This window comes from Typopeltis vanoorti, chromosome 20 (genome assembly GCF_054136105.1).
Source record: "Typopeltis vanoorti isolate ZY-2024b chromosome 20, IOZ_Tvanoo_1.0, whole genome shotgun sequence".
Lineage (NCBI taxonomy): Eukaryota > Metazoa > Arthropoda > Arachnida > Uropygi > Thelyphonidae > Typopeltis > Typopeltis vanoorti.
This window is the reverse complement of record NC_143568.1, coordinates 93,251,771-93,481,700: the sequence shown is the minus strand read 5'-3', so window position 1 is coordinate 93,481,700 and position 229,930 is coordinate 93,251,771. Positions and strand designations below refer to the sequence as shown.

General features: G+C 35.2%; 1 protein-coding gene across 1 annotated transcript; it reads right to left on the bottom strand.

Annotated features, from left to right (window-relative positions):
- Positions 1–38,581: 38,581 nt before the first annotated feature.
- LOC150095665 (solute carrier family 35 member G1-like) lies at positions 38,582–176,691 on the bottom strand. Its single transcript, XM_090410757.1, has 4 exons — positions 176,681–176,691; positions 158,800–158,890; positions 77,849–77,943; positions 38,582–42,605 (listed from the first exon to the last, which is right to left on the bottom strand). Exons 2-4 carry the CDS (start codon positions 158,861–158,863, stop codon positions 41,397–41,399), a joined length of 1,368 nt encoding a protein of 455 aa, XP_090266883.1. The 5' UTR covers positions 158,864–158,890; positions 176,681–176,691; the 3' UTR covers positions 38,582–41,396.
- Positions 176,692–229,930: the final 53,239 nt, after the last annotated feature.

The window sequence follows — 229,930 nt, the reverse complement described above, 5'->3', positions numbered from 1 at the left end:
TAATATACTTCAATATTTCCTTGCTGAAATATTGAAGTATATTAAAATTTATTTTAATGTATATCCTAGTTTACATTGCAATTTCCTTAAATTATTTAGTAATAATGGCCTAAAGCTGCATCTCTCATCTCGTTGTCATCTGCAAATTTTCTTCCTCAAAGGTCTTTCTTCAATTTCAAGAAGAGGTAGTAGTCACTGGGTGTTCAATCTCCTGGAAGCAACAGTCCTTCTTTGCAACAATAGCCGTATGGACTGGAGCATTATCATGAAGCAGGTGAACACCATGACTCAGCATTCCTCGTCTCTTCTCCTTTATGGCATTACGCAGTTTGTACAGGAGTGAAGCATAATATTCTGCATTCAGAGTGGTATTCCTTTCCTTGAGGTCAATCAAAAGTCCATGGTATAAAGGACCATGGTTTCATCCCTGGCGACAATGGATTGCAGCACTTCTCTCTAATTCCCTTGGCAAAGCTCTAAAAACTTGTGGGAACGGGTCACACAATGCTCCTTCTGAATTGAAGATAGAAGTCAAGGCACCCACCGTGCACTGACCTTCAATGATGCAAAAGACAGTTGTTATAGAAAGTCCCAACCTTGCTGAAATTTCTTTGAGCTTCAGCTGTCTGTCATTGAACAGTTCCTCCTCAACCAGAAAGATATTTTCCTCAGTCATCACTTCCACAGGCCTTCACATCAGACCATCACAAGGAACATCTTCGATGCTCTCTCTTCCTAGGCAAAACTATTTAGCCCATTCTTTCACAGTGAAATATGAAGGAGAAGCTTCCCCATAAACACCATCCAATCACTGTTTGATAGCACTTGGAGAAAGCCCTTCTTTGATGAAAACCTTTATCACAGCTTGGTACTCAATTTTTAACATTACAGCCACTTAGCATTCCATCTGCTAGTCAAATTAGTGCCTCCAACTGAATGATGCAGGTAGAGAGTTGAAACTGGTACACTAAACTCCCCATAGATGGTGCTATCTGTCATGCATGCCATTTTAAAATTGGTGCAAATTTTGTGTCAGGCCAGAAACTTTTAAAACATACCTTGTACAACCACTTCTCTACACGAGGATACTTGTTAGAATGGGTTGCATTGCCTTGTACATGTACAGTACATACAACTAGTGTCTCTATCTGTTAAGAGGAACATTTGAGTTAGCAACTAAGTCTCCTGACAGTGCTGCCACTACTTTATTTACGACCCTTGTAAACTTGTAACATACTAAATTAAAATACTGTTCATGTAAGCCTATAAGAGTCTATTTATTTTTATTTATTTTTTTTAAGAAATTATACTAATGTTGAATAAAAGTTACAGAAACAAGTGATATCGTATGAATTATCTTTAAAGCAGTGGCGTAGCTGGGAGGTCCGCCCCGACGGCACTTTGAACCTTTTTGAACTTTTGCAGTTAATTCTAAAATAGTCTCGAGAATTCATTTCCAAATATTGTAATACTACTGCAAATTTTCTTCCCAATTGCTGTAAGCGTTGCTAGTTGTGAGAGGAGTTTTTCTAAATAAAGTTGATTAATGTCATTGACGATTTTGCTAACAGAAAAGCAAGAAAAATAACATTTTAGAATGTTGAAATTAAAGTTTTACTTCAAAAATAAGCATAGTGTTTTAATTTATTTCCCTATATCTTGTTTTGATTTATTGTAGTATTTTTGGCATGTATTGAGAGGGACGGCAAAAGCTCTACCTATGCCACTGCTTTAAAGTTAATATATTCATTATCAACATTAGGCTAAATTGATACAATCAACTGCTATCCTTAGCTTAGAACATGAAAATTTGTTTATTTTTGTTTCTAATAATTAGTTGAAATATATAAATAGCTGTAATATGACAACACAATTAACAAACAAAAAAAAAAATTGCTTACATATAATCCTTAATTATTTTTGAAGGACCAACCACCCACAACTTTGTTTTGGAAAGTTATATTGTCGAAGAGTTATGTTTTTGATATGATTCCTACCCACGGGAATAATGTGTGTGAGCTACGGATGGGTTTTTTTATTACTAATTATATATATATATATTTATTTACATAATCCAGAAATCCTGCTCTAGAGACCAAACCATGGAACAAACATCCAACCAGGCTGGCAAGTTTGCCACTAGATTATTTTTTTATTTTATTATATGTATGCTGTATGCCTGTGTAGATAAGCAAATAGATATTGTCTTGTCTCATCTGCAGGCTCAGGGTTCAAATCTTATTGTAGCATAAATCACTGTCTGGTATAAGCTATCATCCTTCTTATTCAAAACCTGATTTCACTTGAAAAAGTACCACTTCTTGTTATCTAGCATGGGACTCTCATATTATCTAAACCTAGACAATTACAGAAGGCTACCAAACTTAGTTGCATGTTATATGCTGACACTTTTTATTCTGTTAAGTATTCTGTTAATTAGATTAAATTACTGTAGTTACTGTATTAACTGAGACTTTGAAAATTACTAAAAATTACTTAGTCAAAATATTAGCAAATTACATTGAGAGACCAAAAATTTGACACTGGGAATGTCTCCTCTTTTATATTATAAATATCCAATTTACATGGCATCTTTTTCTAAAAATAGATCTCCAAATCAAATCAGCATCTCCTTGGATGCATTCTCTAAATGAATACCACAGAAATTATTAAATATTCAAATCAGAAGAACTGACATTTTAGTCCTATACACTAAAGCTTATGATATTTTTTTGTCGATCACTCTTTAAACACATTACTTGATCCTTAAATTCTTTAGTACATCACATGCAAGATTTGTGCTGGATAGCTATGTGACGCCTGATGTTTGTGCATGTAGTATCTTAAGCTTTATGTATGCAAGAACTAACTAAACTAGAAATTCACTGTTATCTTTTCCATTTTATATTTCAGTATTTACAGTAATAGTACAGTTAAAAAACATACATAAATTTAAATTATGAACCTACTTGAAACAATATCATGGGTGAAATTAAATTTTGTTAAGTGTTAATTATTGGGAACAATAATTAATGATAAGCATTAGCACATAGGATTCACTACAACAGTATCATTACACATTATATGCACACAATTCTCTATTCCAGAAACTTATACTAGCTGATTTGTTATAAATCCATTTAACCTCTCTTGCAAATATTACTGCTGAAGATTAGTTAGAAAAGTAAGAAACAGGAAACTGGAATTTTGTATTAAAAATTAATTACATGTATTGTATTAGTGCAAAAAGAATTTAGCAGTTAGGTTGCAAAATGTTATGGTAGTGGAAATTAGTCATTTAAAATCTTTGTAATTGATAAATATCAGCAGTCCAAAAAAAAAAAAAAAGTAAAGTAAAATATCCTTCTTAAGAAATTTCACTTCTGACTTGCAGTCAGAAGTCATTACCGTTAAAGAAAATGCAGTGATGTAAAAATCCTACACTGCCATCATTGAAACATGTGATGTACAGCTAGCATGTATGCTTCCTATTGGTAGCATCTCATTACAGGATAAACAAAAGTAATGGACAAGTGCAAATTGATATCTATTAAAAAAAAAGTATAAAAAGAGCTTTAGGAAAATAGGAATTTGTACAGATAGTCTTAGAAACTGAGAAAAATATCTTCCTCTCCCAAAGGGCAGAAATACTCTAAACGAGAATTAGAAAGAAATAATTTGCAATGAGTATATTTTCTTAAAGTAAGTTTTTAGAATGTCCTATAATATACAGGGTGTTCGGGATAAATTTGACAGTTTCGTAAGGAAAAAGAAAATCTTCTTTGTATCTATTAAATTTAATGAATTGACAAAAAAACATTACAGGCAGAGTTAATTACAATACTATCAACAAGATTTACTCAAAATAACCACCATTAGCATCGATCACAGCTTCAATTCTGCTTCGGAACCTCGAACAAGCTGATGCTACAGTCTCCCTGGGAAGGGCCGCAAAAACTGTTTTAATTTTATCCATTAACTGGGCTTTTGTATTACTGGAAGTGCGATTGGTGTCTTTTTCAACTGCGCCCCATACAAAATAATCCATGGGGTTAAGGTCTGGGGAGTTTAGAGGCCAAACATTTGGACTGGTGAAGTCGTAGAAATTTTCAGACAACCATTTTTGACTTTTCCCAGAGGTGTGGCAAGGGGCCGAATCCTGCTGCCATACGTACGGCCTACCATTGGCTACCCTTGTTATCCAGGGCTTGACTACAGTTAGTAACTCCACGAACAAAGCCCGAATTCCAATGCCAGGGTTCTTCAACACCTGTTCCTGCAGATTTGCGAGGAATTCTGCTGTACGAACGCAATCAGATCGTCTGCTAGGGATCTTTCTTCTTGCTACATCCTCGTAGTCACCATTGCAAGTCTCTAGTTCATGCCTGATTGTTTTTACTGTATTCAGGGAGCATTGGGCAGCAGTCGTAATATCCTTATTTTGATGGCGGGCACGAATCATCATGATACAAGTTATTCTCTTCCATGATTCAGGTGGGTTCCAGCTATCCATCCTTTCTGACATCTTGTATATGAATGAAGAAGGGTCCAAACTTTTAAATGAAGAGAAGTGTGTGTTAATACATGTAACTTACGGAAAAATATAATTAATTATAAATATGTCAAATTTATCCCGAACACCCTGTATATATTTAAATAACATGAAAAATAATTTGGAAATTGTTTATTCATACAAGTATTTGTGAAATGTTAACTAATTAATTTCTCCATAAAGATAAATTAATTCTATAAACTACAAAAACAAAAAGGAAGATATTCCTCTTTTTTTTTTTTCTTGAAAACATCCTTGAATTAAGTTACAGGAACTTATAATTACATCTTAATACGAGAACAGGAGGCAAGAAAAATTTATTTTAAGATAGTAATTATGGACTAAAAACAAGGATACTATTATAGTTTTTCAGTTCATCTTGGCTTCAGTAATTAAATAGATTTATAAAAGAAATTTCTAACGTTCACAGAATGGAACTGTAATATTTTATTTTGGTTTCTAGTTCTGATAGCTGTCAGAATTATAAACTTTGCTCTTAATTCTTAATAAACAATGCAGAAAAAATTAGCAATTCTAAGCAACTATTATTATATTTATTTTTTTTTTCGAGATTGCTGTAGCTCTGTTTGCCTTTATAAACCAATATTATAGCTACTAAAAACATTAATTTGAAATAATTAGATTTAGATAAAATTAAAAAGAACTGTCAAATACATATAACAGACATATCTGAATGAGTTGACCAGTTGTACAAACTGTGTATATTTTTATGAATGTTGATTAAATATCTTTAGTTTTTTTTTTTAAAAAAAAAAAGGATAATGATTTTTTTTCTGAAACAATAGAATACATTTTGTCAATTCTATATACATTCACCTTTCACACTATAGCAAATTTTCCACAATAAAACATTTCTTTAGTCCCCAGTCATAAAAATTAGATGTTGAAAGTTTTTCCACTGGGTTATACTATAAATTAAAGACGCCAAGAAATTATATTCTTGGTTTGATCCTTTATCCAAGTGTAAGCAAACAAAGTTTGTGCATGAAGTAACTTCACAACTCGGCAACTTATATGTAAGGCTGATGTCTTCGCATCAGTTACCTTAGTATACCATAATGCAACACTTGTATCCTTATGGACATCTTTAATGCTATGCATTATGGGAAGGGCCACTACCCAGATTGGTTTTTTCGACCTCTCTTTTCTCCAAATATTCCCAAAACATTTCTTTATGTCTGGTAATCGTTTACTCCTCTGCTGTTTAGATCTCTAATAAGGAGCAACTTTTTTCATTGAGTCAGCTGCCTTCTCTAATGTCTCAAAAAATTCCTCCATTTCTTCCTTAGTATAATATAACCTTCTGTGGGACCATAGGTACAAACAAGTCTCATTGTCCAGTTCTCTCTTCTGATATTTGTCCACACCACTCTACTTGATACTGCCTGCCATTCAAGATTATCTTTGTATACTATAGCTACTACTCCTTTTCCCTGATTGTTATTGCCTGAATATAAGATTTTTATGTTTTATGCAATTCACTATGAATAAATTTGCTTAAATGATAAATATCAGGTTTTTAACTCGTATACATTTATTTAAAATTTATACTAGATGTATTTCCTCTATATGTTTTGCTGTCTATATGGCTAATAGCATCACCAGGAAGTTGCTTAACATAAGTAAAAAAAAACAACAAAAATTTAATGTTTTCCACAACAGTCAATATTTATATGTTGAAAAGACTGGAATGATAGTTTAATCATGAATATCATTAGGCATGTTATGTGCAGTCTCTACATTGTTGTGTAAACTCTGTATGCAATTGCTGGCATAGGAAAGATCTGAATGTTATTACACATGTTAATTAATGAGTTCCAGATGTTGTGAAGGATCATTCCTTGATTTCTATGTAGTGTGCCTTTTTGAGAAAATGACCTTGGAGGACTCCTTGAACAACCTGTTGAAGCAATTCACTTCTAAGTAGGACATGGAGAATGCTTGCCAATTTACCGTGTGATGTTCTTTGAGGATCTTCACTATGAATCTATTTTTTTTCATCTCTTTTGTTTTCAACGTTGCCTATATATTCTTTGTTGAGATTCTGAAAATATATGTCGGACCTACATATATCTTTCCACAGAATATTGTGCATATTTGTACACATTGAAAATAAAATTCACATTAAAAGTAGAAAAGAAAGGAAACATCGCTGAAGGATTATCATCAGAAGTCTATAGGAAAGAAATCTACACAGGCAAGTACCTACAAGCAAGCAAGCTCATTCTACCACCCTTAACAAAAATTAAGTATAATCAAAACCTTGAATCATGAAATCAAACATAAAACAAGAATTTCAAATCCTATTTAATCAGTTCCTCCAAAATGGATACTCAAAAAAAGATACTAAACAAACTTGTTTTCAGAGAAACCATCCCATAATAACCCAGAAATTAATTATAAAGGCACAGTATCCATTCTATACAGCAATGCATCAAGAAAAATGGTCAACACCTTACAAAGCATTCTATGCTCCCCTAATGACAAAGTTCCAGTTTATAAACATCCAGGTGTATACAAGATTCCATGTCCATGTGGAAAGATACGTAGGTCAGACTGGGAGAAGTTTTAAAATCTACAGCAAAGAGCATATAGGCGACATTGAAAGCAAAAGGAAAGAAAAAAGCAGACTCACAGCACACATCCTCAAAGAACATCACATGGTAAATTGGCAAGCATTCACCATTGCCTTACTTAGAAGAGAATTCAACAGGTTATTCAAGGAGTCCTCCAAGGTCATTTTTTCAAAAGGCACACTACATCTTCACAACATCTGGAACTCATTAATTAACATGTGTAATATTCAAAGATCTTTCCTATGCCAGCAATTGCATAAGAGTTTACACAATGTGGAGACTGCACATACATGCCTAATGATATTCATGATTAAACTATCATTCCAGTCTTTTCAACATATAAATATTAACTGCTGTTGGAAAACATTTAATTTTTGTTGGTTTTTTACTTCTGTTAAGCAACTTCCTGATGATGCTGTTAGCCATATAGACAGCAAAGCATATAGAGGAAATACATCTAGTATAAATTTTTTAAAAATATATACAAATTAAAAACCTGGTATTTATCATTTAAACATTTTGTATTTGTCACTTAAAGATCTCACCTGTTTTTGTCTTCTTTGTCTCAGTCATGCCTATTATGATAACCTGGTATTTATCCAATTCTTCTGCTAGTTCCATTTCTTTTTCATTGATAGTAGCAACCTTGCACTCTGCTAATGGTGAGTTGGGATGTGTTCCAGGATTTGTAATTATAATTGCTTGACCAGAGGTTTGAGAGTGTTGATCTGGTAAAGCATCAGAAGATCTATTTATAACTGCAGTAGCAACTCTACCTCCGATCAGGGAAAGTGACCATACAGTCTTGTCCTGGGAGGTTGCTGAACATGTGGAAATTTCAGTCAAGAAAGGATTTATGCAGAACTACAAAGCTGGTGATTATGACAAACTTAGGTGCTATGGCATAAGAAACTACTTGAAATGAATATGATTAGCACATGAGAAGTGGTCAAGGATTGTTTGAACAAGGCAGTATCAGAGTCAGGAGATAAACTGAGTAGAGATTAAGTGGGTGACTAACAATATAAAGCAGAAGTGCTGCAAAAAAAAAAAAGCATTGTGGAAGGAATATAAACAACAAGGTGATCAGCATGCCCATGAGCAATATAAAGCACAAGCAAAAAGAGTAACTAGTATGGTAATAAAGGCTAAATCAGATTTGCAGAGAAAATTAGCTAAGCAGATCGAAATAAATCCAAAAGAGTTTTTTTCGCTACATAGGAAGTAAGAGAAAGAATAATTGTGGAAAGATAACTTTACTCAGTGCTGATGGTAGAAAAATTACAGAAGCAGAAGAAATACTTCAGTTACTAAGTGACCATCCAGGTGGTGACTTTTCAGTCACTGATGTGATCTTTGAGATAGATTAACTGGAGGTTCTCGGTATATTGAAAAATATCAGTGTGAATACAGCAGTGAGCCTGGACAGTATGTCAGCTCATGCGCTACGAGAATGTGCAAGTGAACTGGCAGTGCCTCTGACAAAGTTGTTTGATCTAAGTCTCAGCTCTGGCAACGTTCCAGGGGAGTGGAAAGAGGGTAAAATAGTTCCATTACATAAAGGTAGCTGCAAGACAGAAGTAGCAAATTACTGACCAATTAGTATCTCTGGAGTGGTGGTTAAAGTGTTGAAAAAGGTCAAAGGGGTTGCTCTTTAAAACCAAAATTTAGGAATGGGTGAATAAGAATATGATACTCTATAGCAGCAGCATGGTTTTGTAAAAGGTACGTCCTGCCTCAGTAATTTATTCACATTTTATAATAAGGTGACAGCAGAATTGGATAAAGGAAATGGCTACACCATGATACTGCTAGATTTTGCAAAGCCATTTGACAGGATACACATGGAAAACTATTACATAAGTTGGAGCAAATGGGAATGGATACGAGGCTGGTGTATAGTGGAGTTATCCAAGGCTCTGTACTAGAACCACTACTCTTTAATTTCTGCATTATGATATAGCAGATATTCAGTTGTTTGCCAATGATGCAAAGCTAGGGAGTGCAATAGTTGATAAAGGTGATAATGTAGATATCTTACAGGATGATTTAAGTAAATTGGCAAGCGTGGGCAGAGGACAGTAGTTGTCAATTCAATGTTGTGAAATGTAAGGTAATGCATTTCAGAATGAAAAGGTTACACACTTTGTAACATATTGATGCCACTAGTTTACAGGAAGCTTATGAGGCTAGGGATCTGGGGGAGATGGTGGATAGAGATTTGAAATTCAGAAGGCATATTGCAAGAGTTGGCTAAATAGCTCAGAGGATTACTTGGGTGCTGAAGAACACATTGACAAGTAAATATAAAGAGGGGACAATAACATCCCTATAAGGATATGATTTGATCAGATGTTGCCTGCTGTGTACAGATTTGGTCACCTGAATTTCTTGGGGGATTGGGAGGTGATGGAGAGGATTCAAAGACGAGTGACCAAGCTGGTGACAGGTCTGTGGAATGTTCTCTATGAGAATAGATTGCCGGTGTGTGGGTTGCAGAGTTTAGCTGACAGGCAAAGGAGAGGGGATATGACAGAAACTTGCAAGTTACTATAAGGATTCTATAAGATTGACAGAAGAAATACATGGAGAATAGGAGGAAAACAAGAGGTCGCACTTGGAAGTTGTATAAGAGTGTAGTTAGAGTTAGTAAGGGTATGCAGAGTTGGGGTGCTCACAACCAGAGGTGGTTGTGAGCACCCCAACAGTTAATAGGTTAAAGGAAATGATAAGTGTTAATAGATAGAGTGGGTCTCATGTGATGAGTCTTTTGACTCCATGGAGTGCCCATATAACTGAAAATAATAATAATATGAAATCAACACATTCTTGGAACTATAAAATAGTTAAAAGTAATCAATCTTATCTCCTTACCTGCATATCCTCTTCATATCCTGTGGCACATAAGGACAAGATCCACCTCATCCAGTTCCCTCCTAGTCTCTTGCAACCAATTCTGCCTTAAAAAGGCAAACTATTTATAATATTTTATTGTGAACCATTTTACACCATGTTCTATTAATAATTTCATTTAAAACACTACCAGCATTAACGAGATATGAATTGTCCACATTGACCAAAATAATGCTGTCTCTTTTCAGAAATAAAAAAAATGCAAGACTGAAACATGCCTTAAAACCCATTCATAGTTTCTGCACTCTCCAGCAATGCATTCCACTCACCATGCAAAGAACCTGCTTCTCGTTCTCCTGCTCATACTTCCCATGGATGGTGTATTGTTCTATCCTTGTCCACCTGAAAAATCTACTCCACATTAATCTGGTAACTTGCCAGCTTGTATGTCTCAATCATATCTCCCTCTCCTATTCACAAGGCTCTGCAACTTGCATTTCCCTCAATCTCTTCTCATATCTGACTTAGTAAACCTTCTCAACCCTCTCCAATACATCCACATCTTCTTGAAAACCAAGCTACCAAATCTGCACACAGTACTCCACATGTGGCCTGATCAAAGCCTTACATAAGAGAACCATAATCTCTTTGCTTCTGTGTGTCAATGTCCTCCTCATTATTGCTGTAATCTGTTGTGATATTCTTACAGTTTTACAATGTGACCCCTAAACTTCAAGTCTGTCCACTATCACTCCCAGATCTCTCATCTCTTCCACCTCCTTCAAAATTTCCCAATAACTGTATACTCTGCATTCTAACCTTGCCTAAAAAATTTCAGCAGCTTGCACCTTTGCAACATTAAACTGATAGCTGCACTCTAGTCTATTGAGATCCTCCTGTAAGGCCACAACATCTGCTCTACTTCTGATAGTTCTTTCCAACTTTGCATCATCTACAAACAGCTGCACATCTCTAATTAAGGTAATACTAATGTCATTAGTGTACAAATCAAACAATAATGGTCCTAAAACCAATCTCTGTGGAAAAACCACTAGTGACCTTCCTCTTTGGCAGTACCACTCCTCCTACTGACAACCAATCAGCTATCCACTGCACTAGTCCGTTCTCTAATCTTATCTGTTTTAATTTAGCTACTAGCTTGTCTCATGTGACAGTTTATCACATGAGACAAGCTTGGATTTTTGATGTACTTGGATTTTCCAAAGGCCTTTGAAAAATCCAAATACATCACCATATATGGATCTCCTTTATCAAGTGAATTTGTCACCTTGTTGTAATACATAATCAGATTGCTAAAACAACTTCCCCCTAACAACCAAACCTATGCTGACTATCATAAAGAATACCGCTATTTTCAACCCACTTCTGAATCCTAATCCTCACCAACTTCTCTAATGCCTTAACAACAACTCCAGGCACACAGATTGGCCTATGATTTGTCTTATCCCACCCACCCTCCCACTTAGTGAAGCAGGACAATTTTTCTCACTTTCCATTCCTTTGGGATTCAATCCTGTTGTAAGATCATGTTAAACAGATGTGCCAAAGGCCCAGTATTCCTTCAAGACACATGGCAAAGTATTGTCAAGTCCTACTGCCTGCTCATTCACCATCGGTCTCTCCTCTGCCCATACCATGTACATTTTAGATTCTCATGATGTCACCATCACGAGAATGAAATACACTGATGAACTGCTCACTGAATTCTTCAACCATATCCTCTGCATCGGTTACCAATCTGCCCGTGTCATCAATTAGCATCATTCTTACATTGTCATTTTTTCTTCTACTTGTCCTATCAAAAGAACTCAAGTTTTTTTTGTTGTTTTTTTTAGCTTGATTGGCTAATTTCTTCTCATACTGTGCTTGTGCTGTCTTGACCAACCAAGTCACTTTCCTAACCTGCTCTTTGTGCTCTTCGTGCAACTAATTATTACCAACATTCATCTCGTGTTGTCTCCATAGTGCCCTCTTCTTTCAGATTTCACACTTAATCTCTTCATTCATCCATTTTATTCCTATATTATTTAACTCACTAGGTGAGGTTTTTCACCTTTGGACTACACTCAGGCACTGCTGCTGTTAAATAGTTTTTGATCAGTGCCCAAGCAGCATCTATCTCCCTTCCACTCAACTCTTTTTTTTTTCCATGCTATAGCTCCCAGTTGTCTCCTAAGCTTTTCATAATCATCAGCCTTATAGTTCCACATACATCCCTTCTTCACAGAAGTTCTCATATGATTGGCTACAACCTAGATGATCACTTCATGGTTACTCTCGCCAACCAGGGGAAGATTATTTAATTCACAACCATCCACTGATGATATAACCAGATCTAAGATCTTAACCCTCGTATGCCCCTGTTATATAATACTGATGATTGTTGTTCCTTAAGAACTCAAAAAATTGATTCTCTTTATTCTCTAATGCTATCTCTTCATGCCAACCAATACTGCTGCAATTGAAATCACTCTTTGCTTGCTTACTAAGCCAAGTTGCCTGTACATTTGTCTCCATCCTCCACATTCCCTGGTCTGTAGCAACATCCAACCAAATCTCACTTTCAACCTCCACCTCACACACACCATACTGCTTTAAAATCACTGCTAGTTTTTTTATGCCTTGTATGGACATAATTCCCCTATTATCATCAGCAGCAACACCCCCCCCCCCTTCTCGCCCTTCGTTTCCTCATGAAAATCATCATGTCCTTCCATTTCTATTCCCATCAAGATATTATTCTGATCTGACCATGTTTCATTTATTCCAACTATTTTCGGGCAAATAAACTCAATGCAACAATTTCATCTCCTTTATTTCTGATACTCCTGGCATTTGTAAATATCCCCCGACTCAACTATTCCTATGCATTCTGAGTCATTCTATTCATATGCTGACCATTCCCATACATGCATTCATTACTGCTTTCAGAACCCACTCTCCAGAGACTGTCTACTTGACCCACCTCATTTTGGCATTCAGCTTGCATTCCTGTTCTCACATTCACATTGGTCTCACCTAGTCCACTCTCCTGCTCATGTATGTCAATTCAACTTCCACTGATTACACTTCCTTCCAGCAGCAGCAGCCTTTCCAGGTGACTCAATTCCAAAACCATTCAAATGCAGCCCATCACTCATGTACAGTTCCATTTGTCTCTCAAACTCATCCCACACATTCACAAACTGCACTCCTTTCTCTTCACACATTTCTGCTAACATTCCATTCAAGATCTTTGCTCTCTTCCACAATTCATCGTCATACTTTGAGCAATTCACAAATTACACTTCCTATCAACACTGCCGTCTTTCACTCTCCTTATTAATCTCCTGATATCTATCCTCGCATTCTCCCTATGCCCAACCGAATCATTCATTCCAACCACAAACTTCCTTGCATGCTTCTCATATCCAGCATCCCAATCACCCTGTTCATCTTCTCTCCTGAAAAACAGACCCTGTGCACCTTATCCGCCACACCTTTTATAATAGAATAGCCATATAGTTTTACTCTTGAGTCATTTGCTATTTCTTTTTCTCCACTATTTTTCATTTAATTCTTTTGTACATCTAATTTCATTTTCTATATGCCTCATATCATTTTTCATTTTAATCATTTCATTCTTCAATTCCTGCATTCTAGTTGTTTCTGCTTCCACATTTATGATTACTTTTCCTTTTTCAATCATTTACATATTCACTGTCACATATTCTCATGCTCTCCAATCACTTACCTTTCATCTGATATTCTTCACTTCCATTTCATGATTTTTATTCAAATCATTGCAGTCAGTTAACATACCATATATTAAACAAATCACTAATCTTGACACCTAACAATAGATTAATCAGAATTCTTATTTTAGCATGAATTTTTCAAACTCAAATTTATAAACAAATTGAGGACCTTAGTCCTCAATTACTAGAGCTTTGCATGGCCTCTTTGTGAGAACTTCCTACAACTACCAAATAATACTTGCTATGATGAAAGATACATTGATAACAAGAAGCACGAAAAAAAAAAAAGTTGAAATAATCAATACACAAAATCCAGATCCTGAATTTACTACAAAATGTTAAAAAAACTTTGGTTTTAATTTAACCATCTTCAGAAATAAATTCTAGTTAAGTACTAAACCTACCGTAAAACTAATCAATATTACATATCTACTTTGATACTGAACGAACGAGGATGGGCTGGCAAATTGGGATTTAGCCGACCAAATTGTATTCTTATTAGTTAAACCAAAATAAAAAATGATGGTACAACATGACAAAATTTCATGCAGGCTGGGGCATCGCCCGGTTAAACAAGGCCCCCGTTATTTTCGCCAGGGAACCAGGGCGAACAGCGAAAAGTCAGCTACTGGAACAAATCTGAAAACAAATCAAAACTCAACATCACCAGAGTTAAAGATCGGTACTATCAATGTAAGAAGCCTGAATGACAAAGAAATGGAGCTAGCTGAGGAATTAGATAAGTACCAGATCGACATAATAGGGGTGACCGAAACAAAAAAGACAAAAAACTGGTGAGATCTTTCTGAGCAATAAATACAAAATGTTATATTCAGGCAATGACAATCAAGGAAAAGAAGGAGTAGCCATAGTATTCAACACAAAATACGAGGCTAATCTTCTTGAATGGCAGTCAGTCTCAAGTAGAGTAATGTGGGCAAATATGAGAATGGGGAACTGGACAATGAGACTTATTTGTGCCTATGGTCCCACAGAAGGTTCTACTAAGGTAGAAGTGGAGGAATTTTTTGAGGCTTTAGAAAAAGCAACTGACACAATGAAAAAGGAAAAGTTGGTCCTTGTTGGGGATCTAAATAGCAGAGTAGGAAATGATTGTGAGACATACAAAAATATTTTGGGAAAATTTCGAGAAAAGAGCAAAGCTAATAATAATGGCAAATATCTGTTGGATTTCTGCTCAGGACATGGACTGGTTATTACTAACACCATGTTCCAACATAAAAATGTGCACAAATTCACATGGAGAGAAGAGGCTAGGAATAAGAAAAGTCTCTGACTATGTTATTGTTGATAGTGATGTTTTCTCCCTGGTGCAGGACACCAGAGTGTACAGAGGATTTGAAATTGGAAGTGATCACTATTTAGTCTTGAGCAGGATAAAATTGAATTTCATATTGAAAAGAATAACATGTAAGAAAGTTTTAAAGCGAATAAAAGTTGAGCAGCTCTCAGATGTGAACTGTAGACTAAAATACAGAAACATTATTGAAAAGAAAATGAAAGAGTTTGAGAACAGGAATCAAACCTTGGAGATTCAGTGGCAAACTCTGAAGAAAACATTGATTGATCATGCCTGAGAGGCATGTGGTGAGGTTGTGTGCAAGGATAAAAAAATCAGAACTCCCTGGTGGACACAGGAAGTTAAAGAGGCAGTGAAGGAAAAGAAGAAAGCATATCAAAAGTTCCTGTCAAATAAGTCAGCTTGTGCTCTTAAAGAATATAGAGACAAATGCAAGAATGCTAAACACTGTGTAAAACTAGCTAAACAAAAGTCATGGGAGGACTTTGGCAAGAATATAGAAAATAAATATCAAGAAGGTGGCAAAATATTCTGGAGGTTGTTGAAGAAGCTTAGGAATGGAGGAAAGAGTGCTGTAAAAGGAGTTAGAGATGATAAAGGTGACATGAAAACAGGAGAAAAAGATATCCTTGAAGTATGGAGTAATTACTTTGAAAAACTGCTAAATGAAACAAGCAGTGATGACAGCACAGTGATAAAAAACACTGACCAGGCATGCAGTCAGGAATACATATCCATACTTGAAGTAGAAAAAGCCATCAAAGGCTTGAAATGTGGAAAGGAAGCAGGAGTTGATGATATTCGACCAGAAATGCTGAAGTATGGTGGTATAAAAGTCTTACAGTGGCTGCACTGCATAGTTCAGAATGCCTGGACAGAGGGACAAATTCCCGATGATTGGAGTAGAGCTCTCATAGTACCCATATATAAAAAGGGAAATAAAACTGAATGTGAGAATTACAGAGGTATTTCCCTACTGAGTGTTCCTGGCAAAATCTATGCAAGTATACTTGAGAAACGGTTGAGAAGAATTGTGGAAGGAAAGCTTGGTGAAGAACAAGCTGGATTCAGGCCAAATAGAGGCTGTCAGGATCAGATCTTCACTTTACGACAAATAGTCGAGAAAGCATGGGAATACAACAAAGATCTGTATTTAAGTTTTGTCGATTTGGAAAAGGCATATGACAAGGTGCCAAGAGAGAAGCTATTCAATATGCTGCAGTTATATGGTGTCAATGGGGCATTATATCAAGCAATACTTAGTCTTTATTTGAGTTGTAAGTCAGCAGTTAGAATTGAAGGAAGTACAGGAAGATGGTTTAATGTTAAATCTGGTGTGAGACGAGGATGTACATTATCCCCTCTGTTATTCATTATCTATATGGATCACATTATGAAGGAATGTGGTATTAAACCTGATATCAAAATTGGAGATGTTAATGTCAGCTCTTTGCTCGGATGATGTTATACTTCTAAATAAATCCGCTATAAGTCTGCAAGATTCTCTGACTAAATTGAATAGCTGTTGTAATAGATATGGTATGAAGGTCAGCAATAAAAAGACAAAGACAATGAAAATAGGCAGAATCGTTGAAAATGTCAACTGTGTTGTGAATGGAGAACCTGTAGAACGAGTAAAACATTTCAGCTACTTAGGCACGATTTTTACTGAAGATGGTAAATTAAATATAGAAATAGACAACAGAATCAGCAAAGCTGGTATGGTGGAAAGTCAATTGAATAAATTCATATGGAATAAGAAAGAAATTAGTCGGAACACTAAATTAGCTGTATACAAGACAGTGTTCAAACCAGTTTTAACTTATGGATCTGAGAGCTGGGTCAGAAGTAAAACACTTGACCAAAGACTAAAGACCGCAGATATGAGAGTCCTGAGAAAGATTAGAGGCGTGAACAGATGGCATCAATGGCAATATCATATTAAAAATGAGGATATTAGGAAAGAACTTGACATTGTCAGCATCCAGGAATGCGTTAGCAGAGCTAATCTCAGGTGGTATGGTCACTTAAATAGAATGGGAGAGGAAAGATTAGCAAAACAAGTGTTCTCTGCCAGGTTGGCAGGAAAACGACCCAGAGGAAGACCAAGATATAGGTGGATTGATATGGTACAAAGTGCCTTAGACGATAGAAATATAAGATCTGATAATGTTGGAGTCTTGACAAGTAACAGACTGATTTGGAGGAAAATTGTAGATAGGAAGTTAGTAATGATGTAATTTTTTCATGTAGTACTGTCATATCCTGTACATCCCTTGAGGGTACATGGCAGGAATTTGATGATGATGATTAGCCTTGTTCAATACTAATCAATAATCTACACAACTTTTTTGTATTTTACATATTTTCCATAGCTCAGTTGGTAGAGATAAACCCTCTGATTGGAAAGACCCGGGTTCGAATCCCATCTATGACGTGAGGAACCTTTATCAGGTGTTTTCAATCAAATGGCGAGTTAGCCAGTCCCAGAGAGAGAGAGAGAGATGAAGTTTTCCCTTTCTTAAAACAGACAAATCAGCCCTTTAAAACACACACACACACACACACACACACAGACACTTGCATAGGACTAACTGCAAGATGGAAGAGATTAGTGCCTCACCATCTTATCTTTCTACTGCACGTAATGGATCTCAGGTGGAGATCCATAATAGTCTATCTCCTAGATGGAGATAACATTTGACATGATAGGACCAAACCAATGAGTCAGTTGGAACTGCAGAGGCAACTTAAGCCAGTATGTTATCACAGATTGCATGTATTCTACAGTTGGCTTGTATTTTTTTTTCTCTTTGCAGTGGAAGGGGGGGGGATTTAAATCCTATGAAGTCAGGGATGATATAATCATGTGCCTGAAAGATGCATGTTTGTATCATCCTTCTGAACGCTATAGTGGCACGACTGCCAATCACAAATTCAGCAATTTGTTTGATGAGAAGAAACAACTAGGTTACAATGTAAAATGATATGACACGCTTCTTTCTCTACATGTAAATTAAAACTTATTTAATAAATAAATTTCCATTACTAAGCTTTCATTTGCACATCAAACATGCACTTCAGAGTAAACTGATTACATAAAAAGTGAAAATGTAACAATATAGCTATTAAGTAATGAAAGGGGAAGGTGGGGAAAAATAAACACTGTAAAGATAAGAGTTTCAGGGTTAGGAAAATTGCTAGAATTGCTTAAACCTATGCATTTCAGTATCAAGTAGAATCCACTGGTGGAGGACATTTTTCCAAAACCTTGACCAAAAAAAAACATTCAGATTGGAGGTATTTTGAAGAATTGCAGTGATTCACCAAAGTCTTTCAAAAGAAACTATGGCAGATTTTATGATCTAGATTATATTATCTGGAAGCATGGTTTTTCTCACAAAAGAATATAGTTATGTTCATTATGTTCAAAGGGGGCCATATCTTTGTTCTCTCCTTGTATGTCCATACTCACCTCTTACATGAATGACTCCATGGACTTCTGAAAGCAACATGAGGAAGTACTTGTCTTCAGCAGGCAAAAGATTGTTCTATGTGCATTCCTTCAAAATATTCCCAATGCAAATAGCAATGATTATATTGTCCTTAAAGTTTTGGCAGCTGTCCTACTCAGCCAATGAATGGGCTCACCTTAACACTGGATGATTTTTAAGCAACTATCAATATTTCCCACTCTTGGCACTATTAGTTATCCTTCACCATTGTTTTTTTTTCCTGGTCGTTTAATATTTCTAACTTTGCAACCTAATGACTATATTGTTAAATATTTCCCCTTTGTATAAATAGTTACTTTGCTTTTAAGTGCACAAGATATCCATAAAAGTTTAGCTTTGTAAATTATTTCATAAAATAATTTTTAATTTAGATGCATGAAAACATTATTTGCAACAGACATCATTGCTCCTCTTGTGATTGGTGGATGAGTGATATACATAATGTGAGAATGTGGAAACTTTAAATAAATTTTAGGGCTTCCACAATATCTAACTCCATTGAGGCCTGGTGATAGTAATAAGATGCATTGCCATTCATAAGCAAATTATTAGTTGAACCTTTCCCTACATAATTATAAGCTTTTGCAATATAACTTATTTGCCTATTTCAGAAATAATTTACACATGGGGAGAAGTGAGAGCCCCATTTAAGGATTGTCCAGTCAAGTCCCACTGTTCATTTTTAGCTATCAAAATGAAAGTAAAAAATAATATTATTGATGCCATCTAATCTCCTGTCCATCTGACTATTACCATTTTCCCATCTCTAGTTACCAAGTAGCAGAATATCAAATATATACGCATAACCATACACAAGAAGTTGCCCTTATCTAGCACATTTGTCGCTTCATAAGATTCAAGTAGACTGACTGAAAATCCAAACTTATTCTCTACAAATACATGCTACCCATCATAAAGAATTCTTTATCTATAACCCAATTCATGCAATGCCTTAACCACAGATAACTGGAAACATCTGTCTTAGCATCACTTTTGTGCAATGGCACTATTTTGTATTTTCTCTTTATATTCCTTTAGGACCCTCCCTTTTGCAAGACTCATGCAGAATTAGGTCAAGGGCACTACCAACTCTTTTGCACATTTCCAAAAAAATCAGCAATGCTTATCAGCCAACTCAATGCTTCATTCACCTCCAGTTTCTGTAGATTCCTTGTCACACCAGTACGAAGCTTTGCATCTTTCAGTATCATCGTTAATTACTCTCCTTTTACTTGACAAATAGAACTCTGATTTCTTTTGGCCTGACTAGCCAATATTCTGAAGCATAAAGCTAAGCTTCACACAAGCATATAGTTATACTATATAATTACAGAAATTATATTCTACAAGGCCTGTGTACCTCAGTGGAAGTAGCGCTTGCATCCTCTGCGCTTGGTCACTCGAAGTTTGACTTAAGTTCAAGTCTAGTTGCCGACTGGAGGAACTTTTTCTAAGCCTTTCTTCGACCGGTTCACGAGTTAGTCGATCTCTGGCACAGACATGGGGTTTTCCCCTCCCGGAAACTCAAGAAAAATCGACCATAGTACCTGCATTATTTCACAGACAGTGACATATCTTGTTAGGGTTAGATACCAAGAGATGGCAGCACTTGTTTGCTAGCCTCTTCATCGGTGGCTGCTATAATTAGTGATAGACATGGGCTAGCTATCTCTGATTGGCTACCAGTAGAGATTGAACTGCCCACTCAGTCTCCAAAAGCTAAATAGGGTATAAAGGCCTCACCTACTCCCTATAAGGGAATAAAAGGCGTTAGCTGATTTATTTATTTCTTATATTCTACCTCTTATGTGGGATCAATATTAAAAAAAATATATGTTGTTAGTAAATTAAAATGCATCAATGTAGTCAGTCAGATTACAGGGGGGGGGGAGAATTTTTTAGTTTCTTTTGAACTTTATCTGTGTAGAATTCCGTTTTTTTACAAATACGATGAGGGGGAACTGAAAAGTTCTGATAAAAACCTAGAACAAAAATGATATTAAAGCAACTGATATAACCACAAGAAACAACATATCTTAAAACCCTTTACATCAAATTGTACACAATTTGTTCTTTTTCTTTTAGAATATATATAAGAAGAGTTGATTTAATATCATTTTTGTTCTAGGTATTTATCAGAACTTTTAGTTCCCCCCATAGATTTATAATTATTTTTCAAAAGTTTTATTTTTTTTACTCCCCTTTTTGAATTTTTTTTTTTTTTTTTTTTTTCATTAAGGTAGTAATCAGCTCTTTAATATTGCTCTTACAGCACACATGAAAACAGAAGAAAAAAAAGTTTTTAAATAGCATAAATCATGCTTCCATTATTTTAATAGACAGTACCAAACTGCAATAAATCTAAATTGCCTTTTAAAAGTTAAAAATTTATATAAGAATCATTTAAATTTATAATAAAACCAAAATTAAACACTAAAATACCAAGTTAAAGATACCAAGCTATTTTAAACCTGGTTTTAATCCATTTCCCAAGTAAGCAAACAGATAAGCCTGGCTCCCAATGATGAGACCTCAATAAAGGTCAAAACCAGTCTGGGTAGTGCCCCCCCCCCCCTGGCTTTAATGCATAGCATCATGCATCTCATCAAGGATATGTGCTTTACATTAAGGGTAAATATTAAGAATAGTGATCAGAGCTTATTCCACCTTTACCATGAGTTGCCTAAGACTTGCACTACTTTGCAGGTCACCCAGACTTGCACTACTTGCAGGTGCAAACTTGACTTACTTGGGAAATGGATTAAAACACCTTGGTATCTTTAACGTATATTATACCCCAGGTAAAAAACTCTACTAAAATACCAAATTTAATTGAGTGTGTGCTCAAAACGTACGAGTATCAAACCACTTTTTTTTTTATATCTGATTTGCACATGAAAGGCCACAAGACCTATAGCACATTAGTGCAATGTGTGGACAAGAGGAATAGAAGAGAGGAAGAATGTGTGCATTTTGCTTGAACAGCTGAAGGTTGTAATCTTTAGGGAAGGCAGAGTGGAGGAGGCTGTTCTGAAGGACAAGTAGATGGAATGAAAGAGGCAGTGAAGTTGGTACTTAAAATCCAACATATATCTGGAATTTGCCCATATTCTGAATACATTGTAACTTTAATCTCGTAAAAAGTTATGTTTTTAAAAAAAATAATAGCCCTAGGTATGGACATTCTATCCTTTATTTATACAGGGTGCCCCAATAATTCTTAGTGCAGTTTTAAACTTATATACTTAAAATAGGTCCAACATTATAAAAGTTACAGATTTATAGTATATAATAGCTTAAAGAGTATGTAATTAAGTTTTATCTACAATGATTTGTTTCTATTAGTGCTCAACATGACTGCCATCTTGTGCAATGCATACATTAAAGATACCAAGAAATTTTATAAACTTGGTTTTAATCCTTTTTTCCCCAAGTAAGCAAACAAGCAAGTATGCTAAGTTTGTACCTTCAGTATTTTCAGGTCTGAGGCAACTCGTGGTAAAGGTGGCATAAGCTCTGATCACTTGCCTAAATATCCCATAATACAAAGCACATCATCTTATGGACATGTATAATGCTATGTATTATGGGAAGGATCACTACCCAGACTGGTTTCGACCTTTATTGAAGTCTCGTCAGTTGGAGCCAGACCCAGTGGTGGTGATACCAAGGTTGTACCATTTATCTTGACTTGTATGCTTCTATTCTGTAGATATGATCTAATTAGGTGTACCATTTGCAATGAGATACCAGCTGAGATAAATTTATGTAGTAATTCAAAGTACCAAATTTTGTCAAATGCTTTGGATAAATCAAGAAAAACAGCTCCAGCATATTGATGCCAATTGTAGCTGGTGGTATGTTCAACTATTCTAAGGATTTGTTGAGTAGTGCTATGGTATTGCTGAAAACCAAATTGTTCTTTAGGAAGAATGTTTAGTTCATTTATTGAAGCTTGAAGTCATGAGAGGATGACTTTCTCTGCAATTTTACCCAAGTTGGAGATGAGACTGGTGGGATGATAATTTTGAGGCATGTATGGGATTACATCAGCCAGTTTCCAAATGTGAGGAATATATTGAAACCTTAATATTGCATTTATTATTATGGTCAGGTGCACTACAGCTTTTTGGGGCAGAAGCTTGATCACTTTATTTGTGATGCCATCTGGACCAGGAGCTTTTTTGTTCTTTAAATTTTTTATGATATCATATATTTCAGCAGGTGATGTGGGTCCAATATGGTATCAGGGAGTTTTAATGAGTGTCTGACCTGTGAATTTTATACAGGGATTGAAGTCTAAGTTTTCATACGACAGTTTGCACTGCTCTTCTAAATTTTTTGCTGCGGCTTCTGCCTTTTCTACATCTGTGATCAGAATGTATAGGGGGAAGGGATCTGCCTTTATTTCTGATATTCCTCAGTAGTCCCCATATAGAGGGATCAGTAGGTGTGAGATAGAAACTAACGTTTCTTCCCATAGTTGATCTCTGTAAGCTTTGAGTGCATCTCCCACTGCACCATGTAGTCTGTTAAGAGCTGTTTTGTCTTGTGGTGTACGAGTATTGTGAAATTTTTTCCTTGCTCTGTTTTTTTCTCTGATCAAGTTCATAATGTCTTCTGGCAGACAACCAGATTTGGAGGAGGTGGCTGCCATTATAGCAGAGTTAATTTGTCAGGTGAGACTTGTGACTGCAGTTTCGACATCTTCTTTTGAACTTATATGAGGAGCAGGACCGATGTATTCTGAGAGTACTTTTGATAATTTCTCCCAAGATATAAATGAGTGAGAGGGAGGAGACGGATGTTTTCCCAGTTGGACTGTGATCAGATGTCAGTTCATTCAATGATTTTAGGCTGTACTGGAATTTGATATTTTGCAGGATAGCTATATCCAGGATGTCAGCAGTGCTGAACATTCTGTGATGGGTTGGTTCAGAGGGACCTGCATAGCTGAAGAAGAGATTTTGCCGTTCTTGTTGGTGGTTCTACAGTTTTAATGCAAGATGTTTCGAATTTAGATCCCTGGCAATAATGATTTGTTCTCTAGTGCCCAGGATGGCATTTAGATCTGTATGTAGTAGGGTTTTTAATGGCAGGTTGTAGGCCGTGGATTTTCAGTCTGCCAGTCGAGCTTGTTAAAACCTCCACACCTGTGACCTCAAGGTTAGAGGTTGGAGGGGTATTTACAGAATTGTGTTTGATATAATTTTTAATAAAAATGGCCATGCCACCACCTCTGTAGGTTAGCCTGTACATTCTGTATGCGTGATATCCCCTAATTTTAGGGCTGTCCGAGGGTCTTAGATGTGTCCCACTTATTATTTGAACAATATTTGGCTGATATCTCTGAGTAAAGGCTTGGAGTTCTAAAATTTTGTTTCTGAAGCCATTTGCATTCCACGCAACGATCTGTAGAGAGGCTTAGTTTGTTTCTATTCATCTATAAGTGCTGTGAGGATGGAGAAATCTCTGGGGAATTCCCAGTAAAGAAGGGTGTCAGACAAGGCTGTGTTCTTTCTCCTATATTGTTTAACTACTGAAAATATCTTCCAGCAACTAGAGGAATTTAAAGGCGTCAGCATAGGAGGCAGGAATATAAACTTAAGATATGCAGATGATACAGTACTGCTAGTTGAAAATAAAAAAGATCTTCAAAACCTACTAGAAGGTTTTGAAGATCTTTCAAATACGTTGAAGCTAAGTGAAAAATATGGACTTAATTTCAACTTCAAAAAAACCAAAAATATGCTGGTAACAAGAGAAAAAACCTGATATAAATATTAAGATCAGAGGAAATACTTTAGATCAAGTAGAGAGTTATATATATTTGGGTCAACTAATTACAGAGAATGGAAAATGTGATAAGGAAATATGAAGAAGAATAAGAAATTTCTAGATCAACCTTCATTAGCATGAAAAACATTCTGACCTCAAGGGAAATTCACACAAAAACAAGAATTAGGGTGTCCAAATGCTACATATGGTCAACACTGCTACAATGAGCAGAAACCTGGACAATATCAAAATATTGTGAAAATAAACTAAAAGCCTTTGAGATGTGGATCATCAGAAGAATTCTTAGAGTCCCATGGACTGCCAAAAAAACTAATTTAGAAATATTAGAGATGATTGGAGAAGATAGGAATCTGTTGAAAACCATTAAGAAAAGGAAAACCACCTACTTTGGTCACATACTAAGGCATGATTCCCTACAAAAAAACATTTCTAGAAGAAATGATAAAAGGAAGAAGAGGAAGACAAAGAATAGATTGGATGGGAAATATTAAGGACCGGACTTTTTTGTCCTATGAAGAATGCAAAACAGAAGCACAAAACCGTGCATGGTGGAAACTCATGGTGGTCAGCCTCCTGGAAGGAGATGACTGACAAGAACCCGCTCCCCCAGTGACCAGCCACTTCCCCTAGACCTACCTGGAGTATACCAGGTCCCTTGTAGTTGCAAACTGTCTTACTACAGCCAAACAGGCAGGATATCTGAACATAAGGATTATATCCATTTCCACCAATACAGCCACTCAGGACTTGCTGACCATGCTTTGGACACCACAAAATATGCTGGAAGAACGCTACCTTACTACACCGCAGCAAGTATAAATACGAGAGATTATTCCTGAAATCAGCCTCAACTCTAAAAAACTCCCCAAACCTCAACAAATTTGGATGTTTGAGACTGCCTCAAATATGGGAAGCTTGCATTCTTAGAACATCAACCCAATAGCCAAGACTACTATCCAATTTAGCCCACTAGGTGGCACCTTTTAGGACTAGGACCGACTTCAGTTGTCTTCAGCCATATTTGTTCAGTGTTAGTGCCTGCATGCACATATCATTAATTTTATGTTCCCTGAAGATGGTAATGTAACATTACCAAAATATAGGAAGTATTAAAGTTTTTTAATTAATACTTCCTAATAACAGTATGCATTGTCTTTCCCTAAAAATTGACAGTTATATATCACCAATGTATAAGTTTATCTACAAGAATGGAAAACATTTAGTAGTTGCTGAGCAGTGACTGCATTGATTGCATTTGTAATTTTAGTCTTAAGGTCATCGAGAGAAGCAGGTTTTGAAGCATACAAGACTGTTTTGATGTGACCCCATAAGAAAAAGTCTAACGGAGTCAGGTCAGGTGACCATGCAAGAGCACCTCCTCTACCGATCCACCTGTCCTGCGAAAGTGTCATCCAGAAATTTTCTCATACAACTATGTTGCATAGTGACAGGGTGCCTCATCCTGTTGGAAAATGGTTTTATTCATAAGATTTAATCTCTTTAATTTGAGAATAAAAAAAGTTCTGAAGCATCGCTTAACAAGATTTATCCCTGTCAGTGGGCTCATCAAAAAAGAATGGCCTGATAATGCAACACCTCTTAACCACTTATCACACATTAACTTTTGGTGAGTCTCTTTCGTGTTGCCACATTTCCTGAGGCTTCTCTGTACCCCAAATGTGGCAATTGTGACAGTTAACTTTCCCACTTATGTGGAATGGTGCTTCATCTGAAAAAGTCTACATGTCAATAACATCTGTCATTTTCCATGACAGAATAAATCCAACCTGGCATGATAATCCCCTTCTTGTAGCATTTGAACAGTCTTAAATTTATAAGCATGTTTATGGAGTTGTCTGGTTAGAAGTCTGTGCACTGTGGTTTTTGGTACATTTAACTCAACAGTAGTACATCACATTGATTTCTTGACTCTCTTACCAAATGCCCTTTCAATTTCGACCACATTCACTTCCCTTGATGAATGCCTACCTGATCTGGGTTTGTCATGAATTGATCCAGTTTATTTGAATTTTTTCATCCAGTTATTAATTGAATTTCTTTCTGTGGGGAGCCTTCTTGTTATAATGGGCAGAGAATTTTCTTCTTACTGCTGTTATGGACTTGAGTTCAGCAAGCCACAGGACACAATTGACTTTTTCTTCAACATTTGCTATCTTCAATCACACCAGTCTAAAAAATATGAAAATAAGAAAAATGTAATGAAATAATATTCATGCATCAAAAATTCTAATAGTTATACTTTCAAATGATATTTATTGTAACTCTGATACATTTGAAGCAGTTAAAGATCAAAACAGCACTAAGAATTATGGGACACCCTATATATACAATTAAAGGACACCTTTGTTAGTTAAATAAGTTTTTTTTTTCAAAATTATTCTTAAATCAGAAAAAAATTAATAATAAAGATTAAGAAACACACTTTGAATTATGTTTATTTAATCATACAGTATTTATTTATTGTCATTTTTCACCATTTATCTTATACATTCCAGCAGTTGGCATCATACCACCCAATCCTCAAGTTTATGGCTATCATAGCCGTTTTCCTTGGGGCAAAGAAGTAAGAAACATCTGAATATATTGAACAATTTTCAGCAGAATAGGTGCAGCTACTATTCTTTAAGGCAATTCACAACAATTGATTGATTCTTAGGTTTACCTACTTCTACATCTAGTGGTATGGCAACATCCATCTCTTAAATGTAAGTTGTAACCTGGATTAAATTAAATGAAAAATATATCTTACATTCAATGTAAAAATACCAACTTTCCCATTTCTCGTTTCTTTGGGTAAAGAAACAAAAAATGGGGACTGCCCATCCCAATTAAATCAACTTATTCAATAAATAAGTTGATTTAATTGGGATACAAGTTTGAATAGGTGGCAAGGAGTGGCTATACCTATTACAAGTCATCACAATACTGTAGATAAAGCCATTATCTTCTCTAAGGTAACACAAATGGTTCATTTAAAGCAGTGGCGCACACAGAGGGGGGGGGGCCAAAAAAGGAAAAAAACACTAGAAAATTTTCCAAAAATCTAATTTTTTTTTAAATTTATGCTGTGTCGTGTCTTCTATTTCTATACTACTTATGAATTAGCAATCATTGCAGATAACCAGTCATAGGTTATGCGATGCACAGTGTGTATTCTCAAATTGTCTACTCAAGATTAAATCCTGAGTGCACTACTGATTTAAAGGATTGAATTGAAGGAGAGAATTAGTGAATGATCATTCAAAAATTATGAATATCTTTTTCTATTATTGTAATTTTTTGTAACTTTAATAATTTGCAATAATGAGCTGAACACATCTTAACCACGCACCACACATTAAATTTTGGTGAGTCTCTTTCATGGTGCCACATTTCCTGAGGCTTCTCTGTATCCCAAATGCAGCAATTGTGATGGTTAACTTTCCCACTTATTATTCTTACTCATTCAGTCACTTACTATGAGACTTGGGATAATGTCATTTCAATGGAGTTCACTATAATGATTGAACTGTAATTGTGTACAGATGTAATAAATTAAGGATTTTGTTGCAAAAGTACTCCTAATCCTGAATAAAATGAGTAAATTGCACACATTATGAAACTACAGTATGGTGCAAAAAAACAGTACCGAATAACTACGATATATGTTATGGAGTAAATGGATTTATTAACAAAAAATAATTTACACATGATGTGTACATCCACAGCTATCAATGGAATCTTGATCAAATGAAGTATTGACAACAGTAGATTACGTGCTCAAAATGGACACCTTGTCCTAGGCAGGTTTCGTAGTGCGTGCGAAGGTTCTCTGTCATCTTGGAGAAAAAAGTATTGGGGACATCTGTTGGACATGCATGTAATTTTATCCCTTAGTTCATCAAGGTTTGAAGGCAGGTCATGGTAGAATATCCATTCCTTCAACATACCCAAACAAAGGCATCAAATGATGTGAGATCAGGAGAACGAGAAGAGTACAGGAATACTGAATCTCTTTTTTTGAGCCTCCCAGATCAATAGGCTCTAGAACCACATGATGTGCGACAGGTTGCTCCATCCTGTTGGAATAGCTGTGCACGAAATGGAATGTTTTTTTGCATGACACATCCTAGGCAAATGGAATCAACACATTCTTGATGTAGTGTTTGCTATTCAAGATCAGAGTTACGCCACCCTCTTTGATGAAGTAGAGCCCAATTATGCCATGCAATGACCTCACTCTGAAGAAGTTTCTCTTGGACAAATTCAGATCTTGAGAAACCTGTAGGTTCGTCTGTTTACATGACTGCTTAGATGGAAATGCGCTTTGTTGAGAACCAGATATTATGAAGCAAGGACAGATCTTCATAGATATTGGTCAGCACACATACACAGTATTCCTGCTATGCAGCTTAATCCATTGCTGTTAAACACTAAACTACCTGAATGATATACAAAAAAAAAAAAACACCCAGCTCCTTTAAGGATTCTCTGTAGTGACCACATCGGTATCCCAAGGTTTAGCGCTATTTGGCATTGATTGTGTTTCAGAGACTGTAACACTTGCCTCAGCACACGCCCTTGATTCTTATTTGTGTTAACAGTTCATGGTCTCCCTGAATGCTCTTTGCACTGCAGCAGAACACTTCTGGTATGTTGGACCTCTCAATTAAGGCAATTATGACACTATTGCTTGGGACACACTTAGAGAAATGAACAAACTGCTCACAAAAATGTCATAGGCTTGAGCCATTTACTCTACCAACTCCATATGAATGAAAATAATACTCGACAATAAACATCTTTTCCAGTGTCAGTGTACAAGAACAAACCAGATGGTAATGCATTTTAGTAGGCCTCATGATGAACTGGCACATAATCTTGCTACTACAGTATGGTACAAAAAAACAGTACTGAACTTCGACACCAGTTTACTACATAACATATATTGTTGTAGTTATTTAGTACAGTTTTTTTTTGCACCATACTGTATCTACACTGCTATGTCATGACTGGAGGGAGACTCCATAATGGTAAGCAGGGGACACTGTGGAGGTCATATTATGGTTTGGAGACCACAATCCTCTGTATGGACAACATGTTCAAGACTAGTTTTTGCCCACTAATGTTTCCTTCTTTTTTTCTTTTCACCTTTTGAAACATTAAATAGGAAAGTTAGCCAAATAATTATAGTATTTCTACAGTTAAACTAAGAAATAAAATTCCTAAAATCCCTCCAAAATTTCTAAAACTTACTTAAAAATCTCACAAAAAAAAATCCTTCATATTCACTTAAACATCTGTGGAATCAACAATAACTTAAATGACATGCATCACTTTCAGGCAACCAAATCTGATATTCTGTTTCTCACTGAACTCAAAATTTCTGCTACATCAATTACAGCCAATCTTAACTGTACAAATTACATCCTGTGATTCCTTCTGCTTTAAGAGAAGTGTTTGTGCCTTTGATTCCTTGCCAAAGGATGTCTAGAATCTCACTTTTTTTTTGACCTCCTGTGGCTTAAAATTTCTTGGCCACATTTTGCATCTGCTCTATTGTTCTCCCAATTCTGCCCACTTTGACTTCCCATTTTCAAAGCTTGATTTTATTCAGTCCAAATTTCTAAACAGTGCAAGTCATTTTTCCTGGTAATTTCAATGCCAACAATTCTAATTGGCTCACTGTTTCACTGGCCAAGCTGGAAGAGAGGCAGGGATTTTTGCTGTAAGCAAAACAGATTATCTCCCTACCAGAATTCCCAACAGTCCTCTTCACTCACCCAACACTTTGTATCTCTTCTTAACTAGTTCTCCTTCCAGATACTCTGTTCAGGTGACTGCTCCTCTTGGTATTTCAGATCACAAACTCATCCAAGTTTTATCTCTGTTAGAACTTCCTTCAATCATTCAGAGCCTCTTTACTCTGGTATTACAATGCCTAATGGAAGGACTTCTGTTACTTTTATCCCCCTTTCCATCATCAGACCACTATTTTCATTCTTCAGATCTAGATACTTGTGATGTTGTTACAGAAAAAATCCATACTGGAATGAAAGCTTTCATTCCTCTCACTGTTCAAATTCCCCACCCCATATCTAAAACCATAGTTCTCCAATAAGTGCACCAGGGCAAGAAAAGCAAACAGTCCATCACAAGTGGCTGAGACCAAAACACCAGTTTCCTTTCACAGTTGCCTGCAACATTTGTAAAACTATCTTTAAAAGGGTAAAGTCTAAATTCAAGGATAAATGTGGAAAACTCACTGTTTGTGCCACTAGCAACTGCACATTCTGGTCCCTCGCAAAAGCTTTGGTGCAACTTTTGTCCATTTCGGTTACTTCTTTCTCACCCTAATGGTAGTACTGTACCTAAAGACAAGCTCCAGGCTTTATTCTTTTCTTCCAACTCCTCCATAGATGACTATGGAAAATTATCTAATGGATAATTTTCCATAGTCATCTATGGAAAATTATCCATTAGATAATTTTCTGTGAGAATCTTGAAAAACTTGGATATCACAAGGCAGCCAAGTCCTGATGGAATCTCACTTATTGTGCTCAACAGATGTGATCTTGAGCATGTTCTTTATCATCTATACACTAAATTACACTCAGCTAACAGCCAGCATAGAAGCAAGCCCATATACAGCCAGTTCCCCCCAAAAAAGGTGATAAATGTCAACTATCAACCTATTCCTTTTACCTCAAATTCTGTCCAGAATGATGGAGAAGTTTATCAACAGGTAAACTTCAAGAAGATTACCTGTTGGATGGCACTTCTCCTTACTTGGAGAAGTGCCATCCAATTAGTGACCACCAGTATGGAGTTTGTTCTAGATCCAAAGGAGATCTGGCATACATCATGCATCTCTAGACTCATACCATGGAAAGGTTTGGAGAAATCTGTGCTGTTGCACTTGACATCCCCAAGACTTTTGATAGGGTTTGGCATCAAGGGCCTCTCAATAAATTACCATTATATTGACTGTCTTTGTGTAATCAGATTGCCAGTTTTCTCACAGATTGATCCCTACATGCAATGGTGGATGTGTTCTTCCTTCAGATTTTCCTGTTAATGCAGGTGATGCATTAACCATCATTGCTCTGTCAATTTATCCATCCTCTTCCTGATTTATATAAAACTATATATCATCAAACCTATAAATCCTATTTATAGTTTTGATGATAACTCTCCACTTATACAAGCCCTGTAGTGATCAAACATCTCACACTTCAAGATCATCTGTAATAAGTGCCCTGAATATTGATCTCCACAGTATCCTTGATTGGGATGTAAGCTACCAAATCAACTTGAATGCTTCCAAAACACAGTTTTGGTGGTTTTCTTGCACAAAAAGACCTCTCATCTTACAGCTGCTCCTGCCTAAATGCCCAAAAAAAATTATGATAAATGTCTTACTTTTGACAATGCTCAAGTCAAGACCAAATCTCACTTCTCAGACTGATTCTTACTCCAAACCTTTTGTGACATAATCAAATCACTTTTATAGCATCATCAGCTTCCAAAAAACTTTGCATCCTTTTCCACGCAAGACAATACTTCTCTTCTGACCAGTTACTTACTCTGCACAAATACCAAATTCAGCCAACCTTAGAATACTGCTCTCATATTTAGAGTGGTGCACCTATAACCTCACTAAAAAGTCTTGATACTATTTCAGAAAAGAGCAGTTCGGTTAATGACATTTTTTTACAGACAGTCTATTTCTGCACTGTATCTCTTCAGCTATTTCCATGGCCACTCTTCACAGAACTAGAATCCACTATACCTCCCCATTTCTGTCAGATTTACAGGAACTCAAGCAAGCTGTTCAACATTCCTTTATAGTCAAACTGCACATTCACCGAATCAGCTGCTCCCAGTTTCATCTTTCATTCCATCCACCTCAATTGTGTGGAACAACCTCCACCATGAAGCATTTCCAAAAAACCATAACCTCCAGCAGTTTAAGAAGAATATCAAAGATTACTCTGGTTGCAATTTTCAATAATATATATCTTGATAGGAGAGCATGTATAGTTATTGAATGATCTCAAAATAATTAACTGCTTTAGTAACTGAATTAACAGCATTTCCAACTTGACTAAGTTTAGGGAATGACAGCCAGTTTTTTAAAAAATATTTTTCTGCACTTTCTATTTGCATTTCCTGTCTGAACAAGTCCATTCTCATGCCAGCTTATAAAGTAATTTAAATCCATTTTTTAAGCCTTAATTCTTTCTTATAATTATCTTAGTAGTTGCAGATAGCTTTAGAAAATTATTATAACTGTTTGTTTTCTCCTTTGTCGAGTCCACAGCTCAGATTTGACTGATATTAACTTCATAATGTTTAACAGCAGGCATCATGTTACAAAAAAGAATCTAATAATTATGCTATTTGAAGAGTTGGATGGCTCATTTTGAATAAGATAACTAGACATAACTTAAAAAGGGGTTAAAGCCCCCTTGCAAATGTATTTTCTTCAACATGAAGTCAGGTTCTATCAGTTAAAATTCATGGTATTATAATGAATTATCACCCTTATTAGAAGCTTCTAATAATTATGGGTGGTAGTTCACAATTAATATATGTACTCAGGAGTGCACTTACCATGTGACAAATAATGCAATTGGTGTGAGATCCAGAAAGTCAGGGAGCCCAAAATGTGAGCTAGTACAACAAATGTGCACAGGGAGTGCAAGTAGAGAATTTTAATGTTGTCCAACACTCAACACCATAAATACTAGCCTGTATCAATCTTTCTCACATGTATTTTCTGTATTATACTACATACAAAAAAAACTATCAGTGATGGAGAGAAAAAAGCATACAGTCTCTAAATAAATAAAGTAACTATCTTTGTTTCATCAAAACTTTATCATTAAGAAATCTTTGATCAAAAACAAAAGATCACTCATGGGAAAATAAGTCGTGACCCCAATAATATATGTTGCATAGTTGTAGAAAGTTTTTCAGCACAATTATGAAGTAAATTTACTAAACAAGAAATTATATTTTTGTCAGAATATAAGTTTTTGTAAGTGAATATCTTCATAACTAGTCTACTTCTAGAGGCAGTTGCCTCAGTATCCCATACGCAAAGTGTATTATGAAGCACACTCTGTTTGCTTATGCTTAGATTAAAGCAAAAATATAATTTGTCTCATATAATTTACTTTGCACTGAAGCAGAAAAACTTTCTACAACTACCTCTGATCCAGAGTATTTTAAAATGGTGGCAATCATTTTACTACTTGAATATGGAAAATGACTAATTTAATTAACATCAGCATTTCATGTCGAAATTTCTGGAATGGAAAAACTACTTAGATAATGGGATGTAAATAAATAACTGACTAATTATTTACAGCTGATGTTTTGCTAGCTTAAGCTAGCATTATTAGAGGCAATTTACCACTACGCAACTCAGTGAAGACAAACAAACTAAAATTACCTCGATAACAAGGGCAGTCACACTTGGGTGGAGAATGTGATTCCTGTTGTTGATGCAGAAGCATAGATAGAGCAGTGCACCAAAATCCGTTTAGAATCATGCCATCCATTCTGTTACACTGGGTTCTGTAAAACCTGTGCTGCTTCCAGGAACAGTCTCTCTGATTTGAAAGAAAGCTAGGCTACTTCACATCTTATGAAGTGGTCTTTCTCTATGGCATGTTGAGATGGTCTGCTTTTTGGGTGTCCATTTTGAATGTATTTTTTCTGTTCTTATTTCCTTAATAAAGTAGTTCATCTTGTCTGTCTAAAAGACTGAGTTTCACACTGGCAAAAGATGCTTTAAACACTAGGGAAGGAGGGTCTAAGCGATCCTTAATTCATCTTAAGCAGAAAGAAATCTTGCTTAGTGGTTTGCAGACAATTCTATGCCATTTCAGGAGAGAGCCCACTTTATCTGTTATGCCTGTGATGTAAGGCAAAGATATAGTGTATATATATATATAGTCTGGTTGGGGGGGGGGGGGGTGATGGTTTATAGTTCTTTTTCAGCAGTTTTTGGCCAGAGTTCTTTTTGTATCTATTTTGTTGGAATAATGTGAGTAGAGCCTGTTGGTCCAGGTGCACTGCTTGTCTTGATGAAATCTGCTTTGAATTTTATTAGATGAAACATTAAGTCCTGTCCAAAATTTAACCCCCTGATATTTGCAAACGCTTTAAGCACTGCCTTAAATCAGGGTATTTTAGATGGAACAACCAGCTTTTTAAACAAATTGAAGATGTAGCAATGGGCTTCCCACTTTCATCTCCCATTGCAAACTTATACATGGAATCATTTGAATCTTTGGCACTTAATTCTGCCCCTCCTCAACCCAATGTATGGCTGAGGTATATATAGACGATATCTTTGCCATTTGGCTGCATGGCCTACACTCTCTCTAACTGTGTACATTTCCTCAATGATATCCATCCTCTAATCAGTTTCATTGTGGAAGAAAATAAAGAAGCAGCTCTTGCTTTCTTGGATATTTTAGTTACAAGGCAAACAGACTGGTCCCCTCATATGTTGTTTACCATAAAGCCCCCCCCCCACACACACACACACTGAAAGATACCTACATGCCACTTTGCACCACCACCTGCTCAGAAGTCTGGAATTTTCAAAACCTTAGTCTCCAGGACAGAGTGAATTTTGTTATCAAGACAAGCACCACACTTGTCACAGCAGGTTCTACTCACATTATGCCAATAAAATAGATACAACAAAAAATCTCTAGCCAAACTCCTGAAAAAGAACACCCCACCTCCAAAAAAAACCCAGACTATACATACACTGTATCTTTGCTGTACATCAAAGGCACAACAGATAAATTGGGCTCCCTCCTGAAACGACACAGAATCAGTCAATTAACACCGATTCTGTATTAAACAACGGCATGATTTTAAGCAGATTTTAGCACATGACCTATCTACACTGCTGCATTAACAACAGGAATAACCACAAAGAGTACCACTGTTGCTCACCACGCATGTGATTGTCCTTATCAAGGTCATTTTGGTTTGTCTTCACTGATTTATGTAGCGTTAAATCAGAACTCTCTACAAACCGCTAAATAAGATTTCTATCTGCCTAAGATGAATTAAGGATTGCCTAGATCCTCTCTCTTCTTCCCTGATGTCTACAGCATCTACTGGTGTCTGGAACTCAATATTTTGGACAGACAGGATGAACTACTTTAGTAAGGAAGAAAAAGAATACAAAAAATACATCCAAAACGGAGAACCCAAAAGCAGACTATCTCAACATGCCATAAAGACCACTTCATAAGATTAGAAGTAGCCTGGCTTTCTTCCAAATCCCATTTTAAATCGAAGAGACTGTTCCTGGAAGTAGCACAGGTTTTACAGAGCACGGTCAAATGTAACAGAATGGATGGCAGGTTTTTAAACAGAGTTTGATGCACTACCTGTCTACACTTCCGCATTAGCAACAGAAATCATCACAAAGAGCACCACTGTCACCCTCCATGCCTTCACTGAGTTATATAATGTTGAATTGCTAGCAAAATATCAGCTGTAAATAATTATTTATTTGCATCCCATTTTATGAATCATTACATCCCATGTAATGATTCTTTCCATAATGCAGTGTTTCCCAAACTTTCAGTACCTGTATACTGCTTTTAAAATTTCATTTCATATATTCTTCTAAATATTCTTTTTAACATCATTCTCACTGTATGCCCAAACCACTTCAAGCAGGAGTTCACAAGCATTTTTTCAACTCTTTCTAGTTCCACACATTCCTTTCATTTTCCAATATTTGTATTCTACTTGTCTGTTTGTTGATCAAAAGTTTCAATTTCAGACCTTACTAGTCCAAAATAGATTACTTACCCACCCACCATCTTTTATTTTTTTTTTAATAGCGGTGTATGGACAGTGAAATCCTCATTATCTCCTGATCTAAACATCCATCACAAGAAAGTGTACTCTCCAGATAATTCAGTTTCCAGTACTCAAGACTTGCCTATTGAGTCTAAAATAATTAACATTTACATTTTCTGTATAATTTAAAACTATGCTCTCACTCTTCCTGCAATTAATATGTAGCTCATAATTTTATGTCCCACTGTTGCTTTATCCGAACGTCTTGTCTTCTACAATTTACATTATAACATGTTGTGGACAATTATCTACATCCTCTCAAAAAACTAGTTTAATGTCTATCCTTGAATTATAAACATAAGTCAATTTTATTTTTACTTATACTTTGTTTGGAATATTAAAGAGCTCTCTTTAACATCTTTCCAGCAGAAAAAGCTTTTCATCATAAATTAAAGACTCCAAGAAATTATATTCTTAGTCCAAGTGCAAACAAACAAAGTTTGCACCAGAAGTTACTTAGTTGCCCAGCTGTTACAGCTGGACAACTCATATATAGAGGCTGACTTCACATTACTTGCCTTAGTATCCTATAATGCAATGCATTATGGGAAGGGTCACTACTCAGACCAGTTTTGACCTTTATTGAGGGCTCATAAGAGGGAGCCAGACCCAGAAGTGATATCAAGGTTGAAGTAATACAGAAGTCATATTTCCATATACAAGAAGTCAAAAGGTGTTAACACCTTATTACTAAATTACTCTGTATTAGGTATAGATGTTGAAAGTTTTTCCACTTGGTTATACCATAAATTAAAGATGCCAATAAATATTCTTGGTTTAATCATCATGTGCCTTAATATCCCATAATGCAAAGCATATTTCACACAGTCCAGAAATTGTCATCTTCTTGGCTTAAGCCAAGAAGAATTGAGCAGTGATTTAACTAGAAGAACATTCTTGCAGAGCAAGCTAGTTCTAACAGTCACTAATCCATCAGTAAAAAACCAGAATACTTAAAATTTTTCTTACTTTTAGCATTGGTGAAAATGTTTTCTTGAACACTTTCATTAATGCTAAAAGTCCCCTGCCACCCTTTCCTCAACAATCTATTGATCATAGGTTATTGGTCTTTAAGATCAGGTGGCTCCCAAATGCATACATAATACATTATATTGTGATACTGTTCTATTAATTTTGCTACATATTCAATCTTTTGAAATTACGCTATCAAAAGAAATGAGGCTGAAGTAAAAATAAACACAAGGATTTTATAATTTCAGTATGCCCACTTCCTATGGTCTCATTAGACATAGCAATGCTCCATTTCAACATTTCCCCATCCCAGGAATGAATCTCAGTTATCTTTGAAAATCATGAAAAATTAACTGAAAATTTATCACTTGAATTTCATATAATGATCTAAAGCACAGAATTCATTTTATCTTTTTATTCTTTGTCCTTGCTCATGAAAGAGCACATACTACAATTACGTTCTCATACAGATTATGAACATAAACTTAAAGTAACATATCACAATAATATTTATCGAGTTATTCAACAGTAAAAATCTCGGACTAGCAAGGAAAGAGGAAATTATCATAGCTAAGGCACAGTTGCTATTTTATACCATAATATTAATTTTACTTTTTATAAATATACAAATAAAAGTGCAGTATATATTGACAACTGAAGGAAAGTGCAAAAGAAGCTAAATAAACACTATTTTTTTTTCTTGTATTTATACACTGCACATATTGCAGAAAGTGGTATTTCTGCCTAGAAAATATATGCTTTGTTAATGAATGACCAAAGAAGTATTGCTGTATGAAGAGCCCATGACAATCCAACATGCCTACGAACAGCAAATCTGTAACATCATTTCTTCATCTTGCATCATAAAAAAATATTTCTCAAAATGAAAAAAATAAAATAAAAATAATTCCATATGATAAAGCTTTAACTGCCCAGTTACACACATTGTTTAACCATCACAGAGAAATGCAATTGTTCAACTGAAACATCACCATTAAAAAGTATCTTACGGTTTCTATCGTTTTCATACAATAGATGTATTGTGTGATAAACAGAAGAGAAGCAGTACCTAAACTAAATATTTGTTATAAATATTCACACACTTCTGGAAAAAGGTAACTGACACAATACTGTATATAATATGATGCTGTTCAAAGGTAAGGGGAGGATCATCTAACCATGAGCCATATTATGTGCATGTGTTCCAAACTTTGACGAGTTCAAAACCTGAATATTTAAAAAAAAAAGTTTCAAAGTCAAAACAACAGCTACAAAATTCAATTCAGTTGAAATAATTTCTAGGAAGATATGTTTAAACTTCTTTTAATATCATAGCACAGTATCCTATATATTCTGCACAAGTGTATATATAAATACACAATATATACATCAAGACATGTATTATTGTTATATCATTTTATACCAAGGGAAGCAAATTTACAATGTCTTCATAAATATCTTCACAATTACAATTTGAAAAATTTACAGAAAATTAATAACACAACAGAACAACAGCTATGTTACAAGAGATGAATATGTTTAAAAAGGTTGGTACAAGTTCAGCTACTTTTAAAAGTTGCACAATGAAATAATCTAAGGTGTGACAGAAAATTGCAAGTTAACATTCTAGAATGCATAATTTCTAAAGTCCATATACTCCATATCATTATTTAATTGGTTCTGGAGTAGTGTCTGATAATATTTTTAAATGACACATACAAATTATTGCAACGAACTTTATAGATGCAGTTTCACATGCTTGTCTGCTAATCAAAAGATTTTCCATAATAAAACAAGAGAGCAGTCTGTTATTGATGAAATATTAAATTTTGATAGTGGTTCAAAAGTAGAGTATCTGTTATTTTTTCATCAGTTGGATAAATTGCTTGTAATACTTTATAAATTGAGGTACCTCTTCTTAGTCTAACAAAAAAAAATTTTTTTTTTTCAATATTTGCACATTGTTTCCAACTATAAGAAAAGTAACCTATTATGTGAAAGTCAGAAATGCTTATTTTGAATAGTTTATTAGAACATGCATTATATGATGATAATTATTTAGGAACTAGATTATTAAGTATTCCACATCTAGCAGTACAAAAATAAACACAAGAGAGTGAACACAGTAGCACACTTTAATATAAGCATTACCAGTTGTTTTTTTTTAAAGTACATAAATATTTTCTCGTGATTACTGGACAACCAAACAGTAATCTATATAAACTAGAAAAGGCTATTTATGATGTGTGAAAGGCATGTCATTCTAGAATCTTCATTTCACAATTTTTCTTTAAATTAAATAATTCCAATAAATTAATTCACTTTGTAAAGTAATTTATTTAAATATGTATTCCAGCATTTTTGTTCAGTTTTGCTAATGTTGCACTTTAAGTGCATTAGGAATATTACTAAATCTGGAAGTATGTAAAAACTATCATAAATAAAATTTGTTTATATATACATAATTCTACTCAAACACAGAGGGTGAAATTTCTATTTTGCTTAAAGTTTCATTTATTAATTGCTTATAATCAATAGTTAGATCAAGTTAAAATGTTTCCTGTGCTTTCAGAAATTCTTGACGAACAAACTTTCAATACCAATACCAAACCAATTCATCTTAAGTACCAAATACAGGCTGAAAGCAACTGCTAACAATGAAAACAACTGTTATGAGAAGTTGATTCAGATCTAAAAAAAATTCAGTTCCCTAAGATCAATATAGCCACAATATGTGTTATGGTGCTTTTTACAATGACTCCATTTCAGAAATAAAAAATATAAAAAAAAAGAAAAGAAAAATCTAAAGAAATAATTCCATCACAGGTAAAGTTTTTGACAGTAACCTATATAAGTATATAAACATATTACATAAATATATATCTTATATATATATATATATAATATAAAAAAAAAAAAACTTGACACAACTGTGAAGAAACACTTTCCTAATTATTTTATGTTCTAGTTTTATAATGTCTATACAAGCAAAAATGTTTGAGGATCTATTATACAAGAGAAACTTTAACAAATGTCCTAAGTTCTACAAGCAAATGCTTTGAAATTTAAATATCAAACATCATAAAATGTGAAAAATCTTACCCGCAAATCTAGAAGTATCACAGTTTATTCACACAGTACCTTCATCTTCCCCTCCCACACATACCCCACCATGTATTGCAAAGAAAGGATAGTGAATCTCAGCATCTAAGTTAAGTTTATTCGGTGATGCATATATAATTATGAAAAGGTCTACTGTTTTACAACTAGTGACTGTACATATGTATGATTTCTAAAAGTCCTGAGCCTGAAATTTTGAAGGAGACTTTGCTGGAAATTTTTTATTAATGAAACTGAAGACAAAAAATAAACATATATATATCAAGTTTCATATATGAAAATTTGTGATATTCAGTCCTTTTAAATATGAAGCAGTTTATATTTAATGAAATAATTTATTTCAACAGCTTAGTAAAATGTTGCTTTTTAGTCTATAAAGAGAAAGAAAAAAGAAATACCTGTAAATCATCTGCCTAATAAGCAAACTTAAATGGCTTTGACTAAGTAATTCATGGAGGATTTTCAAAAGAATCTATCCAATTAGTAAATTTTGTTTATCTGGACGTGTTACAAAATACAAACAAAAAATTAATAATTTTGTTATAATTTATAGTCTTCAATATTGAGAAAAATAACTATTAGCTATTAATTTCTCAAAATTAAAGGTATAAGTTATGATAAAGTTCAACATGAACGTTGAACAATATCTAATCCTTTCACAAAAAAATAATAAAATTATTCCAGCTATGAACAAATAAAATTCCATTACAGAATACTCTGATCAACTGCAGTGTGCACCACCAGAGGAACTTATTTTGTTCAATTATAAATGTTTTATCAGTTGAAATGCATATTTACAAAAGGTTTTTAAATGTCAAAGAGAGAATTAGCAGATAGTGTGTTTTACTGGTTTAATGTTGCTCAAAACACACAAAAAAAATAATAAATAAATAAAATACTATTTTGTTAACAAAGTCTACACAAACTTCTATGTCAGGATTACACACTGGAAACACTATGTACAAACATGAGTGTAATTATTATCACTTTCCAAATTTTATGCTACAAGGTTAAGAAAAATGCCCTCTTCCGTATAGTTGAATGCTCTGGGAGAGACATTACCCACTTTCTTAAACTAATTAGTAATACACAAGAGCTGACCAAGACTGCACCAGATATACTATAGGCATCTGGAATTTCATTGAAAAACATGACCTGCCATACAAAAGCCAAAACAATGTCTGTGGCTGCTCGAACTATAGACACAGGACCAGCCTGTTCTTGTTTTAGAGCAAGAGTCAGGAGTGTTTGACCCAAGAAGCTGAATATGCCAAGCAAAACAATCAACCATTGTTCTAAACCACATCCAGGTAAAGAAAAGTACCCAATGGCTGCTGTCAGAACTGTAGTTTCTATGATAGCAACCCACCCAAAATTGAACATGATGACTGCATGATGAACGCCTTTTACCTTCCGAATCACAATATACACACTTGCCCCAAAAATTGTTGATCCAAGAGCAGCTAGTACTCCCCATAAATGATCCATACTATAATTAAAAAGTTCATTAGCTAATATTACTGGTAATTTTGTAATTAACACAATGCCCACCAAAGTTAAAAATACTGTAACTGTGTGAAAGATACCACATGGCTCTTTTAAAAAGATCCTTGCTAGGACTGAAACAAAGACAGGAACACTAAAGATAATTACAGATGCATCTGCTATTGGGAGAAGGCGAAAAGCAAAAAATCGAAGAAACAGACTAGTAGCACCTACAAAGCCACGAAAGATTAAGAAATGACGTGAACCTTTTGGACCAAGTGGGTCTTCTCTACTGTAAACAAGCACAGGAAGAGTAAATATTAAAATTCCTACAAAACGCAGAATAGCTAATTCTCCTGGATGGATATTTTTTAAATATTTTACAATTACAGATGAAAGCGAAAAGAATACACTTGACATAGAAGAAAACATAAGTCCCTGATAAAGGGACATATTCCTTTTGAAGCAGTTAACTTTAACCACTTCTTGCTCTTCATCTGCTGAGAAGTCCTTGATAGGTCCAGAGAAATGACTAGTCTGGTGAGAGCCAGATTCCTGGTCTGTGGCTTCAGGATCCTCCTGATAATGGTCATACTGGTGTGATGAGTCAGATATCAACGGATGTTCTTGATGAGTGGGTGAAGTTTTGCGAAGCCAAAGAGGCATACTGGAAGGCTGGCATGGTTCGGTCACTGTTGTTTTTTCAGATGGTTCATTATCATGTTCCTACAGAAACAAAACCAGGTTAATATTAAAAATAAAAATTACATTAAAAAAAAAACTTACCAAGTTTAACAATTATATACAAGAACTTTTTTTTATGACAATCACATCCATGATAGCATGTTTAGTATTGTAGATGAATTCAGGATTAGACAATCCAAGTATGACTTTGCTCTAGAGACCAAGTATGTACTTTATTACAGGCCTGAATTGCCTTAAAAAAAAATGGATGAATTCTATCCCTAGCCAACGGGGTTGCAGAAAACATAGATACAATCCACTCAACCAACCAAGTTACACATTATGCAGTTAATCATTTAATTGAGTAAATGGCACACATTGGAAACCATCTTCAATATAATATATTCCTCTGGGAAATTGGAAAAATCACACAACAATGAAGGCACATGGAAAATTATCTGGATGTCTTGCAACTACATACAAGAAAACATGCAATTCTCAGTGGGAAATTCAAAAACAATGAAGGTACACAGAAAATTAGGCTTCTTGCAAATGCATACAAGAAAATATTTCATTCTCAGTGGGAAATTCAAAAAGCACATAACAATGAAGGTACATGGAGAATTATCTAGCTGTCTCGTACTGCTTGCAAAAAAAAAAAAAAAGATTCCATTTTCTCTATGCACCTTCATTATCATTTTTGAATTTTCAATATAACATACTGCTAAAGATGATGGTTCATGATATTGGTCCAAAATGGCGGCGCTATAACTATCATTAGTCATTTAAATTTTTAAATGTAACATTTCAAGGGCATTGTTCTGTATAGGTCTTTTGACATCTTATGCATGGGGTCAATGAAAAAAAAATAATAAATTGTGCTCTCTCATTCTTCTTACTGACATTTTCCAATAATAAAAATTAAGGGAGAATATAATTTTTTATGATAAGTATACAAATATGTTGTAAATGAAGCCCTGGAGAACTATGATATTGGAGTGACAGTTGCTGATGATATTGATCTCTTATCAGGGAAAAAAAAAAAAAAAAACACCAAAAAGTTAGATCATACTCTTAAAAACTATGGCTTGACCATAAGTACCCCAAAATCAAAAAGAATCACAAATATCTGTTTTGACTAAGAAGGAAGTGATGTGGCAGAGAGTGAGAAAAAAATCCTACTTGAGGATACATCTACAGAAGAAGCTGATCAACATATATCTAGGCAATATCGTTAATAAAAATGGAAGCAACAACGGCACTCCAAAAACTAAAACCACTATGGACAGATATGCTTACAATTGTAAACAGATTATGCCTCATAACAGAAAACACACCAGGTTCATTTGATTGTAGACAGTGCATAATGAAAACTAACTAGTTTTGCCACTATTAATACTTGTGACTTCTTCTGGGTTTAGAATGACAAAAAATACAAGGAAAGGCTAACATGAACATTAGCCTATTCTCGTAATTTTTTATGTCATTCTAACTCAGAAGAAGCCACGAGTATTAATAGGGTGCAACTAGTCAGTTTTTCACACATTGTTTATGACCGAATAAACCTAGTGTATCTTCTTTCATAATTTATACTTGTTGGTTGAAAGTATACATATTCAATAAATTACACCTTACTGACACACACCAGTTAATTCATTACTTCTATATGAAAATGAAACTTGAATCCTCCTAAAAGAAGATGAGTTTCTGCCATTTGAAATGAGCTGCTTTAAATGACTCAAAGAATACACTGATCGTGACACAAATTTTAAAGTAAAACAAAGAATCAGTTCAAGAGATAACATCATAGCTGCGATTCAAAGGAAACACCCATCTGGCTTGGTCATATCAACAGATTTAATGGTGTCCCAATACATATTTTTGAAAGACTTATTCCAGGAGCATGAAAAAGAGGCTGGACTAGAATAAATTGGATAGACAATTTAAAAAAGTGGACAAGTTCTTCATTTACAGAGCTGAAAGCAAAATGTCAACTAAGGACCGAGTGGAAAATTTCTGTAAAGAATATTTATTAATATCTACTCAACAGTCCTTTGAGACTATGAGAAGAAGAAGAGGATATACAAGAAGTTGATTAACCTGTAGTACATTAGTGAAAAGAACTTATTTGCATTTAGTTTGAAATTTAGTTTGAATAGTTGTGGATTGTATTCCATGGGAAACATAAGATGAGAGACTGTTCTAGAAAGTAGCAGTAGGAGGATAAATGAGGAGGAGGAAGAATTTATTCTGTGGGTGGGGAGTCAAATTATGAAGGGGTAATGAGTGCTTACTGCATATGCTTCAATGGATTTAACTGGGGAGGGGGTGCAAGAATAACTGACGACAGTTCAGATAGGCTGTGATAGCATTTATAGAAGATGCAAGCAGCAGAAACTGAATGCCTGTGTGAGAGTGGGTGGAATAAATTGGTGAGAGATGGATCGTTAGTCAACCTAATTGCTCTCTCTTCTACACATACTGGCCACTGAATTAGAAACTTTTATTTAACCCCACAGAGGTCGCAGTTGAAAAAATTGTAGCATAGGTTGCATGTATCTGAGAGATACATTCTCTATTAGTATGTGCTAAAATGCGATTAAAAAAAAAAAAATTCAAATATAATTGAACAAAGAAAAAAAAAACTAAACCAATACTATACTGACATTGGAGTTCACGGTATCTCTCAGATACAATTTACTATCAAATATCACTTTTACATTCGACTCTATCATTCTCATCATCAGGCTCTAGTAATATTTGCTGAATCTCTTCAACATCTGATGGTTTATCCAATCGACATATTTTACCAGCCATTTTCAACAGTAAATAAAAAAAAAAAAACCTAAACCAATACTATACTGACAGATTCGGAGTTTGCAATATCTCTCAGATAAAATTTACTCAAATATCACAAACCTTTACATAACAAGTGTTAAACCAAAACTGACCGCATAAACAGTGTGGAATATCACTTGTAATATATGCATGCACAGCTGGTCACGACCTCCAAGATATACACTGGATATGTGTAAGAATATTTATATTAACAATTTGTTTGCATCTGTCAGATCAGCCACAACTACTGTAGGCTGATCTGACATATCAACCTACAGCAGTTGCTGATCTGCCAACATGCTAGGGTTAATAGCATGTTGGCCCTCCTTTAGCCCAAATTACAGCACATGTAGTTGGCATAGATTCCACAAGGTGTTTGTTGGATTGCATCTGTCTACAACATACTAGGCATTTAACAAACAGTCCTTTAACTGGCTCAGATTTGATGCAAGAGAACTTTGCTGCTAGATATGTTTTTTCTAACATGTCCCACACATTCTCAATGGGGTTCAGATCTGGGCTTTGTGGTGGCCAGGGAAGATGGCGAAAATCACTGTCATGTTCACAGAACCATTGATGAACAATTCTTGCAAGTATCACTATCGTCTGTGAAACAACTGTCACCTGCTCAATGAAAAGTCAACATTGCAGAATGGACTTGATCAGCAACAATGTTCAGATATTCCTTGGAGGTTACCTGACCTTTTGGCAATATCAGGTGAGAGATGGGTCTCTCACCTGATCTGTTCCATACCAGAAGAACATGCCCACAACATGATGCCACCAGAACCTTGAGTTGTATTTACAAGGCAAGCTGGGTTAATAGCTTCACGGGGTTCCCACCAATTTCTCTGCCTACCATCGGTATAGATGGTGTCCCATGACTCGTCAGAGCACAACTTTTTTTTTTCCAGTCATGGTGTTCCTGACACCACTGTAAATGAACTTTCCAGTTCTTCGCAGAAACGAGTAGTTTCCATATAAGCATGTGACTGCCAATATGGATCCTCTTCAATTCCCTACACAGTGAGATATGCGTTGGGAACAGCCTTCATTAAATGTTGCGATCAATTGCAGAACTTGTGTTCTGCAATTGATCTTGTTCTGTTTGTCCATACAAGCCTTCTCAAATGATGGCGAACTCATTCCTAACAGACTGCCTTAGGACCAGTTATGCCTCTTAGACAAGCAATGTGGATTATTTTTCCACTGATTAAACACCCAGGATATCTCACCTTATGAGAAACTAGTCAGCTCTGATGTTTTCAAAATTGTGGCTCAGCCAGATGGGCACCCACAATAAGTCCTTTATCAAACTTTGAAAGATCCTTTGTTTTTCCCCATTGTGATCAACACTATTGATGGAGCATTCTTAACATGCAGCATTCTTAAATAGTTACCTAAAACACATGGTGATGCACATGACAAGTATTTTGAATATATGCTGCATAAGGGATGTTTATGTGCATAAAGGTTTCCAATTCAGCGGTCAGTATGTGTATATTGAGTCAATATGGGTGAAAGAGAAATCCTCACTTTTTGGATGCAAAAAAAGCAATAGTTGTAATGTACTTATGCGAAAAGAGGCCGATGATAGAGCAATCCCAAGATGAGACATCACCTTGTATAGATGATTTCGGTGTCAATAGTAAGTCTGAACTGTGTTTATCTAGCACTGAAACCGACAAGATTCTACAAATACCATTGAAGAATGACTTGGAGATCAGAATTTATGATAGAAGAGGTTGTGGTGGTTGGTATAGCACATGGTGTTTAGCGTACTATCATCAGCACAGCTGTGTATTGGATTTGTAGTCAACTGGAGTAGGTCACTGATATATAGAAGGAAGACAGTGAGTGAGAGATCAGGATACATAGAGGATAGGGAACTCTCAGCTATCATACAGTGTGCATCCAATCAGAAAGCTAGCAATCCAGTTGCTGAATTGCAGATAGGCCAAATGATGGGAGCTGACTTAGATCCTTGTGCCAGATCCTTGGAGATATGTCTGAGGATTGTAATTAACACTCCCAAGTTCAACATACAAGCACCTGAAATACCTTTATTTAAAGTCACCACAGTATAAACAAATTTCCTATCCAATTTTTTTAACCAGCAAAACATTCTTTATATTCAAATCCTTGGAATACACAATATACAATAAATGCTTTATATTTAACCACTGAAACCACTAAGTTTGTAAAAGTGACTAGAACAGAAATCCTTAATGTTAATCTACTCCAGATATTTCAGAGGACTTCACATCTCATGATATTAAGTATAAATTTTTAATTCCAAAATTTGCAACTACAACAATTAAAATGTAATTTCATATGTAGTTCCTAGCCTAGAAATTTACTAAATTGTCTTATGTAAAATGTTACTGCCTCATTTGTAATGAAGTAATACTTAAATGTTCCCCATCAGCAGGAAAATATAAGACTTCTTGGAGATGAGTAAGCATGGCAAGGATCCAAAGGAAGTGAATATGATGACAAGTTTGTGGAATGACAGATATGAGAATACATTCAAGGTTTGTGTGGACCACTAACACTAGTTCATAAAGGGTTTTTATAGGATTGCTGGAATAAATATATGCAACAGGAAAGAAAAGGTTAGCAAGGGCATGATGGCTAGTTTTTTTTTTTTTTTTTTGCTTGGAGAACTTAATGTGCAGAATGGGTTGCCAGAAGTGATTGCAAGTTCTCTTGTCAGTGAATGAGTTTAGGTATTAATGTGAATTTCCTACAATGTCGTTAGATTTCATGGAATCACACATGTAGTACTAATAATTCAATCATTTGCCGCTCTCTCCTCAAAATGAAATTTAGTTTGTATATTTAGTTCATTTTAAAACCACTGTCTTCTTACTTCTGGTGATCAGCATCCAATTCAGTACTGCAATAATCCTCTGGGTCATCTTCACCACATTTGCAATATGTCCACTGACTTCCAAATCTCTTGCCTTCAGTAAAATTTCACTAAAAGAGTTTGCAGATTTGATGCCACAACATTTGCATCATACTAAAGCCCTTCTTCAACTTCACATAATATGCAAACAATTATTTAATATCTCATCTCTCTGCACTCCACTGACCAAGACCAAATGTTAATGGTCCCAGTACTAAATCCTGTGGAATCCCACTTAACTTTCCTTCTCTCCAATATTGATATCTCATATACAAACTACTACTTAAATATCAAATTGTCTTGTAGCATCCTGTCAGATGCCTTTGCAAAATTTGCAAGAGTTACAGTATATGCCTTTCTCTCATCAACATTTGTTATTTTATTATAAAAGGCAAGAAAGATTACCAAAACAAAAGCACCCTTACCAAATTCATGCTTATCTTCATAAGCAATATTATATGAACTCTTATTAATTTCTCCAAAATTCTCAAAACTACCACAGTGGAAATGCAAACTAGTCTATACTGTGATACCTCCATTCACAACTCATGCAATGGTGCTCACTTATCCTTAATAACTCCAGCTGCAAATACTTTCATTAAACAGCCAGGTTCATTTTCTCAGCACATTTCCCCACATGAAGGAATATTCTAATCCATCTGCACTGGCAGCTGAACTGCTGTTTGTCCACTAAAATTCATCCACAATAATTTCTGTAATGACTTTAGGATTTTCCTTGGTTCATATCCTTCTCTATCTTGAATCTCTATCCTTCTCACTTAGTATATAATTCACCATTACTGCTAACAAATATTACTTAATTAGCTCCTATACGCCACTGATCTCTCTCTTTCTTTCTTCAAATTCATCCATCCACTATAATTCATCAATCATTCATTCATCCGACCTGCAAGTTGGTTTCTAAGTTAAACTTGCCAAGAAATTATATTCTTGTTTTAGCAAACAAAGTTTGCACACTATCCCATAATAGGCAATTGATGCACACATTTGCATCAATTGCCTAATATTCCATAATGCAAAACACACTCCTTTCAGATGTGTATAATGCTATGCATTATAGCAAGGGTCACTACCCAGGCTGGTTTCTACCTTTATTGAGATTTCATCAGTGGAAGACAGATCCAGAAGGGGTTTCTGTCTTCTAGGGTACATAAAAAACTGTTTGCTTATACTTTGGATAAAGGATTAAACAAGAATGACTTCTTGGCAAGTTTAATGTAAATTATAACCAGTTGAAAAAAAATGTTCTACAACAATCTCTGATCTACAGTATTTTAATAATAAGGTTTTTAGGTCTATTATAAATCACCAGCCTATAATTCCACATAAATCTGCTCCTCCTTGATGCTTCTGCATGCCTATTCACTCCCAAATCAAGACTATATGGTTCCTCACTAAATGGGAGCGAGTATGTCATCTCAGTCACAAATAAACCCTCGGATACTATGACCAAAATCCTAAACTCTCATTATCATCAAATTCCTGATATGTACCCTCAAGAAAGTGTACTGCACATTATGATAGTACTACATGAAAAGTTTCCATCATTACCACCTTCCTATTGACAATTTGCCCCCAAATTAACCTGCTACTTTTCAGAATTCCAATAACATCAGATCTCATATTTCATTCTTCTAAGGCACTTCTTTCCATATCAATTTGCTTCATCTTGATCTTCCAGTGGGTCTTTCCTGGCAGAAAACACTTGCTTTGCTAACATTTCCTCTTCCATTCTGCTTAAGTGACTATACCACCTTAAATTACGGTGGCTCACACATTTCTAAATGCTAACACTGTCACGTTACTTCCTGATACCATGCCAGCAAGGCCATTATTCATTTCTCACAGAACACTCACATCTGTGGTCTTCAGTCTTTGATCAAGTGTTTTATTTCCAAAGGCATTACTCTTTGCTCATTACCCAGCTCTCAGAGCCGAAACTCTTGATTCTCATATTCCCAACTACTCATGCTGTTTAAGACATTTGTTTCTCCAGAATTCTAGCAATACCATCTCAAAACTATTAATTTATATGCCATTTCCTCTGTGCCATTTATATTTCTATAACTAAAATTTCTCACTTTGTACTTGCCAAACTAATTCTGTCTAAACATTTTCCACTCATCACTCTGTTTCCTGGCCTATAGCAACATCCCACAAACTATCCTGTTCCTATCGATCTCTACTTCACACCATGTAAGCTCTCAAAGACATTAGTGTCAATTTCCTCACGGTTCTCTATCCTGAGAGGGTAGAGAATCCTCTCAGGATAGAGAGGGTTCTCTACCAACTCAGGACCTATCATAAGTAATGTTCGACCATTCCATTTTCTCTCTCTATCCTGCCAAAATATGCTATATCCTCTGTCAACCACATTACCAATAATCCTCGCACACTGTATCTAACAATGTCACTCTCATTCGCTTTACTGCTGATTCTCCTAGCATTCAACAGAGAAAAAGCTGTATTTCATTTATTCCAATTAATCCTGTTGACTCCACTCCATTTCATGATATACCATACAACCTCCCAGCTCCTAAGCCATTATCTGCACATAACTCCATCCCTAGCACCTTCCTTTTCTGTCATCAAATACATTCAAACATCTATGTCTGACCAAATAAATGAGCCAGACTTTCCTTCTTATACATTCTCACTATCATGCGATTTATTATCACCACTCTTCTCACCTTTGCAATGTATTATATTATCTCACACTTTCCTGTTATACAATCTCGAACATTGATCTAAAATCTCTCAGGTTCTGTACTATCCATCTCTTCATATACAAATTTTGATCTCACTTCATTGCCATAGCTGCCCCCCCCCCCCAAGCATGCTCCTTTAACATCCTACTCTGCACATTCCACATCACTAAACTGTGATACAGTTCACTCTTCAAAGCTCCATCCATTCCTTTTTGGCTGGCACATTCCTCACACCTGCTTGATCTATGTTTCCTATTTTCATCTCATTTCTCTATCCCTTGCTATTCTTGCATAACAATTCCTATCATTCCCTCTTTTTCCTTTCATTCTCATGACTTTCTCACTTTCACTCTTGATCTCCTTACAATTAAACTTGTCTCATATCCACTTCAACTCATTCTATGTGCCTTCGATTTCCTTTCCATGCACCTCTATTTTTCTCTCCAAGCATCCTGCTTCACCTATTCATCTACACCTCAAAAGACATCCATAACACTATCTACATCTTCAGTAATACTGTAAAGTGTTAAATCCATCAAATTGCCCAACGCTCATCACTATCTAAAAAAATTAAGACAATTTAATGACAATGTATTGATGCCTACTGCTGCAATTTTATACAAGCTAATGTGCTTATGCCTTCCAAGATAACTTTGAAAATTGATGTACAGGCAGCCCTCGGTTTACGACGGTTCAATTTACACCGGATGCCTGTAGGTGCTTTCTTACTGTGATCTGACTGAGAAACGATGCTAGCAGGCACTCTAGTGTTTGAGTGTTTACCGAGCCGAGCTACTCCGATGTATATGTATCAAACCTAGTTTTACTGTTGAATCTACCTAATTGTTCTATTTTTTTTTTTTTTTTTTTTTTTTTTTTTTTTTTTTTTTTTTTACATACCATGTCTGATAAAAGAAGTGCAGAAAAGTTAGCAGAACTTGGTGTAAGGCGTGGAAATCGATCACACTTGGAAAAAAGATGAACGTGATTTGAAGAATGGAAGATGGGCAGACACGTGCTAATGTCTGTAGAATTATGAACTTACTTCCATCGACTGTTACTACAATTATTAAAAATGCAGATAGAATAAAACAGTCTGCACAACAATCTACGGTAGTACTAAATGCAAAACGTAAGTTATAGCAGTTGTATACTTCATGAAAAAATGGAAAAATTACTATCATTATGGGTGGATGATTTGAATCAGAAAAACATTTCTCTGACGCAGGCCATTATAACTGAAAAAGCAAAAACAATTTTTGAGGATCTTAAAAAGACAGATGGAGGTAAAGAAACATTTTTAGGAAGCAAAGGTTGGTTCATGAGATTTAAGTCTCAAAGTACCATAGTGTCAAATTATGAAGTGCGGATGTTGCGGCAGCAGCTGCTTTTCCTAAAGAATTTCAAGACTGTATAGAACAAGGTTCAAAGGCTCTACTAGAAAAAACTGCCATCACGCACCTTCATTTCCTGTGAAGAACGTTCCGCTCCAGGTTTTAAAGCTGCAAAAGATAGACTTACACTTTTGTTGGGTGCAAATGTCTCCGGAACTTTGAAACTTAAGCCAATGTTGGTGTACCATTCACAGACACCACGTGCCTTCAAGGGTCTAAAAGCCATGCTGCCAATCTATTGGAAATGAAACAAGAAAGCTCTGGTTACACAAGACGTTTTCATAGATTGGTGCATAAATTATTTTTGTCCTATTCTGCTTTGCTTCTGTAAAGAAAATTATTTGCCAGCCAAGGCATTGCTTCTTTGGATAATGGCCCTGGACATCCTCAAAACCTTGCTGAATTAAGAACACCAATGGATGTCAAGGTTGTTTACATGCCCCCAAACACAACATTGCTTTTGCAACCGATAAATCAGGGGATTATATCAATCTTCAAAGCCTATTACCTCTGTATAACATTTATGAAAATGTTAAGATCTTGGACACTTCAGGAAAAACTATTAAAGACTATTGGCGATTATTCAATATTTTGAAGGGCATTAACAACATCAAGGCAGCTTGGAACGAAGTGTCAGCAAAAAAGAAGCATCACAAAAACTTCTTCCAGCATTTATGCACGACTTCGAGGAATTAGAGCAAGAGGAGAATGTTATTGAAGATGTTACCAAACTTGAAAATTGATGTAATATCGTTCAATCCCACGATATTACAGCTGAAGATGTGACAGAAGTCTTAGAAAGTCATGATAAACTGCTTTCCAATAAAGACTTAAAAGAAATAGCCGAACAATTAAGTCAACATCCAAAGGAGGAGAAAGAAAACGAAGAGGGTCCTCTGAGAGATATAAAAATGGCTGATTTTCAGCATATCCTTGCAAGCATAGAGACGTTGACTGATGAACTCTGCAAAATGGACCATGATTGGGAATGGAGTGCAAACGTAAAACAGAGTGTAATCGCATCTATTCAACCTTACACTGACCTCCTTAAAGAAAGAAAAAGAAAATCTAGGCAATTATTATTATTTAGGCCTCCAAGTAGTCAAAAGATTCATTGCAGGTTAACACTGAATACTTTTTTTTTTTAAAAATGCAGGTGATCCGAAACCAGGAACTTCAACATACAAACATGTAATATCTTTTCAAAGTTTCATATTTTTTGTTTTGTTTTCGTTATTAATAATTTTATTTTAACAAATATATATATGTGTTATCAAAGCTTTAAAAATAATAATGTTACCCATACTTCATGTGCATTTTTTTTGCGAAGAGCATAACTCTGAACCTCCCATTAAAATTGGGTTCGTTTTATGGCGATTCGGTTTACGCCCGTTTTTTCAGGAACAGAAATGAGGCGTAAACCGAGGGCTGCCTGTATTTATTTGAAGTGCCATCGAATTATAAAATTAGTTTCAATCAACACTATCTGCCAACAGAACTTGGTTACTTTTATGAAAGGAGCCAATAGTTCTACTCTCTAAAGTGGCTTCTCCCCTTGACAAGGGAAATCCAAGACATTTTTTTTTTCATTACGTGACACACAAAATGAAGAATACCCTTAATAAACATGGATAGTAGAAAAGTGTCAGATGTACCAGAAAGAGCTGAGTTTTAAGTGATCACTTTAGTACAATATACATTTCAAGCAGACCTGTTACCTCTCAGAATGTTGAAGGGGAACAATAAAGGATAAAAATAAATGAGCAAGATAGTGAAGCTATTGAAAGGGCCTCATTTAAACAAAACAAACTAGATGGATTATTTTGAACAGATGCAGAAAGAATGTGCAAGAGAATTAGTAACATCTCTGACCTAATTATTCAGCTTGAGTGAAAACAGGAGGCAAAAATTCTTAACAAGTAGGAGAACAAAATAATTCCATTATACAAGGATGGAGCAAAGACTGATACAACCAAATTACAGACCAATCAGTATCTTTAGTGTGGTCATTAAATATTGGAGAGGCCAGTTATAGACAGCATTTTGATGCTCTATGAAGGATAGCACAGCTTTTTTAAAGCAATCTACTCACTTCTATAATAGTAATGGCACAGTTGGACAAAGGGTATGAATATAGTATGATCCTTCTGGGCTTTAGCAAAGCCATTCATAGAATTCCACATGCAAACCCAAAGGAAAGGGTATGTGAAATGGGTTTGTGATAGCAAAAGTATCTAATTACTAGATGTTTAATAGAGACATAGTATAATAATTTAAATAACAGCTTCACACACATAAAAGAAAAACTAAACAGAATTTATTACTCCTACATATTTCCTCAATATGTCATGAGCTTCATTTAGGAAGAATTAGTTACAACATTTAAATTATCAACAGAAGAATGAGTCATACATAAAATAAAATAAATTAAAAAATATTACAAACAATTAACAGCAATCACTTCCCAAAACTTAGAGATAGGCATGCAATCTGTTCGATTAAGATTGTGGCATAAGGCTTCACATGATTCAAGAAACAGATGATCAAATTTGAATCTACTGTTGTTCTGACTCATCTTGGTTTGGTTCCAGTGAACTCAGTGACAAGGGCACAAGGAGCAAGGTATGAACTTCTGATTTCAGAAATCTTATATATTCTTGGATTCTACTAAAGAATAATCTCAGTCTTGAACATTTTGACTTAATTTGTAGAATTTCTCTTTCCTCAGCCAGGTGTGCTCACTTAAATTATAAACAGTTGATTCATAAGTCTGAAATATTAGAATAAAGAAGGTTCAACAAAACTACTCAGCTCTGTCCATGACAAACGGTTCATAAATTTAACTAACCGTTTACCAGTGATGAATTAAGCTCATTTTCAAAAGATCCAGATTTTAAAGTAACACTTCATCAATTACCTCATCTAGATTTTACGGTAGATGTAGAAAAAAGGGTATTAGGATATTATGTACAAATGATGTTAACAAGCTACAGTTTGAGATTGCACAGATTTTGTATAAAGCTAAACCTCCTCCTCTGAATATTTCTTTACCTGAATTAAAAGCTCCCCAATCTTTATGCCAAAATAATAACACTGTTATAACAAAGTCTGACAAGGAAATGTTATGGTTCTAATGTATACCACTAACAATTGCAAATTTAATGTTTTACTGCAAGATAGATCTATTTATAGTATAATCAACAGAGATCCTATGCAAAGCCAGCAGGTCAGAAGGTTAAATAAGATAGGTGTGAAATAGATGAATGAAGAGATTAAGCATACAATACAGATAAAAAAAAGAGGCATTATGGAGACAACATAAGAGGAGTGGTAATAATTAATTCCATGAGGAATACAAAGAACAGGCAAAGAGGATGACTCAGTTGGTAAGAGTAACAAAAGTTCAGTATGAGCAGCAGTTTGCTAATGAAGTCAAAAAATCGTATGAAGTTCTTTCGATATGTAGCCAGCAAAAAGAATGATTATGGTAGGATGGCACTGACTGGAGAAAATTGTATAAGGACAACTGCTGCGGAGGATATAATCAAGATGTTTAATCCTTGTGAATGTGACATCATGAGAGTTTGAGAGCAGTCAATGATGAGGAGAGATTGACTGAGTGAGGAAGAGGTATATGGGGAATTAAGCAAACTTGATATTACTAAAATAAAGAGCCAAAAGGCTTTAGTTCGGCAATGCAAAATTATATAAGCAAAGTAGATATTAGATCCAGCATTATTTCAAAGCCAAACGTAGAAACTATGAAAGTTTCGTAAAGTAAGTTGACCAGAGAGCTCATGGAAATATATTCCCGGGTATTCAAGAGTTGCCTTAGTGTGGACTACTTAGAAGAGAAATGCGCTGCCCAAATGTCTATACATTTGCCTTTTATTAGTCCATTTTGATAAGGTTTCACTGGCCTGAGAGCCATTTTGAACTGGTTGGTTCTCTTCAGAGACCAGGCAGAAACCTTAGAGGACATACTGCCAAAATTGTAAGGACAATACAATGAATTCTGGCAATGAGAGAACACTTACTTGAAGTAAGGAGATTCTGGTTCCATTGTATAAGACTCTGATTAGGCCACATATGGACTATTATGCACAGTAGTGGTATAAACATGATATTGATAAGGACTTGATGATGTATCACCACATGTTTTGAAGTAATGTAACAAGGAATTGATGTCTGCCTTGATATTTGTTTAATATGAGTCCTACATTGGATCAAGTTCCAAAGGAGAGGAAATAAGGAAAGATTGTACCACTTCATAAATGAGATGACAGAATTCAAGCATCAAATTATAGGCTAATCTGTGTGTCAAGTGTTGTGCTTAATGTGTTGGAAAGACTGGTGAGAATCAAGATCCAGAATTGGGTTGACAACAGCAGTATTATCTTTGATGGATAGCACAGATTTGCTAAAGGGAATTCACATTTTAGTAATTACTTATTATAATAATAATAAAAGTCATTAGAGAATGAAAACAGTAGGAGAGACGGAATGAGAGAGAGAGGTATGGCAGTGTTAGAAGAGGAGAGAATGGAATGAGAGAGGTATGGGAGTGCTAGAAGAGGAGAAAATGGAAACAATAGGAGAGAAGGAATGGTAAGAAGTATAATATATGGGGGACTCAATGATCCATGGTGTTCAAGATAGGAGGAACGATAGAAAGGGTGGCTTTGGCAGTTAAGAGAGATGAAAGGGTGGATGAGATGATTGTGGGAACAAATGACTTGAGTGGTGGTGTAAATAGGGCAGCAAGAGATATGAGATTCTTGCTTGAGGTGGTACGAAAGACACAGAGAGGAAAGATAGTGTGTGTGTTGCCTAGGTATGATAACGACGAACTGAGCAGAAGAGCGGTAATGTTGAATGACATAATAGCTAGAATGTGTGACAAGAGAGGACTGGAATATGTGGATGCTTGGAGTGCATTTGAGGACAGAGAGGAATTGTATGCAAGAGACCCCCTTACATTTGAATGAGGAAGGATGCAGGCATCTGGAGAGATTGCTGTTCTGAAAAAGTCAGGTGTGTCCCAGGGAGGATGGTAGCAGGGGTAGCCTCTTGTGGGAATAGGTACGACATCAGGTAACACTGAGCCCAGTGGAGTCTAGAGGGGATAATGCTGGGTATAGAAACAATGGCATTTTTTTGCTTTATACTAATGCAGGAGTATCCGGAATAAGGGAGAGGAATTGGTGGCACAGATAGCATCAGCCTGGCCAAAAATTATTGAGACGTGGTTGACAGAAGAGGATATAATAACAGGAATAGAAGTCGCTGGGTACAGCATTTTTCAGCAGGATGGGAAGGGAAAGCGTGGTGGTGGAGAGTACTGCTTATGATAAGTGACGACCTATGTCCTCTAAGAGTAGACTTTGGAAGGCAGTGACACTAATGATTTTGAAAGCATATGGTGTGAGGTAGAGGTTGGCAAGATATTTAGTGGGGTGTTGCTACAGATCCAGGAGTACAGAGGGTGAGGACCAGGAAATGTTTAGACAGTTGAGTTTGGCAAGTGCAAGAAGAATGATTGTTATTGTTATGTAGACAGTTGAGTTTGGCAAGTGAAAGAAGAATGATTTATTGTTATGGGAGATTTTAACTACAGTAGTATAAACTGGAGAGAGGAAGATGCATGTAGCAATAAGGGAATGGAATTTCTGGAATTCTTGAGGGACAAATGTCTTAGGCAACATGTAATAGAGGGAACAAGGGGGTTCAAGAGTTTTAGATTTGGTTATAGCATCAGAAGAGTTGATAATAACTGAGATGACATCTCTCCCACCAGTTGGAGAGAGTGACCATATGGTTTTGACTTGGAAAATGAATAGACATGCAGGAGTATCAAAGAGACGGGAACGTATGTGGAATTATAAGGCAGGTGATTATAATAGTCTAAGACGTCAACTTGGGGAAGTTTCATGGAGGGAGGAATTGGAAGGCTGGGATATCATTAGTGCATGGGAAATTATGAAAGAATATTTGTTAGCAGCAATGGTAAGTTGTATACTACGAGTGAACAAGAGGACACAATTTGGAGTAAAGTGGATGACAAACAATATTAAACAGGAATTGCATGCAAAAAATTGGCTGTGGAAGAGATATAAAGAGACAGGTGAAGAGAAGATGCATAAAGAGTATAAGACACAGGCCAGAAGAGTGACTAGTATGATAAGGAAGACTAAACTGGAATATGAGAGGAGATTAGCCCTAAGATCCAAAGAAAATCCTAGGGAATTTTTTTAGATATGTGGCCAGTAGGAGGAGAAATGACTGTGGAAGAATGACATTGTGGGATAAAAATGGGAATAGAGTGACTGATGCAGAGGACATAGAAGAATTGTTCAATGAACACTTTATTGGAGTATTTCATCCTGGAGGAGTCGGTTTTAATGCTAGAGGGATGGGGCAGGTTTAGAGGTACAGGAGGAGTGTGTTTCAAATACTGAGTACTCTGGATGTCAGTAAAGCTGTGGGACTAAATGGTATTTCACTACGTTGATTAACTTTATACATATATGATACCAAGAATAATCTAGAAGGCAATGTCCAATTATTTGCTGATGATGTAAAGATGAGTATGGAGGGTGGGGAGAAGTAATAAGGTCCCTACAGACTAATTTGAACAAACTGGGTCTATGGTCAAATGATAATGCATGTTAGTTTAATGTTGCTAAATGTAAGGGTAGCATTTTGAACTCAGGATATACAGGCAAAGTAAACAGTAAATTAGAATTTTCTAAGTTGGTTACATTATCACATTGGATAACTGCAATGCTAAAGAGGAAAACAAATGCAAGAAACAAGACTTTGATGAAACTAAATCTAAACTGTTGTGCTCAGATATGGTCTCCTGGATTTCTTGGAGATGGGCAGACAGTGATAAATTATTATCATTATGTGACACCTCCAGGGAGTCCAAAGACTCGTCAAGGGAGAGTGTGCCAACAGCATCGAACAATTGATCCCCTTCCAACTACGAACCGCGCTCAAACTTGGTTAACTTTTTTTGCGAGCTATTAGTAGCAGAGGCTCTACCAATCGACCAACCTTTGCTGGCAAATATCTGAGGTAACCAGAATGTTATCTGGATTATGGAATGATATGAAGACAAATTAAGAGAATGTGTCTTACAAATTTGAGAAACAGATGGCAGCAGTAGAAATATACAAATTGGTAATGAATACAAGATCGTGGTAATCTTCCAAATGCACCTCTAGCACAATTAGAAGAACGACGGTAAGTTGCACCATTTGACTGGAAAAGGCCTAAGTTCAATTCTTGTTGTGACAAAGGAATGTGTGTGTGTGTTTCCCCCCCAACTGAAGATGAGTTAGCCAATCTCATACAGAGGTAGCGGGGTTTTTCTCCCGGAAACTTGTAGATGGCCTTCAAAACACACGCAATTTACAGACAAAAAATACTGGTGTTGGTGGTGGACTGTAGAGTCTCTCAATGAGTCTTTGGAGGTGTAACAAAATAATAATAATAATAAAATGTTACAGTATAGATACAAGTGAGATTTTAGAAATTCATGGCAAGTGGAGAAAACTTAGATCATCTTCAGAAGCTGCATAAGGATGTGCACAATGACCATGTGTTCAAAGAGAGACAAGTAATTCAGGCAAAGTGCAACAAAAAAGGAGGATCATCTCTCATTGAGTCCTTGGTAGTTGTTTTGGTATTACAGACAAAGCTGCAACCATTTAAATTTTTCAGGATGAAAACTTGCTTTCAGTTAAAAAGCCCATAATAAAAATTTGCATTCTAGATAGGATTCAAACTTCAAACCCTAGTCTTTCTAACAAAAGGATATACTGATATCCACTGAATGGACTCTCTCTAGAAGAGAGTCCACACACTTTTGTTTTGCTACCATAAAGTAAATAAATGTTGAAAATTTAACTTTTCTCAGAAGCATTACCAAAGTAGTCATGCTTTTCACACAGATATTATACATAGTTGAAATATAAGAGGATAATAATCTGCTATTAGAACTCTTACTAGAAAAAGAAAGAAAGCACTTCTCCTAATTGATTTCCTTATTTCTAATTTAGCATCTCTTCTTGGTAACAAAATTGAGAGGGACAATAGTAAATAAAGATGATATAGAGATCTGCATTGGATAGGATGATTTAAACAGATGAGGCTTGAGCAAAAAATAATGGTTATAGTTTAATATAGCAAAGTATAACATTACATGCTGTGGAATGAAGTTACAATCCATATATTACAGTGACTAAACTGGACTAGAGGAAAATGATGAAGCTAAGATTTTGAGGACAATGATTGATGGGAAGTTGAAGTTTGGAGAGTATATTGCCAAAGTGGGCAAAACAGCTTAAAAAAAAAAAAAAAACTGAATGTTGAATATGTTAAAAAAGAAGATGGGATTTATTAATCCTCTTTATAAGGCTTAGGCATGGCTGCCTCTTGATGCCCAGGTTTGGTCACCTGGGTTTCTTGGGAATGAGGTGGTGGTGGTGGAGAGGATAGAGAAGAAAGTGACTAAGATTGTGGTAGATCTGTGGAATGCTCTCTATAAGAACAGATTGAAGATGTGTGGGTTACAAAGTTTAGTTGATATGATAGAAATGAGTTAAAGAGGTTTTATAGGAGAATGATGTGAAATAAAATTTTTCAATACATGACAAAAAAGGGGAGAAACAAAGAATCAACTTCCAAGAAATTGTGTAGGAGTGCGATTAGCAAAGACGTGCAGACTGGGTTTTCAGCTTGGAGAGTGGTGAATGAATTGTTTGCCAAAGGCAGTTGTAATGCATTGTTGGTGAATGAATTTAAGAAAATATATAATAGGTAATGTATGCATAATGGTTATGTGGATCTCTTGCAATGAGACTTTTGACTGAAGTTATAATCATATATATATATATATATATTTTTTTTTTTTTTAAATTAATTTTTTAAACAGCAACGAAGAGAAAGAGAAGTTATGAAATGCACAAACCAGCCTAAAAGAATTTTATGCTGTTTATCAATCAGATGAACCATAGTAGTGATTAATCAGAGCAATACCTGCTAAATCATTATTGGCACTAAGTTACTTTGAGGGGTTCTTTCTTCTCTAGATTTTTTTTACTTACAAATGTGAAACTGATTTTAACATCTATTAAGTGATTAAGCCTGAACTGCAAACATTCAGCAGTTCAGGCTTAATCACTTGAACTATATATTATTGGAAATGACCCATATAGAATTATAACAAAAGAAAAGAACACTTTAAAAAGAGCGAAAATATGCCATATATATGTATGAAAAAAAAAAAATTTTTTTTTTTTCAGAATAGTGAACTGTGGATCAGAATATATGAGTACAACAAAGTAAGCTGGCAATGAACTAAAAGATGAGAGGATGCTCAAGGTATGTTTTCCAGGCAGTAAAATGAGTAGAGTGATTGAGGCATTGGATATGAAGAGGGGGCGAGCAAAGGCATTGATAGTTTTAATAGGTATGAATGACAGAAGACAAAGAGCATGTCAAAATGGATATCAGGAGGCTGCTTAAACGGATAAAAGAGAATAGTGTGACAGGAAGGGTAGTAAGCATGTTGCCTAGGTATGACTGTGGTGAGATGAGGCAGAGAGCAAGAATTATGAATGATGTCGGCTGAAATGTGTGAGGAGATGGGAGTATAATTTGTTAATGTGTGGAATGAGTTTGGAGGACAAAGTGAACTGTATGGGAGCAACGGACTGCATTTAAGTGGTTATGGTGTGAGTCGCTTGGAGAGACTGTTGCTGGAAGATAGAGAAGTGAGTACAGAAAATGAATCAGATCAAGTGGGAAGTGATGCAGAAGAGCACAACAGGAGAGATTGAAGAGGTGGTAATGAATGAGGAAGTAAGTGGCACGAGTATGGAAAATGAGAAAATGGGTGTGCACGATGAACAGGGAGGCTCAGGGTGGACACAGCATGAGAAAGGTGGATGCTCCAAGAGGATGTGAGAGCATGTGTAGACAGGAAAGGAATGGAATGACCTGGGATCAAGAGGAAACAGTTGGAATTGAAGAGGGTTCTAAAATGAATAAGCAGAAAGAGAAATAGTCCAGGACAAGCATGGAGAGATCACATCAAATAAGTGGTATCAATGGAACTAGTTGTAGATCCAGGAATGAGCTGTGGTGTTTGTATACAAATGCTAGAAGTGTAAGAAACAAGGCAGATGAAATGGTTGCACTAATTGAGTCTATTCACCCAAAAATTGTTGGAATAAATGAGACATGGTTAGATGAGGACAACATCCTGACAGGAATAGAAATGGAAGGGTATGATGTGTTTCGTGAGGATAGAAGGGGTAAAAAGGGAGGAAGATTGCTATTGATGATAGAGAGAGAGTTGTGTCCATACAAAGTAGAGATGCAAGAGGGAAATAGTGCCAGTGGTTTTGAGGCAGTATGGTGTGAGATAGAGGTGAATGGAATGAAATACTTGGTTGGATGTTGATATAGATCAGGTAATGTGGATGTTAGTGATAATGAAATGTATGCTCAAATTAGCCAAGCAAATAAGAAAAGAGTGATCATTATGGGCAATTTTAATTATGGCAATATAAACTGGAATGATGAGATCACAACTGGAAGTAAAGAAAATGAGTTTCTTGAGTTTTTGAGGGATAACTACCTCAGACAGTATGTAACAGAGGGCATGCAAGGATTGAGGGTCTTGGATTTGGTCATCTCATCAGAGGATGCAATTATAAATGAAGTATCAAATCACCCACCAATTGGTGAGAGTGACCATGAGGTGATTACCTGGGTGGTTGCCAGCAGTGTGAGAAAAGGGTATATGTGGAACTACATGGGGAAGGGGGGAATTATGAAGAGCTCAGGAGACAGCTTGCAGGTGTAGCATGGAATGAGGAGTTATCTGGAAAAGAGATTAGTGCAGCTTGTAGGATTTTCAAAAACTATCTAGTAGATGCAATGTCTAAATGTATTCCAAGGGTAAGAAGGTTAAATAAGATAGGTGTGAAATGGATGAATAAAGAGATTAAGTATGCGATACAGAGAAAAAGGGCATTATGGAGGCAGTATAAGAGAAGTGAAAATAACCAATTCCATGAGGACTACAAAGACCAGGCAAGGCAGATGACGTGGTTGGTGAGGACAGCTAATGAAGCCAAAAAGAATCCTAAGGAGTTCTTTCAATATGTAGCCAGAAAAGAAAGAATGATTATGGAAGGATGACATTGATTGGAGAAAATGGTATAAAGACAGCTGTTGCAGAATCTGTGGTGGAGATACTTAATGAGCAGTTCATAAAGGTCTTTCGATCTTGTGAATGTGACTTCATGGAGAGATTGAGAGCAGTTGATGATGGAGAAGAGAGACTGACTGTAAGTGAACAAGAGGTGTATGGGGAGTTGAGCAAACTAGATGTAAATAAGGCTGTGGGACTTGGTAATATATCACCACGTATTCTGAAGGAATGTGCCAGGGAGTTGACACCTGCCTTGACATATTTTTTAATACGAGTCTTGTACTCGGTCAAGTCCCTAAGGAGTGGACGGAAGGCAAGATTGTGCCACTTCATAAAGGAGGTGATAGAACTCAAGCATCAAACTATCGGCCTATCTGTGTGTCAGGTGTTGTAGTTAAGTTGTTGGAGAAGCTTGTGAGAACTAAGATTCAGAATTGGATTGACAACAATGGTATTATCTTTCATGGGCAGCATGGATTTACTAAAGGGAGGTCATGTTTTAGTAATCTACTTACTTATTACAATAAGGTGACTGCTTCCATGGACAGAGGAGAAGAATACACAGTAATATACTTAGATTTTGCAAAGGCTTTTGATTGACTATCAACTTATCATGTGGTAATCTAACTAGAGTGGATGAGGTTGGATATTAGATTAGTGCATTGGATTGGAGACTGGATATCTGATAGGTATCAACAAGTTGTGTATGGGAGAGCTATATTCAGGAAAAGGAATGTTACTAGTGGTGTGCCTCAAGAGTCTGTTTTAGGGCCACTGCTGTTTAACTTTTATATTAATGATATTGGTGAAGATTTGGATGGAGATATTCATTTGTTTGCAGATCATGCAAATTTGGGACAAACCATGAAGAGTAGAGAAGATGTTGTGGCCTTACAAGAAGATTTGAATAAATTGAGTGATTGGGGCAAGGGAATGGGGATGCGAGTTCAATGTTGCAAAATGTAAGGTTTTAAAATTTGGAAAACAAAAATGGGAATGCAGAATTTATGCTTGGTGAGGATATACTGTTGGAGGTGGAGGATATATGAGATCCTGGGGTGATAGTGGATAAGGATCTGAAATTTAGGGAACACATAGCCAAAATTGTGAAGACAACACAAAGGCATCTGGGAATGATGCAGAGGACACCGACTTGTAGAAGCAGGGAGATTCTTGTTCCACAGTATAAGGTTTTGATTAGGCCACACAGGGACTAAGGTAGTTTCTAACCTCTGGATTGTCGAGTATGAGGAAAGATTGAGAAGATGCAACTTGCAGAGTCTGGTGGATAGGAGGAAGAGGAGAGATATGATAGAGACCTACAAGTTATTAAGAGGTTGTTATAGGATCAATGCTGGAGGGGTTCTACAGAAAATAGTGGGAGATCAGGGGAGAACCAGAGGTCATCCCTGGAAACTGTATAAAGAGGATGTGAGAAGCAGGTTTTTTTCGTGCAGAGTTGTGAAAGATTGGAATGCCTTGCCTGAGAGTGTAGAGTGTCTGCAGAGAATTTGAGTGTGTTTAAAGCATGGTATGATAAGCTGTGTATATGATAAAAGGATGTCCTAGATGAGTCTTCGACTCCATGGGATCTTGGGTAGTAATAATAATACAGCAATTCCTCGATTAATGCGTCATTTTTTTTCGATACCTAAATTCGATTAGTGCACCTATATACATCTTAAAAATAAATGTTACAGATTTTAAAAAATTTTCAATCTATACGTTTTTTTATGGCTAACTGTTTTAAAAAATCACTCACCAGGATGAAATAATTTAGTTACCGTGAAACATTTTACAAAGTTATTTTTTAATGGCATACTTCACTATGTTCCAGATTTACCACCAAAATTTATGTCGTCTGCTTTACATAGCATTTTGCTGATCATATCTCGTGCAATTGTTTTCCTTACTTTTTTATTTTAAATTATTTTCCTAACTTTTACTCATGAGTAAAAGAATTAGTGAGCAAAAAATAAAAGTCAATGATGAGCTGTGTGTATCTGATTGGAAGAAAAACTTGAAATAATAAAGAAAAATGAACAAGGTGAGTCCAGATCAAAGATAGGACAAGGACACAAAAATGGGTGAATCAACTGCTGAATACAAAGAGAAAGGTAAAGCTTCTTCAAGTTCATCATGCATGCACTCGAAATCAAAGTATTATAATGATTGAATTAGAGAGACTTCTTTTTACAGGGATTGAAGATTGTAACCAAAAATGGATCCTGCTAAACACTGGCCTTATTAAATCAAGCATCATCTCTTTGTAACCTGGAAAGAAAGGGCTATCAATGATGGAAAAGAAAAAGAATTCCAAGCTAGTGCTGGGCGATTTGAGCGTTTCAAAAAGAGAAACAGCCTACATAATATTCTAATCACAGGTGAAGCTGCAAGTGCAGATATAAGGAGATATCCAGAAATTTTGAAGAACATTGTGTAAGAAGGGGGGGCTAATGTGATCAACAAATATTTAATGTCGATGAAACTGGCCTTTTTTGGAAGCGAATGCCTTCCAAGACTTTTCTAGCCAAATCAGAAATCTCAGCCTGGTTATAAAGTCGAATGAAATCACTGCTAGCAATATGCGAGCCATTTGGAAGCACATTCTTTCACATTGTGCAAATGATTTTAGAGGCTTTTCAAATTAATCTAAGTTAATTAAATCTCATTCTGAGAAGTTGAGTGATTCCGACCTGCTAAATTTAGATGCACAGCAGGAAGATCCTGAAGAATATGAAGAAAATTTAATCACTGACAAGCCCAAAGAGGTTTCACAAAAACAATTTGAAAATAGTTTTCGTACAATCAAAGTTTTTAAGCAGCAATGCTCAGAGACTGAACTTGGTGAAGAGACAACCAGTAAAATTTGCAGTAGAGGCAATAGGACATACCGTCAGTTGTATGAAAAAAAAGAAACTGAATGCCTGCCAAACTACATTAGCTCAATTCTTTGTTAAGAAGCAGAATAATAAATTTATATTTTGAATATGTTTTATTGTCTTTTAGCTTCATGGTTTTCCTTTAACTAGGCCCTGAGACATATCCTAATCCTTTTATAAAAAAAATCAAGGGTCAAAAAAGAAATTTGAGGAATGAATTATACATTTTTCCATAGGTTATTATATTTGATTAATGCGCCCGTTTTAAAGAACGCTTTAATCGAGGGATTGCTATAATAAATAAACATGGGAAGCAGATTTAGCAATACACTGAGTCAACCTTGCAAGTTACACATAAATCAATACAGATGACTCATGCATGAACAATAGGTCCACCAATGATTATAGTTGACAAAACAATCGCTGTCATATTACAGTGATACGTTTAAAACAGAAATCAGACCTTACAATTTATCAATCCAACATTTCTATTTTTTCAATAGAAATGACTGAAAATTCAATATCAGACCTTAATTGCAATATTTTAGATTACCAACACATTTCATACAACATTCTCTTTAAAATTTCAAACAATACTTTTTTTCGACCAAATCATTAAAAAGAGAATTTAGAGTTTTTTGTTGGTGTCTTTTTTTTTTTCCAGCCACAAAAGGCAACAGCAGCAAAAGAAGCATTTTATATATGTAGATAAATTAAAATACATATATAAATTATGCTATCAGTGTTTTGAGGAAAAGTAGCAAAAATAAAGAAAGATATAATAAGAAATATAGACAATAAGAATGTTTTGGGACTAGGAAGTATTGAAATGCTTGTTATCTCCACACTGAAGCTTGTCAGTGATTAAATTTTCTTCATATTCTTCAGGATCTTCCTGCTGTGCAGCAAAATTTAGCATTATTATTATTAGCTTGATATAAACAACTTCTTCAAAATTAATCTGTAATTTGTCAGTTCCTAACATTTATCTTCTATAGTGCTGCTAACTACGTGATCCATCTAGATCTGGTTCTTGCCATTCTTGTGTCAAACACCTGTTTTGCTAGCCTTTACTCATCTTAGAGTAAAGGCTAGCAAAATAGCCTTTACTCTATTTTGACACTCACATCACGTGTCTAATCTTAGATTAATAATATTAAAGAATGTGTAAGCAAAGTTAATGCTAAGTTCTTTCTAATCTCTTAATTTTTAGCAAACCATCACATCATAGTCTGTCTCTGACCAACTGTTTATTTTTAGACCAATGCTAGGCTCTCTAAGTCACAGCAATTAAACAGAATGTAATTTCTTAAGAAATTCATGTTCTATAGTTTTATTCACCAGAGATTATCATTAATTTTGTACATGAATGCATCTTACTCTGTTTGTTTGGCAAAGTGTTTTAATTTAAAATTCAGTATTTTATAACAAATTTCATATTTAATACCATTTAACTGGCACTTAGAACCTATGTAGCTCAGTCATTAATGACAATTCCATTTAGTTGGAAAGACAGATTCAAATCCTGTCTAAGATATGAAGAACTTAGAGAGGCTTTTCACAATTGAAGTTGATTTAGCCGGTCTCACAGAGATTATTATGTCAGCCTAGTTGACCGAGTGGTTAGCATATCCATTCTCCAGCCAAAAGGCTGTGGGTTTGAATCCGTGGGATTATGTTTGTGATTGTCTGTGAAAATACTAGTGGTAGTGGACGGTGGTAGATGGCGTTGGTGTAGATGATGAAACAGTTGCGGTTGGTGGAGACAGAGAATTGTAGAGTAGGTGCCCCCTCCCTCGAGGAGTCAATCAACTCCCTGGAGGTGTTACATAATAATTATTATGGGATATCTCCAGGGAGTCCAAAGAATCGAGGGAGGACACCTACTCCACAATTCTCTGTCTCTACCACTCAATCCACCAACTACAACAAACTGCAACTACTTTCATCATCTACACCAATGCCATCTACCGCCGACCACCACTAATATTTTTTAGTGCTAAGTCCCTGCCCATGGTGGGATTCGAACCTGCAGCCTTATGGGTGGCGTATTCCACCCAATATTATGCTAACCACTTGGCAGAGTTTCTTCCAGAAGCTGCGATTTTTCATTCCATAAAACCAACAAACTGGCCAAAAAACACACACAATGAACTTGTATGCATAATCTTGTATACAGACAAGATTATGTGCTATCATATTATTAATTACGTTTTCTATGAAACAAGTTACCATGGCAGGCCACTGAACTTAACACATACAGGAAAGATGACATGAAGTTGATTTACTTGCTCCTGACAGGGGATTAAGGAAGATGACACATGAACTAATTTCTAATACAAGGACAGTATTTTATTATTTTTTTTTGTTGTTGTTTTTGTTACTGTTTGAAAGAAAAACATGAACTGATGGCTTATACAGAAAGATGCAGCATGATCGGAGGACTAAAAAACTGATCCAGCTAAATAATTAGAGACCAGATAAGCTTCATTAAATTGGGTGGCTTACTGGTTACTGCATAATGAAATGGCTATCTATAGATAAATAATTTTATATATGTGTGTATGCGTGCACATGCATCTGTAGAAAATGCAAGTCTCCATAGCTGGGTTTTGATGGAGCACTTTGGTTAGAAAGACCTGGGTTCAAATCCAGTTGATGCAAGGAACCTTTATCAGAGCTTTTCAATCAACAATGAGTTAGCTGGTCTCATATGGAGTAGGCTTCTTCCAGAAACTCTGGGTTTTTTTTTGTCCCTAAAAACAAGGAACCAGCCCCACGAACACACGACATATACAGGATACTACTGAAAACAGAAGGCAATGGGAAACCACCTTTCCTATAAACACACACAGACATTATACATTTGTGTCCAAAAGCTAAGGACGAACTACATTTTTATCTATATATGAAAAGATTTTCATGACTACAGCCAAATGTGGATATAAATTTACTGCCAACATACAAACTAATAAATTATATTACACAAAAAAAAAGTTATGCATTTCATAGAAATTAAATCAATTTTTTTTTAGTAAAAATGTTGCAAACTTCCTAAGGATGTAGTTAAGGAATTAATGCTCAGTGCTTATAGAAAACTATATGGAGAGACATTTCAGTATAATAATATGTCCACCCCAACCTGCAATGCAGCTCTCACACACACAGCACCAAGTGATTCAGGAGTTCTTGAGGCAAACTGGCCCACTGATCATTCAGAGCAAGGATAAGGCCCTGGTTGTTTTCTGGAGGGGGATTTTGAGCGGCAACGTGTTTCACTATTGCACCCCAAACATGTTCTATGGGAGTTGAAATCTGGGGAGCATGCTGGCCACTTGATTCAATTAATATCCTCAGTCTCCAGAAGTATCTCTACTGCTGCAGGTGAATTCTTCACCTACAGAACCATGAAACAATTGAACATGACATTGAAGAACTTCATTGCAAATAAGTTTACCACTCATAGTCCCTTTTTTTCAGCACTTGTAGCTCGTTGCATCCATTAAGCATAATTCCTCCCCACACCAGCACTACTGTATCTATCCCTTTCAAGAACATTCTTGTGATGATAAGCAGTACCACTTTCACACCAGATCAAGTGCCATCTAGAATTAGAGGAAATACTAAAATTACTCATCTGTAAAGAGTAGTACATTAGACCGTTGGTGTCTTGTCAAATTTTTATGGATACAATACAACTGAAAACGTGCTCTACAATTAGCTGTGAATAAAAGGATGCAAACTACAGGCCTCCAGAGGTGTATAGGCCTACTTTTCGCAGATGTCTTGCCACAGTTTGTCGAGATATCTGCATACCTATGCTTGAATAGAGCAGACTTGCAAGCTGATCTGCGCAGCCTTTTACCCTTTGCATGCAATTCAAAAATTTGAACGTGCACCCACTTTCTACTCAAAACGTGTGTTGATTATAATCAAAAATCTATCTTCATACTCCATGATAAAGCGACAGCAACTTCTTCGAAAATGTCTGGAACACATCCCACTGATTTGAAACGCTGCCCAGTCTGGATACAACGCTATGTAGATTCCATACTCCCTGACAATAGCAATAATTCTGTGGCCTTCAAGCTTTCCAATAATTCTTCCCTACATAAAATCATCTGAGCCCCCATAGCTCAGTCAGTATAGATGAAGTCCTTTGGTCAGGTAACACCTGGGTTCGATTCCTATCAGTGACGTGAAGAACTTTTATCTGATCTCTTTTGACGAAAGGTGAGTTAGCTGATCTCATACGGAGGTGGAGGGATTTTTTTCTCCCAGAAACTCGGGTTTTTCGTCCCTCAAAACAAACAAACCAGCCAGTAGAACACATACAATTTACAGACAAGAATACTTAGAGGCATAGGGATAACCCTCTTATCCTCATATTGCGGTTAGGAAATCCAAAGATACTTGGAAGACTGTTAGCACTTAAGTGTCTGTTAAAGACACTGATGGATGGATGAAATCTAGATGATGTCTTTGATACATTACAAGACATCCTAGTTTACAACTTTATTCCTTCACGAAAAGAACTTTCTTCAAACACAAATTGCCTAGCGCAGCCTTTTACCCTTTGCATGCAATTCAAAAATTTGAATGTGCACCCACTTTCTACTCAAAATCTTCAGTTATACAAATTGTGACAAGCTGATTCATCTGAATTTGCAGTTGTAATCTTCAGAAATAGTGTTCATCCTTAAGTTTTGGACACCAGAGTGTGTATGAGAGAGAGAGAAATAAGGAGAGTAGGATATCAAATATTGGGGTGTGCTATGGACAGGAAATGGGAAGAAAAGTGACTGAAATATTTAGGTAGATAGGATAAGTGAGCAACATGAAGGTGATAATTTTAAACGCCTTTATAAACTGGAAGCAGGAAAGTATGCAGGAGTAAGGAGAATTTCTTAGCAATCAGAATTTAATGTCATGGAGGTAATACAAGTGTTGGATTTAGTATTAATATCTCAGAAGTCATCATATTACAACTAGGCAGTAAGAGGGAACTATACAAGTGTTAAGTTTCAGTGATCGGCAATAAGTGAAATTTCTAACTCTCAGGAGAAGAAAAAAAAACAACTTCAGGACGATTACTTAAATTATCTCATTACAACTGAATTAACTAAAAAAAACTTGTATAAGATCACTCAATATTCATAAACCTAACAAGCCTTCCCCTTCCATTAAATTAACCTTGCTGAATATACTTCATCTTATATATTAAAAAAAAAAAAAAATTTAACCCATTTTGGGTAGAAACATACTTCATCTTATATGAGATGATATATGAAACGTGCTTAATTCGAGTTTAGCAATACTGATGTAAATTCTGCTATCCATATTGGAACGTTCACTTGGAAGGACATCATAAATAGACGAGGGGCATGTAGAAATGCACCCTTCTCTACAAGCCAAAATTTTATATAGAGCATTTTCAGAAACATGCTCTTAATACTGCCCTTGTTAAACTTTCTATTTAGAGGCTAAAATACAGTGATGACATGTTCTCTCTTTGTCCATGACTCAGACATCTTAGACTCATTCCTCCTCAACATCCTAGAATCCCCTAATCCAAGTCAATAGATTATATTCCAATCCTATATTCTCCAATTTATGCAACAACCTTTCATGTCGTGTCCTATCAAACGTCTTAGAAAAATCCAACATTATCATAGTGTATCCATTCTCTTTATCCAAATCAACCAATAACATTGTTATAAAATATGAGCAAATTGCTAAAACATGACTTTCCTTCGGTAACCCATGCTGCTCCTTGCAGTGTATAGCTTGTTTACCCATTTTTGTATACAAGTTTTTACCAACTTCTCTACAATCTTAGCTACCACACCAGAGATACTGATAGGTTGGTAGTTAGACATCACTTTTTGCACTACCCTTGTACACTATGAAACTATCATACATTCCTGTGGTATCATCCCTGAGCTGAGACTCAAGCTATATAAACATGTGAGAAGCCTAGCCAATTCAGCTGAACATTCCTTTAGCAAACGGGCTGATATTCCATCTGTCCCTATTGACAAATTCTTATCCAGATTAAGCAACAGCTCTTCAACCTCATTTTCATGAACCTCTAACTCCTCATCCAATGTAGCAGTAGCACTGGGCACCATGTTATATATGCCTGGTTCATATATCTTAGCAAAGTGAGCACTCATTAATTGAACAATATCATTAGCTTTCAACACTTGAGTACTATCTGCATATCTGAATGCAAAAGAATAAAATTATTCTTTTGCTTGTGGCATAATGATAAAATTGTTTTGGATTGCCTTTAGCTTGCATGGCTAATTTCTTTTCATACACTAATTTAGCTTTCCACACAATACTCGATACTTTTCTGGCCCGAGCTTTATATTTCATAACTTCTCTCACTCTTATCCTCACGATATTCTTTCCACATTATCATCATCTTGTGGATCTCTTGCTTAATAAGGTTGCACATCCATTTCACTCCTAACTTATTTATTCTTCGAACACTAAGGATACATTCAGATACCAACTCATTTAAGCACTTTTGCAAAGATTCCCACGTATTGCTGACATTCAGTAACTGATACCATGGGACCAGGAGAAACTGAAGAAGAATATGTTAACTTTCACAATATTACTGTATATGTCACACATATTTAAAAATCTGTGTTGTAGGCAAAAGCCCATCACATAATAAACAAAAGGCAAGTAGTGCGAGTTACATTCATGGGGCATGATTATTATCCAAACAGTAATTTCACTGTCTGTCACTTGCATCATAAAACTGCACAATTTATATGTATTTCTGTCTTCATGTTAAGTGTCAGTTGCTACTGCAACATTTTTTTAATACAAATAAAACTGACACTTTTTTTGCCCTTAATGTCTTAAAGCTAAAATCAATCCAATTTTCAGGTTGTGGTGGATGGACAATCAATAACAAAGCTAACGGTGGCTTACAAATGTAATTAAAAAGAAATTAAAATATGCTGACTCATTCTCGAGTTACTCTGGAAAAAAAAGTAATTAAAGTAAAAAATTGGGGGGGGGGGTCTTTAGTCCAGTTGAATACATAACAGTGGTGGCCGGCAAAAATTTTAAGTGGGGGGTGCTGCATATACAAAATAAGAAAAATAATTCATTTTTTCCTAATCAGTGACCAATTTATTAATGAATAAATTTACATATTAAAAAATTGCTTTATTAAAAATATTTCACCCTTACTACAAACACACACCAATAATAAGTTTCGTACACGCATGCTTATAATGCGTGCAAGCATACAATTTATCTGTAGTGACACTGCTCATGGAGCAGTGTCAGAGTCACTTGTTATGTGCAGTGATAAGTACAAACAAATATTGGCGAGTCTAGCTGCAATTGGCTGAACATGATAATTCAGACACTACGTTAGATCGCACTTCATTTGTTTCATAATCTAAAGCATTAATCAAACAATTCCAATTATTAACTATTCAATCAATGTCGAAACATAAGCTGTAACCTTTAACATGTTGTATTGCATTTATATAATGTCAGCATTGTTATAATTTATAAACACAAACAAAATTTAATTTTTTTTGTTTTTTTCCTTGGGGGTGCTACATTGTCACAGTGCTTATTTACAAGCCACCACTGATACATAAAATAAGTCTTAGTAAGGGAATACCGTGAATAGACATATAAATACAAAATTAATGACGGAAAATCTCACGTGAAAACCAGTCTTATATTCAGTACCTTACACCTGAACAGTCTGGACTTGTTTGCCATCTTAACCAGACATAGTTCATTGGAAAAAGACCAGAGTCCTTCACAAAAGTCGGTTCCTCATAGAACGGCTTTATAAAGAAACATGTGAAACTTTACTCCACTCTCCTAACTTAAACAGATCTGATGGTTTACGTCTATCCCCTTTATGGGAGATAGTACTTTACAAATCAGCTAATCTTTCCTAAACTTTTTATTGTATATATAGTTTTTTTTTTTTTTTTTTTTTTTTTGTTAGGAAATTTTATTGACCTTTTTAGTTATCTTACACTAGCTACTTAGGTGGTGCTTTTTGGAATTGTCAGTTATTGTTTAATTTGAGCTTAATATGTACTGAGGATGCCTGTGACACATGGGGGAAAATTATACTATTAAAAAATCTTTTCATGTGAGATTTTCCGTCATTAATTTTGCATTTACATAAAATAAGCTAAGCTACTACTTGCAAATTTCAAGTTCAGGAAAGTCCCTCAATTTCATATCTAAATAAACATCTTAAAATCTGACTCTTATATAGAGAAATTAACAATGAAACTTTTGAAAATTTTTATGGTGTATGAATAATTAGCTTTCAATGCAAGATGACTTCCACTAATATCTGTTAAAGGTTCTATGCTGTACCAATGCACAGCTATGCCGAGAGACTAATATTCGCTTGTTATCCATACTGAAATTAGATTGATTTTTATTCAGCATTAATAATTGAAATTTCAATCAAATCCCATTACTGTTTTTGCTTGCATATTAGTCTCAATGGCCTACCATAGACAAATAACTTGGCTTGTTTGAAACCTAATGAACACGAGATAAGACAGTTAATCTCAGTGTGTTATGACTGTCATTTGTGTTTTTCTGGTGGGCTTGTTTTACAGGATGAAAAACAAGTGTCCAGGAGAAAAAAAAACCTACCACCTCCACATGAGACTCGCTAACCTATTTCAATTTACTGCATTACATAAATTATATTCTGAATATGTTGAGAAAGAAAAATTAAGGTGCAATGCACATTATTAGAAAAGTATTTACTCATGTTCTTGATTACACTACTTGGAGATGTATCTTGAAAATCTTCAAGGCCATTTGAATAAATTAAGAATGGAAGGAACAGAAAAGGCATTCACTAGAAATCTGAAGATACTGGCCTTTAAATGCATAGTATTCAGAATTCTTTACTAAACATCAATCAACTTTATACTGTATTAGCATACTTTGAAACTGATATTCAAACTTAATTTGTGGAAAAATAGTAAAAAAGAAACAAATGTTATTAATGTTTAAATTTGCAGATCCTTTTTGGAAAGATTTAAATTTCTTCTAGATATTCCTGAAAAAATTTAGTTTTCTCACTACAGAAAGCTAAACTAAATAATGCATAAAAAAAGTTTTCATTGCTTAGATAAGCAAAATAATTGTTAATAGTAGGTGCTGAAAAAATTGTGACAGAAATTAGAATAAAGACAAAATAAACATTAGATTATAAAAATTAGAATAAAGAGATGAAATAGTTACCTACAAACAGTACAATAAGCTAAGGCAGTATTATGATGTGATTACACTGAAGTAACGAGTTCAGTAATTCTATGATTTTGTCTATTGCAGATAAATGCAAATGAGTGCTTAGCATTTCAGCTTATGAATAACATCTCATTAGAAAAACATTATGCATATCTTGCAAGTGATGTTAAAAAAAAAAAAAAAATCCAGACAAATCATATCTCATTGTTCCTTTGACCAGAATCCAAGTAGAGAGAAAGCAAGCATGAATGTGAGATAATCTTTTACTATTCCCCGACGTAGGATATTTAACAAAACCAAGCAGCATAAAATTTAATGCATGATGACACATTAATAAAAATCAGAGTAATGCATTTAAAATAATGCTACAGCCAACTTCACTACATCAAGATACAAGAATGGTGAAGTACAATGATAAACTATCCACTAATATATTCAAAGCTCACCACATTCAATGGTTCACTAACCTTTTACATGCTGCAATTAAGCTGTTGATATAAAATGCCCTAGCAATATATTATATCAAATACTTTTACTTGAATTTTTTATATTGTTGTATTATGCAACATCTTATAGATCATTTGAAATTGTGACAAATGAGTTGCAGTTGGTAACTAACCACTTAATAAAAACAACAAAAATCCAAAATTCTAGTATTATTCTTAAATATCACTATTCAATTATTTTAAACTATATCACAGTTATGTAAAACATGTGAATGTCTTGTTTCCCCATATGTATGGGATTTAAAAATCCCATACATATATGGAAGGCATATATTCATCCCACGAATCCTTCCTCTCTAAGAACAACTATAAACGGGACTCTAAAAAAATCCAGGATCCTAAATCTAAAATAACTTTAATACTGAAAAATAGGACATCACTGTTAAGGAAAAAAAATCTATAAGAAAATTTATTCATGTTGTAATTTATAAATAATTTTTGTTCTTTAAATCAAAAATAACAATTGTAATAATAGAAATAGGACATCACTGTTACTGGAAGGAAAACTATCTGTAAGCAAGAATGTTTATTCATGTAATCAAAAATTAAATTAGCTTCATGTATTTTTTTTTTCTGTTTTCACTAGAGGTCATGCCAGTGAGTAGCATGTGATCAAATCATTGTTTCTCTAGCTTACGGTTTGAAACGTAACGCAGTTTGTCTTGTATATTTATGTATGCTCCAGATGATGATCTTGATATGAAGATCGAAACGTCGTGATAATAAAAAGTTATTTTAACACGGTTGTAGAATCCATAATTTCAAAAATGAATGTGAATGTCTTTAATTCCCATATCCCAGAAATTAAATAAAAATATAAATTGATCAATGAAATATCAAGACTCAGTAACATTAAATGTGATCATTCTCACCTTTTTAATATTTTCTTAATTTTATATATAATCAATATATTTCGAACTAAAATATTAAGGTTACGCGCACTTCATTAGAAGTACACGTTGCGTTTCTTTAAAATATATATTTGCACTTAATGATTTAAAAAGAACGAAATATAAAGCAAATCAGTATAAAAATAAATGTCAACTATGTCTTAATTTTCTGGATAGTTCAACGATTCATACAATTAATCAAGAAATGAATTTTAAATATTGATTTTACTATTTTCTCCAAGTGACAATTCGTCTGTATACATAATTAACCTTTAATGTATAGCAAAAAAAAATGTCATTGGAATTCAGCCACTAAGCACTTTCTATACTGATAGGAGTGACGAACTGAGCTATGAATTTAATTTTTAAAAAAAATGTATTAAAAATTTGCAGATGACGTTAGTGACAGCTAACTTTACTACTCTGCGTTTCCAACATTTGTCACTTTTCGCGTTTTTGACATTTAAGCATGTGTTACTTAACTACTAAAAAGTCTATTCATACTTCTATTTTATCGGATATATTTCATTACTTACTCATCCCGCAGAGCACTATTACACATCAGGTGTTGCCTAGCATTCTCTAGTACGCCTCATACACTACATCACAAACCGTCAGTTGCCACTTACCGATCGCTTGGGAATCGAGACTGTTTCGGCGCTGTGCGTCGATGTACTCTCGTCTACAGGAAATGGATTATCTATTCCACGATATTCTTCCGCTGCTGAAACAAACGGGAAGTGCAGTAAAAGCATCGAACATTTTATAATTGCATCAATTTATTAGTCATACTATTAAGACTTAAAAATATATGTAATGAACACAATTTGATATAGTCATCAAGTGTAACAATCTAATGTGTGCAAAACGAACTTGGCTAATTAAAAATCACAATTTTTTTTTTAAGTCGCAGACAAGGTTAGAGTCGAAGAGAGTAAATACCGCATCTAGATGTTTATAATATAATCTGCAGCAATTTAGCTTTCCAAAAGTTTTTTTTTTTTGTTAAAAAATCACAAACGAAATTAAATACTTCCCAAAGAAAAAATAGTCCTCTTAATAAGCACTGATTGTGATTATGAATTTTGGGAGAATTGACTGGCAAGTTACTCTTAAAATTAAATGAAACAGAGAAATCTGGCATTTTAATGGGGTTTGGGTACGTTGGTTGAATGATAATAGGTAACATTATTCTGGGTATGAGAAAGCACTGTTTCGTATAACTGGACGGCATATGTAGCGCTATTATGATTTTATCTTAAAACAGACTATTACTGTTAATGTATTAATTATATATATAGGAGGAGTGTTTGTATTTAATTTTGTGCGAATTATGCGAATTTGATGCACAAACTAAGTTTCCCTCAGCATGAAAAGGACAATATTTGGTGTAAGGGTGTATTAAAAGCAAAATTAAAAATTAGTGCAGTTTAATCACCATTTTCAAATTACTTTCAAAGAACCAAATGTAAGCACATTTGCTGCCGTTAATGACTAGCGAAAACTGGTGTGATTGCTTAAGTCTAGTACACTACTAAAAAGACTCTGAAGGGTTCATCAGTGTTCTTTTTATTAAGGTTTTGATTCAAGTTTCATTTATGTAATAATACTGTTAAAATGCTAGTTCTCTTGGGAAACATACAAAACAGAAACCCAAGAATATCATGGATTAACACTGTTTGAAAGTTATTTAGTTTCTATACGTATCAAGCTGTGTATAAATTGTATAAAGAATGATACAGTCATACTCATAAAGGTGCGGTTCGTAATGGCATTCTTGTCTAGTGACATTTTATCAAAACGGTTAACCTAGAACCGTTTCTTGCTTTATAATTATTTTTTTACTTCTATTCTTCATAGCATTACACAGCACTTTCATGGAATCCCAGGACTTATCGCAGGAATCTACTTCGCAAATGTAATCTTACATGTTAATGTGCTCTCTGACCGTCTTTGTTTGGAATTGGGCCATATGCAACTGGGGCCTGTGTGTATTATGTCTGTTGCAGCGTATCGCTATGTTTCAGAATAAAACCATCCAATTCACTTTCACTGAAAAGACCTTAACGATTCTTCGCATTGGACGGAATTCGAATTCCGAGTCTAAAGGGCATCACGTCATTAAAATGATTCAGTGAAACGAGTGAACGATTTTAATTAATTCTAATACCAAGTTTCATAAAACTAGGCATGAATAATCATCATTTCAAACTGTTTTGAAAAAATAAAAAACAAATTGTAAAATGAAATAAATTACCCTACAGTCTTGAATCTAAAACTAATATCACATTTAGAAATGAAAGTTTGTTTTGGGTCTTAAACAATTACACCAAATGAATAATAGCTTTAGCGGTTTCTTCAGAGAGTTAAATTTTATTATTATACAAACACCTCCTGAAGTCACGATTCATCAAGGGAGGCTATAGTAAGATGCAGTCTAACAGAGATAATGTTTATCATACGTCATCTTAAATCGGTTCAGTGTTTCTACACTCACTCTCATTTGGCAATACATTCCACTCACCAACCACTCTTCGTGCAAAAAAAGTCATGCCGTACTCTCTTACGAATCACACCTTTATGCAACTTCCAAGAATGACCTCTTGTCTCTACCCACTTCCCTCCTTCAACCCTTTGAAAAATATCCTCGGTATCTATTTGATAAGTACTCCTAGCAATTTATGTCTCAATCATGTCGCTCCTCTTCCGCCTATTGACTAGCGTCTGTATCCATTCTCAGTCCGTCTTCATAGTCAGTATTCCACAACCCTGATATTGCTTTTGTTATTCGCCTCTGAACTTTTTCCACAGCTTGCTTCTCACCTAGAAACGCAAGTGACCAAATCGATGCGCAATAGTCCAGATGTGGTTTAATCCAAGCCTTGTACAGCAGAATGACCACAACCTTATCTCTACTTGTCAGTGTTTCTTCTTAGTATACTGGCATTTCTTTGTGCTGTTTTTATTACTTTTGCAATATGTCCCTTGAACTTCAATTCTTTATCCACCAATCTTCCAAGATCACACGTTTCCTCCACCTCCTGTAATACAACAACTCCAACATGATACACAGCTCTACTTTTTTGAGATCCAAAGTGCAAAACCTTTCATTTCCTGGTGTTAAATTGACATCCCCGCTTATCTCCCCACATAACCACTTTATTCAAATCGCTCTGAAGTACCAGTACATCATCATTCCTAATAACTTTTCTCAGTTTAACATCATCTGCAAACAACTGAATATCAGCTTACAGACCACTCTCAATACCATTAGCAAACAAATTGAACAGGAGTGGCCCTAGAACAGAATCCTATGGGACTCCACTGGTAACTCTCCTGAGAGAGACGCCTCTATACAACAGTTTGATCTGCTATCCAATCAACTGATTTTCCAATCCCATTTGCCGTAACTTATATACCAGTTTACGAGTTCATAATGTGGTAGCCTGTCAAATGCCTTTGTAAAATCCAGAAGTATATCACCCCTATCCAGGACGGCAGTCACCTTATTATAAAATGTAAGCAAAATTATAAAACAAGACCACTCTTTAACAAGCCCATGCTGACCTCTATACAGAATTTTGTCCTTGTCCACCTAATCTTTTATTCTATTTCTAACCTTCTCTAAGATATTAACCACTCCAGAAATGCAAACTGGTCTGTGATTTGAAATATCCGTTTTGCTTCCACCTTTATGCAATGAAATAATCTTGAACTCTTTCCACTTATTAGGGACTGTTGAGGACAGGCCGTTTCTACATTTTGCGGGGCCCTGTCCAAATTGGAAAAGCGCGGCCCCTGAAAGTTAGTAACATTAATGGACATTTTATATGGAAGAATATCTTGTTAATTAAATCAAATATGAAAAATATTTATGCACATAAATAAACAAGTATGCTCCTTAGCATCGATTTAAGTAAAGGGAAAAAATTAGTTAAAAAATAAATGTGTTTGTATGTACATGATATATTATTTTATTATGTAAGTACATATTATCATATAAATACGCCAGAACAATGCTTTATTTAATAATATAAATAAATCATAAATAAAGAATATAAAAAGATATCCATTTTTACTATAAAGAATGAAATATATGTATAACAACTTATAAGATTTAAAAGGAATCGTAATATATTAAATTTTATTTAACCTAATGCGCTTATCAATAAAATCATTTATAACGCTACCAAAATTCAAATTGTTTGCAATTTCATGCTCTATAGATATTATTGCCAGGGACGACAAACGCTCTTGAGACATAGAAGATCGCAAATTTTTGTTAATTTTAATTTGGAAAATGACCTTTCTGCTGATGCGACCGTAACTGGACTGGTCAATAATATTTTAAATGTCGTAGTAATATTTGGATAAATATCCGACAAATTATCTGCAATTATGAATTGTAAAATATTAATGGGTGCATCTTCTGGAACAATATTTCTAAAAATAATTACTTCATTGTAAAATTCAGATTCATCAATATCTGTATTTAATTTTTGATACAGCTGTTTGCAGCAAAATTTTAGTTCATTTTCTGTCATTTTTCTTATTAATTTCATATCATAAAGAAATCCAAATGATTTTTTGTGAATTTCATACAATTCAAATCTTTTTTTTTTTTTGACAGATTGTAGAACAATATCTAAAATTACAAAAAAAAAAAAAAAAAAAAGAAATTTATCCTAAAACGATCTTTCTTATCACCTACGTGTGATTCATCAGGCGTTTCATAATCAAAAAATACTTTTCTTCGACGTACTGGACTTTCTTTAAATTTAATTTCTAATAGATTTGACAGTTCTTTAGCAATCTCAAAACAGCTATCAAATCCTGATATTCTCTTCACTAACTCTTTAATATGCTTAGTTGCTACGTCTATGGGAATTTTTGCATTTTGTAATACTTTACTTACTAAATTAACTTTTGACAAAAGCTCATACCAAATTACAAGGTTTAGTATAAACTCAAATGAATCTATTTGTTCATATATTGAAACCACTTCTATTTTGTTAGTATTATTTGATGCAGTTTTAGATAATTCTTTTAGTGCATTTAAAAATTCTGGAATTTGAAAACGCACAGCTCTAACTGATTCTATTCTACATTCCCATCTTCTATCACATAACGGTTTTGGAGTTAATTGTTTAACAAATTTCTTTAATATGTCCCAACGTGAAGTTCAGGCAGTAAATAATGTATATTTTTTGTATAACATTAAAAAAATTGCTATAATTGATGATTTTGCCAAATCCCCTGAAATCAAATTTAAATTATGACAGGCGCCAGGAGTATTAAATGCCTTTTCGTTTTCATTTAAATGTAAGCACGGACTCCCTTATATACTCCTTTCATATTCGCTTCGTTATCATACCCTTGCCCTCTACAATCTGACAATTTAAGATTTAATTTATTCAAAAGTGATTTTATATTTTCATATTTACCAGTAGTGTCATTAGTTGTTAAAAACGTCAAAACGTGTTCACGAATTTCAATATCTGCTTCAAATATATGTAAAAATCTAAAAATTACTGAAATTTGCTCCTGATGACTAACATCAGGAGTACAATCGAAAATTATTGAATAGTACTTTGCCTGTCGTATCATTTTTACAATATTTTGTTGAATTTTGGTTCCCATATCAACAATTAATTCATTTTGCGCAATGGGTGATAGATACGAATTTTGTTTCTTACCTATAATTTTTTTCCCCGAACATCGCATTAAATGATCTTTTAAAAGCGGATCAAATTCTGCAATTAATTCTATGATTCCAAAAAAATTACCATTATGGGCTACAAAGTATCAAAATCAACCTCTAAAAGCTAAATTATGTTGGTATAAATAAAGAATTGCTGCTACTATTCGTCTAAAACATTTCTTAACCGTTCTGCTTCAAATTTTATGACATTTTGATTGGTCTGATCAATTGTATTGTGATTTTTTAAATTACATTCCATTTGTGACCATGAATACATGCATTTCATTTGCACTGGATTTCGTTCGTGCGACTTTAATCTTTCACTTACATGTCGCCAATCAGAAAAGCCATTTAGATAAAAAATTATCATCAGAAGAAAATAATTTGCAACAAAAACAAAAAAATAGAGTTGGAAGAGTTTGAATATACAAGCCATCTTCTGTTTTGCTTCTCTCCGTTTGTAATTGTCCTAACCTAGTTAGCTGTGGGAAAACATCTCTTGTTGTCATCTTCTGGAAAATCATTTTCAGTCAGAGGAGACGGTGGACCACGTTGTACAATTTCTGTTAGTGTTGCGTTGTTCAAAATTTTGGGCCATGTTGCTGGATCATCAATAGTAAATAGTTCACCTTCCTCTGGTGTCTCAGTTTTAGGATCTTTAATACTCATTGTTTGACCAAACGCGTCATGTTCTCCGCTTCCTTTGATCTTAAAAACGCGGTGCAGTGCAGACGAAAGAACCACGCGCCGTTATCAGTATAATTTTAATGTATTTTCATGAAAAATTCGGTGTTTATTTTACCAAGAAAATACATAAAAATATTTCACTTACTATAACAATAGTTGGTTGTAAAATTATATATATTTTTCTATATAAGAATATTTTTATATAATAATTACAATATTAATTTATATAATAATTTTAAAAAAAGTAATTGATTTTCCTGTGCCACCGCACAGTTTGCACACCCATGAATACGGCCCTGGTTGAGGATATTGGACTCTCATTAAATAACCGAGTTAAAGGAAGTGTCAGTTCCTTGACGCATCCTTTCATAACAAGTGGTGAAATTCCATCTAATCCAATAGCCTTCCTTATTCACATCAATATGACTTAAGCAATCACAGACTTCTACCTCATTAACCTTCAAGGAACTGGGTTGATGTACTGATTCCTCAACTTCCTGTTTCCTTAGAATAGTATCATTACCATCAGTATGAAAAACCTTAGCAAAATGATCACTGAACAACTTCACAATAACTTCTTCCTCACTTTTGCGCTATCTCTATCCAGCAGAGTTATTGTTCCATAATCATTCTTTCTTTCGCTAGCCTCCTCTAGCAAAAGAAAGTTTCGCTAGCCTCCTTTCATACTCTAAATTCGCCTTTCTTGTTATTGCCAGCGCTTTATATACTTCATGCAACTGTTCACATCTTCGAAGTTAATATATTCTCCATAATCTTCTCTTCTTCTGCAATTCCTGCTTTAATTTCTCTATTCATCCATTTAACACCTATTTTGTTAATTTTTTTTGTGATTTAGGCATGCAGTCTGTTATTGCCCTCATCAAATACCTTCTTAACTATGATCTACGCTACATTAATATCTTTTCGTTCAAGTTGTTTTCTGAGTTTTCCTAATCTCTTGCCCTATAGTTCCACATGTGCCCTTTTACTCTCGATGCCTCTTCATGCTTTACATCAGGATTGTACGCCTGTGGGTTTTGATTTTCACGAGCGAAAAAATAAAATAACAATTTGAATCGAATGCGTGTTAGATATTTTAATTCTACCACTAATCGATAATCTCGATGTTGGTAATTTTATTTGGTGTTTTTACATCACTATATACCCACGTGTTTTTCAAGCGTTCGTACATTATTTTTTTCCAACGCGCATGCTCCGGGCGCTCAATTAGTGTTGTTCGTTTGTTCAGCTTTCGAGGTTGTGTCGCTGCTACTCACCAAATTATTAGATACGTATTGTGATGCGGCGCTCGGATAATTTTTTTTTTCTAATGCGGCCCTCGGATTACCTAAGGTTGAATAGCCCTGCTTTACATGATCGCTGTCATCAACTGGTGGCAATGTTGTTAACAATTACGTTATTCGACGTTATCACTAAATCCAGTACATTATAAGTGTTTATTTTAAACACACGGTTGTTGGATTTCCCGTGATTAATTTTCATTGTATGTAATACGATAAGTTTAGCATAACTTTTCATGTGAATCGAATGATACGTTTCCTATCAAGAAGCTTGTGCAATAGGCATTAAGTTAATGGGCTTGTATCAAATTCTCTTCCCTTCAAGTATGAAGTACCAGAACTTCGTAACAGCTATCCGATGGACACTGTTTTCTTACCCCCCCCCACAAAAAAAACACGCATTGCGAATGCACTAATTAAGAAAAAAGGTGTTTTTCTTAATTAGTGCAACTGCTAGTCGCATATTCTGGAGTAAATGTAAGTTCGAAGAAGAAAATTATTTCATGTTAAAAGAAATAACTGTAAAGAACTACAGGTAGACAGGATAATAAAGTTTATGCGATTTTTAATTGTATTAATTTACGGAAAGAACAGATTTTGTTCTGAATTTAAACTATGGAGATCGCAAAGAACATTATATGTTCGGAAAGTGTCCATAAACCGAACTGTTTACGGAGACGTTCTTTTGATCAACAATTGTAAATCAGAAATGCCCTCCAGTAGTACGGGTGGCACTAGTGACCAGATCAAGATAAGATAAGAAATCATGACGTGATTTGTTGTTTATTTGATAAGGTCATGAGTTAGTAATGTCTGGAATTTCAAAGGGGGCATATGTGTCAGTGACCTGAGTTCTTGTCTTTTGGTTCGTGTATGGAATTATGGGTGATAGGAGCGATAAGGATTAGTGTTATGATTGGTGGGGCACTTCTGACCAGATGAAGATCAAGATAAGATAAGGCATCCTGATGTGGAGGTGTGTTATTATAGAGTTTGGAATTTCGGTGGGGCCCTCGTCTGTCAGGGACATCACGTGGTGTGTTTGGTTCGCTTAGTCGTGTTTCGAGCTTTTCCGAATAATTTAATTACATGCTGGTGTCCCTACAGCATTTAAAAAATAAATTAAAATAAACGGACAGTTAAATAGATTACAAAATATTTTGTATGTATTCTAGAAATTCTAATAATAATTTAAATTACTTACAGTCATGGTATTTTTAAAAAATAAATAAAAAATAAACGAGACTTAAAGGCAAACAATAACTTTTTTGTATGTAGTCTCGAATTTCCAATGATAATTTAAATTTACTTACAGTCTTTCCAGAATGACTCTTCTTAATGCAAATAGATATTCCAAATAGTTGAATTTTTATCAACAGCAGAATACACACGCACAAAAAAAACACAATCTTGAAAGAACGAAATTTCTGTAATAACCTGAAAGGCTATTTGACTTTTGTTCCTTAGATTTTCTGTCCGTTTGGTACACTGTTAATTCCATTGCATTTTGTCATACTATGTTTTTATTCCCAAGGTGAAACTGTCTTTTGCGGAGTAATATATCCACCAGCAATCGTTAATTATTGTCTACTTGTGAACTTTTCTGACTGGGAGGATTGGAATTCTCCTGGTCTTACTTGAGGGTTTGATAATACTTCCCACACAACAATCCTGATCACCTTTTTCATTACTCATATTCTCCCTTTGATGTTTTGCACAGTATTATCAGTTTGGGAAAGTACGACTGTTTTTCTAGTGTAAAATTCTTATGACACATATCCTAAAATTATTCATTCCTGATTAAGGATTTTATACAGTTATTGTTTTCAAGTAGATGGCTTGTTTGTTTACATTTGTGTAGCTAGGAAACTGGAATTTATTTCAAATGAATATTAGGTCTGTAATATATATACTTTGTTAAGTTCTATGTTACCTTTTATTTGACTGTAATATTATTAACAAATTGTATTTACTGAATCTAACATACAGAAATTAAATAAAGTAAAAAAGACAGTATTTCTTTTTCTTATTCTTCTGATTTCACATTTGTGCTGATGTTCATAGTGTATGATTTCCCACTGGTGCTTACGTATAATTCATGTGATTTTTCTCCATGTGACATTTCAAAACAAGTTGGACTATGGTTTTTACATAGTTCAATTATGTAAAACTCATTTCCGTTAGTCCCAATTGACTGTTGCCCTTTCAGCCCAACTATTTCACAGCAGGCATATTTATATACAGGGTGTTCGGGATAAATTTGACATATTTATAATTAATTATATTTTTCCGTAAGTTACATGTATTAACACACACTTCTCTTCATTTAAAAGTTTGGACCCTTCTTCATTCATATACAAGATGTCAGAAAGGATGGATAGCTGGAACCCACCTGAATCATGGAAGAGAATAACTTGTATCATGATGATTCGTGCCCGCCATCAAAATAAGGATATTACGACTGCTGCCCAATGCTCCCTGAATACAGTAAAAACAATCAGGCATGAACTAGAGACTTGCAATGGTGACTACGAGGATGTAGCAAGAAGAAAGATCCCTAGCAGACGATCTGATTGCGTTCGTACAGCAGAATTCCTCGCAAATCTGCAGGAACAGGTGTTGAAGAACCCTGGCATTGGAATTCGGGCTTTGTTCGTGGAGTTGCTAACTGTAGTCAAGCCCTGGATAACAAGGGTAGCCAATGGTAGGCCGTATGTATGGCAGCAGGATTTGGCCCCTTGCCACACCTCTGGGAAAAGTCAAAAATGGTTGTCTGAAAATTTCTACGACTTCACCAGTCCAAATGTTTGGCCTCCAAACTCCCCAGACCTTAACCCCATGGATTATTTTGTATGGGGCGCAGTTGAAAAAGACACCAATCGCACTTCCAGTAATACAAAAGCCCAGTTAATGGATAAAATTAAAACAGTTTTTGTGGCCCTTCCCAGGGAGACTGTAGCATCAGCTTGTTCGAGGTTCCGAAGCAGAATTGAAGCTGTGATCGATGCTAATGGTGGTTATTTTGAGTAAATCTTGTTGATAGTATTGTAATTAACTCTGCCTGTAATGTTTATTTGTCAATTCATTAAATTTAATAGATACAAAGAAGATTTTCTTTTTCCTTACGAAACTGTCAAATTTATCCCGAACACCCTGTATATATATTTTTTTTTAACACAATTATTATATTATATATTCTTTCCAATACAAATAAATAATTATTTATTCTTATTTCAAATGAAAATTAGCTCAAAGAAAGAAAGGGAAAAAAAACGTTTACCCTGAAATAAATATTTATGATCACAGCAAACAAGAAATTCATCAAATGTTTTCAAAGTTTTGAAATACATGCAAATATTGTTTTCATCATTTGGTATAATTTAAATGAACGGGTCTGGATATTAAGTTCTTTAATGTTTTTAATTTTTTTATTTTCTCTTCCAATGACGAGTATTATTTGATATATGCATGTTGATTCACTTCATTTTATCTGCAACACTACGATACCTTTTTTCTACTGCAATCTTTTTAAGCATTTTAGTAACATGTTGGTTTAAAATAGCTAATGGCTCTGTAAAATAACCAAATTCTAATAGTATTGCGACTTTTCAGGTGAAATCTCTCCACTAAAATTCTGGCTATTAATTTAATACCCGATTATTCCTTTTGCTTCCAAGAGTTAACAGTTTCATGAAATACTTGAGGGCTAAAATTCACTAAAATTTAATTCACTGAGTCAAAAGAAAAAAAAGTCTCTGGTTAGTCTCTGTGGCATGAAATTTCACAAGGAACAAAACAATTTTATGGTGAAATTTGTATAACACATCAACAACACCCTATTTGTTCATTTAAATTTACATATTTTATTTGAATGAAATATTATTTACAAATTGTATTTACTGAACTTAACATACAGAAAATAAATAAAGTAAAAAATACAAATTTTTTTTTTTATCCTTAATCTTCTTATTGTTATATTTGCTACTGTTGTTCAAAAGTTCTTCCCAATGCTTGTGGAATTGCCATCATGTGGTTTTTGACAATGTGACTCTCATCTGAAAGTTAATTTTCATCTGATGATCACTGGGAATTTATTACTGTAGTAAAATTAGGGGATGCATATTTATTTTTTTGAAACCAATACATATACTTCTGAGAATTAATAAAAGCACAGAATCTTTCGTTATGTTTCCAAAAGCATTTAAAAGTACACGCTATGTTTTCACGTTTTGGGCATCCAATTTCATTTAAATCAAGAAGAGGCCTCCCTATTAACCTCATTAATGTTTTTGATTTTTCTCTTCCTTTAGCGAGTAATATTTGATATTTGCATGTTGATTCTATCATCCGACAAAGGGATTGCCTTGCAAATAAAAATTTGCAAGAATAGGAATACAATGTTGAGATGTAGTAGTCGTGTTCTCTAAGGACAAAAGAAATCCTGGTTTTATTTTAAGGGATATCAGTCCAAGGTGTTAGGCCAATGAATGCAATTTTCTAGCTGCTGTTTTTTTTTTTTTTTGTGAAATTTTAACTTGCAAAAAAGGTGAATTTTCCATTAAATAAAAACAAACTTTTTATACTATTTTTTTTCTTGATTTTTACGACATATAACGAATCCAGTCGTTGCCTCCCCCTTTTTAAAGGGGAATCCAAAAGAAAAGCCTTACATTTTTTTTTTTTTTTTAAACGAGAAAGGTTCAGTCATGTTCAATCATTAGCTATACGCTAGATAAAAACAGTTTTTACTTTCTTATCACATGATATGTAAATATAAACTCGGGTAGTGATCCCATATCCTCCCCCCTTTCGTCACATTATCGCTAGTTCCATAAGAAAGTGATATCAGCGAACGAACAAAGACCAGAATATACAAAAAAAAAAAAAGGAGACTGAACAGAACAGAACAGAACTTAATGCTGTAAACATGTAACGACATCTCAAGAACACCCATTTCACTTGTACAACATTTGAATGGCATTTACTTGTTTTAATGAGCACCTAAAATCTCACTTAATGGGGGGGGGGGGGGATCACGAAAGACCTCCGAGTGCGATATCTGTGCGAACTGTGGCAGGCTCTAATCACTGTTGAGTAGAACCTTCGCACTGAGGCGTATACTGACACCATATCGGTTTGCTTGTAATGTTGCAAACACAGCCGGTTAGCAACTGTGTTTGCAGTACAACACACCTGCCATTAATGAGAAATCACATTCTTTAATATAGACTGCGGAATAATGATGTGTGAGAATATCGCGAAATATATATGAAGAAAACTGACAGTTAACTCCTCTCCTAGTGGGAAAATATCTAAATATACTGTATTTAGGTAAATTTAAATTCAAAAGATCAATGAAATCGAGCTATATAATCATGATATCAGGATTATATGTTTATATTTGGGATGAAGTTCTTGTCGGATTCTTACACTGATAAACGATCAGTATAAATGCTTAGTCATGACTCAAGGAATTTCCAAAACGTGCTAAGTGGAATTTCCATGGTTTTTTTTTTTTTTTTTTCCCCATCAGCAAAGAAAACTTACGATAACAGCTGCACTTGGCTACTGATATCCAGCCCTTGTCATTGTGCAAACTAAGATCTCATGATTTCGTCATCAATCTACTTTCCTTTAATTGTTTGAAATCGTGATTTCGATTAGAGTTTTGTTTTTGCTGTCATTGTGATCGGACGTATTCCTTTAGACAATGCCTAGTTGATTTTATATAAGGTTTTTCGGGAAGCTCGCATTGCACTGGAACTAACACAGTTCGTGACCTACTATCTCCCCCTCTGTATGAAATATGCAGAGGTCTAATGGCCGGCAGGCCCCACTCGCAATGAGGATCAGTAGTGGTTAAATGGTTTTTTTTTTTTTTTTTTTTTTTTTTAGGAAGGTAGGTCGCTGCACTGTGTCCAAGTAAGCTCCTGAAACTCCTTTTTCCTCGTTTTTAGGATAGTCACCTATAATAGACTAACTTTTTGCTGGTAGACGCTTACTCTAGGCTGTCTACGGGATTTGCTAGTCTACAGGATTACCCGGGAAACTGCTATTTTCTCTCAGGCCAAACTATGGACTCTCCATACGATGAGCTTGATTTCAAACAGCTATTGGCAATCTTTAAGCATATAGGAGGCCTACTACAAAGGAAATGGCCAGGAAAGGTGGCAATCCACCAAATAGAACAGGTTGAAACAGAGGACTGTCAATCCCCTGACCCTCTCCCCAGCACTTCTCAAGATAACACCAGAGAGATTATGTCACCGGTTAACGACCAGCCTCTGGTGGACTCAGATAACTCTACAGACTATCAGGTTGTCAGCAGAAAGAAGCGTAAGAAGGGTTCGCCAGCAGCAGATCCTGAAATAGTACTTCAACCCTTGGAAAAAACAACTCCAATGGACTTAACAGCACAACCTGATGAAAGAATAGAGACTGACTCCAGGGCACAACCCAAAGAGAGGATTCCACCTGTAATCTTAAGAACAAAAGAAAAATGGTCTTCAATAACAGCAACGATGAAGAACGCAAACATCAAATTTACATCAGCCAAGAGTACAGATGAAGTAATCCTGATTCAACCAGAAGGAATTTCGGACTACCGCCAGCTAACCAGACTTATGGATGAACTAAAAGTCCCATATCACACATTTCAGCTTAAAAGCGAAAAAAAATTAAAAGTAGTAATTAGAGGGCTGGCTGAGACCATGCCAGCAGAAGAAATAGCTACTGACCTCAGATCGCAAGGCTTAGAGCTGATTAAGATATCACGCATGTACCGAGCGGACAAGCGCCCTATGCCTCTGGTCTTGGTCGAGATCAGTAAAGATCATAGAGAAATTTACGACCTTAAAATAGTTTGCAGCTTGGTCATCAAAACTGAGCTTCTCAGAAGAAAGGCTTCAGCTGGTCAATGCCATCGCTGTCAAAAGTATGGGCATGCACAAAAACTATGCAAAGCGGATTACAAGTGTGTTAAGTGCGGTAACAACCATCCCTCACACACTTGCGTCAAACCACGAACCACACCTGCCAAGTGTGCGAACTGTGGCGGCCCACACCCAGCAAATTACAAGGGATGTTCACTCCACCCATCTAACCTGACAAGGACTAGGGAGGTAGTAACCCCGCCCACTCAGAAGCGAGTCACACACCTTAAATCGGAAATTAAAGTGCGGAATATTACACCTGATAAATAATGCCTCTGTAGTTTCCTCATGCAACAAACCGGCAGAATCCACACTAAGCAGTCAAAACTCTGCTGCAATGCTTGCTGCCACTTTGGGAGAAATGCTATCAGTTTTCAGCAAATCAAATCCAAACTAGGATGACACAAATAGATTTCTCAAAAATATCCAAGTCATATTCTCGTTCATTAATTGATAATTCGGCCATAACAAAATCTATACAGGTTGCATTTTGGACTCAGCAATAACATTCTAGAACTCCATGAATTTGTTACCCACTACAAAATTGATATAATGTTAGTTAATGAGACCCATCTACAGCCATGTGATAATCCCAAACTAAGAAATTACTCGTTAATTAGAAACGACAGACCTAATGCCAGAGGTGGAGGTACTGCAATCTTTATCAAGAAAAACATCCGTTACAATGAGATAAAAAAGATTCCTACAACTAATCTGGAAAAAACTGGCATAGAAATTTACACCATTAATGCAGGCAACTTAAAAATATATTGTTTATAACCCTCCAGGCAGAACTCTGTTATCCTCTGATCTTCTCAGTTGCTTGACACTACTGAAGCAACAATAGTAGCAGGTGATCTAAACTCAAAACATCTCTTATGGAATAGCAGGTGTACCAATTACAATGGAAAAATCCTTTCCAATTTTGCTAAGTTGAGAAATATTATCATCGCAGGCCCGATTGAACCAACGCACTATGGATCACATGGCAGGCCAGATGTAGCCATATTTAAAAACACATCTCATCAATTCCAGCTGCAAGTAGTTAACGACCTCAGTTCGGACAACCTAGTACTTATATAAACTGGGTGAGGATCTGGAACTTATTCCCAGTCAGTCATTTACTAATTTTACAAAATTCAAGGCTACAATCAACACTATCATGGATTCAGTGCCGAATATCTCCACTTGTGAGGAAATTGATGCAGCAGTCAACAACCTGGAAAGAAAAATTCAAACTAGCTTAACTGCAGCCTCGTCTATCTCCACTCCAACTCAAATAAACCAACTTCCAGAAGAAATCCTTGCTCAAAACAAAATAAAATCAGACGTCGCTTTCATAACACACTGTCTCCTCAAGATCACCAAGAGCTGAACAGAGCATCAAACTTACTTCGCTATGCACTAAAAGATCACAGAAATTTGCAATGGGAAAGAAAACTTTGTTCCCTGAAAATTGAAGATAAATCCTTGTGGAAGTTGGCAAAGGCTATCCATACGGACCGTTCCAACATTCACTCCATTCACGGAGAAAGAGGTATGGTTTATAGCGACGATGAAAAAGCAGAAGCCCTTGCTGAAGCTCTTCAACTTCAGTGCAGTCCTAATTATGCGGATTTGGTCTTCATAGAGAAAATTTACCGTCGAGTCCGTACTGCGCTCCAGCAGCCTAACAACTGCGAAAATATCTGTCCCACTTCACCTAAAGAGGTCTACTCAATCATTAGGAAGCTCAACAACAAAAAAGCCCCTTCCCCAGATGAATTAACAACAAAACAATCAAGGCCCTTCCGCACAAAGCTGTCATGCACTTGGTAGCAATCATAAATGCAATGCTCAGACTAAACTATTTTCCAACCCGATGGAAACAAGCAGATATAGTTCTCATTCATAAGCCGGGAAAAGCACCTCAGTTGCCACAAAGTTACAGACCCATCAGTCTCCTTTCATGCTTGGGAAAGGTTGCAGAAAAAATCGTCCTCAATAGACTTCAGGATGTGGTGAATAACAACACAGTACCGAAGGAGCAGTTTGGGTTTAGAACCGGACACAGTACTACACAACATACAGGTGCTGTTTTTCTGGATGTAGCAAAGGCCTTTGACAAGGTTTGGCACAAAGGCCTTATCTATAAGTTATTTATGGCCAAAGTTCCACTCTACCTTATCAAACTTATCGATTCCTTTCTAAAAAACCGGAAATTTCAGATCAAGTTGAAAGGACTCAAATCCTCTTTGAAAAGAATCACTGCAGGTGTTCCTCAAGGCTCGCTGCTCTCCCCACTGCTTTTTAACATCTTCGTCGTTGACGCTCCTATCACGACGTCAACCACCACAGCTTACTATGCGGATGATATGGCAATTTTGTGTAGATCTCTCATACTTAGCTACACAGCGCTTGTAGACCGCAGCAGCAAACCTGGAAAGATATCTCAGGAAATGGAGAATATCTGTGAATGCTAACAAAAGTACTGCCATTCTCTTCACAAGACGGAAGGCATCACAATACGGAGAAGTCAAACTTTTCGACACAACTATTCCATGGAAATCCAGTACCAAATATTTAGGTATTCAACTAGACAGCCGCCTCAACTTTAACTCTCACATCTCTCATGCCTGCAACAAAGCAAACTCAGCAATTGCTCAACTCTACCCCCTACTCAACCGTAGAAGCAAAGTCAGCCCAGAAAACAAATTAAGAATATACAAGGCAATCGTCAGACCCATACTGACCTATGGTTCGCCAGCGTGGAGTCACACCTCTCCTAGCAACATCAAAAAATTACAGATAATCCCAACTAAATGCCTCCGAATGATCTTCGATGCCCCGTGGTTTGTAAGGAACACCATCCTCCATCAAGACGGAAACCTGCCAGACATACCTACATTTCTCCTTCAGATAGCAACCAAGTACTTTACTCAAGCATCACTCCATCCCAACCTACTCATTCGTGAGTCATCAGATTACGATGAAAAAGACAGATGGAAGCATAAACGCCCAAAGGCGGCCCTGATCACTGATTGAAATCTTTCAATACAGCCCTAAATAGGGCGAGCCAAGTGCTCAAAACTTTCTTCCTTTAAACCGAGAATCATTCATAGCGATGAAGGGATCAGAGTCCACGGGACTGATCAAAGCCACATCAGTTAACAGTTTCTGTGATTTCCTGTTCTGCTTTCGCCAGACCTTGCTATCGCATGTAAACATAAATGACTCAGCAATAGTGGCTTCAGTTGTAATCTCCCCAATCTGATAGAAGAAGCAACACGTGCTTTAATAGACGCGTTTATTTATGGTTTGTTTGTTTTTTTTATTCCCATCGTAACTCTTATCTAGTACGCAATCTCCTGAACCTTTCAGACAACTGTTCAGACTTTTCCCTCAAGGCGTACGTGTTTTGTGGTAAAAATGAATCCGTTTACACTTGAAATTGCCCGTCTTTTATGACCGGTTTGCACGTTATATGGAATTTTAAAAAATGCTGTTCCGGAAGTAAAGCCCAGTCACCTTCGTAAAGACGAGTTACAGGCGTGTGCGCAGACTTCGAGGGAAGGAGCGGTGGGGGAGATTTTTGTGCTCATTTAAGTAAATAAAAAAAAAAAAAAAAAGCTCATTTGTGTAGTCCACTCGCAACAAGACTTTAAATTTATATTAAATTTTATATGCATTTGTTAAAAAAAAAAGGCTTTTGTAATAGCTAAATAAAATTTCAACACCTACATGAAATCTTTCGTACAGAAAAGCCAAAATCATGGCGTTCTGGTGTATGCGCTAAGGAGGTGGGGAAACCACATCCAGAACTACAGGATTTCAATCATAAAATATTCATTTCACTCAGCATTCTACGTATGCAATAATATTAGTTATATAATCTTACAATAAAAGGGGGAAAAAAGACTTATTCTAAAGTTACAAATGCAAATATTGTGAGCCAACTTTGACTTGTGTACGTAATGAAACGGAAGTAGTCTGTAAAACGTGATAAAAAAAAAATTTCAAAAATATTTTTATAATCACACAATTTTTACAAATTTAAGAAATTTCTTTTGACAGCATCAATTGTAGTATGTGATAATAAAAAAATGTATGCATTTTTTCATTATAAAACCAAGTAAATACGTAAAACGAACCGTTTTGCGTACCGTATTTACTTCCCGTTTGTTAGCAATGTAGCGGTGGGCAATCACTTAATAACTGTAATAGGAATGCACAAAATGGAACTCAACAAGCATACTTTTAACTCAAACAGTAAGTTTATTCAAGGAGGCAGGTCTTGAAAAAGATCCTTAACACAAACGCAGTAATAGATTCACCTTCTATCCCGATATGGTCGTTCACATTAGGCCTAATAAAATACAATATAGACTTCGTACTCCAGTATATCAAGTACCAATGACTGTTAATTGTTATAGTTCGAATATCAATTAAATATTTGGTGTCGGTGTTTTTATGTTAAGATTTAATTTCTAGTTAGTAGTATAAGGCGCTCATCGCGTTTAATTAGTATAACAAACGGAAATGCACCCAGAGCTACCAGTTGAACTCTTTGCAATGGAAGACGATCTCCGAGTAATTAAGGCTGGCGTTTGCATGCTGGTAGTTAGAGCATGATGATATGGATAAACCATATGAATTAATGTATATGCTGGTTGAGTCGTATTTGGAATTTGTAATGTTTGTACACTTTTCATTTGATAATCAGTTGCAGAAGAATTCCCAATCGCGAAGTATGGTGCTTCCATTTATTTCATGTTTCTCAGCATGCGTTTTAAAGTTAATTTTTCATAGTAATGTTCAAAGTATTTTTTTACCGCTTCACTGCAGGGGATTTTTTTAATTTTGACAGCGGGAAGCTTTTCACGAATTAATAATTTGAATAATGGATAATTGAACAGTCATTAAAAGCATCATAATTTGGAAAGCAGCAAGAGAAGTCGCAGTTTTTTTTTTTTTTTTTTCCCAAAAACACCGAGTTTTGCGTCATGAAAACGAGGTACCAAGGTCACTCCAATAAACTTTAAGACGAGTGTCACTTATAATGGTCTCAACAGAACTCATACCAGACAAACACACACTATCTTGTCACATCTGTGACAAATCTGAATGTACCATGAATGAAGCAAAGAATGCAGTTGGGATACTGAAAGTTGTTACAAACTTATTCATGCATTTAATGTAAAAAAAAAAAAAAAAAAGCTTTAAGTGTGCAGTCATTCCTGCATTATTCTGTAACCACCGGCATGGGAACTAATTGCATTCTAGTTTATAAGGAAAAAAAAAAGAGACAAATATTGCAAGAATTCCTTATTTCAGAGGTTCTCAAATAATAAAGACGCATATTTTTCCCTCTTCTTGTGTTAGATCACGAGAAATAGTGAACAGTTTAGAAATGAAACGTTGAGGTGGTTACCCATCCATATCTCTAACGTGTTAAAGTCTATTTTGCAGAAAAAACAAACATGGAGTGTGTCCGTATATACTCTTCAGATTCTCCGTTTCAAAATATGGATTTTTTTTTACTCATTGATTTAAAAAATGGAAAGGCTTATCAAATAGAGAATGAGGAAACAAAAGAATCAGTATTGCTAAATTTAATGCCGAAGTAAAAAACGGATTGTACAAGTATCGCCGTAATGTGCTACGCTCCACTGAACGAAGCCAAGTACCGAAGGTTTCGACGTAATAGTTGGAAAGGTAAAATAACTAGTACGTGTAATGAATGAGGTATGAAAATACCAAGGCTTCACTGTCATTCTAATGAAGCCTTCGAATTATTATTTATATGTAACATAGTTTAATATATTAAATATTTCCAGACCCGATTGGCTAGTGATTAGCGTACTCGCTTCCCTCCAACCAATATTGTTCGAATCCCGCCTTAGGCATGGAGATGTTTTGTGAATGTCATTTGAATTCCATCGCCTCTTTTGTAGCTTAATACACTAGGTGGTATTAATCTGCACTGGGACAGGAGAATTTGGTAGAAAATACCACAAAGCTGATATCAATTAATCTAAGCTGCTTAAACCATTATGTGTGTTCAAACTATATCAAGTTTCTGGAACCAAATCTTGTCAAATCCCATTGAGTAAGTAGTTTAGGCCTTATGCCTTACACGGAGGTAATTAAGTGTATATAGCCATATGAAAATTGCTAAAAGTTCGGTAAGCATTGTTTACGTTCCATAATACGAAGTAACTAAGTTCCACCAGTTTATTTTGCAAAAGAATAAACACTGTAACAAGACTCCTTACTTTGATTTTCTGCTTATGACAGCCCCTGTGAGCTTAAATGAATAAGTTAGCATTCTTATTTGAGATTAAAGATTAGCGTTTCCAGTGTAAATGACACACGATGTTTATAACCTCAACCTGCGCATGGAATATGCATCAGTCACTTCAACGCTTTATAAATAATTCATTTCATCGCAATGACTCGGCTAAAACTGAGTCACTAGCTGCTCTCATTCATCAGAACAAAATTCGACTTGAATATCGATGTTTCACTATATTAGTGAAACAACTATATAAAAACATCTCGCATTTAAATAAAGAGCCAGGTATCAAAGTAGAAATCCTTTTTTTAAGTCTCATTGAAAAGAATATTGGGACGGAGACAGTAAATTGCATCCGGGAAAGAAAACACGAAATAATGTAGAACACATGAATGCTCAAGTGACATCGAAGCCATTAAGTTTTAGACATTGTAAGAATCGGGGCCGCCCCTTCCCCTTATTTTTCTTATAGTTTATGCCAATTTTATCGCCCCAAAAAAACTTGTCGCCCCGTCGCTAGAGCCGGCCCTGGTAAGAATAACAGTAATAACACTGACGTAAGCAAGTTAGCCTAAGTGACAGGTTCCTTCAGCGACTAATACCAACCTGTAGTTTTGCTATTATCACATCACACTTTCAAAATAATTTTTAATATATCTTTTCTACATAATGAAACCACATGGTTCTCTGCTGCGTGTGTGTGTGAATATGGGCCTTAGAAGCTTTAATTCAAGAGAGTCACAGATGTGGTGACTGGTTCCCGTTTGCTCTTAGGTTTCAACAGGATCAGCTAAATGGAAAACAATGCCGCAACCATATCTTTCAGTATAGTTTAATTTAGGAAGCTGAATCACATGGTTTGATTGCTGTCACAGTTGGTACATTCAAATGTGACTCGTGATTCAAATATTGATATTTTGGATTGCTTTTTCTCAGGATGACTATTTTATTTTTAAAATAAAACTTCATGCAAACTTAGCACTCTTGGTGAAAGGCTGAAATAATCTGATTCTAAAATAATTACGTCGAACATCATGTGGAAAACAAATATTTGGTTTTCTAGATTCTGTGATCTACTGCTTTTACAGTTTATCTTTTATTATTTTGTTAATAATCGATATAGATATGGAAACTGTGGACAATAAAACATTAAGCTTTATCCCTTATTTGAAGATGAATCTCATTTGGGTTTGTCGTAATCTCTCATGAATTCAAACTGCTATTTCCATTAAGTAAGATTAAAAAATATTTTAAACTAATCCGCAAAAATAGCTCAGTATCATTCTTAATTATTTTAGCTAAAATAATTAAGAATGATAACAAGAGGACTAAGCAGTCATCGCTTAATGATCACGTGCCACCAGATGACGTTGCTATAGCAAATTGTGTAATATGCCTACAGCAGTGTTTCTCACTGTGGTAAGCGTACCCCTGGGGGTACGTGAAAGGTCTTCAGGGGATCCATGGCAATTTTCGGCTATGCATCATTAACGCATGGAATAAAATTTAATGTATCCGTGAAGTTCGAGATCGTAAAACGTTCCTATTGTATCACTGAATAAGGTACAGAGACATCTGCAGGCTGTGTAATATGTTTCTCAACAAACAGTGCAATTAGAGACAACTGGGATAAAAACAGCACTAACTAATGAATCGCATGTCCCCTCCCACATAAAATGCTGTATAGTAGACTCAAGCAAAACCATATGTTGCACCCGGCAACATATGGTTTTGTTTGAGTGAACGTGTTAAAATTAAGAAATATATAGTGAATGTGTTTCAGATATAAGGAATTCGGTTGAAAAGAATTAGCATTTCAACTCAGCTGTCGGCTTGCCTTGGTCATTTAATAGCGCGATCTTTTGTTAATACCGTACCAATCATATGAACATCTTCACAGCTTATCTCTACTGGCCTACCATTGCTGTCTCTTTCGAGCTTTGCTTTCACTATCCATTTGCTGAAGGCCTGTTCGTTAAATACGGTAATTTTTTTAGCTTTCAAATTCTTAAGTATGGATCATGATTAAAGACTGGATTTTTAAAATGCACAAAAGAGAGGAACATAGCAGATACAAGTAGCTGTCAGCAAAAAGAAAACGTTGATATTGTGTCTGGATCAAGTGAAATTGATAAAAGGTGTGTCGTCTGACATCTCTAACGAACCAACCAGGAAGAAGATGAGAAAACTTCGTAAGTACGATATAAATTACTTGAAATGTGGATTTTCACGGACGGGAAATGAAGAGGAACTTATTCCATTATGTGTAATTTGCAGTGAAACTTTAAAAAGTGAAAGCATGAAACCATCTCATTTGAATCGCCATTTTGAATCGAAACATAATGAATACAAGGACAAACCTGTTGAATTTTTTCAAAATAAACTAAAAAATTAAAAAGAATCTCAAAAAGTGATGTCGATCGTGTCAGGAGGTGAAAATATGAAGGCTTTAGAAGCTTCATATCGTGTGTCGCTATTAATAGCAAAAAGTGGTGCAGCGGAAACGATTGGTGAAACTTTGGTCAAGCCTGCAGCAAAAATAATAGCAGAAATTACGATCGAAGATAATACAAAAAGGTCTTTTGATCGGATTTCCCTTTCAAATAGTAATGTTCATCGAAGAATCACTGAAATGGCTGAAAATATAAAACAAACATTGAAATCCACGGACATTACAAATCTTCTAGTGTTCCTTAGGTACGAAAAACATCAAAAAATTCATGACGACCTTTTATATTGCCAACCCTTGAAAGAACATACAACAGGAGAAGAAATATTCAACAGTATTAATACCTTTATGCATCAAAACAAGCTTGATTGGAAAAGTTGTGTTGGAATAAGCACGGACGGAGCGAAATCCATGGTCGTATCTAAAAAAAGGGTATGTTTCAAGGATTCAAGCTGTTGCACCAGATGCAAAGTCGACACACTGCTGCATACACAGGGAGGCTTTGGTTACACATGTGATGTCTACAGACCTAAGAAAAGTTCTTGATGAAGATGTAAAAATCATAAATTATATTAAAGGCCGTCCTCTAAACACCAGACTTTTCTCTCAACTTTGCAAAGAAATGGGAGGCAACTATACACAACTTCTTTTCCATACCGATGTTCGTTGGCTTTCTCGTGGAAAAGTCCTTACTCGTTTATTTGAACTTCGGAATGAACTACAAGTTTTTCTTGATGAAAAGTTTAAATTGATAAAGCATTTACATAATTGGAAATGGCTGTCAATTAGCATACCTGGCAGATATATTTACAGTATTAAATAGTATTAATTTATCTTTACAAGGCAAGGAAATTTCTATATTTCTTGTCCAAGATAAAGTGAACGCCACGTTGGCAAAAATGAAGTTATGGCAAAAGCGGGTTGGTAATGGAGAATTTGACGCATTTCCATCTCTTCATGAATTGCTCGCAAGTTCAAATGAACAAATTGATGATGATGTGAAAATTACTATCATGCAGCATTTAAAAAGCTTACAAATGAATCTAGAAAAGTATTTCCCTGAATTGGACATTAATATTGAGCGGATAAGATACCCTTTCAATAAAAACAAATTTATGTCAAAGGGTCTATCGTCAATAGAAGAACAACTTTTCGAACTAGCTTCTGATGGTTTCCTAAAAAAATAAATACAGCGAGAATACGTTATCATAATTTTGGCTACAAATACAGAATGAATTTCCTGAATTAACAGATAAAGCTCTAAGGTTCATTTTTCTATTTCCAAGTTCATATCTGTGCGAAGTCGGATTTTCGGCCCTTGTAGATATTAAGACGAAGAAGAGGAATCGCATTATAGATGTCGAACCGCATCTGAGATTGAAATTAACAACTATAGAGCCAAATTTTGCTGAAATTTTGTCTCACCATAAGCACTTTCACTCCTTTCATTGATAAATTATTTCAAGGTAGTAAAAATTTATAGTATCTTTATAAAGTTTGTTCTATTAAAAATAAATCTTTTTTTTTTTGTTTACATGTACATCTAAATTCAAATAAAATAGACATTTACAACGAAATATGTTTTATTTATTTATTATTATTATTTTGATAGGGGGGGGGGGTACTTGGTACTAATGAAAATTTAAGAAGGGGTACGCGGATATCTGAAGTTTGAGAAACACTGGCCTACAAGAATCACAGAAATTTGAAAATACAAACTTACTATTATAACTGGACGTAACGTATCCAGGCGCCGCATTACCAAAATTAATAATACTGGACTTGACTAGGCATTACCTTAAAAATCCTTTTATTAATTAACAAAACAGTTACCTATTCTATGACATCTGGTAAAACTCGCAATTGTTCTGTGTTGTTCTTTTTACCGGAAATGATTATTTGGGTAGAGCAAAAAGAGCGGAAAGGAACGTCGGATTTAGGAGGGAAAAAAGTAAACTGTGCTGGCTGATAAAATGATGAACAGATAACCATTACGGGAACTAACAAGGTTAATCACTGCACGATAAAAGACCATCTTCCGGTTTACCTGCGCTATCCCCATTCGTGTTTCCTGAATATTGACAGGACGTAGCGATTTTTGGAAAACTATTTTTATACTTTTAATTAAACTAAACAGAACGTTAAATCTTGTAATTAAAAACATTGCTTTATTCTTCTCTTTCTTTCCATGCTAATATACGTCAGTTTATTCTAGGAGCAGCTACATTTCAAAGCAAGTCACACGTTGAGAGATTACAAAACCTACAAATTGTGTATGGATTAGAGTTTGAAAAAAAGAAATCGACATGACTGATATTATGGATAATTTAGGAATTTGAAGTCGTGGTTCAAAATATTAAAATAATTCGAGATTAAATGCACAAAAATTACAGTCAAAGGAAACAACATGATAATTAGTACTTTTGCATCCCCCCCTTAGCTTTTATGACCGTTCGTAAACGGTTGGGCATATTATCTAATAGCGGTCCACAATTTTTATCAAAACATGCATATATCGTCTGCAGACTAGAAACAAGTTCATTTTTGTTTCTTGGAACAACTTCTTGAAGACGTTTCTTCATAATTCCGCACAAATTCTCAATGGGGTTTAAATCTGATGAGTTTGCTGGCCAAGAAACATCGATTTTCCTTTCTTTGAGCCATCTAGTAGTGGTCTTGGAAGTGTGACAAGAAGCTGAATCTTGCTGAAAAGAGAAATTAACATCACATAAATCTTCGGATGCCAGTAACCAAGTGCTCAAGAATTTCTTGGTACACTTTGGAATCGACTCTTTCGTACACAATACACAGCTATCTAGACCCTCTGCGGTCATACAAGCTCATGCAATGATAGAGGTTGAAAATTTCACCGAACGTTTCATGCATTCTTTATCATATGTTTCTTGCTTAAGACGCCAAATACGTATCCCTTGATGACCATGGGACACAAAAAACATACTTTCATCTCTAAAAGGCAAACGTGATTTAAAACCCAATTTGCGAAGTTGTCTCAATGTCGTAGATTTAGACCACACCTAGTTATTTTTTTTCTATCTCCTGTGAAAATACCTTACACTTCGGAAGAGGTTTTTTCTTCGCGATATTTTTCGATCTCCTCTCATCTCTTGATGAAATTACCTTTCGACCCAAATTTCGGCGATTATTTTTGAAAACTCTAATTATTAGAATACTATCTCAATACTCTACTCACGCTTGCTTGAGAACATTTTAATTCCTTAGCTATAAACTGTTGAGTTTGGCCTTCTTTGTGTAGAGACACCATTCAAAACTTCTTAGCTTCTGATATGTCACTCGTTCGACCCATGTTTGGCAAATAATTAACTGAAATCACACGCAAATGATTCCTCACACACGAGTCAGTCCCACAGCTACTGAAATTTATTTGTATGCTCTCCTCAAAACCCATCAGAAAAATTTGGAATATTCTAATATTTTGAAACAATTTGAATAATTAAAAATTATTCTAATTTTGTGAATGTTTCCAAACAGTTTTCTTATAATTTGTATTACATTTTTATGTGTCTATATGGTTATATAATTACAAAAATACGTAGATGAGGCTCATTTATATTTGGTAATAATAATTTTCGATGTAATAAATTAGAATTGCAAATCATTCACAACACATTTCCTTTGATTGTAATTTTTTTGATTCGGAGGTGTAGTATCCAAAATATTTTGAAAATATTGTTCTAAGAATGGGAACGTTTCAGATTTGACAAGAGTCAGTAACTGGTCAGATGAGAAGTGGTGTTTTGAGCTGAAAAGGAAACTTCTTGTAATCTGAGGGAGGGTGGATGGGGCTTTGCATAATGCGTTTGCACGGGAAAGGCAAGAAATGTAAGTCGACCCAAGAAGAGAAATATGACCTTTCCTTGAATAAAGTTGGTCGTGAAGTGAGGTTTTTCTCGCGATGAGGAAAACTAGATTGCATTTTAGCTGCACTGGAGTTGAGACCAACTTCTCTTAAGAATGACAGGAAAAGCATTAGTAAGGACCGTCTTGTTGCTTGCGTCAAACTGAGTGAAGTTAATCGACAAAACTATGGATAATATTTGAGGTCAATGACCTCATTTAAGAATTGTTTATTTATTTTTATACCAGTTTCACTCGGACGTATTGAAAATGTATAGCATACTTCATAAAATAATCTGGAAGTCCAGCTCTAAAAAACCAAAGCAGGAACTTTTTCATCTCTAGTAAGCAGGGTGGTGGTCTCGCGCCAGCCGATGAAATTCACCTACCACCTAAGCCGTTTAAAGATCCTTGCCTACAGTGGCAGTCGAATCACAAAAATCCACAACCTTTGTTAGTTGGAGAGTGAACATGATAACCACTTGGCCAATCACGCCTACAAAAGGTACCAGTAATTTTAGCAAGTTATGCATAGTGCTTAAAAAACTGCAGCCGAAACAAGTATGGCTATGAGGTCCATGTATTGTATCTGTATAATGTGAAACGCATTTTCAGGACTTTAGTTGTCCTTTGTAAGGACTTTGGAACTAGTTTCCTCTCTCTCGATGGAATTAAAATGAAATTTACTATTTAGGGTCTCTTACAATTTAGAGTCATTTCAAATTTTCAACAGTTATTTTAATGACATGACGCAAAATAAATGTGTCCCCAGTAGAACTGTTGTGATCACAAATGTTTTTCAATCATATAATGGACATTAAAAGAAAAGAAAAGAGTCAATTTTAACGTGATGGTGCGCATTTTCCCTCTGCGAACGAATTTTATGAGCTTAATTCCTTCGTGCCATTTTACAAATTTAAAAACGTACGCTTTTAAAGTTTGAGATAAACTTTTGTTTCTACAACAGCAGCGCGAGTATAAGAACATCCAGCGTGGCTATTTTTAAAATCATTTCATAAATCAATAACTAAATCAATATCGAAAACTGTCAGATCATAAATGCAGCCCCCTTCCCACCGCAATCTCTTTTCTGGTATATTCTTGTATACTAGAGGAAATATTCGGAACCATTTGAATGAAACGATTAGTTGGGGAGTCCCGTTAAAGATGTTAAAAACTCCTGGCAGCGATCCCGATAAAAATAAAAACTTGTTTGTAGTTGTATCGCCTAATTTGCTGGTTGAAGAGATTACGAAAATATTTTTCTCATAATAAGATTTACCTTGAATGAAATAGCGCTACTTATTGGTGCGGAAACTGCAAGATACTGGGTATCTTGCAGTTTCCGTACCAATTTCGAAGCAGTATACTGCTTCGAAGTTGGTACGGTTATACATTCCAGCCTATTAATGGAACAGAGCAAGCTGGGCAATTTAAAAAAACAAAAAAAAAAAAAGTTCAATTTCATAACAGAAGCTAATGAGCGAATGAAAAAAAACATGTTTAGTGGAATGGAAATATCGGTAATCTTAATAACGGAGGACAACCTATAATGAATAGAATTTCGTGATCAAAATATACAAAGACAAAACATCAACAAAAGTGCGATCTTCAAAAAGGTATTAAGTGCGATATTTTCTTTGTAGACAGGGCGAATTCAGAACATACGGGTTCGCATCAAGCTATCGTTAGCAATTACTGAAGTCATCAGGTGCTACTTTTCACAGGGGTCGGTGGTTTGCGTATAGAGGTAACTAAGATCACTCGTTCAATCATTATGGCTGGTGTTTGTCTTGAATCGGTAAAAATTCAAGTTTCCGTGATGGGGGGGGGGGGGGGGGGCTCACCTCCATAGGAGACTGGCTGACTCATTTTACAATTGAAAATCCTTTAAACGTTGTTGGCTTTTGCTGGGTGGAGACGATAAAGGCGATCCAAGCTTTTAGTTCTTTCTCGCAATAAAATTGCTCCTGCTATTGTAATAAAGACATCTGTAGATGAATTATATCGACTCACAGCTGGATAACAAACTGAAAAGTGTGTGTGTCACTCCTGATTTACATAAATAACAAAATGTGATCACGTTAAAAGTTACCCAAACAGTTTAGTAAATACTTGGATGCTGATGAAGAAATCGAAATATCAGATATAAAAGCGACTCACCAGCTTGTACGCGAGTTCAGTAAACCATCAGTTGAAAATAATTCTAAAACATAGTCCAGTGCATTTTTCCATCGAAAATTAACATAAACACATTAATTATTGGGATGCAAAATTTAACATTGCATTCACCTTATCGATCTATGTTCTTCAAGAGTAGATAGAACAAAAAAGGCATAATTAAGCTATGAAAGCTTTCTCCGAAACACTAACCTGCTTGCTACATACAAAATCAATAGCATTTTCCTTTCGTTTTTTTTTTAAAGAGCCATTTTAAAAATGGTATATTTTTTGAACGCCCTAAACTTCACTTTACTTGTTTATGTAAAAGCTGCAAAAGCTTTCCGAATGTGTAATTTAAAAAAACATTTTTACTAAAATAAAGAGCCAAAACGCTTCATTTCGGCGATGCAAAATTATATAAATCAAGTGGATATTAAAATCCAGCATTATTTCAAAGCCGAATGCAGAAACTATGAAAGTTTCGTACGTAATTTGTGTGTACATAATTTATATGCTGTACTTGTGAAATTCAATTATTTCAAATGGTCAGAAATATGAAACGTTAGCTAAAATTTGTTTTTCATTTTAAGTTGACCACAGTAATTCGAACACGTACAAATATTTCGCATGTATTTCTTTTTTCCATAAAAAAAGGATTCTAATGTAATAGGTCACGTCGAAAATGTATTTATCATGAAATCAATTACAGAAAAACGCAAAGAATTTAATTTAGAAACCGATATTGCATTTATTAATTACGTCAAGGAATTTGACTGTTATAAGAGAAGCTTTGGCATATTAAGACTAAGATGATATCCTTTCAAATTCTATACCAAGGAACAATAAATTTGGGCACTGACGATTCTGAAAAAAAAAATAATAATAATAATATTCAAAGATAGAACAAAGCTGCAGCTTATCCCCATCTTATATATAGGGTGGCATTAAGCTTGATTTCTGTTAATACAGTGCTTTTTTGCAGATCAAGCAAAAACATGAAGACTTAAAAACTTTTTAATTTACAGAAAAACGCCGTTCGGACTATGATATAAAAATTTCAATTCCTGGACAAGTAATGACTTTAAATTGAAAATGAAAACTGAAAAACAATTGTTGATTGGGACACTTCAAAAACTGCAGTTCGCTAGTCAGAACGTAACATTACATGAAGTAACGATCGTGGCAGACAAAAACTGAACGATTTAAAAACGTGTACAATAATAACTTCGAAAGGTAAAACAAAACAGAAACACAAAATTATAATAAAGCAATGGTTATGCTTACATTGCCGTATAGAAGAGAAAGATGGACTCAAAATCATAATCAAATACAATCTGCAAGATTAGAAAGGAGATTTAATAACTGCAAGTCCCTCATATTATCTAAAAATACCTGCTAAATCGTGTCAAAGTTAAAAAAAAACTCCCGGGTAATAAAAGGCTTCATTGTACTGACCTGAGCTACAGAATGTGTTCATACTTTCTCAGATGCCGTGCAAATTCTGATTTGAACGAATATGAAAGTTTGCAAGTAAACAAGACTCACGAATAACTTTCGCCGTCTGCAAAACTCAGCTGCTGTTATTTAAAGAAGCTCGTAAATTATGCTTAAATGTTCATTCCACTTAAGAATATCTAAATAAGGCAGGAAATGGTTTCTCAACGTTATTACGTAGATTTGAAATATTTGACATGCAGGTGAATAAATATATTAACTATACACAAAATTACGATAAATAATATCATAAATCATATTCAAAATGTCATTCACTAAACGAATATCATGCATCAGTGATCTAGCGAACAAAAGTGCTGTGCTAGAAATAATAAATATGCTTTGGGTGGGACTGATAAGACTTTCCATACTACAAGTATCTAATGATTTAATCTTAAATTACTGCAAATGCTAATTTATAAGGCAATTATTAAAATATATCGTTCGACTGCTTAATATTCAAAACCAGAATGAGCAAAACCGAAAATCTTTTGTCTCAGATCACGCGCAACATTCAAAACAGCTGTTCATCGTCTGTTTAGCGAATACGTGGTAGTAGAAATTATTATTATTATTATTCCTGATACCTCCAAGGAGTCCGAAGACTCATCGTGGGAGGACATCTACAACTGTCTCTGCACCTAACCTCTACTACGAATCATCTATCAACGCCATCTGCCGCCCACCTCCAACACCACCACAAATTATAATGCTTAAACATGAACTATTATACTATGTACCTCATACCTGAATAAAAAATCTCAAATTCACTTCTTAAAAGCGCAGTTTGCATATTATTAGTGTTATTATTTTTTGTCACGCCATCTAGTAGACGCATGAGACGTTATGCTTCTGCGTTTCCATAGCAACAATAAGAAAAATAACGTCTCGTTTTATTACGTAGACTAATCAAACAAACGAGACTATTTTATTATATACAGTACAATGAAAGCAGGGTTATTTCACTGTTTTTGTTCAGAGATTAATGAACTGTTCGCTTCCTTCGCTTGATGAATGAAAGGAAATGAACTTGAGATAACCAGAGTAACGCGAAATTTACTCCGAGAAAGACGATCATCCCGGAAGTCTTCACACATATATCCGTTTATTGACTTATCGCATAGAAAAGGGAAGGAAGTTGTTCTCTAACCATTTATACTTATAAAAAAAAAAAAAAATGATACAAGAATAAGTCGTTGATTGGACAGTGTACCCGCTGTCCATCCAGAACTAGCCGTGGGCATTGATTTTTAATCGAGTCTGCTGAGAGATCTGTTCTGCTTATTGAGGGCGCGTGCGCACACACAACAAACAATTTACTTTTTTAGATGATTTTCAAAATTAGGAAATTTCGGATTTTGATTCCGTTGTACAGAAAATCGAATTAATTTTTCATTCTTTTGCTTTTTTTTTTATTTTTTTATGCAACCTCATCTGGACGCTAAGCACGAAAATGCAAGTTAATCCTTATTGTATTTAATGTCTTATAAACCCACCGGAAACAAGTCGTGCAACCAAATAACAGAAACCGATGTCGCCAAACTGTCTCCCACACTTTTTTTGCACTCAAGGTCGTAAAGTAATCAACCGTTAGACCCCCCCCCCCCTCCACAACCTACTTATGGATCTTTACGTGCGTTAACACCAGATATATGCCAATCAATAAAACTGATACAAGTTTAGATGTGCTGTGTTTATACCGATTGCTATAAAGGGGAAAAAATGAAATAATTATGAAAATGAGTAATTTGATTGGTGAGTACTCGCAAGAGAGAGGGGGGGGGGAATTGCAGATGACTGACAGTATCTCAAAAGTATTAAAAAGGTGCTTCTTTGCCGTGTAGGACTGGCAGTAAAAGGGCATCTCTTCCAGTCCCAAAAGGGATAGAGGAAAAGGGCCTTTCCACTCGGAGAGTCTGATTATTCATCACTCAAGGCAAAGTAGCCGAAAAATACACAGCAATTCAATATGTTGGCTTCCGGTCGGTAAAGATGTTTTCTTCCTGATGAAAATATCCGGGTCCGGATTCAGTCTAGGAAGCATAAAACCTTTTAAGGACTTTTCACCTGAAGGTGAGTTAACCAGTATTACACGGAGATGGTAGAGTTGTCCTTCTTCAAGACATACGAGCCGGCCACAGAACATGCACAACTGACAGCCTGCGTATCACAGAATTTATGAGGTTTATGCAAAGCTCAATCACTTGGCTGTAACAGGCTACCGAGTTAACGTGTTAAGACGAGAGACTGACTTTGACCGTAATTTCAAACAATACCAAAAGGCTGCAGCGTGAATTAAAGATGTCCAATTTAGGTCATAGAAAAGTTTCTATCGTTTTCACATTCGTAAATAAGTTGACAGCTCTTTCATGAGGACAGAGGAGAAATAATAACAAGAAAAAAATGGTTCAACCCAAGCACTAATGACAATCCCGACATTTTAATATGGAACTGATCAAAACGAGCAACCAGATACTGGCTAAAAGTAGTTTTCATGCTAAGTATGACCTTATGGGATTGGTTAGTGGCACGTTATCACGAAAGGGCTTAAACTTAGGACAATGTGGTATTACACGGTTCAAAGTTGCTCATATTATCTTAGAAGATATGAAGACAAGTCAGAGGGATTAATCAATATATGACATAAGATGGCGTACTTTGCTTTGGAAGTTAGCATCCATAGTAGCAATGTTGTCCCCCCCCCCTACATACACACACACAACATTTTCGCGTGAAGTTTCTTCACGCGCAAACTTTGTTTACACTTGGATAAAGGATGAAACCAAGAATATTTCTTGGTATCTTTAATTTATACGAGGGGTTTCCAAAAAGCAAGGTACCATATTTGTTTTCTTAATAATGGTGAAAGAGAAAAACACGGCGAACAGATAGACCCATTAAAAACGCCCAAAGAGACCACCATTGCAGTGTGGCGCTACTGTTGCCTCACAGCTGATTCCAGGTGCAAGCTGGTGACTACCGTGCGAGTTTGATCCAAAACAGGGTGTCCATGAAGTGATTTGTTTTTTTTTTCCCCTCAAGCAAATGGGGTTCACTAAGAGACATTCACCGTGAAATGGTTGCTGTGTATGACGAAAAGGTGATGTCAAAGAAGCAAGTGTGGTTTCGGTGCAATGAATTAAAAGCGGGTTGTGGTGACATTGAAGATCGACATTGGACGGCAGACCAGAAGACAACATTTCGCGCATTAAAGGCATCGTTCTTGAAGACCGACGAGTGAACTTAAGTCTGTTTTCCAAATTGTTCACGATGTCCTTGGCTTTCGAAATGTGATCTCGCTGGGTGCCCCGACAATTATCAGAGGAGTACAAGACAACACGCATGTATCTGGAGAATCGGTTGTGACAATGGTGAGGATATTCTAGCTAGTTTAGTCACAGGAGAACGAAACGTGAGTTCATCATTTTATCCCGGAGAGCAAACAAGGATTCAAAACTGTTCCCACTCTCCGAAAAGTCATGGTTACAGTGTTCTGGGATCGTCAAGGCATTCTGTTGGTGGACTTCTTGCCGAAGAAAGGGAACAATCAATGCAGACTTTACTGTGCAACGTTGAACAAACTGAAAACCAACATTCGATGCAAACGACCAGGACTCCTGACAAGCGGCGTGATTTTGGTGCGACAACGCTACCCTACACATTGCGCACACCACTCATGAGTGGTTGTGCCTTCAGACTTCCATTTGTTCAGGAAGGAAATTCACCAGGCGATGCGATGTCGGTTACTGGGTGTGGGCACGGATTTCTTCAGCACTGGCATTGACAAACTGATCTATATTCTCGGGACATCAATAAATTTGGAGACTGTGTGCAGTGCATGTTCACTTATTTCTTGGTGTATAATTTCAACTTCCTGTTATTAAACATTCTCGAGAAAGAAAAAAAAAAAAGTCATCTTACTTTTCGGAAACCCCCCCTCGTAATATAACCACCAAATGAAAAAACTTTCAACACACAATATTGCTATCGTGCTGGAGTTCTGCTAGCAGCCACGCCAGTCGAGAAGGAGGAGGAGGTAAGATTCCCCGGGCCCGTAATTTCTAAGGGCCAAGTTAGGTACTAATATATAAATACGATCTTTAGCTCACAGAAACACATTCGACTATTCTTAAGCGATTGACAATTTACCGAGAGAATTCAAAATATATAATTTTAAATAAGCATCTTTTTTTTTTTTTTTAATTAGCAACATTTATTCGATTATCTGTTCTTAGTGTTTTAAGGATCGCAATAAATAGCGCCCTTGGTTACCCAGCGAAATGTCCTGCAGCATAAGTGCCTGGAGTTGTTCATAAGTATATTTTTAGACTTTGGTCAGTGTATAGGCCAGTGATGGCGAACCTTTTTACCCAGGTGTGTCAAACATCTTTTTTTTTTTAAATATTGACGTTGCTGATGTGCCACTTGCATACATGCATTATAAATTTACCTACATAATTATAAATGGTGACTTACATCATATTAGGCTATTTATTTAATAGGACATTGGTATAAAATCTATGAATTCATATTATACAATTAATTTAATAAAGTGAAATTACAAACTTACATTACATTTAATGACTTTTCTGTTGCTGAGCACTGGTAGAAAGTTGCTTTATAGAAGGGAGGGCTATAGTGTGTACATTTTAATGCTACACAGGCAGCGCTCAAACCATTGCTCAATCTATTTCTCCCGTTCGTGATATTATTTAAGGCAGAAAATAGTTTCATAAGAGTATGTAGAAGTTGTTACGCTAAGTTTTTATAATACCATATGACTATACAGAAATTATAATGATTAAGAAAGAAAATGTAAACTTAAAACGCCCGTTGTTTATAGGCTAGTTACAAAATAAAATGGAAATAGGCTAACTATAAAATATAATTCTTTCAATGAACCGAAACCTACCTTCGCCTTAACTGAGAACGATCTCACACGATTTATCGCAGTTTTTTCCATCAGAATACCAACATCTTTCAACATTCAAGGTGTGCCACCTGAAACCCTCGAGTATGTCAGTGCTGACACGCGTGTCATAGTTTCGCCATCACTGGTATAGGCTGTTCATTTGTAAGAAACTAACGATGTAAGCAAATACATGTGAAATACGTGATCATGGTGGAATTTATTATGTGAATGTCGTTTTACTGTTAATGCGATTTCCATATACGAGGGCTGTTCAATAAGTCTTCTTCTACGCGTTATTCCCGCTTCCTATGCAGGGTCCACGTGTTACTTAGATGCGACTTCTTGTTAGTACTACTCCCAACCGACCCGTCGATTGGTCTGCCGCTGGGGGGGGGGGAAGAATATATTTTTGATTGTAGAGGCGTATGTTCACGGGACCGGTTTGCCTGTTTGCGGGATGAAAAACGCCAGATAAACTGGCGGGAAAAACCCTACTGACCGCGCCCAAGACCGGCTAACTTGGCTATGCCTGAGGAAGATCCTCAAATTCCTCACGTCTACAACGGGAATCGAACCTGGGACACTCCTTCCCCAGGCATATGGTTGCGAAGCGCAAAGCCACTAGGCTAACCGCGCGGTCAGGGCTGTTCAATAAGTAATAAGACTAATTTTACTGTGGCGAAACCACTCATCACAATATTAATTTCTGTGGAATAAAGAAATGTTGCTTAACAAAAGAGGTTGATAGATGGCGTATACGGGCTGATGTGCCAGAGTGTCACGTGACTAAACGCAAGCTTGTTTCGGCGCGCCTACGACCCGCGACCAGTCGTCGAAATGGAAGCGTCCTTGGAACAGCGTTATGCGATTAAATTTTGTGCGCGTTTGCAAAAATCGGCATCGGACACTTTTAACATGATACGCGAAGCTTTCCACGATCAAGCAATGTCGAGGGCAAGTGTTTTTCGTTGGCATAAAACTTTTAAGGAAGGAAGGCAAAATGTGGAAGATCTTGAACGTGAGGGAAGACCTTCAACGTCCATCACAGAGGCAATGATCAACACAGCAGCGATTATCATCAAGGAGGATCGCAGAATTACAGCACGCCAGCTGCATGTTGTCCTGAATATTTCCGTGGGAAGTGTTCACTCAATCATGGCTGAAAATTTGGGACTGAAACGTGTTTGCGCCCGATGGATTCCCAAACTCTTGACACCGGAGCAAATACAGCATCGAGTGGATGTGTGCACAGAATGGAAAGAAAGACTGGAACAAGAAGGCGACAACTTCTTAAAACGCATCATTACAGCAGATGAAGCCTGGTTGTATCACTATGACCCTACAATGAAACAACAAAGCAGTGAATGGAAGCATCCGTCTTCGCCTTCCCCCAAGAAAGCAAAAACTGTAAAATCGGCTGGTAAAGTTATGACCATAATGTTTTTTTGACTACGAAGGCATTGTTTACTAACACGCTGTAGAACCCGGGAATACTGTAAACGGTTCATACTATGCGGATGTTTTACGGACAAATGGTACAGCACGTCAAAAGAAAACGTCCATTGCTGAAGAATGGCTTCTTATTGCACCACGATAATGCAAGGCCACATATTGCTGGTTGTGTAGTGGACGTTTTGCAGAAGAACACCACAGATATCCTACCACACCCTCCATACAGTCCTGATCTCGCACAGTGCGATTTCTGGCTGTTTCCTCAACTCAAGAAACCACTAAGAGGCCGCCATTTCGAAAGCAACAAAGCATGTATAAAAGCTGAGGAGGCGGTTTTGAAAGAACTCTCAAAAAACGGACTTTCACATGTGTTTAAGAAGTGGACGCAACGTTGGGACAAATGCATCGCGTCTCACGGTAGTTACTTCGAAAAAGACCATGTGATGATGACGATTAAAAGGTAATCTGTGTTCTGTATAAATATAGTCTTATTACTTATTGAACAGCCTACGTATTCTACTGTACTTTATTTTTTGGAAATTAAAATTTCAAGAATGAGCTACCATCAAGAGCCACAAAACGGAAAAGAAAAATTATGGAAAGAACAAGAAAGTAAAAATATAATAAAAGAACTCTAGAGAAGCTAGGATTTATAGAGAGAACATAAGTAAAACTACAGTAAATGTACAATGTTTTGATTTGGAAAACCAAGGGCCAAAAGAAGGCAAAGATAATAAACAATGCACTGAAGAATCAGAATAGCAGTTAACTCCGCGAGAGGGCGATATTCATTCAGACTTATTATTTTTAATTAAATCAATTATGATACAGATGCACGTAAAACCGTTCACAAATAATTTAGATTGATTAAAATAGCAGCGGAAGAAATTTTAACTTTAAATTTAACTGCAGAAATTCGGACTGATTTAAATAATATTATAATTTACATTAATTCTTTTGAGTACATAATTTTAGCCAATGTGTGGTTTTAAATAATGGCAGGATGAATTTTACAGGAAATAACTGCAACAATTGATACGAAACCAACATCAAAAAAAATTAATTCTGGACATGAAAGATATTAGAGAAAAGTGGACCAATATTTTCAGTGAATGCAAATTTGTTGCTGAAAATGTTCAAATTGAAATGCCTTCCACAAGTTTGTCTGCCAAAAGACGTAAATTTAGACAAATATTTGCAGATGAAACCGTTCGGGATAGTACTGTACGCCAAAAGATTCGATACTTCTGCGCATGTCAGAAGAAGGAGAATCTATTCCGATATTAGGGTAATCAATGCGTTTCGTGGGATATTTATTATTATACACATCGGAAAATTAGCGTTTTCTTTTATGAAAATTCTAGTTAAACTATTTTGCAAGTGAAAAAAGATGAGACGTATAAAGTTGTTTTTTTGTAAGAAATAAATATTAATTGTTGATATTATCTAAGTTTTGTGTGTGCAATTATGATTTAGATTTTTCTAGTCTGATATTGTTTATTAATTTTTTGGTATTAATAAAACAGTAAAGTATATAATAAATTGTTTATTTGGGTACTTGCTAATAAGCTTTCTCCCATGACTCGGCGTTGGCTCTCGACGCCCCCCCCCCCCACCCTGCTAGCAGCACTTAAGTTTAGAGAAGAGGGAGACATTCACGCGCCATATAAATAGTGTATTCAAAACCGTGTTTAGAATGTCATCACACTGAGAACAGTATCCACCTAATGGCGAAAGCATGAAACCACATTAATAATTCATATTTCATTTATATATCGGAAATGTTTATAACACTATGTTTGAAATAAAATGCTGACAAAGTCTTTACGAACTGCTCTCCTATATAGAATATTATTTCGGGCATTCCATTGAACAATAAAGGAAGGTGGACTTTGTATGCCTAACTCCGATCCTCTGACTGTCTACCGCCTACGTATTTTTGAGCGGGTTTGTCTAAAAAGGAGTTTAAAACTCTTTTAAAGATTTTTGGTTCCACACAGATATGAACCCGGGTCTTTCTAAGGATAATGAACTCTTGGAGACGACATTTCTCTTAACGCTATCTCTTTCTATGGGAGGAGGATATATAGTTCTCCACCGAAGATTTTTTTTTTTTTTTCTGATCATGGCAATAACACCACATCCCACCCCTTGCAGTTACTTGTTTGGTCTGTGCTTGATTCAAGGAATACATGATGTTTTGGGTGCGAGTTAAAAATATCTTTATACGCGATAATTCCTGCTCAATAAAATCAGTCTCGTTACTTTATAAAAGTTCAATTATAATTCTTATACAATACGTAGTATAATTCTTAAACAATAATTTCTTATTAAATGTTATTAAAACTAAATTTTTTGTGCTTAATTTGCAGTAAAAATTATATTTATTCAACTTGTTTAATCAAAATCGGAATGGTTCGACTCAAAATGCTAAATTTCATCGAAATTCGTCTATCCAAAATAGTAATAAAGGTTTGTAGATTTTTTGTATGTCCTTGATGGTTTAGCATAGTGTACTCAATTCTTATCTTTCTAACTGGGAGTTTAATGAATTCACTTCGTGTAAGAGCTTATTTAACATTCAGATCTTAAGACTTGATTAGGGACTCTTGCAAAACTTCTCTTACTGATAATAATCTATAAGTAAGTTTAACATTCATATTTCGTCTTGCACACCGACTGCTGTTACGCTTACTTGCACAAGTTATGAGGTACTTGGCTCTTACTACATTCAACTAGCGATAACCTTGGGAGATCTGATTACAATTTACTCATAATGAAAATGTGCTGGATTACGAAACCACCTGTCATGACTCACTCGATTTATACATTCACAGCACGGCACTGATAGTATACAAATATCAAGAATATCGACATTGAAAAAATGGATTTAACGGATATAAATTTTGATGTTCGCTAATAATCCTCTGCCTCCTAAACAGGGGAGAATGCTGGTCTTGAAATTCACGCTTGCTCTTGTTATCATTCAGGGAGTAAGGTGTGATTGAAGTCTGATTAGCGGAATAATGAATTACTGACCATTTAAAACTATATATTTAGAAATTTATGTACATTTAATCATACAAATACAGCATTTAATTTACATATGATATTCTATCTTTTTCAATTTAGCTACTTGAATACAAATTCTACCCTACGGTTTTTCTTTATGAACTGGTCAATAACATCGTCATAAATAGTTGGTTGTAACTTAATTTTCCCAAGCAACACGCACACTTGTAAAGGCTGGCTGGAGCTCACTGGCTAGAGTTACTTTCACTGCGTATATGGCCTTCTGATTAAGACGACGTGAAGGGAGCGGAAATGGCTATGCTCGCGCATGAAATCACAGTGCTGCAGCGAGGACCTGGAAGCTCCTACAACCGAGCAAGCCAAGGTAGCTTTGACTAGACGAGCAAGCCTTCGATACGCAACGCAAAGCTGAAGACGTCTTCTGTCTACAAAAATAAAGGCCCAAATGGAATGCTTATAAATGCATGCATTTATTAGGAAATAAATATTACTTCTTTCTCAAGTAATGAGCTTGGGCATCAAGCATGGCGAATTCGCCCCAGCTCCCAAAGGCAACTTCATGGGATGGCACCAGAGAAGCATGGAAGTGCCTACAAGGGAAGAACCGTTTGGACCTGAGCCAGCATTTAATCATGAAAGCCTTGTGAACGAACTCTGAAAATCCTGCTAGAGGGATGCAGCTCTTATCAATATATTGGCTCGAGCCTGAAGGTGAATGATGTCAGAAAGGGTCAATTGCAGAAAACTTACCGCATGATCTGAATGGCTGCAAGATTGCAAGGTGGATGCGATTAGTGCCTCAGATCTTGCTAAAATCATTGCATTGCACAGTAATGATTAAAGAGCTTTAGTCATGTAAAAGAAACTGGGTCCTCTAAGAAAGATTATTGTAAACAACTACATAGAAATGCTGAAATGGGAATTGTGGGATGAATTCCAATAACATTTATTCATTTCGTATGGTGATTCAACGGCCGTGAGTCCCTTTTCCTCAATCCCTCCTATTTTTATCCGGGCTCGGGAGCGGCATTGCTGACAATTCCGACCTATAGCTGGAGGGATTGTCTTAAGTATTCTTGACTGTATCCGTGTGTGTTCACGGGGCCGGTTTGCCTGCTTGCGGGATGAAGAACCCCAGATAAACTAGGGGGAGAACCCATGCTGCCCAAGACCGGCTAACTTGGCAATGGCTGAGGAAAATCCTTAAGCTCCTCACGTCGTCGACGGGAATCGAACCTAGGACACTCCTTCCCCAGGCATATGGTTGCGAAGCGCACAGCCTCTAGGCTAACCGCGCGGACTCCAATACCATGATTTCTAAAGATGTCTCCACAGGCCGGTCACAGCATTGCTTCAGTTTCATCTGTGACGGAATGTCAAACATTGTACCAAGGGGTGAAGAACACACAAGAGGCATTCGAGTCATGATGAAACAATGAATTTCCAAAATATTCCAATCAAAAAGCGACTATACACCTGGGAGAGCCTACAGGGCAAAATCAATCCACGTGGACTGTATGAATAGAAAAGATTTCGAAATAGTATTGCGCAAACAAAAATATATCGGTTATATTGCGAGGCATAAAAGTATTGGGAAAAAAAAAAAGATTTATCAGAGGAATACATGATGAGAAAGGAAGACAACACACGTTTTAAAATATAAAAGACTGGCTGATCTGAAGGGCCAGATAAAGATATACACTGCTCGTAAAAAAGTCAACGGACCATAGTGTGAGGATCAAACAGCCATGGCGCCCACTAAGGCGAGCGCCATGGTTCATAAAGTTTCCGTCACCAAGAGTAATTTAGCTTAAGTTTATGGGCAACACTTAATTTTGAAGCTTCAAAGTCGAGTTTAAATTACTAGAAAAAAAAAACATTGAGTCGTACCTTTGAAATAAAAATCTATGCTTATTGCAAGGTCTTGTGGGAATTTATTGCAGGAGTTTATTTTATAATCATCTGTCACGTGTACTTTCTAAAATATACACAAATTTAACGTTAACATTTTTTTTTTTCCTATTTCCATCTGATCTTTCCTAATGACACGTGATCTTAGTTAATACAAAGAAGAAGAAAAAACATTCAATGTAAAGTTTGTACGAGGCGAATATCTTCGCATCGACAGAAACAAATGAAGTTACAAAATTTTTTGTTTACTAGTTCACAAAAAAAGAATCGGTCAATTAAGGCCGATGCAGACTTATGTTTACACGAAAGGAACGTGTTACATTCTTTTAATCATGGGGGGGGGGGGAAGCTAATATTGGATTCAGAGACAACTTTCGGTACTCCACAGTAATGATTATTTAGACAGATGCGTTTCGCCTTTTTACAGCCTGTGGCTAAATTTATCAAAGCTTTATGACAACCAATACCGTAGACTTTTTGTAGTTTATATTTAAATACTGTAACTCGTGCATAACATTGGTGATGGTTAAAACCATTAGCGAGTTAATATTTTTAATCGAAACAGTGTACTTAAACACCAAATAAACATTAACATATCAGTTTAACAAAGAAATTTTCGAGTTTTATACTTAAATATAAACAAAATCAACAGTTGGACAATCAGTAAACCAATATACATCAACAGCTTAAGAGGGCAATGGATAGTGTATACTACTACAGAAACCTAACGATCACTTAAGGCCTCCAAATTAAGCAGATGAATAGTAATTAGTTTCAGAGACGAATTAAAATTAAAACTGCACATAAAATGCAATTCAGAAGTTCAAAATAAGGAATTATATTGTCAATTTATAATCCATCATTAAATTACGAGTTGATAACAAAAATTTTTTGTTACACAAATTTTGAAGGGTGGGTTGTGTGCTGGATAGTTTGTGACCGGATATTAAAATTTAGAAGATAAATACGGATGCATTAGTTCGCTGGGGAGAATTTTGTCTCAACTGGTCATGAACTACTTATTGTGATGCGCACAGATGGATAGCCTTTATAAAATACGTCTAAAAAATCCCTAGTATTTCTTTGACATCGTAATATTATTTCCATTTAATAATCATAATAATACGAACAAAAATTACCTATTGATACAATCACACAAAAAGAGCAACCCCCGAGCGAGATAGTACTTCTAACAAGGACTGAAATGTCGAAAAGTTACCTGATATTTTGTGATACTTGTACTTCATCGCATTGGATACAATTTACGCATTTTCGCCATAAGTAGAGGGGGCGGGGATTCGGGTCCAATTATGGTAGAAGTAATTCACTCTATTAGGAAAAGGAGGGGGAGCACAGGGATGATGCAATCCTTTACGTAACTTAAAACTTCAAATAGAATTCCACGAACATTGAACAAAGAATGCAAAAGGCATGACTAAGATAATACCTTCAATCACGCGGGGACTGATTGCATAATAAACGCGCAAAATAGATATTTCGACAATTTATCGCGTGGATGTAGGTGGAGTAAGTGACTCACTTATAACAACAGCAGTTAAATTCTAAGTAAACTAAAAACAAGCATGTAAAAAAGGTAGGGAGAATCAAATGAGGGGAAAATAAATATAGAAAATCGAGACAAATCAACCAAGTTTGCTTTTGCGCTGATATCGAATTTAAGTGAAACTTTTTGGAATCGAACTCGGCTTGGTATTTATGGACGAAGAAACGAAGTATTAATAGTTGCAAAGACAAAGTGTGATCAGTCAAGTGTGACCCTTCCCAGAACACTAATAATTAGCTTAAGACGTAAACCAGAGTTCTAAGGGCAGTACAGCAAAGAGAAAAAACAATGTTCTTATTTGAGGAAGCCCTTGCATCACACTCAGTGTCTTTGCCAAGAGCGAAGCGAAATATGCATTGTAATATAAGTTGAGTCATTATCAGAAGTCACTAAATTATGTTTTATAATTTAGTGACTTCTGACTTATAGTTTTATTTTTGGATTGTATATAATACAATGCAAAAATAACTCTTCCCCCCCCTCTTCCCCCAAAAAAAATTCATTTGAAACCTTTCACATAATTTGCGAGGTATGACCAGTTCCTTAGTTCATGCCATTTTCTTCAACATGAACTCCCCCGACTTCCTAGCAATAGACACGGATGCAGCACCCATCAGCGCCTGAAAGAAGAAATGATATTTCCTATATCAGCGCTTCCAAAACTGTGGGTCGCGGCCCCCCCTTAGAGGCCGTGAAATAATGAAAACAAATTTAAAATGTTTTAAGACTACGTCGATTTTTTTTTAATCTTAAAAGAAACGTATTTATTTAATTTTTATTGTTTATTATTTCTTTTTTTTATTATTTTCTATATTTTAATGGAAAAAATTCACACATTGGTGTTGGTTCACAAATTTTGCTTCCTGCGTATTTCGACGCTTAACGAATATTAGTAAATATATGCTTATTCATATAAGTTTCATTTCAAATGTATTGATAAGAAGCACGAAAAAGCTTACGAACGCAAAATCTTGAGTATAAATTGTATTGAATATAAATGCAATAAATATAATATGTCTGTATTACGATTTTTTTTTCCATGGGGGCCGCGAAATATTTTGATTTTTCCATTGGGCGCTTTTACATCCATAAGTTTGGGAATCACTGTCCTCTATGACCTTTATTACTAGTTCTGAAGTAATACTAGGAACATTTGCCATCGGTCAGGTCTTGGAAAACATCTAAAGACAAATATTTTATCACTTTTAAGGTTTTGAATGTATACACGCTTTCCATCCTAACCAGTTCTGAGTCTATTCAGCTACGGGTAACATCTACATTGAAACTATTTCTCCCAAATGCAACCTCTTATTCTGTTGCTTGATTTTAAGAGCTCCCGCTACCTGCCGAGAACTTCGCGTTTCTCTAAGCGTCATGCCATGTCACAAAAAACATGCAGGAACAAACTTTTGACAAAACATTTCAGTTAAATTGATTTTTTTTAAAAAAATTCCTGCAATAATCACTAACTAAATTTTAGTTGTATTTGGCAGTTTTCTTTTAAACTTTAAATGGCTTGAAGGTACTTAAAATGTTAATTTGCTGGGTTTTAATTTGAAAACTCAAATTTTCTAAGAAAATGCATTGCCGTATTTTCTTAGAAAACTTTTCTGACTCCTCCCCTCCCCGAGAGGGATGACATCATTTAAACGTGACTCATAGTACGTTGTTCACAATTCATTAACATCTCTATAAAAATGTCTCGTCATCGTAAGTAATATTGGTGTGATCTGACAATACATTAATCTGTTTTTACATTAGAAATCGCAAGTCATAATGGGTTTCAATTATTTTTCTCCTTTGCATCCACTCTAGCAGATCATTGTCCTTTCAGTGCGAGCATCTACCACGCAGTGTTCCACGTATGGAATGTGTGACGCAAGTGCTTTGAACAATGCACTATTACATCCACTTTCGTAATTTCCTTCAGAAGGTGGCGACACTAAACAGCCTGTTACAGCCTTCCAAACATCTTTCTCCTCCCCGTCAGTGTCCATGCCAGAAGTGCAACAAAGGTTTGTTGCGACTTTTACGATCCATGCTAAGTGAATGCTCCCACGGCCAGTACAGTGTCGCCACCTATCGGGGGGAAATCAGGAAACCTCATATCTTTCATTTATATGTTCATAACACTTTATATCGTATTCTGAATGGATAAGTAGGACTGGTTGGAATTAAACTAAAATAAGCAAAATAAGTGAAATCATTATTTATGGCTATAATGTTTATTGGGGTATTTATCTGAATTAACTGCATGCGATCCCTGGCAGTTTTGCTAAATGAAAAACTCGAGAGTTTTCATTCAACAAAACTTCATAACAGACCGGCTTACCTGCAGCTGAAAAGCGTTTATAAAAAGGTCCTTCGCATCCTAGAGGGCATTCGAACCTAGGTCTTGCCAATCGAATGCCTAATGTCGCGACTTTTTAGTGAAGAGGCTGTATAGAACTGAATATTTAGAAATGGCTTATTTTTTTTTTTCCAGCAGGAAATGCACGTGCACAATCAAACTATAAAAGGTGCGTTTCGCCATGGTTGTATGACGTCATCGCAAAAACTGAAACGTGGAGCCATTACTGGCATAATGCAGCTGTTGAAATCGCTTTGCTTTTGTAAAATAAAAAAAAAAAAAACGATTTTTAATTAGTAAAATCAAATTGTTAATCATATCATTTGATGGTCGGATCAACAAAACTGAAAGATTCACTCGAAATCTGATTTTTGCGATGACGTCACCCAAATTGAAGTTCACGGACATTTTGATGTGTATTATTATTATTATTATTATTATTCCTGATACCTCCAAGGAGTCAGAAGACTCATCGTGGGAGGACATCTACAACTGTCTCTGCACCTAACCTCTACTACGAATCATCTCTATCAACGCCATCTGCCGCCCACCTCCAACACCACCACAACTAGTAATTTTTGTCTGTAAATTGCGTGTGTTCTGAAGGGCCGATTTGTATGTATGCGGGATGAAAAACCCGAGTTTCCGGGAGAAAAAAACCCTGCTACCTCCGTATGAGATCGGCTAACTCACCTTCGATTGAAATCGACCAGATAAAGATTCCTCCCGTCGCGACGAGAATCGAACTTAGGCCTATTCCAATCGAAGGGCGCAATGTACCGTCGTTCTTCCAATTGCGCTACGGAGGCGCTTAAATTTCAAATTTTAAATTCCCGCTTAGGCAGAACGAAGTTATTGAAATATAAATTTCTTTACGTGCTGGCTAACAAGCCTAGCTATTCACAGAATAACGTTTTTGTTTGCGAAATGATTCTAAATTTTTCGTTTGCGTATTTGACGTAATTAAATGCTTTATTTACTTAATATAAGCACATAACACGCTTTGAAATCTTATTAAGCCATTACATGCACATACAAGTGAAAATAAATCAGTGATTCGCTATACGACGGTGGTTTCGAACTTAATGTGTCGTATGACCGAGATATGCCTATAGCTGTTCCGAGCACTGCGGAACACGCCCACCCAAAATGTCTTAAGTTCGACTTTTGAGGCCCTAATAAATGTTATCAACGGAGTCGCCTTGTTATCTTTATGATGCGACACCTCATACACCAAGTCCACAATACAGCTTATCTGCAAGTGTTTTACACTTAATGGTGTCGGTATTAATGATATGAAATATTTTTACTGTCTAGTTTTTCAGATTGTGCGTTACTTTTATCTTTCTTTCCTATTATTATGTTATAAGATAGTAATATACGTATTTGCTCAATGACTGGGCCTCCTTCAAAGACAAATGCCATCCTCAGATAAATTTCGCACTGCAGCTGAGGATATATTTTTTCAACTGATATTAATTGATAAAACCCTCTGATATTATCATTGCTAATAATATTTAAGGAAAAATATCACGTGACCTGCTTGAAAAGGAGTGCAAAGTTCACTTATCAAGTCACCTACTGCGTGCGCACACCATACGTCGCATGTTTAGCCACTTCTCGTACAGCTAGGATTCCGAAACTTTGCCTGAAGGCAAGTTTTTAAGTGTGTACCTGAATGTCTCCTGGTGAATCCTGTCTGTAGAGGCGTTGAGTTCTCAAGGCCTTTTGGAAGGATGAAAAACCCCAATTAAACTGGGGAGAAAACCCTGCAGTCCACGCCCAAGACCGGCTAACTTGGCAATGTCTCAGAAGTCAACGAAGGGAATCGAACCCAGGACACTCTCCTTTCCCAGGCATATGGTGGCGAAGCGCATAGCCACTAGGCTAACAGCGCGACCTTTTTTTTTTTTATCTTTTTTTTAAATTAAATCACTTATTTCGGAATATTTCAAAATTTTTTTCTTTCTCACAGTCAAGATTAAAAAATAAAATTACCCACTTCCAATTCCAAAAATAAAATTCGTAATTTCAAAGAAATTCCGTAGAATTATTGCGTATTTGACGACAGGCACATACGCAACACTTCCGTAGAGAGTCCCTATTCCTCAATGAACAAAAATAAAAACTGCGTTGGGTAAATCGAACCAAACATACGAGTTTTCTCAAAATGTGCGCGAGTCTTCATCGCACGTGTACTTAATCTGCAGCGGGATTATGTTGATCATCAGAAGGACAGCTCCTCCCTCCCCTAGGTATTGAAATATGGTTGCGGGTTCGATGATTGAATATCCTTTAAATCGTTACAAATGACCTCTTCATCTAAGTAGGTGGCCATTATAACAAAATAATAGGGGGAAAATGTTAATTTTTCATAACATTTAATGAAATATGGTAATTATATTAATTAATGCACACCAAAAAGACATAACATCCTATTATGTGTGAAACCAGTGCTTAAAAATTATCGAAATGTTATTTTTGTGTCAACGTAACCAAAATTTCCATTATTTAAAAGTATGTTTCAATTCCTTATCTCTACGAATACAAAAATGTAAATCACGTCGCAAGCAGTTAAAAGCTTGTTAAAAAAAAAAAGTACAAATTCGTTATGTTGAATTACATTTTTATACTTTCACAACTAATAATTTTAAAATTTACATTATATTTTAAATATCAAACTTAATATGAAATTTAATCCTGTTATAACAAAACCGTAAGTACAATTTATCCAAGTCAATTCTTATAAAAGTACATTTCCTACTGATTTTGTACTCCGCGCACGCCACAGTACATCCTAAATACCACTGCGCAGACTTCGGTATTGTTACGAAACTTGCGTCAGTTTCCTAAACAACAATGCAATAATTCACGTTGATATAATTGATAACTACAAGCGTATGTATTCCGGTCTGCAAATTGTAACTTCACTGGTTTTTTTTTAGTTAAAATAATATAATGTTGGGTACGTTGGACAAAAACGTTTGTTTCAAACTAAAGTTTTTTTTATATATATTGTTACATCCTGAATGAAGAACTTTATTAAAGAAATAATTCATTCAGGATTTAACAAGTCAGAAAAATCAGCTGAGAGAAAAAACTTGTACTCGAACAGAAGAACTAAAGTACTAACTGTAAATGGAAATACCTTCTTTTGGTAGAGTTGTAAGACCATGTAAAGAACTTTGTGTATAAGTTAGTATTATATTATATGAATGCATCATGTATACAATGAATGGGTAAATTAGATGTAAACAACAGTCCAAAGGTCACGGGCGGGACTGAGGCATTGGCATTCTAGGAAGACGCACATCCCGTTCCCGGAAGACGCTGCTATGATCTCGCAATGTGTCGAAGTTGCCGTGGTCGATGAAAATAGTGCGGGGGGGGGGAGGAGATCGCAGAAAAAAAGTAAGAGGACGCTATCGTGGTAAGAACAGGGTGCTAAAAGGAGGGAAGTGCATGGAGAATAAAAAGGGTTTGCACCCCTTTCTCAAGGCTTTTTTTTCGCCTGTTTCCCTGGATGATGATTTGACTTCTCTCGTGGACCGATGGTTCCCGATGGCGTTTCGTGGCGATAGTTCGATATCGGAGGGTGCGCCTTTCCCATTCGATGTCTGAACTTCTGCCGGTACTAAAGCGTGAGATGTCGACAGATACGGCCTTTGCTGAAAGTACCGACGGAATACTATCGCGGACGTACATTATAATCGGCAGCTAGAGTTGAGGATGGCCCGAAACAATGGAGAATAGACGAGGAAACTGATGACCATAGTGACCCACCTCGTGGACGCAGGCTTATGGAGGATTCGAAAGGTAATTCAAACAAAGGACAGTTCAGACGTTTTTTTTTTTTTTTTTTTTTTTTTGTCGGGCTCATACACAAGAGGTTGGCTGGTCAACCTATAGTACATTAGTACCGTGCATGGGTAGTGGGTTATTATTATTATTCTTGACACCTCCAAGGAGTCCGAAGACTCATCGCGGGAGGACACCTACAACTGTCAACCACTACACCGAACCTCTACTACGAATCATCTCCATCTACCGCCCACCTCCACCACAACTAGTATTTTTTTTTTGTCTGTAAGTTGCGTGTGTTCTGAAGGGCCGATTTGTCTGTATGCGGGATGAAAAACCCGAGTTTCCTGGAGAAAAAACCCTGCTACCTCCGTATGAGATCGGCTAACTCACCTTCGATTGAAATCGTCCAGATAAAGATTCCTCCCGTCGCGACGAGAATCGAACTTTGGCCTATTCCAATCGAAGGGCGCAATGTACCGTCGTTCTTCCAGTTGCGCTGCGGAGGCGCTTAAAAAAAAATTGTATTTTGCAAAACACAATTTGGCGTTTTCGTCCTTTTTCACTAAATGCATTAATACATTTACTGAAAGGAGGAATTTGTTTACATTTGATTTGAATGACTTTAAATTGTATTCCTTGGGAAACACAGGAGGTGGGAGACTGTTCCCCAGTGTGGCAGTTGCAGGGATGAAGGAGGTGGAAAAGAAACTTGTTGTGCAGCACCTGCACGTGTTCCAATGAGCTTAGTACTGAGCTGGGGAATTATTGATGTTATTTCGGATGAGCATTTCCCATGGAAATATTTGTAGAATATACCATGTCTGTGTGAAAGTGGGGGGAGAGAGGGGGGGATCATCGATAAGTCTAATTGCTCTCCTCTGTATTGAGTCGAACATTTTGAGAGCTTTTAGGGGCCCCACCCCATATGTGGCAGCAGTATTCAATAGTTGGGCAGATTTGTGACTTGTATAACGTTAATCGCTGTTCGGGGGTGAAGTAACGTCTTGAGCGAAAGAGAAATCCTAGTTTTTTTGAGACTGAGGATGCAATGTTTGAGATATGTTTATGTTTGAGGTTTGATGTGAGGGTGATTTCAAGGAGCGAGATCTCAAACTGTCTGGAAATTTGGGTATCATCAAAAAGGATACTGGGGAAAACTGTTCTTTTTTTTTTTTTATGGGAAATAGTACAGAACTGGGTTTTATTGGCGTTGAAATTTATGAGGTTATCCGAACCCCATTGTAGGATGGCTTGGAGATCGGAGTTGAGGGTGATGGTGGTTGTGTAGGGTAAGGCTTATCAAATGCAAGCGAGGAGTGTAGTGTGCTGTCGTCACTTACAAAAGACGTGACGTTGTGCTAAGTTTTTCTACCAATAATAAGTACTGTTTGTATCTGCCAGATGGCAGAGTGGTCAGTATTTATCTTCGCTAACAGTAGCTTATATATTTTTTTTTTTTTAAAGTTGAAAATAGAGTATATCAAAAACGAAATTGGCAATGCTTGCAATGGAACTTCTTGCTCTATAAAACAGATATATCCTTTTATAGGACTTAAATAATTGTATCTGTGAAAACGTACTTGTTATTTTTGACTACAATATAATCTCTTTATAAAGGAGAGAATCGCAGTGCCATCTATTAGTAGAACGAAGACCTATTGGTTTTGTTACAGAGTTTTCACACATAATGGGCATTACGTAAATTTAAGGAAAAAAAAATGGAAAGCTCGAAGAATAAAAATGTATTATTATTCTTTAAAATGTAAAAAGCTCAGGATAGCGAAGAAAAATAAAACGTTGATTTGTTCGTTTGCAACGTGTTTTTTTTTTAATCAAAAGAGCTCATCTATTCCCATATTGTTTTTACTTGAATTACATGTGGTATAAATTTTGTTTTATAAATTACCGTTGATATAAGTGTTATATTACTTTTTTTCGTGTATTGGAGTATTGCAACAATAGAATTTTATATAAACAATGTAATGGTGGAGTTCTTTAAGTTCTCCATTTGCCAATTTTTATGTACTTTTTTTTCTCGGACTACCAAAGCCTGATTGTCGTATAAATAAATATAAAATCCGCGCTTATAAGCTTTATCTTATCTTTAAAGTGTAAACTTTTGGTATATTTATATTTGCCACTCAAATAATGTCGAGTGGGTGTTGAACGAAGTTCATTGAGCGTCTCCTGCCGAATTTTAGTCAAGTGTAACCCCCCCCCCATTCTTGAGATATGTCGCTCTCTAAGAAGTACTAGGTGAGGTTAAAAATTTATCAAAGAAAAATAAAACAAATTAAATGAAGAGCACGAAGGACTACTGACAAGCTTGTTTACGAAATTGATGCCAAATACTCAAAATGTTAAAACTGATAAAATTTCCCTTCAAAACAGCATTGTCTGCAAAATAAGCTAGACCCGTTTATTATAAAGGATACCAGGGGAGGAAATTATAAAAAAACTTTTTTTTCTGAAATATGAGTATCCCCCTCCCAATGGTCAAATGGTTACAAGCATATCTGGAAGTGTGTATCCGAGTGATCAACTCATCTGTGTACCCTAAGGACGGAAAGAGTCCCCTAATTCGGGGTCACAACATTCCTCTGCAACCGCCTCTGACAAGGGCAAATATTTATGCCTGTAAACCTGTGTATTCAGGGGCAGGTTTGTCTGTTTCGAGGGACGAAAAACCGTCATTTTTGATATCACTTCGCACTGGAAAAAAGTTATTAGCAAAAATAACTTTTTCCAGTGCGAAGTTAGATGACTCACATTGATATAGCCTCGTTATAAGGCCATATCTAAGTTAGGTACTAGACTGGGAGAAAAATAACATTAAATAATTTTTTTTTTTTAACTCAATGGAATTGAAAAATCACCATACAACCGGCAATGAAATTATGTTCTACATTACTGGGTTATTTCTTAAGTGTTTATTTAAAAATAACAGATTGCGTTTCAGTTTTTATTCGCGTGACTAATCTACTTGGTAAACATACAAGAATAATCGCCAAAATGAATATTTCTATAGGAGCAAATGTAGAAAGCAAACAGACTGCATAATACACTTAAATGTTAGAAATGCGTTGAATTACGTACTAAAAACAAATCTATGACCTTGTGGCAATTCAAAAAGGAAGATTAAAACGTGAAATTATGTTATCTTGCAGATGTATTTCAACTTCTGAAAGAGGGGGAAAAATTAATATCTGAATCCAAAGACTATCAGGGAAAAGACCACAATCCAGGAAAAGGTAAACGAAACTGGAAGAACATATAATGCAAATCACAGCTTGAAATGTAAGGAACATCACACAAAGAAGAGGAACTTGAACAACTAAACCAAGCCAACGTAAAGATATGCATGATAACAAACAAAGAAAACAGAAAGGTATCAAAGACACAAATAACTATACAATCAAGAACAATATTGTGTAATTACCGGACCGAAAGGCTAATAGAAATTAGACTGAAAGCAAAGGTCACATAATTGGAGGACATGTGCACCACAATAGGGGAAAGAAGTGCAGGATGTCGTACAGACTGTTTACAGCTAGCATGGAATTTAAATGCCAGAATGCGAAAAGGAAAATACAGAACAAACAGATTTTTAGTGAAAATATATGTAATCAAAACGGACACGAATTGCGAGATTTTGTCAATAATTTGAGAATAATGAACTCGGTATTTGAACATAAAGAAACACATCAATATACTTGGTCAGCCAGAGGATGCAAGTCAGTTATCGACCACATTATCGCACATTTTAAATTAGCAAGTTAATCCTAGATGTAAGAGCATATCGAGGCTTTGAATTAAACTGTGATCATTATAAGGGTATTGGCAAAAATTTGATTTACACCAAAATGGCAAAAATTAAAATGGAAAAGAACTCTCAACTAAGTTACAAAATTTCTTCATTACAAGATTCCCACCTACTAGGCAACAATATCAGAAATGCACTGATTTAAAAACAGAAACGGCACATGAATCAAGTGATACAGAAGAGGAATGGGAAAATCTGAAACAAATCCTAACAAAAGTAGCAACAGAAAGCTTAGGAATAAAGAGTAAATGAAATAGAAAACGAAGATTAGGAGACTGGAACAAAGAAATAGAAAATATAATAAAAACAAAAAAAGAATAGTTACCAGAAATGGCTAAATATCAAGACATTGGAAGCAAAAATAGAGTACAAAAGAAACAGTGCAATTGAAAAACGAGAAGCGAGGAAAAAATATAGTGAGAGATGGAACAATATTGTAACAGAACTAGAAAAGGATATATCTAATCCGAAACCAAAAATCTATAAAATACACGAACAAAGAAATAAAAGAAAAGGTAAAAATACAAACAATAGATTTAGAAAAATGGGTGACCTATTTCCAAAATCTCTTGGCAGATGAGAACAACGAAATAAAATTTTATAAAACAATGAATGACCTAACAGAAAATATCACACTGTCAGAACTGAAAAATACAATAAAGAAAATGAAAAATAGGAAAACGCCAGGAGAAGACAATATAAATATAGAACAATACAAAAATGCAGGTGATAAATTTTAGTGAAAGACTTCTGAAATCCTTTAACATGGTCTGGATTTCTGGAAAAAATCCAAACTCTTGAAAAAAAGCAATGGTTATCCCAATTTTTATATATATATATATATATATATATATATATATATATATATATATATATATATAAAGGAAATTAATATGAATGCAATAATTACAGGAGAATTAGTCTGCTAAATGCAAGGAACAAAATATATGCAAGAATATTAAAAGAGAAACTAAACAGCATCGTAGATCACAAACTACGAGAAGAACAGAATGGATTCCGAAAAGGCCAACCTCGCATCGAGTCAATTTTCACTCTAAAAATATTAATCGAGAAGAGAATTTCAAAAAGAAACACACGTGGCCAGTATCGATTATATAAAAAAAAAAGGCTTTGATACTATTTTGATACTACACTGCCTTTGATAAAATTAACAGACAAAAATTATTTGAAATATTAACCGATATATATATATATATATAGGTTTATTTTTCTAATCCATTATGCTGACTATATATATAAACAAATTATCAGCATAACCTATTTGGTATACAAATAAATTGAAAAAAAAAATAGATACATTATTATTTGCACACGATCAAATTGCTACATCAATTTGATCGTCAGAAGATGATCTACAGAGATCAGTAAAAATCATTAAATGAAATTTCAGAACAATATAAAATGAGAATATCAAAAGTAGACAAAAAACAATGGCTTTCAAAGAAGAAAACTCAATAGGAAGTAAAACAGCGATGGATAAAATATTAAAACAAGTAAACACTTTCAAATACCTGGGATACGACATCATATGAAAAAGATAACACATTAAAATATCCAATTTTGTGCATAATAAATATATTTAAAGTCACCCCTGGTACAAAAACACTAGAACCAAACTGTTTGATACTGTATTATATACAATAAAAATGGTTAGAACATCTAAATCGAATGGACAATAGCAGGCTGCCAGAAATACTATCAATGAAAGAAGAAAATTAAGATCTAATTGTTGATCATTATACTCGACGCTTTGTGAATGAAAAATGAATGAAGATTACAACTCTTGTAACCAATTGTAATTGTTGAATCACAAAGCGTCGAGTATAATGATCAACAATTAGATCTTCATTTTCTTCTTTCATTGATAGTATTTCTGGCAGCCTGCTATTGTAACTGAATATAACTGGAGTAGGTTTCTTATCTTCTTGGATCGGCAATAACTCAAGACTTCCTGGCGATGAGTGGGGTCGTAATTGATCCAGTTATATTCAGTATAGTTGAAATCGACAGTATGATGGTATAACATAATTCAAATCTTTAAAGATCGTAAATATTAAAATTTCATGAAAATTAGTCCAACCAAAGCAATATCCGGATGAAGTGATGTTAATTAAATGGACAAAGCTGATATCTGAATGAATATCCTACAAATGGAAACAGCTACGGAAAGCCCAAGAGACGATTGGAGAATGAGATTAGAGAGATGGTTGGAACTCAGTGCCATAGAAAAGCTCAAGATGGAATTGAACTGGATGACTTTGAGGAAGAAGCCTTCATTCACAACAGTGGGCAGAAAATGGATGATGACGATTATCATCTGTGGAAGAAAAAAAATCTGGAAAATATTTTTGTCCAAAATAAATACATTAAACAATGTACGGCTTTTTCATTTAGGTCTGTTATTTAAAAACGCATAATCACGAGATTCAAACTAGAAACACGCGAAAAGTTTCATTGTTGAACAGATGCCAAAACGATTAAAAAATGAATAAGTAGTATTTATTGTAGCATTATAACAGTCAAAATTTCACACCTAGCTTATTTTATGTTTAATGTATTTTTTTAAAGAAAAAAAAATCTAAAGGCTTAACCGCGTCCAAAACACCATTAACTTCCAAATATTATTGACAATTAGAAACAAAAAATGGCTATTTACTTACAGTGGGTTACTATAGTTACGCCGGTTATTAAGACGTCGTACACTGTATTAAAAGAGCAACTACTGCATTTTATTCCGATGTGAAAAATGATCTTTTCCGAATAAGCAGCGAAGCGATTCAAGTATTACTGAAATCACATGATAAGTTCGTAATCCATTTTACTTTGTAGAAAAGAACACAGCAGTTTGTGACTGTTCGTGTGACTCTGTACGAGCACAAATTACTTCCTACACTGCACGCCCAGCTTCACAATAGCGTGACGAGTTGACGGGACAGGACTACAAAGTACTCGTCGGAAAGCGTGACACTGCCTACGGAATAATCGCAAGACTTCATATGAATATTGCCAGAAGAGGTAAAAGAAAAATTAATGTTTCTAAAATGGTTGCAAAAATAATAATTGTGGTGCCAGGACTGCTATCGAATGACACTTTACTGGCGGCATTGAAAAACGTACGAGGGAGCAGTGTTGGCGGGGTGGCGGATAGCCCCGTCGGAAACTAGCTATAAAAGAAATCTCAAGTTATTCTTGTATTACGGTTTTATTCACGCGTAGAATTCAAACAGTAAATCCAATTTAGTTATAAATAAAATTGCATAATCGAACTTGTATGTTTTGCGCTCTTGATAAGCTCCCCCCCCCCCTCCTCCGCAGTCTAGATAAAATTGGGCTACTGTAAGGAATAATACGGTTTGCATGTGATCTGTAAATAGTAACGTAAACACCAATTTAGAAACAAATGACTAACATGAATTTAAACTGAGTAGTCTTTTGAGGTATTAACAATACTCTGAATATATTCAGAAAATGACGTCACACAATGACGTTAATTACGTCATCCAGAGCTTCGAACTAAAATACAAAAATGGCGATATATCTACTCTAATATAAAATGATAAGCCTTTTTTTGTAATGTTTTTTATCAAGTTATTTGAAACGTTTTGAAACTCAAGGGCTAGCCTGAGTGTCGAGTCTTCAGAATTCAAGGAGAACCGGCCTACCAGTCCGGAACTCGGGGGTTGGGTGCCGTAGGCGTCAGATCCCCCCCCCCCCCCAGTGTTTATATAAAAGGAGGAAATTATCTTCATAAGCTATATAATCTTACTGGTTTCATTGTCTTAGTATACTAGGGTATTAATTTTCCTAATTTGCATACATTTTTACACTTCATTTAGAATTACATATTTATATGCGGAATCGGCTTCATGGATGTGTGACCCATGTGGGTTCCCACTTGGTACAGAACATCGATATGAAAAATTCACGAATTCCATTGTATTAAATTATTTTTTTTTTTGTTTTTTTTTAATGAAGCAAACGTCTAGGCATTTTTAAATTGAGTGATTTGTACGGTGGCGGCTATGGTCGCCAGTGACGCAACAATGAACATATAAGAGCTCTTCAACTGGCGTCAGCGTCGCCACGTGTTTGTCTAGACACCCATTGGTTTAGGTACGCAAATTCATGCGGGAAATTATTTACGATGTTGCATTTGTCAAAAACGTCTGTCTTCCACTTGCAATTATATCAACTGAAAAACGACAAACTAAACATAATAAATTTGGCGATAAAACTGTTTAACTTAGCAAATCTTTGTAAGTTGAGACATGTAAAAATTTTAATATTTTTGCATCTAAAAATTGGAAGTTTTTTTTTTTTTCGGTCCTCCACAATGGCAAACAATTGTTGGGGGAAATTTGCGGTCCCTCATCTTTCACAGGGGGCTCACAAAATATAAACTCGGTCCTATCACCAATTTGCATATTCGAATTATAGTAAAAACTTCGGAGCGTATTCAAACTGATATCTCGGATTCCTTGCTGTGAGCGAATACTGACTGCACTTCGCAACACACCCCTCCCTCCCTCCCCATGAAAACTGCAGTTGAACTGACTATCGCATGTATTGAACAAAGATAACAGCAGGTATTGGGAAATAAACTCTACAGAAGTTCCGTCTGGTATTCCAGGTGTTAATTAACATCTGCGCGCATTTCGTATGCCACTATGTATACTTTTGTATAATTAGCCTGTCAGAAATGTTCCGAATAATATGAAGAAATAAGCATATATTATCATACAACTAAAAGTGGCCTAACTAAGTTAAAGAATGCGTAGAACTCGATGCGGCGTTAATTTTCCCAATTTTTATTGCATCGACTTTTACAGGGGTCACATCCAAAAAATCACAAAGGTAAATGTGTAACATTATATGTAAATAACAATAAAAGCCCACATATTGAAACTCGGAGGAATTAACATGCAAAATTGTGTAAACAGAAGATGTATGAATATGTTAAGTTCAAGGTCATGTAATTTTCTATGTAAGTAATACCAAAAGCCCGTGTATAAAAACCCAGAGGAATTAACATGCTAAATAGAGTAAACAGAAGTTAATATTTGAAGTTAGTATTTAGTACAGAGAAAACCTATTGTATCCAAAGCCAGTCCGATATCGCCTTCAAGGTCAATAGTAAAAGAGGTATACATCAGGTCTGCTATGTTGTTAAAAGGATTAAACGTGCACTTCGAGGAGAGCTAGAAGTTTGCGCTTTCAAGAAGGTTAAAGATTTTGCACGTGCAAGTACAGGGGTCTCAGACCTTCGTCGAAAGTTTCCGCGGGAATTTATGGGTCCCAAATCTTCACCCAGGGTCCCGCGAAAAACCAAATATGACGATCATAGAAAAGTTATCGACCGTCGGCAGAGTTGACGCCAGGAGAAAAAGAAGAGGGAGTCGATCCATGGACAAAGTCGAATCCGAATGAGGTCGTGGAGGGAAAATCGGAGGCGAAAACTTACAGAGCGAATAGCGGCCCAGGATGACTAAGCCTTGATCGTCAGACCTTACGTCCGAGTATCTATAACGCCGGAAAATCGCGCTCCATCCACCCCCCTCCAGCCCGAATCAAGAAAATCTGTAAAGGAAGTGCGACCAAGTGCACTATGCTAATGAAGGAGTCATGCGAGTTTATTTTCGTTGTAAATTTTCTTATGTTGTGAAGGACTGTTTAGAAAGACTGATCGTTTTATAGAATTACTATATATAGTATGAATGAAAATTAGTTTGCATAAAGAGAAGTTGTTTTCAAAGTAAGGTTTGTCTTTTGTAAAAGACTGTTTTAGGACCGATAAAATTATAGAATTACTACATAGTGTTATGAGAAATAGCTTGCATAAGGAGAAATATATATTAAGTGAAGGCTCAAAATTATGGTTATAGTTAATCAAGGCATGATAATTCCTAAATTGTAAATGGGCTAATAGTTTTCTAATTAAATTGCTTAATTATTTGTAATATGTGTATTTTGTTGCACGTTTAAGAAAATGTCCTAAAGAAAGTCTCCTCTAAAGTGTTCAACTTAGAGAGGAGTAAAAAAAGTGTTCATCTTAGAGAGGAGTAAAAAAAATGGCATTTCATTAGTGTATAATTTGTATGATTGTTTCAGCATAAATAAACATGTTTGTTTTCTTTACAAAGAGTGCCGCCTGATCTTTTACGCAATGCACTATTCCCCCCCCCCCCCCAAAAAAAAATGCGATCCTGTGAGCGGGGAGTTTAAAAATAGGTACGAATTAGAGTTAGCCACGATTAATGAAAGAATAGAGATATAGAAGTAAGGTATAATAATAATAATAATAAATCAGAGTATAGATAAAGTAAAAGATAAAGAAATTAATTAAATAATAAGTGCGCAAAAATAAAGATAGATATCACACCAAAGATACGATAACCATACAATTTTGCAAATGTAAAGGACAGTAACCAGAAATTTAAGAACTTGAGGGCTCAAGGTTGGTAATGCAATCCTATTAGAGGATTAAGAAACTACTTTTATAATCACAAAGTATCAATAATTCAATCAGAGTGGAGAATTTTTAAACATGGCACTCGAACCTTTTGGGACAATGGGTTATAAGACAGTTAACTCAATACAGCCACGCATGCGCATTTATAATTATAACCGAAACATAGGAAAATTCGTTAGTGGATAGAATTAGTCACCTATTCGTGTCGATCTAGTGCGAATGCTATTTTGTATTAATGTTGCAAAAAAAAAAAAAAAAAAAACATATGCGTCATTGATTTTTAATTGTTGCTCGTTTCTATGTGCTCAAATTTGTTTGACTATGCGTTTCCATGGCAACCATGGGTTCTTGCTAGTCTATAAATGTAGCTTCAGATCACCGACGCCTCTAGCTATTGTTAAATTCAGTTTACTTTTTTTCATTGTAAACGTTAATAACTGCATTCATTCCAGTGACTGAATAGCACTGACGCACCTAAAATACAAAAAAACGTACAAGTCACAGAAAGAGAGAGATGGTTGGTCGAATAGTTTCCATTTTACAAACTATATAATACATCGTCACACACTACGCCATCTACTGTCCAAAAATGGTATTTTTTTGCTTAATATTTGTCTGATGGAAGTCGAACAATTCTGTACGTGTATTTTACTATTTTAATTAATGGAACTGTGCTACTAAACGATTTCCAATTATTCTGAAAACATCAAATGGGAATTAGATATCCATGTTTTGCTCCCATCTCCACCATATAATTAAACGAAAGGAAAGGGAATGAAGCATTTAGCAGGCGTAATGAAAAGCGCTCGAGGAGGTAAGAGATCTATTAACTCTATAGTTGGACCGCTGATTGCTGTGAACCAGTTAAATAATTACGTGATTGGTTCCGATGAACTATTTTTGATGGAGTTGGATGAAATCAATAGCTATGGAAATGGTGCCACTGTATAATCAACGCTCGCTCTGAAAAAGTTTTAAAATCTCCAAGTACCATGCTGCCATCTATGAGACAACTACCTAACTATTTAGATAAATAAACTATATCTTTACTTCAGTGGCAGGTGAGTGAAGACTTATCTGCCATTTACTCCATCTAGTGACGATTTTCCAGAATTCTAAAAAATCGTCGCAGATTATAGCACTAAAATTATAATACGGTGATAGAATATACAATACTATATTAAAAAAATACCATTCTCGGCATTTAAAAATAAACAAAACGCATCCAAATTCTTCAGAAAAAATATTTTGCCAGATTTTTCACTATGTGTAATCAGCAATTAATTAATGGTAAACAATAAATAAGTGAAGTCTATTTACACAGTTTACAAGTCTACCACAGAATAGCAAATGATCACGGATTCCAAATTCTAGAAACAATTAGTGTTCTGTTGTTTTCGTTGCAGTTCTACCACCACGCACCTCGTCTTATTCTCTTTTCAGATCTCTGAAATCCTTCCAGGATGTAAGATCCTTATCAAATTCCTTTATTAGCTCCCTTCGTTATTAACCCCCGCAGTACGTTTATGCCTGCCTTCGTCTACAACCATCTGTATCCAAACAAAGCATTTTAACGCTATTCATTCTTCTGTTGGCCACAAATCAATATTTTCCGGTTGAGACTCAAGTTCGAATCGTATCTAGGATGCAAAGGAGTTTTTATATGGACCTTTCACAATTGAAGATGAATTAAGCCGGGATCATACGGAGGTGGAAAGATTTTTACTCTCAAAAAACAAATATAATACAGTGGCCTCGTCTTCGATGTCCCAGTCATAATCTCAACAGACACATGAGAAAATTTCTACGACGAAAAAAATTCGTATTTTCGATATGACCATTAACCTTTCTATAGGGATAATCTGTTATTGCTATCTTCCAAGCACCAGTAATTAATTCTCTACAAATTTCACTACATACAGTCTTTGTAATCTCATATCTAGAAACAAACACGAGGATTACTAATTTCACAAAATCTTAACCTATAAATAGTCTAGATATATTTAAGTAATACCTGCGTACTCTAGCGAAGACGATAGAAGTATTCTACGCAGTTCGGAACAGCCAGTTCTCTACCCAGCTGAACAGATACCACTTGACATACTCAAATAGGAAGCCATTCTGTTATACGGTAAAAAAAAAAAAATGATCCAATCAGGATGTTACACAAATCTCTCTCAATATTGCACGATTTCAATAAGCGTGCGTGTTTATTTCAAAGAAACGAAATCTGGCATAATCAGTTGCGTAAATCACAACTGAACAACCTCTTACTTATTTTCGGTGTCAAAAGTCTGCTACAAGCTGATCATATCATACCAATTTAAATACTTAAGTACTGCTTAGGCAACGTATTTTCTTGTTCTACTATATTAAAAATAATAAAGATATCTTTATTATTTTTTCAAGTAAATATGAACTAATTATTACTACCGAGTGTTATATAGCTTTGCGTTTTTTTTTTCTATTGTTTTTAAATTAAATTTCCGATAATTAAAAACCAAAATAAAAATCAGTATCGAATTTGCGATAAATAAATTAATAAAAATCCTAAATGATTTTTTGAAACCTACCTATACAGCTTGACAGTGTCTGATATTTTAATCTAAATCAAGCTATTTAACATAAACTCGCTTTCATAGATAATGCTGATTAAAAAATTAAAAAAAAATAAACGTATTCTCTAAAACGGTGTTTCTCAAAGTGTGGTACGCGAAAGGTTGTTAGGGGGTACGTGGAAATTTTTGGCTATGCATAATTAAAGGAGTCATTATATTTTTCAACAAACAGCGCGAGACAACCGGGATAAAACGGCACTAACTAATGAATCACACCCGCTCTCCAACAGAAACTGCTGTGTAGACCAAGCAAAACCATATGTTGCGGGTGGAAACATATGGTTTTGCTTGACACCCTCCCCCCCGTCGTTAAAGTGCTAAAACTAAGAAATATATAGCGAATGTGTTTCAGATATGGAATTCGATTGAAGGGAATTAGCATTTCAACTCAACTGTTGAAATGCTAATTTGTCGTTGGTTCGCGCGATCTTTTGTTAATACCGTACCAATTACATGCAGTTCTTCGCTGCTCTACGTATCTCAAGTCTTGTAAATTACTGGTAATTTTTGCTTGAAATAATGGGAAAGAAGATGACGCTATTTGGGTAGATGACTTAGACGATGCACGCAAAGAAACTGTTCTCGATGCCAAAAGTAGTGATAGCGAGTAGGAGCTTCTTGGTAAGTCGCACCATTTTCAGTTTTTTTCTGAAAACTTTACTTTCAGAAAATTCCCGCAAGTATCTCGCAACACGATTTTTTAGCTTTAATTTTGGGAAAAAAGTTAGTTATATTCGAGTAAATACTTCGAGTAAATTATTGTTTTTCTCATTATTATTGTAGCCAGTTGCTTTATAATCAATCGGCCATTGTTTTACAGCGCCCTCTGCTTTCTATTTATTGTTCATCTATGAATAATAAGAGTGACTTGATAGTGCAATTATCGAGTCACCTGTAAGTCCTTTTTTTTGTACCCCAAGATTAATTTAATGTCAATATTTCATCTTTTACGCAATAAACTAAGTGACTCTTTCTTAGTATCTCCTAATCAAACAGTGTCGCTTCCTTTCTAATTCTCGCCTAAGCCTTTCATATCCGTCTGATGTCCCTTCAGCATCCCGCGTATAATCTCACGCTAATTAAACTGCACATATCTGGCACATTGCCTAGATCATCCCTATCATCTTGTAAATCACCACCGAAGTTACTGTTTTGGATGACCTTGGTAATGATATTATAATTCACAGGCCTCAAAGATGTTCTTCGCGTAGTTTGTTAGTCTTTTTTTAAATGTATGTTTTCAACAATAAGCGATGAGATTTTTATCTCAATTCTAATATAGATATGACTTAAATCGATAGTTTTTGCCAGTATATGGCTGATATGAATTTAATATCATTTTTGATTTTATATTTTATTTTTACATTTAAAAGAGTAACAGATAAAAACATCTACAAAATAGCCCTATTAAATGCTTTTAAAAAGGGATAAATGATTTTAATGGTAGCATTTAAAAAATTTTAATATATTTCCATTTATTTGGGTTTATGGAATGCCAGAAATCGCATTTTCTTATTTCAGCCGACAATTTAGGAAAAATTGTGACCAAAAATAGGAGACAGTGTTTCGTAATATTTCATGTCTTACACGTTGCGATGACAGTAATTTTCGTAATATCGGACTGATGTCTTTCATTAGTTTCTCCTGACATCATTTGACGACTTTAATAAGTTTTTCCTTGGAAACCAGCGACTCGTGGTTACCAAGCTGAAGCAAACATATGGGTACTACAGACATGCGTTCTATTCTTGGCAAGGCCAAGTCAAATGGGTTTAGGGATCGACTCCAACTAGGTCTCCAACTTTTGGCTCTACCGTATCGGGGTGAAGAATTTTTCTGGAGGAAAAGTAAGCCAATATATCTTCTTAAAAATTCATCTTAAAAATTTAAATTCACCAAGAAGACTGTGGAGTAATACATATTACAAAAAAATGATTGATTCAGCCAGAGAGGCATGTGGAGAAGTTGTCTGCAAGGATAGAAAAATCAGAACTCCTTGGTGGACACAGGAAGTTAAAGAGGCAGTGAAGGAATAGAAGAAAGCATACCAAAAGTTCCTGTCAAATAAGTCAGCTTGTGCTCTTAGAGAATATAGAGACAAATGCAAGAATGCTAAACACTGTGTAAAACTAGCTAAACAAAAGTCATGGGAGGACTTTGGCAAGAATATAGAAAATAAATATCAAGAAGGTGGCAAAATATTCTGGAGGTTGTTGAAGAAGCTTAGAAATGGAGGAAAGAGTGTTGTAAAATGAGTTACAGATGATAAAGGTGACATGAAAACGGAGAAAAAAAAGATATCCTTGAAGTATGGAGTAATTACTTCGAAAAATTGCTAAATGAAACAAGCAGTGACAGCACTGATCCTCCCTTTCAGTCATTTCCGACCGTACCTGAATTTGTAGGAGTTGCCCACAAAGTATTCCTAGTGAGATTTTTTACAGGGTAGTTCACCATTGCTTTCCCCCCCCCTCGCCATATACCGGGCTTGGGACCGGCATATGGCTGGGACGTATTCATGACCGTAATCTGTATGTGTTCATGGGGCCAGTTTGCTTGTTCCGGGGGACGAAAAACCCGAGTGTCATACGGTGGTGAAAAAAAACCTCACCGCCGTATGACACCAGCTAGTTCACCTTCAGTCGAAAGAGACTAAAGATAAAGAACCAGATAAAAGTTCCTCACGTCGATGAATAGAATCGAACCCAGGTCTTTCCGACCAAAGGGCTTCGTCTATGCGACTGAGCTAAGGAGTGACAGTAGTGAAAAACACTAAACAGGCATGTAGTCAGGAATACATTACTATACTTAAAGTAGAAAAATTCATCAAAAGCCTGAAATGTGGAAAGGCTGCAGGAGTGGATGATATTTGATCAGAAATTCGACGTTTATACCACAAGTATGGAGGTATAAACGTCGTACAGTGGCTGCATTGCATAGTTCAGAAGGCCTGGACAGAGGGACGAATTCCCGATGATTGGACTAGAGCTCTCATAGTACCCATATATAAAAAGGTAAATAAAACTGAATGTGAGAATTACAGAGGTATTTCCCTACTGAGTGTTCCTGGCAAGATCTATGCAAGCATACTTGAGAAACGGTTGAGAAGAATTGTGGAAGAAAAGCTTGGTGAAGAACAAGCTGGATTCAGGCCAAATAGAGGCTGTCAGGATCAGATCTTCACTTTACGACAAATAGTCGAGAAAGCATGGGAATATAACAAAGATCTGTATTTAAGTTTTGTCGATTTGGAAAAGGCATATGACAAGGTGCCAAGAGAGAAGCTATTCAATACGCTGCAGTTATATGGTGTCAATGGGGCATTATATCAAGCAATACTTAGTCTTTATTTGAGTTGTGAGTCAGCAGTTAGAATTGAAGGAAGTACAGGAAGATGGTTTAATGTTAAATCTGGTGTGAGACAAGGATGTACATTATCCCCTCTGTTATTCATTATCTATATGGATCACATTATGAAGGAAAGTGGTATTAAACATGATATCAAAATTGGAGATGTTAATGTCAGCTTTTTGCTTTATGCAGACGATGTTATACTTCTAAATAAATCCGTTACAAGTCTGCAAGATTTCCTGACAACTGTTATAATAAATTTGTTATGAAAATCAGTAATAAAAATACAAAAAGGTAATGAAAATGGGCAGAAACATTGATGAATACAGAACAAGTAAAACATTTCAGCTACTTAGGCACGATTTTTAGTGAAGATGGTAAATTAAATATGGAAATAGGGAACAGAATCAACAAAGCGGGTATGGTAGGAAGTCAACGGAATAGATTTATATGGAATAAAGGAAAAATTAGTCAAAACACTAAATTAGCTGTATACAAGTAATTAAACACCAGACTTCTGAGAAAGATTAGAGGCGTGAACAGATGGCATCAATATCATATTAAAAACGAGGATATTAGGAAAGAACTTGACATTGTCAGCATTCAGGAATGAGTTAGCAGAGCTAATCTCAGGTGGTATGGTCACTTAAACAGAATGGGCGAGGAAAGATTAGCAAAACAAGTGTTCTCTGCCAGGTTGGCAGGAAAACGACCCAGAGGAAGACCGAGATATAGGTGGATTGATACAGTAAAAAGTGCCTTAGAAAGATAGAAATATAAGATCCGATAACTATCTTCAAAATATTTCAAAAAAGACAAAATTTTACTACAGTTGAAGACATTCTAACATAATTACGTAGGTTTATTTTTTTTTAATAAATTAAACACTTAGCTATCAATACAATCATACAGATATTGGACAGAAAAAATTATAACGGTGATACGTTTAGATTAATATGGCGTTGATCCGCCGTATGTCTAGTAGAGTCTGTATTCTTTGAGGGAGATACTGTGTCAATGCTTGGAACTCATCAGGAGGAATTTCACACCATTCATCCAACAGAAACTAGATCAATTCACCTTTGTTCTTTGCAGGTGGGAAAGGCTGCCCAAAAGCTCGCTTCAAAATGTCCCATAAATGTTCTATAGGATTTAAATCTGGCGATTGGGATGATAATGACAGACGGGACACCACACTGTCATGTTCTGCAAATCACTGGGTGACCTCATTTGCTTGATGAATGGGAGCATCATCCTGTTGAAACATTGCTGGTGCATAGGAGAAACGTATGTCAACATGGGATGAAAATGATCACTCATGATGGAAAGATAATGTGCAGCATCCATTTTGCCTTCCAATACAACAAGTGGACCCTAAGCATGGCATGAGAATGTACCCCCGGGCATTACAGAACCACCCAAACCTTTCACGATTGGAAAGCACTCTGGCTGGTAAACCTCCTTCGGCCGATGCCCAACATGTATTCGTCCGTTTGCAGGAAAAAGTGTGAACATGGAGTTATCGGACCCTATCAGATGTCTCCACTTTGTGTAGTCCACTACCTGTGATCTTTGCGCCACTGGAGGCGACGACGTGCGTTGAAGGGAGTGATCATAGGCTTGTGTAAGGCAACCCGACCGTGATATCCAACTCTGTGTACAGGTATTGAATTTTTCACAGAATTGCTCAACAACAGTCCACCTATTTTTTTAGCGGGAGGGCACACTAATGCTCGAACTTCCCTATCTTGCAGTGAGCGCTTTCGTCCACTATTGCATTTCACTGATGATGTTTGTCCTGTCGAATGCCATAACCTTAGGGACTGTTCCTCGACTAGCATGTGCAATTTCAGCTAGTCTGGTCACAGATGCACCTGCCAGTCTGACTCCAGCAATCCCGCCCCTTTCAAAATCACTAAGATCCTCTCTGAATTCCATTCTAACATGCTCCGTTTTGCCTTTATACACACGTCCCTAGGAATGTCGGGAGTATACATTTGCATATCAACTGTATCTGTTTAAGTTAATAAAAAGGTAATAAAAGTCATATGTCGCCGAATTGAAGCCTTTGGCTCTTCATATATCTAATAACTGTATCTGAGTTTGGTGTATCGTAGACGGTGCATTTCAACAACATAACGTGATCCGATAGCTCAGCGTTTCATTTTTTTTTTTTGACACTACCATTAAATCACTCAATGTACAGGAGCAGCAGCATTAAAATAGCCCAATGAAATAACTAAAAAGGGCGGACACGAAATCTATCCAAAAAAATAATCAGTTACTTCACTAAATCATAAGTTCTGTCGTCATTCATTAGAAAAGCTGCTCGAAACGCCAGCTTTACTAATAAATTAACTGCAATGGACCTGTGTAACTCAGTGGAGGTGGTGCTGTATCCTCTGCGCTAAGCCGCCCACTGGAGGAACTTTTTTTTTAGCCTTTCTCCAATGGTTCCCGAGTTAGTCGATCTCTGGCACTGACAAGTGGATTTTTTTCCGAAATCGGGTTTTTCGTCCCAACTCAAGAAAATCGACCGTAAAACCCACATTATTTCAGATAGTAACACATCCTGTTAAAGTTAGGTACCAAGAGATGGCAGCACTTGTTTTCCCATCTCTTCATCGGTTGCCACCTATAATTAGTGATAGTCATGGGTCTTCTATGTCTGATTGGCTACCGGCAGAGAACTGCCCACTCAGTCTCCAAAAGCAAGATAAGGTTAAAAGGCCTTGCCTACTGTAAGGGAATAAAGGGCGTTAATTGATTTTTTTTAATTTACTGCAACCAGTGTGTGAATAGTAATTCAGTTGCCATCTCGTGGATAGTTTTGTATGAATTTTTGAAAATTAAAGGGGAAAACATTCGCTTAACTTAAAATATCGTTTTGTTACCATATTTTATGGCAACGGCATTGTACGCATATATAATAGACTAACAGAAATCAGCTAATATTCAAATTCTGCCTCCATTAATATGTAAAACTCGTGCTATAACTGAGTTTCGGATAGGAGGCATAAGTCCTATTGCCAGAACTACAATTTCTTATTATTACTGTATGATTATCTTAAAAAATAAATTATGATTGAAATGACATATTTCAGCACTCAGTTGTTTTTTACTCAAAAATAATAATAAAATAATCAAATTCGAGTAATAAGCAATCATATGACCAAAATTAAAATTTTTCATGCCATGGCTTTATCGAAAAAGTCCAAAAAAAGTTCCTACGTATTCATAAAGGGATTCAAACTCATGTCTTTCTTTCCTAACAAACAGCATGTCGATTCGGATTACACCCAATACGCTGCTAAAGATGTGGGGGAAGAGGATTTTATTACAATTAAAAATTAACAGATTAATCTCTTTTTTCCTAATCTTATTCGTTTAGCTTAAGTTCACCCCGATTTTTAATTTTTATCAAACAAGATATGGCGCAAACCATCTCTCGCTGCTGCCTTCTACAAGCCGCACGCACGGTCTCAGATTGTTGACACCGTATGTATGTAGAGTTGAGAGAAAATAATTGATAAAAACGCACAGAATTTGTGTCAGTTAATATCGCATTTGATATTTATAACACTAAGATTTATTAACACTTTATCTTAACAATAAACGTTCTAAATACTGTTTAAATTTAGGCCAATAAGTGAAATATTTACTTTCGCTATATAATAACTGAAATATGATGCTAAATAAAAACAAATTCACTTAACTCACGCAGTCATCAAATTGAACCGCCTAAAAAAGATTCCATAAGGATGTTTTTAACACAAAACCTGTATAACGTTACGCGCTAAACTTTAGTGTTGAAATAAACATCGATTGCAAAACAATGAATGAACGATGTCAGAGGTTTTGATATAAAAGAGTACTATATTATTATGACTATAAATGCGATCTTCGTGTTTCACGGTATGTGAAATTCCCAACCTTGCAGATTGTTTAAAGAATATTTTTCTTTTTCAAATTAAATACGTTCGTCTTTCCCCCTTACGAAATGATTCCGTTTTTCCCAGAGTTGTTCAGCTTGCATACGTTTCTAAGAATCTATTAAGACGGCAACAGACCAAAACGACTGTCCTCAGAAAGTTATCAAGATATATTCCTCAACTCTCTTGTTTTCCAAAAGATGGGCGTCACGAAGCCTCTTTTTTTTTATCTCATTTCTTAACATACTTAGCACTAGGGTAGGCTTTATAAATGACAACCATTTATACACTTTTGCAACGTAATGATAGCGTCGTTCTTATAGACCAAGTCATTACCTAAAGGAAACGAGACACCATTCAAGATTGCACGTGGAAGATAACCTCGAAAGATGAATTGCTTTCCGATCCCTTATCGTTGGCAAACGTCGAAAAGAAATTATGCTGTTAGGCAATTTTGACTAGCCTCCGTAGCAACGATCTAGAAGTCCGAGTGAGCACCTACAGAAGATTTACAAAAGGATAAGAGATTCATTAAGCATGGTCATCCACGAGCTAATCGTCAGCAAGAATGTAAAAGGTTACTGTTGAAAATTTCTAGTAAAAAAGTCTCACACATCAATAATGTTTAATGGCCTTTGCGATCCAAACCTGCCGGAGTAGTCTTGGTTTTTTTTTTTTTCGTAGCCTTCATTTATTTTGTAAATTAGGATAAAGTGTCAGTCTTATACCTGTTGAATATATTTGTTGATTGCGTTTATTCTTCTGACCGGTTTGTGTGTTTTGCAGGATGCAAAACCAGATTTTCTGTTAAAAAAACTTTCGCGTTCAGTTAAAATCCCATATATAAAGGTTGTACGTATCCAGAACGAAATTCAAATCCAGGTCTTCCAAACTAAAGAGCATCGTCGATACCTGATTATGGAGGGTCCAGTGGGGCAGTCTGAATTACAATTTTGATAAATGTTAATATTAGTCAGCATCAGGCCGCTCTATAGTTGAATAAAAGCCTACAATACGACACGGCACTGCAGTGCTATATAATACATGATTTACACATTTCAAAGCGAATTCAATTTCCATACAAAGTGCAAAACGATGGTGTGCTGGGTTGTCTGGAATGACGGCCGAAGGAACTTCGGACGTAGTTGTATGGGGAAGAGGATAGCCTTAACTTCAAATTTGGAAAATGAATGTAATAAGTTTACTTTCAAGACAAACTGAAGTGGTTTACTTTCAACGGGAGGAGAGGAAATGAATCTGGCCAAATACACTGAGTATCACAGCACAATTGTATCATTGGGGGGGGGGGGGGGGGGGATGACAGAAATTGTGAAAAGTAGCGTTAGGTCATTCTCGAGGATGTCATTTAACGTTTCATATATAATGAAGCAAAAAAAAAAAAAAAAAAAAAAAAAAAAAAAAACCTGACCAATCCCTTGCGATGATGCCAAATAATCGTGCACAAGTAGGCCACTAGAGTTGAGTATCCGAGGAAATTTTTGCTTGTTCACCGGTGAAGCTGATAAGAAGCCATCGTAAGGTCACGTCCGTGCAGATCTTTTAATCGGTAATCGAGATTCTTTTATTCTTTTTAATGTAGAGAATAAGCAAATGTGTATTCAAGCATTGCAGAAAAAGTCGACCATCCCTGCTCTAGCATTTCCGTTAAAATATTTTATAAGATTCCCCTTTTTTTTTTTTTTAGTTCGCACCGTTTTGAACTACAATTACTAATTCGTCAGGAAGAGAAACAACAACATGCATAATATTGGAAATCCTACTAAATTCACTCCATATGAAACTCGTTTTAGTCATAATACAAGCTATCGTTGCTAGGCAACACCTTCAATTGTTGGTCGAGTGTGACGTAGAAGCTTTGAATAGTCAAGTCTCTCAATTAGTATCATTCAGAAGAAATAAACCAGCTAATACACCACACACAAAATGCGGCAGTTCTTGATATTAAATTATTAAAAATAAATAAATTATTAAAAGGAGTTCTAACTGAGAAGCCAACCTCATTCAAGTGATCTCTAAAAGTGGGTGATGTCTTCAAGAAGTATCTCAAATGCAAAATATAAAAATTTTAGAGGAACGCCTGTTGCCTTAGTTCCTCTCTCAACCCATTTAGGAATGAACGAAGTCATAAAATGGCTAATAGCAAGAATAATGAATGTCGAGTTTTAAATCTGCACTATTACGATACTTAACACTCCCCCCCCCCTTAAATACCCATTCTCATGCTTCCCCCTTGCAAATGGTATCTTAATGCATGCTTTCGTTTTTTTTTTTTTTTTTTTTTTTTGAAGAGAAAGAAAGTGTTAAAAACTGGTATTAAGGGGGGCGGGAGTTAAGTATTCTACTAATTTTCCCTTTCGTAAACAAACTCATTCCTAAAACCAGAGTTCGTGTCTTCTAAATAGACAAAGTCAAGTTTTGAAACTTATTTTCAATTCTTTCTAGCTATAAAAATAATGGTTTAAAATATCTTCCACATCTGCTAATTTGAAGCTTTCCAGCTCTTATCTAATATTATATGTACGCATCTCTACTTTGCAAAATAACAGACCATGGCAAAAGTCTACAATATTCATCCCCAATACATGCAACAATGGTATTAAATGCATCTAAATTTGCATCATTCATGAATATTTAATCTATTATTACTTACTGTAGAGGTTGTTCCTCTTCTGCTCTATTAATTCTATTGTTTCAAAATTGTTTTTAATGTTTGCACGTCAATGAGCAGGTGCCATGCAATCCAACATACTTCACGAACATCGCATGCTGTGCAGTTCACATTCATTGTTCATATCACGTGGAAGATTACACGTGGAGATTGTGTGATTCACTGCGTGTTACACATTTACTGAGAATTGTATTTTGCATTAGAATGTGGTAAAATCCATGATGAAAACATCCTGTTTTCAAAATAATTTAGTATGAAAGAGTCAAGCATTACATAAAGAATTATGTTATCATATTGCTTGTAATATTATTATGAGCAATCTAGGCTTCAGCATGCAGATTATGAAACAAAAAAAAAAAAAAGCATTTTCCTCCCCTTTTAACAGTTTTAGAATGTCAAAAAAAAAAAAAAAATCCAAGTGATAAAAATTATCCAGGCAAACAGAAATGCTTCGTCGATCATTCTATTTGCAAGACGTTCTTTGCAATTATTTATTGTTGGCTTGTATTTAAAAAAACGAGTATAATGAATTCAAACGCTATTTTTCCTCGTACTGCACGTGATAGAAAATATCAACCGCTAGAACTCAATGAGTAGCACATGAAACGCAGCTGGCCGGCATATGGAGTGCCACAAATAAGTATTTTGTATCTAGTCGTCTGGCCTGGATTTACATCCCCCCCACTTGTAAAAAATAATGATTTGCATACTATGCTGGAATATTGTATAAAAATAAATAAGAGTATCACCCTACCGCAGTTCATTACGAACGCAATTTACGTCTTAATAATGTGGATATTGAATCCAGCATTATTTCAAGGCCGAACAGAGAAACTACAAGAGTTTCATGTCGAATATAGAGACTATAAAAGTTTCGGCGGATATAAGCGTAAGCTGACCTTTCATGACAGGGCAACTCGTAGTAAAGGTGGAGCAAGCACCGATCACTGTCCTTAGTATTTTCCCATAATGTAAAACATCTCCTAGGAGATGTACGATGTTGTACATTATGGGGGGGGGGAGGTCACTACCCAGACCGGTTTCCTGTTTAAGTGCAAGGATACCTCTCAGAAAATTCATAATGAGCGACCAGTAGGATCAGAAAGTCAGAAACTCAGCGTTGTTCCCCTCAGTAACACGCTCACCCTGCCACTGAGAACTCAGAGAACCAGTTGGCTCTACACCGTGGCAGGCTCCCCCGCCACCGAGCAGAGCCGCTCATTTGCTCATCTGAGGGGTAACAGCAATAGCCGTGCCTCAGTTCACTTCACAGGCTACAGCATTGCCATTCATCACCCATCGACCTTTTTGGAGGACTCATCAGTGGGAGCCAGACCAAGAATATTCAGGATAAAGTGATGCAGAACTTACACTTTAACATACGAGTTGCTAAAAAATGTGTCACTTCATCCTGAGTATGCTTGGTCTGGCTTCCACTGATGAGACCACAAAAAAGGTCGAAACCGGTCTGGGTTGTGACCTCCCCCCCATAATGTACGACATCATACATTACATTATAGGAAAATACTAAGGACAGTGATCGGATCTTACTCCACCTTTACTACGAGTTGCCCTGTCATGAAAGGTCAGCTTACGCTTATATCCGCGTAACTTTTATAGTCTCTATAATCGGCACGAAACTCTTGTAGTTTCTCTATTCGGTTTTGAAATAATGTTGGATTCATAATCCACTTAATTTGCATATTTTGTATCGCCGAAGTGAAGCCTTTTGGCTCTTTATTTCAGTAGTCTTAATATAGATTTTTTGAGAACAGCAGTGGCGAATTCTCCATGCTTGCTGCGCAAGCTCATTAATTGAGAAAGAAGTAATATTTATTTGTTAATAAATGCATGTATTTATAAGCATTCCTTTTATTTTTGTAGACAGAAGACGTCTTACGCTAGCGTGGCAATAATTGAGCTCTGCGTTGTGTATCGAAGGCCGATGCTTGCTCGTCTAATCAAAGCTTCCTTGGCTTGCGTTGTAGGCGCTTCCAGGTCCTCGCTACGGCACTGTGATTTCATGCGTTCGCATACCCATTTCCGCTCCCTTCACGTCGTCTTAAACACAGGCCATACGCAGTCAAAGTAGCTCTAGCCAGTGAGCTTCAGCCAGCCTTTACAAGTGTGCTTGTTGCTTGGGAAAATTAAGTTACAACCAACTTTTTATGACGATGTTATTGACCAGTTCATAAAGAAGAACCGTAGGGTAGAATTTGTATTCAAGTAGCTAAATTGAAAAAAGATAGAATATCATTTGTAAAATGAATGTTGTATTTGTATGATTAAATGTACATAAATTTCTAAATACAGGTAACCCTCGTATAACGCGGATGTTAGGTTCCACAAAATGCTGCGTTATATAAATCGCGTTATGCGAGACTCAGATCACATGGTTAGATTCCGAAATCGTTTTTTTTTTTTAAGATTATATAAACAGTGACACATCAAACAAAAATATATTTTTATTTAATTCAGGTAATTCATGTAAGTTAAGAAAGCAAACTATAAAATAAATACATAGTATAGAATTATAAAAAATTATAAATTGTACGTAAACTTCATTGCACATAATACATAAATGTTTTAGGCAAAATAAAATAAAGTGCATATTTTAATCGTCATTATTGTCTTCAAAACTACCATTTCGTAGATGATCTTTATTTACGATTGGCCGGACGTCGTCATCACTTGAAATCTCTTGCACATCATTTGTATAATTCTCGTTGCATACTTCGGCTGGTTTAGTTATCAAGAAGTCAGTAATAAGACCTTGCTTACCACTATGCTGCAGTTTTTTTAATTAAGTTCGTAATACGGAGCTAAACAAATATCCAATTGTCTCGTGAATTTTCTGGAGCGCTCCATTGGGAGATCATTATCCATAAAATAACTTTTTTGCCAAGTCTAATTCTTCTGCTAATTTCTTTAAACTGAATTCTTTAACGGATTCATCACAATCAGAATCTTTGGCAGAACTTTCCCCGCCATTTGGTTCTATTAATTGTACCAGTTTTTCCTCATTTAAATCGATTTCACCATCAATTAATTCACTAATTTCGTTTTCAATCATATCACAAAAGCCCTCTAAGTGGCTATTACTATAAAAATAAAACTTTTACATGAAAAAGCATTACATATTGTATGAAACTCATCGGAAAATAAACTACTCAGCTTGAGATGAACACACTTATGATTTTTAATGCGCTTGCCTGGCAGAAAACGAAGACGAATTTCAACAATAAACACTTTATACGGTAAACAATTGAAGTACGTGCGTGCTAAAGGGTATTTCCCCTACTATAAATTCGCTACTAATCACATGCGGGATACGGGCAGACGCAAATTTAACGAAGATAAAATTTGATTTTTAAGTCGTACGGTGAATATACAGTATATGAAAAGATAAAGGGTTACTACATTTTGTAGACCGTCTTATATCGAAACCGCGTTCAAACAAGGGTTACTACAATTTATAGATCGCGTTGTATAAGTACCGCGTTATACGACGGTTACCTGTACATAGTTTTAAATGGTCAGTAATTCATTCTTCCGCTAATCAGACTTCAATCGCACCTCTCACTCCCTGAATGATAAGAGCAAGCGTGAATTTCGAGACCAGCATTCGCCCCTAAAGAGCAGAGTTCTCGGTTATTGTCTATCTTGTTTTTCTTTTCCCTTCCAATTACGGAAAAGTAAGTTTCTTGTACGTTTATTATATATTTTCCCCAATTACATTCACAAATCCACCTAGTGAAAGCGTTGTTCGCATATTTGTGACCCAAGTTAAACACAGAACGATTTGAAGTAATGTTGAGCATCTTACAACTGAGCTACGTAAAGCTAGCTCGCCTATTGGGGTATTGACGATGTAAATTATTGCCATGCAACAGTAACAGATCCGTCTCAAACCAAACAAAGAAAATCAAACTTATCAAAAAAAAAAAAAAAAAAAAAAAAAAATAGATCACACAAAACGTGGCACGAGAAAGCATTGTTTACGTTTCTTCCCCCAGTTTAAAATATTTGTAGAGCAACAAGTTGGATTTGAAAGCAGAATATTTAAAGTGGTAACTTCTAACTTAGCTACTAAATGGTTACTATAGAAACAGTTCCAGCTATCTTTGTAATGCTTTTTTTTTTTTTAGTATACTTTCACAGCTCTTGTGAAGTATATTATGATGCAAATAGTAGTTTAGCTTTGCGAAAAATAATTGTGACGTCACACTCAGAAATAAATTTTACACGTAAAGAGAGTCAAACGCTTGTCAAATCCATACAATTGGCTATAACAACTCGTGTCCACCAGAGCATAAACCATCTTAAACAACGAACACACTTGCACAAATTGCGATTGCTACACCGTATTTATCGATGCATGAAATTATACGTCTTCAACTTGGCCCAAAAGAAGTATTGCAGTTGATACTACCAGGGTTTGCCTTCGAGAAGTGGAGACAGTAACTATTGCGTGAAGACATTCGTTGGAAAGAGGAAAAATTAAACACATTCTTTGGATGCGGCACGAGGACAAAACATGATGGTCGACGGTCCTGTTCGACGTCAAGCTGAAACAACAGCGAAACTGCATTGAATTGACACGCAACAGAACAGCATTTGAGACTTTCCTTTGACTAAAGTATGTAGTCAAAGAAAAAACGATTACATTTTTCCCATAATGCACTGCATAAAAAATTAATCTTTCACATTTATCAAATTTAACCCACTTTTCACAAGACATCAATCAGGTCAGGGATTATTTTTTTTTTTTTTTTTTTTTTTTTTTTTTGTCATGAAAAACGCATAAAAAGAGAATACGTTCGTTCTCTTATTCTAATATATATTTTTAGAATTTACGTGTTAATTCACAAGAAAAAATCGTAAACAAAGAACATTTTGAACGTGTTGAAAAAATGTTAGCAGTAAAGGATCGTGTCAACACAGAATAAACGAACATTCCACTGTACTTCAATATCCTTGTTGGCAAATACACGTTCAGAAACAGTTTAAGACTCGTTACATTAAGCAGGTGGAGAAAGCACTAAGTTCGTGCGCACGCCTCCAAGCCAACAAGAAGCCAGTTGCATTCCTTGGCTCAGGTTTTTCCATCTAATAACTGTTGGTTACAGTCGACTAGAAAACGCACTGTCACGTCTTATACGAGAATGGTTTGATTCACACGAGCGTGATTGAGACGTGCTTCGTGCCTGATGTCATCAAATTTCAACCCAAATGAACATCTAAAAAGGGAGTGGGCGAAATATTCCCGCCTGGCTGAGTGATGGTCTAATCTGAAGAAAGTGGGGATGGGATTAAGTTTGCACGGGTCAGCATCCCCGTGAAGGTGCATTTGATACCTTGAAGCGGTCATGCCTAGGAGATAAAGCAGTTTTGAGGGTTAAAAAGGGACACTGCTCGTTATTCAAGAGGTATCTAAGAAGCTGACCACGCAGTTAAAAAAAAAGGTTTTAAATGTCGAAGAGTTTGAGTAATTTTTACAAATAAACTTCTTAAAAGAATTATAAATTGAGATTAGGCTTCCAACTCTCAATTTCCAGATTTCAAGTCATCGAAATTTTATATCATTAATATTAAATGCTTCAAAACTGTATACTGACATCTGAAAACTTATGCCCAATATGCATTTCCCCCCCCCCTAGTTTGTGTGTGTTCTGATGATGCTAATAAAGTTAACGAAATCGTCGATAGTTAACAAATCACTGTACTGGTAACCAGTGGTGCAGCTAGAGCTTTTGCCGCCCCTCTCAACACACACCAAAAATACTACAGAAAGTCAAAACGACGTAGAGGGAAATAAATTAAAACACTATGTTTATTTTTGAAGTAAAACTTTAATTTCAACATTCTAAAATGTTATTTTTTTCTTGCTTTTCTGTTAACAAAATCGTCGATGGCATTGGCGAAGTCTATTTCATAGTAATGTAGGTAATTCTTAACCAGTTTTATTTAGAAAAACTCCTCTCACAACTAGCAACACTTACAGCAATTGTGAGGAAAATTCGCAGTAGTATTACAATATTTGGAAATGAGTTCTCGAGATTGTATTTTAGAATTAACTGCAGAAGTTCAAAAAGATTCAAAGTGCAGCCCGGGACGCCCCCCCCCCGCACCCCCCCCCCTAGCTATGCCTCTGCTGGTAACATATACTGGATTATGAATCCGTTTTTGTCTTGTAAAATCTTTAGTTAGAAATCTCGAAAAAAATGCCAAATAATCTCTTCAGATTTTATAAATCTTTAAGAATAATAACGAATCACTTCTCGGGCTTTTTTTTTTTTTTTTCAAAAAAAAAAAAAAAGTTAAAACAGAGGCAAATATTAGTAGCGATGAGTTGCCGAAAAGGTTCCTCCTCCCCCCCCCAAAAAAAAACCCTCCACCGATGAAGTTAAATGAATTTAAAGCGTATAATAGTTGGGAGCTGCTACTCCTCCCTTGATTATGTGCAATTGATAACGTGGAGGTGGGGGGGGGGGGAAAGGACATTAATACGAACGAAATTCTCTACAAGAATGCAAAACTAAAAGCGACCTTTGACTTCAGATTAATTTAAGGATCGCATATTCGAGAATTTTTTTTTTAATTCAGTCTGCACCTTACGTTTTTCCCTTTGAGTTCGAGATGGTAATCTTTATTATTGTTAAACTCCTCGCTACTAATATTTGCCTCGGTTTTAATTTTTTTTGGAAAAAACAAAGCACGATAATAAATAAAAATCTAAGCCGCACATCTTTGCTACCTGCAACTTACTTCCAACAGTCACCAATCCTCCCCAGGCTATTTACCGAAAATATTTCCCTACCTCCATTCTATGAAACCCTTTTAGCAGTCTCTGTATACTTCTACACATCTCCTGTCTTCCTTCTGTCAATTTTTGTAACTCCTAAATCTTCAATCTATCCTAATACGAAACGTTCCACCGTCCCCAAACTATCTTGGTTACTCTCCTGTGAATCCTCTCGACCATCTCAGAATCCTCAAGAAACCCAGGAGAATGACTTCTTTGTCCCTACTGGTGTTCGGATCTTTGAGCATCCAAGTGATCTTCAATGGAGTTCTGCCAATTTTTTGCAATACAACCTCTGAACTTCAGTTCCCTATTAACCATAACTCCCGGATCCAATTTGGAGCACAATTTGAAACTTTTTTTCATTCCAAAGTGAATGAAAAAATGTAGCTTAATGACTTTACATTCTGCTGCATTAAAAAAATTATCGTTTGCTCTCACATGATTTGACAGCAAATATTTCTCCGACTTTATTATGAATTTATAAACGTAATACGAACCGTAGCAGACGTTCTAGGAGGGATACGGTGTAGGCAGGAAACTGTTTATGCACTAGCATAATCTATCAATATATAATATAATAATATAGATTAATTCATTCCCATGTACACGAAGGCAAAAATAGCCTATTAGGCATACACTATTAGGGCAATGTCTTACATCTTTACGTTCAAGGTTATTTGCTGACCAGAGCCGACTTCAACACGGGATACCTTTGAATGCTAGCAACTGAGAATCTCATCACTGCAAACTAGGCGATTCCTGTACATAAATACGACCATGCAAGTTCATCAATGCAACATCTTTTTTCTTTTTTTTTCGGCATCACATAAGTTATCACCTATCAAAATATATGTTAGGAAGGGCGCACATTATCTCAAAAAAGCTTCATTTGGTACACATCATTTCCTACTCAAATATCTAAGCAATAGGAAGGAGGTCCAAAAAAAGTCGCAATTTCTTTTTCCTATCTTAATCTGCAACTAATCGTATGGTTCCCAAAATGGATACTGCGATATTGCAGAGCCAAAACCTACCTCACCCCTCCCTATTACGGACGGCATTAACAAATAGTGGGTAGAGGTCAACCATCGGCCAATTTCAATACGCAGAAGCCCTCTGAGTACTATTAATAATTTGTAGAGTAATTGTAATAACTTGGCCATAATCTGGAACTTTTTCTATGCGAGAAAGATTCCAGCAGACCATCGAGACAAACAATCCAGGCAAAAGTACGCGATAAGTTCACCACGAGATTGGGGGGTCTTTGTAGCAAATATCAAAATCTACAAAGACTGTAGGCGATTGTAGAAGTATATGTGGTTGCTTCACTAGAATTCAATCGGAGAAATGTCATACTTAAGGAGAAATTAATTTAAAAAAAAATTAAACATTCGCAACACAGAAGGAACAAAACTTGGGTTTGAAGTTATCATTTAGCGCCAAAAACGTCAACATCTCGGGGGAGGAACGTAGATATGATCTCTTGGGTATCCAAGTATATACCGTACATATTCAGAGCAGGGAAGTGGGTGGAAAAATTCATGCTCACCTCCAGTATGACATTGTCTAAAACTACATTTAATACTGGAGTTGAGCATAAGTTTTCAACCCACCCCCCTTCCTGTAAGGAAATGTGCGCGCAGAATTAAAGTTTATGAATATTAGCACATTTTAAGAAACTGTAACAACGCCTAAGAATTTATGCAAACTAATAAATTATTTCTTTATTCATGACGACACGTGATGTTGTAACATGGATGACCAGATTAATACATTCAACTATTTTATTTAAATAAAAGTCTTAGCACTGATAGTCCACCAAAACATAAGTTGGCTACCCTTGCTTTAGACTAACTAATTATGCATAGAATAAAGCTCATTTTAATAACATTTTTATTAACCAAGTAGCTCAAACAGACAAATAATTACAGAAAATATATGAATAATAATTTATATGCAAACTTACGGTCTGTTTTCGACAGCACTTCCGTAGATGACTGCAGATGGAACGTTTGCTTTCTTCGAAACATTTGAGATCCACTAAACTCCCACCAAGGCTAAGATAATACCAGAAAAAATAATAATAAAAAATTAGTAGCATGCACCACACAACTGCGATGAATGAAAACCAACTTAATATGAAAGCGCCATCTATGGGATTATACGCGTTTAAAATGTAGCATTGGATCGAGTGGGCGACAGGAGAATATATTTTAACTAACAGACCGAAAGGTCTCTGAATTTCGCTAATAGCACTTAGCAGAAACTAAGATCTAACAATGTACAACATTTCGAGGACTCTAATTAAGGTCTGTAATACACGTAGATTATGGTCATGCGAAAAAGTAAAGAACGTGACTTATAATCATTCGCCCACGAGATGTACGTGTTACAGATCAGATGTCTCATTGTTTAAAAACAGTTGTGTCTATTGATAATTTTGTATCCATTTTGCAATGTGCTTTAGCAGTGAACGTTTATAAGGAAGGGAGTTTTTTTTTAATTAAAAGTTAGTTATTCAGTCTTGTTACATGTGGCGGCCTGGTTGGCCGAGTGGTTAGCGTATTCAGGCCCTTGGCGGGTTCAAATCCCGCCAAGGGCCTGAATGTTTGTGATTGTCCTACGAAGTCTTTGTGGAAAGGACATGTGAGACGTTAGTAGAATTGTCATCTTCCGTCCAAAACAACAACAAAATTCTTGACAACCCCCAGAGGGCGCAGCGAAGGCATTTGGATACTACCATAAATATTTCGTTCCGCATGCCTTTGTGAGCATTGTGATTACCCTAACAACCTTGAGAATGCCTCGGTAACTGGAGGGACGAAATATTGGCAATATAAGTGCTTATTTCTTCTAAGAAATGAGCTATTAAATTTTCAACGTAATGAACACAATGCCTTTCTTCATTCGTACTTATTTATTATTTTCTGACACCCCGTAATGTATTTTTTATCTCTTCTACTAACCTTGAGTATACAGGCAAATTAAACACAATAACCTCAACGTATTACATGTATTAAACTGCATCCAGGTGACATTCCACAGTCCAATAATATCCAGGCAGCTGTCCGTATTGAAACCAACGAGGTCATTTGTGCATTAATCACGTGGTATTTCTGTTTTGACAAGAGAAAGAACTTTCATTTTCTCTTCATATATTTATCACCTCAAACGTCTTGTTTGGTTTTCTTCTTTTTCTAATGTTCCAAGGTCGCATTCTCTTTTTACACTTCCCTTATCGCTCTCAGGTAAGGCACCGGAAGTTCTTTCTGCCTCACTTCCTGAAGTTTTGTTGTAACGAAGAGCTGAATGGTGTCACGGACACCATTTTTCTCTTCGGAACACAAATCATGCACAAATAGAAAAGCCGAATTTCGATGTTATTAAGAAGTTGATTAATTAAATTTGAAGATGAGGTCAAAATCCTCTCTATGAATACTGGAAAGTAAAATTTAACGCTGTTTGATTCAAAAATGCACCGGAAAGAAATTTCATTGTTTTCAACAATGTAAAAAAAAAAAAATGAAATTTTAACAATGAAAGAAATAGTTACATGAACTGAGCACTAGCTAGACAAAAGATCAGAGGTCTCTAGGTTGACGTTATTATAAACAAGTCATTTTCGTGAGGATATGCGCAGATACGCATACATTTCGTGAATAAATCGAATTAACATTCATCCTTAAGGCTGAAAGTTTAAGAAACTTAAGTTTCAATTCGGAGTTGTGAATAACTGAAATAAACTGTCCGAGTGAAATGATTTAGACCTTAGTGGAAATTCAATTAATGAAAGAACTAAAGTACTTTCAAAATTAGGCTCAAGAAATATTGCTCTATGGTTATTAAAAATGAAGGGTATTATAGATCCATCCATATTTTATAGCCAAATATAGAAAGAAACTCAAGTTTCGAAATTTACGAGAGCTTATGAGAATATAGCCTTTGGCATCAAAGTTGCCTTGGCTTGTACTACTCAAAAGACGCGGACTCTGCTCTGGAGCCCATAGATATTCACCTTTTCAGGGTCATCAATAGGAATTTTGTCGTCCCATGCAACAGCATATTTTTGTCGTCCCTTCCTCCTAAAAAACTTTTTTAATGACGTGTTAAAAGTCATGATGTTAAGCTAGGCTTCAATGTGTCTGATCATAAATTCTAAATAGTAGCATTAGCTAAAATTCATAAGTTAAGGAAAAATGATCATAAACTATTTTTTTTTTTTACAAAAATAGAGAGACGATTAACCTTTTAACGGAGGAATTTTGTTCTGAAAATGTGCTTCTGCATCTGCATAAGTAATTACGATAGTGGTCTGAAAAGTTCTCGGCCTAACAACGAAAAAATGAATTTATAATTTCAAAATTATTTTTATTTTTCAACATAATCTCCCTTAAGACTAATACATTTATCCAGCGAGATCTCAGTAATTTGCAGATCTCAGTAAGATCTGCAAAATACCCCTCTGCAGCTGCAATCACCTCTTTACTCGAAGAAAAACGCTGACCAACGAGGAAGATTTTTAGTTTTGGGAAGAGATAGAAGTCGGAGGGAGCCAAATCCGGGGAATAGGGTGGATGTTCCAACAATTCATAGTGCAGATCCCTTAATTTTCCCATTGCCAAAATACCTTTGTGGGCAGGCGCATTGTCCTGATGAAAGATGATTTTTTTCTTCTGCAAACCGGGTCTTTTCTCACGAATTTTTTCATGAAGTCTGGTTAAAAGATCAGAATAATATTCTCCAGTTATTGTTTTACCCTTTTCAAGATAATTAATAAACAAAATGCCTTTAGCATCCCAAAACACCGATGTCATGACCTTTTCTGCTGATGGAACCGACTCTATCTTCTTTGGCAGTGAACAACCGGCTTCTGTTCACTGTTTTGATTGCTGTTTGAATTCTGGTGTGTAATGGTGAATCCAAGTCTCATCCATAGTAATAAATCGACACACAAAATCCGTTTTATTCTTGTTAAAACGCTCCAAGCACTGTTCAGAGATTTTCATGCGTGTGCGTTTTTATTCTGCTGTGAGCAAGCGTGGTACCCATCTTGTTCAAAGCTTTTTCATATGCAATTCTTCATGCAAAATATATCCTACATATTCTTTTGAAATGCCTCTAGTCTCAACAATTTCACGCACTTTGACACGCCGGTCATCCAATACCATATCGTGCACTTGATCAATGATTCCTGGTGTTGTTACACTTTTTGGACGTCCTTCACGTGGATCATCTTCAAGGCTAGTACGGCCCTTTAAACTCGGCAGCCCATTTCTTAATTGTCGAAAACGAAGGAGAAGAGTGCCCATAAACTTTTATGAACTTCGAATGCATTTCTTTTGGCGTTAAACCTTCTTTTACAAAGAATTTTATAACCGCACGATACTCAATTTTATCCATTTCAAGGGATACAGACAACACTTGCTTCAGACAGCTTTATAAAACGAACTACTTGATGATAGAATGACTGGCAATTTCACATGGATGCTTATGACAGATGTACCAACTTAGAAAAAAAAAAAATCTTGCCGATAGTGTTGCCATCTATGGCCGAGGCCGAGAACTTTTCAGACCACCCTCGTAAATTCAAGCGAAATTTTAATTTTAATTAAATTATAACAAAGTGGCAATTATTAAAAGTTAGTTTATTTGAAAAATCAATACTTTTATTGCTCCAAAATTCATTAATATCACAAATAGTATCAACACAACCTTAAAAATATTTAAAAAAAAAAAAAAAAACATGAACTACGAACGTAAAAAAAAGTATGGCAATTTGAGGAACGATTATAGTTTATAAAAAATCGGATGGGACTTGCTAAAAACACTACAAATTAGGGACGCGTTGGCGATCTGTTTTTTAAAAGTTTTTCGTCGAGTTTTCATTATTTTCTGGGTAAAATTAGGCGCCGTTTACACAGTTCTCCCAAGAAATTATTTGAAGTGCGTGCAATGGTATTTTAATTGCTTCACACGCAACATTATTTTCATAAAAAATGCGAAAAATCATTGATCATTACAGTCCTTTATAATAATAAGAGAAATATATTTTTAATTTTTGTCACAAAGGATAATTTATTTTTTCACATGACGAGTATACTCGTCATTACCGAAAAAGTAGTCATTTCTAAAAAAATGACGAGAATACCGTTAAAAGGTTAAAAGAAAGAAAGAAAATAATGTATTGCTATTAACTTACATGCAAGTAATTCTCGCTCACAAATAAGAAACGACCGAAATCGCTCATGGAAGACATAACGACCAATGTCACGTCGTACGAATTTTCAAATTAATTCAATCATTCTGAAATTTTATATATATAATCCAATCTTGTAATTCTTTATTCGTTGAGAATTGTTAGTGTGCTTTCATTAAGCAATTTTGATAAATATGCACGTATTTTAACCTCAGGTCAAGGTCAACAATACAATCGGAAATAAATGGAAGATAGGTGTTCTGCTATTGTCACGTCGTCTGATATTAACACCGACAGGGCGATATTAAACGCAACATAATACTACATTATTTTAAATTATTATGATTTTTAAAAAATATTCAGTACAATGAAGTTTTATTATGTAAAAATTTAACTGACGACATCTCGAAGTCTGGTTTCAACAGAGAAGGAATAAATGACTTTTTTTTAATTTGAATAAAAAAAAAATTGAAATTAGAATTAGAAAAATTAGAATAAACATTTGAATAAATGATTTATTTTTCGTATATAGTTTAGGCCAATTTTGTCGCCCCGTGCAAATGCACGTGCTGCACCGTCAGTGGAGTCGGCCCTACACCTTTTATTAGTGCATTAATTAGGTTTCACTGGCCTGACCACTGTTTCGAACTCTTGGCTGGTTCCTGTCACAGACCACGTGCAAACCTAGAAGCATCAAAAACTCTCTCAGTATATCTCTATTGTCAAAAAGTTAAATAATTCATCATAAGTGAACTTTTATTATGTGCATATCAAATTACTAAATATAGAACGGAAAGACTTCAATCTGGCATGAGTACGATATTAAAAATGAATTATATTATGAATTCAGCCATATTTTATAGTCAAACTTGATAGTACATTGATGCATTATTTTTATCAAATAATGTACTAAATTGATTAGCACACTGCTAACTAACCTTCGGGACAACAGTTGCCAAAGACTATCAATACACTAATCAGTGCGCTAATAAAAGGTGAATATGACTGACGGGAAGAGGCCATGTTTTATTTTTATTTTATTTTTTAATCGTGCAAGTGAAGGTAACTCCTATGGCAGAGATGATGTTCTCGTAAACCCTCTTGGAAATTTTCGAAGCTTTTTTTTTTTTAAGTTTCTTTCTACATTTGGCTATAAAATATGGCCGGATCTCCGATGTCCATTTTTAAAATCTTAAAGTCTACAGCAGATGGTTGGCAGTGGATGGTTTAATTACGACTGTTGTCAATAAAGATATGTTTTTTTTTTTTTTTACAAGTTACTTAAAGTTACAAAGCAAAAGATAGAAATCTATTATCGTTAAAAAAAATAATAATAATAAAATAAATAAATAAAAAATGAGTGTTGCAAATATTGTTGCCATTACCAATAATATAATTACGACAGTGTTATTGGTAAGTTGATTAATGGACAGTGAGAACGCCGTTTTCGTGAAAAACAACGAGGAAAGAACGCGAAAATGTAAGAAAGGATAAATTAAAAAAAAAAAAAAGAAACGACTTTTAATTTTTTAATATAATTCAATGTTTAAATTAAGAAATAATATTCCTCGTGGCTTTCATCGTAAATCCAATAAAACCTTAATCTAAATGACATTTGGCATTTAGAATTTCTGGTAAAATTTTTCGTGTCATTTCAGTTTTGATTTTAATCGTGCTGTTGTAATGGCAAATAAGGTAAAGATAAATTGTCTTCAGATCGCTGCCGAAAATAGATCTACGTTCAATTATTGTGATAATGGTATCGCTATACAAGGATATTTGAGAAGAGAGCCTTGTAATTATTTTCAATCATAAAAATCAAATGAATAAATAAAATGTGGAAAAAAACGCTTCAACTTTGTAAGTTTGATTTTCTGACAAATTGAAGAACAACTCCCCCCCCCCCCCCATTTTCTTTTATTCGCTCACAAATCTCTTCGGAATAACTTGTTCTTGTACAACAGCCAGCAGCTGAGTTGTGTTGTTATTTGCGTTGCTGACCGAGCAAATCAGCCAGTTGAAGGCATAAAAGCGACGGATGATACTGTCCTTGGAGCTCAGCAAGTCATAAGCATGATACGATATGATAGACAACTCTCGGGGAGTTCATGGTATAAACTCAGCTGTTCAAACAAATAGATGGCGTCCTTTACGATTAGTAGAAATAATCACAGTTGGGTAGCATTCCTGTTGAGAACACAACCAGCCTTTTGGGCGTGTAATACCTACTTGTTACGCTATAACCTCATTAGTTATATTTACTTAGCATCCCCCTAGAAAAATTATATAGCTGATGCCACGTACCGTTGCATTTTTACATCCATTCTCATTCCACAAAATATTTCTCGTAAATTAATTCAAATATCAAAATAGTTTAAGTTCCGTTTTTAAAATTTATTTATCGTTTGAATATTTTCTGTTTCCTGAATTATTTTCCGAAGCATAAAGATATTCTTAGAATGTATACTTTTAAGAAATGGTGTTAGAATGTATAATTATTATACATTCTCACGCCAACGAGGTTCAACATAGCAAGAGTTATGACTTCCTCAGGCTTCCACAATACTACATATTATGAGTTCAAAAGCGTGCCCCACAGAACAAACAAAAAACAAAAATTAAACCTTGTGTAAGGACTGCCAGTACTAATCACACGGAATAATAAAACTAAATAACTATATAAAATACTGTATTAATTCTTTACTAGTTTTCCCATGACAATTACAACATTCAAACAAACGGTTAATTATTTCAATAGTTATGTGCACATGTTGGTATCATACACATGCAGTATTGTCAAAAAAAATAAAAAATAAAAATAAAAATAAAAGATTGATTTATGAATAATAAAGGTACATAGTCTAGTTTATCTTGTCAAGAAAAATGAAATAAATTCTTCTTTAAAAACTGTTAATAATGGAAAAACGATAATAAGATTGAATATATTCCTGTGGCAATAAGAGATGTTCCTAATCCTAATTACTATTATTGCATCATATCGTCTGCCATTGAGTTTTATGATTTGCATGATTAAAAACTCGAGTTTCTTATGGGAGAAAAAACCATATTTACCTATACTGAACATTAATTAACGAAAAGGTGAAAAAAAAGTATCAGAAACAGTTTATTCAACGACTGTAGTGTCTCAGTCATTACAATTATGCTTTAACGCCTCTTAATTGTTTCATAAAAATTATAAAAATATACAATGAACAATAACAAAACCAAGAAAATGCAACAAGGGCGAGAAATTATTTCAGCACGTGTGTTAAACGAAGCTCGTTGGTTAATGTTACATTTGGCACCGTTCCAGAAAAGTTACAACGACACAACATTGTTTCCTCCTAGTGACATTCTGTGGTTTTTGGTAACAATTATGTAACTATGGTAATCAGAACTGAGTCTAAGGCATTAAATTGAAAATGTACTATCGCTACACGCGGGAAGAAAAACGAACATTAATCACATGTTCTTCTAAATCATGTTACGCTTAAAATAATACTTATCCATGCGCCCAATAATATGCAATTAACTACAAATGGCAGGATGAGTATTACAAGTAGGCAGTCGTGTACTGCCTACTTAAGCCTGATATAAGTAGTGCGATCTTTTAAGAGGTTATGCTTTTTCTTTTTTTTTACAAATGTAAAAAATATTTGTAAAGTCATTTCAGATTTTGTTCAAGGTTCAACAATACATAAAACGATCCTATAAAAATATTTTTAGTTCGTTTTTAGCATTTTTGCTTGTTTTTGGCAAGCTTGGATTAGTAGACCATGATTAAATATTTGAACGAAGATATTTATAAAGAAATCGCTTAAAACGTACACTTTAGTTCTGTATTTTTCCATTACAATTTTGTCTACTGGTCACCCTATTGTAATATCATACAATCGTATCAATTTTTTTTAAAGAGAAGCTGGTTTGAATACAGAAAAGTATCAGCATTTAATAAATGCATATGGTTTATTCTTGTATGGTGGAACTATTACCGCTAAAAATGTGGAAATACACTGCTTGGAAAGAAGTTAACGGACGTCTCCCATGGCCAAAGTGCATCCTGCTATGTAATGAGTCACGTGTTTGTGGCCAGTATAAATTGGAGGAATATGACACTCCCAAGTGAACGCAACTGTGTCTGGGTGAAGTGGCTGTGAGAGGGGAACTGGTGGATTTTGAAAGAGACATTGTGATAGGATGCCATGTTGCAGGCCTGTTAGTTCAAATGTTGACAAATCGGGCCATTATAGATCAAACATCGGTGATACCATACTGAGATGGAATGCAGGGAGTCAACTGCAAGTGCTACCCGCAATGAACGACCCACCATACTCACCAAATGTGACCGTAGAGTGCAACGAAGGATAACATGTAGAAACCGCCATTTGTCGGTCAACACGTTGAATGCGGAGTTCCAGGCATCGACCGGAACATAAATCTGCACCAAAACATTCAGAACCGAGGCTCACAACATGGGTTTCCATGGTAGGACCGCAACATGCAAGCCACACATTACCGGAGCCAACATACAGTCGTCTTCACTGGCGCAAAGAGCGTGTACAGTGGGACTTGGAAAGCTGTGTTATGGAGCGACGAATCCCGCTACATCCTCTACTGAACAGATGGATGGGTGTGGCGGATGTACAGTGAATGTCTCTTACCAGAGTGCGTAACTCCATGAAATTCGGAGGTGGCGGAATAATATGATCCTGTCTTTTCTGATTTCACCTCGGACCGCTGTTTGTGGGGGCTACGAACATTGAACTCCAAGAGACATCTGAACATTCTGAACAATGCAATGTTTCCTACTTTTGTGGCGTTTCTACAGAACTGACCATTGTCTCTTTCAGCAAGACAATGTCATAAGGTAACTGCGTGGTTTGTAGACATGACGTCACCAAACTTGACTGGTCTTAACAGAGCCCTGATCTTAACCCGTTTCGTTGGGAGACTGTGGGATGAACAACTGGTGCGTCGGGTGAGGTCAAGGAATGTCTGTCCCACAACAGTCCAGGACCTCATTACATGTCTACAGCAAAAATGGTCCAAAATTCCCATTGATCACTATCGTACGCTTGTGGAAAGTACGCCCCCTATTGCTAGTCACTGCAGTGAAAGGAGGTCTTATATCTTATTAAGGTGAGCGACATAGCTGTTTGTTCCTCACACTATAGTGACCGCTGACTTCTTTCCAAGCAGTGTACATCCCTAGTTATAACTCGATTTCAAACCAAAATAATAACAATAATAATAATAATAATAATAATAATAATAATAATAATAATAATAATAATAATAATAATAATGAAAACATCGTGGATTTAGTACTTGATCGTTTATTACATAGAAAAGTTGTAAATTTTGGAATATTATTAGGGGCTTTGCCCGTCTAAGAACGGACGAGAATTCGTTCCGAATAAATTATTCTTATTTCTCACTCCTTCAGTGTATCCTAATACGAATAATGTATGCTCAATTATTAAAAAAAGTTATTTTTTTAAATAATTGGGAATCTATAATAGTAAAGAATGGAAAATATAAGTTTTCATTATACGCCATACTATCAAGGAACAAGAATTTAAATATTTGAGGTAATAATTTAAAAATTACTTTGAGTTATTCTACATTAAATATGATAAAATAAATACAACACGAAATAAACTCAACTGACGAGATAAATTTAATATATAATTAAACAATGACCTCTGTTACTATCGACTATCAAACTGGAATGACTCGTTGAAAGCTAGTTTAAAGAAAATTTTATATATCAGAAGCACTTAAACATATCTTAAGTATTTTTCAGACCATAAACTTATCACCACTTAGTAATCTATTGTTCTGTCTTGGAAATAATAGCTGCTATCTCATTGTTCTTAAAGAGAACTGTTTCCTAATAGTCCATCGAAACTATAAAAGCACTGATACCCAACCACGCAAAAAATGGAATTTTTAAATAAAATGCGAATGAATAAAAATATTTTATTCATTCGCATCTTTAAAGTGAACGTGTCTCTCCTTCAAGTCGTAGTTTAGTTTAGTTTCGTATTCATTGTTACAACGCTGCTGCATCATTTGCAATCTTATGAGAAAAATATCATTTTTGTTCTAGGTGTTTATCAGAACTTTTCAGTCCCTCCCCCTGGTAAGATTCCAAAGTTTTTATTCTTCCGTTTCATTATTTTTCTGCCATAAATTCGCACCCCATTTATTCCATTTCCTTAACGTGGCTCGAGGGCAGGCAGCACGTAGCTATTCCATAACTGAGCTGATCTATTCAAATTCGTAATGAGTTTTGATGTTGCAACCAAAGGTGGTTGATGTGAGTAATGCATGTGCGTTGAACGTGTTGGTATTGTGATTATTGTTAGTTGTTGCTTACCGTTTTATAAATAATTACTGCATTTGAATGACAGATAAATTACAGATAAGCAAATTAAGTAAATTAGCACTGAACACGTTGTTGTGATTATCACTATTATTGTTGTTGCGAAAGGCAGAGAGAGAGAGAGACAGAGAGGGAGAGAGAGAGAATCTTAATTCGCTAAAATATTCACAAATATTCTGGATGTTTACAAGCAATAAATGTTTAATAAAATCTCAGTTACAAATTACTGAGATGGCGCTCCGCTCACAATATGTCTGCATTGGCTTAACGCACAGAAATTGTTCGCAGCTTCCAGGCAGAGTTGAGATCTTATCTCATGCCGCGAGTTTAAGATGGGTCTGATTGGTAAATTGTAAAAATGTTTTTAATTCACTGTAACTGATCAGATTCCTTAAGGTTCTGAAGCAGTTAAGGTCAGTTTATTACGTAGAAAAGTTCACACAGAATTTGCTCTTGCGTTTTGACACCTTGGCGTTAGAATCCGTGTAGCGTAGGTATTTGGTGGTTTTACTTTTTTTTTTTTTTTTTACAATAAGCATGCAATTGGCATGAACTACTATTTATTGGGTAGGTTCTACGGCATGTTATAAAGTTGCTCAGTAAGCCTACCGTGATTCTAGGATTGTAGATAGCATCAGTTACATTTCGTCTACAACAGGAAAAATTTTAATTTCCAACAGTGAGTTAGTAAGTCTCAAGCTGTGTGCTTATATTGGATTAGCTTTTTTTTTTCCCCCTTCAGGTACTTCAGTTTTCACTTCGAAACTAAAATTAGTTTCGAACACTTTTAGTATATATCACATACCGGCCACTGAATTAGCAGCTTCGCAGAAAACAGTGGTTTCCGTATATGTATGCGACTGCCAAGTGGATTTTCTTCAATTCCCTGCGCATAGTTCAGTGAGGTAAGAGTCCAGAACAGCCTTCATTAAATGCTTCGGTCAATTGCTGCACACAGCAAGTTCTGTTTGTCCGTACAGGCCTTCTCAGACGACGGCTATCTCGTTCCTGACAGACCATCTTAGGAATAACACAGTTACGCCTCTTAGACAAGCAACGTGGGTCATTTTTCCACTGATTAAACATCCGGGATATCTCACCTTCTGAGAAACCAATCAGCTCTGTTATTTTCAAAATCGTGGCACAAGCCAGACGAGCACCCACAATAAGTCCTTTACTGAACTCTGGACGATCCTTTGTTTTTCCTATTGTGATCAACACTATTGACGATTACTGACCAGCAACAATCTTAAATAGTTGCCTAGAACACGTGGTGATGCATGTGACCAAATCTTGTTCCATATACGCTGCGTAAGTGAAGTTTACATACATCTGCATACAGGTTTCGAATTCAGTGGCCGATATGCGTAGATTCCGGGTGTATTGTAGGAGATGAGCCCTCGTAGCGCAGTCAGTTTCGATGAAGCCTTTTAGATAGAAAGAATTGGGATGGAATCCTGTCTAGGATGCGAAGAACTTTTATCAGGACATTTCAACTGAAGGAGGTTCCCCCCCCCCCTCACGGAAACCAGGTCTTTCTGCAAAGCCAGCAAACCAGGGGTAGGAGAAGATACAAAATTTACACATAAAATTATTCTATATTTAGGTATGAGAGTAACCATCTTATCCTAAAATTATGGTTTCGAAAGGTAATTTGGACAGGTCATGGATCTTAAGGGATCCGTAAGTTTCCCCAGATTATTATTATTATATTATTTATTGTTGTAGTCTGTAGCAATTAGTTCTAGAGTTCGTGCGGCCATATACATTAAGTCTCCTAAAAATAGATTCCCATACAGCAATCAGGCATCCGACGGTTCTTTTTTTTTTTTTTTTTTTTTGTCTTCTTCTTGTGATGCATCAGAATTGGTAAAAGGCGTGACTCTGAGCGTTGTGTGACTGTTGGTGGCAATATCTCTCAAACTTCTATTTTTCTGGGCTTCATACACAACATTGTTTAGGATGTACCAGGAGTGGTATAATAACCAGACAACTTCAAGCCATTGGAAAGCTGCATGAGCATGAGACGCAAATTATCATTGAGACCAATATAGTGAGCGAAGATAGGTTACAGTAGGAGAGAACTTGCAAGCAAGCTAAAAGGAATTCACATTGTTCTTTTTCCGGGTAACAGCTGAGGACGAGATTGTAGGGTAGTTTAACGTAAAGTAATTAGACGCTAATTAATAAATACCATGTACAGAGCAACACGCTATAGCTATATGCACCAATCAGCAAGCGCCATGATTTGTACTGATCTACAATATCCAACACTTGAATTGGCTTGAGTTCCCACGAACTATTGGAAGATAAGTGCACAACGCTTTTGAAGGTGGGATGATCATTCAAAACGTTGCACGAAGGAAAATGTTTTTTTTTTTTTTTAATTCTCTCATTTTTACAAGCAAAATCATTTCTCTCTTTCCCGAGTTAGTCAATGGGAATTAGTAATTATTATTATCAAAATAAATTCACCGTAATAAAAACCAAGATTAAGTTATTCAAATAATATTCAACTAAACAATGATCAGTTTCATCTCGGCATTTATTTTTTTTATTTAAAAAAAGGCGAAATTATTATAAATTTTGTTAACCGGAAAGATTGAAACAAAATAAAATAATTACTAAAGAAAGAACCGCGAGGCTTCATTTAGGCGATGTAAAATTACATCGGCAAAGTGGATATGCAGCGCTCATATCTTTTAAGTAGTGCAAGCTAAGGCAACTCGGGGATACCGAAGATTGTATTCTCGTAAGCTCTCGGGTCGACTTACGAAACTTTCATAGTTTCTACAAACATTTGGCTTTGAAATAATGTCGGATCTTTTAATATCCACTTTGCCGATGTAAAACAGAATAAAATAAACTTAGAAAGCAATTTTGATTCACAGCAACAGTCTGATGCTCCAGATTCTCTACTAAATAGCAACAGTAAATACTCATAAATACCATTTTCTACTGTACTCTAAACTCTACTACTACTACTATCCTGCCTCACTGGCCGAGTGGTCACCTTACCGCTCTCCAACCAACAAGCCGCAAGTTTGCGAATCCCGCTGTGGACATTGATGTTTGTGATTGTCTTCATGTGGGAGATGGACTTCTTTCCCCAGTGTGAAACCACTGGTTGCTTATTATAGGCCTGGATTGGCTTGTAAAGTACATATATAACATCCATAGCCCATCCACAGTATGAATATACTATAGTTTTACAAAACCTTTCAGAGGTGGGAGATACAGTTTAAAAAAGCATCACCAGCAAACACCTGCATACCTCTTACAGTCCATCTACGTACAAATCGAACAGAAGTTCAAGCACAGTGGCTTACTACAGGCTACCAATTCTTTTAGAACCTTCTTTTCTTATACTTCCAGTCAGCTACCCTCTTATTCATGTGGTTAGCTTATTTTTCTTCCACATCTGCTGCAAGTGACGCTTGCATCCTCTGCGCTAGGCAACCCAAACAGACTTAAGTTCAAGCCCAGTCGCTGACTGGAGGAAGTTTTTCTAAGCTTTTCTTCCACCGGTTACCGAGTTAGTCGATCTCTGGCACGGGCAACCAGGTTTTTTCTCCCAAAAACTCGTTTTTTTTTGACCCGTAAACTCAATAAAATTAATCGTAGAATCCACATTATTTCAGATCAGACAGTAATATATCCTGCTAAGGTTAGGTACCAAGAGATGACAGCATTTGTTTGCCGGACTCTTCATCGGTGGTCGCCTATAATTAGTGAAAGACGTGGGCCAGCAATCCCTGATTGGCTACTGGTGGAGATTGAACTGCCCACTCAGTCTCCAAAAGCTAGAGAGGGTTTAAAGGCCTCCCCTACTCCCTATAAGGGAATAAAAGGAGCTAGCTTATTATCATTTATCTGATGCAACCATGATTTATGATGATCGATACATTTATTCCTTTATAAGAAAATGTGAAAATACTGTATTCTTATGACAAGTCTCCTCTTCTTAACAGAACATACTGTACTTTTATGTATAGCATCCTGTCGAACCCTAAGCAAATTTTAGAACTTACATTAATCAGGTTAAATACCTTTACCAGTGATTAAAAATGTCATTTATGTAACAAAATTCTTTAGTTTATTGAAGTAATTGTTGAAATAATCTAAATACTAAATATTTAGACTATTCCATAAACTGACCATCAAAGAAAAATCTATCCCGTAATTATTATTATTATTATTATTATTATTATTATATGAGACCTCCACGGAGTCAAGGACTCATCGAGGAAGGCTATAAATCACCCAAACCAGCTATCATACCTTCTCTTAAATTCATTCACACTAAATGCACTCATTACCCCTAAGGGCAAATTATTCCACTCACTCACTGTTCTCTGGGAGAAAATCTAGCTCTTACTTTTCTTGACTATGAACAAACTTAACTTCCATGGATGTCCCCCCATGTTCTCTCACTCACCTTCCATATAGCGAAAATTTTCATCAGTTGATATCCTATAACAACCATTCAAAAGTTTTTAACCTCTATCAGTGATGGCTCGTATATAAGCACTGCGACACTGCAGCACCCCCAAGGAAAAAATGAAAAAATTAAATTTTGTTTGTGTTTATAAATAATAACAATGCTTACAGCATTATATAAATGCAATCCATGTTAAAGGTTACGGCTTATGTTTTGACATTGAGTGAATAGTTAATAATCGGAATTGTTCGATTAACGCTTTAAATTACGAAATAAATACACTGCGATCTAACGCAGTGTCGATATTATCACGTTCGACCAATTGCAGCCAGTCTCGCCGATATACGTTTGCGCTTGTGATTGCACGTTACAAGTCATTCCGACACTGCTCATTTGGGCAGTGTATCGTATGCTTGCACGCGTTATTATTTCTGTAAGATACGAAACTTTTATGATTGGTGTTTGTTCGTGGTGAGGGTGAAATATTTTTAATAAAGCAATTTTTAATATGTAAATTTATTTATTAATAAATTGGTTACTCATTAGGGAAAAAAAATATTTTTTTTATTTTGTATATGCAGTACCTCCACTTAAAACTTTCACCGGCCGCTACTGACCTCTATCATATCACCCCTCTTTCTCCTGTTAGCCAGAGTCTACAATCCACATATTCGCAATTTGTCTTCATTATCTAAATCCCATAATCCGGATATAATCTTCATAAGACTTCTTTGCACCCTTTCCACAACTTCTTTATCCGCTTAGAACTGGGGGGGGGGGGGGCAAATCTGCGCACAATAATCCAGGTGTGGTCTTATCAAAGCCTTATAAAGAGGCAAAATGACTTCCTTATCCTTACGTGTCAAGGTGTTCGCTTCAGCATCGCAATTATCCTCTGAGTTCTATTTGCAACTTTTGCTATGTGTCCTTCGAACTTTAAATTCCTAGCCACCAATAGGCTAAGATTTCTTGCCTCTTCAGTTTCTGGTAGCATAACCCCGCTAATATAATATGCTGCTGGAACTCTAAGTGCATAATTTTACACTTAATAACATTAAACTGATAGCCATTTTCGTTTGCCCAAATTTCAAGTCTATTCAAATCATTTTGTAATTGCTGAATATTAGTGACATCTCTGATTGCCCTGCCTATCTTCGTATCATCATCAAACAATTGCACTTCTGATTAAATCCTGCATTATGTCATTAATGTATAGATTGAACAATAATGGCTCAAGGACTGAACCCTGAGGTACACCACTGGTCACCTTAAATCTAGCAGATTCACACTCACTGTATACCACTTTTTTATATGTCTGCCAACCCCTGATCCAAGTCAAAAGTTTATATTCCAATCCCATATTCTCCAGTTTATGCAACCTGCATAATTATGCAATTTAATCTATTGAATTCAATATATTTAGTATAAAAATAATTTTATTTTATTTCATTCAAATAAATTTTTCTTAAAAATCGTATTAACTTTATCGTTATAAAGTTAATAACAAACATAATCACTGTTAATAACATACATAATACAATCAGTTATTGTAGCTTTAATATTTAATATTGTGGAATAAAGTTAAATTCATTCCACAATATTCCAGTGTAAGACAGAGCCAATTAAAACCCAAAGCATTCTCAGAGTAAATAAACTTTTAATTAAAAATGATTCTTTGTGAACAATAAAATGCAATAAATGCCAATACTTTGCATTTAACAAGTTTATAATAATTTTATTTTTATAACTCGAAGGTCAGTATGAATAAAAATATAAATCTTTTAAACATTATAAATATTATAATTTTCTTTGCAACAGTGCACTAATTTATTATTCAAACCCATAGAACAATAATACTTTCCCTTCAAATTTGATTAATTATCGTAGATTATCGTCGCAAAGAAAAGAAAAACGATATACAGCAGTCCTGTGAATATTCTCCCATCTAAGTGATATCTCTTGGTTAACTATTTCGAAAATAAAAAAAATAATAAAAAATAAAAAATAAAGTTCCGAGCATACGCTATTACACACCAAAGATGCGATCTGGTTGAATAAGTATTTAGGACTTACCTGAACTCAGTGCAAACATCATGATACTTACCTGTAAACACAGAAAGTCTATACTGAGAAGTGTTACCCTGTTATAATGAATGACAATTTCTTCGCGAAATTATTTTCTCTAAGGGCAACCTATATTATAGAATGTATACTTGATTGTTCACAAAATAATATTCAAATATCTCGTTCTCATTACAGAGAAAAACAACATCACGAAAATTAATTTTCAAAACAATTTTACTGCAATGAAAAAAGAATCCTACTATTTTGTTTTGTTATAAATGTTTACGCCTTTTTATACATATATTATTATTATTTACAGCGCCCTATTGCATGATGCGTACGTAGATTTTAATGAGTCGTCTGCTGACCTGTGTATCAACATAATGAAGTAGAATCCAATTTATTAGAATATTTTGGAAAAACAACCGTAGCATGTTGCAAATAATAGCATCCACAAACATCAAGCTAGGTAAACACTTAATACTGTAATATAATATAGCAATATTGATTTATTAATAATTTGTTGCAAAGGTTGGATTAATTAAATCATAATATTGTAACGAATATATATTTTCAATAAATTGTAAATAAAAAAATTTCATCTAAATTTCAAAATAAAAAATAATAAATTTTAACATATATATTACATATAATATATATATATTACAATTTATTACGTATATATATATATTTTTAAAAAAATTGAAATTTCGTATTAATCCTCAGCGAGCAACAAAGCAATGTTTATCATCACTCACCTCGTGTTGAATTATCGCTCCCTTACGTCTGCGCAGGTTTCAGGAAATTAGAAACCAAAGTTTGACGACGTCTTTCGATAATGCGTATGTGCGCATGTCACAGAAGTCGTTGCTTATCTCATACGCCCCTATCGGAGAATTGTTATTGTTAGGAAATGCAACAAATATATGGGCAGCAAAATGACAGCTCTCACGCCCAAAGCAATGCCACCAAACAGCCATTGATAGTTTTTGTTTTGGTATTTTTTTTAAATGCATGATCGCCACCTGTTGTTATTACAGAAAAAAATCACTATAATTATTTTTTAAGTTACGAAGAGTGTCATAAATTATGCTTTTTACCTTCGCACGTGCCTTTGGCCTCAATTTCATGTTAACGATAATAATTGCGATTCGTGTTGCAATACAAGCTAAAACTGGACCGCAAGAAGGCTAAAAAAAGTTTTAAGTGTCAATGATCAATTATCAGATGTCATCGTACTTTCTTTTGTTTGTTTCTAATGTTAAAATGAATTTTGTTACCATCACCTGTTTCCGTTTTATCAGTGCTATGATAAAATCATGAATTAATTTTATCAATACATAACATTGTCTTAACGTTTCTAAATATAATCGATTGCGGAAGTAATATAAAGAATCGATTATTTATGCGATTTTAATCAAACATTTAAAAAAAATTGATTTTTCGTTGATAAAATCGATGATCAACACTGCATAGTTTGGCTTATAAAACAGTGATTGTACCATGTAACGATCATACCATGTATGAGAGATAGTCACTGATTAATCGAATAATCGATTCTTTATATATATATATATATATATATATATATATATATATATATATATATATATATATATATAAAGAATCGATTTCTTTTTTTGATTTCTTTTATTTATTTTTAAGCTGGTTCTAGATCATCCGCCCAGGATGTCTGGAAACTTTTTTAATTAGTTGCGGGGGTTTTAATCTAAGAGAAATCAATGGTAGAGCTAATACGATTTGAAATTAGGGTTTAGAAATAAAATACGAAATGGCAGCAGTTATCTGGCTCTCTCTCCTCCCCTACCTCCCTAATGTCTTGAAATGGTCTACTGATTATTTCAAGACACTGGAGAGAGATTAAATGATCACAGCTGCTGTTGCTGTCTCGTATTTCTGGAACTTAATTTGTGTTAAGGACTAAAGATAAAGACAGGCTGCCCGCCGATTTCCGAAAGTGACTAAGATCCAATGCGTTCCTTCTACTTTCTTTTGAAATAAAAGCCGCTAGAGGTTTATTTATTTATATATTTGCATGGCTTCATGCTACGAGATTTACTCAATTTCCACATGAAGAATGAAATATACAGAGAAAAGACGCCGATTGAGACAACCAGCATTACGATGGTTAATCACAACCATAGAGAAAATTATACGAAATAGAAGGCATTCGCTCTAAGAAAGTTGCTCACCTCTTCTCCATTAAATTGACATAATACACTCGTTTCGTGACTTAACATACTTTCCCAACCTTGGACCTTGTTAGAAGAGTACGCTACCAATCATTGTATGCTGATCCAGCCAAAGCTTCAATGGAAATAAACACGGGGGGGGGGGGGAAGTGAACAGAAACTACAGCTGTCATTTCGGATCATTTCCATTTTACTTAACAGAACTCGTGCCCCATACATATAAAATCTCTCATGCAAGATAAAGAAAAACTGAAAGGGGAAAAAATGCAAATTACTACAGACTAAAATCTCACACATAACACGATGATTATTTCTTTATGGAGTTGTCGAGAATGCAAACAGTCGTTTCACAACAGATCCTTTCACTTAGTGCACTTCTGAAATCGTTTTGAAACTGCGCCTCAACTTACACGAAAGCAAGGAAATATGTGGCCTCTGTTTCTTCTCTTTCTTATTTCTCCTCCAATCGATACAAGGCATTGTCAGTATTTCTACCTTCTTTCACCGAAATCACTCCTTCAAAAAAAATAAAACCTCCGTAACGAAATCCTACTTTGTAAATCTGTACAATCCGACTATTCTTACTTCTAAACTTAACCAACAAATAAGTACCACAATACAGAACACCCTCCTCTACAAAATTAAGATACCGTTTCGTACATCTTTCTTTGCTATTAAAAAATAATAATAAATAAATAGTGTATAAACGGGTCATTCTAGTAATGTGACATTGCAACTAAAATAGCCTTTTTTATGTGACTAAGATTACTCAATAACCTATACATTTTATCCTTCCTTTTTTTCTTTATTTTATTTTGTTTGAACCCCGTTTGAACCCTATTTGCAACAACGATGGAATAGCGATCCACTAGATCCATTGTATCAAGTCGCAAAAGGGCCATTTAAAGAAATACAGTAGCACGGAATAGCAGATAAACGCTATTATGTTAGCAAAGAAACCCCCCCACACACACACACTCACACACACACATATATATATACAGGGTGTTCGGGATAAATTTGACATATTTATAATTAATTATATTTTTCCGTAAGTTACATGTATTAACACACACTTCTCTTCATTTAAAAGTTTGGACCCTTCTTCATTCATATACAAGATGTCAGAAAGGATGGATAGCTGGAACCCACCTGAATCATGGAAGAGAATAACTTGTATCATGATGATTCGTGCCCGCCATCAAAATAAGGATATTACGACTGCTGCCCAATGCTCCCTGAATACAGTAAAAACAATCAGGCATGAACTAGAGACTTGCAATGGTGACTACGAGGATGTAGCAAGAAGAAAGATCCCTAGCAGACGATCTGATTGTGTTCGTACAGCAGAATTCCTCGCAAATCTGCAGGAACAGGTGTTGAAGAACCCTGGCATTGGAATTCGGGCTTTGTTCGTGGAGTTGCAAACTGTAGTCAAGCCCTGGATAACAAGGGTAGCCAATGGTAGGCCGTATGTATGGCAGCAGGATTCGGCCCCTTGCCACACCTCTGGGAAAAGTCAAAAATGGTTGTCTGAAAATTTCTACGACTTCACCAGTCCAAATGTTTGGCCTCCAAACTCCCCAGACCTTAACCCCATGGATTATTTTGTATGGGGCGCAGTTGAAAAAGACACCAATCGCACTTCCAGTAATGCAAAAGCCCAGTTAATGGATAAAATTAAAACAGTTTTTGCGGCCCTTCCCAGGGAGACTGTAGCATCAGCTTGTTCGAGGTTCCGAAGCAGAATTGAAGCTGTGATCGATGCTAATGGTGGTTATTTTGAGTAAATCTTGTTGATAGTATTGTAATTAACTCTGCCTGTAATGTTTTTTTGTCAATTCATTAAATTTAATAGATACAAAGAAGATTTTCTTTTTCCTTACGAAACTGTCAAATTTATCCCGAACACCCTGTATATATATACAGGGTGATCAAAATTAAAGTATCCCTGTTTAAGGCCTTGTGGAGCGCCACCCACTGAACAAAATGTGCGAAACTTTGCAAGAATATATTATGTGTGATGCAGAGACGATATCTGTGAAAAAAGTTCCAAAACTCATCATCGGGATGCTGTATGGTTAAGCTGATCATACGTATCGTTTTGAACGGGACAGTACCGTTTTTTTGTTTTTTTTTTTCATATTTCCTAGCCGTCCTGTCGTTTTAATAAAAAATGTCAATTTTGTCCAGTTTTTAATAAAACCCATAAATATACTTTAATATTGGTCGATCATAAATTATTATTCATAACCTATAATCGTATATCAATATCATGGATACGAATAATTTGTATAACCATGGAGTCACATTGTTCGATTCTAAATATCGAATCTGCAGTGATTTATTCAGAGAAAATAATAAATAGATTTTGGCAACACTTGCATCTCAGACGAGGCGTATGTTCTGCTGTAGCGTTAGTTTTTATTTTGACTGTATGCTAATCAGTGGCTTTGTTATTCAATGCAGGTGGTTTAAATTTCATAATTTTTAAAGTTTTAAGTTTTATTTTTTAAAGCTTTAAGTCTATCCTTGCAATGTCAAAGAGGCGAAACTGCAGTTTTAATGACGATCTCCAGAAAGAATTCAAATTTATTAAACTGAACATGCTGTGCAGTGATGGAACAAAAGTGGTATGCCAACATTGTAAGGTCCATTTTTCCGTTGTTCATGGAGGTAGAAGCGACATCTACATAGCCAGAAACATAAGGATGCTGAAAAGACTTGGGCTTCAGTAAAAACATTAGCTCATTTATGCTGACACGTGATGGTGATAGCGAAAGTAATAAAATTGCAGCAAGTGAAGCTCTTGTTGCTGATCGTATTGTGGGTCACGGCCAAAGTTTTCACGCAAATGACTGCTTGTCGACATTGATCAATAAAAGTTAGGAACCAAACCTTTCTTCAGCACGTGCCAAATCAGACGCAATAATTACCAACGTTTCATCACCATACATATTTGGCAAAGTAAAACTTTTTTAATCGTCTTAATTTTTCATGAATACAGAATATTACATAACCCCCGTCCGTTTTTATCTCAAGGAAATATGATGTAACAAATGTAATAATGTGTGTGTGTGTGTGTGTGTGTGTGTGTGTGTGTGTGTGTGTGTGTGTGTGTGTGTGTGTGTGTGTGTGTGTGTGTGTGTGTGTGTGTGTGTGTGTGTGTGTGTGTGTGTGTGAAGGAGAAAAGTGACGCAAGCATAAATAGCACATTTTTATTCATTTCCATTATACATTCTCGGAGTGTTCAGTTCAATGTACTATCCTTCCCAGTATGCTACAAACTGCATCCTTTGTAGCGGGTCGGGTTGGGAATGATGTTGCGCAAATGTTGCGAAATGCTGTCTTTCAGCGCCGCTGGCAAGTTATCAGGATGATCCCGATAAACAAACCTGTCTTTGAGAAATCCTCAGAGCCAGAAGTCACAGGTGATGAGATCAGATGAACGAAGTGGCTATGCAGTGGGAAACGCACGGCTGATCACTCTGGCTCTCGTGAAATATTCTCGGAAGAACCTCCTTATACTGATATGTTAGGCTGTAGCATGTGTCCCAATTGCTGAATGTCCTCAAAGAAGAATGGTCCATTGATAAACGAAGCTGTAAACCTGCCCCAGACAGTAACTTTGGGAGAATGCAAAAAAAAATTGTTGGATTGTATGCGAGTTGTGTGTAGCCTATACCCGGAAATCGTGGGCATTCACAGCTCCGTTCAGATGCAAGTGAGCTTCATCTCCCCCACAAAATCATCCACGGCCACACAACGTCCAACTCCACTCGAGCAATGAATGTTAAAGCAAATGTCAGTCGACTTTCAAGGTCCTGAGGGTGCAATTCCTGTGCCAGGGTTATCTTGAATGGGTAGAAATGCCGAAAATCTATCTTAGAATTTTCGAGACTGTAAGGCACATCCATGTGTCTTGATACAGCACGTGCACTGCAGAAACCAAAGCTGTTATTCATGGCTTGCTCCACAACTGCAGTAGCAACTTCATTCCCTTGTTGTGAACTGATTGGTCTACGACCTCCTAACGAACCCGCTTCTTCCAATCGATAATCATTCGTCGCAGAGCACGTGGAGTTAGCGGACCTCGTCGATGTTTGTTCGGGCGGCGAAATTCTCGGAGTGCAGCAACAAGAACATTGCAATTGTTTGGGTAGTGCGGCTTCATGAGCCAAGCACGTTGGGGTAAGGTGAGTGCTATCACTGTGGACGGTATTAACAACCAAAATGAAGGAGAACACCTCATGTCTATATTTTTAAACCGTCCTAGTACCTGCTGAGTTGCGTGATATGCAAATTCCATGCATTTGGTGTATACAAAGCACCTGGTGGCGGATTTTGGAAGTACTCCCCCCCCCCTCTAGATGATATATTCCTTTAAAGTTTGCAGCATTGAAATCACTGGATAGCGTTCCACAAGGCCTTAAACGGGGATACTTTAATTTTAATCACCCTGTATACACACACACACACACGCACGCACGCGCACACACGCACGCACGCGCACACACGCACGCACGCACGCACACGCGCACACACACACACACACACACACACACACACACACACACACTATATGAGTCATTCTGTCTGTGTTTTCTGGAGGTGGGGATTGAGTTACTAAGAGGCATTTATTAGCACTTGATTTTGTCCTGTTTGAACAACTTATAAGATTTCTTTCTTTCTTCTCAGCTCATTCACAGAAATGTCAGTCAATAGCCTTGACAGAAAATATAGAATTGACAAACACGTACACATAAACACGTCATGACCTAATAATTACAATGATCAACAGCAAGCCTATCTCAAATTATTTTATTTTTATTATTTATTTTTTATCAATCTAATCACAATTTACTGAATAACAATGCAATAGCGCACGTTCACGATATTATTCCAGCAATTGTATAGCTTTTAGGATATTAGAAAGAGTATAAAACCACAGCGTTAAAATGATTTCAAATTTATTCAATATTGAATAAAGATAGCAATTACATTCATCTATTGGTCAGTCAATCTCAATTGCAGGCAGGCAGTTTATCAAAGTGCTCTGCCAGATTTTTTTTTTTTTTCGCATGAAATATGTAATGGCATTTAGCAAATTGAATGAAGAGCCACACCAATAGATTCAGTGATACATTTAGTTGTGAAAGCTTCTAAACAAAATTACAGCAATAAAAACTACATATAAAATTTATACAAAATTATTATGCAATATTATATTCAAAATTGATACAAAACCATCAGTCGAGCCATACGGTGCCCAGATATGAAACATCCTACTCAACAAGCCGTTAATCTATCAATAGTTTTGGGAGGCAAACATGCCTTAGAACAATACTAGGATATACAAGACAAGATCACATTCCTAACACACAGTCATTCTTGAAGAAAGCCAGCAAAGACCATAACAGAAGCAGTTAAAAAATCATCTAAGATGGCTGGGACACCAACTTAAATATCCACCTTCACCTACATTCAGTGTTCTTGCTTTCTACAGGCCAACTAATAAACATAGAGGATGAGGAAACATTTTTGGCAATACATAATACAATACAATAGCGCCTCCGTAGCGCAATTGGAAGAACGACGGTACATTGCGCCCTTCGATTGGAATAGGCCTAAGTTCGATTCTCGTCGCGACGGGAGGAATCTTTATCTGGACGATTTCAATCAAAGGTGAGTTAGCCGATCTCATACGGAGGTAGCAGGGTTTTTTCTCCCGGAAACTCGGGTTTTTCATCCCGCATACAGACAAATCGGCCCTTCAGAACACACGCAATTTACAGACAAAAAATACTAGTTGTGGTGGGCGGTAGATGGCGTTGATGGAGTTGATTCGTAGTAGAGGTTCGGTGTAGTGGTTGAGACAGTTGTAGGTATCCTCCCGCGATGAGTCGTCGGACTCTTTGGAGGTATCAGGAATAATAATAATAATAATAATAAGCAAACTTCTTTTTGAAGATGAAGCTTGAACCGTCTGATTTTTACCATCTGGCACAAAACAGAGCAACTTGGCTCACTTTCATATAAAAGACTATAACTCCATGAGTTTTTGCTACATGAATATTTCTGTACATAATTCGCGGTTCACAAATGAATAAATGATGATGATCATATATAATAGTAACAAGAATAAATAACATAACAGCAACAATTTTTGCAATTACACACACACACACAGATTTAAATAGGTTAACAAATATTATATTAAAATTCAGTACAAAATGAATACGTTCATTTTTCCTTTTTTAAAATTTTTTTGACAAAGTTTACTATCATTTTATATATAACAATTGTAGCCTGTGTAGCTCAGTGGATGTGGCGTTTGCATACCACGGCGATTGACTGCACGAAGGAAGACTTCTTGGTTTCGAATCTAATCGGCGACTATAAGAAATTTTTCTAAGCCATTCTCGACCGGTTCCTGAGTTAGTCGATCTCTGGCACGGGCAAGCAGGTTTTTTCTCCTGGAAACTAGGGTTTTTCGTCCCATAAACTCAAGAAAATCGACCGTAGAACCCACATTATTTTAGACATTAAATACGAGTGTTAGAGACCACGAGATGGCGGCACTTGTTGGGCCATCTCTTTTCACTGTGTGCTGCTTAATTAGTGATAGTCTTGGGCCAACTATCTCTGATTGGGTACCAGTGGAGATTGAACTGTCCACTCAGTCTCCAAAAGTTAGATAGAGCTAAACGGTATCGCTACTCCCTGTATACGGGAATAAAAAGGCGTTAGCTGATTTTTTTAGCTGATATAACAATTATAATAACATTTTTTTAGTAATGTTCATGTTTTATTACATTGTCTTGTCATATATTACATAGTAATATTATTACATCGGGCATGTATTTCGCTCCTTAAGTCAAAGACTCTTTTAAGAACCCTTCCCTCTGCTCAACCAACGCAAATCACTATAATAAACCACATCGTCGTGATTCGTTTTGCACTCTTTGGTCAAAAACTCTCGGGATTGAAGATGATTCAACCTCTTGCCCTCATAATGTTGACATGTTGACGACAGTCACAATAACTTTCATGACATTCTGAAATCCAATAGTTTTCGCGCACAAATTCTCCTGGTGGATTAAACTGTGGTAATGGACGAAATCTTTTCCTTCTAGTTCCGGTTCTTTCCGTATCAGCGCAACAAACCCTTCGATCTTTCCCACCATAGCAGGGGCACCATCAGTTACCACACCCTCGAGGTTGGTTAAGCTGAGGTCGAAACGCTGGAGCGTTTTTTTCGCGGCTTCAAGAATATCAGTGCCTTTCGTCGTTCCCTTCATAGGTACGAGCGCTAGCAGTTCTTCTGTCACATTGAATTGTTGATCAATGCCATGGACAAAGATAGCCAGTTGTGCTGTATCCTTCACATCTGTGCTCTCATCTAAAGCAAGTGAATATGACGTAAATTCGGACGACCGTTTTTTTAAAGTTCCTTCAATGTCATTGGCAAGTTCTTCGACACGTCGTGCTACAGTTACCCCAGACAAACTCGGTTTTTTAAACACTTCCTTATTATTTGGACACAAAATTTCCCCACCAGCGATGAGACACTCTTTCACACAGTGTCCATCGCTGTCCAAGAAGGCTTTGGATTTTTTAGCATTTTTTTCAGCTATTACATGATTTACTTTGACGCACGCTTCGCTCTCTTCAGTCTGCATTTTAAACGTACCCTGCTGGCATTTTAAATCAATTTGGAGACGGTTCACTTTGTACACACGAAGACGCCCTTGAAGGTGATCGAAATTGGACTCATCTTTGTCTCATAGCGTCGTTTTATATTGCATTCTTTTGACACTGACTCACGACAAATTAAACACACTGGCTTATCGTCGATCGGCACAAAAAAGTACAAATTGGTCCACTTTTCATTAAAAAGCGTAAAACAAGAATCACTTGATTTACGCTTTTTACTCGTAGACGCCATAGTGATGGAAGGTGAACCCAAAACGTTATCCAGAATGGCCGTGTAACGGTCATTATCTACTGAATATGTCTCACACTAATGAAAAAAGTCTGGCAATATAAAACCACAACAGGCTATGGCTCACACCACGAACCTACGTGCGTTTATACACGAATATCACACTTCCCGACTGACTGACAGTGGACGAAATCCTCTTGTATTTATATGAAAATAACGAAGTATCAAGAACCTTTGAGATGTATCTGGAAGACACTAGACAGCGCACTCTAAAGAACTACTGCTTCAGCCATCTACCTGCGACGTTAGTACTAGTACTTAAGTACCGCTTGGCGCTGGTAGATGGCTGAAGAAGCATGTTTATTTAATATTTATTTTTATAGGATTTTATGTAAAGTATCAAATGCAAAGCGTTCCTTGTGAATCTGGAAAGCATCTTTCAATTCTAAATACCGCAGTATAGCTTAGTGGCCCGCGGTCTTCGTTAAAATTATTTTTTTATTTAATCGCGTTTTAATTTTAAGTAGTTATTTTTCCAAAATGGCCGGCGGACCACGGCAAAGAGCTGCGGGCAATGCGTTAAAGACCCCATGGTGTAGAGGATTGTGTTTGGTCTTGTTATGCAATAAGTTTCTCTGTTATTACAGTAAGCGTTGTTTAAATAGTGTCTTAGATTCTTTATACTCAGGATTTTGTGTTTTGACATTAAGGATTCGGTTATTTCCTGGTGTGTATTTGGTGTCCAAAGCCGTTGAAATGATTCTTCGGTGACGTTTTTCTAAATTTCAAGAATTCTAAATAATAATTCTAAATTTTAAACAATAATAATGATAATAATGTTAGCAGGTGATGTAATTAACAATAATAATAATATCGAGGACATTGTATGAAGAAGTTGTAAGGTGCCATTATGTTAACATATCGCTTGCTAATAATAAGAATAGTTTGTAATAGATGCTATTCGTTTGATTATTATAGTACAGTCTTTCTCTTATTCTTTTTGGTTTTCTTTTTTTAGAATCGATTTAATTAATTATATATAATAATTATATTATATTTAATAATTATATTTATATATAATAAAATTTATTCTATTTATTTTTAATTATATATGCGTTTACTTATTTATTTATAATTATATTTTATATAATTTAATTATAATTAATTACTTTAATTATAATTAATTACTTTAATTATATATACTAATACTAATCCACGGCAAGATATCTAAACTGAGCAGTTGATCATTTATAATAAGTATTATTCATACTTTAAGTGGTTTCATTTTTATTAGTTTTTGTATATTAACGGAAAATGTTACCAGTAGGGTGCCTCCGTGAAACAATTATGAGGGGCACGACATTCCCCTTTTGCTGAAAAACACCCAGGTTCGAATCCTGTCTCTAGGACAGTGTTTCTCAAAGTGTGGTACGCGTATCCCCGGGGGTACGCGAAAGGTCGTTAGGGGGGATACGTGGCAATTTTCGGCTATGCATAATTAAAGGAGTCATTATATTTTTCAACAATAGTGCAATTAGAGACAACCGGGAATAATTGCACAACTCTAATTGCACTATTTGTGCCACTCTAATTGCATAAATAGTGCAATTAGAGTTGCCGGTGGAACATATGGTTTTGCTTGACACCACCCCCGTCGTTAACGTGTTAAAACTAAGAAATATATAGTGAATGTGTTTCAGATATTATGGCATTTGGTTGAAGGGAATTAGCATTTCAAATCAACTGTTGGAATGCTAATTTGTATTTGGTTCGCGCGATCTTTTGTTAATACCGCACCAATCACATGCAGTTCTTCGCTGCTCTCCGTATCTCAAGTCTTGTAAATCACTGGTAATTTTTGTTTGAAATAATGGGAAAGAAGATGACGCTATTAGGGTAGATGACTTTGACGATGCACACAAAGAAACTGTTCTCGATGCCAAAAGTAGTGATAGCGAGTAGGAGCTTCTTGGTAAGTCGCACCATTTTCAGTTTTTTTCTGAAAACTTTAGTTTCTGAAAATTCCCGCACGTATCTGGCAACACGATTTTTTAGCTTTAATTTTGGGAAAAAAATTATTACAGTTATATTCGAGTAAATACGGTATTTTTTTTTTTTAGCTTTCAAATTCTTATGTATGGATCATTGGTTAAAGATTGAATTTATAAAACCTCCAAAAGAGAGCAATATAGCAAATACAAGTAGCTGCAAGCAACAAGAAAGCGTTGATATTGCATCTGGATCAAATGAAATTGATAAGAGTGTGTCGTCTGACATCTCTAGAGAACCAAAATTTAAAAATAAATCATATTTTTTGTTTACATGAACATATAAATTCAAATAAAATAGATATTTAATTTTAATTAATATTTTAAATTAATTAATTAATTTAAAAATAATCAAGTTTTAATTAAACATTTCTATTCGATTAATTTTAATTAATTAAGTTTAATTATTTTAATTAATCAAGGTTTCAATTGATTAATTTTAATTAATTAAGTTTTAATTACATAATGTTTTAATTGATTAATTTTTAAATAATTAATTTTTATTAATTAATTTTTAAATAATTAATTTTTGTAAATAATTAATTTTTGTAAATAATTAATTTTTTAATTAATTAATGTATTTATTTTTAATTATTTAATTAGGAGATACACTGCTCTAGGATATGTATTAAGGACGTTTCAGCTGAAAGTACTAGTACAAAACGATAACACATATTGGAATTAGTGGACCTCTACACTTACAGTTAAAACGTACCTGGAAAATAAAAAGCATATTGTGTGTAGAATATAGTAACAACTCGCACCGAAAGTTCACGGTAATCTGTGGAGTCTCCACAGGGAGCTGTTCTCTCTCTCTCTCTCTCTCTCTCTCTCTCTCTCTCTCTCTCTCTCTCTCTCTCTCCCTAATTCTGCTTAACTTATACACGCACGACATTAATCAACTTCAATCGAAAAGTAATATCCTCCAATACGCAGACAACATGGTGTCCACCCGTGTCCATCCATGGCCGTGTTGTCTGGTCACCAGCTGGCTAACCGAAAGCACACGCCATAAACTCTGAAAAAAAAAAAAGCAATGATATTCAGAAACCTACAGGCAACCCATAGAAACTAAGTATCTCACCATCCGACATCATCTCTCCTATACTCAAGATAATATACTTACTAAAACCACAACGATTGCAAAGGTCAACACAACGCGATACGTCGGACTTCACTCCAAATGATATTAACTGGAATGGGCATGTAAACTATTTGCAAAACAAATACTGGAAAATAGCTGGCAAACGATATTAATCAAAAGACATATGCATCATAAAAACACTAATCTATAAAGCATTTATATAAAAATATCCTAATGCACGCAACAACAATCGCTGCAATTTGAAGTGGCAAAACTGATTTTCTGGAAACAAAGAGAAGCTTCCATACTCATACGGACCTCTATGACAATGCAATATTTACCTTATTTAAGGTAAGTTTAGAGAATAAAATTATTATTACAATCTTTCTTATCATGTGATTATTGATTATGCATGCTTAACTTTCATTATTTATTTATGTCCAACATTGTTAGTGCAATTATCTTAAGACACTTTGATTTCTTATTTATACATTTAATTGAATAAACAAACATACATAACAAAAAAAAACAATTATTAGGTTAGCAATTATAATTATTACAGTGACACGATTATTATCGCGACCTTTGAACCTAGAGCCGATCTCGAATATGCACTGTTGACGTAGTTTTAAATTTTTGTAAGACTTTTTTTGTGAATATATTAAAATTATTACTATAATTTTAATATATTATAGTAATTTGATCATAATTAATTCATAAGAAAGAAAGAAAAAAAGCTTCCCAAGCATTCTTGAAGGGAGAACTACTGCCCAGTATGGTAACCATTCGACCATATTGAATAGATACAATTTTTATAATAATACTCAATGTTATTCTCCTATCACAGAGATTGTGTAGATTGATTTCGAGGTCCTGGATGGATGCATATCACGCTAATTTGGCATTTGAAATCTTTACAAATCTTCATCGAATCATTTTCCATTATGCTTCAATCGAACTATTTCCAAAGGCACAAAAAACTCCAAAATTCATAATTCAAATTTTATAAATAACAGCGCCACCAGAGACCATAACAATAATCGCCAAAATAACGGGAATATCGAATTAAAAAATTGTAAACATATTATAGTGTAAAATTATGAAGAGTAATATGTTGAGAATGCTATAATTAAAGAAGTCAGCAAGTTTTGGTAACATACTTGAAAACAATTTCTTACTTTACTTTACTCTAACATTTTCAATGCAGATTCGGACGTACACATTTAAAATCTTATTGCAGTTTAGAAGAAACCAACAATTGATCATAAAACCAGCAAAGCATTGCTCATAAATTCTTATAAAAATAATCTCGTAAAATCTTACTATAAAAACTCTTAAAGACAGCAAAATATTTAGTAATAAATAATTGTCAGAGGATTCATATGTCAGCATTTCTCCGACCAATTTCCGAGTTATTTGATCTTTAGGAAGGTTAAATAGAAAATCTCGGCTTTTTTTAATTGCGCAATTCAAGAAAATTCACCATAGAATTCATCATTTCAGATATATAGGGTCAGAGGCCCAAGATGATGGCAGTTGTCTTCTGTAATTTCCTTCTTCTTCTTCTTCGTCTATGATCTCTTATGCTTTTCAGCGTCGAGATTTTGCCAAAGAGATTTCCTGCCGTCCTGTCCAAGGTTTTCTTTAATTTCCTTTTGTCAACCTTTCCTGGATTTGCCTATGTTTCTTTTTCCTATTTTCTGGCTTTCGTATACAGTTTTCGCTATTCTTCCTTCTTCCATTCGATTAAGATGTCCAAGCCACCTCATTTGATCTTGTGTTATGAATTGGTTCAGAGGTGCAACTTGAAGGCTGTCTCTTATGGTTTGATTTCTTATTCGGTCTAGTCTTGTTTTTTGTGCCACTTTCCTGAGATATTTCATTTCAATTGTTTGTAGTTTATTTGTGTTTCCTGTTGTTAAACACCAAGACTCACAACTGTATGTTAATGTTGGTAGAAACACTGAACGGTACACTGCCATTTTGGTATTTTGGGTGACTTCTTTCTTATCTAGGAGTGGGCCTTTCATTGTATAGAATAGCTTTGTTCCCCCCTCTTATCCTGTTGTTAATTTCTGTGTCTAGTCTACCATCTTCTTGTATATATGATTCCAAGTATTTAAAGGAGTGGAGTTGTTCCAGTTGGTGATTCTCTATTTTTATTATGTGTTTTTGTTGGTTTCTAGATATGATCATTGTTTTTGTTTTATTTATATTTATGGTCTTGTTCCTTTTCTTTGTTTCTTCATACCAAATGTTGATATTGTACTGCAGATCTTCAGCTGTATTTGCTAGAATCACTACATCATCTGCAAAAGCCATATGTGTAATCCTAGTTTCTTTCAGTTTCCTGTATCCTAAGTGGAACTTTTTTGTTTTTGTTTGGCATGCCTTTAAAATTTCATCCATTGCTACGATGAAGAGAAGAGGGCTGAGGATACAGCCTTGCCTCACTCCTACATTTGTTTCAAATTCTTTTGATCTATTATTACAGGTTCTTACATAATTTGTATTACTTTTGTGGGGGCTTTGTATGGCTGCTATTAAGTTATCTTGTATCTTGTTTTTCTTTAATGTTTGCCATATTAAGTGTCTGGGAACTCGGTCAAAGACCTTTTCAAAATCTATAAAACATGAATGTAGTTCTTTTCCATATTCCAATGTTTTCTCTGATATTTGTCTAAGACTGAAGATGAGATCCTGTGTGCTTCTATTTTTTCGAAAGCCATATTGCATTTCCTCCAGTATGTCCTCTAATTGATTCCTAAGCCTCGCTTCTAAAATGCGGGTATATAATTTTCCTGGAACGCTTAAAAAGAAAATCCTCTATGGTTTTCACATTTGCGGTTGTCTCCTTTGTAATTTCCTTCCCAAATAACTATTAAATGCATTGATGAACTTGGGCCAGCCTATTTCTGTTGGACAAGGGTAGAAATCAGTAAACAATGCAAAGCACGTGGTATCTTTTTACAATTCCCTTCTCTTTAGTCCGATTAGGTTCAAATTTTCAAAGGGTTTTAGGCAATGTTTTAAATAGCAGTTTTCTAAATTTGGTCGAAACTAATTGAATAATGCGATCATTTTTGTTTAGTGAGAACAGTGGATTTCCATAATGATAAAATTACACGTGTACCACAATAGAAAATTATTTATTGTACAAACATTTCGACTTACGTATCGTAAGACATCATAGGTGTGAGCGAAGAACAACAGTAAGGAATTTGAACAAGAGAAACGGTAGAGGGCATGAGTTAAATTAGAATCCGTCTATAAATGCAGTTCCACGCTTGCTAAGTTTACAACTATTGAGCTGAAATTGATAATTAAAATAAATTAAACTAATTAAAATATAGCCTATTTAATACAGTTGATAACAATTTTCCAAACTTTAGGGATATAAGGCAGTCATTACAATTAAGTTATTAACATTGTCTTAAATTAGACTGTATTTTAATTATCAGTTTCAGATTAATAATTTTAAACTAACTTGCGACTGCATGTATAGAGGGATTCTAATTTAACGCATGCGCTTTACTGTTTCTCTTGTCCATATTCGTTATTGTTGTTCTTCGCTCGCATTAATGATGATTTACGATAGGTAAGACGAAATATTTGTACAATAAATAATTTTCTGCTACGGTACGCGTGTAATTTTATAATAATAATAATGTGACCTGGTGTCTACAAATGATTCCACTCTCCCACCTTTACAAATCGCCAGTAGCAATTTTTATTCAATTGGACCAAAATTGTCACGGAAGCATAAACAACATAACAAGTTTAGTCGAAGTAGACTGAACTGAACGGGACCTGAAGAAGAGATGCACAAAGAAAGAGAAAAAAAAAAAAAAAAGCTTATTTGGTGTTCATGGTTATTTAAAGAGATATTTAGGTTTTTTTTTTTTTCTTTCTTAAATTTGATTTAAAGCTTGGATATATCCTGTTAAATACCTCTGTCGGATAAAAGATGATCAGAATAAAAGAAGGTAATATTAAACTGCATGTCGAATTTTGACTCAACCGTAAACTTACTACAAGTTATACTCCTCTACTCTGTACTGCTGCCAACATGTAAACAACAATCGGAAAGTCGCGTTAATATGATTACTAAGACAAAGTGTTATGAGTCACTGATATAACCAACAATTGCTAGTTATGGGGTTTAAAATAGTTCCCTTAGCTAATAAAAAAACACAACTATGGAATGGCCAAATAATGTTTGCAGCAGGGGCGAATGCTGGTCTTGAAATTCATGCTTGCTCTTGTTATCATTCAGGGAGTGAGAGGTGTGATTGAAGGCTGATTAGCGGAATAATGAATTACAGACCATTTAAAACTATATACAGTATTTAGAAATTTATGTACATTTAATCATACAAATACAATATTTAATTTATATATGATATTCTATCTTTTTTAATTTAGCTACTTGAATACAAATTCTACCTTACGGTTCTTCTTTATGAACTGGTCAATAACATCGTCATAAAAAGTTGGTTTTAACTTGATTTTCCCAAGCAACACGCACACTTGTAAAGGCTGGCTGGAGCTCACTGGCTAGAGTTACTTTCACTGCGTATGGCCTTCTGATTAAGACGACGTGAAGGGAGCGGAAATGGCTATGCTCGCGCATGAAATCACAGTGCTGCAGCGAGGACCTGGAAGCTCCTACAACCAAGCAAGCCAAGGTAGCAATTTAGACGGAGCAAGCCTTCGATACACAACGCAAACTCAATTATTGCCGCACAAGCTTAAGACGTCTTCTGTCTACAAAAATAAAAGGCCTAAATGGAATGCTTATAAATGCATGCATTTATAAACAAATAAATATTACTTCTTTCTCAATTAATGAGCTTGCACAGCAAGCATGGAGAATTCGTTCCTGGTTTGCAGTTGCGGCAAAAGCATATTTGTGACACTCGTTAAATATCTGAACATATCAAGTAGAGGGCCATTTCACGTGATCAAACCCACGGAATATTTTCAAAAACAAACTGCATCACTTGTTCATTTGGAGAGATAATTAAGAAGTAGTGTTATAAAAGGAATTTCGGAAAATATAGGGTTAAGAAAACAACAACAACAACAACAAAAAAAAAACTTCGAATGCATATATATATATAACGATATTTTTGTGGTTGCGATACAATTTGTGTCGTTTTGCCGTCCTCCAAACTTGCCGCTCGCAATTGCTTATTTGCTTAGTTGTTGTATGGAGAGAGACATCTGATGGCACTTTTCATGAACTACGACACGTCTGCTAGATTAATATTGTCAGTACCGTCGACAGGGTGTAGAATAGAGGCAGCCTGCCTCATGGTTCGGCTTAATAAGGGCGTTCATTCAGCCATATTGAGGTAGGCGCCGTCGCTACGCTAACAATTTCTGTTAGCCAGTCCGAAAAGAAGTTTTTCCAAGCTTGAACTGATTAAAAATTATTTGCGAACAGCAATGACCCAAGAAAGATTGGTTAGTCTAGAAACTATATCGATAGAGGCGGACATAGCTTATAATTTAAATTTAGGAGAGCTTATAAAGTTTTATTGTGCGATATCCCTGTAGAGCAAAAATTTAATTAATATTATTATGTAATCGTTTTGCATTAATGTTTCTCTTGTAATAAAAACAAAATAGCAGTTGGAGATTTTCTTATATTTTTGTCTTATAATCCATCAGGGGCGATATTTAATTCTTTGCCTCAGAGAGCGATCTAATCTGGCGACGGCCCTGAGTATTGTATTCCGCATTGCTATACAATCGACATGTGGGAAGTTTTAATTTAAAAAAATAATAATAAATATGCCAAATAACAACAACGAAAGAATATTTAATTTTAAAAAAGTGAAAAGTGCGATATTACATGAGAATTTTCAGGGTTTTTTTTTTTTTTTTTAACTGTCCTTTTTGACTTGCAGGAATTTAGAGCGACTTTTTGCTTTAATGCAACAGATTCCTTACCTGTAGTCATCTATGACTAAAAAAAAAGAGGCAATAACCGATCCTCTAATGCTTGTATAAAAAGGTTTTGGCACGATTTATTAATAATAAACAACTATTTCAAGAACTTCAGTGACAACAGAGATATATACGGAGGAAAATGACCCCCCGGAACCCTTTAACAGCAAAATAACTGTATGTGAGCCGTAAATATACTTAAACCACTCAATAACCTCATCACAGAATATAAAATATCTAAAGCTACAGAACACACACACAGAGAGTTAAATATGTTTTAAAAGAGGCATACCGTGAGTAGACATATCGATACAAAATTAATAACGGAAAAAACTCACGTACAAAGATTATTTAATAGTATAATTTTCGCATGTGTGTCACAGGCATCTTCAGTACATTAAGCTCAAATTAAACAATAACTGACAATTCCAAAAAGCGCCACGTAAGTAGCTGGTGTAAGATAACTAAAAAGGTCAATAAATTTCCTAAAAAAAAAAAAAAATACAATAAACAGTTAGGAAAGATTAGCTGATTTGTAAAGTACTATCTCCCATAAAGGGGATAGACGTAAGCCGTCGAATCTATTTAAGTTAGGAAAATGAAGTAGAGTTTTACATGTTTCTTTATAAAGGCGTTCCACGAGGAACTGACTTTTGTGAAGAACTCTTGTCTTTCTCCAATGAACTCTAGTGAAGATGGCATGTTCAGGTTTAAAGTATTCAATATAAGATTGGTGTTCTTCTAGCCGAATAGAGGCAGATCTTCCCGTTTGTCCGAAATAAGATAATCCACAAGAGCACGGAATCTGGTAGACACCTGGATGATTAAGATGTGGAAGCTTGTCCTTAGGAGAAGTGAGAAAGGTGGAAATTTTTCTAAACGTTCGAAAGGCAACAAAAATGTTCAGTGGTTTTAAAACTTTTGCTATACGTTCACTGATGCCTTGTACATAAGGGATAGGAATGCGCGGTCTTTTTTCTGTGTTTGAAGAGGAAGACATATTAAAACTACTCAAAGTTCTTTCAATGAAGCAATTCTCATAACCATTAGATAGAAAGGAAGAAGTTATATATTGTAGTTCTTTCTGTAAAAGATCGTTTGAAGAACAAAAGGAGTGGGCCTGATGGACCAGTGTTTTAATAGTTCCTGCCTTTTGACTGGGATGGTGATGAGATTCAGCATGGATATAAAGGCCTGTATAATTCAAGAGACTTAATTCTCTTATAGATAATGTATGTACATGGAATGAAGATCAAAAGAAAAAACTCAAAACCTTCTTCGGTCGTCCACCTAGATTGTATGGTCTTCTAAAAGTTCATAAACCAGGCATTCCGTTAAGACCAGTCCTAGATTGTATAGGTTGCCCCACTTACAAAATCTCAAAATTTTTTATCAAATTTACTCTCCTCTTCAACTAGAAGAACTGATACTTATATAAAAAATACTTTGAATTTCAAAAATAAAATTTCAGATCTTCATTTGGACGTTTCTGGTATCATGATCAGTTTAGATGTTGTTTCTTTATTTACAAATGTGCCTCTTTCTGAAAGCATTGAATTACTACAACAGGAATTTCCTTCAGACATTGTAAACGTATTTGATTTTGTAATACATTCTGTTTATTTTTCCTTTAAAAATAAGTTGTATCAACAAATTGAAGGAACAGCAATGGGCAATCCTCTTTCTCCTGCTATCTCCAATTTCTTTATGGAACATTTTGAACAACGTATCTTTGACAACATTTCTCCCAGACTTACTCATTGGTTCAGATATGTCGACATTTTTGCTGTATGAAATGGCTCTTCAGATGAACTTCAACAATTTCTCACTAAGTTAAACGCATTTCATCCTAGGATCAAGTTTACCCTAGAAGTAGAATCAAATAAGCAGTTAGTCTTTTTAGATCTTCTAATTCTTCGCCAACCAGATGGTAACCTACATTTTTCAGTTTATAGAAAGAAGACTCATACATGCCATTATATCCATGCGGAATCTCATCACCATCCCAGTCAAAAGGCAGGAACTATTAAAACACTAGTTCATCGGGCCCACTCCTTTTGTTCTTCAAACGGTCTTTTACAGAAAGAACTACAATATATAACTTCTTCCTTTCTATCTAATGGTTATGAGAATTGCTTCATTGAAAGAACTTTGAGTAGTTTTAATATGTCTTCCTCTTCAAACACAGAAGAAAGAACGCGCATTCCTATCCCTTATGTACAAGGCATCAGTGAACGTATAGCAAAAGTTTTAAAACCACTGAATATTTTTGTTGCCTTTCGACCGTTTAGAAATATCTCCACCTTTCTCACTTCTCCTAAGGACAAGCTTCCACATCTTAATCATCCAGGTGTCTACCAGATTCCGTGCTCTTGTGGATTACCTTATTTCGGACAAACGGGAAGATCTGCCTCTATTCGGCTAGAAGAACACCAATCTTATATTGAATACTTTAAACCTGAACATGCCATCTTCACTAGACATAGAGTTCATTGGAGAAAGACAAAAGTTCTTCACAAAAGTCAGTTCCTCGTGGAACGCCTTTATAAAGAAACGTGAAACTCTACTTCATTCTCCTAACTTAAACAGATCGGACGGCTTATGTCTGTTCCCTTTATGGGAGATAGTACTTTACAAATCAGCTAATCTCTCCTAACTTTTTATTGTATTGATTTTTTTTTTTTTTAGGAAATTTATTGACCTTTTTAGTTATCTTACATAAGCTACTTAGATGGCGCTTTTTGGAATTGTCAGTTATTGTTTAATTTGAGCTTAATATGTAGTGAAGATGCCTGTGACACAGGCGAAAATTATACTATTAAGTAATCTTTGTACGTGAGTTTTTTCCCGTTACGGTTAAATATGGGAGTATAGCACAATCGCCTCACTGCATAAAAGAAAGCAAGTTCAACAATTGACGAGACCAACAGATAAATGTACAAACGAAAGATATAAAAAAATACCAAATAACACAAACAGTACATGATAGCTCCTTATAGTCCTTATAAGGACTGGCTTAAAGGAGCGAAGCAAGAATGCTTTTAATCTTCCCCGTTATCTGTAGAGGACAGTGTATGGATAAGGTGTTATTGAGCTATTAAAGCTCTGATCATGGCAGGAGGGTAACAGCAATTGCCGAGCCTCAGTTAGAACTTCATTGGCTACAGCATTGCGATCCATTACCCTCCAAGGGTATTGGATTGAATGAATCAATCACCGCATCTCACGGTCGATTGATCTAGCCTTGTTTTCTCACATGATAGCTCATTTTCTTCATAAACGTTTATTTCAAATACAATGAGATTAATAAATTAATACCGCCACTTAGTACCCACAGTTATAGATAGTTATATTTTGTTAAAAAAAAACAACTGCTATAAATTAATAATTTCAGTTCTAGAATTGAATATTAGTTGGAAGTATGAGTCATGTCAACTTCAGTTATGAAGCAGTGTGTTTTGTCCAGTTTGCCTGCTTTCCAAAAAAACCCTCCCATCTCCGCATATGAGGTCGATTAACTTACCTTGAGTTAAAAAGCCCTTGTAAAGGTTTTCTTCGTGTTTTAGACAGTTTCGAACCCTAGTCTTTCCAACCAAAGAACCAATGTTGCGATTGCACTACGAAGGCGCTGATTGGAAGATGAATATTTGAAAAACTCTCATCGTGTATATGTAAATACTTTGTAAAACATGGAACTTAGTACTGTACGTATTGAAAGAAAGGTGATAATAATAAGTTTTATTTTTTTTTTAAATATTTATCTTTTCGATGATTTGTATTCGGTGTTTACAATATATATAACTCTATTTATAAATGGTATATGTAATGGTTGAATTGAAAAAGAATGAAAACTGTAAAAAGACAAACATGAAATGGCAAATAATACTACATATGTTTGTATAAACAATGTATCACGTTATTGATGCTATTTGATGTATTAACAGTATTTATCCTGAAGCTTATCAATTTATGATGGTTTAGAATCTCTAAGTTGAATGTTTCATGCAAATCAGATGGAGCTATTAATATTATACTAATTGTATTAGTAGATCGGTTGTAACTTATATTTTAGTGTTCTCTACTTGATAGGCACGCAGTGTTTTATCATCCGGCATTCTCATAAACTGGGCTCGAAGTCATAATATTAGCTCCAAGCTAAAAGAAAAATATCTGCATGGATTCATTTTCTATATAATATCTATGTTCTATCAATAAAGAAAAATACTGCATATGCATAAAATACCTTTCATGAATTAATGAATTTAAACCTCTAACTTCTCCACTGCTGGGTAAAGGCCTCTAACTTTGCGGGAGGGCTGGGTCTATTTCTCCCTTGTATCCACTCATGCCCCAGGCGGGATTTCAAACAGCAGCCTATTGGCTGTAGAAAGCGGATACGCTAACCATTCGGCCAACCAGGCGCCTTTCAGGCATACCCATCTTGAAATTTAGAATAATCATGTTTATTATTGCATTCATTATCTCAGCTAAAGAACCTCTACAAAATCAAGTTTTTGAATTCTCGTATTCCAATTATAACTTCTGACAGCCATAGACATATCAGAAACCAAAGCTTGCGCAAGAAAACTTGTTCTATTGTTTATTCCATTATTAGTCACTTGTTTACTCTCGCAGTGTAAACAAGTGACTAATAACAGGTGCAATTTTAGAAATTATAAGTTTCGATAATTTTCGTTCGATATCAACATTTGAAATTTCATGAATAAATTTGTATTCGCTGTTTCAAAGAGGATAAAAAAAGAAGTCTAGAAAACATTGCTTAATTTTTTCAGATGCCGAATTAAATACTTCGAATTCAACTGAAGGCTCAAATAAATCAGATTCTGCAGATATGATTGCCTACCTGTCAAGAAGTGGGGGAGAGGGAGGTGTTTTTTTTTTTTTTTTTTTTTTTTTTAGCATATATAAATTATGTAGGTATTTAAAATGGGTTTTGTTTAACTGGCCATGTTATCTTTTAATACCAGTGAATATTAAAAAAAAAAAAATCAAACTAGCGATCAATCAGAAACAAGACAAATCTACTTCTGCTTAGCAGTATTTTAGAGCAGTGGTCTCCAAAGTGTTGTACGCGTACCCCAGGGGGTACGCGAGTCGATACGTCAAAAAAAGTTTTATATTGATAGGAAAAAAATTAAGTAATTAATTAAAGATTAAAGAATATTACTTTCTTTCATGAATTAAGCATATATCTAATATAGAGAAAGACGTTATAAAGCTCCTGTAAACTTAAATTTGCGCGTGGATAGGCTTATTATGTGTTCGTCAGACATTTTTGTAATAAATTTCAATTTGCGAGTAGCGCACATTGGGCGACTTTGCAAAGATAATCGTCCGTGGCAAAGCTGTCATGTTTTTTAAAACTAGGGAGTAAATCTTGCCATTAGATACAACACAACTTTGAAAAAAAGAATTTCAACAGAAATCTCTTCACAATTGGTGGATGGGACTGAAGTCTGAGTATAGCAATTTAGTAAACAAAACAAATGATGCATTCCTACCGTTTGGTTCTACTTATTTATGTGAGGTATCATTTTCTTCAATGACAGGTATTAAAACCAAATATCGAAATAAATTAAACTTCGAACCAGACCTTCGTATCGCAGTATCAGAAGCCCTCAAACCAGAATTTCAAGAAATTATGAAAGAAATGCAAGGCCATTGTTCACATTAAAAATTGTAATAAATATGTTTGTAAGCTGTTAATAATAAAAATAATGTGTAAAACTATCTAGCGTTTTTAATTATTATATGATGATACAAGGCATATTTTCTCTTTATAATACTTATTACAATAGATTTTTGCTCAATCAATTGGGAGTACGCGCTATTTATTTTTTCTGTCTTGTGGGTACGCGATCAAAACAGTTTGTAGACCACTGTTTTAGAGAACAGAATGATTTGTGATTGCGATATAATACTTAGAGGGAGCTGCTGGACAGACAAAGCAGAACTACGGTGAGAATAATAGTTTTAATTTTGCTGTTTCTTTTCTCCCTCATTTTGTTTCAACACTGCATTTAATGTTGTTAGTTAATTAATTGTCCGTTTGGAATATATCCTTACCAGAAGCGTTAAGAACGCTTTGGCATTGAAGCATTTGTCAAGAGCGCCAATGGGAGGATATTTTACCGAACAATTAATACAGCATGTGTTTTCGAGGAAACTCGTGTGACATTTTTGATTTCGGGCACTTCTTGCGTTCCACTGAGACTGTTATTTGATTTCTTGGTCATAACCACATATGCATGTCTCCGCCACCAAAAATCACCCAAAATGCAACGCACATGAGTTGTTCCAGATATTAGAATGCTACGATTACTAAACGCAAGTTGATAAATTTGGCAATGACAAAAAATACAATTATGGGTGAGTGTAAGGATATTATTCTGTAATTCTATCTCAAAATGTTTCCGCTTTATATAGTGTCACTATTGGTATTAGTTGAAATTATAGCCAAAGTATTATTATTATTATTATTATTATTATTCGTGACACCTCCACGGAGTCGAGTCCGAAGACTCATCGCGGGAGGGCACCTACTGTACAACTCTCCGTCTCCACCACTACACCGAACCTCTACTACCCATCATGTACATCGGCGCCATCTACTGACCACCACAGCTAGTATTTTTTGTCTGTAAATTGCGTGTGTTCTGAATGGCCGATTTGCCTGTATGACGATGAGGCCAGTAATGTCCAATAATTGCTTGGTTTCCAGAATTAAATATATGAGTTTCCAGAGGGAAACTCGCCATGCTAAGAAATTTTGGAGCATACTTATATTTTTTCTGTGGGAAAAAGCGCAAGCGAAACATCTCGTGTTAAATGTCAGGATAAAAAAAAAAAAAAAAAAAGAGGGGGGAGGGGAGATAGAATTCAGAAGAAACATACGTGTAGCAAGTTCGTTATGGTATGAAGATCAAAGATAATTTTTTATTTTATTATTATTATTGCTTATTTGTAGAATATTCCATGTATTTAATTATTTCATCAACAACCATGGGTCCAATGTTCCGTAGGTGTCTGCTGCCATCTTGATATGATTCTTCCATTGCATTCTGTTTTGTGCAAGATGACTCAGTTTGTGTATAGAGTTTCCTCACTATTCGATGATGTCATCGCCACATTCTCTGTTTGGTCTTCCTCTTTTGTTCTTTCCTTCAATCATTCCAAACAGCAACGTTTTTAATTTTCTCTCATCATTCATTTTACATATATGGCCAAATAGACGTAGTTTCCTTTTGATTATTTTCTGGATCAGGTTTTCTTTTGGTTGTATTCGTCTGTAGATTTCCTCATTGTTCACTTTCTGTATCCAGCTTATTCTCAAGATCTTTCTATAGCACTTCCTCTCAAATGCTAATATTCTCCTTTCAGATTCTCTCAGGAGTACCCAGGCCTTGCACCCATAGAGCCTGCTGAAGATACGGGTTTCTACAATGCGTAGTTTAGTTTGCATCTTTATAGCTCGGCTCTTCCATATTTTGTCCATGGCTTTTAAAATAGTTGTTGCTCTGGCTATTCTAATTTTTATCTCTTTTTTGGGGTCCAAGTCCACATTTTCCAGTTGAAATCTGTCTATCTTAACTCTGTTCAGTAACTCCTGTTGTCCGAATATCATTGTTTTAGTTTTTTTAAGTTGAAATTTAGTCCATATCTTTTTCCTTCTGTGTATAGTGTTTGCAACTGTTCCAGCCTTGCTGCGTCTTCTTCAATCACGACGATGTCATCTTAAAGCAGAGGTAGTTTATTCTCATGCCTCCACCTTCTTTAATCTTATCTAGTGTTCTTCCCAGATGTGTGATGAAGATTATTGGTGATATTGGGTCCCCTTGTCTTGTGCCTTGACTAGTGGCAAACCAATCTTTAGTCTCACCTGTTATTCTGATTTTTGCTTGTGCTTGGCTGTTGATATCTTTCAGCAGGCGGATCAATTTATTGTCCACACCATAGGATTCCAAGATAGTCCATGTTATATTTTGGTCAATATTATCAAATGCATTTTGGAAGTCCACGAAACAGCAATATATCTTTTTGTTCTTTTTTCGAGCTTTCTCTGCTATTAGTCTTAGTGCGAGTATTTGTTGCACTGTACTTCGATCTTGTCGAAATCCGGCTTGCTCATCCGGAAGATGTGCCTCGATATATCCCTTCAGGCGCTCTGTTAGTATTTTCATCAGCACTTTGCCAAGATGACTCATTAATGCAATAGTTCTGTAACTGTGCATTCTAAAGCACTGCCTTTCTTATGAAGAACAACCAATACCGATTTTTTCCACTCTTCAGGGGCATACCCTGATCTCCATATTTCATTACATAGCTTATGTATTTCTTTTGCAACTGATTCTCTCCCATATTTTAGCATCTCGTCTATTATTTTGTCATTTCCAAGACTCTTGTTGTTCTTGAGATGCTTTATAGCCTTATTCAACTCCTCTTCCAAGATGTCATTTTCAAAGATCTCTGTTGGTGGAGAGATTGCTTTTAGTTCTTTGATTACTTCTGTTGCAGTATCATTTAGTTGATTTTTATATAGTTTGCTGCAATATCTTGTCAGTCTGTGTATGATTTCTGTCTTTCCATCAATACTTTACCATTTTCATCATTGACTGCTACTGATCTTGTTTGCCACGTCCTGTTGACATTTCTTATAAGTTTGTAGACCTCTCTAGTTTTGTGTTCTCTATGGTACTGTTCAATGTCTTTGCACTGGTCTTCCAACTATTTGGCTTTATCAGATCTTGCTGCTTTCCGTACTTCCTTGCATTTTTGATGGTATAACTCATCTGCTGCCTCTGAATGATCTCTTTTAAGTTTCAGTTCTCTTGTACCAATTTTAGGGTTTCCTGAGTTATCCATTTCTTGTTGATCTTTTCTCTTTCAGGAATTACTTCCTCTATTGCTTTTTTTTTTTAGCACTGTAGTCAGTCGTTCTGCTTTGTATTTATATTTTGTTTTTCACTTGGGGTCTTAAGCTGAGTTTTCAATATGTTCTGATATGCTGCTCTTAGCCTGTCTTCATTTAGTTTTGAGATGTCTCTAGCTTTTTTGGAACTTTCCTTTGTACTTCTGTTTCAGTTTTAGTCTTATATTCGCAATTACTAAGCTGTGGTCGGAATCAATATCAGCTCCTTGGAATGATCTTATTTAATTTTGCAAATTCTATGCACAAAGGATTTTCAAGTGGCGCTTGCATTCCACGACACTTGACCGCACAAAGGAAGACTTGGGTTCAAATCTAGTCATCGATTAGAGGAACATTTTTTTAAGCCTTTTTTCGACCAGTTCCTGGGTTTGTCGATCTGTGGCATGGGCAAGCGGGTTTTTGTCTCCCAGAAACTCGGTTTTTCGTCCCGTAAACTCAAGAAAATCGACCGTCGAACACAAACTGTTTTCGACATTAAAACATTCGCCGCTGTCTCTTCAGTGCGTGCCGATTAACTTTTTCTAGTCTTTTTTTCAGTCAGTTCTCAATTTAGTTAATCTTTTGGAGCAGGCAAGTAGGTTCTTTTTTCGTTTTTCTCTGAAACAACACTGGTTTTAATTCCGATAATTCAGAAAACCGACCAGAGAAACCATGTCATTCTAAATAATAAAATTCGTCTACCGTAGTTTGCTTCTGAAGTCTTAAAATCCTGGTTGCCTACAACTCAGCTAACTAAAGGAATTTTTCCTACTCTCTTTATATACTACAATGTATCCAGTCTAATAGAATAGGTTAGGTTAGGCTATTTTGGATTTATGGCCGACGCAAATCAGGCTACGAAGCCAGTATATGTCTGTTATTTGCATGTTTTTATGGCCAATTTTTGTTTCATAGAATGAAAACCGCGATCCGGAAGGAAAAATCCACCAATCTATGTATGAGACTGGTTAACTCACCTTCAGTTGAAAAGTCCAGATACGGTTCTTCGCATCGTAGACGAGATTCGAACCGAGGTCTTTCCAACCAAAGGGTATCATGAAACTGACAGCTATAAAGAGAAATGGACTTTCTTTTTCCTCAAGTGAGTCCCTATTTTCATCCTAATAATTTCAACTACCTTAGATAAATATATATATATATATATATATTAGTCTACATGGAAGCAGAAGCAAAAAACACTAGCTTCTGTGTTGGGAATTGCAAAAAATAATTGAAGAAAATAAGTAAAGAGTATCTGTGGACCATTTAAAAAAAAAATGGTTACCACACACACAAGAGAAAAAAATTTAATATCATTTTCTATATATTTCACTCATTTTAACATCGGCATCATTCAAGGAGAATGTAAGACTGGTTACAGCATTCGAATTATGAAATACGAGTCATGTACTTTCTCGTATATCAGTCACTACCGAGTGAAGAGAAAGTAATATTAAAGTTCCACAGAACGAAATATAGTTCTAATTCAAGGTAGTTGAAATTATTAGGACGAAAACGGGGGTTCACTTCTGGAAAACAAAAAACTGGGAATATTTTGGAGTATAAGCAATGTCTTCAAGCCTTCTTGTAAATTCCACTGTAGATTTCGCACCCTTTTTACTATTGTGCAGCCTTATAAAAAGATTATACTATAAAGCGCTGTTGGTTCGATTCTAGTTGCCAACTAGAGAACCTTTTCCAAAGCATTTAATCTTTAATCATCACAAACATTCATGCCCATAAATACTTATGATTGTCTCATTCATTCACACAAATAGATACATTTTCTGCAGATGACTGGGGACATGATGGCCGAAGTAAATCCAATCCTCCAGCATATGGGGGGGGAAAGCCTTCACCCAACAGTGGTTATGCTACAGCTGAATATTATCACCATTTGTATTATGATTTTTGCTTGATAGGAGTAACAGCACTGCAGTGTGCCAGTTGATAGCTATGGCACATGGGCGAATGTTAGCTGTTAAGTGTCATAGTTCCATATTGATCTAAATATACACTTGAAGAGGACATTAATAGTTCTGAAGTAGTCGACTGTTTCAAATGTCTTCTTATTCAAGATATATCTATTCCCTAGCAGAATGAAAAAAACCAACATTCCTATCAGCATGATGCCAAATATTATCTTATTTGTATTGATATCCACATGCCTTACAGAACAAGTTTCGTTACATCCAGGGCCGACGCACCAGCATGGGCAAACTGGGCATTTGCCCAGGGTGACAAATTTTCATAAATTTATACAAAATTTTCAGGCGTATTATTTTTTTAATAATTTGTTCCTCATGTGCCCTCACATTCACAATCGTGCAGAACATATGTGAATAACGCAGAAAATAACGAACAGTGAAACTATTGTAGTAATGTAAGTGAAATTAAAATATTTTAAATAAAATTAAAATTTTAAAACATTGGAAAATTTCTTACCCCGTCTAATAGGCAAGGCATTTCACAATATAAAAAATAATTTTTTCTGCCATTTCATGTAGGGGAGGATAAGGGGCATCAACTAAATGTCTTGCCCCGGGCGACATAAACTACCATCGCCACTGGTTACATCAAACAAGTCTTGACTTTCCAGCACTGGACTTTTTATTAAACATTCTTTCCTCCTCTCCTGCATTATCATTGCCTGTATCCTACATTTAAATATATGCTACCTGCTCAATTCTTGTTTACAATTTATCACAGCATGTGTTGTTCCACACACAAAAGCTCTCCAGACCGATAACACTACGGTGCCATGTGTGGGCAAGTGATTAAGGATTTTTGATAGCATACAGCCAAAATTCATTCCCTTTCCTTTGGCATCACATCTGTCAAAGTGGAGTCTATTGGCCTACTCCTGACTGAACAATTTTAAGCCCCCATTCCCAAAGGTAAAACAACTCTAATCTATAGGATTTGAATTTCTGTGATTGCCAGGACAACTTTGGACCTTCCTGCACCTTAAATGGCTTAATAAAAATGTCTGGCTTTAGAGAAAAGAGCGTTTTTATAGGAACATTAAAAGAACAGACACAGAATTGTCTATACTGCCTTTACTAGAACTGATGATTCGTCTAAACCAGGAGTCGAGAACCGGCGGCTCTTGGCTGAACAAAGTGCTGCTCTTTTATATTGAATTAAAAGATACATAATTAATACAAACTAAATATTGTTTTTGATACGGCCTGTTTGTGGCACTAGATATTATGCATGTGATGTGTATTACACATGAAATTTGTTACCCATGCCTAAGTATGCTTAAATATCTCTTAAAATACATATTTTATTTTTGTTCGGACTAATTCTTTTTGCAATATTATACTTACTTAAACATGTTTTGTAATTAAAAACTTAATGTTGCTTTATTTATTGAACATATAAAAATTTATATGCAAACTTAAAAGTGGTATTTGATATCTGGAAGTACTGAATTAAAATCAAATTTACCCAAGTTTGAACTAACTGCAACTTCTAGTCACTAGGAAAATTGGAATTGAAGTTGCGGCTCCAAAAATTTTGTTTTAATTAATTTTTTTTGGTAGAATTGCTCTTTGGTTCAAAAAAGTTCCCAACCCCTGGTCTAAACCAAGATTATCCATCTAAACTTTGTTGAACAATTCTTCATACAAAATGTTTTGTGTTCATTGGTAGGAGGACTTAGAACATCTTAATACTTGAAAAGCAGTTCTCATGGGGCAACATGTCTACGATTCTCAGTTCAACTGTTCGAAAAACTATGAAAAGCAAATGATTGCTGACGCCATTGTGATTAAAAACTCTCTCAAAAACTAATCCTTACAAAAACCTTTACCAAAGTCACCATTATCACTAACACGCATCTAGATCTAATCTTATTTTTGATTGAAACCTCCAAACTGCAGCTTCAACCACCACAATCCATCTAACTGTCCAAATTATACAATTCAGGATTCACAAGGATGGTGTTACACCTGATATCTTAGTAATATATTATTCTCAGCTATCATGGTGTAACATGAAGAATAAATATCATAAATTAAAACCCCTGCATGAAAAAATGAATTTTTTAATGGAAAATTTCTTGCATCCAGTAATATGTATAAAACTTAAGGGTTGTTGTTAAAGTAGCTGATAAAGGAAGGAATGTATTAATATTGTAATATGACTTAAAATAAGGAATTCTAACTAAATAAGTAGCTAACAAAGGAAAGTATAGATTAATATTATAATATGATTAAAAATGAGAGAGTTAAGTAGATAAGTAGAAATGGGTGAGTCATAAAATACGTTATGTGAGAGATTAAGTTATTAAGTAGAATTCATAGAAAAAGTTTGAAAGGGGATTAAGTCAGGCTAGCACAAGAAAAGCAAAGCTATCGCTTAGGGCCGATCCCCGGATTGAAACATTGAAAACGGGCTTGCCGATCAAATGAAGTTTGGTGAGAAAACGCCACCCTAATTGGTCGATGATTAAAAAACAAATAGGAGGAGAAAGGAAGTAAGAAAAGGTGCTGTTAGGGAAGCAGCTATAAAAGGGTTGGTAACCCCCTGGAGAGGAACCCTTTTGGATAGTCGCTTTTGGCCTTGGAGTTTGGTTTTGGTTCCGGTGGAGTTCACGGGGTTTTCCTGAGTGGCGACAGGGGTGATATCTCCTCGTCACAACACGGAAACGAAAGTGAGCGGGATTTCGATTCCCGTTTTCCCGAGTAGGAAGCAAAGGAAAAATTGCCATAGAGTCCTAGAAAAGGAGGGATCTTCTTCGTTTCGACGTCAGTGATAACTACGCAAAGCAGAAAGCTATAAAGAGATCGATGTCCTCGTTGCTGATAGTAGAGCAAATATGTGTGTGTTAAAGTATTCCAGAGTTACGAGAAGTTATACCAGAGGGTCGTTTGGAAAAGAATAAAGGCCCATACGAAGAGCTCAAGAAAGGTACTGTAAATCATAACCTATGTTAGCTAGAAATTTGTCTGTGAAAAGTATCGCGATTCCAATACAGAACTGTTGAAGTTATACTAGGACTTTAGTATATGATAGAATGTGTTATGTGCAGATTGACTAATGTTAAAGATTTGTGAATGATTAAGAGTCCTAAGGTATTTTTGCATGTCTATTATATTGCACAAGATATTTAAATGACATAATTGTGTTAGTGCAAATAACGGTATAACGGAAGTGTGAATTAAATAATTACGTATCCTAAGAATTGAATGCCTAATGTAATGTATAAATTAAATGAAATGTCACAAGTATGTGTTAGCAGTGAATAATTTGTTAATCTACTTCAGTATGAAAAATCAGATAGTGTGAATTGATCTAATTTGTTCACATCAGGTGAATTTATGAATTAATGTGTATGGCGGCATAATCACAAATAGCCATATTGCTTGTAATGATTTAATGTTAGTCTATAAGTATTTTAGTTTAGTATTTGAATTGTACCATGTTTAGAAACTTAAACCTTTTGTTCAATGATAAAAGAGTTGTCTGATGTTGCTAATCCAATGCACCGCTTAAAATCATCGTACCTAATCACGCGGGAAATTTAATGTCGAGGAAAGAGATTGAGTCACGACTGCAATAATATTTAAATACTAAGAGATATATTCGAGATTGACTTTCTCCCTATTTATGACAACATAAATGGTGCAGTTGATAACCACTTGAAAATATTGTACTTAGTCACGCGGAAAATTTAAGTTGAGAATCGAGTTAAGTGTCACGACTGCAATAGTTACACTTTCAGATATATTTGAGTTCTTTCTCCTTGTTTATGTATGTAATATCCTAAACTAAATACCCCAAAAGGCGCAGTATAAATACAAATATTAGGGGTACCACGGGGAGCAATAACTTAGATATTGGTATAAGTTTTGGTAAAATCTCGGGCATAGAAGTTAGAAGAATATAGATAAAAGGAATTTGTAAGATTAGAGTAAAAATCGTAAATTGGGACACAACAATGGCACTCGTTTCTTGTGAAATCTGATAAGCCTTGTCAGTCTTGGCGATTGACATGGCATGAACAACAGAATCATATTAAAAAAGAAGATATATATTAGGATGGAACTTGACAATTTTGCTTTCAAGAATGCATGAGCAGAGCTAATCCCAAATGGTATTGTCACTGTAATCAGAAATGAAGAGGAATAGTTAGAAAAAAAAAAAGTTGTTTGATGCAGTCAGAGGTGTCCAAAAACACAAAATCTGATAATAGCGATGCAATGACATTATTTGGAGGCATATTGTTGACAGATTACTAATTACCTTAATTGTGTAGTATTACCATAGTATTTGTTAAAAGTTTTCCACTTGATTATACTGTAAATTAAAGATAGCGAAACTGTATTCTTGGTTTAATCCTTTATCCAAGTGTAAGCAAACGAAGTTTGCATGTGAAGTAACTTCACAACTGGGCAACTTGTATATAGAGGCTGACTTCATCATCACTTGCCTTGTTTACGAGTTGTCTGGTCATGAAGTTACTCCACATGCAAACTTTGATAAAGGATTAAACCAAGAATATAATTTCTTACCATCATTAATTTATAGTATAACTAAGTGGAAAACCTTTCAACATCTATCTCTAATCCAGAGTATTTTAGTAATAAGGTGGGACACCTTTTGGCTACTCATATATGGAAATATAACTTCTGCATTAATTCAACCTCAGTATCACTTCTGGGTCTAGTACCTACTGATGGGACTGCAATAAAGATCGAAACCAGCCCGGGCAGTGACCCTTCCCATAATGTCCATAAGGATATGTGCTTTGCATTGTGGGATACCAAGGCAAGTGATGTGAAGTCATTAGCCTCTATATACAAGTTGCCCAGTTGTGAAGTTACTTCACATGCAAACTTTGTTTGCTTACACTTGGATAAAGGATTAGACCAAGAATACAATTTCTTGACATCTTTATGTCATAGTACCCTGTACACCTCTTGGGTACATATTAGGAAAGTGATGGTGACAATGACATAAGAATAAGAACAGCTGCTTATCAACACCCATTTACTATCCATCTTCAGAACTAGCATCCCCCCCCACCACCACCTCTCTTCAATTCCATCAACCACTAGCCCCATAAATGTATACAAAATTATACAGTTAGTCCTCAACTTATATATTAGTTGATGTTAGTCCTCAACTTATATGATGGGGGTTCCATTCCAACAATCTATCATAAATTGAAAATCACCATATGAAGTGTAAGGATATAACATTTAACATGCATAAATGCTGAAATGTATAGCTGTTTTGTTATATTTTTTAAACTAATTTTACTCTTTGTTTATAGTGAAATAATGCAATATTTACATCTGGTTATTTTACTGGTAGATTTACATCTACCAGTAAGATAACCAGATGTAAACACATTGAGTAATTTTTCAAAATTGCTGCTTTATTAACTGGATAATTCATCATCAGAAGAGGTAGAAAAGGCTAGGTAATCAACAAAAATTTTTCCAATTCAGGAATTGCAAAAAAGTGCCCTGTAGATAGTTCACCAGATGCATCACTTGTAGGTCTAGGCTTATCTTCAGAGGATAAGATGACAGCAGGAGTAGGGGTCTTTAAAATTTGTACATTATGTCCACTCAGTCTGCACAATTTTTTATAGCAAGCAATTGCAGCTTGCATCATTCTGTCTACTTTACCAAATCTCTCCATGTTGGGTTCCACTCCCTCAAACTTCTGAACTGCCCCTTATTAACATAGGAAAATGCCTGTGCTGTTTTTTTCACTGCAGACTTTTTGGCGATTGTTTCAACTTCTTGTTCTTCGGCTTTTTTTTTTTAATCACTTTTCCTGCAACTTTCTTTTCTCCTAGATCTATAAGGTCTTCATTTGAAATCACTTTTTCCACAGCTTTCAACCAATGCTCAACATCATTGTCAACCTGCAACTCGTTAGCTACTATCTTGTCACTAATCTCTTGTAAGGCTTTGTCAAATCCTGTGAATATATTGATATACATATTTTCAGCAGCTTCTTCCAACATCATTCATGCATGGCTGTTACTTCACTCTGTGTTGCACCTGCAATATATTCATAAATCACACACGTCATAAGGTTGAGGACTGACTGCATTTGTAAATGAGCAAAAGGAATGAAACTAAATGCCTCTACATACCAAAAACAAAAAGTCAGGTATATTATTCTCTACTTTTTTTTTTAGAACTTTTATATAATGGATAATAGAATGCTTCCAATAAATATTCCATTATAGCAACATTGTTATTATGCTGTTATTTTGTAACCATGACTGCATTTGTTACCAGTGAAAGACAAAGTCAATTCATCAAGTCAAATTTATTGAGGCAACTATACAATGAACATTTTTTTTTTCACTATCTGATAACACATTCTCACATTAAGCACCTTAACTAACTAGACTCCATACCTTATTTTACTTTGAAAAACACACACTGGGATATAACTTATCAAAATGATTACAAAATGTTTATCTACATGAATTCCAAAGATTACATACAGGCAGTGAATAAAAATTTGAGATAGTTTTATTTATTATTTTTTGGAGTAGCTAAATGTCTACTTCCTATTTAATTTAAATTACTTTTATTACACAATCTACATGCTTACCAAGAACACATATAAAAAAATGTAAGGATGATGTTACAGTGGGTCACATTTTCAACTTTTATTATATCCTGTGGAATTATTTCTTTATAGGATCAGGATCAACTGCTTCTTTTGTGTTCATTTCAATGAGAATATTATTTATTTGGGTGTGTGGTGTGAAAATATATCTCAATAGAAAGTCTATACTGAAAGCATTTTTAGTTATGTGAATGAATGAAAGGAGTTCGGATAACTATTTTCTAGATAATTTAACTTAGGAAATTAGACTTAAAAAAAAGCTGACTTCTGCAGTCAAAATTCTGATTATCCAGTGCACAAAACATTTGCTTATTTAATGTGAATAAAATAAATCACAGATTGCCACTAATCAACAAATACTGCAAAGGGTTAAAGGACAATGTAAAATTATACCAATTATTCAATCATTTATTAATTTAAATAATTGATTTCTTTATCATAAAAACATTTACCTATTATGGAGGGAAAGTGTTTGGACAAAGATACTGAATCTGCTCAAATAGTCTTTGCTTCTGTGACATCCAGATGACTAAATCTCTGCACAGACATGTCCTTCTGACACTTTTAGATCTATGTGATTGTGTATCACTCCAAAATTGTATTAGCATTGCATGAAACATAGAAGTATTTTAAATTGGAAAAGAAAACTTCTGTTTGTTCCTTTAGATGGGTGTTATCCCTATGATATTCTTTAATAGTACAGGTGCAGCAATGACACATTGATTTGAACAACTAAAATTATATTTCTAGATTAAAAAAAACAGACTAAGTATAACTTATTCATCTATGCTTAATTCAATTCAAACTTGAGTCACATGGATAATTAGACATATTCCAGTCAAAAGACAAATGTCATATCTTCATGACTCCAATTCATTCCTAGAATGCAAGGAATCTGAATAAGTTTTTTTTTTTTTTTCCCCCAATCAAGGAAGAATAACTAGTCTCATTTGGACGCAGCAGGGTTTTCTTCCTAGAAACTTTGATTGGATTTTTCTTATTTTAAACCAGTACCATTAAAGAATTATACTGGCTTGACAACATTAGTTGCTTTGGACCTAATTCCAATGTTAATAGCTAAAGCTGTGAAAACATATTTGAAGAGACTTCTCTTTGTGAAAGTCACCATAAACCTGGATTCTAGCTGGAAGAGGAGAGTTAATAACCTACTCTCACAAATTCACACAATTCTTTATCACAAAATTCTTTATCTGTTGTTTACGATGCACAGAAGATACTTCCTCTATCAGAAGCAATACTGGCTGGTATGTATAATTCTGTTACTTTCTTCTAAATCTGTAAAAACACAAGCAACAGCTGAACATCATTTATTCAACTAAAAATTCAATGAATTATTTTCTTCCTCTGCATCCTTATTTCCTTGAAATAAATCCATGTTACAGTGAAATCTCCATGATATTAGTATGAGTAAGAATGGAGACTGGCACTTCATGAACTGTCTAGTATTGCACTACTTGAAAGATAATTTTACCACTATCATTGCCAGAAACTTGACTTAAGAATTTTAATGCAAAATTGTTAATTTGCCCTAGGAAATAAAGTTTTTGGTCCTTCTCAATTCACTTAGTAGTTTAGTAATATTTACAACACCCTTAAATCCATTTTCTTCAAAACAATTAAAATACAAATTTTCATTATGTATCAAATTAAAAAAACAAAACAAAAATAATATGTAAATTTAAGTTTAGAATATTAAAACCATACTATCTTTGGTACCAAAGAAAATGTGTTGAATGATTTGCAATTCTAATTTATTGCATATTAAATAATTATTACCAAATCCATTAGCATCTCTATGCACTTTGTAGATTATATAACCACATAAAAATGTAATATAAATTATAAGAAAACTGTAAACTGTTATTTGAAAACATTCACCAAATTAGAATAATTTTTAATATGCTTCAAAATATTAGAATATTCCAAATTTTTTTCATTGGTTTTGAGGAGAGCACAGAAATAGCATATATTCTAGTAGCTGCAGGACTTGCTCGTGTGTGAGGAATCGGTTGCGCGTGGATTTCAGTTAATCATTTGCCAAACATGGGTCAAACGAGTGACATATAGGAAGCTCAGAAGTTTTGTATCGTGTCTCTATACAATTTCAATTCCTTAGCTATAAACTGAACAGTTTATAGCTAAGGAATTGAAATATTTTCAAACAAGCACAAGTAGAGTATTGAGACAGTATTCTAATAACTGGAATTTTTAAATTCAAAAGGTAATAACTATATCAAGAAATGAGAGTAGATTGAAGAATATCGTGAAGAAAAACAACTTCCAAAGTGTAAAGTATTTTCACAGGAGATGGAAAGAATTAAGTGTGAATGTGTCTAAATCTATGACATTGAGACAATGATGCAAAGCTACATGCTTCACACCCTGGCATGACCAAGGAAGAGAATGCAGCTATGGTAAGCGAGCTGATCAGTGTTTTGGAAAGAACCATCTTCAGTGTGAAAGCTGATAAAAAGAAATCATATGTGTTGAAGACAACAACCCAAAAGCAGGCACGATGAGGACTTGAACTGAACCATTGCAGTGTGAAGCCTCCTTTGGTGCACCATTTGCCAAAATATTCATGCATTTTTCTTCAGGAATGAACAGTCCACACTGAACAGGCTGACTGTTGAAGGCAATAGTGATCCCAATCTGCCACAAATATCAAGAATAATGCTTTATCAGATGATGGAGGATCTTAGCTTCAGTAACATCAGTGATCTTCATAGAGCAAGAGAATGTAATTGCTTGGCAACATCGACTTCAAGCATAAGGAAATATGCACCTTCCTCACAGTGAGCGGGCTGCAATCTTAAAGTGGAATGGAGCATAGATTAGGTGTAATTCAGAATTTATTAAGAAAGTAATATTAAGCTGATACCAAAATAGGGAAAATTAAACTAATTTTTCTCTACATGTGTGATGTCAGCCACCAATCTTCAAGATACTTGACCAAATTAACAATTACTAAAACAAATCTGTAATGAAACCTGACAACAAAAGAGGCAAATTATAAAAAGTAGGAAAATAGATACTAAAATGCATATAACAAACATAAACACATTATTCACAACTTTTAATGAAACTAATAATGTGAAGAGAACGAATAAAAAAGATTCAAGGATGGCAGTCACAAGAGAGCCAATATAACCAACTTGAAGTAAACCTGAGAGTATAAAAGCATTAAACCAATTTTAATAGATGGTTCTGAAAGCAATTAAAATCAAAACAAATTATATGATAAAGACAGAAGACATTACATGTGACAGTTCTACCATTAAATTAAGATCTTGTGTGATATGCTGAATGCTTGTTACAGTTATGTCACCAAATTTAATCCTATCTTCATAGTCTTAATCCCTGGGAAGTATGAAAAATCCTGCTGCCTCCACATGAGGCTAGTTGACTCACCTTCTGCTAAAAAGTTAAAAATAAATGTTCCACACATACTAAATTCAACACAGAACTTTCCATTCAAAATTTGCTGATGTTAATTACTGCATTTCGGAAGTTCTCAAAAAAATAAATAAATAGAAGGGATCTGATTAATAACTGGGATAAGTTTTTTTCTAGTTTTCATCTCAATAAACGTTTATGAATCTTTGCTTTCTGCCATTAATCCTTATTTTTTTTTTTATACCTTTAATCAGTGGTGTAGCTAGAACTTTTGCCACCTGGGGTAGTTCCTGAGTTTGCCACCCCTCTCAATACACAACAAAAATACTACAAAAAGTCAACATGACTTATAGGGAAATAAATTTAAAAAATACTATGTTATTTTGAAGTAAAACTTTAATTTCAACATTCTAAAATGTTATTTTTCTTGCTTTTCTGTTAGCAAAATCATCAATGACATTGGCGAAGTCTATTTAATAGAAATGTAGGTAATTCTTAATCAATTTTATTTAGAAAAACTCCTCTCACAACTAGCGACACTTATAGGAACTGAGGAAAATTCATAGTAGTATTACAATATTTGGAACCCAGTTCTCCAGAGACTGTATTTTAGAATAAACTGCAAAAGTTCAGAAAGGTTCAAAGTACAGCCCAGGGCAAACCTCCCCCCAAGCTATGCCTCTGCCTATAATAAATCTCATTAGGATTTAGTTATAATTACACCATGCTTCTCTACAACCTCAAAATTCCATATCGCATTGTTAATCCTATCATGTACACTTGTGCTACTATTCCATCATTGAAATCATACTGAAGAACCCACAATAACTTGGGACAAAATCTCATAAATAAAAATTATTTTTATGCAAATAATCTGCATTTCATACAAGTAACAAATATAGTTATAATATTAAATTAGAAGCCAGTTTAATTTGAATCATTTGTGTATACAGTGGTACCTTGGATTGCGAGTGTTTTGCAAGATGAACAAAAATTTTTAATAAATTTTAACTTGATAAACGAGCGAGGTCTTGCAATAATACGTTTTGTGTGCCGAGTCATGTGATCACAAGCCACTCGGGATTGTGGGTAATTGTCTCGTATGCTCGGTCTCAGTTGGCATACCTCATTCATATAGTCAGCATTCGTGCTAGCGTTGTAACCACACATGTGTGCATAAAGCATTTTTTTATTTTGTGTCCAAATGTAGTGACTGTTTTTTATTAACTGTACTACAACAATGGCCCCCAGTGAAGAAAAGGGTTGGAAAGGAAGGCGTTAAGAAGAAGGAGATGATTATGGTGGAAGTTAAGAAGGAAATCATCGGGAAGCACGAACAAAGTATGCAAGTGGCCGCCATCGCAAGATTTTATAAGAAGTCAACATCAACAATTTGCATAGTATTAAAGAAGAAAGAACTAAGGGGGCTAGATGTATCAAAGAGTATCAAAGCAACAGCCACGTATTCTGGAAGATGTAGAAAAGTTGCTTTTGGTGTGGATAAACGAGAAGCAACTATCAGGTGATACTGTGACCAAGAACTTGATCTGTGAAAAGGCAAAGGCCTTATACATCGACCTCTTAAGTAAACTGCCAGGTACGTCTACAGAAAACGAAGAAGGCTTCAAGGTGAGCAGGAGATGGTTTGATAACTTTAAGAGGAGAAGTGGCATCCAGTGTTGTGAGGCACAGAGAGGCTGCGAGTTCTCGGACGCAAAGGCAGCTGAAGCGTTCGTTGCCGAGTTCCAGAAGCTCATGGTTTCCGAGTATTACCTGTCGCAGCAAGTTTTATAATTGCGATGAGACAGGGCTTTTTAGGAAAAAGATGGGAAAAATGTGGAAATGATTTTTCCAAATCATTTCCACATCGTAAACTGCATCAAGATCATCGATAAAGCCTGGGATGGGGTCACCAAGAGAAGCATTAATTCTGCTTGGAAAAAACTGTGGTCTGATTGTGTCAAGGGGGTTTTGCTCATGAACAGGAGCTGCCAGTTGTCGATGAAATTGTGTCCTTGGAGAAGACCATGGGACTGGAGGTGAATGAGGATGACATTCAAGAGCTGGTGGAGGAACATGGCCAGGAGTTTACCATCGACGAACTGATGGATCTGCATCGCGAGCAACAGCAAGAGGTTATGGAGGAGATCTCGTCTGAGGAGGAGGAGAAAAAGACGGAGACATCCCTCTCTTCAAATGAGATTAGGGAGGTGTGTAAAATGTGGGAAACAGTGCAAAATTTTGTAGAAAAGCACCACCCGAGTAAGGCTGTGGCAGTGCGAGCGATGAATCTGTTTAATGACAATGCAATGTCATATTTCCATGAAATCCTCAAAAGGAGGCAAAAGCAAGTGTCATTGGATAGGTTTCTTGTTAAAGTTGCACAAAAAGAAAAAGAGTCAACAGATAGCAGTGATTCCGTTAGTGACAATGAAAGTCGTCCTACCCAATACAATTACTGTAATATATAATTGTAATGTAATTAATAAATTCGATTACTTTATGTATACAGTATTACATTTAAATACATAATAAAAATATAAAAAGGTATACATATATAAGGGTATATGAAGGTATATGTATTTTGTATTAATCATTTTTATATGAATATTTTTGAGTTTTGGAACAAATCATCTGAGTTTCCATTATTTCTTATGGGGAAATTCGCATTGATATACGAGTGCTTTGGATTACAAGCACGTTTCCAGAACGAATTATGCTCGCAAACCAAGGTACCATTGTATTAGTATTCAGCTTTGCATTTGTATTAGTTAGTCTGCCCACAAACTTAGCTTTCAGGGCTATGCATCACTATCTTGATGGAGGTAATTGAGAATCTCTGGTTTTTAAGTGCTTTAGAATATATGCTGTTAGGAATAAAAATACCTAAGTCTAAGATCTGCAATATTAGTAATTTTATAAGCACAGGTGAAATTTGGAATTCACGCCAAACAAAGTTTATCTGTGTTTCATGTTAATACGTTTGCAAATAAATAAATAAATAAATAAAATAAAATAAAATAAAAACAAAACTGATATAAAATAAATAAAACTATGGGATATGTTTATATGTTGTTGTTTTTTTATTTCTAAATATACAATTAATATGCATGTACTGTATTATTATTGAGGTTAGGAATATGATTTTTTATTTTTTATTTTTTTTTTTTATGCAGTACTTTGCATGCTTGGCAATTATTAAAAAACTATTATGAAGTTCAGTGAGATAAGACAACCTGTAAATTCGTACAATTAGATTAAGTACTTTATATCATATAAATCAAATGTACTGAAATGAACACCAAAGAAGCTTTCACTTCCTGACCTTTACTTGCAACAATCACTGGATAGTAAAAAAAGCAAGAAAATTTTTTTTTAACAAATTACACTATTTTTCAAAATGGTTAAAGCAATAAAAGCATCAACATATCTCAGGCAGGCTAAGGTATTTTGTAACTAAATTACAGCCCATTCCTTCCCCCAATTAAAGATTTAATATCTAATCCCAAATTTGTGTGTGTATAATCAGTACCTTCAATCTTATTTGAGTTTTTCAATTAAAGTGAAACCTAACAGTTATGTGAATTCTACAAAATTCTAGCACATAAATATACCATTATACAATTTCTAATTCCAGCCTACTGTATTATATATTGTGATGACGGAAACAAAACTAAAAATACTAGCTATGGATATATGTACAGATGAGAGACGAAATGAACATTTCCAAACCCTACTTTTTACAATAAAATTATCAAACTTTTAAATTGTATAAATACATTCAGAGCATAATTTATCCTGCAATTACAAAAAGTAACACTTCTGTAGTAGATTCCAAAATATTCCACAAGATATAAACAATTTGGAATAAATAAATACTCAATCTTTATAAAGGATATTAAATATTTCATTAAAAGATACACCTTTATACAAATAGTATCTACAAAAATTAGAACTTTCTCTCACTCTCTTACTTAGGACTACTAGCTTTGTTATTTCTCTCTCTCTCTTTCTTCCTCTTGTTCCATTTCATAAAATTTAGATGTTGCACAAATGTAACACCTCTGGTGCTTATGAACAGGAACAAAGAGGAGAAAAATTCTGTTGTAATTTAAAGTCGTTAAAATAATCAATTATTTATTTAAATATAATTTTTTAATATGTTGAGAATAAAAAGTACATATAAGCTTAATAATGTCTAGCACATAAAAGTCTATGCCATCAATAATGCAGAATCATGTGTGTGTTGCAAGCATGCATTTCAAAAGACAGGTCTATAATTTTAAAACAAATGAAAATACCAGACCTGTCTTTTCATGCTGACCTGCTTTGAAAAATTTGCCTTCTCGTTTTACACAAACATAAATAAAATCAATAAACTAAATATAATAATCACCTCATTTCTTTTGCTAAGATAACATTTTAGTTGGTTTGTTTAATTTAAAAGTATTTACAATGACATCTTCAAGAAATTGTTAAGCTCCCCATCCTGCAATGAACACCACATCCAACAAAGGGAAAAAAAAACATTTTCCTGCAAATCATCTCTTACACGAAAATTTTTAAGTCAAAATATGTGAAATGAAATAAAAATGTGGCTAAGGAAATAAGATAAGAAAAAATGTGACAAAACTTGTCTTCTCATCTTTTATGTGCACATTTCAAAATCTGCACCTAAATCTATCATCACAACATTTAAAAATTAAAAATTTTAAAACTAATAACTTTAGTAAATATTTCAATATTTAAAAATGTAAAATTAAAAAGGTCACAGTTTTATAATAAACTGAAGCTAAGTTAATGAAAGCAGAAATTACATAAAATTATATACAATACTGAAATAGTGGCTTCCTCCAACTGCAATTATAGTGTGAATTCACATAAATAATATACTAATATAGAAGAGAACTCATTCAAAAATCTTGACTACAATTCATATGACATCAAAGAGAAATTACTTGTTTTTCACTTCGATAAATATCTGAGTAAAAACAGTTCTTTGAAATAATACAGTTTTAGTCCCATTCCAGAAAAAATGTTTCACACTTTTACTTGCAGCTTTTAATATATGACTAATTTTAGTGAAATTAATACAATTATTTCAGAGAGGAAACAGTGCTTAAAGAAAATCAATAGCAATGCATTTTTTCTCTAAAAGAATTCCTTCTACTGTCTCAGCTACAAAGTTTAAGGGAAGCTAAACTAGGTGGCCACTGTAGGTTCACAACTGGCCATAAAAGTTAAATCTGTTTTAAGATAAATTATTTAACTTCTATTACTGCATATTTATAGAATGGTCAATAAAAATTAATGGGAGATTATATAAGTTCTTTGCATCCTATTATACAAAAGCAGATGAGTTCAGATATAAGATATTATACTTTAATTTACTCTTTTGCAATAAAATCGTTGAAAATTAACAAATTTACTGTTCCAGTAAAAATTATAACTGATTATTTTAACAAGAGCATCCATTTTCAGTTTCATTAGTGTACCTTTAGCAATTAGTTTAAGCAACTCAAATATAATGGGTTTCTAAATATTCATACACTGTTTATTTCAAATATCTGCATAAAAGAGTACTTAAAGATAAATAATATATATGGTCTACAAATGCCTTTCCCACTGAACAAGTAGGATTGTACTGTTTTTTTCTTTGCATACTTTGTATATTGCAATGAAAATTAATCAAAGCAGTAATTAATTAGAGGAAAAAAAGAATTTTTTTTCGATACTTGGATATATAATTCAGAATTAATGTTAACATTATTTTAACTGAGTATCTCAGTCATTATGAAGTGAAAATTATTTTGCAAGTAAAGGAGGTTAACATAATTAATTGAATTCTATAAACTATATGACATGCTAACCATGTTTCAATAAAGCACAAAAGCCAATGTTCCTGTGGTCTTATAATTTTTTTTTTTTTTTTTAATTAAGTAACAGTGATGATCAGTACTTAAAGAAACATTTTCCCAGGGCTATTAGAAGTTTTATACAATTTCTGTTAGGTAGGTTAAGTTGAGAAGGACTTCTAAGTTTTCTTTATAAAAGTTTCATTCATTCTTCTTCTCGTGTGTTAGACTCAGTGGCCTGTTCACAGCCAAGTAACTTGGCTTCTCAGAAACCTATTTAATGCTATGATAAGTCAGTTAACCTTATCTGCATAGTACACTACATCAATAAGATTAGCTGTTATATTATGGGATAAGAAACCTTTTCATCTTCATAATGAGACCAGCTAACTCACATTTAGCTGAAAAATGTCTTTATTAAGGTTCTTTGCATCCTAGATGGGATGTGAACTCAGGTCTTTCCAACCCAAGAGAATCATCAATACTAACTGAGCTAGGCTAAAAGGTATTTCACATAAAAACTTAATGCCATGTAAGATTTTATTCTTTTTCTATAAGATGAGTAGGTTTTCTCGAAAAGATGTTGTGAATATTCTGGCTGATTATAGTGAATGAATTCTCTATATTCTTCTATATGCTAATTTCTTATAAATCTTCCACTTTGACCAAAATAAGCAGGGCACATGAGCATGAAATGCAGGAACCACCTGGAAAAGACAGTGCATGTTGTTTGTCTTGGACAGATGCAACGAGTGAAGATACTTTTAGTACTGATTGTACTAAATTTTGTACTTTTTCCATTCCATAGAATTCTAGATATACTCTGCAGCATCATTAACATAAGGATTTGAGATATGTTGAATCATGAAGTTACGGGTGTCTAACAGTTGTTTAAAAATCCCTTGCACAATTTCTGACTTATTTGATTCAGGTTAGGTACTTTCTGTGAGCAAGCTTCAAAAGAGCAAAGGTTGTGGGCTCTAGCCAGAAGGTGATAATCCCCAACTCCTGTCTGGTGTGAGTATAATGATGTGACATGAAGATAAAAGCCTGTGGGTTTTCTTCTTTTATACCATAAATCACAGACTGTCTCATAATAAGGGTATTAAAGATGGAAAACTACAATCAGTTCCAGATTCTAAAGTAAGCTATCCCCTCAAATGAATCAAACTGATGTTTTGAAGAAAATTAAACACAGTAGATGATGTTTGTACCACTGTCTCTGTACACAAAAAAAAGTACACACAGAGAGATAGTGGCATATGTTGAATAGAAGAGTTGGCCAATGTGAATTTATGGCCAAACTTTCTATAAATTTTGTTTCTAAAAGAAAAACAGCCAGAATTAATAACATAACCAAATAATTTTACAAAGTCAGGAGAAAATTCCATATGTAGCTGGCCTGCTGTCTATTTTAGCGAGACATTTGTAAATGCATGATTGACACTAACCAATCAATGAAGAGGAAATAAGTTTAGAAAACTGACAAATATGGCAAACAGTTCTTCACCACAATCCTTCCTTGTGCACTTTTGGAAGGCCATATATCCTAGGTAGTTTTATCATGTTATATTTTAAATTTGTTTTGTCTGAATCCCAAGTAGGTACTTAATGAAGTAATTTATTAATGTTATTGGATATGACTTTTCATGGATTCATAGTCTCTGCACATATCTTTTAAGAGTAATGAAAGTTTGTGGTGATATTTATTGCTATCTTGAACAACAGCTTTCTCTTATCTGCACAAGTAGTTTCCATATTCAAATTTTTCTTCTCAGACAATGTCTTACATTCAGAGTAATATTTCGAAGTAGTAGCAATAGTAGTCATAACATAAATCCTAATGAAAGCTAGTACTTGTGCCATCACATTTCTCATATTGTTAGTGTACAGAAGCCAATTAATTGTATTACCTCTTTAATTGCCAAATTTAGATAATGACCAAGACAAAAGATTTGCAAAAGTGAATTAGTTTATTTATCATTAACAGAAAAACTAATTTCCACTGGAATGTGTTAAAACAATGCTTTATTTAGAGGAAAAAAAAAGTTGTCTATTAGGTCTGTGTTTTCTGAAGATCATAGTTTAAAATATACCATATATTCAGTGGATTTTCAGATATTGCAATACAATACTGATGACTAAAACAACTGAGTTATCAGATTACATTACTTTAGGTTGGCGATGAATTTTATCGCCCTGCTTAATGGAGGCCTGAAGTGGTTGGAAAAGTTACATTATCTCTAGAGCACGATTTCAGGACTATATAAAAAATATCGATAGCCTGGTGCTAATTTATTATACATACTTCTATTACATCGTTCAACTGATTTTGATCAAATATTGCTGTTTCTGACATTGCTTATAATCCTATGAAATATTTGCCTTAAGGGAAATAACTTCTCCTATTGTTTTGAACATCTTTAGCCAAACTTGGAATATAGGTGTTTCTTATATAGTATCTGACAATTTGCGCAGAAATGAACAAAATGGAAGGAGGTTGGGTTGTTAAGAAATCAAAAAATGTTATATGTAAATTGCACTGTACAACTGATTCACATTAGTTATTTCTTAACTGCTTCTCCTATTTCAATTAAAAGCATTAAATAATATCTCCTGAAAAACATCCCATCCAGTGACTGCCCATGAAGTTTTAAGTGGGGGTGCTGCCTAATCAAAATAATTTAAAAAAAATTATTTTTTTTCCTAATCAGTAACCAATTTGTTAAGAAATAAATCTACAGATTTATTTATTAATAAATTGGTTACTAATTAGGAAAAAAATAATTTTTTTAAAATTATTTTGTATGGGCAGCACCACCCACTTAAAACCTCACGGGCCGCCACTGATCCCATCACAAAAAAATAATGTGAGGAATACATTAGAATGCAAAAATAAGGAGCTGAGATATACAACCTAATATCTTAAATGCCTGGATTAATTTTGCCTCCCCAGTTAGCTGAGTGGATGTCTTTAGGTGAGATTAATTTTTTTGCTTGGTGTAAGAAACTACCCTACTTATCAGAGGCCTAAAGTGGCTTGAAAAGTTCCAAGTTTGGTTTTGAAAGCAAGCTTTCTGGAGTACCCACAGCATTAATGTATGACAGATCTACAATTTTTTATGGGTGAGATTAAGATTTAATAGTTTTTTTACTTGACTTAATGTAATGTAAAATATATGCTCTAACAAGCGGAACAAACCAGTTGTTTTTCCTGTTAATTTAAAGTCAGCATATACTTAATTATTTACTTTGTGATGTGATCTCGGTTATTTTAGTTTGTTTTATATTAATTTTTCAGGAAATTCAGATTTTAAAAAAATTCTAAGCACAATAACACACACATGCCATTCACTATATTAGTTAACCTTAAAGCAAATCCAGCCACAAGAGTTCTTAAATCAGATTAATGGACAAACATATTACAGGTACACCACTGATTTTCTAGTAATGAATGATCCTGCGCCTCCTTTAGTTCAGACAAAATTACCAGGGTGAACTTGAAATTCCCACACCTAACTAGTTAACTGGACTGCCACAAATGCATTGTGCATGTGCCTGCTTGCTTAATTATTTAAGCAAGAGCTTCTAGGTTCACAGTGGTGATGTTAAGTCAAGCAGAAGGCCTTATCCACTGGCTCTTTATAATTTACACTAATGCAGTTATCATTTTAATATCTTAACATTACATTTCATATTTAAATTTTTAGTCATCCATAGTGCTTTAGAGATGTGCAACAAGTATAATTAGTAGTGTACTGATAAGCTATTATTATGCGACCTCTATCTCAAGCAAAATGGCTAATCTAGCATGCTCTGGAATTAAGGGTGCCAGAAAATTGGTGGTATACCTGTTTTATTTATTTGACTTTGAGATGAATTATATTAACCAGAGTAGGACTAAAGTTTTAAGAGTTTTGTTGACTTTGCTATTCGACCTGTACATGGTTAGGGTCACAGGCGCTTGCAACAGAAGAAGAGATAGAAATAAACCAACTAGACACTAAAATCAAAACATCATATTTCACTTATATATAATAATATAAATGGCACTGATATAACAGTGGATTACTCCTTGTATACACTTATCACTCTCATATGCCAGCCACCTGTTATCATCAACCTGGGTGGCCAAGTGGATATAGTATCTCTGCTCTTTTTGACTGGAAAAGCTGTGGATTCAAATCCCACTATGGCACAGATGTTTGTGAATGTCTTCAGTTTAGGAAGTATATGATTTTCAACGTTAGTTGTTAAGACTGCTATTGTGCTCATTGAAGAAAGTTTGAAGCTGCTTGAAAGATTTTCTTGTTTGGTCTCTGGAGTAGATTTTCAAATTATCTAAACATTGACACAATTACTGATATACAACAGGTTTACAATCTTTTGCAGGTGGTGGGATGCATATAAAAATTAAGGATTCAGACATACTGGCAGCTTCTTAGAACTGATTACAAAGGAAAGACTCTCTGGTTTCAATCTGTTATACAAGAAATGTTCATAAGGACTTTTCAGTGACTGAAGATAAATCAGTCAGAGGTGGCAGGTTTTTTTAACTCCTAAAAACAAACTAGCTGAAAAAAATAAACACTGACAAACACAGAAGGCTATGGAGATAAGATATTTCTAGATGGCCAAATTACTGGCTGTAACATTATAATGGATTATTATGACACCGTTATTTCAAAGATCCTTATTTACTGCACAAAAATCTCATCTCAGAGAAACTTAACATCACGATTTAGCTGTATTGTGCAACAAACACATTGACAATTGGGATAGTGTTTCTATCAAGCCACCAGAGTGCACATGTGGAGATCTACTGAAAGTCACCAAAATTTAGCGAGTTTCTGAATCTAAGGGAAACCTTGTAATTCTATCGTTGTTAGTTTATGAACTACGTAATTTTATCATTGGTAGTACTGCTGGACACTCTGTCTACATCCTGATGTTTTTCCCTGTATAAGGCATCCATTTGTCATTTGTAGAAGCCTTCAAGAATTTATTGCATTTTTTTTTTAAATATATATATTATATTAACTCAGGAAGAGATACAATCCAACAAAATAGTTGATATATGTCATTAGATAACATGTTAAACTCATACTATACAGTTTACTGATTTGTCTCAGAATCGATATAAAATCTTGTTTACACAGTGAACAAACATATAGACCAATTTAGATGGTACATTGTGAACATTGGCAATGGATAACTCTTTGAGATAGTTCACAAAATATGAAATATCATGTAGAGATGTTGAATACAAACTGTTGCTGATGAAAACAGTTTAGATAACTGAATGGGGAAACTCTGTAACTCCATCTATTTTTAATAAAGTACTACAATGAAGACAAGTGGGAACTCTATGAATTTATTAAATCTTTGCAACTGGATTCAAACTAGTATCCTCAACAACACAAAAGCACTTATCAGACACACAAGGCTCTACAAAAATACAATTGGAACAATTCAAAACTGCAATAGAAAAAGCACCTTTGAAAGAGGCGCTGCCAACTCCAATAACAACCTTTCATTTTTATGCCTTATGTAATATTATTTTTTGTTTTCTTCCATATGATCCTGTGTGAAAGGGTGTCCAAAGTGAGGATGGTATGACAAGATCACAATTGCTATAATGATGTTAGTGTATATAGTTCTTATGTTATCTTTATACACCTGGATTTATCAGAGGATGAAGGTTTGTCTTTAGATAGCAGATAAAGATTGCTATTTTGAGGCTTCAATGTTATATTTATGTAGCAATTTTGCTACCCTTCCTTTATAATTTCCCCAAGTATAAGGGATAAGAATAATTTTATATGATCTTGTCTTTCAGTGGAGTATAATAACTGAAAATAGACAAAATAAATAAAATTATAAAAGCACACCAAGATAAAGATGATGAAGTGGATAACATCAAATAATTATCAGGAAAACATACTTAAGTGAACCGGACCATTATCTGATTTTTATCAGATTTTTTTGAGAAAGTGCAGTTTATTAAGATATTTCTTTCTTTAAATGATGAGTAATAAATTATCTACTTCCATTGAGTTTGGTTTGTTGGAATTAGAGATGAAGCAACGTTAAAGCCATGAGAATAGTATATTATGTCTGTTCATGGTGTGCTTGTTAGCTGGTTTGGCTGTTTTGTGGGATGAAAAAAAAAAAGATGAATCTCAAAGTTTTTAGGAAGACAACCTTATTGCTTTTGTATGAGTCTGGTTTACTCACTTTTCTGAAAAGTCCTTATAAAGATTTCTGACATCCTAGATATGATTTGAACCCAGATGGGCAAATGCTGTGATACCTACAAGGTATCCAATGACTCATTGAGGGAGGGCACCTACTCTACAACTCTCAGTCTCCACCACTACATCTACACATCTGCCTCATCTACTGCCTGCCACCACCACCACCACTAGTATTTTCAAAGACAATCACAAACATCCATGCCCAATGCTGGATTTGAACCTGCAGCCTTTTGGCCAGAGAGCAGATATGCTAACCACTCGGCCAACCAAGTCAGCAGGGGAGGAGGTAATTCTACTGGAATATGGTAGTTATGCTGGAATGGGTGAGTGACTTAAGTACATGGTTCCTGTTAAACAGTGACTCAGTTGTAGTTTGCATGCCTTACAACTGCCATTAGATAAGGGGTCTCTCTCTCTCTACAGAGTACTACCAGATTTAAGTGAATAACTATTCTTGTTTATTTATGATAAAGCACCAGTGAAGGCTAAACATGTCAGGGTGAGAGAACTCAGAATCTTTAAAGCTTTTGTCTAGGGATGTTAAATCACATTTAGCCTCTGATTTAAATGCTTTTAATAAATAACATATTTTGATATTAGCTAGATTTGCCTAAAGAACCTTTCTGCATGACAATTATGCTAATCCCTAGCAAGAGATTCTCATTAGTGCCAAATGTTAGTGAATTATTATATTTCAATTAATGTCTAATAATTAGAAATATCTGCATAGAAATACCTCCCATTTTACCTTATGAATAAACAAACATATCTATATAAGATATTATGCCAAAATAATATTTGATTTAATAAATGATTACCAATCGATATGCATGTTTTTTAAATATAGTTAATATTTTTAGATTTGTAGACATTCAGAAGGGGAAAAAATAAATACTGTGCTATTGTTATAACTCAATTATTTTAGTCTATCCAATTTGTAATTAATGCAATGTATCTTTCAGTACATATTTAACACTTCATTTCATATGATGCAATCCATTACAAATTTACTGCAATTGGAATAATTAAACAAAATAAAAACTTTAAATAACTCAGATATAAACTAATAAAAATTCATAGCTAAGAAGATAAATATATGACTTAGTCAGCTACTCTTCTGAAGAATTATTCAATTATGATTTCATCATATATATTTGTAATGTGCTAAGACTTATATTTGGTCCAACATAAAAATAAAAAGTATTTAGTGCATTAATAAAAGAGAGAAAGTATACACAATTTCACATATTAAGAATGAGTATGCACACACTTGCAATGATTTTTAAAATTTACATAAAAATAAATAATTTTATTATCTTAATGCCTTGAATCTTAACTTAAAAATAAATTACTTTTTTTTAAAACTGCCTTTTACATCAAGAATGCTAAAAAATATAAAGTATATTTGTAAAATTTACAAAGCATATGACAACTATAGAAATTAATATTCCTGTAGTTATATATTCCTATTTATTTTATATATAGAAAACAAATAAGTTAAATCAAATTTTAAAACTATTTGTTCAATTCTTTAAACACAAAATAAAGTCAATAATTTAGCCCTCCTTCTCATCCCCCCCATCATCACACACATTACATTATTTTCATAATTAAAAGTGGAAATGCTATTATTCCTCATTATTCTGGTTTGGTATATAAATATTTCTGCCATTTATTATAAACAATGCTATATTA

Excerpts from the sequence above, each read along its gene's own strand:
- LOC150095665 (XM_090410757.1), bottom strand. The coding sequence starts at position 158,863 with ATGTTTCGAAGAAAGCAAACGTTCCATCTGCAGTCATCTACGGAAGTG. Across the intron at positions 77,944-158,799 it reads AGTGCTGTCGAAAACAGACC|CAGCGGAAGAATATCGTGGA; the intron begins GTAAGTTTGCAT and ends CGTTTGTTTCAG. Across the intron at positions 42,606-77,848 it reads TCTCGATTCCCAAGCGATCG|GAACATGATAATGAACCATC; the intron begins GTAAGTGGCAAC and ends TTGTTTCTGTAG.